The 264257-nt window shown below is 57.3% G+C and overlaps 11 protein-coding genes, 1 long non-coding RNA gene and 1 pseudogene across 64 annotated transcripts; 3 read left to right on the top strand and 10 right to left on the bottom strand.

Moving 5' to 3' along the window:
• Nucleotides 1-10564: 10564 nt before the first annotated feature.
• On the bottom strand, nt 10565-21171 carry LRRC75B (leucine rich repeat containing 75B). The gene is made up of 4 exons (XM_032653975.1): nt 20953-21171; nt 18310-18438; nt 16631-16746; nt 10565-15277 (listed from the first exon to the last, which is right to left on the bottom strand). The coding sequence occupies exons 1-4, from the start codon at nt 21127-21129 to the stop codon at nt 14752-14754; spliced, it is 948 nt and encodes a 315-aa protein (XP_032509866.1). The 5' UTR covers nt 21130-21171; the 3' UTR covers nt 10565-14751.
• On the top strand, nt 12866-44324 carry GGT1 (gamma-glutamyltransferase 1). 20 transcript variants are annotated; one of them, XM_032653959.1, is made up of 15 exons: nt 28391-28453; nt 31708-31780; nt 33596-33764; nt 33865-33976; nt 34301-34465; nt 35089-35219; nt 35368-35454; nt 38223-38415; nt 38647-38804; nt 39738-39887; nt 40293-40429; nt 42766-42953; nt 43134-43261; nt 43356-43654; nt 43998-44324. In XM_032653959.1, the coding sequence occupies exons 5-15, from the start codon at nt 34305-34307 to the stop codon at nt 44142-44144; spliced, it is 1779 nt and encodes a 592-aa protein (XP_032509850.1). In that variant the 5' UTR covers nt 28391-28453; nt 31708-31780; nt 33596-33764; nt 33865-33976; nt 34301-34304; the 3' UTR covers nt 44145-44324. The 20 variants fall into 20 exon arrangements, with proteins under 20 accessions (XP_032509855.1, XP_032509857.1, XP_032509848.1 ...); XM_032653965.1 differs by lacking the exon at nt 33865-33976 and having other exon boundaries at nt 28392-28453; nt 43356-43411; nt 43541-43654; XM_032653961.1 differs by lacking the exon at nt 33865-33976 and having other exon boundaries at nt 28392-28453; nt 43356-43468; nt 43541-43654.
• A 1472-nt stretch (nt 44325-45796) lies between these two features.
• On the top strand, nt 45797-62602 carry GGT5 (gamma-glutamyltransferase 5). 9 transcript variants are annotated; one of them, XM_032654397.1, is made up of 14 exons: nt 45798-47552; nt 54688-54818; nt 55122-55217; nt 55717-55912; nt 56501-56658; nt 57176-57322; nt 58177-58313; nt 58579-58835; nt 59231-59337; nt 59478-59596; nt 59731-59841; nt 60787-60865; nt 60998-61099; nt 62091-62226. In XM_032654397.1, exons 1-13 carry the CDS (start codon nt 47380-47382, stop codon nt 61066-61068), a joined length of 1782 nt encoding a protein of 593 aa, XP_032510288.1. In that variant the 5' UTR covers nt 45798-47379; the 3' UTR covers nt 61069-61099; nt 62091-62226. The 9 variants fall into 9 exon arrangements, with proteins under 9 accessions (XP_032510284.1, XP_032510288.1, XP_032510287.1 ...); XM_032654393.1 differs by lacking the exon at nt 60998-61099 and having other exon boundaries at nt 45797-47552; nt 62091-62602; XM_032654396.1 differs by having other exon boundaries at nt 60998-62233.
• A 10566-nt stretch (nt 62603-73168) lies between these two features.
• SUSD2 (sushi domain containing 2) lies at nt 73169-83037 on the bottom strand. The gene is made up of 15 exons (XM_032603711.1): nt 82950-83037; nt 81285-81492; nt 80967-81118; nt 80322-80489; nt 79651-79825; nt 79331-79532; nt 79014-79099; nt 78661-78929; nt 78428-78571; nt 78173-78331; nt 77571-77819; nt 77182-77454; nt 76890-77066; nt 76646-76748; nt 73169-76518 (listed from the first exon to the last, which is right to left on the bottom strand). The coding sequence occupies exons 1-15, from the start codon at nt 83023-83025 to the stop codon at nt 76494-76496; spliced, it is 2466 nt and encodes an 821-aa protein (XP_032459602.1). The 5' UTR covers nt 83026-83037; the 3' UTR covers nt 73169-76493.
• A 2305-nt stretch (nt 83038-85342) lies between these two features.
• On the bottom strand, nt 85343-184208 carry CABIN1 (calcineurin binding protein 1). 7 transcript variants are annotated; one of them, XM_032603314.1, is made up of 37 exons: nt 184180-184208; nt 178720-178811; nt 178151-178243; nt 176994-177107; nt 176216-176350; nt 175263-175443; nt 172967-173096; nt 171542-171691; nt 169521-169807; nt 168340-168508; nt 166463-166599; nt 165749-165966; nt 164566-164644; nt 163871-164058; nt 162980-163132; nt 161540-161734; nt 158518-158760; nt 158266-158422; nt 153517-153632; nt 151702-151863; nt 150784-150990; nt 150457-150602; nt 148137-148398; nt 147489-147749; nt 144409-144560; nt 142746-142924; nt 131999-132181; nt 130484-130815; nt 123697-123810; nt 97138-97301; nt 96158-96254; nt 94723-95397; nt 93691-93765; nt 90970-91252; nt 87759-87923; nt 85828-86054; nt 85343-85730 (listed from the first exon to the last, which is right to left on the bottom strand). In XM_032603314.1, exons 2-37 carry the CDS (start codon nt 178720-178722, stop codon nt 85587-85589), a joined length of 6576 nt encoding a protein of 2191 aa, XP_032459205.1. In that variant the 5' UTR covers nt 178723-178811; nt 184180-184208; the 3' UTR covers nt 85343-85586. The 7 variants fall into 7 exon arrangements, 6 of the variants coding, with proteins under 6 accessions (XP_032459205.1, XP_032459204.1, XP_032459203.1 ...); XM_032603313.1 differs by having other exon boundaries at nt 184169-184188; XM_032603312.1 differs by lacking the exon at nt 184180-184208 and adding an exon at nt 183759-183820.
• LOC116739158 lies at nt 99449-116291 on the top strand. The gene is made up of 5 exons (XR_004345474.1): nt 99449-104073; nt 107654-107708; nt 107941-108052; nt 108169-108292; nt 113576-116291. It is a non-coding gene; the product is annotated as an uncharacterized LOC116739158 (long non-coding RNA).
• A 1894-nt stretch (nt 184209-186102) lies between the features above and the next one.
• LOC116764927 (D-dopachrome decarboxylase) lies at nt 186103-188691 on the bottom strand. The gene is made up of 3 exons (XM_032653926.1): nt 188485-188691; nt 187976-188151; nt 186103-186360 (listed from the first exon to the last, which is right to left on the bottom strand). The coding sequence occupies exons 1-3, from the start codon at nt 188590-188592 to the stop codon at nt 186288-186290; spliced, it is 357 nt and encodes a 118-aa protein (XP_032509817.1). The 5' UTR covers nt 188593-188691; the 3' UTR covers nt 186103-186287.
• A 2032-nt stretch (nt 188692-190723) lies between these two features.
• Nucleotides 190724-196149, bottom strand: LOC116738854 (glutathione S-transferase theta-3-like). Its single transcript, XM_032602722.1, has 5 exons — nt 195959-196149; nt 194491-194578; nt 193792-193942; nt 191487-191663; nt 190724-191157 (listed from the first exon to the last, which is right to left on the bottom strand). The coding sequence occupies exons 1-5, from the start codon at nt 196068-196070 to the stop codon at nt 190963-190965; spliced, it is 723 nt and encodes a 240-aa protein (XP_032458613.1). The 5' UTR covers nt 196071-196149; the 3' UTR covers nt 190724-190962.
• A 1663-nt stretch (nt 196150-197812) lies between these two features.
• LOC116739321 lies at nt 197813-206281 on the bottom strand (annotated as a pseudogene).
• A 1882-nt stretch (nt 206282-208163) lies between these two features.
• On the bottom strand, nt 208164-216313 carry LOC116739320 (glutathione S-transferase theta-4). Its single transcript, XM_032603648.1, has 5 exons — nt 215819-216313; nt 214650-214737; nt 210511-210661; nt 209664-209840; nt 208164-208552 (listed from the first exon to the last, which is right to left on the bottom strand). The coding sequence occupies exons 1-5, from the start codon at nt 215928-215930 to the stop codon at nt 208355-208357; spliced, it is 726 nt and encodes a 241-aa protein (XP_032459539.1). The 5' UTR covers nt 215931-216313; the 3' UTR covers nt 208164-208354.
• Nucleotides 216314-216318: 5 nt separating this feature from the next.
• On the bottom strand, nt 216319-218017 carry LOC116739322 (glutathione S-transferase theta-1-like). The gene is made up of 4 exons (XM_032603650.1): nt 217906-218017; nt 217735-217822; nt 217014-217195; nt 216319-216931 (listed from the first exon to the last, which is right to left on the bottom strand). Exons 1-3 carry the CDS (start codon nt 218015-218017, stop codon nt 217060-217062), a joined length of 336 nt encoding a protein of 111 aa, XP_032459541.1. The 3' UTR covers nt 216319-216931; nt 217014-217059.
• Nucleotides 218018-236052: 18035 nt separating this feature from the next.
• On the bottom strand, nt 236053-236879 carry MIF (macrophage migration inhibitory factor). The gene is made up of 3 exons (XM_032603006.1): nt 236662-236879; nt 236316-236488; nt 236053-236233 (listed from the first exon to the last, which is right to left on the bottom strand). The coding sequence occupies exons 1-3, from the start codon at nt 236767-236769 to the stop codon at nt 236167-236169; spliced, it is 348 nt and encodes a 115-aa protein (XP_032458897.1). The 5' UTR covers nt 236770-236879; the 3' UTR covers nt 236053-236166.
• A 130-nt stretch (nt 236880-237009) lies between these two features.
• Nucleotides 237010-262347, bottom strand: SLC2A11 (solute carrier family 2 member 11). Of its 20 annotated transcripts, none has more exons than XR_004345427.1 (13): nt 261680-262198; nt 258964-259062; nt 256554-256714; nt 253350-253474; nt 251587-251716; nt 250922-251070; nt 247851-248038; nt 247630-247740; nt 247108-247209; nt 246901-246976; nt 246554-246681; nt 238413-239145; nt 237010-238174 (listed from the first exon to the last, which is right to left on the bottom strand). XR_004345427.1 is itself a non-coding variant. In XM_032602987.1 (13 exons), the coding sequence occupies exons 2-13, from the start codon at nt 261719-261721 to the stop codon at nt 245602-245604; spliced, it is 1956 nt and encodes a 651-aa protein (XP_032458878.1). In that variant the 5' UTR covers nt 261722-261739; nt 262207-262347; the 3' UTR covers nt 245576-245601. The 20 variants fall into 20 exon arrangements, 18 of the variants coding, with proteins under 18 accessions (XP_032458892.1, XP_032458893.1, XP_032458878.1 ...); XR_004345428.1 differs by having other exon boundaries at nt 237010-238700; nt 238816-239145; XM_032602987.1 differs by lacking the exons at nt 237010-238174; nt 238413-239145 and adding exons at nt 245576-246246; nt 262207-262347 and having other exon boundaries at nt 261680-261739.
• Nucleotides 262348-264257: the final 1910 nt, after the last annotated feature.

Raw genomic sequence — 264257 nt, 5'->3', positions numbered from 1 at the left:
GATGATGGCTATTCTGACCAGTGTGAGGTGGTACCTCATTGTGGTTTTGATTTGCATTTCTCTAATAATTAGTGATGTTGAGCATCTTTTCGTGTGTTTGTTGGCCATCTGTATCAAGTAGAGATTTTCTAGTAAGCTTTGTCTTGTGGTTATGACACAACCACGTGGTGACAGACCTTGTTTCATTCCTGTAATAAGAACTCGAGGACAGTGAGCATCATTGAGTCTGTCAGCTAACAGGACCGTTCCCCACGAGAGCAGCCCCTGTGTTGTGTCTCTTGCTCCCCCACCCCCAGCTCCTCTGATATGTTTGGATGCAGTGTGGCCAGTGACCCAACAAGCAGTGCTGCTCCAGTGGAGGGTTTCCTGCACGTGGGGTGGTTTCCATGAACTCACTGTGGAAGGGAGTTAATTTGTTTTAGATGTGAACAAGAGTTAACTTGTTTCTGATAAGAAAAGAAACATGCACATTGAGTTACATACAGAGTGGGTTTCTTTCAGGTAGAAGTTATGATACCCATAGTGCCCTGTCTGGAATACCCTCCCCCTTCCCCTTGATTTAGACATTGATTTATTGGCTTCTTAATTGAGCCTCCTGAATTAGTAATATAGTGAGTTAGAGCAGTGGTTTCCACATCAGCTAGAGATCTTGTTAGAAGTGAAGGTTGCACAGCACCACCCCTAGAGATGCCTATTACTTGGTCTGGAATTTGAACCCAGGAATCTGCATTTTAAACCATGCCCTTGCCGCCACAGCTCCATGATTCTAATTCGGTATATCCAAGGCCACATTTTGACCCTGGTCTAGAGTGTCTTTATTTTATGTAAGCGCTACATTTTTTAATTCTGATTTTTGGCTGCACCACACGGCTTGTGGGGTCTCAGTTCCCTGACCAGGGATTGAACCCGGGCTCTCAGCAGCTGAGTCCCAAACTGGACTGCCAGGGAATTCCCTGGAAGTTTTATAAAACAATAAAGAAGATTAACCTAAAACATAGAGCTTTGTAAACAGTTTTATATCTTGCACTTCAGAAAAAAATCAGTTACTCACATTGAAAGAGCAAATAGTTCTGAGAGACTTATTATGAAAAACAACAACCCTCCTGCCCTGTCTGACCCTCTCCCCCATTTCCCCTGCTTCTGGGGAGTCCCTTTCAACTCTTGGCTTGTTGTTTGTATTTGCCTCCATGTCTCAATTTAAACCTGTTTGTATGGCTACTCCTTGATATTTCGTTTTAGGCATTTATCTTTCAGCTTCTCCTTCCTCCTGCCCACCATGTATGGGCTCCCCATCACCCATCTCCCTGATATTATAATTCTGGTTAGATCATATTCAGTATTTATGTTATTAGGGCTGGGCATTTAAATCACAGCTGAGCCAGGTGGTAGACTAGATTACTTTCCTGCAGAACTAACTTTTTCCTAGAATTAATTCACTTACATTCTTATTGGCTTAATTTTCTGTCAACTTGTCACTGGTTTAACCTCAGACTTCTCTGGAGACATTAATACATCATCTATTTGATCAGTTTCTTCTCGATAGGCCCCACTCTGGACTGGCTTTCCTTTGTGCCTAAGGTATTGCCGTTATCATGGACTTTCCTCTGTTGAATCTCCTGTTGTTTGTGTAACCTTTTCCTCATGGTTTATTACCTCGTCCAGTAGAGACCTGCTGTGGAAGGGGTGCATGGGAAGTAATTTTTTGAGAGACGTTGCATGTCTGAAAGTGTCTTGTTCTCTCATACTCGATTGAGTATGAAATTCTAGGTTGGTGTTCGTCTTCCTTTAGAATTTTGAAGGCATCGTTACTTTTTCATCTAGCATCTTGTGTTGCTGTGGAGAAGTCTGAGACCGTTCTGAGTGCTGACCTTTGTATGTGACTCTCTCCCTTCTGTTGCCAGTGTTCTGAGATTCACACTGACGTGCCTTGGCAAAGGTCTATTGGTGCATTGTGCTAGGCTCTTGCTGAACCTTTTCAGAATGGACTTTAATCCTTCATTTCTGGGAAACTTTCTTGAATTACTTGTTAATGATTTCCTACCTTTGGTTTTCTGGTTTTGCTTTCTGGAATTCCTGTTATTCAGATGTTGGATCTCCTGGACTTACCTGTTTTTCTCCTCTTTTCTCTCCTTGCCTCCCCTATCCCCCATTTTCTTGTTTTTTGACCTCCTTTGTAGGTTTCCCCAAGTTGATTCTCTGAAGCTTCATTTTTCTTTTTTTTTTTTTAATTTTTATTTATTTTTTTGGTTGCATTGGGTCTTCGTTGCTGTGTGCAGGCTTTTTCTAGTTGCGGCGAGTGGGGGGCTACGCTTGTGGTGTGTGGGCTTCTCATTGTGGTGGCTTCTCTTGTTGTGGAGCACGGGCTCTAGGCGTGCAGGCTCAGTAGTTGTGGCTCGCAGGCTCTAGAGTGCAGGCTCAGTAGTTGTGGTGCACGGGCTTTGTTGCTCCGCGGCATGTGGGATCTTCCCGGACCAGGACTTGAACCCGTGTCCCCTGCATTGGCAGGAGGATTCTTAACCACAGCGCCACCTGGGAACACCAGTCCTGTTTTGTTGTTTTTAATAGGACCTTGGGACTTCCCTGGCGGTCCAGTGGTTAAACTCCATGCTTCCACTGCAGGGGGCACGAGTTCAAACCCTGGTTGGGGAACTAAGATCCCACATGCCGCACAGCACGGGCAAAAAAAAAAAATATGACCTCATTCCAGGGTTGCAATATCTTCCTATCTCTGAGGACGTTAATTAATGTGCTGTGTTGAAGCTTTCATCTCCTGCGTGATGTTTTCTTACCCCTTTCTGTTTTAGTCTTTCGTGTTACAGACTTTCCTTAGCTGCCTGGCAATCATTGGTAGTCTACTTGTGTTTAAGAGCAGGGTATTAAAAAGAATATACGTTTGTAAGGTGACCTGATTGGACTTTTTTGAGTAAATCTCCAATGTCCGTATCTTTAGGACTTTCCTCTTGGGCTGGTCAGATTCCTTGGAGAAACCTTCAGTCTTGTCAGGTGGGTTTACCTTGAACTGCTGGCCTACTGGGAGCTCAGTGGGGGAAGAGGACTGGGTATTTTCAGCACTCATGTCCAGATTCACTTCATCTTCCAGGTCTCTGGGAAGGCTTCCTAGTCCAGAAACCTTCTAACACCCTCTGGAGAGTAAGCATCCAACTTCTTGCCAGAGTTGGGAAGGGGCAGTCTCAAGATCATATGAAGGTCTGAATATTTAAGCACATTCTCTCCTTTTCAAAAACATGTCTTTTCTTGGAAAACATACGACTTTAAAATTGAAAACCACTTGGCAAGGTAAAGAAGATACAGAACAAAGGATGATGTCATAGAAAGATAACTGGACCAAGACTTAAGAGATGGATTCTGGCTCTGACTACCTCCACTACCAATTCTGTCTAAGCCTCTGGTTTGTTATCTATACAAGGGAGGGTTTAGACTCAGTTGATTCATGATACTGTCTCAGCTTCTATACTCACCTGCTGAGTATTTCATAACCTTTTTAAAAAAATAAAGTCAAAGCACACAGGATTTTTTTCTGCTTCTGGCCAAGATGGAGGTAATTGCCTAGACTTACCCTCATGCCTGAAAAAAAATCAAAACTCAGGACACTGAAGGAGAGTAATCCCTGAGAGATGGGAAACAAATAAGCTGAGCTTACTGCCTTGTGAGAGTTTCCAGGCTATGACACAGGGGGAACCACCAGGCTCTGGTTTGAGGAGCCAGCTCGAGTTCATAGTACAGAACAGCAGGAGAAGAAAGCTGCATAGAGGACCCAGGAGGTCTGCAGAAGATCCCTCTTGAATATTCAGAATACCGATCAGCATACAAGTGTGAGGAAACAGGATGGGGAAGGAACCATCAAAAAGGATAATAACAGTGCATTCCCACCAGCCAGAGAAAAACTCAACTCACAGGATAGTGGATAGACTATTATACCAAGAATTTTATTTTAATCAGGTATAGTAAGGTGACAGACATGGAGATGACTTCCTTGAAAGAAGAGTTGATTACAATTCTCAAGAGCAGGGAGCATGCCATGCCATGCAGGGTCACACGAGGAAACATCAGGTGGGTCAAGAGGCAGGAGTGAAAGGAGAGCATGGCCCAGAGCCTCTGTTATGGTTTCCACAGGGAAAGCGTGGGTGAGGCAGCGTAGACCAGTTTGAGTAAGTCTAGAATTGGATAATTTAAACAAATCAGAGGGCTCTGAGCCATAGGGGTAGTCTACAGTTATGTGGTACCTGGCCCTGTGGTGATTTATAGCAGGGCAGATAATGGTTTGGTGTGTGAGAATTAAACGTCGTTGCGGGTAGACTTTGGATTGGTTAGTTTTTATGTGAAAGGTATACTGTGCAGGCAAATTGTTTACTATCTCTAGGAAATAACTAATTCTAGGAGGGGCAGTCTCTCCAGGATGAGCAAGGCCCCAAGATGTCAAAGCACCATTTAAAAATTTTTAAAACATTCAATAGGGGCTTCCCTGGTGGCGCAGTGGTTGAGAGTCCGCCTGCCGATGCGGAGGACGCGGGTTCGTGCCCCGGTCTGGGAGGATTCCGCGTGCTGCAGAGTGGCTGGGTCCGTGGGCCATAGCCGCTGAGCCTGCGCGTCCGGAGCCTGTGCTCCACAGCAGGAGAGGCTGCGGCAGTGGGGGGCCCGCGTACTGCAAAAAAAAAAAAAAATTCAATAAAAAAAACATTAAACACGAATAATACAAAAATATGATGTATTTTAAGACAAGTATCCAGGAAAGTCTTGCATCATAAATGAACTATTAGCCCTAGATTGAGCATTGCTCTGGACCCAGCTAACAAATCATAAAAACAGGACTTGAAAGGATCAAGCTGTTACCAGGTCAGTTAGCTGTATTCTAGAACAAAGCCCAAAAAGATTTATAGGAACATAAAAACATCTAGCACCCTACAAAGTAAAATTCACAATGTCTGGCATCCAGTCAAAGATTACCAGGCATGCAAAGAGGCAGGAAAGCACAACCCGTAATAAGAATAATCAAAACATTCAAAACTGACACAGATGTTAGAAGTAGCAGAGAAGGACATTAAGACAGTTGTTTTTTTTGTTTTGTTTTGTTTTTATAAATTTATTTTTGGCTGTGTTGGGTCTTTGTTGCTGTGTGCAGGCTTTCTCTAGTTGTGGCGAGTGGGGGCTACTCTTCATTGCGGTGTGTGGGCTTCTCATTGCGGTGGCTTCTCTTGTGGAGCACGGGCTCTAGGCATGTGGGCTTCAGTAGTTGTGGCAGGTGGGCTCAGTAGTTGTGGCACACAGGCTTAGCTGCTCCATGGCATGTGGGATCTTCCCGGACCAGGGCTTGAACCTGTGTCCCCTGCATTGGAAGGTGGATTCTTAACCACTGCACCACCAGGGAAGCCCAAGACGTTTGTTTTAACTCTTTCATGTATTCAAAAAGTTAAGTAGAAACAAGTACAATCTAAAAAGAAGGACGAGGGAGTTCTTTGGTAGTCTAGTGGTTAGGACGCAGCACTTTCACTGCTGTGGCCTGGGTTCAATCCCTGGCTGGGGACCTGAGATCCCGCAAGCCATGCAGCACAGCCAAAATAATAATAATGAAAACAAAAAAAAGGACGAGGGGGTGTAATAGGAGGAGAAAGGAGAAGGAAAAGAGAAAGAGAAACTTCTCATTGAACTGCTATAGCTGGACGGGATTCACAGCAGATTAGACATTACAGAAGAAAAACTCAATGAACTTTAAGGCATAAGCTATAGAAACTATCCAAGGTGAAACACACAGAAAAAAAGAATTTGCAAAAGAAAAGACCTTTGGGACAACTCCAAGTTTCCTAATATATGGGTAGTTGGAGTCCCCAAAGGAGAGGTGATGAGGGGACAGAAAAAGTACTTCAAGTAATAATGGCCAAAAACTTTCCTAACTGGATGAAAACTATAAACCCACAGATCCCAAAAGCTAAATGAACTCCAAGCACAAGAAAATGACACCAAGGCATATAAAGCCAGTGGTGAAGAGAAAAATTCCAAAAAGCAGCTGGAGAAAAACAAATGTTATATTAGAGGAACAAAGATAAGGATGACATTTCTCATTGGGAACCATGCAAACGTGAAGACAGTGAAGCAACTTCAAAGTATTGACAGAAAAAATTATCAATCTAGAATTCAATACCTGGGGGGGGGGGAATAAATCTTTTTAACATGAAGGCAAAATAAAATGTTTTCAGACACACAAAGCCTGAAAAAAATTCATCACCAGGAGGCCTGCTATACAAAAAATGTTAAAGGACATCCTTCTAGAAAAAGGAAAACTAGACCAGATGGAAATCTGGATCTACACAAAGGAATGAAGATTGTATTATGGCGCTTATGACATGTAGAAGTAAAATGCATGACAATATTAGCATAAAGGCCAAGAGGGGAAAACATATACTACCGTAAATTTCTTATATTAGAAGTGGTATATTACTTGAAGTATATGATAATTTTAAAAGGTATAATATAAACCCCAAAGCAACACTAAAATAACAAAGAATTATGCCAACATTCAAATATCCAACAGCTGATGAATGGGTAAACAAAAGTGGTATATCCATACAATTAGAATATTATTTAGCCATTAAAAGGAATGAATTACTGGCACATGCTACATCATGGATGAATTTTGAAAACATGGTAAGTGAAAGAAGACACAAAAGGCCACATGTTGTACGTTTCCATGTATATGGAATGTCCATAATAGGCAAATTCATAGACACAAAGCAGATTAGTGATTGCCAGAGATTGGGGGAGGGGAGAATACGGAGTGCCTGCTTAATGGATATGGGGTTTCTTTTTGGGGTAATGAAAATGTTCTGTCATTAGATAGTGATGATGGTTGCACAACATGGAGAATGTACTAAAAACAATTGCACACTTTAAAATGGTTAACATGGGGCTACCCTGCTGGCGCAGTGGTTGAGAGTCCGCCTGCCGATGGAGGGGACACAGGTTCGTGCCCCGGTCCAGGAAGATCCCACATGACACGGAGCAACTAAGCCCATGCGCCACAACTACCGAGCCTGTGCTCTGGAGCCTGTGAGCCACAACTACTGAAGCCCGCATGCCACAACTACCTAAGCCGGCACACCTAGAGCCTGTGCTTCGCAGCAAGAGAAGTTACTGCAATAAGAAGCCCACGCAACGAAGAGTAGCCCCCTCTCACTGCAACTAGAGAAAGCCCGCGTGCAGCAATAAGGACCCAACACAGACAAAAATAAATACATTTAAAAGAAGAGATGGGATAAATAAAAAATAAATAGCAAGATAGTAGGCTTAAGTCTAACCATATCAATAATCACAGTAAATGTAAATGGTATAAACACTCCAATTAAAAAGCAGAGATTGTCAGATTGGATTAAAAAAGCAAAACCCAACTACATGCTACCTACAAGAAACACTTTATTATTTATTTGTTTATTTTTGGCTGCGTTGGGTCTTCTTTGCTGCACACGGGCTTTTTCTAGTTGCAGTCAGTGGGGGCTACTCTTCGTTGCGGTGCCTGGGCTTCTCATTGTGGTGGCTTCTCTTGTTGCAGAGCACAGGCTCTAAGCACGCGGGCTTCAGTAGTTGCGGCATGTGGGCTCAGTAGTTGTGGCTCACAGGCTCTAGAGCGCGGGCTAAGTAGTTGTGCATGGGCTTAGTTGCTCCACAGTATGTGGGATCTTCCCAGACCAGGGATCGAATCTGTGTTCCCCGCATTAGCAGGCAGATTCTCAACCACTGCGCCACCAGGGAAGTCCAGAAACACTTTAAAGACATAAATAGGTTAAAAGTAAAAGGATGGGAAAGAATACCATTGCTAACACTAGCCAAAAGAAAGCTAGAGTAGCTATATTAATATCAGACAAGTAGGTTTCAGGGATAATGAAGGTTATTTCATAATGATGATAGGGTCAGTTAATCAAGGAGCCATAACAATCTTAAACATTTATGCACCTAATAATAAAGCTTCAAAATACATGAAACAAAAAATGGATAGAAATAAGAAACAGACAAATACAAGTACAGTCAGAGTTCAGTTCTCCTCTCAATAATTGACAGACCAAGTAAGCAGAAAATCAGCAAGGATATAGTAGACTCGAACAACGTGGTAAGTCAACTTGACTTTGATTAACACAGGACTCCCAACAATAGTAGAATACACATTCTTCTCAAGTGCACACAGAACACTGATCAAGATTCAAAAGGCTTCAAGCCATATTATGTTGTCTGACCACACTATAATTAAATTAGAAATCATTTATCACAAGGATCCTTGGGAAGTCTCTAAATATTTGGAAACAAAATAACACACTTCTAAGTAACCCATAGATCAAAGAAGAAACCAAAAGAGAAATTGGAAAGTAGTCGACTGACTTGAAAATGGAAACACAACATATCAGAATTTGTGGGATGTCACTAAAGCAGAACTTAGAGAAGTAATTTATAGCACTACCCACTAAAGAATGTCACTAGACATTCGGCTCCACAAGGATTGAATATAAGCCACTGCAGCCATTGACCTTCGACACACCCTGAAAATAGTTCAGGACAGAGATCAGGAATGAGGCACTCTGTGCTCTGGGAAAACTGGCAGAACAGACCATAAGATAGTTAGATATTTTCAGGAGAAATTTTTTATGAACCTGGATTCTTGCATCTTCCCTTAGAAAAGCACTAAATCATTAACTAAGATTTCCGTTCCTTGTGACTAGCAGCAACCTTCTACTGAGATGTGTGGTTGGTTGCACCTATCCCTTTTGCCAAAATCACATATGTACTGACCTCTCCCCTTACCTCTTCTGAACAGTTTCTTGAGCTATCTGAGAGGCTCTCTCCCAGGCTACAGGCCTCAGTAAGACACTGGATAAACTCCACTCACAACTTGTACATTGTGCGGTTTTGTTTTTGTTTTTTTAAGTAGCAGTAAACGCCTATATTAGGAAAAAGGCAAGGTCTCAGGTCAATGATCTCAGCTATATTAATATCAGACAAGAAGATTTCATGGGACTTCCCTGGCGGCACAGTGGTTAATAATCTGCCTGCCAATGCAGGAGACACGGGTTCGATCCCTGGTCCGGAAAGATCCCACATGCCGCGGAGCAACTAAGCCCGTGTGCCACAACTACTGAGCCTGTGCTCTAGAGCCTGCGAGCCACAACTACTGAAGCCCACGCACCTAGAGCCTGTGCTCCACAACAAGAGAAGCCACCGCAATGAGAAGCCCACGCACCACAACAAAGAGTAGCCCCCACTCACCACAACTAGAGAAAGCCCGCACACAGCAACGAAGACCCAATGCAGCCAACAATAAATAAATAAATTTACAAAAAAGAATCTGCCTGCCAGTGCAGTGGATGCAGGTTCCGTCCCTGGTCCGGGAAGATCCCACATGCCGCCGAGCAACTAAGCCCGTACACCACAACTACCGAAGCCCGTGAGCCCTAGAGCCCGTGCGCCACAACTACTGCGCCCGCATGCTGCAACTACTGAAGCCCACGTGCCTAGAGCCCGTGCACGGCAACTAGAGAAGCCACTGCAATGAGAAGCCCGCGCACCGCAACGAAGAGTAGTCCCGGCTCACCGCAATTAGAGAAAGCCCACGCGCAGCAAGACACAACGCAGCCAAAAAAAAAAAAAAAATCTAGAGGGAATTCCCTGGCGGTCCAGTGGTTAGGAATCTGTGCTTTCACTGCCGCGGCCCGGGTTCAATCCATGGTTGGAGAACTAAGATCCCACAAGCTGCCCCCACCCCTAAATAATCTAGAAAAAGAAATTTGAAGTAAGTGGAAGAAAACAAGTAAGGATCTAAGTGGGTATCAATGAAATAGAAAACTATAGAGAATAATCAGTGAAACCAAAAGATGATTCTTTAACAAGATCAATAAAATTGATAAATCTCTAGCCAGACTGCTCAGGCAATGGGGGGAAAAAAAGAGGAAGACAAAATTACCAATCTCAGGGATGAGAGTGGTGACTGCTACAGATTCCACAGATATTAAAAGAGAATGTTACAGGGAATTCCCTGGCAGTCCGGTGGTTAGGACTCCACGCTTTCACTGCCAAGGGCCTGGGTTCAATACCTGGTCAAGGAACTAAGATCCTGCAAGCTGTGCGGCACGTCCAAAAAAAAGAGAGAGAGAATGTTATGAACAACTTCATGTCAACAAATTCCACAACTTAGATGAAATGGACAAATTCCTTGAAAGATCCAAAATACAAACACTCTCTCAAGAAGTAATAGCTAACCTGAAAAGCCCTACATTTATTAAAGAAATTGAAATTGTAGTTGAAAACCTTCCCACAAAGAAAACCTTAGGCTTGTGTGCCTTCACTGAGGAATTCTATCAAATATTTAAGGAAGAAATAATATCAATTTTACACAAACCGTTCCCAAAAAATTTAAGAGAAGGGAATACGTCTCACCTCAGCTCATTCTATGAGACCAGCATTACCCTGACACCAAAACCGGGCAAAGATATTACAAGAAGAGAAAAACACACTGAGATATCACTACCCAAGAGAAAAGGAAATATCTGTTCATGCGAAAACTTGTACATGATATTCATAGCAGTTTTATTTGTAATAGGTAAACACTGGAAACAACACAAACGTCCACCAACAGGTGAGTGAATTGTGGTACATCCATCCAGTAGAATGCTACTCGGCAATTAAAAGGGACTATCGATACACGCATCACTGTGGGAGTCTCAATTATGCTAAGCGAGAGAAGTCACATAAAAAAGAGTACACCCTGTATGATTCCATACATCTAAAACTAGAAAATGCACAGTAATCTATAGAGACAGAAAGCAGGTCAATTGTTGCTTGGGGAAGGAGGGGAAAGGGACAGTGGGAGGGAGACATTGCCAAGGGGCACAAGGAGACTTTTGGGTGTGACAGATACGTTTACTTCACGGATTTATACACAAGTCAGAATGCGCCATGTAGCACAACTTCAACTTGTAACACTTGGGATGTCCACTTAATTGTTTTTTTTTTTTTATGTTATTTATTTATTTTTTTTGCTGTACTGCGTGGCATGTGGAACTTCCCCGACCAGGGATCAAACCCGAGTCCCTGCAGTGGAAGCACCGAGTCTTAACCACTGGACCACCAGGGAAGTGTACTTAATTGTATTTTAGTTGTACGACAATGAAGAATTGCTTTTTAAATAAGGTATTGTTATCATTATTGTTGTTGTTATTATTTGGCCGCGCCACATGGCTTGCAGGATCTCAGTTCCTGGACGAGGGATTGAACCTGGGCCCCGGCAGTGTAAGTGCTGAATCCTAACCATAGACCACCAGGGAACTCCTGGTATTATTTTTAAAAAATAAAATTAAAGTATACAGCTGGGAAAGGAAATACTGCTTTCCATTGTTGGTTGGCAACTATCTCTAAGAGGAAGAAGTATGTTTTCCTTTCTCTCCAGGACCTAGAGAAAAACCTCTGTGCTGGGTTAATATCAGCCACTGGGAAGATCAGTCATCTGAGATTCTGGATTCTCAAAAAGACTGTCTGCAGAGGCTGACCTTTGCTGTAGACTCATATCTTAAAGAACTTTATCTGGACTCAAATGTCCTCCCTTCAGGAACAGAACAGAAGTTCCCAAGTGTTGGTCACCGAGGTCCTGCAGAGAACAGTCATCTTTTCTACATCTTTCCTTTTGATGCTCTCAACATCCTGGAAAGACCTGAGGAGGTGAAGGCACCTCACCTGCAGCTGTCCCAGCCAGGCCACCGGAAGTGGGCGTGGATCCCACACCCCAGAGTGGGGCTCAGTCTGACAAGTACTTCCAACCCCACTCCTCACCAGTCCCTTTCCATCCCAGAAGAGGGCTCCCCTCCCCACCCATTTTGCACATGGGGAAATGGAGGCCAGGGAGGTCCTGCCTGGTCTTGTTCCAGGACAGTGCAGCTGGAGGCCGCTCTCCGCTGCAAGGCACCTGCCAGCGGGGCCACCGTGATGTCTCCTGCCTCGAATGGCCTCTGGCAGGGCTTGGTGGAATTCCCCTGGCAGGAATTTGGGTGAGGCAGGCAGGGGTTAGCATCCCAGACTGAAGCCAGGCCACCTGGCTCACTTCTCGGCATCTCCAGTTCTAGCCCTTTGACCTTGCACAGGTTACTCAACCTCTCCCTGATTCAGCTCACTCACCTGCAAAATGGAGGTGGTAATAGCACTCACCTCCTGCAAGTGCAAAGAGAATTAAAAGGGTGTAAAGCCATCGGAACAGTGCTTGGCCCCGAGAGAGGCTACAGAAGCACTCTTAAATAAATAAATGGCTTCAGCCCTGTCTAGTCCCGAGGTTTGGGCTCCTGCCATTCCCACCCAGAGAGCCCTGGGTGGAGGCCCCACTGATGCTACAGAGCATCTGCCCTGTGCCCCCCACACAGCAGGCACTTTCCAATCCTTCTGTCAGCCTCACTCCAGCAGGATAAGGGGAGGCTTCGTGAGCCTCGTTCCCAAGATGAGGGAACAGACCCCGAGGGGACCACACCACCAGCAGGTGACAGGGTGGGACCAGGCCAGGTGTGTCTGCCTCTGAGACTGGGCCTAGGAGAGGACCGGCCCAAGCGACGCCCACCTAGCGCCTCCTTGGTCTGAAACTCGGGCTGGGGCCGGCCTGGAGGGCACGCTCTGCCCACCAGGCTGCGTGACTTCTGGGGTGTCCCTGCCTGCATAGTAGCCTCACTGGTGGTCGTAAGGGCCCCTCGAAGGGGCCCTGGACACCTGTGTGGGAACAAGGGCAGCCCACCTTTCTCCAGCTGTTTCACGCTCCAGCCCAGCCAGTGCATCACGTGCATGCATCTGAGAGGCGGGGAGATTGAGAACAGCTGCCTCCGCCTGGATTCTCCCAGAACTCGCCTGGCAACACCCGGCCAAGGTCCTCACACCATCCTGGTAAGAATCTCTTTGAGTGGATGTTCGTCACATTCAAGGTTTGTGGGCAGATGAGGGGCAGGAGGGACACAGACAGCTTGGCGTTTCTCCAGCCGGGAGCTGCAGGACACGGGCTTATCAGCTTGCCTGGCCCTGGGCCGGCTTCCTCATCCTTCTCCTCTCTGTGGCCCCTTCTACCCCCACCCGCTTTGCCTTCTCCTGGGGAGCCTGAGCCCCCTGTCCCAGAGCGGGGGACACAGGGAGATACTTCTGTGGCTCCCAAGCCACTGGGCAGGCTCATGTCTTTAAAGCAAGGAGGCCAGGGAGGGGCCAGGACCCTAGGATGGAGCATTGAGAGCTGGAAGGGATGGTGGACAGAGGAGAGGAGAGACCGGGGGCCAGAGAGGGAGCAGAGCTGGGCTGAACCGGGTGCTCTTCATGCCTTTCTGGCTTTCTCCCGATAGGGGTTCCGCCAAAAGCAGTGAGAGCGGCGGGGCCTGACCTCGGGGCTGGCAGGCAGCGCAGGAGAGGAGCTCCTTTTCCTCACTGCCTCTTGTCGGTCCTGGGACCGACGTCACCCTTCTTGGCCATCTCCCTTCTGTCCCAAGAGGCTGTTGTGCATCCGGCTGCCTGGGGATGTGTGTAATCAGTGCTGACTCACAGTCCCCTGTGGGCCAGAGCTACGGGGGAAGGTCAGCTGGTGGGCCCTGGGATGTGGGCCCGGGGGACCCCCACCTTCTCCTTGGCCTGTGGGGCTCCCTCCGCTGCTGGGTCTCTCCTCATCCTGCAGGATCCAGCTACCCTAGTCCTGACCTCCCAGTGCTGCAGGGGAGCCTTGGGCCATGGCTTCCCTGCTGCAGACTCAGTCCACCCGACACCTCTAAATTCCTTCCTTGTCCCGGCCCAGCTCCCCACACTGGGCTGGGAGGTAACTGTGGCGTCTGGTCTGGAGCCTGCCCTTATGCTGCTTGCGGAAGACAGGAGACGGCCCCCTGCTGGGGCAGCTCCAGTACTGCTCTCCCCCCGGGCCCCCCACTGCTGTGGGCCGTGCCCACCTCACCCCTGCATGCTCCCTTGGGGTCCCGCATGGGGGGAGGACTCTGCATGTGGGCCCCCAGGGCCTGGAGGGAACACAGAGCTCTTTGTCTCTGGCCTGATGTCTCTCCTCCCCAACCCCATGGAGTTGCCCACTCGCCAAGTACAGGAGGCCTGGGGGGTGGGTACCAGGGCTGGTGGGCAGTGCTGTGCCCTGTGGGAAATGAGCCTTGCCCCCTGTCAGCACAGTCTCATGCCCAGCCCAGGGGGCCCTGGTGGGGAGGTCAGCAGCCTGCGCTCCTCTCTGGGCTCCCAACCTGCTCCTCCCCAGCTCCTTCCTCAAAGTGCCCAAGCACCGCCCAGACGTGAGTGCCAGGTCTCTGGAGGCTTCCTCTAACTCCCCGACCATAGACGGACCCTCCCCCCTTCTTTGGTTTCCGTGGGAACCCTGCCCAGGGAGCACCCAGGGGAGATCAGTGTGAGCTTGGTCCCTCCCTTTTGGGCAGGCAGGGCCCCTGAGTCCCAGCCACCCCTTCTCCCAAACCCAGCCACAGGGCTGGTGCTTAGTGGCCCCGAGGCCCACAATGCAGAAAGGCTGAGGTGGAGGTGGCATCAGCCTTATTGTGGGGTCCGCACAGTAGGTGCCGGGCCCCTCCTGCTGAGGGAAGGCTGAGACTCCAGCCTGGACCGACCATCCAGTCTCCAATGAGCCCATCCTCCTCTGTGCACTGGATCCGGGTCCTGTGGGGTAACTCCGCCTCCATCACCCCCTCCCACGTGCTCGGGTGCGTTGCCAGTCAGGAAGCAGGAGCCAGGGCGGGTGGCGGGTCACCTGGTGCAGCAGGCCTGGGGCTCGGGCCCTGGCCCGGCAGCTGCAGAGCCCCAGGTGGAGGCAAGGTCCGTGGCCCTGGCCATGCCACCCTCAGGCTCTGGGTCCAGGCTCTCGTAGATGGTGGGCAGCGAGGTGCGCTGGTTTAGCCGCCGGCGCAGGCCAACCAGCAGGGGCTGGGGCAGGGAGGCCACATCCACGTTGTTGCCCAGGTCCACCCAGGCCAGCACCGGGAACTTGGTGGTGTCCTTGATGGCCTCAGTGAGCTCACGGGCGGCAGCCCGCGTCAGCCGGTTGCCATTGAGCAGAAGCTGGGTGAGGCGGGGCAGCGTCCAGAGGCTGGGCAGCAGCCGGTGCAGCAGCTCATCACTCAGCCCCGTGAAGCTCAGGTCCAGCACTGCCAGCCTGGCGCCCTGGCTGCCCAGGTAGCGCATGACATGCTGCACGTCCCGCACCGACAGTGGTATCCCCGACAGGTTCACGGTCTCCCCCGCCGGCAGAGTCTTCTGGAGGTTGCTCTTGAGGCTGCGGGAGGGTCGAGGGTGGGGAGGGACTGAGCAAGGGCCCCACCTGCCTCAGACAGTGACCCCTCCGTCAGGGCAGCAAGGCCCAGGCCCTGCAGATGGCCACTTCCTAGATGAGTGGCCACGGGCAATGCTCTGAATCGCTCTGAGCCTTAGTCCCCTTTGGTTAAGAGGCGACCTGGCTGTGAGGATTAGATGCACTTGCATTAGGGCTCCATGAGCTGCTATAAAAACCCTCTGTGTGCTTGCATCACCACACCTGCCACATCTGTTGTCTCTTATTTTTATGCCAACTCAGTGGGGTGGGAATGATTATCCTATTCTGCAGAGGAGCAAACGGGTGCTTGGAGGGGTGACGCGACCCTTCCACGGTCACACACCACTAAGGGGGAGCCAGGTCTCCAAATCGGCGTGTTCTGACCCCTGAGCCCATGCTTTTTTTTCACGTGCCTCCTCTAAGGTTGACCCTTTTGGAATAAGGATAGATGTGGGAACAGGCCCAGGGTAAGCAAGAGGGCCATGCTGGGGGATGTGGGTGGGATCTGCCCTAGGGGAGGGCTCCCTGTGTCCTAAGCTGGAAGGGAGGTTTAGAGACTGAGGAGGGTACCCCACTGCCCCCAGAACCCCCTCTAGTTCTCTCCTGTCATTTGAACATAGGCCTGCCTGGGGACTGACAGCAGTGGGAACACCTCCAGGGCCCTCACCTGCCACGGCAGGGAACAACCCCATGGGCTCCAGGCTCAGCATGGGCCACCAGGCCTGAGGGAGGGGGCAGGAGGCTGGGGGGCAAGCAGGGGAGAGCACCAGGGCCCAGGTGCCAGTGGCCTGTTCCCAGGCTGAGTCTGTGGCCACGAGGTTGTGATGGAGTGACTAAGGGGGACCCCGTTGCAGAGTGAGCTGCTGGGCTGGCCTTGGAGGCCTCAGCTTTCAGGCAGCCTGGCAAAGAGTCCCCAAAGGGCTTCAGGAAGCAGGGCAGTGTGGCCTTGGGCAAGACACTGCCTCCCCGGCCTCAGTTTCCTTCCCTGGAAAATGGGAATCATAAGCCAGACTCCACCTCCCTCCCAGCCTGTCCTGGGGACTCTGCTGACTCCAGCTGAGGCCCCCAGGGGGGCCAGGCCCTGTGATAGGCGGGGCGTTGAGGGGCAGGCAGATGGCAGGAGGCAGTCACACGGAGAGGAGCTGGCCTTGGGGAGCATCCGCCTGCATTGCCACCGGCCAGTGACGGGCAGTGATGCAGCCAAGGGTGAGGGCCTGCAGGGTGGGATTTCAGGCCCCAGCTCTTGTTGACAGAGGCCTGGGAAGGGACCCCCCCCCCCAGGGGCCAGGCAGCTGGGCTGTGTCTGGGCTCCCTTACCAGCTCTGGGTCTTCCTTCGGGGCAGGCTGGACCCCTGCTGCCGCTTGGAGTGAGGGGTGAGGTGGTAGATGAGCTGCCGGCAGGTCTTGTCCGAGGACTCCCAGAGCTCATAGTCCTGCGGGGGCAGCGCTGTCAGGGGAGGCGGAGCCCTGTGAGCCCCCGGGCCTTGGGGACCCAAGTGTGTGCGTGCGCACAGGCATTCATCACGGATCACTGAGCCGCCCACTGGTTTTCCCCCTCCACCCCCGCCCCCCTGCCCCGTGGCCTGGCACAGAGCCAGGGGAGGCTGCCCACTGGGAGCTGGACAGGCTGGTCCGAGGCCCGTGGTGCCCGGCGGGAGGAAGCCCAGACAATGGGCCCTTGTTCCCTGTCCTCAGGCCCTGGGCCAGAGTCTCGGGCTATCAGCCACTGGCTCCCTGTCTACCCTCGGTGCCCCCCTGGGACTCACCACAGGGGGAGGCAGGACCAGGCCTCTCCAGGGAGCCCTGCTCCACTGACGCCACCCCCAGGGAATAGGAACAAGCCAGGTCAGCACGCTCTTCTTCCTCTCACTCTCCAAGCGAGACCGCACCCATGGGGCCTGGGTCTGGGCGGCCAGCAGGGAGGGTTACCATTTTCCAGCACCACCACCTGGCTCTCTCTGGCTCCCAAGTGGACCCTTGCAGAGGCCCAGCTCAGGCAGGATGTGGGGTGGACTGCTTTCCACAGGCTGGCACCAAGCACGCTCCACCACCCAGCACATTCTTTTATCCAGTCCCTCTGTTAACAGCGGGCACACACAGTGGCAGCAAGCCCCAGGGGTCACTGCGATGGCTCTAGGCTAGCCTCACAGACCCCTCAGTGACAAGTGCACCTGGGCGTGGCAGTTCAGAGCTGGCAGAGCCCAGAGTGGGCATTCCTGTTTCACACGGGGGCTCACTGTGACAAAGGGCCGGGGGCCGGGGGCTGGCCACAGGCTGTGTCAGGAGTGTGGCACCTTCCATGCTTATGGCAGGACGTCTGCAGGTGCCGACATAGCAGGTGGGGGACAGGTGTTCTGGGCAGACGCGGTGGCAGGAGGGGAGTTGAGGCTGCAGGTGGTAGGTGCCAGCTCAACACGAGGAGGGATATGCTTGTGGCTGAGTTGCTGTGGGACGCAGTGGGAACATGTGGACAGGGGTTCCAGCCAAGGGAGCTCTCTTCTGGCTCTGGGACTCGGGGGCTGGGAGCCTGGTTCCATCAATGGATTTGTCAGAACGTCCTGTATCCCGAAGGGTCCCCATACGACTACCTGCCTGGGTCCCAAGGGCCTGGCGCACAGTGCTGAAATTCAGGAAACGGGTCTAGGGAATTCCCTGGCGGTCCAGTGGTTAGGGCTCTGTGCTCCCACTGCAGGGGGCACAGGTTTAATTCCTGGTTGGGGAACTAAAATACTGGATGCCATGCTGCAGGGCCAAAAAAAGAAAAGAGGAAACGGGTCTACCCAACAGATGACTTTCCAGGGCTGGGAAAGCAGAGTTCCCATGTGCTCCAGCTGCTGACCAGCCTCATACACTGAAACTGGCATCAGGTCCCAGAGAGGGACAGTGACCCGCCTAAGGCCACGCAGCAGTCCAGGTGAGGGCCCAGATCCTAGCTCCCAGCTCTGGGCTCTTCTGGCCTGTCAACCACACTACCCAGCCTGGGGCCCGTGCCTCACCGACTTGGGGCACTGCAGGTCCCGGGCCAGGTTCACAAGCAGGTCGTGGGAGATGGGGTCCACCAGATTGAGGAAGGCCACATTCCTGTAGAGGACGTCTGTGAGGAGGGTCCCCTCGAGGCCTAGGTCCTGCAGGTAGTGAGACTGGAGTGAGCCAGGGGTCGAGGCCTCCCTCCCCTAGCCCCCATCCCAGCCAGCCAGAGGCTCTCACATCCGTTCCCCTCTCTCCATTTCCCCTCTGAGGCTTGCTGGAGCCCTCCCCACAACGGCGATTAGCAAACTGTCCGGGGCAGGTGGGCCCTTTGGATGAGCAGAGGGTCGGTGCATCAGGGGCCTCAGGGAGGCGGTAAGTGGGTCCAGGAACCCTTAGACTGGTTCCCTGGAGGTGAAACGTTCTGCTGAGACCCCCTGGCTCCTCTGGGATTGGGCTTGTCTGGGGTATTCTCTGGGGGCTCCTTGATGATCCCCAAATGCCCCTGCCCTCCTCATTCCCTTTGGGGCCCCTGCCTCTATCCACCTATCCCCGAGCTCTCCTAAGCTATGGCCGCTACCTCTTTGCTGACGGGTCCAGACCCTTCCTGTCAGGGTGGAACTCTCTCTCTCAGCTCATATGACCCAAAGGCAACTCAGACTGGGTGTGTCTCGCCTCCTGTGCCCCAGCTCAGTAAAGGGTGCCACCATCCCATCTTCCCAGGCACTTGGGCCAGAGCCCAGGAATCACCCCGCACTCTTCCCTCATCCCTCCTCTGCCCAGCTCTCCCCACCCCAAGCCCACTGCTCAAGGAGCTTCAGGCCTCATCCCCTCACAGCCTCCTCCCGGGGCTCCCGGCCTCCTGATGCCCTTCCAGTCCACCCTAATGCTGCCAGAGCCAGCTCTATGAAACACACACTTGACCCCTAACCCCTTCAGTGGAAACCAAATGCTCTCAAGGTTGTGTGATGGCAGAGACTCGCACACAGCCTGCAGTCTCAGAACTCCCTGTGGCCTGGCCTTCACACCCTCTCTCGCCCACCAGCCGTCCTGTCCAGCCTCCAATCCTCCCACCCCTCACACAGATCCCATCATCAGGTCCCTGGCCTGCCCTGGCCTTCCTGCCTTCACCCCTTGGCCTCTTCCTCCTGTTATTCCCATAGGCCTGGTGTGGTGCCTTTTCGGGGGTCCGTTTAGAGGATATGCCGACAAGCTGACGAGACAGGCACAGCCAGGAGGGGCCTCGAGACCCCATGTGGACCCTCCCCAAGCCAGAGAGTAACATGTTCTGTGTATAAGCCCAGGGCACAGGAGGCCAGGCCAGGCCAGAATGACCAAGTTCCATAACTGCAGAGTCCCTGGAGGTTATGGGGCAGGACAGGCGGGCCTCAAATTCCAACCTTTGGGACACCAGTGGGCAACCTAGCTTGTTCCCCAGCTAAAATTTCCAGCTGGTGCCTTGGGCTGCAGATGCCATGCTGGACAGAGATCCTGCCTCTGAATAGTCTCTCGCTGATTTGTGCTGCTCTGTTGTTTGCATTTTAAACACGGCTCAAGTTGGAGATGACAGCTAGGGAGGATCCAGTAGAAGGGAAGGATGGCTGGTGAGCCTGGGCTGACCCAGTCAGGGTCCCAGACCGAAGCCTGCCTTCTGCTGATGTGGACAGCTCCTCTTAAAGGGCCAGCCCCACCTTTCCAGCCTGCTGAGCCCAGAGAAAGGAAACCCAGTGCAGCAGAAGGAGCAGAGCTGGGAGACTGGAGGGTGAGCTCTGGCCTTGGCTGGCCCCCAATTTGCTCTGTGGCCCTAGGCTCACTGCTTTTCTCCAAGCCTCAGTTTCCCAATCATCCATCTGCAGGTCAAAGACCACCGGCACAGCTGATTTCGGCTTACAGGATGGGGCCGATTGTGGTGGCAGCTGCTGCAGGGTACAGGGATGTGGGCAGAGAGAGGAGTGGCTTGCTCAGTGGTGGTGCTGGGATCAGAACCCATGTCTCTTAAGGCAACCCAGGGCTAGGGATATGGGACTCAGGTACCTGGTGTATGTGGAACCAGAGCCCCCACCCGTCGTGATGGGATGTTGTGATGAACAGATGCCAGGTGTGTGTACTCAATGGGCGAGAGCTGCCCGTTAGGAGGATGGGCATTGTGTGCTGTGGCTTTGTCTGAGCTGACGTGGAGAGGTTGCACCCACTGACCAGCTGGGCTGTCGCTTCCCCAGGTCCTTGCCTCGGGGTCCAGTGCTGCGCCTCCCTTCACCCTGGAGGCGGGAACCATCATCCTCTTCCCATTGCCCCTCAATACAAGATGATTCACCCCCACCTGCCCTCTTCCCAGCCGCCCTCCTTTCTTGTAAGGGCCTGAATGTGGACTCTTAGCTCCAGGCTTGGGAGCACCCTCAACACCCACAACTGACCTCAAACCCCAGAGACGCGTACAGTCATGGGACCCCCTCTACACTCACAGTCCCCCCGACCCCACAACTCTAGCTGACTGCCTTCCCTCCCTCGCCCTCCGGCCCAGACAAGACCTCCACCCCTGAGGCCAGTCGTCCCCTCCCCTCGGAACCCGCCCGGCCCGCGCGCCCGAGGCCAGCTCCGCATCTACTCCCGGCCCCTCCTCGGCCTCCAGCCCCGGCCGGCCGGCCGGCCGGCTGCTTGGCTGCTTCTCTCACCTGGCGCAGGAGGCGCAGCAGCTGCCGGGCGCGCTCCGGCCGCCGCTCGCGGAGCGTCGACTGGATCTCGCGGAGCCAGCGCACCCGGCGCTCATAGGGCGCCGGCCCGCACCCCGCCGCCGCCCCAGCCTCCGAGCCCGCTTCGGGCTCGGGCCGCCGGCCCAGCCGCGCCCCCATGGCCGCCGCGCGGCGGGCGCCGAGCCGGCGGGAGGCAGGGCCGCTTGCGCCCCGCCCCTGGCCCCGCCCGGGATGCCCCGGGCGGGGAGCGCGGGGTCCGAGACTGCGCGCCCCGGCAGGGCCGAGGCGGAGGAAGGGAGGAGGGTTCCTGCTGGGGGCCCCGGAGCTCCCACACCCGGTTTGGGGGTGTCGCTGGAGGAGGCCCTCGCCCGCGCTAGACCTGGCTCGAGCCCTGTCGCCAGGAACTGGAGCCGCCGGGACGAGGTGGCGCTCGGCGCCTTTAAAGGCTCCGAGCCTCCGTGCTGATTGTGGAACAGTCGCTTTGGCGGGGCAAAGAGCACTGGACTTGCAGTCAGGGCGGGATGGGTGGGGGTTCCGCTGCCGTTTGCCAGCTTTAGACAGTGCCAGCGCCTGCTTTCAGAATCTCCCCCGCCCCAGCCGCAGCGAGCAATTGTAGCATCTGACCTGTCCGCCCTGCGTGGACACTTCTGAGTTGACAAATGTTTATCACCCCTCCCTGCTTGGCTGGGGGCAGACTTGGGCAGGCCGGCCTCCTCTGCCAGCCACCTGGGAGATAAATGGGATGGGGGTTGCTGGTTAACCATCTCAGCCTGGCTCTGGGCAGGCTGGCAGCAGGCCAGCCGCACCTGCCCCTGCTTCAGTCTTCCCCGTGACAGAAGTGGGGAAGGTGTGTGGGGTGGGGGCTGGCTACTCCAGGGACCAGGTTTGAGCCAGGAACCTACTAGCTGGAGGGGTCTTTGTTGGAGGCTTGCTGCCCCTTATAGCACCCCCCACCCAGCTCTGGGCCCCTCACATTCCCAGGGTAGGGGGCATTTGGGGCACTAGGCTCCAGACCCTGACCTCCACAGCAAGGAGGGTGTGTCCAGCCTGGGAGGACAGTGTAGCTGGGCACGGGTGCCAGGGGTTGAGCATGGACAGCGATAGGGGGAGGAGAGGCTGTCCGAGGGCCTGTAGTAAGTGAGGGCAGAGTTAGGCTCCTTCTTCTGAATTAAGAATTGCCCCCCCCCCCAAGACTGTCCAAGACAGAGTGCTGGGCTCTGTGGTGCCCTGGGGCTGAGCCCCTGAGACAAGGCAGAAGGCCTGACCACCCACTGAACCCCAGCCCTTGTCGTTGCCTGCTTGGGTGCCCCCATTGGGCCTGTTCCTGGGGCCTTCCTATCCTGGAGCCCCTTCTTTCCTGCCATCTGCGACTGGACCCAGACACCTCCCTTCGCTGCTATGTAGCCAGCTTTGTCCTGGGGCCACCTTGGCACCACAGGTTTCCTCCCTGGCAAACCTGCATGACTGCCTGGCCTGCCTTCCTCCGGGGCCAAGGTGCTGCTGTCACTAAACTGGGCCAGAGACTTCAGCAGCAGCCCCATTGCCCCAGGGGCCTCGCAGACCCCTACCCAGAGCTGGCAGGCTGGTAAGACCTCCCCCACCCCAATCTCAGGGCTGGAGCCAGAGCTGGGATGATTCCCAGATCGTGACCATATCCTTCCAGAGGCTGAGCCAGGTCTGGACATTGTCCCCTCAAAAGCGAGAAGGCCGAGGTTGGGGGAGGGGGCGGGGTGGGGGGGGGGGGAAGGCAAGGGAGGGCTGAGCCTGGATGTCATGAAGGGGGGCTGTCAGGCAGCGGCAGAGGGAGTATGCCCAGAGCTTGGAGTCCCATGGACAGTGGAGAACTGCTCCCCAGCCCCACCCCTCAACCCCTGCCCCACCCTCTGTGTCCTTGGCTGAGAGATTCCTGGAGAACATTTTCCAGGAAAGGAGGGAGGGGTGGCATCTGGGCCGAAATCCCTGCATGGGCCTCCCTCAGCCTCCTGTGAGGGGTGGCGAGGTTGACTCTTTCTGGCCTAACCTGATTGGGACAGGGGACCCCAGAGACAGAGCTGTGCCCTCGGGAATGGTAGCATTGTCCCTCCACTGGCCGGCCTCCATGTATGCTTAACTAAAGCCTGCTGGCCCCTCTGCCTGGAGTTGCCCTGGGCCGCTGAGCTGTGTTTGGGGAGACCCCGTGGGTGGAGGGCTGTGGTGTTGCCCTCTCAGCCCCCAGGGCTGATGTGGAGGTTCAGGGTTTCTCGGGGCAGCCTTACCACCCCTGGGAGCCAGAGAGTCAAGTGGACGGAACCCAGGCCCTGCTGGGGGCATCTTGGGCCCCAAGTGGGAACTTCCAGGAGACAAGTAGCACCGACAGCTGGTGGCCCAGGTGGAATGACAGGGAAGCAGGGTCCTGATGACCCAGCAGGTTGGGTGGAGGGCTGTTGCTGGTGCTGCAGCTGGACCTGTCCCACCTTCGGGCGTCTTCTCTACCCACCCAGTGGGATATTTCAAGCCCAGGAGGAGGCAGGGAAGCCCAGGGCTGATGGTACCTCAGCAAGGAGCCCGGTGCCACTGAGCCTCCTGGCAGCCACTGCAAAGAAGGATGCAGGATGGATTCGGAACTCACTAGGAGGAAGGAAGCAGACAGACAGTCTATGGAGACAGTTTCCCCTGGATCTGGCTCTAAGGAATAGGTTGTGAGCTTCCTGCAGGGCTAGGAGTCACCACGGGGGTCACAGGTGTAGGCTCAGGCCCCAGCTCCTAATCCCCTGGACCTGCCCCCTTTTGGGGTATATAAACACGGGCAAGGTAGTTAGTGGTACTAGTTTTCTGTGGCTGTCATAACAAATTACCACAAACTTGGTAACGGCTTAAAACGACAGAAATGTATTCTCTCCCAGTTCTGGAGGCCAGAAGTCTGAAATCAAGGTGTTGGCAGGGCTGTGCTCTCTGAAGGTGCTCGGGAATCATCTCTCTTTGCCCGTTGCCAGCTTCTGGCGATGGCCAGCAGTTCTCGGCCTTCCTTGGCTTGTAGCTGCTTCACTGCAATCTCTGCCTCCATGGCCACAAGGCCTCCTTCACTGTGTCTGTGTGTCCCTTCTTACAGGAAGCCTACCTTATTGAATGTAGAGCCTACCTTAGCCCAGGATGATCTCATCTTAACTAATGACTTCTACAAAGACTCTATTTCCAAATAGGGTCCCATTCGGAGCTCCCAGGCGGATGTGGATTTGGGGGGAAACTATTCAGCCCACTACAGTAGCTTCTGCAAAACTGTTTCCTCCTCTGTAAAATGGGGAAAATAGAATGCCCATCTGGCAAAGGTGTAGGATTAGACGCAGCAAGGAAAGCGTCTAGCACACATGCACGTGGCATGTGTAGGCTCTAATCAATCTTCTGTGGCTTCATGCCGAATCCACCCAGCCACCTGACAGCCATTATACTTACATTAGTGATGATCACTGGGCCCTGCGGATACTTCAGAGACAAAGACGCAGGAGGTTAAAGGAACAGCAGAGGTGGGGAGCTGTGATGGGGGTCCCAGACACTGCGGGAGCCGAGGAAGACATCAGACCAGGAGACAGAGGAGGGCTTCAATGAGGAGGCGGTGGCGTTGAAGTTGGGGCCTGATGGAAGAGCCCCAGCAGTAGGGCAGTGGGTGAATCACACAGAGGCAGGGGCAGGCCCCAGCTGACAGGAATTTATCTGGAGGGCCACGTGAACCTTTGAAGCGTTTTTTCAGTGGGGGAGGGATGTGCTCAGAGCACTGGGGATGCAGTAGTAGAGCGGCTGGGGACTCTGCAAAGTTGCCAGGTGAGAGGGGGCGGTGTGGGGGGCTGGGGGGCGGGTCAGGTTTGGCGAGAAGGAGGGGCTGTAGAGGTAGGGGCTGCTGGACAGGGCCGGTGAGGATGCGTGGGCTGCTGTCCAGGGCTAGGCCCTGGCTAACATGGCTGGTGGAGGTCTGGGAGGGTAGCTGCCTAGCTCAGGTTCCGGCTTGTTGGTTAATCCAAGGCGTCTGAAACATCAGCCAACAGGATGTTTCAGTGAAGGGGGCCAAAGAGGTGCTGAAAAAGGGGGGTGGGGGTAGGGCTTCTACAAGCCCAGGCAGGCTGAGCAGGGAGTGCATGGAGAGTGTGGGACAGTTTTGGCATTAGCGGAACCGCGCATCCACTTAGCCCTGTGCAGGGTCATGGGGTGGGGGATGGCAGCCGTGGACAGGTGGGCTTGGGCGTTGCACCCCCACACACACACCTGGAGACAGGAGTATGTCGGCTCTCCGGGAGACCAAGCCATGTGCTGGGCTGGGGGCTGGGGTGTGGGCAAGACGCAGCCTTCCTCCCCCACCCCCTGGAGCTCCCAGACACCGCAGATAATTATGAGGTGATGTGATAAATGCTACCTATGCAGGGAGCCGTAGGCAGGGAGGATGCGGCGGCTAGGAGTGGGGCACTTATGACCTCTGAGCTCTGAGCTGCTCATCCAGGAGGGAGAGGCAGCTGCAGGCCCGGGTGCTGGACCATGGAGGTCATGGTGCTCACAGCAGCCTGTGCATGGCCGTCTCAGTGCATCTGCCCAACAACTATTTTAATGATCCCTGCTCTCCAGATAGAAAACTGAAGGCAGGAAGAGGAGACCCTGGGCCATCAGGGCTGGGACTGAACTTGAACCTAGGGACTGTAGAGCCCATGCCCTTGGTTGCACTGCCTCTGAGTTTGGGAATTAGACTTGGTCCACCAGGTGCCAGACTGGCTCTGCTGCCGGAAGTTTCCAGGTGTTAACAAGCTGCTAGCCCTGGAGGCCCATGTACTTGCCGGAGCTCCAGCCTCTGTCCTCACATCAAAGGTGGGTGCTGAGATGGTGAACCGCTACAAGGGCACCAGGGAGTGTCTGGGGCACAGGGGGCTCTCTGCCTATGCCTGCAGTTGGCCAGAGCTCACTTCCCACTACCACTGGACCTCACCAGCCCCTTCACCAAACCCGAGTTCTCCTTCCATCCCTTCAGTGTGGTCTGTGTGGCTCTGAGAGGTGGTGGCCAAATAGCCATAGGTTATGGGGAGCCCTGCTCTGTGGCCTCTGACAGTGGGCAGGGTGTTAGGCCAGGTACCCCTGAAGCAGGTGCAGAAGGCATTCCAAGAAGGGAAATTGGGGCTTGACATTGGGAAGAACCTGCCAAACAACCAGTCTCACTGTCCTTAGAGGTAGTGAGTTCCCTGTCATGGCAGGTGTGCAAGCCGACCCTTCTGGGGTGATGGAGATGGGAGCTCAGAGGCCAAACATTTGAGATTCTGTGGTCCTCAAATTGATGAAGATGAACTTTTGTTCGGCCAACTGACCAGATGTCTCCTTGGTGCAGATACCAGGGGACACAAAATGTCTTGGATGATGTTAGGTTTCCTGACTCCCGGTGGCCCAGCAGCTCTGGAGGATGGCTTAGATGCTGCTTGCGTCTGGACCTGCCTGCCTGGCTCACTCACTGTGAGGCTCCCAACTGCATTTTGGGATGTTGTGTCTTCTTTTCTGGCCAAGTCACGTGGCTTGTGGGATCCCAGTTCCCCACCAGGTTTTGAACCCAGGCCCTAGCAGTGAAAGCCCAGAATCCTAACCACAGGGCCACCAGGGAACGCCCAGGATGTTGTGTCTCTACCAGCCAGATGTGGCCCACCTGGGGCACAGGCTCATCTGGCACTTCTGGGGGCTCAGACACAGCCACTCCCAAGACCTGACAGCAGGGTGGGGCACCACTGGTAGGAAGTGGTTTGCGGGTGTTTCCCCATTTCCTGGGTTGCTGTCCTGCCAAGTAGCTTTGGGTAAGTCCTTTTTCTACTTAACGTGAGGTTTCCTGTGCCAGGAACACCCTGCTTGCCCCACAAGTGCTTTGTTTTTCCAGGCGTAGAAGTGGGGCAGACCTGAGCCGGTTAGAGCGGGAAAGTGGCCTCCAAGGCCTCTGTGGGCCCACTTCTCAGAGTGGGGGATGGGCCAGGTGCCTGCCTCCCTGACCACTGGTCCAGGGTCTGAGCCTCCTGTCTGGCCAAGGTCCCCAAACTCTCTAGGTCGCTGGTGCCAGCACCGCAGGGGTGATTAGCAGATGAAAGGTTTTGGGATGGTGGGGTGGGGCCCCCATGCTGCCTTGGCAGCTCCCCTGGCTGGAGGCCAGCCTGACCCAGGGGAGCTCCTCCAGGAGCAGGGACACAGAGACCCAAGCTCAGCCAGCCCCCAGCCAGCGCCCCATCAACACTCCCTTCTTCCCATGGCCCCTGCCCTCTGCCTGACTCCCAGAATGGCTGAGGAGCTAATGGTCACCCACCAGGGTCTTAATGAGTGAGCTGGGGTTAATGGGTTACCCAGCCCAGTGGCACATTCACCAGCCTCCCCAGGCTCTCAAAGTCCAGATGCACTGGCCTGGCCTTCAGGGTCTGAGCTCAGCCACTTCCTTTTCCAGCTTTGATGCCTCAGGGCTCAGGAAGGGTCAGGGCGGTCAAGAGTCTCCCTTGTACCCTCACTGGTGCGGAGATGCCCCAGGCTCAAATTGTTCCCTCTGCCTGGCTGGCCTCCACAGTCCAATCCCAGTGCTATCTGGATCCCCGCCCCCGCCGATAGTTTCTGCCCCTCCCTGGGGGTCCTGGGCTCCTCTTCCTCCTTGGTTGACTATACTATCCCATCTTCAGTCTGGCTAGGGGCTGCTTGAGAGAAGAATCTGAATGGGCCAGGGTCAGACGGGAGAGTGAGTGAATGAATGAATGATGGATGAATACACGTAAGCAGCAGGCTGTGTGTGGACCTCAGAAGAATGGGCAGGCTTGGGCCTGCCAGCCCTGTGGGGGTACCCACCCCATCCTGTTGGCTGGAGCAGGTGTGGGGGTGTGAGCAGATGGCCCCATCCTCCATCAGCCTGCCTCCTCAACCCCAGAAAGTTGAGGGATGAGGAAAGACTCCCCGGTTCATGTGACTCCTTTCTGTCCTGGTGACGGTGACCAGGGTCCTTGGAGTGACAGGCTGTGGACATCTGCAGCCCCGGGGGTGGGGGCGAGGGCATCCCCTGACCAGGAACTCTAGAGAAAACACCAGGCTTCTCGGGCCTGGCGGGGCCTCTGATGCTCACACACCCACCCCTGTTGGTGGAGGCATCTGGCTGTGCCCCAGCACTGTGGGACCTCTCTTTGGATATTGAACGTGGCCAGGAGTTCTCCTCCTCCCAGAGGACCCTTGGCCTAACTGGCCTCTGCCTGAAACCCAGCCTCATGTAGCCCTACCTAGGCCCTCAAAGTTCAGGTCTCTTATGCAGTGTTTGGGACCCCACTGGGCTTGAAGAGGCTACCTGCTGTCCCAGGTCACACAGCCCCAGGGACAGGACCAGGAACCAGTCCTCTTCCCACCTGGAAAGGTTCCTGTGCCTTTAAAGCCTCCCCCCACTCAGGCCAGCAGGGGGAGGGAGGGGAGGAGCTGGGCACTGGGGACTCTGCTCTGTGCTGGAGTACCGAAGGAGGACCAGCCTTGCAGCCAGGTGAGCTGGGGCAGGATGGGAGTCTGGCTGTACCCCAGTGCTATGTGACCCTGAAGCTCAGCTCACCATCTCTGAGCTGCCGGACATCGTAGGAGTGGGGAGCTCAGGCTTGGGGCCTCTCGGGGGCATCTGGAGGACTGGGTTCCAGCCCCAGCTCTGTTATGTCCTGGCTGTGCTCTGGAGGAGTCCCCCGTCCCCTCTGAGCCTCAGTTTATACACCTGCGTCATGGGAGTGAGCTGCCCTTCAGGGTGATGGGGGTGGGGATTGTGTGGACGGATCCTGCAGAGGGGTCACACGGATGGGCAGAGCCTTAGGCCCTTGGTCTGACTGGGTCTGGGCTGGGAGCCTCTGTTTCTTTTCCAGTAAGTGGGTTTGAGGCTGCCCGACAAGGCTTTCTGGCTGAGTGCTACAGCTGTGGGGTGGGTGGAGGAGGGTGGGGAAGTGGGCTTCTTGGATTGAGAGGGAGGAGGGCAGTGTGGAGAAACTGAGGCCCAGAAGGATGGGGCAGCCTGGGGTGGTGGTGGGGTCACTGGGGTGGCGGGTCTGGAGTGGAGGTGAGTGGTGATGGGGGCTGAGGTGCTGTGTCCTCGGGCCACATCTCCTCTCGGGCTCTGGTTTGCTCTCGTGGTGGGGGTGGGGCATGGCCGGTACAAGTACAAGGGGTGATTGCACAACTCCAGGGACGCCCGCCCCCTTGTGGTCATTGCAGGCATGTATAGCTATTTCGACAGGTTTCTGGCAGGTAGTGGTTATCAGGTCTTGGGGAAGGAGGCTTCCAAATCCGGTCTGGGTCATGGTAAGCTTCCTGCCCAGAGCTGTGTTCTCATACCTAGGGGACATCACTCCTCACTGTGGGCATTGGTGGTAAGGAAGGTGAAGGGGTGCCTACCTGTCCATCCATGTGCCTCCAGGGCCAAGTCGCTTCTACCTAAGCCTCGGCTTCAGGCCTGTGAATGGGTTTGGGGCTGTGCCCAGTTTCGCCCCTGTGACTCTGGGGCTGGAGGATTAACAGAGAAACCCCACGCTGTCTGTTCTGTCTCACTCTTCTTCACGCTCTCTTCTCTGCTGCGTCCTAGAACATGCGCGCTCAGCCTAGATTCAGCATGGGTGTGTGTGTGTGTGTGTGTGTGTGTGTGTGTGTGTGTGTGTGCTGGGAGGGGGTGGTGCTGATGGCAGGGTCAGTATCTCTGGCTGGGTGAGGCTTGCATATTCCTGGGGGCAGAGAACTCACCACCTTTTGTTGCCTAGGACAGGAGCCGTGGGGTCTGGAGGAGACCTCCAGCCCAGACCCACTGCCCCCAGGTCCCCTCTCTGCATGTGGGTGTGGGGGGCTGACTGGGACAGAATGTGACACACTTGATATGTGAGGAAGGGCTTTCTTTGTTCTGTACGTATGTATGCCTCAGTTGACATGGCCTTTGAGACACCTTCGCTTTTGTCTCCCCTCCATAGAACCTGCAGCTGGGCTTCCTCCAACTTGCCTCAGCTCAGGGTTTTCCTGTTGAGGTCACCTGGGGGGGTCTGGGTCATCCTCTGCCCACTCAGACCTTCTTCTTACCTTCCTGCCACTTCTGCCATGTCTCACGCCATCCCAGGCAGGGAGAAAACCATGGAGCAGGCTCAGGCATTGAGACAGAGCCCTGTGGCTCTCCACTGCAGACCCCTCCCAGCCGACTGAGCCGCAGTGCAGCCATTCAGGCGGGACCAAATACCCTGATGTTCCTGGCTGGTGTCCAGTCCTTGGGGACAGGTCTTGGGCCTTGGTCCCTGGATCCTGCCTTGTCCATCTTCCTAGTTACCCTGGTCTGCAGGGGAGGGGATGGTGTCTAGGGAAAGAGCTGTCATGGCACCCCCATCCCAGGGTCATGCTGGTTGAAGATTTCATGGTAGTGCATTGGGTCGGTTCCATGCCAAGCCCGCCCAAGGGCAGTTGAGTGATAGGACCAGGCCTGTTCTGGCTGTGTGACTCAGGGCAGGCAGCAATGTCTGGTCAGCCTCCACGTCTCCTTCTACCTATCAAATGGTGCGGCCTTGCGGGGTTATTGTGGATTAGATGTCACAGACGGGGGCTGTGGGGGCTCCTGGGCAGCTTCGGCACAGCGAGCTGGGGAGCGGGGGAGGGAGGCATGACTCAGGAAGTGGCTGATCCTTCTCCTTGGCTGACGAAAGCCAAAGGGGGATGGGGCAGTGTCCAAGTTCCCTGGGGCGGGTCTGCAGCTGCTCCTGACTCTGGACTCCTTGGTGGGCTGGTCAGGGACATGCAGCAACTTGGGGCAGGTATGGGGTAGCCAGGTGTGCAGTGGTGGGCTGTGTGACCTTGGACCCGCTCTGGCCGTCTCTGGGCCCTGCCTTTCCAGGCTGTTTAGGTGGTTCCTTGGGCCCGGGGCACTAATGTTCCTGGATAGGTGGTGGAACCTTCCGGACTTGAAGCCCTGGGCCGTGCCCCAGGGAGGTACCCTTGCCGTCCAGCTGTGGGGTGTGGTGAGCCTCTCAGGTCTGGGTTCTGCTCTGGTGCTGGTGACACCCCTGCTCCACGGCCTCAGGAACCATCTCTGGGACACCATGTCTGGCCCTGGAGTTCCGATACTCTGAACAAGGACAGGGCAAGCCTGTGGGGGACACCCACCCTTCGGAGGGGCCTGAGTCCAGGAGGAGGGATGCCTTGTCTCTGTCGCCACACCTCGCCTTCCCCACTGGGCCACACTTCTTGCCTGCTGCCACCATCCAGGGGACCCCAAGGGTCACTGCTGACAGCACCTCGTACCTCCAGGGCCCTCCCGGGGCTGCGTGAACTCTAGTCACTTGACAATAGGCCGAGTCCCTGTGCCTCCTTGTTGCCGTGACATGACAGCAGCCTCCGGCCACCCTCTGGCTATCCTCCCTGCCAGGCCAGACCTCTCTTTGAGGACCGCCCGCTCTCCACCTATTCTGACACACACAGGGATTCTAGGTGCCCCCTCCGGCAGGCCTCTCCTCCTCTCCCCCCGCACCCCTCCCACCCCCACCCCCCACCCCCTGGACTACGTGAGCACGTGAGTTCATCCGGCCACTCCTGCTCCTTTCCTGCCTCTGCTCCTCCTGGGAGGAGCCCACCCCCACCCCAGATCCCAGCCCAGCTCTGAGGCCCCCCAGAGGAGCTCTGCCCAGGCAGGGCTGCAGGCGTGGCTCTGGGCGGCTCCTGAGAGTTGGGGGGCCTGGCCTACACTGTGGCCAAGACCTTCCCAGGCAGACAAATCTGCCTCTTCCTCCCCAGCCAGTGTCCCAGCCCAGAGCTCTCTTCTGAGGAACAGGGGCTGTCCTGGGCCCCCGCTGCCCTCAGGCCTCAGGTAAGTCCACCGGGCTCGGGAGGAGCAGGGTCGCTATTGGAGGTCAAGCACCCGCTCTCTGGCCTCAGTTTCCCTTCCTGACACTGATCTGGGTGAGAGCCAGTCCTCTGGGCTTGGACGTTGTTTTAGTGAGGCTGAGAAAAACGTGTGTGGGGGATGGGAAACAGAAGCACAGTCACCCGGCAGGGTGTCTTCCGCAGGGCTGGGATGGCTGCCTATGGGGGGCTGAGTCAGACCTCCCTACTGCCCTGCCCAGGGAGAAGGGGATGGGTCAGTGCGGCCCACCCCTCCACCCACTCCCTGGCAGACTGAGCCTCACAGGGTACACCCTGCCCTTTGGGGAGCCCACTTGGGCCCTTGGGTGGAAGGAGGCACAAGCAGATGGTTGGTGGGGGGCTGGAGCGTGGACCTCAGGAGGTCTTGGCTGGCTTGTCTAGGGGCCTGAGGGTGGAGAGGAGGACCCAGAGTTGTGGGGGTGGGGTCTCAGCTGATGGTCCCAAGCCCAGGAGAAATGAGGCCATGCCCTCAAGCTGCCCAGCGTGGCCTGACCCGGTGGACAGGACCGGGGGTCCTCCTTGATGGGTGGGGCTGTGCCTGTGCTGGGGAGGGGGACACTGGCTCCTGTCTTGCCCCGCCCCCCCCGCCGCATATGATGGGAAAGTTCTAGGTCTGGAACAGATGCCTCAGGTTGCTGGCCCAGCTCCCGAGGTCCCACAGACCTCCCAGCACAGCTGCCTCTATCAGGAACCCTGACTTGGCCTCCTGCCAGGGCCCGGGGTACGCCCTGAGAGCTGTCAGGCCTGGCAGAGGGCATGGCCTGTCCTCAGGGCAGCGGTGGCGGCAGGACCTGGCTGGCTCTTTGGAAAGAGCCTTGCCTTCTGACCGCTCTTCCGAGGACTGAAGAGCAGGCAGTGCTGGTGGGGGATGGGAGGGTGTCCAGCGAGAAACGGTGGTGCCTAGATTCGGTCAAGGTGGTCAAGACAGAGAGGAGGCTGGCATGGACCCTGCTGGGGGTGTGGGGTGGTAGTCTGCTGTGTGACCGCCCCCTGAGCTTGGGGAGGAGAAAGCCCTTCTGTGCTGGGGTCTGGGCCCCCAAGTTGGGTGGGACTCCATTCCTAGAACAGCTCTAGGAGACCCTGTGAATAGGGACAGGGTAGCCAGATGGGTCCCAGCCCTGGGCTCTCCAGCAGACATCGCCCTTTGGAGGGAACTGAGTCCAGGAGAGGAGGCACCCTGCCTCTGTCACCACACCTCTCCTCCCCCGTTGGGGTCACACCCCTCGCCTGCTGCCATTGCCACGGGGACCCCAAGGATTACTTCCATCCCTCCCTCACAGCCTGGCAGGAAGTCAACAGGGAAATAAACGGTGAGTGGAGGCTGACCGGCTCCCCTCTGCCATACACAGACCTCCAGGCCCCCCCAACATAGCCAACACTTACCTAACACTTCATGCTTTCCAACCCACTTCATCTTCACAATACTCCCAGCAGGCCCTTCTGTCATTCCACTGGACAGACGGTCAGATGGTCAGTGACTTGCCCAAGGTCCCACACAGGTGAGACGGAGCAGGCTGGCCCCAGAGCCCATGCTCCATCCCCTCGGCTGGCACACTGGCCCTCACCCCTTGGTCACATGACAGCTCCCTGCCCTGCTCTGTGCAACACCCTTGCTGTGCAGGGGAGAAATGCACTGTGGGGACGGAATATTCACCAACGTGGGAGTGGCTGACAGAGCTCACCAGAGGCAGAGACACCTCACATTGCTCCCCGGAGGGCCAGGCCCAGCCCGCTTCAGAGACACCTGCTCCATTTTCAGGAGAACAAGCAGACTGCGTGGTCCGGGAGTCTCCCCGGAGCAGATTCTGTGGCCACAGGCTCCTGCAGAGCGTGAAGGAGACCTCAGTTATTTCTCCGGCCTGTTCAGCCAAAACCATCTTTTGTGGCCACCTCCTTGGGAGGCTCAGGGCTCCCACCCACCGAGGAAGGTAGGCTCTGGTCCCATGGTGGCTCATCTGATAATTTCAGGAGGCTGTGGGTGCCCCCTTTGAGGACACAACAAAAGCTGAACCCCACGCTCTGTGGCAGGTCACTCTGGGGACCCAAGAACAGTGCCGGGAAGGAATCAGGCCAGGCCTGTGCCTCCCGGAGTGACCGGCTTGGTGGTGGAGGGCTCTGCCACTGTGAGGAGACAGACAAGGTCCTGCAGGATCAGGGGCTCCTCTCTGGAAGTGAAATCCGGGGTGCTCCCTGCTGGAGATGGGGTCCTTACTGGGAGGGGGCCCCGAGGATAAGCAGGAGGATTTGGGGGGCAGAGGTAGGACCAGGAGCTTCTGGCAGAGGGAGTGGCCTGAGCAAAAATCTGGGGGCTGGGTGGCCCATGCATTCTGGGGGCCGGAAGGAGACACGAGGACATATGTCTGAGGCTCGACTTTGTGCTGTGCCCTGTGGGACCATGATGTGCCCGAGGCCAGGTCAGCAGTGACCCCCTGACCTTCTACCCTCCCATCCCCCATGCCCGCAGAGCCATGAAGAAGCGGTCCATGCTGCTGGCCCTGGTGGCCGTGGTCCTAATGCTCCTTATCATTGGCCTCTGCGTCTGGCTGCCTGAGACCTTCAAGCCCCACAGCCATGTGTACCCCAGAGCTGCCGTGGCCGCGGATGCCAAGCGCTGTTCAGAGATCGGGAGGTGAGCGGGGCAGGGTGTGGGGACACAGGCCCTGGAAGACAGCCACCGTAAGTGGACCTGGGCAAGACCCTCGCCTCTCTGGGACTCAGTTTCGCCACTGGTAAACGGGCTGCCTGGATGAGGGGTGTTCGGTGTGCGTGGAGCTGCCTATCCTGTCCCTGGACCTTCTCAGCGGCTTCTGGTCAGGGGAGAAGGGGACACTGGCCCTGAGAGCAGGGTGTGGGTCTCCCAGGGTCCAGATGAGCCCTTTTCTCAGTTCAAGGGTGCCTGTCTCTTCAGATAAACTCTGCTGTTTTATTTTTAGACCCCTAGCTCACATGTACAAAGATCAGTTCTCACTTAAAAACTTAAACAGAAAAAAGATGTTATTAATAAAAAGTAACAATTTCCCCTTTTTTTCCGATTATAAGTCGCGTACATCTGTTTGCTTGAAAAAGAGGAACACTTAAGCCCGTTGGTTTTAGAATACAACAGTCTTTTACATTAAAAAATCAACAACTATGGGCTCCTCTCCATCCTCCTTTGGGCAGTGTGGCCAGGCGGTGGGGAGGTGTGTGGAGGGGTGCGCATCTCGGAGGGGAGAGAGCCCGCCGGCTCTCACTCCTGGCACGTGCCACTGGCAGGGATGCGTTGCTGGACGGCGGCTCAGCGGTGGATGCTGCCATCGCGGCCCTGCTGTGCGTGGGGCTCATGAACTCGCACAGCATGGGCATCGGGGGTGGCCTGTTTCTCACCATCTACAACAGCACCACACGTGAGTGGCTGGCAGGGTGGGAGGTGAATGGCGGGGCTGCCTGCCTCAGGCTGCGCTTGGGCTGGGCAGGCAGAGCTGGGCAACTCCTAGGTTCACACAAGTGAGGGGCTGGTGTTGGTCCGGACTGCCCACATGCTTCTTCTTCCAGGAAAGGCTGAGGTCATCAATGCTCGAGAGGTGGCCCCTCAGCTGGCCTCTGCCGGCATGTTCAACAGCTCAGAGCAGTCAGAGGAAGGTGAGTGCAGGCTCGGTGTGGGTGCAGGGGCAGGACGAGCTGCTGGAAGGCATGAGCACCCGCCCCTCACCCTCCATATTCCCCCCATCCCATCTGGGGCTGGGAGTGGCTCTGGCAGTCCCCTCCCATCCCTTCCTGGCCCCACAAAACCCTCCATAATGATTGGTCAAGCCCATCATCACAGAGGGTAAAGAGAGCTTCTGTTATTTCTGCTCAGGTCCCTCCAGGGCCACACGGAGCTAGAACACGGAAAGAGTGATTACTATTACAACAGCTTGCATGTGCCGGGGTCCTGGGGCCAGCACTCTGCTCAGCCCTTTTCACCGATGAGCCCCTTGAATCCTCCCTGTACGCTTGGCAGGGGGAGCGTGGTGTTGATTCCCATTTTACAGGTGGGGATGCTGAGGCCCAGAGAGGTCATGTAAACTGATTAAGGTCACACAGCTGGATGGTGGTAAAGCTGGGATTGAACCCAGGCTATTTAAACCCTGGGTTTTTAAAGGGCATCCAAGTCATTCATTCGTTCGTTCGTTCGTTTGTTCATCGGTGGGGATAGCTCTCTAGAGTATGGGAAGGAGTCTCTTTTCTAACCTGTCCTTAAGCCAAGAAGGAAATCCCTGCAACTCCCCAGGCAGCCAAGGGAAATCAATGGCCACCAGGGGGCGCCCCTGCAAGGACCCCAGTGGATTGCAGGATGAGGTTGGAGGGAAGGAGGGGTGGGGATTAAAGGCCATAGTGGGTCTGAACCCCTCCTGCAGGCTTTGCAGGACCCCTCCTGCAGGTGGAGCCCTGCGTAGGGTGCTGAGAGCAGTCATTTTGGAATCCCCTCCAACACAGTCTTTGAATTTTTACCCATTGGGAAACTCAGTGTAGAAATGAAATCATTCAGAGTGTGAGATTGTGGGAATCTTACAGACTTAGCATCTTTGGATGCTTGGAATTCACATATTTAACTAGGGCTCGTTGGGCACCTCCTACAGCATCAGGGGCTGTTCCCTAAGCCAGTAGAAACAAAGGTAACAGGTGAAATGCACATTCCAGGTGGAACAGGGAGAGATAGCACACATGGGTGTGCCATGTGCCACAGCACTGCTTGGGAAGCAGAGGTGGGAAGAGTTGGAGGGCTTGTGGGTTCATCAGGTGCTCTGGTCAGGGCATGTGAGCAAAGACCCAGAGGCTGGGGCTGGGGGCAGCCGTGGGGGTGTCTGGGGGAAAGAGGAGGACACAGGGTCAGGTAGAACCGCCCAGGTCACGTTGGACCTCATGGGTCATCATGTCTGAGTGAGGTAAAGGTGTTCCCTGAGTCGAAAGGGGGACCTGGGTGGATCTGGCCGCTTTCTGATGGAACCCCCTCAGGCTGCTGTGAAAGAGGAGGAGCAAGTTACCTGCCCGTCAGGTGGCCCATCAGGATGTCACGGTGATAACCAGGGAGAGGTGAAGTTGGCGGCTGGTGGCTGGGCCGAGCACACTTGGAGGGCGGAGCTGCAGATTTGCTGATGGGTTGGGTGTGACGCTCACCCGGGAGTCTCGGGTGAGTTGGGGTCTCAGGTCTGCACCTGGAAGGACAGGGTGGCCCTTACAGAGACCAGCAAGGTGTTAAGTTTGAGAAGCCTTTTTCAAGTGGGCAGGTGCGTCCTCAGATCTGGCCATCAGGGGAGCAGGCCGAAGAGTCAGTCTGGGAGTTGTCAGCATGTAATGGACCCTGCAGCCTGACATGGAGGAGGGCACCCAGAGTTGGTGCAGACAGAGGAGAGGGCAGGGAGATGCAGAAGTGACGCAGGAAGAGAGAGTGATGGGCCAGGTAAGATGAGAAAGAGACCCTGCGATGGCAGCGTGGGGGTCACTGGTGACCTTGGTGAGAGTGTGGTGTGAGAGCCTGATTGGCCAAGGTCAGGGCAGCACTTATTTAAGGGGGAGGGATTGTGCACTGGGTGTCAAACCTTCCGGGATGTGCCGATGTCGCAACAACCCGGCTGCTGGAACCTCACGCCCCACTTCAGGGTGCGAGAGGCAGCTCGAGAGCTGCAGCCGCCAAGCCTGGGTGTGCCCCCCTACCCTGCATCTCAGGGTTGAAAGCAGGAGGGTGTCTGGGAGCCGAGGCTGTGGCTGAAACTTTCTGGGTCAGTGCCGGCTTTAGGGTGTGGCAGGGGCAGTGAGGCCTAGTGGGGAACGAGGGTCCAGGGCTCTGTTTCCAGGGGAATCATGGCTCTTCAAAGGACAGTGCTGGGAAACAAAACTCTTTATGGTCAGATGGGGAAACCAAGACCCAGAGAGGGAACAGGGCAGGGGTTTGGGCTCAGGTCCCATTTGGGACAATGGAAGAGAGGAAGAGAGCCCCTTGCTTTGGGACCAGCCCAGCCTTGAGAGTGGCCTGGGCTTGCACCGGGGGCTTTGGCGGGTTTTGGAGGAACACTTGAGTCTTATGGGATGAGGGGCCTCGTGGCCCAGGAGGCTCAAACTGAGAGATGGTGAGGTCTGGCTTCCTTATACTCTCGCTGCGCAACCGTGGGCCTGGCACAGGATTTCAGACACGGTGGCACCTGCGGAGACAGGCATCCAGGCCTGGGACAGCGGAACCCAGCACACGTGCTACCGCCCCTCCCTCCTGTGCCCTCATCAGACAGCTGAGCTGAGCCACACTCATGCCTGCTGAGTCCAGATGTGACCTCAAAAATCTGTGTCCTTCCTGAGCCTCACTGGTCCCACCTGGGGTTGTGCCTGGAACATCCCCCGTGTGGAGCCACTAGCTGTGTCCCTCTCCTTTGCAGGTGGGCTGTCGGTGGCGGTTCCAGGCGAGATCCGTGGCTATGAGCTGGCACACCAGCGGCACGGGCGGCTGCCCTGGGCTCGCCTCTTCCAGCCCAGCATCCAGCTGGCCCGCCAGGGCTTCCCTGTGGGGAAGAGCTTGGCGGGAGCCCTGCAGAGAAGCCAGGCTGCTATCCAGCGGCACCCTGAGCTGTGGTACGTCTGTGGTCCCTACTGGTGGGCAAGAGCGGGTGGCACTTTCAGGAACCTGCGCTGAACGAGGGACCAAAGCCCTGCCTGTTCTGAGCCTGGGGGTGGGGTCCCGGCCCCACCTGGGCTGGATTCTGTGGACAGGGGCACCCCATCCTTTGTTCTCTTGTGTGTGTGTGAGTGGGGTGGCTGAGTCCGCCCCACCTGCCTGCCTCACGGGAGCCCCCTCTGCCCCAGCGAGGTGTTCTGCCGGGATGGGAAGGTGCTGCGGGAGGGGGACCGAGTGACCATGCCTCGGCTGGCCGACACCTACGAGACGCTGGCCTTGGAGGGCGCTCAGGCTTTCTACAACGGGAGCCTCACGGCCCAGATTGTCAAGGACATCCAGGAGGCCGGTGAGCGGGCGACCTCAGGGGCCTGGGGCCAGGAACTCCACAGCGGGAACACTGAGCCCGGGGTCCTTGGGTCCTACCTGGCCTGGACACTGGGCCCTCAGGGAGTGTCTGGCAGGGGAGGGTCACAGATGTGTCTGCAGTTAATGACAGGCCACACGGATCCACAGCTCCTGGTTAAGTCAAAGCTGAGAGAAACCCTGCAGTCCAGGAGAGAAAACCCTGGTGGGGGGAATGCAGGTGTAGGCAGGAGCCAGGGTTGGGGAAGCGCTAAAGTACAGACCCTGGGGGACTTCCTGGAGGAGGTGGTGCCTGAGCCACAGGGGAGGTTGGACTTTGTAAGCAGAGAGAACAGTTTGAGGCCCGGAGAGAAGGCTTTTATTTCTCCAGGAGGATCACAGGGGGTGAGGGTGGGCTTGGTGAGCGAGGCATGGGAGGAGCTGCATGCAGGGCCTGCGGTTGGGAACTTGTGGGCAGGTTCTTATAGGTTCAGGAGCCCCATGCTGCCTCTCCCTCACCGAGCCATGGCCTCTTCATGTTAGTTTTTCCAGTGTGTCAGGGAGGAGGGTGATTAGCATGTTGACCTTTACCGCTGACATCGGAAATTAGCCTGTAAATACTTGGTATGTCTGGAGCCATTTCCCTAGAGAATTAAGAGCTTCCCTCCACCCACCCATTAGTCATAGGAGGAGGGGACTGGGGGGCGGAGGTAGGGGAAGTGGGGGATGGGAGCAGATATCTCCCATTTAGAGAAGATCCTCTGGCCGCCAAGAGGACAGACGACAGACCCCGAGGCCAGTGGGGCAGCAGGTGGAGGGCGCTGGCCTGGACCTGGCCAGAGGAAGGTGGCACTGTCAGGGAGGTCCGGGGATAGACAGGGCTCCCTGCTTGATGGCCCCCCAGAAGTGTGCCCCGTCTCCGTGTCACCCCATGCAGGGGGCATCGTGACGGCCGAGGACCTGAACAGCTACCGCGCAACACTGATAGAGCACCCACTCAGCATCAGCCTCGGGGACGCCCAGCTCTACGTGCCCAGTGCCCCGCTCAGCGGGCCAGTGCTGGCCCTCATCCTCAACATCCTCAAAGGTCAGCTGCCCTCCGCGGCCCTGCAGAGCAGCGTCCTGGGGGTGGGCACAGCCGTGTGAGGTCTCGGGGTCACGGGGTGGCTCTCAGTGCCAGAGTTCATGCTGGGCGGCCTGGTCCAAAGGGCACACCTGGTAAATCTGAGTGGTCATCTGTAACCCCGTGGACTGGGTAGACCTGTGGCTCACATGTGAGGCCCAGACCTGGGGGACCCTTGCTTCCTTCCATCCTCCCCCGCCTCCCGAGCAGCCACTGCTGTTGGTTATTAAACGTCCCCCTTCTCAAGGTGAACCAGGTGGGTCAGGGAGGCGTGGACCACCCCCTCTCCAGGGCACTCAGCTGTCCTGGCCGAGCTGGGATGTCCCGGGGCCACCGGGACCACCAACCTGCCTGGCTCTGCCCAACCAGGGTACAACTTCTCCCGGGAGAGCGTGGAGACACCTGAGCAGAAGGGCCTGACCTACCACCGCATAGTGGAGGCCTTCCGGTTTGCCTACGCCAAGAGGACCCTGCTTGGGGACCCCAAGTTTGTCAATATGACTGAGGTAAAGGGCAGGGGCTGGCCTTTGATGGGTGGGGGGGCCTACCGTGGAGATGCCAGGAGGGCTCCCCGGGCCACCCCAGCCTCACTCAGCCTTTATTCATCTATTTCTGCCACTGACTTGCCCTCGGGCCTACTGTGTGCTAGGATGGACTGTTGACCCTGAGTCCTAGCCTCTGCCCCACGGAGCTCACAGGGTGGGAGAGACAGACTTGTCAGTGAGTGATAGTGCCCTCCTCTGCCACGTTCCAACCTCGGGGCCTTTGCGTGTGCTGTGTCCTTGGCCTGGAAGGCTCTGGAGTGGTCAGTGCCGAGGTGAGGAATGCACAGGGGCATCGCAGCCCTCAGGGTGGAGGAGGGTGGGTTCAGGGGAGGGGACCAGTGTTCCAGGTGGGCAGAGGCCCCAGCCACGTGCCCCCTGGTCACACCCAGGAGCTAACTTCCCAGATCCCCACCCAGGCCCTGCACTGCCCGACCCACCCACTCGCCAGGTGCCCCGGCTCCAGGCTGGACTTCCACCACCACCCCGATCACATCCCTCATTACCTACTTGGGTCCCCCCCTCCCTGCAAGGTAGACCCGCAGACCCCCTCACACTGACCTGTGACCTCCCACAGCTGCTCAGCAGCCCCTCTTCTCTTACCTGGGGATGATTTTGCACTCACTGCTCCCCACATCAGCACCTGGCATCCCTGAGGTGGTGGAAGCCAGTGCATCGTGCCCCTCTTTGCCCTCCCTCCTGGCTGAGACTGGCCTTCTGCTCATCCACTCTCTGACTCTGCACGCCCTTCCTACACTGCTGCTCTCCCTCCTGGGTTCCCAGTCTGCCCTTTCTGATGGGTCATTTCCGAAAGAAGTGTATGGTTGTGGGTCCAGAACCCTCCAGCTGCTTCCCCGTCCCTCTGCTCCCCATTGGGGCAAACTTGGCCACCACCTCCTCTCTGGAGCCCTCTCCCCTGGTGCCCGCCCTTCCTCCCTCCCTCCATACCTGCGCTGCCAGGTCCTGAGACCAGCCTCCGTTTCCCCTTCGGCCCACTCTCTGCAGCATCTCACCACGTTCACCAGCGCCTCCCTCCCTTGACTTTTTAATTTGCAAGGTTATGGACGTTTCGGCACATTTCCTTCCTCTCTCCCCATCTCCATCCGTTTCCCCCTTGCTCTCCCTGTTTTTTCCTTTTTAGATGTCTGGTCGGCCTTTCCCCAAGGGTCCCATCCGTGTCTTGAGGTCCCCAGCCTGTCAAGCTCACACCTGCTGTTGCTGTCACATCTGCCGTCTCTTAGCCTCAATGGACCTCCTGGGCTGTTTTGTTGATTTTAAGGCCCAGGGCAGTTGTCTTTTAGGATGTCCCAATTCCTGGATTCAACCCTGTTTCCTTGGAAGTAGATTCAGTCTGAACGTTTTCCCCTTGGATTAGTCACTTAATTCATGGGTGTTGCTGGAACCTTCTGGAGGCATTTCCTCTGCTCAGCCTCCTGCGCCCTGCCTTGCCCATGCACTCAGCACATCAGGTGTGGCCCGTCACCCACCTGAGACAGATTCTTCAGGGTCCGACGAGCTCCTTTCCCAAATCAGGCTCCCAACCTGCCCCACTTAGCGGCCACTATAGACTGAAGACTTGGGGCTTTCTCCGTTCCTCTTTTCCACCTGGTGAGCCCCCAGCATCTCTCACCTGGTGGATATCATAGCCTCCCAGTTGGGTTTCACCCCCACACAGCTGCCAGAGGGATAACACCCATCACTCCTCTGCCCTAAGCACAGGTGGCTTTGAAGTCCTTATAGGGCTTGTAAGGACCTATGGGATCAGCCCCTGCTGGCATCTTCAACCTCTTCTCTCCCTAACCCCATTCACTGTCTGCCTGTCACTCACAGGCCTGCCTCAGGGCCTTTGCATTACCATTCAGGTGGCTTTTTCAGATATTACCTTCTCTGAGAAGCCCTCCCTGACCACTCTGCTCCCACCCCATCACACTCCACCCCCCTCACCTGGCTTGTTCTTTCCAGCACATCCCTGCCTGCCTTTGTCTTCCCTGCTGTGAGGGTGGGGACCTGCGTGTCTGTTCCCTGCTGATCCCCCAGTGCTGGGCATGAAGTTATAAGCTCCCTGAATGAATGAATGATTGGATGCAATGAGAGTGGGGACTCCGAGGACGGACAGACATTCAGAGTTGCTGGACAGCAACAGAGACAGAGGCTGGGGAAAGGGGGTCAGACGGGCCACGTGAGACTTTGTGTGCAAGAGGGTTATGGTCAGAGCCATGGCTGGGGGCTTCCTGAGAGCTGCTTGCACGAGCCCTCCCCACCTCCCTCACCTCCTCAGGCCAGCTCTGGGGTCTCGGCAGGTGGTCCGCAACATGAGCTCCGAGTTCTTCGCTGCCCAGCTCCGGGCCCGGATCTCCGATGACACCACTCACCCGGTCTCTTACTATGAGCCTGAGTTCTACACGCCGGATGACGGGGGCACCGCCCACCTGTCCGTGGTCTCAGAGGATGGCAGTGCTGTGTCGGCCACCAGCACCATCAACCTCTAGTAGGGCTGCTGGGTGGCCGGGTGGGCCGGGGCTGCCTGCGTGTCCTAGAAGGGGGGCTCCACATTGGTAGAGTGCTCGCCCCCAGCTCCCCAGGGCGCATGTTGGCACTTTGGTGGGCACGTGGGGCTGGTGGGACGGGGCAGGGGTGGGCACAGCTCTCTGACCCAGCCGGTCTGCAGCTTCGGTTCCAAGGTGCTGTCACGGGCCAATGGGATCCTGTTCAACGATGAGATGGATGACTTCAGCTCCCCCAACATCATCAACCAGTTCGGGGTGCCCCCCTCGCCGGCCAACTTCATCACGCCAGGTGTGGGCACAGGGCTTGGGTGGGGAGGGGGCTGGTGTCCCAGCAGGCAGCTGACCAGCTCCTCTGTCCCCTCCCTCCCACTGGCCGGCTGCAGGGAAACAGCCGCTCTCGTCCATGTGCCCGGCGATCATCGTGGGTCAGGATGGCCAGGTCCGCATGGTGGTGGGTGCATCTGGGGGCACGCAGATCACCACGTCCACGGCACTGGTATGTGCCACCTGCCTGTGCCCCCAGCCCCTTGCCCGCTGGGCTACACTGACCCCATCCCCTCATCCGCAGGCCATCATCCACAGCCTGTGGTTCGGCTACGATGTGAAGCAGGCGGTGGAGGAGCCCCGGCTGCACAACCAGCTCTTGCCCAACACCACGACGCTGGAGAAAGACATTGACCAGGTTGGGGGCTGGTGCTGAGTCACAGTGGGGGCCCCTGGGAATCCTGGACCAGGACCTGGATCTCCTGTGTCAGTGCGGAGTGGACGATGGCTGCTGTCCTCTGCCTGGGGCAGATGACCCTCATGCCCGCTGCCTGGGCCACTTTGCACCCCACGCTCTGAGGGCCAGGCCACCCGCTCCGATGAGACCCAGTCGGCCCAGCTGCCCCCAACTTGCTCTTCGTGGCCACTCAGACAGGAGAAGTGGCACCACCTGTGTCTTTGGAACCCATGCCCACACAGGTGTGGTTCAGATGGGGTGTCTTGGGCCCCCGTTGAGGCCTCCCTCTCCCTCCCACCCCCAGGCAGTGGCTGCAGCCCTGAAGACCCGGCACCACCACACCGAGGTCACTTCTACCTTCATTGCTGTGGTACAGGCCATTGTCCGCACAGCTGGCGGCTGGGCGGCTGCCTCAGACTCCAGGAAAGGCGGGGAGCCTGCGGGCTACTGAGTACTCAGGCAGGCAAGGTGGACCAGCAGCCCAGGGATGAGATGTCCGCTGGGGGGTGGGGGGCTGGGAGTGGACTTCGGGGGACATGCTTTCCCCTGTGAGCGGCAAAGCAGTGCAATAAATGGGGGCTGCAGTGCCAGGCTCTGGGCGGTCTTGCCGGCCAGCTCCCAATTCCCTGGGCCTCAGCATCCTGTGTGAAGTGGGGCCACCCGGCAGGGAAGGATGGAGAAGGGATTCAGAGGTCTGGGCAGCTCAGGCACTGGAGCCAGCCTCAGCACTCTCACTGGAACGGGGCGGGGGTTGGGGGTGCAGGGCTGGGGTGGGGGCCCGGGGTGGGGGCCCAGGGTGGGCCATGCCAAGCACTGTTCTTCCTCACCCTGAGCCCCACGACGAGAGCCAGGCCACTTCTTCCCTGGGCTGGGCAGCAGCACTTCCCAGTGTGAGCCACCAGGGGGCGCATGGCCCTGGCGTTTCCTCCTGGGAGCCCTGGTACCTCTTCAGCCGGGCGGGTGTCCAGCCTCACCATAACCAGCACACACTGAGGTGAAGCTGAGGTCTGGGTGGGGGTGGGATTGGGCAAGAGGCTGGAGCAAAACATGTTGGTCAGGGCCAGGCCCAGGGGGCTTTCCAAGCAGAAACCCAGAGTGAAACCCAAGCTGTGATCCGTTCCAGAAGGAGGCCCGGTTCTCAGGGATCCATGAACTGGAAGAGGTCGCCAAATCCCCAGGGGTCAGGGCTTGGGCCAGCACCCCAGGGAGGGTGGCTCTGGGTGGGGGAGAACCACAAGACGCAGCACCCAGCCTCCCCCACCGGGGCCAGCCCCTCCCTCCCTCAGGGCCTCCTAACTCATCCTTTATACACAGTTGTAACGCCCGAGGTGAGGTGCTGGGAAAGACCTGGGGAGGCGGGCAGGGGTGAGGGCGTCCCAGCACGACAGCAAGACATCCCGCTGCCTAGTGAGCACCAGTGGGGGCCGCTGAGGGCAGGGGCACAGGGCTAGGAGAGCCCGGGTTTGGGCTCTCCTTCATGAGGCAGAAACTCCTGATGCTTCCAAAGTGCCCACAGGGAGACAGGATGTTGGTCTGCAGAGTGCCCCCATGGCTGAGCCTTGAGCCCTGGACGGTGGCGCCTTTGGGGTCCCTGGGGCATGGGGGGACAAGATGGAGGCTGAGCTGGTGGGGTGGGCAGGTCTCTCCTCAGCCCTCATTTTAGCCCCAGAGGAAAGGGGAGAAGACTGAGGCCTGAGGGGCGGGCCTTGCTCCAGCGGAGGTGGGGGCTGGCCTGGAACTCCCTGGGCCCCAGCACGTGGACAGGGCGCACCCCAGTTCCCCAGCCGTTATGGGGTTCAGCTCCCCCCTGGGGCCTGGAGACTTGGCTTCCCCTCTCTTTCCCGCCCCTCATCTCCTGGACACGGATGTCCAGGGCCCTTCCTGGCTGTGCCTCCCTGATCGTACTTCTGGCCAGCCCAGCACAATGCCTGTTCCTTCCCTGGGCCTTCGCTCTAGCAGTCCCTGCATCCTGGCCTCTGCCTGACCAGGAAGGCTGGGGAGAGGGGGCGTTGTTCTACCCTGACCCCGCCGACCTCTCTGTCCTTGCTTCCTCTGCCTCCCGGGCTGGCCCTGGCCCAGGAATGCACTCTGGTTCCTGGTTGAGCAATGTCACTGTGGTTTGGGGGTCCGGTGGGGGTGGTGGGAGGTGACCGCAGCCCTCCCCAACCCCCAAGGGTGCCCCAGTAGCCCCTCCAGCTCAGGCTGGCAGGGGCTTCGGAAAGGGGGGCCTGGCAGGCTCTGTGGCTGTGTGGGCACGTTCCTCAGTTTCTCTGCTGTGCCAGAAGGGGTAAAGAGACCTGGGGAGGGCAAAGCTCAGCTGGAAAGGAAGCTGGGAGAATGTGGGGGCTCTGGGGGTGGGAGTCCAGTCCCTGCACCCTGGGCCTTGCTGAGTCTCGTCAAAGGGGGCACCTCGGGGAGCCCCCACTCTCCCAGCCACCTCCCAGCTGGGCACCCTGAGGCTTGGGCAGGGCAGGGTGCAGGCCGGTGCCCCCAGGAGAGGAGGTGCTGTCAGCTCAGGAAGAGGGAAGCAGCCATTTCACCAGGGATGGACAGAGATGCAGGTGGAAGGGAAGCCCGCTCCCTGAGGCCCGGTGGCATTTCTGGGACAGCAGGCCCCAGGGGTGGACAGTCCGGTGTGCACTGTGATACCCAAGGGCTGGACGCAGGCCCTGTCTTCATTCCCCACACAGAAGTCTTGTCCTGGGCACTTGGTGTTCCAGTCGCCTCCCCTGAGCAGACAGGGAAGCCAAGTCCCCTCTTGGTCACCACTGGCCACCCCCCTGCCCTGGCTTCAGCTGAGCTGGGACTTGAACTCGGGTCCTGATTGACATTGCCTTGGGTCCCCCTGTGTCTGCCTCTGGTCCCCTTTAGCCCCAGTGTCCTCTGGCTCTGAGGATGCTGCGGTGAGCTGCGGCTGGGCGGGGCCCCATGAAGAGGAGGTGAGTTGGGGTTCTGCCCTGGCCCCCTGCCCCACTGAGCCTGATCCAGGGGAGGGTCATGGGCAGGCCTGCACTCTGCTGTCCTGGCTTTGCTGGGAACCGGGGAGCAGCCATGGGGTCCTGGGAGCCCTGCACCCCAGCTTCCCCCGGGAAGCCAAGCAGGCACCAAGTCCTCACACACACAGGACGGGACAGGGTAGCCCTGGGCATTGGCAGCCGGTGGGAGGGGTGATTGTACCAAGGCTTTCAGGGGACAAGCGGTGGGGACAGCAGCGAGGGAGTTAACGACAGCCGCTGACTCCTCTCTGGCAGGAAAAAGTCCCCATAGACGCCCTGCTGCCTGGCGTCTTGCCAGGGCCAAGACAGGGGCTGAAAACTGGAAGTCCAGGAGGGTGGCCAGCTCTGCCTCTGAGGTGGGCACTGGAGGAAGGCAGCAGCCCCGCTGCCAGCCGCCCGTCCACATTCCCACCTGTCCGCCTGGCTGCCTGCTGTTCGCCTGGAAACCTGTCTATCTATCTGTAATCCTGACTCTGTCCACTTGTCCATCTGACCGTCCTTCTCTGTCCGGCCATCTGGCTGTCAATCCATTTGTTTGTCTCTGGCTCTGGTCTATTTGTCCATCTGTCCCATCATCTGTGAGTCCATCTGCTCATCTTGTTGTCCATTCATCCACCTGTCTCTCTGTATCTCTCCGCCCACTGGTGTGTGTGCCCACTTACCTCCTCTCTCCCCCTGGGCCACAGAGCCATGGCCCAGGGCCACGGGGCCATGGTCAGCATGGTCCTGCTGGGGCTGGGGCTGGCACTGGCCATCACTGTGCCTATCGTGGTCGTCTCTTGGCACCGTGTCCACTGTGGCCCCCAGGCCTTTGCCCATGCTGCGGTTGCTGCGGACTCTAAGATCTGCTCGGACATTGGACGGTGAGTAGGAAGTGGGTGGGAACTGGGTGGCCCTTGGCGCTGACCCCTCCCGGAGACTTTGTGACCAGTGGCGAGAGTGTGGAGAAGGCACACGTGTGTGCATGTTGGCATGTGGGGGTCGTGTGGGTTTGGGCTCCAGTAAGGAAGCAGCCTCAGGGCCCTTGCACAGACCAGGTAGCAGGGGTGCACAGGGTAACAACAGTGTGGGCAGAGCAGAGGTGGTGTGTGAGGCTGATCCTAGCTCCAGGGCTTGGGAGGCCCAGCGAGGGCACTGCTGCAGTGTTGCTTGTCTGGTCCCGGCCCCTTCAGAGAAGCCCAGGTAGTTTTCCAAGGCTGGTGTCTTTCCCCAGGGACATGGGTGAGGGGGTTCAGGGGCTCCATGTGTGAGGACTGCCTGCCAGGACCAGGCTCCCCTCCTGGCCCTGGAAAACTGGCCTCTGATGGCATCATGTCCCCTGCGGCCTCCCCTCTGCGTGTCAAGGCTTGGAGCCAGGCCAGTGGCAGGCAGAGTGACTGATGTTCGGTGGGCCGGGGCAGGGGGGCTGTGGAGAGGGGCCCCAACTGATGTTTCCCAACGCTCTTCCAGGAAGCCCAGCCCACAGGAGGCTTCCGCTGCCTGCCAGGACAGGATGCCCCTCCTGGCCCCTGCCCCACTCTGGGCTTGTGGGAGCCTGGGCTAGCAGCCCCCTCCCTGCCGGCTCAGTCTGCTTCCCGGAATATCTGCCTCAAGGGCCATTGTCAGAATCAGAAGTGCTTTGTGAACCAAAGAGGACTGTCCTGGACCAAGGGGCAGTGTGCCTGAGTCCCACCCAGGGCACCACTGGGCAGATGGCATCCATGCCCCCTTCGTCCCGGGGTCACCCCTCTTCCGTGCTTTCTCCCTTGGTTTCATTCATTCCTTCCTCCCTTCATCTTCCATCTGTCTGTTCGTCTGTCCCTGCCCTGCCCCCTTCTGGCCTGGTCCTCAGGCTCTTCTCAGGGTGCTTTGTCCCCTCCCTCAGGGCTCCCTCTTGGATGACAGGGACAAGTTGGGGGCAGACTGCTTGGTCTTCCCAGAGGGCTCCCAGGGGCCGGGAGGGGAATGACGCCTCTCAGTGCTCTGAGAACTGCAGAGGCGCTTCGCCCCCTGAGCCCGTATTTGCAAGGATGCAAACAAGTCGGGGCTTCAGACCCAGAGACCACTGATGGGGACGCGGCCCCCAGGGGTGGGGGGCTGCTGCCACGGATCTGCGAGGGGGTTCCGGGCCTGCTGTGTCTCCCCACGTCTTTGTTGGGGGTTTTGGAGGGCTGGGGGTTGGGGTCTCTGCTCTGCAACCCTCGCTGGTGAGGTGAGCAGATGTGGTTCCCCCCAAGTGTTTCATGTCCTCGGCGTTCCACTTCCTGTTCTTGTTCTAGGAAACCATGGGTGGGAGAGAGCCTGGAGCTGCCACAGCTGCTGTGGGACAGAGGCTCACATGATCTGGCAGGGCTGGGGAGATCCTGCAAGGGCCTCCTAGACCCCACCTCCTTCCACCCTGTGAGCACTGGGTTCTCTCAGTGGGGCTGGGACTCCTGCAGCAGCCAGAGCCCCTGGGGGAGGATCCGGCTCCGAGCCTAGTGTACACGCGATAGAAGCACGGTGACAACGAGGTCCGTCCCATCCTGCGTGATGCCAGTGTGTTAGGCTCATGTTCAAGCTGGGAGTTCCAAGGCTCCACGTGAGTGCTTGCCTTCTAGCGAGACAAGGGTTAGTGGTGATTTTTAGGCTTTGTGATGTCTGTCTGCTGTGACCACTCGGAAACGCCACACAGGATCCTGAGCTGGGGGTTCACAGTTCCACTTGACTTAGAGGAAACTAGGCCTGCACAGAAGGGACCAGCTGGGTGTCACAGCATGAGCGGGCCCAGCTGGGACTGTCCTGCTCTGCTGCCCCTGCAGAGAGGGAATCTCTCCGGGGTTGTTGGAGGGTGGAGTCTTCCCAGGGTCCCCACCCTCCGCCCAGGATTCCAGCCTGCCCAGACCCTGGGCTCGGATCGTAAAGGCCAGAGCTTCAGTGGCCATGTGGGTAGTTGTAGAGGGAGCCGGCGGGGGGCCCAGGGTGCTTGTCCTGTGGGGCCCTGGAGTCAGGGGTGGGGAGGGGCTGGGCCCCGCAGGTTGGGTCTCGTCAGCTGCTTCAGACCCATTCAGGAGTCGGCCTGTGGGTCATGCCCTTGGTGCAGAGGAGAATGGGGACTCTGGACAAGCCTCGGTTTCCCCACCTGTGAAGTGGGGCTCGTGTTGGCACCTCTGTCACGGAGGTGTCCCTGGCCTGTTGTAACAGTGGCTTGGTCTGGATGTGGTCGGCATCCCAACAGGGGACCCTGCTGTGGGGAAGGCCCACGGGATTATGGTGTGATGTCACCCTTCCTCCCCTCCCAGCCCTTGTGACCCTAGTGGCTCTCTGGACTCCCGGTTGGCTCACCAGGAAATTACTGCACTTACAACCCTCTGGGGTTCAGGAGGAAACAGCCTGTATACCTGGGCATCATGCATACACATGTGTGAGCGTGCGTGTCCGAGTGTGTATGTGACAGCAGCCTTCCAGCTCCTTGGGGACAGGCAGGTGAGAGAAGTGTGACTGCTCTGCACCGCAGCTCTCTGCTGGCCACAACTGGCCCCTTCACAGCTGAGGAGACCCAGGCTCAAGGAGGGTGAGGCACATGCCTGGTGAGTAGGAACCCCAACCCAGGTGGCCCCGAGCGTGTACCATCCTGTTGACATGACCGTGTTCGTGGTACATGTTGGCGGGCATCGTGGATGCGTGAAGGTGTGTGATGCTTGGCTACCTGCAGCACCTGCCACCTGCCAGCCATTGTCCTGGAGTCATAGTGGTAGCCAGATGGTCGAGGCTCTTGCCTTCGCAGTGGGGGGAGATAGACAATAACTCCACACCTAATGCTGAGGGATTGGAAGTGGTTATTGGTCGTTGTGGGTATCCTCGTCTGTGAAATTTCTGTTAAAATCTTTTGCCCCTCTTTCTGTCAAATGTATATCAAATGCATTTTCTGCATTATCAAGACAATCAAATGACTTTTGTCCCTTTAAAAAAGTGCAGTGGGACTTCCCTGGCAGTCCAGTGGTTAAGGCTCCACACTTCCAATGCAGAGGGCGTGGGTTCGATCCCTGGTTGGGGAACTAAGATCTCACATGCCGCGGGTGTCACGGCCAAAAAAAAAAAAAAAAGCAATAAATGTTAAACTGCCTTTGCATTCCTGGAAGGAGCCCAGCTTGTTCATGATTTAATATCATTTTTATTTATCCCTAAGTTTGATTTGCTAATATTTTGTGTAGTATTTTTTTCTTCATATTCATGAGAGGTACTGGTCTGTAATTTTCCTTTCTTCTCATGTCCTTGTCAGGTGTTGGTGTCAAGGTTGCACTGGTCTCATAAAAAGAGCTAGGAAATGTCCTCTCCTTTTCCATAGTCTGCGAGAATAGGTTTTGTGTTGTTGTTTCTTGTTCTTAAGATTGGTGTTATTTCCTCCTTAAACGTTTGGAAGAATTTACTGGTTAATCTTCTGAGCCTGAGTTCTTTGTGTGCATGTGAAGGTTTTAAATAACAGATTCTGTTTCTTTAACAAGTATAAGACTTTCAAGTTTTTATTTTTTCTTGAGTCAGTTTTGGTAAGTTCTTTCCAAGGAATTTGTCCAGTTTGTGCAAGTTGTCATGTGTTGGCATGTAATTGTTTATAACGTCCTCTCATTATTATCCTCTTAATGTCCAGAGTCTGTAATGAGGCCCCTTTTTCTTTTTTTTTTTAGAAGATGTTGGGGGTAGTTTATTAATTAATTAATTTATTTTTGCTGCGTTGGGTCTTAGTTTCTGTGCGAGGGCTTTCTCTAGTTGTGGCAACCGGGGGCCACTCTTCATCGCGGTGCGCGGGCCTCTCACTATTGCGGCCTCTCGTTGCAGAGCACAGGCTCCAGACGCGCAGGCTCAGTAGTTGTGGCTCACGGGCCTAGTTGCTCCGCAGCATGTGGGATCCTCCCAGACCAGGGCTCAAACCCGCGTCCCCTGCATTGGCAGGCGGACTCTCAACCACTGCGCCACCAGGGAAGCCCCAGCTTAGTCCTTTTAAATTGAGCACTGTGAGCGTGTATAAAGATTGTTAAAACTGTTTAGAAATAATTTGAGGCCTATATGCACAGAAATCTCTGGTGTTCCTATACACCAACAATGAAAAATTAGGAAGAGAAATTAAGGAAACACTCCCATTTACCATTGCAAAAACATATAATACCCAGGAATAAACCTGCCTAAGGCGAAAGACTTGTACTCACGAAACTATAAAACACTGATGAAAGAAATCAAAGATGACATAAACAGATGGAGAAATATACCATGTTCTTGGATTGGAAGAATCAATATTGTGAAAATGACTATACTACCCAAAGCAATCTACAGATTCAATGCAATCCCTATCAAACTACCAATGGCATTCTTCACAGAATTAGAATAAAAAAATCTTACAATTCGTATGGAAACACAAAAGACCCCGAATAGCCAAAGCAATCTTGAGAAAGAAAAACGGATTTGGAGGAATCAGGCGTCCCGACTTCAAACCATACCACAAAGCTACAGTAATCAGGCCAGTATGGTACTGGCACAAAAACAGAAATATAGATCAGTGGTACAGTATAGAATGCCCGGAGATAAACCCACACACATATGGGCACCTAATTTATGACAAAGGAGGCAAGAACATACAATGGAGAAAAGACAGCTGCTTCAATAAGTGGTGCTGGGAAAACTGGACAACTACATGTAAAAGAATGAAATTAGAACACTACCTAACACCATACACAAAAATAAACTCCAAATGGATTAAAGACTTAAATGTAAGACCAGACACTATAAAACTCTTAGAGGAACGGGCTTCCCTGGTGGCTCAGTGGTCGAGAGTCCGCCTGCCGATGCAGGGGACACGGGTTCGTGCTCCGGTCCGGGAAGATCCCACGTGCCGCGGAGCGGCTGGGCTCATGAGCCACGGCTGCTGAGCCTGCACGTCCGGAGCCTGTGCTCCGCAACGGGGGGCGGGGTGGGGGCCACAACAGTGAGAGGCCCGCGTACCACACACACACACACACACAAAAAAAAAAACTTAGAGGAAAACACAGGAAAAACACTCTTTGACATAAACCACAGCAAGATCCTCTTCTGAGGATGTCAGAAGCCCTGCTCGGCCGTTCAGCCTCCTCTTCCAGGACTGGCAGTCGTCTGGAGGGGAAAAGCGGCTCCAAAAGCCAGGCTCCTCCCACTCGGAGGCCTGTATTTCTCTCCTGCTTCTGACGCCTTTGAGCAGATGTTTTCTATTTGTCTGGCTTCTCTAGTTGTCTGTGGAAGTTTGGTCTGAATTGTTTGGTCTTTCATTACTAGGATGTCTGCTTTACATGTTAACAGATTATTTTTTTAAAAACCTATGGGAGCAAGGCAGATGCAGGGGACCAGATAGGAGACTGTTACCGTAACCCAGGTGAGAGATGCTGGTGGCTTAGACCAGGGTGGTGGCGTGGTGGAGGAGGTGATGAGAAAGGATTGGAATCTAGGTGTATTTTGGAGGTATAACTAACAGGCAGGATTGGCCATTGGATATGGGGATGAAAGAAAGTGACCAGTCAAGGACGACCCTGAGGTTTATAGCCTGAGGGTGAATGGTTGTGTCCTTTTCTAGGATCGTGATGACTAACAAAGGAGCAGTTTGGGGGGCAGAGGTGGGAGGGAAGGAAAAAGTGCAGTTTAGGTCATGTCAAGAGTGAAATACCTCTTAGATGCCTAGGGGAGGTAGCCTGTGGATGGCTGGGGATAAGTGCCTGGAGTTTAGGGGAGATCAAATTTGGGGGGTCATCAGCACAGAGGTTGCATTTTAAGCCCTGAGCCTGGATCAGCTCATCTGGGGGAGGACATAGATGTACCAGGACCGAGGACTGAGCCTGGGGCTTCTAACATCCTGAGGTTGGGGTGGTGGGAGGAAAACCGGAGTGTGGTAAGTGGGGGTCCTGAAAGCCTAGTGCGGAGAGCACTTCCGAGGTCAAGTGAGATGCGGCCTTTGTGATGGGAATTTAAATTAGTTTTTTCCAGTTTGTCTTTTTTCCTTTGTTTATGGTGTTTTATTCTAATTAAAATGTGTGTTTCTCTGTGCCTGGATGTAGATTCTTAGTTCTTTCATACTTCTGTCTTTGTGCCCTCTTTCCCATTCCAAGATTACCTGTGTCCATGTGGCCCCCATGTGTGCCCACGTGTGGGCCCGGAGCAGGGATATGTGGCTCCGGGGAGGGGTGAGCCCAGCATGGAGTCGTCGGATCAGTGTGTCTGAGCTGAGAAGGTGCTGGGGTCAGCGGTGGGGGAAGGGGACCCAGGCCCAGCCCCTCTTTGGGCCTTGGTTTCGCATCTGTGACCTTGAGGTGCTGGGGAGGATTCCTGGCTGTGAGGGAAGAGGCAGCCCCCAGTGAGTTGTGCAAGGCTGTGCCCCAGGGAGACGGGCATTTCCTCGGCACAGGCCAGTCTGACCAGCACCTAGGAGCTGAAGGGTTCACCCCTCGCTGCCCGTGGACAGATGGGGAGACTGAGGCCTGAGAGCATTCCCACAGACCGTGGGGCCCTGGGAGGGGCTGTGGAACCCATCAGCCCAAGCCCTAAGCCCTGATGGCAGGGCAGGATCCCGGGGTGACTTGAAAAAATCCAGTCTTGAAGGGGTTGGGCCAGTGTGTCCCCAGTGAGATGAGGAGTGGCATCTGCCAGGCTAGGCTCCCGGCGCTGCCGGGAGGAACGGAGAGGCTGGCCCGGGCCTGGTTCTGCCTGTTGTAAATGAGCCACTGCTGCTGGGAGGACCTAGGGAATAACGGCAGCTGGAGCACTTTGTAAACTGAGAAGAACCTTATATACAGCCAGGGGCAGTGTAAATGGCATCACAATTTGCAATCTGTAGAGTGCTGTACACCTGTGAGTGGCTGGACTTGAGGGGGCAGCCCAGTGTGGTCTCAAAAGTAACCTGCGGTTTGGTGGCAGCAAGCAGACCACCCACCTGTCCCCATTCCCCAGTGAATGCTAGCAGAGCAGCCCAGGGCAGGAGGCCAGGGCAGGGGAGCCAGGCCACTTACTCTGTGCCATGTTCCCTAGAGCCATCCTCCAGCAGCACGGCTCACCCGTGGATGCCACCATCGCGGCTCTGGTCTGCACTGGGGTTGTCAACCCCCAGAGCATGGGCCTGGGTGGAGGGGTCATCTTCACTATCTACAATGCGTCCACAGGTGAGTCCATACGGGACCCCCGTGGGGAGGATGGGCTCGTCCACAGGTGCTAGCAGTGAGGTCCTTTTTAGACCACCTGAGTGTGTGGCCGACCTGCCCTGTCTACCCACGCCCCTTCCTGGGTCTCTTGGTGCCCCCCAACCTCTGCAAAGCCTAAACCAGCGCAGAGGCCAGTTCATGGTAGAGAGAGAAACTGAGGTCGAGAGCAGGGCCAGGGCTGTCTGAGGGGGACTGTTGGTGTGCAGTGAGGCCTGGCAGCCACCGGGGTGCCCCTGACACCCCACACGCCCTGCCCAACTCCAGGGAAGGTGGAGGTCATCAACGCCAGGGAGACGGTACCCGCCAGCCATGTCCCAGGTCTGCTGGACCAGTGCAAGCAGGCCCAGCCTCTGGGCACAGGTGAGGCCCTAGAGGGGCCACCCGCTCCCACCCCACCAGACCACTGGGGCTGACCAGAACCCCCTACCCTGAAGGGGCAGCGCCCCTGATGGACAGCTGAACCACCCTGACACTGAGGGGTGGCAGCTGGGGATGGGGAGCCCCTGCGGAGGTTTTCCCGGGGGAGGGCTCTCTGAGTTGGGAGGGACGATCCAAGCAGAGGGACCACCTCAGCCGAAGGCCCGGAGGGTTCAGTGGAGACAGGTTGCGGGGCTGGGGGTGGGGGTGGGGATGGGGCCAGTTTTTCTGGGCCCACAGGCCTGGCCATGGACTTTGTGCAGAGGGAAATGGGGAGGTACAGGAGTGTGAGGGGGAGGGCCGTGCTCCCAGGTGGGCTCCAGAAGTCTCGCTCTGGCTGCCACGGCTGGGGGGCCAGGCAGCCAAGAGTGGAGTGACAGAGGGCCCCCGGGGGCCAAGGGGGGCGGCCCAGGGGCAGGGGCATGACACCCATGCCGTGCAGGTGCCCAGTGGATCGGGGTGCCTGGGGAGCTCCGTGGCTACGCTGAGGCCCACCACCGCCACGGCCACCTGCCCTGGGCGCAGCTCTTCAGGCCCACCATCGCGCTGCTCCGGGGGGATCTCCGCGTGCCCCGCATCCTCAGCCGCTTCCTGCATAGCAGCTACCTGCGCCCTTCCCTGCACGCATCGTCCCTGAGGTGAGCTCCGATGGGGGCCCAGGGCCCCTCCTCAGCCCAGCCCCTACTCAGCTCCTCCTCCAGCCAGTGGATCAACCTTCTGGGGGCCGGGGCCCTGGCTGGCCAATATGTCACTGAGCTATGTCACAGCTCAGAGACCTCCGGTTCCACGTGGCAGAACCTCATCAGAGGGCTCAGGCCAGAGACAGTTTATGCCAAAGTGATGGGGCTCCCAGGGTGCAGATTTGGGCCCTGCCCTCCCCCCCCAACCCACTCTCTCTGGGCTGGCAGGAGGGCTTTGGCCATCCCACTCGCCCACCCGGGCAGCCCACTGACCAGGAGGAATGCCAGGTGTCAAGCCCTGGGTGGACACTGGCTTGGCGGGGGGGGGGGGGGGGGGTCGGGGGGTCGGGAGGCATGTCCTCCCTGGGCCTGGGTGATGAGAGACATGAGGGGTGTCAGCCCCACCCAATCCTGGAGCATCTGCCCCCATGTCCACCACAGCCCCTCAGGACTCCGGACCAGGACTCCCTCCCTGTAGGGTCCCTCCAGAAGTGTGGCTGCCCTCCAGGACCTGGCCTCACCCTGAGGCTGCCCCCCACCCCCCAGGCAGCTCTTCTTCAATGGGACAGAACCCCTGAGTCCTCATGACCCACTCCCGTGGCCCGCGCTGGCCGCCACCCTGGAGACCGTGGCTGCGGAAGGCGCAGAGGCCCTCTACACAGGGAGGCTGGGCCAAATGTTGCTGGAGGACGTTGCCAAGGAAGGTCAGCACGTGAGGCCCCACAGCCCCGTTCCGCCAGAGAAAGAGGGGTCTGGGCGCCAGGGCTGAGGGTGGGTCCGGCCCTCCCCTCCCCTCGCCCTGAGAGGGGCCAGCTGCTCCCAGGGCTTGCAGAGGTCATTGCCCAAGTCATGCCCACTGCTGGTCTCAGGGACCTTGCAGTCAAAGCCCCCGAGGAGCAGGACCCTGAGGGTTAGGGCCACGAGACGGGAGCTATCGGTGGCTGCAGGGGTGCTCCTGGGCCTGGAGTTGGCCACCCTGAGTCTCTCAGAGGCCAGCTTGCCTCCCCCACCTTCTCCCACTCTCCCCTCCAACCTGCCCGTCCCTGGCCTCTGTCCACCCATCCCCCAGCCCTGAGGCCACTGCCCACAGGCCCAGCACCACCCCTCTGAGCCTAGAAGACTAGGGAACGAGGGGGCCCCCACTGTGTAAACCAAGGTCCCTGGCTGACACTCTGCACCTCGTTTCCCCATCTGTACATGGAGTCCTCTGTCTCACCCCAGGGAGCCGGCTGACCCCGCAGGACCTGGCATCATTCCGGCCTGAGGTGGTGGATGCCCTGGAGGTGCCCCTGGGGGACTACACCCTGTACTCACCGCCACCGCCTGCAGGGGGCGCGATTCTCAGCTTTGTCCTCAACGTGCTCAAAGGTGAGGCCCCCAGGAGCCAGGGGGTCCGGCGCCCGTGAACTGAATTCCAGGCCCAGCCAGGCTCTGGGTAGCCACTGCCTCCTCCAGCTCAGCCCCCTCCTCAGATGCTGAAGATGGGGCTGAGGAGTGGGCCAGGACGGTGTGTTCTAGAGCTGGCCTCCGGTGTGGCCCACGCCTGGGCTCTGCTGAAGAGTCTGCCGTCATCTACCCACTAAGTGCCCCCAGGTGACCCTGGCGCAGGGCACAGGTGCAGTGGCTCTGCAGGTGGTGAGCTGCCGGTCCAGTGTGTGCAGCTAGGGCTGAGGCCCAGCCTACTGCAGCCTGCAAGGGCGTTGTGGGGTGCGGGAGGCACCCTGGCAGCGTCCAGAGATGGGGCTGCCTGATGCAGCCTGGGGCTGCCGTAACAAAGTATCACAAATTACCAAAACCTGGTGGCTCAGACAACAGAAATTTATTCTCTCATAGTTCTGGAGCCCAGAAGTTCAAAATCAGGGTGCCTGCAGGGCCACATTCCTTCCGGGGGGCCCTGGGGGAGAATCTGTTCTTTGCCTCTTCCAGCTTCTGGCGTCTGCCAGCAATCCTAGGCTTGTGGCTGCATCCCTGCAATTTCAGCCTCCCTCTTCTCTGTGTCTGTTTTATAAGGATATATGTGATTACATTTAGCACCCACCCGGATAATCCAGGATAATCCGCTCCTCTCAAGATCCTTAATTTAATCACACATTTGCCATACAAGGTAATATTCACTCTTTTTCCATATAAGGTATTTACAGGTTCTGAGAATTAGGACATGGACAAACCTTTCTCAACCCACTACACAGGATGACCCCCACCTGCGCCCACCCCCTCCCCAGGGTTCAACTTTTCCGCGGAGTCAGTGGCCAGGCCCGAGGGGAGGGTGAACTTGTACCATCACCTCGTGGAGACGCTGAAGTTTGCTAGGGGGCAGAGGTGGCGGCTGTGGGACCCTCGAAGCCACCCGGAGGTCCAGGTGAGGTGCCCTGAGCTGGTGGAGAGCCCCCTTCCCTGCCCCAGGGCTCAGCATGAAGGGTGGGTCAGGCCAACGGGTGCTCCATCCACAGACCCTGAGAGCCTGGCGGGTGAGGCTGGCGGGATGTGTACATGGTTGGTTCTAGAACCGGATGGCCTGGCAGTGGGCCAGAGCAGGGAGGGTACAGCAGTCTGGGGACTGAAGGGAGCCCTGGAGGAGCAGGTACGGGAGGGCAGTGGTGGCGCTGCATCTCTGACACCCTTAGGGGACCTTCTGCTCTGTGACTCCACCTGGCCTCTCACTGACCCGGTCACCTGTCTGCCCACCCCAGAACGCCTCCCAGGACCTGCTGGGGGAGGCTCTGGCCCAGCACGTCCACCAGCAGATCGACACCCGGGGTGACCACCAGCTCAGCCACTACAGCCTGGCCGAGACCTGGAGCCATAGGATGGGCACGGCCCACGTGTCCGTGCTGGGGGAGGATGGCAGTGCTGTGTCTGCCACCAGCACCATCAATACGCCGTACGTGGGGCCGAGGGCAGGCGGGCAGGCCCCACTCCACTCCCTAGACCTCAGCCCTCCACCCCCAGCCTGGCCTCCCAGCACCTCCCTGGCTGTGTCCATCGAGCGGTACCTTGTTTTCCCCTCTCCTGTGTCAAAAGGGTCCTACACCCTGACACCTCTGGCCGAAAAGGCTGCTGATGGGGTGGCCCTGGGCCAGGATGAGGACGGGCCTTACAACCAGGAGGATGCCGTGGTGGGGGACAAGGTGGATCTTTGGGGGCAGGGCCAGGGAGGGAAGAGCAGTTCCAGGATGCTGGAGGACAGCTGCTAAAACGAGGAGCTTCTGGAGCGCTGGGGTGCAGCCCATGTGTGTCGGGAGCTCACGGCCTGCGCCCAGCTCTGCCTGTCCACAGCTTTGGAGCCATGGTGTACTCACCGCGCACGGGCATCCTCCTCAACAACGAGCTCCTGGACCTGTGCTGGAGGCACCGGCGGGGCTCCGGAGTCACCCCACCTCCCGGTGAGCACAATGCCCCCGGGCGAGAGGAGGGAAGGCAGGGAGGCCGGGCAGGCCCAGCACAGAGACAGGGATGGAGGGGGTGGCCCCGGGGGGGCGCTGCCTCGGAAGCGAGGCTGCACTGATACCCGTCCGGCCTCCAGTTCCAGGTGAGCGGCCCCCTTCATCCATGGTCCCCTCCATCTTGGTCAACGCAGCCCAGGGGTCGAAGCTGGTGATCGGCGGGGCTGGCGGGGAGCTCATCATCTCTGCTGTGGCCCAGGTGAGTCTGGGGGCTCCTGGATGGAACGTGCCCTTGCTGGGCGGCCCTGTTGTCCTCATGTCCTGGGAGGGGTTGGGGAGGGTGGCTGGTGCCCCTCCCTCCCTCCCTGCCTGCATCCTTCTCTCCCCAAACAGGCCATCATGAACAAGCTGTGGCTGGGCCTTGACCTGCAAGCTGCCATTGCAGCCCCCATCCTGCACGTGGACAGCAAGGGCCGGGTAGAGTACGAGCCCAACTTCAGCCAGGTGAGGCCGTGGGCCAAGAGACCGCTAGACAGACGCCTCGGCGCTTGCCTTCAGAGCCCCCGGTGGGGCCTCAGCTTTTGAGTGTGCCCGGTGCACTTTGGCTTTGGGGGCCACCAGGAGTTGAGACGCTCCATGGGGGAGGCAACAGGCAGCTGGTCTCCACGGCAGGGGACAGGGTGTTGTTCACACGACTCCCAGAACGAGCTCCCCTGCACCTTGGTCCCTGCTCTTTCTGGGCCATTCTATCCGGAAGCTACTTTCCCCGGCTGAGGCCTCTCAGACTCTCCCTCGTGGTGATCTGCTTCCTTGTGCGATCTGCAGCTTTTATCTGCGGGTCTAGTTCTAAAGGAGTCTATTATTCCTGGGAGTCTGCAGAGGGATTTCCCTCCATGGCATTGGGTTCTTGCTTCCCCACACAAGCAGGCCCAGGAGCTGAATTCTCTTGTGGGACTCCCAGCCCCTCCCCTCCTCCTGGGCAGATGGCTGGCCTCCTTGGAAGGTCTCTGGGCTGGCAGATGCCCTCACTAGGACCCACTTTAAAGGACTAGCAGCTTTTCAAGACTCCAAACTTCATGCCCAGGGTCCACTCAAGCAGCTGGGGTTCAAGGTCATCAAAGCTGCCTTTCCTGTTATGAGCTTCTCTGGTCTCAAAGCCACCTCCCAGGGCCCTTGGAATTTTGAGGACCACAGAGTGAGGGGCCTTGAGTCCAAGGGGGTGTGTAGTCCTGAGAACGTTGGTCTTTGGGCCTGGAGACTAAGGACCTCAGCCCGTCAGGCCCAGACTCTCAGAGTCCGAGGCCCTCCCTCCCAGCCTCCCTCCCTCCCTCCCTGTGCAAGGTCCTCCCCGTGGCAGGAGGACTTGATGCTCTCCCAGGACTCATCCTCTTAGGCCCTTCTCCTTGACCTTGACTGAAGGTCTTTACTCTGTGAACACCATTCTCCAAGGACCTCAACTCTGAGAATTTGGACCTGACAGCCTGGAATCCAGAGAACCCCGAGCCCACGGCCCTCAGCTCCCTGGAAGGTTAGAGTGTTGGCCACACAGGTCAGGACCTCCCGTGGAGAACATCTGAGGCACTGGGTGGAGACCTTGAGTCTCCAAGGGCCCTCAGAGCCAAGGCCCAGGCCTGAGGCCAGGAGGGTCCTTGTTCCTCAGGGCCTTGGAGTTTGGCCACTACGACGCTAAAGAATAGTCTCCGAGGACCACAGGTCCTGCTGTGGCTGTGAGGAGCTGGGCCTTCCAACCTAAGGACACTAGGTAATTAGCACGTCAGGCAGAGATACACCCAAGGCCATAGCGCCTGGAGACCTCGCCGTACCCGTGGCTCAGGTCCTGGAGGCCCTGGTCCTGGGGACTGCAGGGCACCTGGAACTGAAGGCCCTGGTGGGCGGGGGTCCGTGGCCTTAAGTGGGAATGTGGGGCCCGAGTAACACAGGTCTCCACGTGCCAGGATCTGTGTGAAGAGTCACAGACTGGCAAGTGTGGGGACCGGGCCCCGAGGCAAGGTACTCGGGCGCTCAGACACCAACACCTGGGCCCTGACGCCCTCCAGTTCCACACACTCACCGTCTCAGACCTGAGCCTTTACAGCCCGTGCTCGCAGCGCCTCACCCTTGGGGACCGCTGGTGCCTGTGGCCTGGGGTCCATGTCCTTGGACTCATGGGTGTTCAGAAGCCTCTAGCTGACTCCTCCACCAGCGGGGCGGGGCCCTGGAGAGTCTGGGATCCCCGTCTTCTCATGCTGGTGTTGAGATGGCAGGTCCTAAGCTGCCAACAATGCTGGCACCAGGGCCATTCCTCCTGTCCAGGGCAGGAGCCAGATGTTGAGTTGGGCCTTTCTTATGTATGGGTGACCTGGGACTCCAAAGGGTCCAAGCTCTGCCTTCTAGAAGACTTTGCTTTCGAGGTCCTCAAAACGTTGAAAGCCATCTTCTCCACAGAAGCCCTCGGACTCCTTGGTTGTCACGCTGAGGCCCCTGGTGTCCTTGATGCAGGACAGAAGTGAACCTGCATCTCAGCTTCCTTCTAGTCCAGGCGATGTCCTCCTATCATATCCCCTGGAGCCCAGGCTTCTCCTCTGGGGCCTTTGGAGTGGGAGGCCGTGGACTCCATGCCTGCAGACAAGGCTGCGTCCAGCGCCCCTCTGTCCTCTCCCAACCGCCCCTGCCAGTCCCGCCTCCTCGGCCAGGGTCCTCAGCTCCCTGCCCGGGTCCCAGCCCCTCCATGACCAGCCTTCTCTCCTCTCCAGGAGGTGAAGAAGGGGCTCCAGGACCGGGGCCAGAACCAGACCGAGAGGCCCGTTTTCCTGAACGTGGTCCAGGCCGTGTCCCAGGACGGGGCCTGCGTGCACGCCGCAGCGGACCCCAGGAAGGGTGGGGAGCCTTCAGGCTACTAAAGAGGCTGCTCCCTCCCCAGAGCTGGGATCCCACCCAGCTCACGTCCAGGCTAGCCTGTCCCGGCAGAATCTGGACCCCTTGGCTGGACGGTCAGCCTGGGGCTTCAAGAGGTGGGGACAGCCCAGCAGACGGATGGCTGTGGGGGCCGAGCCCTGCCCTCCCAGAGCCCCTGTGGCCCTGCCCTGACCCCTCCAACCTCCCCAGGCCTCTCACCCAGGACTGTGCCCCCGCTCCCCGAAGCCCCATTCCCCACCTGTGTATCTTGCAGTCCAAGATTAAAGAAAAGGCTGCACCACGCCTGATTCAGGGTCGAGGTGGGGAGGGGACCTTCAGAAAGCACGTGCAGTGAGCTGCAGCCCTCCACACACACCACCACGGAGCCAGGGAAACCAGACACGGGCTGGGCCTTCTCCAGGCCACCCCTGGACACTTGCTGGGGCTCCGCACACGCCGTTGGGAGGAAGGCAGGGGTGTGGCCTGGGGGCACCTGTCCCTGGCTCCTGGGGGCCCTTGGCCCAGGCCCGTCCTGGAGCTTGTCCTCCGTGCCAGGAAAAGGCTGGATGAAGCGAGACCTAAGCCCTCCCCAGCCCCCAACTCCAGCATGTTCTCACCCTCAGCACTGTTGATGTTTTGGGTGAGTCATTCTTCGCGGGGGTGCTGTCCACGCACTGTAGGCGGTGGAGCAGCATCCCTGGCCTCCCCTTGCTAGGTGCAGTGTCACCCCACCCCCACAGCCAGTCACCAAACCACCCCCGATTGAGACCCACGAGCCCCCGGCCACCGTGGATGGCTCTGCCAGCTCCTGAGTGCGCCACCCTCCCTGGGGGGGGTCCTGCCCCATGCCGAGTCCTGGGAGCATTGGGAGTTCCTGTTTCACCCCAAACATCCCCCAGGGGTGTACCTCCGCCCGGAAGGGCGCCACTCCAGATCCATCACCTCCCATTCTGCCTGGAGTTTAGCCGCACAGGACGGGTTGGGTGTTGTTCCTGTACCTGCTGGGACAGAGCACTACACAACGCTGAGGGCCTTCAGACAACAGACACCCTCGCCGCAGCGCCTCCCAGCTGCATCCCCAGGGCATGAGAACGGTGTCCCTGCACTCCTGACTCACCCTCTGCCCTCCCTGGGACCCTCACCATCCCCTGGAGCCTCAGTTACCACTTGTGAACTGATGGGTCCCCGCCCAGGCTCTAGCCCAGGTTTCTGGACCATCAGACCCACATACCCACTCACCCGCCCACCTCCAGAGCACCTGGGATCCACAGGCGCCTCGGACTCAATACACCCAACCAGAAGCCAGCTCTGAGGCAGCCGGAAGTTCTCTGGTGCCCCCCTCTCCCCCCTCCATGATAGTCACCCAGTGCTCTCCCTCCATATGCGTGGCTTGGCCTTGGTTCCATCCCTTCGTCCCTTTCTGCCTCCTTGCCGCTGCCACAGCCTCAATCCACTCCCTGCTCGTGACAGCGATGAGCCTTGGAAAATGCATACCTGATCCTGCCATGAGGCCACACAGAGCCCTCCTTGGCTCCTGGGGGCCCCTGGAGGAAGCCCATTCCTCTTGCTCCCTGCTCATCCCACCCTAGGTTACTTGCCTGGCCCCTGCCCACATCCCTCCTGGACCACAAGTAATGCCAACCAAGATGCATTCCCAGCCCAGTTAGCGACTCTTACAGCCTCTTTAAACATCTTGTTACACAGAGGAAATCAAAGCGGTATCTTCAAAATAACATTCACATCGATACAGATCAGCCCCCACAGAATATAGCTAAAGCAGGGCTCAGAGGAAAATATATTGCCTTAAATAGTTACATTAATAATAATCAAAACAAAATATCTAACATACCAAGTTAGTAAAAGAACAACCAGAACAGTAAGGAAGGCAAGAGGAAGAATTTAGTAACAACTGAAGCAGAAATTGATAAACTTGAAGTCAGAAGAACAGATCTTTGAAAAAGATACATAAGCTATTAGCTAGCCAATTAGTAAAAATGAAGGACGTGTAAATACACACAAAAAAGAAATGACAACGGGGAAATAACCTAAGCTATAGAGGAAGTTAGAAGTACTAGAAAAGATTACTCATTTTAATAAAAATAAATTTGGAAACTTGACAAAATAAGTTACTTTCTAGGATGATGTAAGTAGAATTGCGATACTTAACACATACTAAAAACACTGCCACTTATCTGAAATTCAGATTTAATTGGGCAGGCTTTATTTTTATTTGCTAAATCTGGCAAGCTTAAGTATAAATGACAAACGGGTCCAAGAAAGAGCAAAGGTCTAGACATGTCAGTGATCACACACAAAAAAACACTGAGAACGTGGCAGGAACACTGGTCTACCTCAAATGCCCTTCTGGAAAGTTTCCCAGGCGAAGTGTGTCCTGCCCTTAGGATCAGAGGCCTCTCTTGCCAGTTAAGCCGCCACAGTGTAGAGCCAGGAGGAACATTTCCACATTCACTTTATGAAGTCAGCATAGGACTAGCCCCAAACTCGGCAAAGCACACCAAAGGCCAACACAAAACTCCTCAAACAAATACAAGCAAGGAGACTCCAAGCAACACATTCAAAAGGACAGGGTGTCCGGGTGGGGCCAACACCACTACTGATGGGAATGTCCATGAGAGGGACTTGTACTCCTTTCACCAGAGGAGAAAAATCACAGAGTCCTCTCCATGGAGAGGCATTTGACAAAATTCAGCACTCATTCTTTTTTTTTTTTGCTGTACACGGGCCTCTCACTGTTGTGGCCTCTCCCGTTGAGGAGCACAGGCTCCGGATGCGCAGGCTCAGCGGCCATGGCTCACGGGCCCAGCCGCTCCGTGGCATGTGGGATCTTCCCGGACCGGGGCACGAACCCGCGTCCCCTGCATCGGCAGGCGGACTCTCAACCACTGCGCCACCAGGGAAGCCCTCAACACTCATTCTTGATTTAAAAAAACAAAACAAAACACCCACAGACAAAACAACAACAAAACACTGAATAAAATGGAAATAAATGGATATTCCCTTAACATGAATAAATATCTCAAAACAACAGTAACATCTGTTGGACACTGACCACAGCTAGGTGCTACTCTATTGCTTTACATGTATTAATTCACATAATTCTCCCTAATGAAAGGGAGCTATGATGAGGCCCATCTTACAATGAGAGAGCACTGATGTACTAAAGCTCCCAGGGCCCTGCGGAGTAAGTGCCAGAGGTGGAAACTGGGAGACAGATGGAGAAAATGAGTCTTGACCCCTACCTCATACCATATACAGAAATTAATTCGAGATGAATCTTAGGCCTAAATGGGAAAACTAAAATAAATGCTTGGGCAGCCAGTCCAGAATCATTTATTACAAAGACATTCATTTCCCTCATTGAATTGCATCAGTGCTTTTGTGAAACAAACAAAAAAACTCAAGTAAACCAAGCCATCAGATTTAAAAACACACTGTAAACATACAGTAGGTTAAAAGAGCATATGAATAAACCTCAGAAATCAATCAACCACAACACAAAGTTCACAAAGAAATGCAAATATATGGGGATTTTGTCTGCTAAAAGAGCATTTCAAAGCAGTAGGAAGAAGATGAATTGCTGACCATCAGTATTAGAACAAGTGGGTAGCCACCTGGAAAACAGTAAAGTGGGACCCCGGCCTTTTATTTATACCAAATTAAATGCCAGTTGGACCAAAGATTTAAGAGTTAAAAATAAAACCATACAAATATTGTAAAAAAATGGGAGAAAAAAATTTTATTTATGTTCTTAGAGTAGGGAAGTCCTTTTTTAGGCATGACATAAAATCAAGGAGCCACATTAAAGGGACTTTCCTGGTGGTCCAGTGGGTAAGACTCCACACTCCCAACGCAGGGGGCCTGGGTTCGATCCCTGGTCAGGGAACTAGATCCTGCTGGCTGCAACTAATAGTTCGCGTGAGGCAACTAAAGATCCCACGCGCCACAACTAAGACCTGGTGCAGCCTAAATTAATTAATTAAAGAAAAAAAGAGGCCATACTAAGGAAAGGATAAATTGGGACTTCCCTGGCAGTTCAGTGGTTAAGACTCTGCCCTTCCAATGCAGGGGGCAGGTTTGATCCTTGGTCGGAGAACTAAGATCCCACATGCCATGCAGCGTGGTCAAAAAATTAAAAAAAAAAAAAAAAGAAATTTGAACACATAAAAATTTTAAATTTTGATGTGAAAAATATTTCAAAAGACCAGTGAAAACCTTGTGGAAGACAGTTTCAGTACGCGATCTGGGGCTGGTTACTTTAATATTTAAATATTTAATATCAAAGACCAAGTATCCATTAGAAAGATGCACAGGGATATGACTCATTAGACCACAGAAAGAGAACTACAAATTGCCATTTCAACATATAAAGAATTGCTCAACCTCACTGATAAATGCGCCAATGAAAAAAACAATGAGATCCGCAGGACAAAGCAAATGGCTCCAGCCCAAAGGCTTCCTCTGTGAATGCTTCCAAACACTGATGCAACAAAAAACACCAGTCTTACACAAACTCTTCCTGAGAACAGAACAGAGAAAACACTGCCCAACTTTTAATAAGGCCAGCATAATCCTGAGAACAAAACCTGACAAAGAAACTTCATGAAAGAAAAGTAAAGGGTGATTTCATGCACAGATGCAAAATTCCTAAATGAAATCTGAGCAAGCCAAATTCATATATATAAATTCATCACTACCAATTTGGGTTTATTCTGGGAAGGCATGATTGGTTGAACATTACAAAATCAAGCAATGCAATTCACTGTATTAACATACTAACAGAATAAAGAAGAAAAATCATTCACCATCTCAATAAACGCAGAAAAGCACCTGATAAAACTTGCCCACTTTCACAATAAAAATTCTCAGTAACTAGAAATAGAAGAAAACTTCCTTCATTTTATAAGTTGCGGCTACAAAACGCTACAGTAAACATCATACTTCGTGGTAAAACATACAAGCCTTCCTTTTGAGATTGAGACCAGTTCCTTTTGAGATGGAAACATGCATTGCTAGCTTTCATCATTTCCTTTCTGTACTGAAAGAGAAGTCCTTGCCAGGGCAATAAGGTGAGAAAAAAGAACAAAAGGTATAATTGGAAAGGAGGACATAAAACTGTCAATATTTGTAGATACTTAGCAGGTAAACTGTTAGAATTAAGTCAATTGAACAAGATCACTGGAATCAAGGAAAATATACAAAAATCAATGATATTTCTACATCATTCACAAATAGAAAACACTTTTTTGAACTGAAATCAATTACAATAGCCTTAAAAAAAAAATCCATGCCTAGAAGTAAAACTAACAAGTATGCAAGACCTCTACACTGAACACTGCAAAATATAACCGAAGAATTTGAAGAAAACGAATAAATGGACGATTAGACTACATTCATGGACTAGAAGGCTTAGTGCTGTGAAGATGCCAATTCTCCCCACATTCACCTATAAATCCAATGCAATCCTAATAAAAATCCTCACAGGTTTGTGTGCGTCTATGTGTGTGTGTGTGGAAATTGGCAAGCTGATTCTAAAATTCATATGGAAACACCAAGGACCAGCACTAGCCCAGGCAATCTTGAGGAAGAACATGAAGGAGAGGGACCTCCCTGGTGGTCCAGTGGTTAAGACTCCAAGCTTCCAATGCAAGAGGCCTGGGTTTGATCCCTGGTCAGGGAACTAGATCTCGCATGCCACAACTAAAGACCCCATGTGCTGCAGCTAAAGAAAAAGATCCTGCACGCCACAACAAAGATCCCGCATGCTGCAACTAAGACCCAGTGCAGCCAAATAAATAAATAAAAATTAAATATTTTTTAAAAAAGGAAAGATATGGCCAATTAAAAAAAAAAAGAACATAAAGGAGGACTCACATTACCAGATGTCATGAACAAGCTATGGTAATTAAGGCAATTTGGTATTGGTGCAAAAATAAACTGGGCAGGGCTTCCCTGGTGGTACAGTGTTTAAGAATCCACCTGCCAATGCTGGGGACACAGGTTCGATCCCTGGTCCAGGAAGATCCCACATGCCATGGAGCAACTAAGCCCGTGCATCACAACTACTGAGCCTGTGCTCTAGAGCCCGCGAGCCACAACTATTGAGCCCATGCGCCACAACTACTGAGCCCATGTGCCACAACTCCTTAAGCCCATGTGCCTAGAGCCCATGTTCCGCAACAAGAGAAGCAACCACAATGAGATGCCCGCTTACTGCAAAGAAGAGTAGCCCCTGCTCATCGTAACTAGAGAAAGCCCACACAGCAACGAAAACCCAATACAGCCAAAAATAAATAAATAAATTTTAAAAAATAAACTGGGCAATGGGACAGAACAGAAAGTCACCTGACCTCTGACAGAGGAGATACGGCAGTGCAACGGGAAAAGAATGCTGTTTCAATAAACAGTGCTAAGTCAGTCAGATAGCCAGATGGAAAATGTGTATCCTGACTCCTACCTCACACCATGCACAAAGATCATTCCAGATGGTTGGCAGATCTAATTATGAAATATCACACAATAACACTTTTATAGGAAAATACAGAACAGCTTTGTGACTTGGGAGAAGGCACGTGTTTCTTAAACAGGACACAAAAAGTACTAACTGTAAAAGAAAAAATGGATAAATTGACCTATATAAAAATTAAGAACTTCTGTTCAACAGAAGACATTAAAATAGTGAAAAGGCAGCCCATGGAATACGAGAGTATCTGCAGTGCTTATATCTGACAATAAACTCTTACCCAGAATAAAGAACTCCTAAAAATCAATTAGAGAGCTCTAGATAGATAACCTGACGGAAAATGGGCAAAAGACGTGAACACATCTCATAAAAGAGGAGCTCTGGATGGCCAATGAACATACAAAGAAATGCACAGCTTCACTAGTTGTCAAAAAAAAAAAAAAGGAAAATAAATCCACAATATGCTACCACTATATACCCATCAGAATGGCCAAAATTCAACAGACCAAAAATGCCAAGTGTTGGCAAAAATATGGCAAAATGGGGACTTCCCTTGCAGTCCAGTGGTTAAGACTCCACACTTCCACTGCAGGGGGTATGGATTTGACCCCTGGTTGGGGAACTGAGATCCCACACCAACATTCTACTTCTATAAACAAAGTACAAATACAGCGGTTGTTTTTTTAAAAAATAAAAATATATGGCAAAATGGAATTGCCATTCGCTGCCGGTGGGAACATCAACTGGTAAAACAACTTTGGAAAACCAATATTACCTACTAAAACTACCACACTGCTACCTCATGCCCAGCAATGCTAATCCTAGGAACTTACCCAATATAAATGCATATGTCTGTAACTGACCAGGACCCTATGGGGCCTTCCTGGAATAGACCCTGCCCCTTCCAACGTCCTCCGCCTGCCTCTCTGTCTATAGAAAAACTTTAGTCTCCAAGGCCTTCCCTGAGTTTCTGAGAATACATTTAATCAGAGAAGTGACAAATACAGAAAGAAAGGAGAATAGCCAAGCAAGACAAAATAATAATAGTTTAGCCATTAAACAAAGTCAAGGACCTTCAGTTACTCCTCAAGGGCTACAGATAATATTCTGAGCTATGTCCTTTGAGCCATTTCGCAGATACTAAAACCCCCACCAGGTGGAAGAAGTTAACTGCATGCTGCCCACTAGCACATAAACCCCAGACCAGTTGGAACCAGAAGGATGACGATGTTGACTCCCACTTACCTCACCACCAACCCATCAGAAAAATGTCCACGACCTGACCACGCACCCTGAAACCTCCCTCCCTCACCCTGTCTTTAAAACCTTTCCCTGAGGGACTTCCCTGGTGGCGCAGTGGATAAGACTCCGCACTCCCAATGCAGGGGACCCAGGTTCAATCCCTGGTCAGGGAACTAGATCCCACATGCATGCTGCAACTAAGAGTCTGCATGCCACAATTAAGGAGTCCACGTGCTGCAACTAAGGAGCTGGCAAACTGCAACTAAAACCTGGTGCAACCAAATAAATAAATGAATTAATAATAAAATAAAACCTTTCCCTGAAAGCCGTCAGGGAGTTCGGGCCTTCTGAGCATTAGCTACCTAGACTCCTTCCTTGGTCTGGCAATAAACGCTGCACTTTCCTTCAGCACAACTTGGTGTCAGTAGATTGGCTTTACTGCATGAAGGCGAGCAGACCCACGTTTGGTTCGGTAACACATCTGTGCGTCAAAAGACACATACGGGCTTCCCTGGTGGCGCAGTGGTTGAGAGTCCGCCTGCCGATGCAGGGGACACGGGTTTGTGCCCCGGTCTGGGAAGATCCCACATGCCGCGGAGAGGCTGGGCCCATGAGCCATGGCCAGTGAGCCTGCGCGTCCGGAGCCTGTGCTCCGCAACGGGAGAGACCACAACGGTGAGAGGCCCGCGTACCGCAAAAAAAAAAAAAAAAAAAAAAAGACACATACAAGAATGTTTACAGCACTAGCCATTATAGCTCCAAACTGAAAACCACCCCAAAGCGCCTCAACAGGGAAATGGATAAACAAATTCATTAGCTGAAATAATACTCAGAAAAACTCTAGGATTCCACCTGTGTGAAGGACAAACCAGGCAGAACCCACCTATGGGGTGAGAAATTGATGGTTGACCTGAGGAGGAGGGAGAGGACAGTGTCTGATAGAGAAAATGTTAGGGGTGACCAGAGTGGTGGTTCACTGGGCATGCTCACAAGCTGTACCCTGAGCAGTGCACTCTCTTGCTTACAACTTATACTTCATTTAGCAGAGTTCCGTCAAAGAAGCAGGGCCCACACCATGGGAACTGGGCAAGGGGTCCCTGTAAGGCTACTGTCTCCCATGGGATGCTGCAGCCTGAGGTCCATGAGGCAGAGTCAGGAGGGAAGATGCATGGAAAGTGGAGGGAGGATCCAGAGCTGACTGGAGCCCACGAGGATGGGCTGAAGCCCACATCCCTTCTTGTTGTCAAGGGCGACGAAGGTTTCTTGTAGCAGCTGGACTGCCTTGTCACACACCTGACCCAGGAGAATGGACTGAGGGTGGACTGGGAGGAGGTGGAGTAGTTGCCTGGATTCCGCTGGTGCTTGATGAGCTGGGTCAGCAGGCGCGCCACAAGGAGTGTGACTTACAAAAGAGGTTGCCAATTCCCTTCCGCCCTCCCAATCCTGCACAGGAATCTCTCTTGTGGTCCTAACCCAAAACACATTGGGAAGGGAATTCTGGGAATGCCGGTCAGCCTGACGGAGGCCCCACAGTGTGTTTCACTAACTGACAAAGAGCAAAAAATCTGAAGGCTCCTTACGCTGATGAGGGTGTAGGGGGCCTGGCAATCGCGCAGGTTGGTGGTGAGTGTCAGCGGGTACAACTCTAGGAGGAAAACAAATGTGTCGTTTAACCAGCCCATTGGACTTCCCCGGTGGCGCAGTGGTTAGGAATCCGCCAGCCAATGCAGGGGACACGGGATCAAGCCCTGGTCTGGGAAGATCCCACATGCCGCGGAGCAACTAGGCCCATGCGCCACAACTACTGAGCCTGTGCTCTAGAGTCCGTGAGCCACAAATGCTGAGCCCGCGTGCCTAGAGCCCATGCTCCACAACCAGAGAAGCCACCGCAATGAGAAGCCCCGGCTCGCCACAACTAGAGAAAGCCAGGGTGCAGCAACAAAGACCCAACACAGCCAAAAATAAATAATATAAATAAATTAAAAAAACAAAAACCCCAGCCCATCATCTTGTGTGAATTTCCCCTACAGGTGAACCTGAACTTACTTACCAAGCACAACAGCGTTTGAAGAAGCAAAAGACTGTCCACCACCTGGGGAATGACTAAGTAAATTCCTCTGTTTGAGTTTTAAAATTTTCTAATTGTAGTAAAATACAAATAACACAGGACTTCCCTGGTGGCTCAGTGGTTAAGAATCTGCCTGCCAATGCAGGGGACACGGGTTCGAGCCCTGGTCTGGGAAGATCCCACACGCTGTGGAGCAACTAAGCCCATGCGCCACAACTACTGAGCCTGTGCTCTACAGCCTGCGTGCCACAACTACTAAGCCCATGTGCCATAACTACTGAAGCCCATGTGCCTAGAGCCCGTGCTCCATAACAAGAGAAGCCACCGCAATGAGAGGCCCGCGCACCACAATGAAGAGTAGCTCCCGCTTGCCGCAACTACAGAAAGCCCGTGCGCAGCAATGAACACCCAATGCAGGCAAAAACATATAAATAAATCAAAAAAATAAATAACAAAAACTTTACCGTCTTAACCATTTCTAAGGGTCCAGCACAGTGGCATTAAGTACATTCACATGGTTGCACAACCACCACCACCACCCATCTCGACCTTTTCGTGTTCCCAAACTGAAACTGTCCCCATTAACTGACAGCTCCCAGGAGTTCCCTGGTGGTCTGGTAGTTAGAATTTGGTGCTTTCACTACCATGGCCCCGGTTCAATCCCTGGTCAGGGAACTTGCCAAAAACAACAGCTCCCCATTTCCCCTCCACAGACCCTGGCAAGCTCTATTCTACTCTCTGTCTCTATGAATTTGCTCTAGGGACTTCATGTAAATGGAATCATGCTGCATTTGTCCTTTTGTGTCTGGCTTATTTCATTTAGCATAATGTCCTCAAGGTTCATCCATGTTGTAGCAGTGGTCAGAATATCCTTCCTTTTTATGACCCGATAATATTCCATTGTACAGATAGACCACATTTGATTATCCATTCACCTGTTGATGGACACTTAAGTTGCCTCCACCTTTTGGCTATCGTGAATAACGCTGCTATGAACATTGGAAGATCCACTGAATTTTTAAAAACCTTTTGCACATAGTATTTATCTTCAACACTGATGAAAAACGTAAGGCCATCTTTTCACATCTCTGCCTGTTGGGTATAGTTCAGGGGACCAATTGCTGCAACACATAGACCCCAAAATGTACTATGGCTTACTCACAAGGGAAGTTTATTTTTTGTTCCCAAAGCAGTACTGGATGGGTGAACAGGTGGGGATGGGGAGATCCTTCCACATGCTAGGGACCTAGGTTGGCATGGCTTCCAGTCACCTGTGCAACATCGGGAGCAGGGGGAAGGGCCTGCAGGGGGTTGCCTGTGGAGGTGTTAAGGACCAGCCCTGGAACTGCCCCACCCCCTCCTGCTAGAAACCAGTCACATGACTGCACCAACTGCAAAGGGTGCTGGGGAATGTAGTCCAGTGCTTTTGGAAGGGCACCCAGCCTGTGTGGCTGCAGAGTACCTACTGGACCTCACTTCTCTAATGGCTTCTGTCCTCTGAAATTCAGCTGGAGCCAGACTCCTCCAAAAAGCACCCACCTGGCCTCCTGCTCCCACAATGCACTACACCGATCACACCCTCCTCCAGAGCAGCATGGACCATGGGGACAGGGGTCTCCCAGCAGAGGCCTGGCCCGGGGCAGGGACTCGGTCACCTGGGGCTTTGTGGGAGGAAGCAGCCTGGCAGAGGGGTCCCTACTCCCCACATTGGTCCCTTCCCCCCACATCAGCCCCTTCCCACTGTTCAGCCAACAGGAGGCCCAAGTGGGAGGCTGGAGGGGAAGTGGTGTTTCCCCTCCTCGGGAGGCTAGAGGCCTCTGTTGGTGGGGCAACTGCCTCTGTGGTGAGGGCCCCACACAACTGCATGGTTCTCTTTCTTGGGGACCTGGCCTGGCTCCTTGGCCTCCCCCACCCTTTCTCCCTCGCTGGCTCCTATTTCACTTCCCAGCTCTCTCATTACCTGCATTTCCGAGTCCCTGGATTACTGTCCTCAAAATCCCAACTAGTACAAGGGACAGGGGACTGGCCGCTGGGTTCTGGTGCCATCACTCCCTGGGGCTGTGGTTTGGGGAGACCACCTCTCTGAGGCCAGGGTGCCTACCGTTGATGTTTCTAGGGAGTCTCTGCCCAGCTCTGGGATCTTGTGCCCTCACACAGGCCCTGCAGCACCCCAGACTCCCGACGGGTCCCTGGGAAAACCCCTGCCAGGTGTTGGGGCTTCCCAGCCTGGCCGGCCCCTGGCACTGGGAAGGCCTGACGTCTGGGGCCAGGGCCACGATGGAGCCCTTCTCCTGCCAGGGCAGCTCCAGGGCCTACCTTAGAGGGACAAGAGTAGGGTAGGGGGCCTGAGGGAGGCCATGCTTTACTTTCAGGATGAAGCCTGGCAGGGGAGGCACCTCTACTGCTGCCCTCCACGTTACTCCTCAGACCTGAGTGCACTTCCCATCCTCTGAGCCTTTGCCCAGGCTGTTCCTCTACCTGGAAAGCTCTCTGACCAATCACACCTCTGAGGCCAGTCTGGGAGCGGTGATGCTGCCCCTGCCCTCCTGCTCTGACCAGGAACCTGACCCTCACCCACCGTCAAGGGCCTGGCCTGGCCTGGCTCGGCAAGGAGGCACTGGGGCTCAGGTTGGTGGGAGGCCAGCCCTGTCTTACCTCATCTGCAGAGAGGAAAGTACCTGCCCAGGGGCCAAAGGGTGGGCCCTCAGCCCCCCTGTCCTGAGCTGGAAGCCCAGAGGTTGGGGGGAGGTGGGTGGGGTCTGGAAGGACAAGAAGCACTGACCCCATCCGCCTCCACCAGAGTCTCCTCAGCACCACCCCCAGGACTCCCACCCCCCCAATCTCGTCTTAGCCCTGTTCAAATGTGCCCCACTGTGCACACTCCAAGAATCCCTGCAGACGGGATCTGCCGCTGCCCCTGCCCACCCCTCTGCCAAAGGTGAGGCTGAGGAGGTAGGGAGGTCTGGCCTCCGATCCAAGTGGTCAGTGCCAGCTGGACGACCTTGAGTAACCCATGCAACCTCTGAGACTGGGGGACGACTCGAGGTCACCCCCCCCAGATGAGGGAGATGAAGAGGTGGGTCTGCATGAACCTTGGCCGGGGTTGTGACCACAAGCCTGCTGGCCCAACTGCACTGCTCTCCCTGATGGCCTGGGTCCCTGTGTAGCCTCTGCCTCCACTGTTCTTACCCTCTGCTGCCCCCACGTGGCCACTCTTGGTGCTGCGGTGAAGGGGCTTCACTCAGCCTCCCACCCAGGGCTCCAGATCTCGTGGGCAACCCCCTGCCCCTCACTCCTCTCAGGCAGAGCTGCCCGCCCTGGCCAGGGGGCGCCAACCTCCACCCCCACACTCCCTGGTGCTTTCTCCATCTAACACCTATGATGCAAATCTGACCCCATCCTACCCTGCCCAGGCCTGCCCACAGCCCCCATTCAGCACCCTTGCTACAAACGGGGCAGTGATGGCATGAGGCCTGGGCCCTGTACTAGCTTCTGGACACTCCTGGGCAAAGGGCTCAGGGACCGGGACCAGTTGGGCATCGCATTACCAGACTGCCTCTGGGGCTGTGACAGGGCGGGGTGGGGGGCCCAGGGCCAGGCTGCCAGCTTGCTTGTCCCCTACATTGGGGGAGGGTGGGCCGCCCAGCCCTGTCCCTTCTCTTGAGTGCCCAGCGTAGCACCCCATGGAGAACCCTTCCCCTCCCCGCCACAACGTGGTCATTGTTCTAGATCCCACTTTACAGATGGAGAGACAGAGGTTGGGGAGAGACCAGTCCCAGGCGACCTGCCAGTGGACGAAGGCCTCAGACCCAGGTTGCTCTGGGTGCTGTGGACCGCACAGGGCAACCGTGGGACTCCCTGGAACCGAGGCACAGCACAAGCACGAGGACACCAGGGAAGGGGCACCAAAGGCTTGTTTTCTCCCCCAACAGGCAGGAAGGGGTGTTTCAGGAGATGTTCCAGAGACTTAGAATTACAAGCCTGGAGCTTAGAGGGTGACTCTCCACACCCAAGTCTGGACCCACCTACAGTCTCAGGCCAGGCCCAGGGTCTGGGAATCAAGGCAGCTCGGCCCTGGGGCCCCCTGTTGGGGCACCACGACTCAGTATACTGGGAATCAGCATCATGGGCAAGGGATGTGAGGTACTGGCCTTTGAATATTAGGGCTCGGGAGACAGGCCTCAGAATTCACGGGTACGGAGTCTCGGGCCTGGGGAATTAAGAGTCAGGGGTATGTGGGGAACAGAGCCTCGGGAACTCCACAGTGACCGCTCAAGGTCCGGGTCTTTGGTGACAGAGCAGGGCACCGGGCTTTAAAAGCTCAGGTTCAGGTGTCCGTGTCCCAGGTGTATGGTGGTAGGGATTTGTGGATCCAAGTACTGGGGTGCACGTTCTTGGGAGTTTGGGAGGCTGGTCTTTGGCCCCGGGGAGGTCCTGTGTGCCCTTGGCCGCCGGCCAAGCGTGCTTCCCTCAGGGTTGCGAACCCCAGACGGCCCTGCAACAGAGGCTGGGTCTAGAGCAGGCCCGGTGGTCCCACCCGCGCCCCGGGACGCCAGGAGAGCCTAGGAGGGGCACAGAGCCTAGGAGGGGCAGACGGGGGTCTGGGAGGGCGGGGGTCTCACGTGTTGCTCTTATTGCGGCGTAGGAGCACGTAGACGAGCGCGACGAGGGCCACCACCGCCAGGCCTCCAAAGATGACGCCCAGCAGCACCGCGCTGCTCCGTCCTAGAGGGGCGGCAGGGCGTAAGGCGTGGGTGGGCGCACACGTGCAGGGCACGTAAGCGGGGCGGGCGCGTGGGCGGGGCAATGCTGGGGGCAGGCCGAGAGCTGGTGGGAGGGGCCGGTAGGTGGGCGGGGCATCCTCACCTCGCTGGCAAGTCGGGGTGGGCTGGGACCAGGTGCCATCAGTCTGGCAGGTGCTGGCCTCGGCCCCGGCCAGGCTGTAGCCGCTGTCGCAGTGGAAGTGGACAGTGGAGCCCACCAGGTACCTCATGCCCTCCTTGTGCCCGTTGGAGGGCGGAGCCAGCCAGCCACAGGACACCACTGGGGCAGGGGTGGGGCACAGACGACAGGCCTGAGCTGCTGACCACAGCCACCAGCCTGGGGGGCCGTGTCCCAGCACCCGGTGCCCGCCGCCCTCACCCACCACCGCCCTCACCGGGCTGCAGGCTCTGCGCGCGAAGCAGGTGCTGCCTGTGGACCAACAGCGTGGCGTTGCCCACGCGCAGGCTCCCGGTGGCCGCCACATCGAAGTTGCAGAAATTGTTGTCCCCACACAGTTTGGCCGCCTCACTCTCCTGGCTGGGGCTGGAGGTGGTCTCCTCGGGGAAGAGGGGCAGGAAATTGGGGTCATGCTTGGGCCGGAGCAGGAAGTTTTCCACGAGGAACTTGGAGTCGTAGGTGAGCAGGGAGGAGGCGTTCTCCACAGCCCCTAGGGAGACAGCAGCAGGCCTGGCTGGTGGGAGGGCCTGGGGGCTCCCACACACACACCTCCACTGAGCACCCCCCAGCATGGTGCCCCCTCCCCTCCAGCCTGTGGTCACTCACAGTCAGCCCCAAACTGGAACAGCTCTCGGGAACTGGCACTGGGGGGCAGGACCTGGCCGCTGCGCAGGGTGAAGTCGTCCGAGGGGTTGTCATTGAGTGTCCCAAGGAGGCCTCGTGTGTGGGTCAGGAACCTATCGGGCAGCAGGACCGCCACACTCAGGAACGGACCCTGGACGCTGACCTCCAGGCCGGCCCCTGATGACAGCATGACTGTTACTCTGTCCCCAGCAGCTACTGACAGGAACATGCCTGGACACAGGGGGATCTGGGGTCAGGGCCGCCCCTGTGGGCACCTTGCTGTGACCCCAGAGCCCCGGGATGCATGGGCCGGCACCCATGGGCTCAGGGGCAAGGGAGGGTGTCCCCAGGGCCCAGCCTGCTATGACACTCCACCACCCCGGGCGGTGGATCTGAGGTGCCCAGGCCCTAAAGGGGGCCCCCATACCTGGGCCGTGCGTGGGGGTTGCCTGTCGGCCCTCACGCCCTGACTCCACCTCCCCATCTGCGCCCTGGACACCGCCTGCTTTCTGCCAGGGCCAGAGAGAGGTGTGGAGGCCCCGGCGGGGAGGGCAGGGGAGTGGGGCCCCCACCATGCCACTCACCCTTCAGGTCCATCCAGCTTTGCTCCTTGAAGCTGAGCACCTCCTGGTTCAGCAGCACCTGCAGGGCCCCGGCCCCATCCCTCAGCCGGACCTCTACCACATCTGAGTTGCCCTCCTGGACAGCCACAGCAGTCAGCCCTGTGCCTCGGTCCTGAGAGCCTGGGATGATGGGTGCAAAATGGGGTCCACTCGGCTCAGCCTCCCCCTCCCCAGGGATGACCCTGAGCCACCCAGAGCCCCAGGGCCCAGCCTCACCCTCGGGCGTCATCCTGGTCTGGGCCCGCGCCTGCAACCTCAGGTCAGTCCCAGAGGCCTCCAGCAGCACATACTCGCCGCGTCCGTTGAATGTGAAGTTGGTGCCATCGAAGGTGACAAAGTGTGGGTCCCCGAAAGCGGAAGCTGTGGAGAGCGGAGGGTCAGGCAGGTTGCCTTGGCCCCGCCCTGCCTGGGGCCTCGCCCTGGCCAGCACCTGCCCAGGCAGCACCCACCCAGGCGCGGGGGCTGGTAGCTGTGGCAGTCACTGGAGGGCCGCCTCTGCATGTAGTGGGAGCACTCGGGCGCCCAGAGGCAGCAATAGTAGAAGCTGATGACATCGTAGATCCAGTGGGAGAGGCCCGGCACGCGGGGCGGCACGCGGTATGGGGGTGCGCCCCAGTCGTGGCCACGGTCTGGGGTGCTGCCACTGGTGGAGTCAGCTGTCAGGAGCTGTGTGCCCGCCGCCGTGTAGCAGCACTGCTGGCCTGAGCCATATAGGGGGCTGGGGGCACAGACAGGTCAGGGCCGCCTTGGCATCCTGCCCCCAGCCCCCACCCCGCACCCTGCCCACCGTCTCCGTGCTCACCTGGCTTGCACGGAGCGAACGCAGTGCACAGCCCCTGGGTGATAGGTGCACACGCTGCCATGCTCGATGTCACAGCCGTAGTCTGCCTGCAGAGCGGCTGGTTGCTGTCCCCTGCACTGGCTTTGCACTCTGTCATCCCCTCCCTGGGAGCCAACCCCTCTGGGGCCCTGGGCCCTCAGACCCCAGCCTTACCTCCCAGGTCTCTACCTGCCTCCCCCTGCACTGCCTTGTACGGCACAGCCGTGTGCCTAGTTGGGGCAGCTGGCCCCGCCTGTCCCCTCGCTCCCTAATGGGCCCTGACTGGGGTGGGGGCTCACTTGGAAGCGGCCAGAGTCAGCCCGGGCCTGGGCCAGGGTGCAGGGGCAGTCGGGCACCTCCTCCAGGAAGTTGGGCAGCTGGTCCTCCAGCTCCTCCCAGGCCAGGCACTGAGCTCGGGCCCAGGCCACAGGGTCTGCCCGGAAGTCATCGCCCAGGTGCCAGGCTAGCGCGTGCTCGTTGCTCCAGAGTGCGTGCACGTCCCTGTGGGGACACATGCACACTAGGGACCACCCTTCCTGCCCTCGGCCCTGGCTCCCCATCCAGCGTGGGGGCAGCAGGCAGACAGGCCCCAGCCCATCTGCTGCAGGGCGGCCCTTACTTCTCCCCTGCGTGGTGTTTGCTGTTGACAATGCGAAGGGCACCCACTTTCCACCTCTGGTAGTCTTGAGGTGCAGGTTTTGGTGTGAAGGTGAAGGAGCCGGAGTTGGTGATGCTTGTGGCCAAGGAGTACAGGTATGACCACGCTGCCGTCCACTCCTGGGAGTACGGCTTCCCTGGGGGAGAGAAGGCCTTGTCAGCCCCTGGGCCTGTCCGAGTCCGAGGAACCCTGGGGCATGGGGTGGGGGGGGTGGGGTGCCGGTCTTTGGTGCTCAGAGCAGCCTGGTAGATGGACAGAAGGGTAGACAGATGACCACCATAGGAAGCCCTGCCCTGTTTGGGGAGGGAGCCAGGCCCAGGGCCGGCCAGCCATCCAGGGGCTCAGAGAGGATGGGGCAGAGCAAGCCTTTCCTGTTTCCAGGATAAGCCTTGTATCCAGGAGCGGAGAATGGCCACACCTCCTCCTAGAGCTGGTACCCAAACAGCCAGGGATCCCCAGCTTCCCTGTGCTGCTCCAGCCAGTTCCCCTTTCTTGCCTGCACTCTTCCCACTGGAAATCCCCACCTGGATTCCCCCCACCTGGAATCCCCTTTCTCCCATCTCTGCAAGCCCCAAACTCCTGACCCCACCAGGCCCCACAGAGGCAGCCTAGGGTTACTCTGCTGGCCTCACCTGTCTCCTCGTAGCCCCATAGCTCTACGGTGATGGAGTTCGTGGGCAGAGCCAAGGTGTTCCAGGTCAGGGTGAGGTTACCCTGGGCGCTGGCGGTGCCGTAGTACTGCCAGCGGGTCTCGTTCACCAGCTGGCTCTTTTCGGACTCTGACACTTTGCTGGGGTGCACTGGGCAGGCGGCAGGGGGCGGGGGTGAGGGTTGAGTGAAGGCCCAGGGCCCAGGGGGTCCAGGGGAGGAGGCCCGCGGCTCTTAGAGCTGTGGGGACCTCCCAAGGACAAAGCACAGCAGTCCCTCGGGAGCGATGCTCTCCCCCTGGCGGCAGGAAAGGGCAGGAACTGGGAGAGGCAGGGCCCTGCCCCCACCCATGCCCAGGCCTCTGTCCTCCACCTGGCTGCTGCCCTCCCCTGGCTGGCCGAGCCACACTCCCTCTGGGCTGGAACTCCTGCATGGGTGCCAGCGGTGGGGAAAGGAGCTTGGGGAGCCTGCACCCAGGGAGTCGGGCGGGCCTCCAGAGGGACTGGTTCACCCAGAGCAGGTGTGCCAGGTGTGCATAGATTAGCGCCAGGGAAAGTCCCTGTGAGGGGCCTGGGCCCGGGAGGGTACGGCCTGGTGCCTCCAGTCTGGACCAGCATGTTGGGTCTCACCAGCCAGCCAGGTGCCTGAGCGTGGGAAGGAGCGGCCATTGTCCATGGAGAGCGTGAAGGGGATGCGGCCGGTCTCATAGAGCAAGGGTGACACACAGTGCACTCGTCCCGAGGAGTCCACGAAGCCGCGGGTCTGGATGCTCTCCTTAAAGCTGTGAGTGTGGAGGAGGCAGGAGAGGCTGGGCCAGCGTGGGCTGACCTCTCTGAGGCTCCCAGCCTCCTCCCTGGACAGCCGTCCCAGTCCTCTGTCCCGGGGGCCCCACCCAACCAGCCAGTGGGTCTGAGCCCCAGCGTGCACAGAGCCCTCGGGCCTCCCACCTGCAGATCACGCTGTCAGTGGGGTTGGACCAGTTGAGATGCTGTATCACAAAATCCTTGCCACCCATGATGGAGCCCGAGTAGGGCAAGATCTCCAGGCAGAAGTCCCGAATGTCCGAGCAGCAGCTGGCCAGGCCGAAGCAGGTCGGGTGGCAGGAGCACGGCCCATCCTGGACTCCACAACGGTGGGAGCAGCTCCCCTGGGCACCTGGAGGAGAGGGCCCTGAGTGCCCAGCCTGGCCACCCCATGTACAGGGCCCACATCTCTTTCCCCCTCGAGCCTGTTAGAAGCATCCCCAGGAGAAAGTTGGCCAGGAATTGCACTGACCACCACGTGGACCCAGTGGAAACCCATAGGGCCCATGGGGTGGGGTAACTCTTAGTCCAGTTGGCCTGAATGACTGGCTAGAATGAGGGAAGATTTGGGGAAATGTGTCCAGACATAAAACTTTTTGGGAGGAGCCCCTGGGCAGACTGGCTACCAAGTCCGGTACCTGACGGCGTCCTCAGATGGCTACACGTGCCTGACCCCTTGACATGGGCCGGGGACCTGTCTCCACTCCTAAAGCATCAATGGACTGGCAGCCTGGAGAAGAACCACGCTGGCTTGCCCGATCTGGGGTCTGGGATATGGCTCCCAAGAGTCCCATTGGAGGCCCACTAGGGGCTGGCGCCCAGGCTGAGTTTGCCGCATCTCACTCCGCTGGGCAGTGCAGGCTCACTGGTTACGGACCCACCCTCGGGGGAGAAGGCCAGGGGTTCTCCCCTTTGTTTAGGGGAGAGGAGGGACAGTTCTAGCAGAGGACCCAGCCAGGCCAGGAGAGGGGACAGGGTGGTTTGGTGGGGGGCTGTGGGCACCCATCGCCCTGGAGCTGGCCTGGCTGCGTAGATTGGAGGGTGGAGACAGGGGTGGGGTGCAGGCCCACGTCCCATCCGGCCCTTCCCTGCCATTCCCCAAAGGGGCTGGTCAAGGGCCAGGCTTGGGCCTGAGCCACCACTGCGGGCCCTACTTCACCCAGCACAGGGCCTGGCACTCAACAAATATGTATTGACCAAGACTGTGATAGCTTGAGGGGGTGGGGAAGGAGGCCCAGTGATGACTGTAAGTGAGATAAGTGGAAGGAGGGTGTTGGTGCTTCCCTGAGATGGGAGATAGGCCGGGGAGGGGGCTGGGGAGCTGGCAAATACCAGCTCAGCCCAGCCCAGCCCGGGGGCCAGGGTCCCGGCTCTGGAGTGCGTGGCCTTCCCCTAGACTTTCTCGGGTTCAGCCCACCCTGAGAAGGACCCAGAATCCTGCCTCTGGCCAGGCAGGGGGCCCAGTGGGGCTTGGGGCTCCTCCATGTACAAACACACCCTCCATCGGCGCTTGAGGTGCAGGCCAAGGGCTCTCCTGAGCTCACCACACCCTGGCCACCTCCCTCCCAGCCCGCCACTGTCTTCTGGCTCCCAGCCAGCTTAGGGTAGGCATGGCCCAGACACCCCCATCCCTACCAGCAGCCCCTTGACCCTAGGCTCCCCAGAATTTCTTCTTAGCACCCCTAGTATGGTCACAGATGGCCCGACGGATGGACAGAGGCTGAGCCCAGGGAAGTTCTGCCCTGGGTCTGACTACAGCGGGCAGATGGACAGACAGACGGGGGACAAAAGGGCAGCGTGGGGGCGTACCTGCTGTAGGCCAGGGGCCTGGGTCGGGGGCTGTCACCAGCAGCAGCAGGGCCCAGGGCAGGAGAGACAGCTTCATGGTGTCTGCCTGTGTCTGCAGCCAGCGCAGCAGTGGCTGGGAGGTGGTGGCGGCTCACTCCCCACGGCCTGGCCCCGCCCCACGCTGCCGCCCCGCCCCACCCGGGTCCCCTCTCAAAGTCCACAGGTGTCCTATGCGCTAGCAGGGCCCTACTTGCCCAGTTAGCACATTCCTGGCCCTTGGCCCGCGACTCAGGGAGGGGGCCCACGTCCTGAAGCCGGATGTCCGGAAGCTGCAGCTCAGACCCTGGATCCCACCCCCGAGCCTGCTCTGGGGAGCCAGGCCAGGCTCCTGAAGGGGATGGGATGCTGCAGTGGGGATGAGGCAGGGTTGTCCTTGCAATCCCAGGATTCCAGCCCCTGGGGTCCCAGGCCACAAGCCTGGCACCTCAGCTTCCCTGCAGGGAGCAGGGGGTCCCAGTTCCTCCCCACAGCCGGGTGGGGTAAGGGAGCAAGTGACTTCCGGCTGGTGCCTGCTGCAGGCCAGCTGTGTGGGCGCTGGGGGAGGGCTCCCTCTCAGGAAGGGTGGGAGCTGTCAGACACGGCTCCGTGGGGATCCCTTTTGGAGGGAGGAGGAGAAGGGGAAAGGAGGAGGGGAAGGGAGAGTTGGGGAGGAGGAGGAGGCAGGAGGGGAAGGGGGAGAGGGGGAGGGGAAGGGAGAGAGGGGGAGGGGAAGGAGGAGGGAGGGGCCTAGCCTCAGGCAAATTAACCCTGGGGGTGGGGTGGGAGTTGAGGCCAGGACCCTGGTCTCCCCTTGGCCTGGCTCTCTAGGCCCCTGGGTCAGTCTGAGGGCTCCAGACATGCTTCTGCCTTGGGCTGGGGACCAGGAAAGGAGCCGCCCGGCCCCACCTGCCCCTACCCTTTCACTCTCGATATTTACATAATCTCTTCTTTGTATACCTTCCTCCTATTGGTGCGGGTGAGGAGATTGAGGCCCAGACAGGGAGGGGGCGGTTAGGTCACCGGGAGAGGCATCTTCTGGGAGCCTCCAAGGTTAGGGTATGGGGGGAACCCAGGCCTAGGACTCACTTGGGCTCTGCCACCTGGGCCTGGGGTCTGGACAGGCAGACAGTGGCGGTTCCTCAAGACGTCTGAAGGAGACAGGGTCCTGGACCCCTCAGGGAACTGAAGGTAGCGGGGCACAGGCTTTGGCCACATGACCGGCCTTGGCCTCGGAGGTCGGCCAGCCTTGTTCCCTGGTCACCGCTGCCTCGCAGCTGCTCCAGAGAGCTGGGCTGCCACAGGTGTCGGAAGCCAGCCGCGGGAGTCGGAACCAGAAGTCCCAAGTGGATTACTGGGTGTTCAGAGCACTTCTGTGGGCAGGTGCCCTGGGTGTGGGCACTGAGGTCTCCAGCCAGCCTGGGGGCCGGTGCTGGGACTCGCCCGGGCCCAGAGCACAGCTTAGGGAAGGAAGCTCCTGGGGAGGGACCGAGGTGTCCTGCGCCCCAGCCAGGAAGGGCCCTGGGAGATGGCTAGGCTGTTCCCAGGAAGGGGGTCTGTGGACCGGGGGAAGGAAGGTGGCCACCTCCTCTCCCCAGCCTGAGCCAGAAGCCAGGAGTGCAGCGTGGGGGCTCAGGGGGCTCAGCTGAGTAACTGCCGGTTCCCTCAGGCCCTGCAGCCTTGAGAAGGGCCTGAGTCAGTGCCAGTTCAGCGCCCTGGGTTCACACATGGCTCTGCCAGGCCTGGGCTGGGGACCCTGCAGTGTCCAGCCTCTTGGGCCTTTCTTCCCAGGCAGTGGGGGGTGGGGGCACAGCACAGCAAGAAGGGTCTCTGTCCCCTCCCCGGACAGAACACCTTTCAGAGAAGGCCCCCAGAGCAGGACCGGCCCCCAGCTGTGGGGCTGGCGGCTGGGCCCCCACAGCACAGAGGCGCTTGACACTGTGAAGGGCGGATGCTCCCACAGAACAGACGGGCTTGGAGCCAGGATGGTGGGGCCAACATCACTCTGCTGGGGCCCCACGTTTGTATCTCGCACCGAGCCCCCCGACTCATGTGGCTGGTCCTGTCGGAAGGCGAGTATGGTGGGAGGTCAGCGCCACCCCCTGCCTCAGGCCCCTCCCCAGGGTGCCCATCACATTGGGGTGCAAGCCACCTCCTCAGCACGGCTGGGACCCTCCTGACCCTGACTCTGGAGGGATGTGCCCTCACCCCTGTGCTCCTTCCAGGCCCGGCTGCTGTCTCTTCCGGGAGCGTCTGCCCCGTGTGGCTCCCGCCTGCTCCCTGGGTGCCTGTGGGTCAGGCCCTGACCTGGCCTGGGGGAGGAAGGCCCAGAAAGCCTGGACAGGGATCGCCACCCCAGGAGACAAAGAGGCCAAGACGACGGTTCCATCTTTATTAGAAAAGCAACCAAAAAAGGACCCTCCGCTGCCGTGACCCAGACAGAGCCCGTGGAGGGTGGACGAAGCCGCCTGGCTGGGCCGGTCACGTTTACAAAGAAAATCACTTCATAAAAAAGGAGGCGGGCCCTGCTGGGCTCCTGTGGCCTGTGGCCCTGTGGTGGGGACACCCCACTGGGCGGGGCGTGGTGGGGTGGTGGAGGTGGTGGTGCGTGGGGAGTGGCCCTCAGATGTCCATGTAGTCATCGTCCTCATCTGTCTCGCTCTCCAGCGAGGACTCCTGGCTTGATGTCTCCAGGACCTCCAGGGCCGGCTGGCACAGGCTCTCCTTCCTCACGTTGGCAGCCGACTGGGCAGACAGGATGGCTGACTGCACAGACCGGGTAAGGCAGTGGTCAGTGGCAGCCTGGCACCACCACCCCACCCCCCACCCCGAGCCCTGTGTCCCACCCAGGACCTGCAGTCACCTTCAGCTTCTGTTTGGTCTCCTCTGAGATGCTGCCTTTGGGCGAGAGCAGGGTCGGGGTGGGCGGCGTGACGGTGATCTCAGGGGGGAACTTGGTGGTGGCCGAGGGGATGACCAGCTTTGGCATGTTGGGCAGGAGGCGTGATTTGGCCCGGCTGGGCTCAGCCTTGCCCGGGTGGCCCTCGGGTGGCTGGGCACTCCCACCACTGGGCACCTTGGAGCTGGCAACTGTGGGGTGGACCCAGTGGACTGAGCCGGGCTCTCGGCCTCCCGGGCCTGCCTGCCCCTCCCTTGCTTGGGGCTCATCCCCCGCAAACCCTGCACCACAGAGGCACCAAGACGCCTCCTCTGGCAGCGTCAGACCGCCCTACCCTCTCTCTTTAGGCCTGTGCTGGTTGCCAGGCTCCCAGGCCTCCTCCTGTCTCTCTGCCTCCCCGAGGGCCTGGCTCTGTCTCTGGGCTGTGTGGCACCCCCAAAAGCACAGTGTTCACTGGGTGCCCAGGGCTGGGACACGGGCAAGCCCTGCACCTCCCAGGCATGCATGTGAGCTCTCAGACCATCCTAGTGAGGCAGGAGATAGACGAGCCCCCAGGGCGGACAGCTGGAGTTCGCTCCCTGTGGACAGATACTCCAAGATGAAAATAGCAGGACAATTGAGAAAGGAGGCTGGGCCCTGCCCAGATGAGGAATACAGGCCACATATTCCTCATTCTCAAGTCCAAGAGACCTTCCAGACTAGAAAGCTCCTTGGAGGTCAAAAGGGGAGTGATGCTCACTACCCATATAGGTCTCTTCCCTAGAATCCATCTTGGCTAAGAGAGGCACGCACACAGGGGAGGATCCTGAGATATACCAAATACGGACTTGGAACCAGGCAAATCAAAATGATTGGCCAAAGGAAACCCGGAAGAAATGCCCCATGTAAGTGGTTCAAACTAGCAGGAGGGCGCCACTCTCTCTGAGCCCACCTGTGTGTCTATCCACATGTACTGTACACTTTTTCCTCCTAATAAACACTTCACTTGTTTCACTACTTTCCGCCTTTATGGGAATTCTGTTCTGCAAAGCCGAAGAGCCGGGGCCTTGTCACTAACCACTGGTCTAGTGGCTAGGGTTCAGCACGCTCACTGGCCGGCAACCAAAACCCTGCTTCGAGCGGCTGCAGGCCGAGGCCACCTGAGATCACTAGGACACATATTCTATTGGTCGTTCCCGCCACAGGGAGGATGCTGGGGCCCAGAGCCGGCCACTCAGCCACTCAGCCAGCATCCACTTTCCCCTCGCCTCAGGATGAGCTGGAGCTGTGAGGCAGCAGTGTGGGCTGGCAGCCTCCAGGAGCCGCAGCCTGGCTGGTGTCCACATTCTTCCGCTGCTCCATGGCTTTAAAAGGAGCGGGGCTCACTCAGCCCCCATGCCCGACTCCCTCAGGCTGGCACCAAGCCCTGCTGTCCTGAGTGGGGTCTGCGAGAGGCCCCAGCCCTGAGGAGTCCCCGAGGGGCCGGGCTGGTTGAGGCGGCTGGTGGGAACAGGCTGTGACTCAGACACAGACACGGACACAGACATGACACGGATGCCCATCCGGCTCCGCCCAACCCGGCCGGCCCTCTGCCCACCCCTGACTCCTCCCCGCCCCACGCCTGCCCCTCCCATGGACCCATCTGGGCACAGGCACCCCTCCCTCTCGGCTAGGCCACCTTGGCCTGGGCTCAGCACCTCCCGAGCTATTCCCCTCTGTGAGGCGGGGGTGGGGGTGGGGGTGGGGGGTCTCGGGCCCTTCCCTCCCCCGAGGAAGCTCTCCAGCCAGGCCTTCCCTGCCTGGCCTGCCTTTCTTGTCTACCTCACCCCCAGGCCCACTCCAGGCCCCTCTGTCAAGAAGCACCCACTGACTGCTGGCCCTGGGGGCCGTGATGGGCTGCTCCCGACTGGCCTTACCCTGGCTGCAGGTGGGCTCAGCGCCTGTCCGGGGGACCGCCTCTGCTGGCCAGCAGTGCGGCTCTGCTGGAGGGCCCTCGGGGGCCGTCTTCACCTGCTCGCTGCACCGCGGCTCCTGGGGCAGGAAGCCCGTGCCCTCTGCCCCTCCTGCCAGCTCTTCTTCCTCTGTGGAAACACAGCACGGCTATGGGTGACACGCCCCCCACCCTTGGGATAGGGGCCTCCACCTCCACCATGGCCGCGCAGGGGGTCCGCTGGAACAATCGCCCGGGTGGGGCCAGGCTGCTACCAGCAGGAAACCGCTCACCCCTGTGGACATGCTATGAACCTGACACAGCGGGGGCCCCACCCCAGCTCACAGGAGTGGCCACTGGAACCGAACAATCCAGCTAAGGACAAAGTAGATGGAGCGGTGGCGGGCCTGGCACCCTCCCGCCAGGCCACACCTTCCAGGCGTGAGGAGGGGGCTGGGAATCAGCCTCCGTGGTGCCAGGTGGTCAGTCGGCACAGGTGTGCCTGCCCCCAGGGCCCCCGGCCACGTCCGGCCTCTTTGCACTCCCATTCCTCCTCCTTCCCCTTGAGGCCCGGACTCTCCTGCCACGCCGGCCATGACCCCAACACCCAGCCGCTCCCCACTTGGGGTGACGCTGGCCCCTCCCTGGCTGGGCAGGACAGATGGGCCTCCTGCCTGTCAGCTCCAGCTCCTGGAGGACAGCACCTGCCCTGCTGCCTGGCCAAGAGCCACGCCCTCCCTTCTCGGTTCTGACTGCCCGGCAGTCAGGGTCACAGCCTCTTCGTTCCCAGGGTCCAGCTCCACACACTGCCACAGGCAGGGATGAGCTGCCACAGGCAGGCATGAGCCCCGCAGGCAGGGATGAGCCCCTTGGAGCTGCCCTCCTGGGCCCCGCGGAGCAGAGCTGCCCTCCTGGGCCCCGCGGCAGGAATGGGTCACTGCACTGGGCACGCACCCACGATGCGATGCAGGCCCGGTGGCTGTCTGGTCCAGGGCCTTCCATAGGTGGCAAAGCCCTGCCTGGCTGGGCCCAACACTGAGGGCCTGGCCAAGCAACCTGGAGCGGCTGCTTGGGTTAGGGGAGCGGGCAGGGGGCTACCTTGCTGTGAGCAGTCTACAGGCCAGGCTGGCAGGAAGCGAAGTCTGCCCTCAGGGGGCAGGTATCAGTCCCTCCTGCCCCCAGGGCACGGTCCGGCCTCCCTTCTTGATGGGTGGCCAGAGGAGGAGGGACACTCGAGGCAGGGAAGTCCAGCAGAGACTCAAGCACGTGGAGATGTGCTTCCTAGGCCAGGCGGCCCCGTGAGGAGGACCACAGCGCGGTGGTGGGGGTACCAACGGGGAGGGCACCTGCCTGGTGCCTCAGCCTTCAGGGAAGAGCTATCCGGGGCTCCCCAAGCCCCCAGGCCTCAGGCTCTGTGGAAGCAGGGGGACGGGCTGGAATCCTGAGCCATCGGGGCAACTCTCCCTGCTCTCTAGGCAGACTCACAGCCTGGCCGCTGAGTCCCCAAGGCCCAGTGTCCTGGAGGCGCCCCTGACCCAGGCTCAGACTCTCCCTGGCTTCTTGACTGGCACGAGGCCGGCACTGTGGCCCCCTCAACCCCGTCCGGCGGGCGGCACCCTGCACAGACAGGTGCTCCCTGCCCTGAGTCCTGACCCAGCTGGTCCCACGGCCTGGAGCCCCCACTCCCCACCCCTGGAGCCCTGACCACCTCAGCAACAGGGACCCTCAATCACTCATGGGCCAGGCACCGTCAGCAGGAAATCCGGTCCTGGCCTGCGGCGGGCAGACACCCAAGGAGACAGGGAGGTGAGCAGACGGGGGCAGCGATGGGCAGTGTCAGGGCCCCTCTTGGGGGACGCACAGTGGAGGAACAGAGGAACCAACAGCTGGTGAGAACCTGAGGCCACCAACAACCTGAGAGCGCCCAGGGGGCCAGCTGATGGCCTGACGCCCCCCGAAGTTCTGATCCTCTGGGGCAGGAGTCAGGCGGGGGCGGCGACAGGCCAAGGGACAGCAGCCAGGTCTTCGTGGAGTGAGTGGCTTCCCTGGGCCATGGATGGTCATTGCTGCCACCCTGTGAAGTCACCCCCAGCAAAACCCGCCTGTAGGGCCGTGCTCACCGTCTGCCACCGTTGCTCTGCTGGGTGTGGACAGCGAGACACATGGGACAGCAGAGAGGAGGAGATGCCCAGGCCACTGGGTGGAGCCGCACCTGTGGTCCTTCGGCCTCAGAGGCTCCTCCCTAAACACTCGGCTGCAGGGGCTACCTCAGGGGAGGTGACTGTCTCAGGCCGTGGTCAGCACCGCTGTGACTGGCTGGGTAGAGGGTCCCTGCACTTCCCCACCTTCAGAGCAAACTAGGGACCCATGAGGTTGGGGGCCTGGGCCCTCAGCCTCCATCTGGGCAGAGCAGCCTGTGGCAGCAGCGCTCCTGGTCATGGCTAACCGGGCTTCCAGGTCTGGCTCCGGCCGGGCACTCCCGCTAGGGCTGACTGTCCCCTTGTTCAGATGGGTCAGGAAATGACATGGCCGAGCCTGCATGGTGGACAGTAGCACCCCAGCTGTGGCCCTCCATGTCGATGGCTCCTGGTGGACAGGTGAGCCTGGCCTTCAGGGACGAGCAGGGATGTGCGGGCAGGTGGGAGCCCGGCCCCGGGTCCGCGGAGCAGGGAGGGAGAGGTGCAGGGTGTGTGTGCGTGTGTGTTTGTCCTGAAGCGTCTGCCCTCCCTGGTCTGCTGGCTGCCCCCGCCCGTGGGCTGCCGTTCCCATTCCCAGTGGCATCTAGATTTGGAAGGAACTGGGGCTCCCTCCTGCCGACAGAGCCCCCAGCCCCATCCTTCCGCAGCCCCCGCCTCAGCCTGGCCAGCTTCCGTCTGCCTCGCCCCGGGGCGCAGGGGCTGGGCAGGTCTGCCCCACAGCCCAGCAGGCACCCAGGACTGCTCACAGGCCTGAGAGGTCTCGTGTGCACTGGGGTCAGGACCCCCTCCCCACTCCTGAATCCTCGTGGGAGGAGAAACATGGTGAGGTGGGTGCTGTGCGGGTGGGGTGGGGTGGAGACAGCTTCTCAGGGATCACCAGGCTGGAGGCGCCCACACTCTCCATGCAATGAGCAGGACTTGCCGCTGGCTGGCAACGGGGTCTGGGCCCTGCTCTGGCCCAGCCGGGCCTCACCACCAGGTGAAGGGGATGGGACTCACCTGGGCCCGAAGAGGACATGCTGGGGGTGGCCTCGGGCCTGTGTGGCCGTGGGGGCCCGGGATCCTTGGACGGGTCTGGGGTAGAGCCTGACACCGAGGGAGGACAGGTGACAACAGCCGGGGTGGCAGCCTGCGCAGGACGAGGCTTGGTGTGGCTATCGCTGGTTTGCTGCGGGGTGTCTGTCGGCGTGGGGTCGGGGGCTGCAGGGGCCACAGCTGTAGGGAAGAAGTTCTCTCGGCTGTCCTTAGGGTGCTTTGGGGTGGTGGGTGTGTCCCCTGCAGCCTGGGAGGACAAAGGGGAAGTGAGGGAGGCCAGCCAGGCAGGCCTGAGTCCACGCTATCCCCCAGGACACCTGTCATGGTGCCCCACTCTGGGCCCCAATGCTAGCAGGGAGGCCCACTCTGCCAACTCGGGACACCGCTGGGGGCCCAGAGTTCGTCCCTAGGAGAACTTCCAGGTCACGCTGGCAGGGGCTCAGTGGAGGGGCATCAGGCTGGCCGGGATCTTCACCCTCCCACTCCTGGGTGCCAACCATGACCCGGGGCACAGGTCGGTGGCCCCCAAGGGGGGACTGCAGTATGGGAGGTCAGTCTTGGAGGGCGACTTCCCAAGGCCACTGGTGGAGGGGTCCTGAGACAGCCGAGATGACACCGCAAGAGTCAGCTTCTGGGCTTTGTGCAGCCCCAAACCCACAGCACCCGAGGTGGCCCCAAGCGTGGCCCCTGCCGGCAGCCTGGCCTCGGCTGCCCCGTGGTTCCCCCACCACAGGCCGTTGGTTCTCAGGGAGCCGGGCCCTTCAGGGCCTCCCCATCTTTGTGCACACAGTTCCCTCTGCTGCTAGGCCTTTTCCACTTTGCACCTGAAGCCCACTCCCCAGATGGTGTGAGGGCCACGGCTCCCTGAGAGCAGCTGCGAGGTGGGGCAGGGGCTCCGCGCGGCCTCTGGCAGCAGAGCTGAGGGCTGCACCCTAGTGCCTGAGCCACATCCCAGCCTGCAGGCTACCAGCCCCAGGCCCACCATACTTGGAGCCAGCCCACACCAGGGCCGTGGGGACCCCTGCCCAGGGCTGCAAGTGCGGGAGCCTCACGCCTGCTGGGAGCACGCCCCAACCCCAGCTTCACGGGGTGCGGTCAGCCCGGCGACTCTGCTGTGCAGTGAGTGTCTGGGATGAGCCCAGACCTCCAGTGGGAGGGTGGGCAGGACAGGACCTGTCTGTTGTGGGCAGACACATGGGGAAGGTGGGTGCTGTGTCCCTGTCCTGCGGGAGCCACGGGTGATGGCACTCAGCCTCTAATTATGTCCCGAGCACCCTCCTGGCATGTGCCGGGCCGTGTGGCAACTCGGAAATGCCTCCAGCAAAATGGACACAAAATGGGTGGGAGCAGTGGCTCCCAGGGCCGTGGCCGCCTCCCCCGCAGCACTGGCCAGAGGCGGGCCCAGGACAGCTGTGACCGACATGGTTGTCATCCCTGAGGTCGCTTCCTAGGCTCCTCTGACAGGCCAGGTCCCAGCTGGGTGCTGGTCCTCCGTGGGCCTCCATCTCCCCATGTCCCCTCCTTGCCCTTGGCTCCTGCCAGCTCAGCACCCCCTTTTACCTCAGACCAGAGACCAGTTAAGGGGGAAGCTGTCTGGAGGTTTCCTGTGTGGTTCTATCATTTCAAGCACCTTAAAAGTCTGCATCAGAAACAGCCCTCCTTTCTCTGGAGTGATCACTGCCCACCTGCCCCAGTCTGGGTTGGTGGAGGAGGCAGGAGGGGGACCCCTGGGCCCGACCCTGCTCTGGGGCACTGGGCAGTCGTTTCTGTCCCACGGAGCAGAGGTTGTGACGAGGTGGCTGCACTGTGAACTCTGCTGCCTTGGCAATAGCAGGGCGGCGGGGACTGCCGGCAGGGGGACACCTGTCTCCAGGGATTCCTGCCCTCAGCTGGGGGTCTGGCCCACCTATGTGGCCCACAGTCCACTTGGTGAAGGTTGAACCCCTGGGCTTCCTCAGACCCAGAACCCAGGTGGGGTAGTGGCCCGATGCCCCACTCCACTGAGAAAAAGCCCATCTGGACACCGAGGGGCAGCCAGCCGCTGAGGGACTAGGACACGACTCCCCGGCTGCAGCTGGACGCCCACTGCCCTGAGCTCCTGCCTCTGGACTCCCTCATGACACCCTTCCCCAGGGGGCCCAAAGAAGAGTGATGACTGGGAAGGCCGGGCCTGCTGCTGGGGCAGGGCAGTCAGGACGCCCCTGGGGACAAAGAGGCCGCACCTACCCAAATGGCACATACCTGCCCTTTGACCTAGTGACCTGGCCCAGGACCATCCCCACCTGTGGCTCACCTGACCTGGCCCCTGCCCCAGCCCACCCTCTCCACCCAACAGCAGGGAGTCTTCCCAAAACACGATGCTGGACAAACACCAGGACCCCCGCCCACCCTGCTCCTATCAGCCCCGTATCCCGGCTCCACCTCTGTGCAGAGGAATGACCTTTCCAGTTGAAGTCGACTAAGTAGGGAACATCCTCCCTGTTTAGAGAAAAGGTGCGGAGGTGAGGGAACCTTCGTGTCACACGCCCAGTCAGAGCTGGGGTCTGGTGCACCCCCAGGCGGGTTGTCAGGGGCTCCTTCAGGGCCTGAGGCTCAGCTGCCCATCTCCCCTGGGCCCACCTGACCAGCCTGCAGCCCGGGGCGGGCTCTGTATGACGAGGCTGGCACAGGCAGGGTCACGCTTACCTGTCTCTGGGCGGCGGCCCCAAGGTGGACCTGACAGAACTTCACGGCCTGCTCCAGGGCAGCCTCCTCGTCCACCTGAGCAAGGAGATGCCCAAGGTCAGAGGGCAGGGGCCTCGGTGGCCAGCCTTCCCCCGGCCCCTGGTGTTTGAGGACAGCTCCCAGGGTAAGCCCTCCCACCGCTGCTCCCCCCAGGACCCCAGCCCTGTCTCCCAGGCCCATCTGCCAGGGGCACTGCTCTGGGCCCAGATGGCCAAGCCACGTTCATGTCTGTGGCTGTGCTATTTCATCCTCGGGGGCTGAGGCTGGCAGACTCTGAGCCAGAACCTGCCCCTCATGTGGGCAATGAGGCCGGAGAGACCTGGGGGTCGCCCTGGATGAGCAGCAGACAGGGCATGAGGGAGACAGCCAGCCTGGAGTGGTGAAAGGGCCCGCCCTCACCAGCAGGGAATGCAGGGCTTTTTTTCTAGTTTATCAGCAACAAAAAAAGTTACTGCTGGATGCTTGTGAGGCGGTGATAAGACAGACACACTCACGAGCTGCAGTGCAAATTAACACAAGTTAAAGGGAAAACAGTGTATCAAGATGGTCACCCTGTATGAACCAGTCACAGTGCAGGGTTCTTCCTGTGGAAAGAACCTATTTTTCTCTAAATAGAGAAAAAAACGTGTGCCTAATGGAGTTTTTTAAAAAGAAACAGAATAAGAAGGGCTCCTCCACTGCAGCCCCCTACTTGGGGGCCCCGACTCCCTGTGCCAGACTTGACAAGATTTCTGCAAAGTGGCTTCCTTTCCTTTATGGGTGAATATAAACATTTAAAAGCATGTTGTTTTCCTTTTGCTTTTTGGTATATGTTTCCCCAGGTTTACTAACGTTTAGTTGACAAATAAAATTGTAACATATCTGAACCTATCTCGTGCTTGCAGTAGAAAACCTCAGAGGTGACCAGGAATGACTCTGAAAGCCCACCCCGGGCGGCCTGGCCGTGATCACGCTTGGGAACAGAGCCGCCAGGCCCACCCCAAGGCCACCCACCTGCCTGATGAGCATGTAGCTCTCGGACATGATCCTCTCGATGCGGCCCAGGTCATAGGCCACGCCCTTCTGGCCCTGCTGCCACACTCGGTAGGCGTCCAGCAGGAGGGTCTTGCCGGACTCCGTGTCCTCCAGGAGCTTCCTCTTGCGGCTAGGCCGTGGAGGTGCCTCCTCGGGGTGGCTGCCTGTCCTGGGTCCAGGGGTGGCGGCCGGGGCAGCGGCGGCGGCTGGTGGGGCCGGTGTGGGCGGGCTGGGCTGCTGCCGGGCGCTGATGCTCAGCTCCTCCAGGGACAGCTCGGCTGGCCGGCTCTCGGGGCCCCAGTCTCTTGGGGGGCGGCCTGGCTGCAGGGGTGGCGCCCGCTCCGAGTCTGAGCCACGGGTGGCGGCCTCCCCCGTGTCCATGGGCTCTGTGGGGCCTGCCCGGGGGCTCTCATTGTCCTTCCACTCCCCGCCCTGGTCTGCACCATCTCCTGCATGCACAGCCACAGGTCGGTGGTTGTGGGGGCCTGCTTTGCCCCCTGGCTCGGCCCCTGGCCCTGAGCCATCAGCCAGAGGAGGCTTCTTGGGGTGCGGGAGGCCTTCCTGGCCACCCTCAGGACTGGCCTTGTGGGAGACGTCGGTGGTCATCCTGGCTCCAGGGAAGCCACAGGCCTTGGGCCCTGGGCGTTCTGACCCCTGTGAGGAAACCAATGGTAAGACTCAGTGTGTCTGGTGTTTCTGCCACAAGAAAGCACCCTTGGGCGCCAGGTTTGCCCACCCACCAAGGCCACTCAGGCTCTGCCCATCTGCCCGCTGGCCAGGGCTGGGCCTGGAGAGCTGCCTGGGAAGGCCCTCCCGACTCTGAAGCTCCGGCCTTGACGGGGGCCGATGAGGCTTTGGAGATGGCTCTGCTCTTGAGGACCAGCTGGCCCTCGCCAAATGGCTTCTCTATGTGCGGGCACCTCGCGGGGAAGTGACCTGCCAGGGCCACCAAGTGTGCTCACTGCAGAGCCGAGTCCACCCTGAGCCCCTGCACCAGGGCCCAGCCAGTTCTGCTGGGCAGGGGGGCATTGTATCCAGATGGCCCTGGCTCCCAGCGGCCCTGCCTGCTAGGCTGGTGACCAGCCTCCGGGCCCTCAGGGTACCCAGCTGTGAAGAGGGACCGTGTGTGCACCAGCTCCTGGGGGCTGGCGGGTGAGGGTGCGGGGCCACTGGCTTTGCCATCTGCTCCACTGTGAGAGCTGCTGTCTCCTGAGCTGGTCCTGCCGGGCGGGGCTGCCTCAGGAGCCTCACCACCTTCCTCACCAACCACGAGCTCACTTTAGCCAAGTGCGTCAGTGCCTCACACGAGGTGATTGCGAGTTCCTCTTTGAACTGACCTTCCCACCTGGGGAGGCAGGTGAGTACTGCCCACAGGTGGGGGTGTGGGGACCTGCCCAGGGTGGGCGGGGTGTACCTCCGAGAGCTCACTCAGTGTGTCCTCCAGCACCTTCACAGTAAGGATGAAGGCCCGCTGAGCCAGGACCTGGCGGTCGGCATCTCGCAGATACTTCCTGCAGGCATGCGGGGGTGGCCAGAGCATCAGAGCTGGATGGCGGCCCGTGCCCCTCTGAGTCCCACCCGCCTGGGGCCTGCTCCCCAGAAGTGTTCCCCGAGCCTCCTCCTCCTCGCCCAGCACTGTGTCCTGGGCCCCCCCGAGCTGGGCTGTGAGCCCCAGGGGCGGGGCGGGGCAGGCCAGGCTCAGTGAGCTTGGGGGCCCCCGGCTTCTCTCCCACAGGCCCATCTCTAGGGAGCTCCAGGCCCCTGCTGAAGCCCCCACCCTAGCCCCTGGCATGGCTCAGGTGAGTGCGACAGCGAAGAGGTGAGGCATGGTGCTGGCAGCAGGAGGCCTTGCAGCCGGGCCACTCCACGTCTGAACTGTGTCTCTCCTGGGACCCCCCTCCCCGCAACCACTGCAAGTGGCGGCTATCCCTCAGTCCTATCTGTCCCAAGAGGTCTCTGGTTACCTCTGAAGCCCAGGCCCCCTGTGGCTCGGCCCACTATTACTGGCCTTCACCTGGGGACCCTGGCTGTCATTTGGACACCTGTTGTCCCCACGAGCTGACAGCATCCCCAGGCGCCCCGAGCTGGGGGAAGCAGAAGGGCTAGCTTGTCCAGAGTCTCAGTGGGGAAACCAAACCCAGTGGGGAGAGCCCGTGCTTGCCCCGGGGAGTCTGGGGCAGGGGCGCTGGTGTTTGGTTTCCAGACAGCGGGACAGAGAGGGCCTTGAGGAGAAGGACTGGGTTGGGCTCCCTGCTTGTGTAGACGCCCCAGGCAGACGGGGCCGAGCGGCTCCAGGCAGTACGTGCTTGTGCTCTGAGCCACGGCAGTGTCAGCCGCCGCTGCAGGGCTGACCGCACGCTGGACTGGGCCGGCCGGCCGGGCGGCTGCACTCACTTGCCCTGGTCCGGGGTCCGCTGCAGCATGGAGGAGACCTTCAGCAGGGTGCTGTGGTCCCGGAGCTGGGCCAGCACCTTGAGCAGCAGCACAATGGAGCGGTTCATGTGCCAGGCAAAGCTGCCCGGCCGGTCGATCTCGTCCACGGGGATCCGCCAGATGCCCTGCGGGATGGACGCGGCGGGCATGAGAGGAGGGCCGCTGCGACCAGAGCCTGCCCTGGGGCCCAAGGGGACGGGAGTACGGCCCCCCACCTGCTTCCTCCCACAGATGGGGGGCAAGGACGTGTGCATAGTTCTGCACCCTCCTCTTCCGAAAGGCTGCACGGCCTCCGTTTACTTGATCGGCTCCCACGGGAAGCAAACGGGTTGCACCTGGTCAAATGGCAGGACTGGGAGAAGCCGGGGCCTACGCGTCTCCTGCACAGGTGCTGACTTAGCATGGGACCTGTTCCTAGAGGGAAACTCTAGGAACTCGTGAGGCCGAGGGTCAAAAGGTGCCGCCATACCACGGCAGCTGTGCTGGCCAGACAGGCCCAGGCCTGGGCCCCACCCATGGCTCTCCCTCCAGCAGTGGCCAGAGATTCGCAAGCCTGCCGAAAATGACCAGCAGCTCCCAGGATGCCGGGTTCCCTCAACACACCTTTGCCAGCACTTTGCTCTGGCTGGGATCCCCTCCCCACTTCCCCCATGGCTAACTCCACTGTCTGACGGCTGAGCGGGGGCAGGACTGGCTCTGGGGAGCCCCACTGCCATCTCCCCCCCGGCCGTGCTTAGCCCACCGCTGTACCCGGCACCCTGCCTATCACCACCCCCAAGGTCTGGTTCCCTGAGGTGCCCCCCCACCAGCATGGGGTCTGACACCCGCTCAGACCCAGTCAAGGTGAGGTGAAGCCCAGGATGGCTGAGGGAGAGAATGACAAGTGAACAGAAGCTCACACCTCTGAGCCATATCTCTGGGGCAGGTTCCCAGATGGGTCCCTGCAGCTGACCCCTGGAGAAACTCCTGCCCAGGAAGGACAGAGCCGTGAGCGCCGCTGCCTCTCCAATGTGCGGCCCACGGCAGGGTGTCCAGGCAGAGCCCCTCTCAGGGCCCTATTCCCGTGGGAGCTGGAGGACGGTCCACGGCACCCTCCCTGCTCCAGCAGCCCTGGGAAGGAAGCCAGAGCCCCTCCAGGCCTGAGCCATTTGGGCAAGAGAGGAGCTTGAGGGCTTCCCTGGTGGTGCAGTGGTTAAGAATCTGCTGCCAATGCAGGGGACACGGGTTCGAGCCCTGGTCCAGGAAGATCCCACATGCTGCGGAGCAACTAAGCCCGTGCGCCACAACTACTGAGCCTGCGCTCTAGAGCCCATGCTCTACAACAAGAGAAGCCACTGCAACGAGAAGCCCATGCGCTACAACGAATAGTAGCCCCAGCTCGCCGCAACTAGAGAAAGCCCGTGCACAGCAACAAAGACCCATCGCGGCCAATAAATAAATAAATGTATAAAAAAAAAAAAAAAAGAGAGGAGCTTGAAACCCTCAGGGCTGAGTCCCCGCAGCCTGCACGCCTGGTCCCCGGGCTCACAGTGGACACGGAGGGCCCGCCCGGGCAGGCTGGGCCCCCGTCCAGACAAAACCAGGCGCCCGAGGCCACCCTCTCCCTGTGGCACTAACACCAATGCTGCATCTCCTACTGGGTGGGCGTGGCTTCTGCAGCAGTTCGGGGAAAGCTGCCACTGGAGAGGACGAGGGACAGCCAGAGTGGCCCAGGCACCCCGCCCCCAGGTGTGATGGCAGTGGCCAGGAGGGTGCCAGGCCCAGCAGTATAAGACCAAGGAAGGGCCCGCCCCACCAAGGGACTTCAGACATCACCGTGGTCCCCACCACAGCCTGCAAGGGGCGGTGACACAAGGCATCTACCTGTTTTTTTTTCCCCTTGGGGTGAGGGTGCCAAAACGAGCCGAGGCACACGCTGAGAAACTCCCTGGACGGCACGGTGTCCCTCCCTTCCCCTGCCACAGTGGGCTAGCCTCCCGCCACTGCCAGCCCACTGGGAATTGCCAGGCAATGCCTCAATGAAGACAATTTCCGGGTGACACTGAGAGGGGTCTGCCTGCCACCTGCCCTGTCACACGGAGGCAGTACCCGCTGCCCGGCTCACCCTCTGGGACTGCTCTCCCCGCCCGGCACTGACGGTCTGGTGCATCACGATCACGGACGTTTCCAGGCAGACAGCTGGCTGAATCTGCTTGCTGTGTAGGTGGGAAGCCTGGGCCAGCAAGGGGCAGCCCGCCCCCAGCCACACTGCTGTACAGCAGCCAGCCCGGAGGCATGGGGCCCCTCCCGCCTCAGCCACTGACTCAGCCTGCTGAGCAGCCCCTCCTCGGGCAGCCAGGACACAGCCACCAGGACAGGTCCAGTTTGCATCCCTTCACACAAGAGTTCAGCAGCAGAGGCCCCCATGCACCCACCCAGAGGGCACGTGTGCAGGCCCCAGGGAGGGCAGGGAGCGCACTGGGACGGAGAAGAACGGGGGCAGCAGAGCGTGAGAGGAAGACTGGCTGCGCTGGGGGGCCTGAAGGACAGGCCAAAGCAGGATCCCAGCGAGCAGGAGCCACGCAGCAGACAGCCCACAAGGAGAGTCCGGGACAGGGTGCCTCGAGGGAGGGAGGCAGCTCTGGTGCCAGGCGGGGCTGGGGGGCCACGACTCAGGCTCCCTCCTCACTGTGCCCTCCCCCAGACTCCCCTCTCCCAGGCGGCAGGCACTCCATCCTGGCAGGGATGCCGCCTGTTTGGAGAGCCGCGGGTGGTGCAGGGGGCGCAGCGGCAGCCTCAGAGCACTCAGAAATGCCAGGACTGTGCTCAGAGCTCACCCGTGTGCCAAGAGGCTCATCTGGAGTGTCCCAGCCGACCTGCAGCCCATCAGAACGGCTCTGGGCTCCTGGCTGACAGATGAGGTCACCGAGACAGACTGCAACCACCTGAATAATGCATGGAGCCCCAGACTCTGGGCCGAGTGCTTAATACCAGTTACCAAACCCTCCATGCAGCCCCGAGAGCCGGGCATCCTCCTGCTGCTCTTGAGGAAACCGAGCTGCAGCAGCTGAGCCCCACAGCGGGGCAGGCCAGGGGTCCTGGGAGCTGGGGTGGGTTGCCCTACTTGGGGACCCTTAAAGACGTCCCCGAGGGAGCTGACGCTGGGTCAGTGGCATGGTGGGGTACCATCGAACGTGCCATCCACTTACAAGGGGGGCTGTGAAGCAAGGCGAGGCCAGAGCCTGGGCAGGAGGGCCATGAGGTTTTGGCCTCTGGTCACCGCAGCCTCGGCAGGTGGTGCCCCAGGGAAGGGACGGACAGCAGATGGCCCCACTGGCATGGAGCACTGCTCCTGGCTGCCAGGCCAAGGGCGTGCTCAGGCCCGTGGCTCACGCTGTCTCCAGCACATTGTGGTCTTAGGACAGCTTCCTCCTGGAAGGGCAGGGGCTCCTTTCCCCCCAGATTCATGATTGGCCGGCCAGTCCACACCTCCCTAACTGCCTCAGTGTGGGCCAGAAGGAGCCCCGGCTCCCTGCACCCCAGGAGGGCTGCCGGCACAGCCTCTTCATCCAACCCGGGGCCAACTCTGAGCCTGGCAGACGGAGGGCAGAGATCCAGACACAGTTCTGGTTCGCACGGCAAACCCAACCACCCTCTGCTGGGCCACCACTCGGGCCATTCTCCACGGCATACTTCAGGGTCGTTCCGGGGCTCCCGGCCCCATGTGTCACCTTCACGGACCCCACCTTTCAGTCAAGGCTCCTCCACTCCAAGGGCCCAGGCAAAGGCTCCCCAGGAAAACAAGGGACTGGGAAATGCCAGGGCAGGAAAGAAGGCCGAGAGAGGCACGGCCCAGTCAGGCTCCACTTCATCCGAGCCACACTCAGCCCCGGTGCCAGGCTTGTCTGGGAGGGGATGAGGCTCAGGCCATGGGGGCTGGGTGGAGACTCGGATTCGTCCTATGCCCACACCAGCAAGGACAGTCCGTGTGTGTGTAATCAACCCCGCCCAAGGCTGCCCAGTGACACTGGGGTGGGACCAGGACACAGGGGCCAGACCCTTTTGTCCCCCACTCTCTGCGCCCTCCCTGAAGGCTCACAAAAAAACAAGGAGTCAGCAACATGACCTGTGACTTACAGACGTCGAAATGGGGGTGCAGAGAATTAGACAGTGACACCAAGTCACTTCAGTCTTCAGCCGGGGCCTTGGAAGCCCTGCCCTCAGAGGGACGAGGGAGCCAGCGCCCTCCCCAGCACCCTGAGGGCCTCAGAGCCTTTGTGATCAAGTCCCTGGGGCCCTGTTGTGGGAGTCTTCCCGGAATCCTGGGCTCCTCCCGCTGTCCCCTGCTGCCCCACCCACGGGACTCAGATGTGGCCCCTTCCCTACTGTGCTGCCACCGGGGTCATGCCCAGCTGGGGCACCAGGTGTGGCTCAAACAGGAGGACAGAGGAGAAAGTAACGACAGCTAGGAGCACCCAGAAAGGCCGAGAAGAAGCTGCACCTAGGAGCCTCATGTAGGAAGAGAGGAGGGAAAGGCGATAGGGGACCCACAGCAGGCCAGAGGGCGGGAAGAGGTAGAAGCAGGTGGCTGGGCAGGCAACCCAGCAGGGCCTGTGTCTGCTTGGTGCCTTCCCAGGCCCAGCCCAGCCTGAGCAAGGGCTGCCACAGGGTGGTGTCAAGGGCCGACCTAGCTCTCGTGGGCAGCAGCCAGTCCTGAGGGCCTGAATCCTGTCGCGCGCCCCCCCCAGACTCTGAGCTGCCGCCGGTGGGCAGGCAGGAGGGGCTGAGTCTCTCTTGCTTCCTGGCCCCTCCACGCCCTGAATAGAGCTGGCCTTCTGGGGGGCCACCAGGCGGACCTGCACACCCTCCACAAAAGGAATGTTCCCGGTCAAGACCACAAACCCTGGTCCCAAGTCCCCACAACCTTGGTGCAGCTCTCGGGCGGCTCTGAGGGAGTTGCCAGCGCTGCACTGGAGCCAAGGCCTGGTCAAGCCTGGGGGAGTCTGCACCCCAGATGGAGCCCCCGCAGGTGCTAGGGAGGCCCCTGGGTCCCCCAGGGCAGCTCAGCTTGGCAACTGCACAGAAAGCCAAGTGCACCCCAGGGACTGGGGGATCACATGGATGGGTCAGGCACACCCCCACAGGGGTCCATGCTGGTGGGATAGGCAGACACAGATGGCTGCCATCCAGGGCGGGGGGACAGATGAGAGATTGGAATAAGAAAAAAGGAGCTAAGAGAGCAAGAACTTCGGGGAGGGGGTTGTACAGGAAAAGCCAGGGAGGAAGCCAGAAAGGAGCAGGAGCCGGAGGAAGAGGGAGGGGAGCCCCTGCCAAGTGAGGGGAAATGGGCAGCCCCCTAGAGTCGACCTCGTGACCCAAGTGTCCTGAGCAGAAGGTACAGAGGAGCGTGAATTCTTTCACCTTAATTTTTAACTCAGTAATGGAGCACGCGTATTTTCCTGCACCATCAAAAACTCCCCATCACTTAAAAGGACCCCAGTGCGTCACCCTGCAGGTGTACCCTAACTCACTCGGTCCCCTCCTGGGTGACATTTGGGGTGGAGTCTTCAGGATCATTAGGAAGAATGTCGGCTGAACAGCCTTCCCCACAGAGCTTTTCTCCCTCTCCTCGGGCTGGACCCCTCCCCACAGAGGGGACAATGGTGGGCATGCAGCAGCGGGTGCTGTCCTGGAGGCCGTGCCTGAGCTCCTGATCTAAGATGCGGAGAGCGTCCCACCCGCCCAGGCCCTCCCAGCCCCCACCTGTCCCAGGCCCACAGCATGACAGGTAAGCAAGGCCTCCCCACAGCCGCTCGGCCCAACATCCCTGTTCACGGAGAACACAATGCTGTGAGCACCCCAGGGAGAGCCCACCTCCCGGGCAGAGGGATTCCTGCAGCCCACCCCCTTGGCATGGGTGCAGCAGTGACTCAGCGCTCCGAGCAGGCGAGGCCAGGAGAGTCTGCTGGCATCCCACTCCGAGGAGCAGTGGGCTGGGGGCTGTAGGAGCAGGAGGGTGAGAGGGAGCACCTCAGCAAGAAGGGGTGTCAGGGTAGGAGCTTAGGAGCCTTTTTTCCCAGAGAAGCATAAAAACTTTGTTTCCAGGACAGCCTCGGTGCCGCAGCCCAACCCTGAGCCGAGCAAAGAAAGTGTCGGTATCTTGACTGTGAGGCCTTGAGGTCAAGAGCGGCCCTGGGGAGAATACCGGCACCCTCCACAGTCTTGGGGAGACACCTGTTACCTGTAAGCCCACGCAAACCTCCCAAGCAGCGAGACCACTCAGAGAAGAGTGGAGAGGGCAGGGCTGCATCTGGTGCCCATGAGTCCCTGGGGCCGACAGTACTCACAGGGCACCTTCCCAGCTTCTCCCACACATGACCCCACTTACACCTCCCCCGGAGAGACTAGTTCCAAGGCACACAGCCAACAGGGAGATGAGCTGGCAGCAGAACTCAGCCTACCCAGCTCTTCCCGCTCCGCCCTGCCTGCCCCCAAGTAGGGTGAACATCACAGACAGGCAGGCCAGCAGGGTATCACCTCTCCCACCGCCGGCCCAGATGGCTCCATCACCTCCAGGAACTGCCCTGGTGGAGTCCTGAGGCCTTTGGGGCCAGGACTGCGTTTCCAGGTTGCCAGCTCCCCATCTTCCTGATGCCCTGCAGAACTAAGGGCCCTGCACCTCCCACAGCAATCGGAGCCACCATCCTGCTCCAGGCCTTCGGTTAAGGGCGCGCCAGGGGCGGGCGAGGTTGAACACGCCTGGGGGCAGGAAGCCCTGCAGCCTCCTCTGCAAACCCATCAGAGCCACCTCTCTGGCCGCAGGGTTGCACAGAGGCCGCCAGGGGCGCCTTGGCCCTGCCCCCAGGAGCCGTCCAAGCTGGGCTGCGAAGGGAAAGGGATTCCCCGCGCCATCCACAGGTAATGAGTCCCCAGCAAGCGCTGGGGAAGCCTACAATTTGCCTGCGGCCGGTGCCCGCCCGTTTCCAGCCTCTTCTGCCAAATGAGATGTCGCACACGGGATCCCCAGAACTGCCAGGCCGTCCGTCCCCTCCCCCTCCGGGGAGAGGCAGAAATGACAAACAACTAAGAGCGCGGAGGCAGCCCACCCGGCAACTCCGCCGGGCCCCCCTCGCCTCCGCGCCGAGCCCCTCCGCCCCCTCCCGCCCACTCTGCGGCGGGGCAGGGTCCCGGCCCAGCCCGGGGCTTGGAGTAGGCCAGGCGCTCGCCAAGCCCCGGCACCATCTTCCCACCCCCGCACGGCAGCTATTTATAGCCGGGGAAGCACCACGCGGGGTGCCGCTGCCCACCCGCCGGCCGGCTCACCATCCCCGGTAGTGGCCCGCGCAGCTCCCGGTCCGCGCCGCCCGCCGCGAAGTTGCTGGGTCGGCGAGCTAGCGGCTTTCGCTTTCGCGGGGCCGGAGCAGCGCACACCCCCGCGCGCCCACTTGCGTCCCCGGCGGGTCGGCTGGGCTCGCCCCAGGCTCGCGGGCGGGCTTCTCCCCCGGGCCCCCCCGCCCCGGTCCGCCCGCCGCCCACCTGGCGCTGTGCGGGGACCCGGACAGGGGCAGGGGGCGCCGCGACCCCGCCGCCTGCCGACTTCCTCTGCCGCGGCGCCCGGGAAACCGCGGCCCGCGGGCTTCCTGCTGCGTCGGGCGGGCCGGGGGCCAGGCGGGGGGCGGCCGCGCGAGCCGGCCCGGAGGACTGAGCCAAAGCTCGGGAGAACGCAGAGCCTGCGGGCAGAGGGGAGACACTGTCGCGGCCCGGCCCCCGGCCCCCGCCCCGGCCCCGGGCAAGTTCCTACCCGCCGGCTCCGCCGTGGCATCTGTGCAGGGAGCTAGGGCGGGCGCCGGGCCATGGCGCGGAGGCTCGCTCGCTCGCTGGCTCGGAGGGCCGGGGCGGGGCGGCGGGGCCGGACGGGGCGCGGGCGCTCGCTCGCTGTTCGGCCTGGAAGCGGGCCCAGCGGCACGGCTGACTTTGCCGGCAAACACTCGCGGGTTCCGGGCCGGGCCGCTGAGGGTACGCGGGGCACAGCCCTCACCGCGGGAGGCTGTGGGACCTGGCATCCCAGGCCGAGCCGGGTAGGGGCGGCCAGGAGTGCGGAAGGCAGGGCGACAGGGGCCAGCAACGCGCCGGGCTGGGGCTGTCCTCGCCCTGTACGGGGCAGCTCTGTGCGCGGGGCCGCTGGAGTTGTGCCCCGAGGGCCCGGTGCAGGGCAGAGGAGTGGGTGAGTGGGGGATGTCCTTGCTGACCCAGTGGGGCAGTGGGAGCTGGAGTGAAGACTCTCCCAGGCCCATCCTCAGCGGGGAGGGCAGGACAGGGGCATCACGGCATCCCCCACGGGGCTTTCCAGCTGGGAGGGGGCTCATTTTCCAGTTGGCTGTGAGGCCCCAAGAGCAGAAGACACTGGGGGGAGGGGTGGGGCTGGGCAGAAGCCAGGCAGGCTCAGGAGCCCCTCAGCCTCGGCATGTGGCAGCCCTGCAGAGGCCTGCGGGTGCCAGGAGCGGGACTGTGCCCCTTCTGAAAGGAGTGGGCTCAGAGGGACGCCCCCGGCACCCACAGCCCCAGCGAGCACACAGCACCTTCCTCTCTGGCTTCCTGTGGAGCCGGCCGCCCTGGAATTACCCACCAGCTCCTGGTTGCTTCTCCTGCCCCAGCTGAGGACAGGCCGAGCAAAGGCGCAGCCCCCCGGTCAGGCACCAGCCTCCCCACCATCCCTCCCCCACCTCAGCACCACAAGGGCCCGGCTCTTTCCTCCCTCCCCAAACACCCAGATGCCTCAGATCCACCAGGTCCCTATCCTGGTGACACTTGTCCTGGTGACATCTCCCCAAGCCAGATAGTTTCCACCTGTCCTGCCCCGGCTGGCTCCTGCCCACCAGCTTTCCCAGGCTTGCCACGTGCCCCCAGTCCAATCGGCCCAAGGCCAACCTTCGGCCAGGGGGCTGTGCACTCCCTGCCTGCCCTCCCTCCGGGGGGCGCAGAGGCAGTGGCTCACACTCCCTGGAGGATCAGGACTCTCTGTCTGGCCCTGGGCTCCCAGAGGCCACACAGCTGCAGGGAGACAGGCCACCTTGACGCTATGCCCACTGGGCTGGGTCTCAGGCGAGGAGTGCTCCCACCGCATGTCCTCAAGTCACAACAGCTGTTCACTGTCCACACTCATGTCGTCATGACACCCACACGTGGGGACAGGTTCAGAGTCACACAGCAGGAAGTCTAGTATGGCTGAGAGCCATCCCCAGGCCTGGCCGGCTCCAGAAGAGGTGGGGACACTCCCCCCAGCTGTCCCCTGGGCTAGAGCAGACATGGGACGCTCATGCCCTGCACAGGTCGAGTCAGACCCAGGGAGGCTGAAGATGTGTGTGGGCATCACATCTGGGCCAGAAAGAAACGGTGTGTGTGGAACGGGTAGTTCTCTGGAAAGAGGCCCCTGTGTGCAAGAGGCCTCCCACACAGCTTGGAAATGGCGTGTGGGGGCAGCCCGGGGCTCAGGGTCTTGCTGTCACAGCAGGAGGGAGGCCATGGTGGGCGAGGGGAGCTCAGGGGCTCTGGGGAGAGATGCCCCGGGCAAATGCTGGCACCTGAGGGCTCCACCTCCTTGGCCTGCTCCAGCACCACACGGCACCCTGCACCCCAGCCCTCTCCAGAGCCCCAGAGATGGGCATCACCGTCTCTAGCTGCCAGGCCGCAGAACAAGAAGTGGGGACCACCCTCCCTGACCCCCCAGGGGGAAACATTTCTGTGCACGTGGGGATCCCCCCGGGGCTTCATGCGACAGCACTGTGATAGCTGTGGGACTGGTGGGCCTGAGAACTTCTGGGGCCTGAGAAAACCTTGTGCCCCACCTGGCACTTGTCAGCACCCTATGCAGGTCCTAATCGCCCACAAGGCACTTGGACGTGCAGGACACAGGCCTCTGACTACTGCCCTGGAGAAACAGCTGCTCCCCACCTTAGGGCCACCCTGAGGGCCTAAGAGGGTGGGAGCTCCTGCACCACTATGCCACCCTCGGGGCCACCCTGACCTTGCTCCCCCATGGCCAGCAGGAGCCCCCGTGAGCAGGGAGGGGCTGGTCTAACCTGTGAGCTGGCTGTTCGGGGTTAATCCTGGGGGGAGGGGGACAGGTGTCCCTGGCCACCTTGCCTGGGTGCTGAAGGGTGTGCTCCAGCCTGCCCCTGGAGTCACCCTTGTCACTGGCCTAGTCACAGCGAGCGCCGCAGGACTGCCTGAGCCTGGCAGGCTCCTGGGAGGAGGACTGATGCAGAGGGGGGTGCACGGCCCTGGGCTGAAGACAGGCCCAGCACCTGAGAAGCCCCTTGACCTCAGGGCAGGATGAGCCCCACACTATCAGGGTGCCCCGCTGCCTCTCCAAGGGAAACCTAACCTTAATCCCCCAGAGCAAACTTCAACAATCGATCATAAGAAGAAAACAAACATCTGAGGACATCACTTGATCCCCACGGGGGCTTTGCCTGACAGACCCCTCTCCCCACTCTAGCCCCAGGACCTGTGGGTGACCAAGAAGACAAGGAAGATGGTGGCAAGGGCAAGAGGTAATTGGCCCTGAGAGCCACCTCCCCCTGCCTTGGACCTTACTCGTTGACCTCTTCCAGATGGGGGACTGGGGGCCAGCAGGAGGAAGAGGTGGCCAGGGCTGAGCTGGGGAAGGAAATGGCCCACACACAGGCCCCTTCCTGCCCTCGGCTCAGAGCCCAGGCCTTCCCCACATGGCCCTCACCCCGGGCAGCCTCACTGCCTACAGGACCCTGTCTTTCTTCTCTTCAGCCCTAAGGGAGAGGTCCTGGTCCAGCCCCGGTCAAGGGCCAGCCCTGGGAAGTCCTGACCTTCACATCCCCAGCCACCATCCACCCAGCACCCCTGGGCGGCCAGCGGGGAGGTAGGCAGGCCGGGGCTGCACCCGTGTCCAGGCTGGGAAGTCGGGCGGCCAGCTTTCCTCTTGCGGCCCCCACCTGACTGTCCCCGTTCATTCTCTGCTCTGCCACCATCTCTTAGGTGAAGCACTTGCATACCCGTCGGGGCTGCAGAGGGGGAGCTGTGAGCCTGGGAGCCCAGGGGTGACCGCCAAAGCCAGAAGGAGCCAGAGAAGGTGAGACTGGACGACTCCAGCCTTGTCTGTGTGAGTAGCCCCTGGCCTGAAGGTGGTCCAGACTGTCTCAAGGCGTCCGTGTTGAGTGAGGAGCAGCAGAGGACAAACAGTAGCCTTGGGGTAGAGGCTGTCATCCCTATGCAAGTGGAAAGGAAGACTCCAAGGCCAAGAGGCGTGTGGTGGACTGGGGAGTGGAAGCCAGACTAACGGACCAACGTGTGCAAGAGCCCAGGCCTGCACCCGGGGCGGCGTGCAGAGCGTGTGGCGGGCCTGCTCACACCTCTCTGGCCACCTTCCTCTCAGCGGGCAGCACAGCCCCCTCGAGTGGCCACACCCTCCTTGGAAACATGCACCTGTGCTCTGCGTCACACGCCCCAGGCCTGCACCCCTAGCAGAGGTGGCTCCTGGCCCTGCAAAGCCAAGACCCAGACCTAGAGCTAGCTGCTGGCCAAAGTGCCACCGGCTGCGCTGCCCACGGGACCACGTGGCCCAGGGGCCTCTCACGGCCACCCTTCTCAAGACCTGACCCAACGCAGACCTGCAGGCTGCTCCTGTTCCTTTCCACCAGCCGTTACCCCAGCCCCCACCTTGACCTAACCCCAGTCTTCCCCAGGCTAAGTCCAACGCTGCCTTTTAGGTAGCAAGAATGCTTCTTAGAGTTAACAGTCCAAGTTCTCAGCACTGGAGCTTTGAGCTGCCAGCTGGTCTGGAGGTGCAGGCCTCCCCGCTATGGGATGCTGGCTCTGTGCGTCGTGTGCCTGAGCTATCTCTCTGCCGGGAGCGTGCCAGCCTCACAGGCCCACGGCAGCCAGCTTCCTCTCCTTTCCCCGACGGCTGAGAAAGAAGCTCGCCTTCCACCCCGGGCACACAGACCCCAGCTGCAGCCCCATCTCATTCTCACTAGAGCCTCTGGCACTCAGAAGCGGCTCAGACTATGCTCTGCAGCTGCAAAGTATCGTTGATGTCACTGAGTCCAGCTGTTTTGCCTGTTTGACCCACGAGTGAGGACACAGGTGGGGAACAAGGACCTGCCCAGGGAAACAAAGAGGGCTGGGCGCAAGGACCCTTGTCCCTCAGTCCAGGGCAGCATCCACCTCAGCAGACAGCTGTGCCCATGCCACGCTCAGCTCTGCGGGGATGAGCACACGAGTATGCATGCACCTCCACCAGTGCCTGACCTGCAGGGCCTGCCCAAGGCCCCAGTCACCATGGGGCGGAGCCAGGGTCTCGGTCACGGATGCCAGGGCTGTTGTGCGCAGGCACTGACACAGCCGTGGCCCATGTCGGCTTGGCTGACCTGGCAATTCCAGCCCAGCTGGGGGCTCAGGAGCGGAGCCAGCCTCAGAGGGAGAGAAACAAGGTTGGGGTGGGGGACAGAGCAGCTTCAGGAAGAAGAGGCAGGCCTGTGGGCTGGATGCTGTTGGACAGGGATCTCCCCACATGGCGGCAGGGGTGGGGATGGCTGGGACGATCAGGGACAGCCAATGGGACCACGTGGAGGGCAAGGGGTGCCTAGTGTGTGCAGTGGGGCTGCACGTGGCCTCATGGAGAGAGGGACTGCCAGGGGTCTGGGGAATGGGCAGCAAGGAGAAGAGACACCAGCAGGCTTTGATGCCTCTCGGGGTGATCTGGGACTTGGCATGTGTTTGATGGGGCCCAAGAGAGCCTCCTCAGAGCAAGAGGGTGCTAACACTTGGCTCCTTTGAGCCCGCCCCACGTCAGGGTTGGAAATGAGAGCTACCGTCCAGGCTTCTAGAATAACCCAGTCTTTGGAGGGCTGCTGAGCTGCTTCCGTTTCATCTCAGGAGGGGAGCCCGCATCCTAGAAAAGCCATGTCTGATGTGCACATGGAGAAAACTAGGACAACCCATCCACCATCTGACCCCTGGCTCCTAATGAGTGGCCTTTATGGACCCGGGGGCATCTGTGCTGAGTAAGTGAAGCCAGGTTCAGGCCACAAGTGGTGGCAGTGGCCGTGGCCTGTGCCAGGTGTCTTCCCTGGATGACCAGCACAGGATCCTCATGCAGGGAGGGGCTGAGCTGAAGGCGTGGCGGGGGTCAGGCACTGACCACAGACAAAGCTGACATCCCAGGCAGAGCTGGTGCCTCCACTGGCATTCAGGTCCCAAGCAGGCTTACAACCCGCCACCTCCCCCAAACCCTTCACACTCATGTAGAACAGCAGAAGGGGAACAAACTCGTCCAGGCTTGTCCTGCAGAGCAGGGCTCTGTCCCCAACCTGCAGGGGTGCCCCGAACCAGAAGAACAAATGTGAGATGTTACAAGCGCAGCATTCCTCCCCTCTAGAGCGCCGTGCAGCCTCTGCTGTGGCCTGGGGGCCTCCCACTGAGCTGTGAGGAACAAGGACGAGGACCGGCCCCTGGGAGCAGGGCCCCCACACCTGCCAGACGCTCCTGCTGGCAGGTGGCGGAACTTGCAGAGGCCTGAGTTCACGACCCAAGCCAAGCAGCGTTGCAGCACATATCCAATCACTCTCTGGCTAGAGGGCACCCTCCCCTGGACGTACCTCTGGATGACCATGGACGTGGGCAGCCCTGGGGACAGCCAGCCCCGCCCTCTCCAGCACCACGTGCCCCACCCAGTGCCGACCCTCATGTGCCATTTGGCCTCTCTCTGTTCCCTCTCCTGGACCACCTTCTCCCTGGCCTGTCCGGCCACCTTGCCCCCTTCTCCTTGCTGTAGCTGGCCGACCCCCTCTCCTGCACCCTCGGCACACGCAGGGTGCCGGGTGCACTGCTCACACCCGGCCCCGAGGAAGGGGGGCTGAGGCAGGGGCTCCCGCAGGTCGAGCCCTCCCTCTGAGAGCTCGCTGCGCCCGAGCACCGCCATCTCCTCCTCTTGGGTTTCCCGTGGTGCCCCTGCTGCAGGGCCGGCTTCATTCCCCACCCAAGAGGGGCCTGGAGCCCAGGGTTCCCCACCCCTCCTCTGAGTAGGGCCAGGCGGGTCCCTCTCTGGAAATAAAGCCCAGCACTGAGCCGCTGGGGCTGGGGCAGCCTCCCCTGCAGCCCGGAGCGGGCCCTTGCTCGTCTGTCCTAAGCAAATTTGCCAGTGTCCCCACATGGGGAGCTGCGGGGTGGGTGTGACAGGACGTTATCTGAGAGTCAGTGCCACCCTGGCAAGGGGCTGGGCTTCCTGGGGAAGCTCCACCTGCTTTGGCATACCCTAATTTTAGACTTCTTATACCTAATTAGAGATCAACATTTCAAAATTTGTTTTTAATCAACCAAATTCCTGCACATCCTTCCCAACTGGCCCCGAGCCACCTCGCCTCCTTCCCACGGACCCCAGTGAGCCTGTGTGCTCTTTTCCACGAAGTCCCTTCCCCCAGCTGCCTCCTCCTCCTGCCGGGGCCTTCCTGGACCCTCTCCTGGACACAGTGGCCCCGGGGCACATGTGGTAATGGTCTCCCGTGATCCTCGATAACCCCGTGAGGTGGGTCTGGTCAGCCCCAGTTTACAGATGAAGAAACTGAGTCTTACCAATACTGAGCAGCTCGCCCAAAGCCACCAGCTATGGGTGGGGCCAGGCATGGTGCAGGGCCTGAGGCTGGCCAGGAGCAGAATTGAGGGTGAGGGCGTGGGCGGCCTTTGAGTAGCCTCAGCCTGGCCTGTGAGGGAGTACATGTTCTGCCCCCAGGGGCACGTGGTGGCCACAGCCCATCACCATGGAAACCAGGCAGGGGCCCCTGGAGCCCTCAGCTCTGGTTTGGATTTCAAACCCAATGCCGCTTTCTCAGAAGCAACTTGGTCAAACTTTCCAAATAGGAAAAGTGGAAGGAAAAAGAGAGAGAGAGAAATTCCCAGCCTGAAGCCACCCCAGAAAGATGGCCTGGGCCCTGAGCTGGGGAAGCCCTGTCTGGGTGGGCAGTGTGGTGGCAGGGCAGAGACCCCGTAGCCTCCCCAGGGCTCATGCACCTCCTCTGGGGAGCAGGCCATGGTGGTGCAGCCGAACCAGGTGGGCCCGGCCCTTCCTGTCTCTGCGGGAGCAGCTGCCCTTTTGTGTTTCCCAGTGGGGTGTGTGAGAAAGGGCTCTTTTGGAAAAAGGGTTGGAAAACCACTGACCTCATCCAGCTGGCCCACCTTTGGAGATGGGGAAACTGAGGTCAGGGTCGGGACCAGAAAGTCAAAAGCAGGGCTAAACCCCGAAGGTAGGGCAGCATGGCTACGCCCAGAGCAGGCGCACCGGAAGATCTGTGGGTCGGGCCCCATGTGGACGGGGCGCTGGGGTATCCACACTCCAGCCCCCTGCAGCAGCCCCGGCTCCACGCCATGGGGGTGCCGCCCAGCCCTGTGCTCGGGCTCCTGGGCCAGCGCCCATCGCCACAGGAAGGCCGTCCTCCCTTGGGGCTTCCACTCCAGCTCAGGATGACTCTGAGCTACCCAGGGCACACCCGGGAAGCCTGCAAGGAAGGGGAGGTGAATGAGCAGCAGCCACAGGCACGGTGCCCTGAGGGGATATGGGACAGGCAAAGGCCACCAGATACACTCTGCCCTCCCCTATGCCCCTACCCATTGCCAGACCCCTTAGGGACCCTCAGCTGCTCTCTACCCTGCCCCCTCCCACCCCTAGAACCTTCTGTGGAGGGGTATGCTCCTGCCCACTGCTTTCACTGTCAAGACAGGTGTTTGGAGACGTGATGGCAAGGCAGTCACGCACTCTGGCAGGGGTGGGCCCGGAATGGCCACGTCCTGATTGCACCAGGCTGCTCCCTGGGGCCCAGTGTGTGGCTTGTGGCCATCTTGACACTGTTGGGACCACAGGGCTCTCGAGTGCCAAGCGCTGGACGTTCACATCCCCCATCTCACAAATGAGGAGGTTGGGTCTGTGCAGTCACAGGGCACCTGACTCGGTCAGAGGTGCGCCGGCCCACGGGGGCGGCCCCCCGGCAAAAGCAGCGAGCCTTGGCTCAGCCGCAGCCCCCACACTCCCTGGCTCTGTGGCTCAGGGCTTGTGGTCTTCAGAGTCCCTCCTGCTGGGCTGAGGTGGGGCCAGCTAATCAGGGCCAGGCAAGCAGGATGATGCCCAGGGCGGAGGTGGGCTTGAACCTCCACTCCTGCCGGGCTGGGCGCAGGCTGGGTGGGGAGGGCGGTGGGCAGGAGGTGAGAAGCATCCGAGCTCTGCTCCCTGCGGGCTGCTGGGCCTCAGTTTGCTCACCATGAGATGGGAATCATGGGGCCACAGGGAGGAGGAAATGTCTGCTGTCCCCGAGCTCCTCTGTGCCCCATGGAAGCAAGCCCTGTGGCCTCCCTTCCACGGCAGAGGCCTGCTCCCTGACATTGTTTCCCACCTCAGCCCAGGGGCCAGGCCACAGCCACTGCCTTCCCACAGGCCGGGAGCCACAGGGAGGGCCTGCATCCGGAGTGAGCCCCAGAACTCCATGGGCCAAGAGGACTAAGCAGAGACTGGCATAGCCAAGCATCCTCCTTCCCAAAGGACAGGTTCCAGTGACTCTGCCACAGCCGAGGCCTCGGGGAGCCCCCTTCCTCCTGGCCCTGCCCCGCTGGGTCCTGCTCCTGTGGCCTCAGGAAACACAGCCCTCCCTCGGCCCTCTCCCACGGCTCCCTGCAGCTCCCTGCCATCCGTGGTCTGAGCAGCTGCCTGCCCTGCTCCACTTTCCAAACCCTCAAGAGGGCCCTGGGCCTCCTCCGGAAGCTGCCCCCCTGCCGCCCTCCAGACGGAGCCTGCCTGGGGCAGTGTCCCAGGGGGATGAAGCTGAGCCTGATACGTGCCTGCCTCAGAAAGACTCAGCGGAGACACTGATTCCAGGAGCTAGCCTCTGAGAAATAACTTGCAGTGGGAAAAGCAGTGCACACTGGAAAATGTTCTTCTCTCAGGAATGTTGCACAGCAAGCTCCTGACCATTCTGGATGCGGATACAAACACTGCTGTCCCGGGGCTGGCCAGAAACTCTGGGGTGGAGGCTGCCCGCAGGATGTGGGACCCGGGGCAAGTCCCGTGCCCCACTGGGGGACCATCACGGTGGGGTCGAGAGTGCTAAGGGCTGAAGCACACTGCCGCCTTCTGCCAGGGCATCCTGGCATGGCCACCACGGTGAGCCCACACCTGGACACAGAAACTGTCCCCAAGGGCCTGGCAAAAATGCACGTGGGGGCAGCCCGTCCAGAGGCTGATTATGTCTGATTGGTTTTTAAAGTCTAGCTGTGAGTGGGGGTGGCTTGGCTTGGGCAGGGATTTATGACCGCTGTGGTCCTGTCAGGGCAGGGGCCGGGGCATCCTACAGACGGGAAGGCCTTGGGCACCTGCTCCAGGCTGAACCGGGCCCAGTGGGCTGGAGGCTGTGAAGTCCCATGAAGCTTGCAGAGCCGAGGACACGGGAAGGAAGGAGAGCTCAGGGTGATGCTAAGAAGTCACAAGCTTGCTAACCGTTTAAAGACTCTTAAAAACTGGGCCTTTTCCCTTGGAGAACTTGAAGTGATTCTTTTGTTTACTTTGCTTTTGCAACCGGCCCATCAATCAACTCAATAATGCTAAAAATAGCGCCACAGCAGCAATTCCTACTACAGCCCAGTGTTCGATTTCCTCAATTTAAACTTTTCCCTTCTTTTCTGTTCTCTAATTCCCACTGACGTGACTGGGTGTCCTTTACCCTGACGTCAGGACGGTGTTGTGCACGGCCACAGTGATCTCAGTGAGGATGGGGCAGGCGGTCCCCCTCCATCGAGAGTGGGGACAGGAACAGAGGCCCGCGAGGGGTGTCCACTGGTGACAAGGAATCCCAGTTTCTTCTGGGAATCAGTCGACACCAGCACGTGGAACTGAACCATCCTCAGGTAAATGGTAGGACGATGAACTGTGGGCCTGCGGGGCGCCCTGTGTCCCACTCGCCCACGCAGACCCAGGGCCCACCCCTGGGCCCACCTCCACCTGCGCCCTCACACTCTCTGTCCCTATGGCCCTGCCTGTCACCCTGTCGGTCCAGGAAGGTGCGCTGGGCCCGTCCTTGCCTGTCTCTGGGGTCCGTCCACTGGCTGCGTTCCCATGGCCCTGACTTGTTTTAGAATGTCTGGATCCCAGCTCAGGTGCCCACTTGCAGTGTGGCTGGGCCTCAGTTTCCTCCTTTGTAAGGCAGGGATGATGGCACGACCAACACCTTGTGGGTTCTAAGGATGCAACGCGCTGCTATGAGTGGCGGCCGCCCAGAGGAGTGGAGGCCAGCAGCGCACCTGGCCCTGTCCCAGCCCGGCCCCTCCAGCACGCCTGCGTCAGCTGGTGTCACATCTGCCCCCTGCCAGCCCCTCTGCCCTGCAAGGACCTGGCCCGTCCCTGCGGGCACGGGGTCACCCCACGGCTCCCACTGCTCTGTGGTGCAGGCACCCCCACGCCACCTCCTCTGCCTCTCTCGACCTCCTGCTCACCCTCAGGTTACGGGCTCTGACCTCCAAGAGTGGTGGGGCTTTATTCAGGCCTGAGGGTCTCAAAAAGCATGTGTGCAAAAGTGATGGCAAACCCACTGCGCGCTCTGGGCTCCCACAGCCGTTGTTCACCTAGTCGCCTCCCCCAGAGACCTGGTGCCCCTCAAGAGTGGGCCTCACTCATGGCATGATGGAAGGTAATCAAGGGCCATGCACAGAGTGCTTCGCCACCAGGAGGTCTCAGAGAAAGGGAGGGGCGAGGGTCCTCCCCCCCACCCCAGGAGGGGGCAGAGGCGCAGGATACAAGCTGCCACACTCACCTCCACCACACTCACCTCCCCGACACCCACACTCTCTAGAGCCCAGATGTGGCTGCTGAACTCCGAATGGCACAGCTGCTAAGGGAGCAGGCCTTGGAGTGGGACACACCTGGATTTAAATCCCAGCCTGGCCACTTGTTAGCTGTGTGACCTTGGGCTACTCCCTGGGCCCTGCACCTCATTCAAAGGGGGTATAACAGAACCAGCCTTCCCAGGGCCCTGGCCGCTGTCATGGCTGCTGGCAGCTACTGTGCAGAGGCCCACTTGACATTCTCTCCCAGGACCCACAGCAGCCAAGGCAGCCAGGGAGGGGCTGTGAACAGGGCCCGGAAACAGGGCCACAAGCTCTGCTGTCCAGCCTGGTGGACAGAGACTAGAAAAGGGCTTTTGGTTTTAACAGCCTAAAATGCCCACTGGTATCAACCTCCCCTTCTGTACACGGGGACAGTAACAGTGCCTGAGCACCACAGACGTGCTGTGGGGACCAGAGTGAGCACCTGTAAATGGCGCCATTCCTGCCACTGCCCCCCGTCCAAGACCGGGCCAGACCAGGCACAGATGCTCTGGCCTCTCTCTGTCGCTGTGCTGTGCCTCGGGAGCCCCAGCAGGGTGGGCCTGGGGGTCTACACAGAGAGGTGGCCGGGCCCAGCCAGCCAGTCACTCGAGGCCATGTCCACATGGCCCCGCTGCCCAGGGGAGGCCCTGGTCTACACCGTGGCCACTACTGACCCCGGTCCCCCATCAACCTGGCACGCGGCCTCACCTCCCAGGGCAGGGCTAGATGCCCGTGCCCCCTGCCCAGGCCACCATCCTGCTTATCGCCAAATGGGCCAATCCCAGTGTGGAGCCAGCACTGGCCTTCCGCCCTTCCTCCTCACAGGCACTGCCGGCTGCCACCCGCGGCTTCAGCACCAGAGAACACAAGGTCCACATCCCTCCTCCGGCCTAGACTGGCTGTGGGACCTCGGCCAAGGCACCTCACCTACTGGCGCCTCTGTGAAACGGGACTAATAATCCAGCCACTGCGTGGGTTGGCCTGTGGCCCCTGGATCTTGCTGTCAACCGGCCCAGGGCCTGGCACAAACCGGTCTGACACCCAGGCGACACTCGCCTCGAGGTGTGGGCAGAGGGACGGGACGAGCCGAGGTGGAAGGTGATCGGGTCCACAGCCAGGCCCGAGTGGAGGGAAGGTGACGTGGGCGGGACCAACTTCGGAAAAGCGGTCGGTCTGCTGTCAGGCGGGCGCTTCCTCTCCTGGCTGTCTTGGCCCCGGCCCAAGCGGGCGGGCAGACTCCACACTGGAGAAGCCATGCCAGGGCACCCGCAGGCCGGAACACCCCACAGGGACACGCCGCGTGGCTTGTTTACTGCCAGGAGGCAGCACAAAGCCCCGCTGCCAGGGGCGGGTGCGTATAATTAACTGGGTGGAGACCAACACCTCTTCCCTGGGTTGAGCCTCCAAAGGCCCTGAACTTGAGGCTGGCGTCCAGGGGCGGTACCACTGGCTCAGTCAACGGGTGTATGCAAGTGAGGCAGGGGCTGCCCACGGGCCCACCAGGCACTGAGCTGGAAGGGCGGGGGAAGAGGGGCCGAGTCAGGCCCCGCAACAGGAGGTGGCTGTCCCAGGCACAGACCCCAGGGCCTGGCCAGGGCTGGGCGCCCCCGCGCTAGGGGCTGCTGCTAGGCTGCTGCTTCCTAGCTGACCTCGTCCCAGGGACCTCTAGAGGGCGGGAGGGATTCACGTTTACCAGGCACACCCGCCTGCTGGGCACTGTGCTGGGGGTGCATCAGGGGGCAATGGCAATGCTGTTCTAGATGAGGCCCCCACCTAGGGATGCCCAGGCGCACTGAGCTCTAGAGGCCAGGCCCTGCCCAGCACCACGGGCTCTCTCCCTGGGGGAAGGGTGCTGGCTGAGGCCTGGCCTACACAGTGGGCCATACCTGGGGCTGGGCCATAGCTGGGGCTCAGAGGCCCCTGGCCTGGGAGGTGGGCCTGTTGCACCTGCCCCTCCCTAACACCGGCATCTGCAACTGGGTGGGGTTGGGGGACCCCCCAGGTCACACAGCCAACCGGTAGCAAGTCAGAGTAGGATCAGTGGGACGGATTCCTGCCAAGAAGCACGGGGTGCCAGGAGCTTTAGAGACCTTCTCTCCTTCCCCCAGCTCTGGCAGGTAGCTGTCTGGCAGCTGGCTGCCCAACCAGGGGGCCCTTCCTCCCACATCAGGGCCCTCAGTGAGCCACCAGGCTCCAGGGCACAAACACTTAATGAAACAAAGATGACTCCTGATGACTGTATCTCCCATCAGTTTAAGCAACTTGGAGTAAGGACAAATAGAACCACAGGGTGTGTGGTGGCTGCCGAGGAGAGCGCACCAGAGCCCAGGCAAAGGCACAGGCCTGGGTGTGGGAAGGTGCTCCAGTCTCCCTGGTCACCCCACAGGTGGGCCAAAATGAGAGTCTCCTTCGGTTCTGAGTGCCCGGAGGGGCAGGGCAGTGGCCGGCGGGAAGGCACCTGGCCCAGCTCGGCAGAGCCGTTAGGCGTGCATGGGAGCACTGGGTAAGGAGTGCTTGTCGTGGAGCCCCTGGCACCGGGGAGAAGCAGCCCTCCTGTACCAGTGAAGAACTGAAGCCACCAATCCACGGGGGAGAGGGCGGGTAGAGGCGCCCCGGGACAGCCAGACAGTGGCATCTGCAGCCGTGACAAGGAGGAACACAGCCGCACCCACAGGCACTGACGGTAGTGCCCGGACACACAGAAGGGGGCCCAGGTGGTGGGCGGGGATGGCGACATCCACATCTACGGCTGCCCCACTCAAGCCAGGGCAGGCCCTTCCACCCTCCAGCCAGGTCCCTTCTGGTCCCCAGCACTGCCCTCTTGAAGCACCACCGGATCCGCAGACAAGCCCCAGGGCCCGGCGCAGGCTGACTTCCTGTCCTAAGGGTGAGTTGTGTGATTGGCCAAGAGTGTGCCGAGGGCTCCTGTCCACCTATCATGACCATCCTGCCAATGAGCAACCTCATGCCCTGTGTGGGCTGAGTAAGGGGTGAGTGGCTGGGAGCCAAACCCACTGGGGCCTAAAGTCTGTGCTTTTCTCGGTGACGATGCGGCCCTGGGACCTGCCCTGGGGGCCACCAGCCATCGCCAGCCGTGGGCTGCTTTCCATGAAGAGGCGGGCCTCTTCATGGGGCGGGAGCAGCCGTGGTGGAGGCCCCGGAGGCCAGCACTCCCCCCCTACTCCCTCAAACTCAGGCCACAGCCGCGGACGCCTGCACAGCCTGGGAAGCAGGAACAGTGCCGGCCAGGCCCTCGCTCCCTTTGCTTCTTTCACGGTGGCTGGAAACTGGGTTGAAACAAGAAAAAAAAACCTGCTTGCTAAAATCAGCAAACATTTTGGGGAAGGAGGGAGAGCCATCTCTGGTTTGGTTACTATGGGAACGTTTCCGAATCAACTACCAGTGGGAGAGAAGTTTGCCCTGGACAGAGCTCCAGCCCCCACGGGCCCCCCACCCAGGGGCGCACACACCTGCCCAGGAAGCCGTGGAAACTTCCAGGCACTCAGAGACAAGCCCGTGGCCTCTGCTTTCCTGGTCTCCTCTGCCCAGGGACGGACAGCCCTTCTCTGCAGCCCCCTCAGGGCTGGCACTGGCTCAGAGAACCACCCCCAGGTCCAGCCCCGCTTCACTGCCTCCCACCTAGGCCTCTGTGTCCTCCATGGAGTCCCAGCTCCCTGCACAGTCGTCCTGAGGAGGCACCGCTGAGTCATGTGGCCACACGCCTTCTGCCCGTCCCTCCCCAGGGCCCAGGCCAAGCCGTGCCAGGGCGGGGAGGGCCGCAGGACTTCAACCAGCAATGTCCAACAACTCCCGGCTCTGTTCTGGCAAAGGCCACACCGTTCTGCCTGTCGGGAGAGGGCGGGGTGTGGGGCCCTTGGGTGGGGCTGCGGCCACTCCGGACTCAAGCCCGGGGCCAGGATCCAGCCTGCCCGGCACATGGCCCACAGACGGGATTTTCCACGGCAGAGAAGGGGTGGGTGGGAGCCAGTACCTCAGTCAAGTCTTTGGGGAGGGGGGGTGATGGAGATGCGCCAAGTTCGTTGCTCTCCCTCAGATGCTTGTCCCACCGCATGGCTGGGCCGCTGTGCACCAGGCCTCTGCCGCAGGGCCCAGGCCACCGGTCCCCTGTGCACCCGGCCCTCTGCCCGGCCCCTCATGCTGCCCGAGAAGCCCCGGCCGGCACAGCCTCAGCCCTGGCCTCCCTCTGGCCCCCTCCCTGGCCAAGCAGCACCCACTACCCGTGGGAGCCCTGCCTGCAGTCAACCGGACTCCTTGAAGGTCCCGCTCTCTCCCTGTGCCCCACAGCACGCTACAGAGGCCCGCACGACCGGGCAAGCACAAAGGGGCGAGCCCGCGAGTGTCCTGCGGCAGGGCCCACGGCAGCCGGTGCTGGCCGCACCAGGAGGACGTGCTTGGAGACGGGCTGTCAGGGAGACGGTCCACAGACCCACAGCGAGCGCCTCCTCGGGACCCAGAGGATACACAGCCACAGGCGGCCTGCACCCCTTACAGGGAATGTCCCCAAGACTTAGTGTCGGCGAAAAAGCCCAAGCTACCAAAAAGCACCCCCCCATACACATATACACGCAGGCATATTTTTTAAAGCAGAACGACAAACTTGTCTGATTTGGTACACGTACACTTGAGAAAAGGGAGTAGCCGGCCGCTCACAGAGGTACCTCTAAGGAGGGCAGGAGGCCTGGGGTGAGAGACTAAGGGTGTGGGCTCTGCTGTGTGTCTGAACGGTTTGCAATGACGATGTGGCCCAATGACAATGCGGCTCACATGATTTTCAGAAATCGCCAGTAAAAGTTAAGAGGCAGGTCTCCTAGCCCAGGCCCTGAGGATGAGGGTACCGCCCAGGGTGGTGGGGGTTTGGATGGCCCTGCCCTCACCTCCCCACACCTGCTCACAGGGCCAGTCCCTGCCCCGCCCCCGCCCCAGGCCCAGGCAGTAACCCCAGCACTGGAAGGGAGAAGAGCCAGCCTGCTTGTCCTGACCCCCAGCCCAGCTGTCAGCCCAGCCCACTGGCCAGGGCAGCAGTCAGCCAAGGGCTGCCCTGAACACTCCTCGTAAACAAGGCAGGAGGCATCCCTCCTGCTAAGATCTGTCCCACAAATGCGTGCAGGGCCAGCACTCCCTGAGGCGCTGGGAGCGAGCTGTGGCTGGAAGACACGTCCACCCCGAAGGTCCAGCCGCAGCAATGGCAAAGCCAGAGTGGGTGGTTCAGCACGGGCCGTGCTGTCACCAGCCAGCCTGAGTGCCTGTCCCTCGGGTGCTGCATAAAAGGGGGTGCCATCACCTGTCTGCCCTCTGCCCAGAGGTTAACCTTTCACTGCGATGCACAAAGAAACAAAAGCTGACCCAGAAGAGGCAAAACCGTGCAAAACGTCCCGTTCAGCCTGTGGGGCTCATTTCTGGAAGGCTCTGGAAACCACGGGAGGAGCTGCAGGGAGCAGGCATCTGAGGGGCTGGCCTCATAAACTTCGCTGTTAGGAAGGCTGGTGCCTGACCCGGAAGGAAGAAAGGGGGGTTGGGTCCCTCCTTGCAACATTACTGCACAGGCTTTAAGGGCAAAGCACCACGGGGCGGGCGGGGGGGGATGTGGGGGCGGGGGGCAGAGGGAAACTTTCCTGGAGCACCGACCATGCACCAGCTCCCAAGTGAGGCACTTCCCCTTATCTAACTGGGTCCTTAGTCACTCTTCAGGTCCACGTGTAAGGAGAGCAAGCAGGAGTTCAGGGGAACCAAGCCACCTGCCTGACTCTCACTCTGGTTCAGCAACTGCAGAAGAAAGTTTTGCAGAACACTGAAGAAGGGCCCCTTTCATTAATATAGAAAGAGCTCTTATAAATCAAGAACAAAAGGGCCAATAATCCAATAGGAAAATGAACCTGAGTAGAAACTACACAGAAAAAATTAAAACTGCTTACATGACATCACAGTCCCACTCACAAAGAACGCAAGTGTTTTTCACCCACTGAAAAGCAAACATAAAACCATTTAATAATAGAGAAAGTCAGTAAGTCCAGGGTTGGGGAGGAGCTGGATAGGAGGGAAGCATCTGCTAAAACTTCAAGGCCCCACAAACCCCTTGCCCCAGGAATTGTCTCTCAGAGTGTATTCTAGGAGTGGACCCCCGACGCGTGTGGAAAGACATATATACCAGCATTGTCTGCAACAGTGGAAGACTGGAAACAACCTAAACGTCCATCAATAGGGGTGGTTAGTAAACCTTGGACATCCACATGGGAGGACCAAGCAGCTATTAAAAAGAACAGCAAGTTCAAAAACACCCTCCAAGGGCTTCCCTGGTGGCGCAGTGGTTGAGAGTACGCCTGCTGATGCAGGGGACACGGGTTCGTGCCCCGGTCCGGGAAGATCCCACATGCCGCGGAGCGGCTGGGCCCGTGAGCCATGGCCGCTGAGCCTGTGCGTCCGGAGCCTGTGCTCCTCAACGGGAGAGGCCACAACAGTGAGAGGCCCGCATACCGCAAACAAACAAACAAACAAACAAAAAACACCCTCCAAGACACACGCTTAAGTGAAGAAAAACCAGGTGCAGGAGCACGTGCACTTTGCCCTTGTGTGCGTCTCCGGGCGTGGGCTCCAAAGCGGGCAGGATGAGGGACAGTGGCTGTGGCCTGGGCATCTGGGTGGGAGGGAGCATCTCTTTCACAGCAAACCCCTTGGTACCATGCAGATTGATCTACTACCTGTCTATAAAATACCCATAGGGAGAGGGCTGGCAGGAGCAGGGCTCCCAGGCTCGGAGCCCCTGCCCAGCCCCTGCTCAAGCCTGGGAGAGGAGAAAAGCCATGAATCCAGACACCCACCACCTGGCCAGCTCTCAGCAGGGACCTCACTCTGCCCATATGGCTCAAGAACCAGCCTCTGCCACAACCCTCCAGACCCCCCAAGACCCCCGCGGCTCCTGTCCAGGCCAATCCTGCCCTTCGGCTTCTCTAGATGTGACAGGGAAGCAAGGAAAATACAGAAGAAACCAAAGCTCAGAGGATCCATGTGACATGCCAAAGCCACCCAGCTGAGGACAGGTGAGGAGGATGGGTGAGGACCCATAGGTGCAGCAGAGTGAGGGGCCAGTGGTCTCTGTGCAGGGCAGAGCAAATGCGGGAGGCCCAGGCCAGGCGGGTTGGCCAGGAGGGGCAGATGTGGGCTCTACGGGGCCTCGGGGATGGGCCATGTCTTGCCTGAGGGTGGGTCTCTACCTCGCATGGAATGTCAGAGCTGGAAGCGCACTGAAGACCCAGCACTGGCCACACTCATTTTTTTTCAGCAGCAGACCAGCCTCCAATCAGAATCTCCTGGTGCCCAGGACCCCAAGGGGAAGCAGGGCACGGGCCTAGAGCCCCTCTCACCACTGCCCACCGCGGCCCCAGAGAACCACCGAGCTCGTCCAGGCCTCTCCCCATAGCTGGCAAATCGGTGCCCAGAGGGGGCAGCGACCTGCCAGAAGTCGCTCGGCAAGCAGGGCCTCACTCCCGAGTCTGGCGCACTCTCAACTGTGCCACCCAGCCTGCCCTCTGAGGCCGCTGCCACCCCGTGTCCTGGGAACGCCCACGCCGGGGTCCATTCCCACACCTTCCTTCCGTGAAAAGCGCTGGCAGCCAGCAGCCGCGGAAATCAACAAGGCAAACTACTCACGTTGAAGAAATTGGTCTTGTTCCTCTCGCAGAAGAGCCCCTGTGCCGGCATGTGCTGCAGCTGTTGCCACGGGATACCGCTACCTAGCAACACATCGCGGGCCCACTGGAGGTTCTGGGGAAGCAAGAAGTAGGTTGGAAGTGAGTGTGTGGGCAACTCTGGGCGCCCACGGAGAAGGGAGGCGGTCCCCTCCTTCCAGGCTGCGTGGGCAAAGCAGCAGCTCCTGCAGACATCCATCCCACAGCGCCCGGCGGCCCCGGCCGCCGGCTTTGATCATCTGGCTGTGGGGTGCGTTTCAGGAATTGGTTTCTTGCCTAATACAGCTGACCTAGGAGACCGTGGCCTCAGACTGCCTGAGGAGGGCACAGACAGGGATGCCTCACCCTCACAACTTCACAAGCTGCTGCACGGACCCAGCACCCCACCTTCTGCCAGGGGATACCCCCACTGGCCCAAACGGTCAAGCCTGACTTGTCAGGCTGTCGGCTGCCACCGTGAGCCTGGGAGACCTGGGGCTCTGCAGGACTCCGGGGATGCGTGCTTGTTGGGACGGGGGAGGGGGGGCTCTGTCCAGTGCTCAGGCCGCTGCTCTCTGGGCAGTGGTGCCTCTTGGTGGAACCCAGGGCACAGTGAGAAGCCAGGCCTTCTCTGGGGCCTTCTCATGGACTGGAGAGCACGCCTTCCCAGCAGAGCACAGACAGCGTGGGCCCAACTGCGGGCCTGTCAGCCTCCCACAGACTCGGCAGACAGCAGGCTCTGGGCAGCCCCCAGGTGGGCCAGACGGAACTGACCAACGGCTCAGGAGACCTTATCAAGGTTCACATCCGAGGCCCCAGATGGAGCTGATGGGGACAAGGAGACCCGTGGGGAACGGACAGGCAACAGGCCAGCGGGGGCACCTGACCTGCCCGCATACCTGCAGCTTCGCAGTGGGGTGGGGCGACGTGTGCCACCCAGGCAGAGCACGTGACTGTTACCCTCACCACGTGGAACTGCCAAGGAGAGCGGCCTCCAGCGCTGCCTGAGGTCCAGAGCCAGTAAGGGCGGAGCAGAGCCTGCATTTGGCCCAGGCTGGAACCCCAAGGCCGGGATCTTCCCTAGGCCCCGCGGGGTTGGGTGGGGTGGGGGTCATGTCACAGACCTGCCTCTGCCTCTGCCTTGTGCTTGGCACCGCGCTCCCCTGGGACGCAGGCGACCCCTCTCAGGCCTCATGTGACCTGGCCCCACTCGCCGGGCTGGAGCCCCTCACTGGCTCAAGGGCAGGGGTCCTGGTGAGGGGCTCTCCTCTGCTTGAAGGCGCCCCTCCCTCAGAGCAGGCCCGGCCCATCCCCTCTTCTGACCTCCAAACCCACGTGCCGCCCCACTCACCCCCACAGCCCTCAAACAGCCTCGTCCACCGCCCCGCTGTCTGTCAGCCCCGAGGGCAGGGACAGACTGACCTCTTCACTGATGGCTCCTCAGGGTCTAGATCAGTAGGGGGTCCATAGAAAGGTGGGACAGATGTTTGAGAAAAGAATCAAAGGAAGGAGACTTCCTTAGTGGCGCAGTGGTTAAGAATCCACCTGCCAATGCAGGGGACACGGGTTCGATCCTTGGTCCAGGAAGGACCCACATGCCATGGAGCAACTAAGCCTGTGCGCCACAACTACTGAGCCTGCACTCTAGAGCCTGCGTGCCACAACTACTGAAGCCCACACACCTAGAGCCCGTGCTCCACAACAAGGGAAGCCACCGCAATGAGAAGCCCGTGCACCACAATGAAGAGTAGCCCCCACTAGCTGCAACTAGAGAAAAGCCTGCATGCAGCAACTAAGACCGGCCGTAGCCAAAAAAAAAAAGAATCATCAAAGGAAGATGGGCAGAGTTTGAGCTTGAAGGAAATGCAGCCCATCAAGCAGAGGGGACAGACTAAGGCCCAGAGGCAAGAAGGAGACTGAAACACACATTGGGGAGGGGGGAGCCCAGGGCACTGGATGGGGCAGAGCAGCCACCCACCCAGGGCTCAGCACACCGGGGAGCCCAGGAAAGGACTGCTTGAGCACTCAGGAGCCGGGGAGGCCAGAGCATGAGGTTGTTCTGTGGAAAACACCCCCCACCTGGTCTCCCAGACAGGCATTCAGAGGTCCAGGTCTGCTCACAGAGCTACACGCAGGTGCGGGGTGGTGCACATGGATCTTTGTGGAAGTGCCTGGCAGCCTCGGAGAGCTGGACCGCCTCTCTGGGCCTCCACTGCCCACTTGGAGGGTGGCGGTGGCCATCAGGCCACACCTAGCATCAGCTGGCAAACCCCAGGAATGCAGACAGGAAAGCAACTGTGTACACACACGGCACCTTGGGGAGGGCTCCCTGCCCTTCCCACACCTTCTCCCAGGAGCTGGCCCTGCCACCGCCCCTGTTCCGCCTTCCCACTGCTGAGCACTAAAGGGAGGCAGCACTGGGAGGTGGGAGGCAGCACTGGGAGGTAGGAGGCTGGGGTGGGGGTGAGGCCAGAGAGCTTCTCTCCCAAGTTCCCTCCCTGAGGGGTTGCCAAGGGTTGGCCACCAAAGGGCAAACACTCCAGGGGCACTGCGGCTGACCTAGGCCTGCACGGCCCACCCGGCCCAGGCCCTTGTCTCCTTCGTTAACGGCTCTTCAGATCAGCGGTTGGATGGTGCCATTGCGACCTGCTGGGCTCCCACGGCCACCCCACTGACTCTCCCCACAGCCGCCCGAGTCTCACACACGGCCACACACGTCCCCCCCTCCCCCGAGCCTTGCGACACTTTAACCTCACTCAGAATGACGCCCCACGACTCCTTCCCACCTAACCGGCCCTCCTGAGCTCTGCCGCCTCCTGGCCCTCCCCTCCTGCCCGGCTAGTCACACAGGCTGCGGGCTGAGCCCCATCCGGAGCATGCATGTTGGCTGTGTGTCCACCTGGAGGCCTCTCCCCGATAGCTCCTCGCTGGGCCCTCGCCTGTCGGGTCTTTGCTTAGAGAGGCCTCCCAGGCGCCCTGTCCAAACGGCCACACTCCTGCACCCATTCCTACCCACTTCCTCTCGCCCCACTCTCCTCCCCAGGGAGCCTGCTGTGGAATGCGTGAGCGCCCTGGAGGGCACGCCAAGCATAGGCACTCCTGCCATGTGGTGGCCGTGGGACGACGTGGTGATGGGTTCACCCCTCTTTCCAAACGTGAACAACAGTATCTGTGACACACATGGCTGGCAGAGGGCTTGACCTACTCAAATCGATGGGCTCCACACCATGGAGAGGCCCATCTGTCCCGCTGACTCTGGCCCCAAAGGCACAGCACTCTTCACACCACATGGCACAGACTTTGAAGTGCATAACCAAGGTTCCTAAGCTGAGAAAAACATCAAGTTCTCACTTTATAAACCACACAAGTAAAGCCTGACAAGAACCTGGCTGGGGTCTGCGTGGAGAGGCTGGGGTCTGCGTGGAGAGGCTGGGGGGTGGGGGGCATTTTATGTGCCCAGAGGGGAGCAGGGCTGCAAGCAGGTGGGCAGCTCTGTGCTGTGGCCACCTGCCCTTGTGATGCCGGGTCCTGGCCCCGATCACTCACACGCGCCTACAGAAGGGCACACAGCCTGTGCAGGAGGGTCAGTCCCTTCACACCTGCCCACTCCTCAGAGGCTCTGAGGGTCCCACACGTGAGCTGGTGGCCCAGAGGATAGAGGACTGCCCAGAGCAGAGCACAAGCTGACAATGAATCGGTCAGGGCTTTCCCAGAGATCTCGTGGTGGGCACAGCTCTGCCAACCCTCCTGGAGGGGGCAGCCCTAACCAAACAAGTCCTAAACAGACACAGGCCTGGGCTCTAGCCCACTGCAGCAGGGTGAAGGGGCATCTCAGGGCAATTGGATCTGCATTTCCCTGATGGGTAACGGTGTGGAGCATCTTTTCTTGTGCTTATTGGCTGTTTGTATGTCTTCTTTGGAGAAATGTCTATTCAGACCCTTTGCCCATTTTTATTTATTTATTTAAATTTATTTATTTATTTATTTTTGGCTGCATTAGGTCTTCATTGCTGCACGCGGGCTTCTCTAGTTGCGGCGAGCGGGTGCTACTCTTCGTTGCAGAGCACGGGCTCTAGGTGCGCAAACTTCAGTGGTTGTGGCACGTGGACTCAGTAGTTGTGGCTCACAGGCTCTGGAACGCCAGCTCAGTAGTTGTGGCGCACGGGCTTAGCTGCTCTGTGGCATGTGGGATCTTCCCAGACCAGGGATCGAACCCATGTCCCCTGCATTGGCTGGTGGATTCTTAACCACTACGCCCCCAGGGAAGTCCCACCCACTTTTAAATTGGGTTGCCTTTTAATTAACAAGTTGTAAGAGTTCTTTATATATTCTAGATACAAGTCCCTTATCAGATATGTGACTTGCAAATATTTCTCCCATTCTGTGGATCATCTTTTCACTTTGATAGTGCCCTCTGAAGCACAAAGGACCCACCGGGGCCTCTCTGCTCCAGGCAGCCACCGGACCCATGAGATGGCAACGGGGAGATGCCACTGCCAAGCCCACAGGTGGATCTGATGAAGAAACAGGCTGCTGTTGAGCCCACACGGCAGGAAGCGTTTGTTGTTACCCAACAGCTGCGTGGGAAGTGGTCGCTGCTGCTCAGTGACTGATTCAGCTGAGAGCTCTGGCCACGCCCCCAGGACTGCGGCTGCCTTGACAGGTTCCCGCGCTCAGCCCTCAAGGCAGTGAGGTATTCACAAACTGCTCAGCAAAGCCTCTGGATGAAACAAATGGCAGCCCACGCTACCCCCAGGGCACGGCCAGGCCCGGGTGCATATTGGGGGCCCTCCATGGCCGATGCAGGAGAAAGGGGGGCTCACGCGTCGAGACAATGCACCCTCTGGGAGAACCACATGGCGAATCTGGGCACACAGTGACCGAGGAGATGCAAAAATGGGGTGTGATGCCCGAGGAGCAGACAACCTTGGGCAGCCTCGTCTCCGCCACCCGGTCCAGCCACCCCACCTCACCCCATGGCCGCCACAGACCATCACAGGGGACCCGGACAACGTGGGGGAATTCGAGGAAAGAGCAAACGGCCAACTGTGAGCATGGACACACTCAGGACGTTGGGGGGCAGTGGAGTGACAGGGCCTGGGCTCCCAGAGCCGGGCTCCCTGACTTCAAGCAGAGGACACGACCCCCGATGGTCAACGGTGTGAGTGCTCAAGAGCTGAGAGAAGAGACATACGCAGCATACTCTCTGTTATACTGGCAAAACTATGAATAGCCCCCCTCCAATTTTTCTTTAATTTTGACATAAATACTCTTTTTCACTTTTAAAAAGCCCACTCAGCAAGGGAACAGGTTGTGGAGCCCTTTATGGGCACAGCTCCTGTGCTCAGATTAAAGCCATTTAAAGGGGAGGCGGGGGTGGGCGCGCCGCAGGCCTCCGTGGGGCCCACATTGCAGCCCAGCTCTCCCTCACCCAACCCTGTGACTTCCGCCACCCTTCCCTAAGAGGCGTCTTGTACCCTACATCCCGCCTCAGCAACTGCTTCTGGAGAAGGGGAGCATCAGCCACAGGGCCCCCGCAGACTGTTCAAGTGGGAGTTTTATTAAAATCCAGGTCTGCCTGGGACTAGAAGGCCTGGGCACTGGAGGTCAGGTGCACTGCTGAGTGCAGGCCAGGCAGCGATGGGCGGCTGGGAAAGCCTCACGCCCTGCAGCTGAGACGGAGCCCCTGCTGAGGTCCCCCCACCAGGCCTGCCAACTGCTCTACCTGCTCTGCTCCATGACCACCAACCAAGTCACGTGAGCGCACCAGCCGGTCCCCACAGAACCCCATCCAGGACCTTCCCATCACAACCAGCGCCAGGGTCCATCTCAGGTCAACTGCCCTCCGTAGTTCTTCAAACGTCCCACAGAGAAGCCATCCAGGGGCCAGCAGCTTCTGGCTGCTGAGCTCAGGTCAACAGAGACCACAGCCTGACCCCCGAGGCCGCCCCACCAACCGCTCACCTGTCTGGGCACTGCCCTCCCCTCCCCTCCCCTCCAGCCGCCACAACCCCACTGGACCCGTGGCCACCCTAGGGGTCTCAGCATAAGGGTACCTTCCCAGAGTGCAGCAGCACCCCAGCCCGTGTGCACCCCACTGTCTTCCCTGTAGGGTTTGTCATGATGCGACTTGCTTTATCTGCTCATTTGCATATTTTTGATCTCCCCACCGCCGCCGCCTCCCCCCCCCCCACCCCCCCGCCCCAACATAGCTCTGCGGGAGCTGTCTCCCAGTGCCTCGGGGGCAAGTGTGAGTGAAAGAAAGCAGACAGGCCCCACTCCCCCCACAAATACTAAGCGCCAGCAGGAGAGGCCTGGCTGGGAAGCACTGGGAGCCCCTACATCATCTGCCCTCCAAGCTGGAGGAGGCTGCCAGTGCCAAAGCCCACGCGCGGAGCCAGTGACAAAGGCCGGCAGCTGCGTGGCGAGGTGAGCCCAGGGCAGGGTGATGGCCAGGAGGTCCGTGCAAGAGGCAGCCTGGGGGACCGGGGCGGGCTCTAAGGCCACGGGGGAGGGAGCCGCCAGTGAGGCCCTCACAGGGAGGAGCTGACAGCCTGTCGTCCCCCGTCCCTCACCCCAAAGCCAGAATCTGAGCATGTGGTCCTGCTAGGGGAGCAGCCCCATGCCTGCCCCTGTCACCTGTCACCTGGAAGGCTGGACACCTCCAGCCCGCCCGCCTCTTGGCCCTCCGCCCATCCCTCCCGCCACTGCCACCAGAAACCTCTACCAGCTCCGATGCATCAACCCCTCTCCCTCAGCCTCGTGCTCACCCGGTGGGTCTTGCTGTAGGTGTAGAGGAAGGCCAGGCGGTAGAGGCTCTTGTAGTGCTGGGGGAAGCGGCTGAGGCACAGGCGGAGCGAGGCGATGCACTGCTCCGTGAGGAACTGGCGCTGCTCCTCTGGGCCGGCCGGCAGCCCCGGGGGGAAGGCAGCTGGCTCCCCCAGCGGATCCCCTCTCTTCCTCCCATCCCACGGGGCAGACACCGAAGTTGGGGGCTTGGCAGGGGTGCCAGCAGAGGCCGGGGGGTCGGCAGCAGGCTTCTGGCTGCCTTGCTCTGTGGCCCGGAAGCCTTCCGTGCTCTCCGAGGACTCCTCAGCTTTTCCTGAATTGAGAACAAAGAAAAGAAAGTCACCTCGGCTTTAGGCCCTCTCCCCGTGGCAGTCCACCACCAGCGACAGGGGCACCTTGGTGAGCGATCAGCATAGCTGGGTCCACCCTCTTGCTGGACGGGAGCTGGACCCAGGCGACTCAGGGGCAGGAGGCATGGGCCCTCGCTGCCTCTGCCCCCCGAGCCCCCAGCTGAGGCCTCCGTGGCCTCCAGTCTGCTCCCTGATGAAACAGGATATCTCAGCTGGCACGCAGCTGAGAAGGGGGGTCCGAGCTGGGCTCAGGGTGTCCCTGTGGGTGGTGGCACGGGGCTGCCCACCTCAAGGCCGTGCACGTGAATGGGGAAGCAGCCCGAAGAGGGCAGGCGTGGCCACCACCACCACCGAGGGCAGCACCCGCTCCACGCTCAGCACCCCCAGCCCACCCGCCCCTCCAGCCCACCGGAGAGGCAGCGTGGGGTAGTGGATAAGGGTGCAGACTGACCCTCTCTGGACCTCAGGTTCTTCTCCAGTAAAAGGGAACAGCCAGTGCTTTTGCCTGGGGAGGCTGGGAGGCCTGGCTGCTGTTGTTGCTACTGTCCACCAAGTGGCTGTGTGCCCCGGCCCGGCCAGAGTGGGAAAGCTTTCAGAATCCACGGCCGGCTGACCAGCCACGGCCTCAGCGCAGTGCCAGGGCCGCCGGCCTGCCTGCAACCTCCCAGCAAGCCCGGGAGTGGGCTCTGCCCACTGACTTCCACAGTGGGGCCTGGGGGCCCCAAAGAAGCTAGGCAGACTCCAGGGCCAGATCAGGGCCTGCCCCAAGAAAGGAAGGGTTCAGGCTAAAAAGAAAGCACATTTGTGACATATAGTACCCAAAGGCTTTTTGGCTCTCCCACACGGGGCCACAGTGGGGTCCTAACAACAAGAACAGTGTCACCGGCGCCCACCGCATACCAGGCACTTGCGCGCACCTGCCTGAGACACCACGTTTGACCCCACAAACCAGGAGTGGGCCGGGGATCACTCCCATCCTACATGGGAAACAGCGGGGCCCAGGGAAGTGAGTGGCTCAGCCAACCGAGGTCCCCGGGCATCAGCAGAGGCGTGAGGGCAGAGGCCAGGACCCACGTTGTCCAGCGCTGCCCAGGCTCCCAGGACACCCCAGCAGTACCGCCCACACGCTGAGTCAGGTCTCCGTACCTCTCTCCTCTGCGGCCCCCTGAAGGTCTTTCCCGGGCGGTCCTACTTGGGAACTGGGAGCGGGCGGCCTCTTCTCTGTGTAGGGCTTCTGGGAACCCTCTAGGGAGATGGCAGGCTCATTGAAGAGGTCCTGCGTCGAGCTGGAGTCCGAGAGCGCCACGGCCGTGCTCTCCTGGCTGCGCTCTGGGGAGAGAAGGACAGAGGCGGCAGCGTGAACCCTGGCACCTGGGGAACAGAGGGGCCTCCCACGGAGCCTCTCGGCCAGAGGCCTGGCCACTGCCCCGTGCACAGCCACTCTGACACTGCCTGGCCCGCCTGTCCTGGAGGCCACCGAGCCGCTCACCAGAGGCACCAATTTCCTGGAGTTTCCCCCAAGAGTGGTGTTCTGGTAAGTGTTTGACAATTGACTCTCAGGAGGCGAAAGCCTTCGTTTGTAGCATTTACTGATTTCTGTGGTGTAAATACTCCCACCATGGCCAATTTCGAGATACCAACGGGATGTATCTGAATGCAGAGTTGGGAAGAGATGCACAGTAGTGATTATACACCACCGCGCAGTATTCCTACCGCAACAGGCACACGTAACCGCGATGGGGAAGAACTCAGCCAACACTTTTACCCAGTCTCTGAAGGCCACGTGTGGTGGGTCTGCAGTGACAGTAGATCACTGGGACTTGCAGACCCCAGGTTGAGGGCGCCCCCGGGCTCCTCTCCACGGCCTCCCAGCTGCTCCTGAGGAAGATGGGGGCGGGGCAGGAGAGATTGGGGGACATCTTCCCAGGGTGCAGGCTGCTGTGGGAAGGGTGTGAAGCCCTGGCTGGACCTTTCTCCCCGACAGAGCAAGCCAAAGCCAACAGGGGAGGGGCAGCAAGCCCGGTGATAGCCCTGTCGCCTCCAGGGCACAGGTGAAGACCCACAGGAAACACCTGCAGGGAATCGCCCAGGGCCTGAACACTCCCACCAAGACACAGGGACCCGGCTGGCCAGGTCTGAGGCTGCACCCAGACAACAGAGGACCAGCCGAGCTCCAAGCCCGGGCTGGCAGGCACAGACTCACAGCCAAGCACTCTGCCACAGGAAGAGGGGCGAGGACATGGAGAGACCCACCTGAGGGGCACACAGAGGGCCTGAAGCAAGCAGAAGGTGGAAACAGATGCTGAGAAAACCTTCCAGCAAACCACTCCACCCTGAGCACAAGGCAGCACTGGGGGAACTGGAGGCTGGGGGTGGGGTGCACCAAGGGAACCACAGCAACAGCAAGACCCAACCCTGCTCAGCTTCCACGTCGTCAGCCTCACTTCCCCACCTGATGCCTGGGAGCTTAAGAGTGAAGCCCATTCCAGGCATGAATATCAGTTATTTCAACCTCTTCTGTCCTACCCACGCTATCTCGAGTTCAATATAAAAAGTATAAGACACACACACACGCAAAAGCAGAAAAGAACATTGTCAAGAGACAAAAAGATCAAGAGAACTGGGCTCAGAGGTGACCCTCCCCTCTCTTTTTTGTATTTACCTTCTCTAAACTATTACTAACTCCTGATGAAAGCGAAACCAGCAGCCACGCATCGTGGACTGGCAGCACATGTAAGAATGAAATGAACGAGAGCAGCAGCCTGAGAGAAGGGAGGTTCACGCTGCTGCACGTGAAGCAGGATCGCGTCCTCCAAGCGCAGACTGTGACCACCTGAAGATGTATTTTCTTAACCCTAATGCAGGCACTACATTATTTTTTAAAGAGTTATAAATAAACCAACAGTAGAGATAAAAGGCAACCCATTAAAAAATAGCACTTAGTTTTTGTCTTGAACTTTGTGTACTTGAAGGTGAAGCTCACTAGTCATGTGACCTTGAATAAGTAAGGCCCTTTCCCTACATCTGAGTTGCAGCCACGTATCATCTCAGGGGAGCTGGTGCCATGGGGGCTTCTGGGGTCTGGCTTTCAACCCTTGCTCAGCTGCTGGAGAGCCTAGATGCCCAGTAGGCAGTGCCCTGGGGCCACCAGCAGGACAGCAGGAGCTGCTTAGCAGGCAAACTCACAACAGAATGGGAAACTGTTCCGGCAAAGTCGAGAGCCTGGACTCTGGGAGACCCTGGCCTCTGAGTCCAGGTCCTGTTCTGTCACTTACTGGGTCGGACAGCCTAGGCGGTTGCCATAATTTCCTTACACTTGTTTCCTGACGTGTAGAACTGTCATAATACATGTGCCCACTTCATGGGGCTGTTATGAGGATTAAAGTGCCTGATACGCTGTGAATGTTCACGAAATGTCAGCTCAACTATCACCAGTATGACCTCAGAGAACCCGGACCATCTCATCTCTAATGTCTCAGATGTGACACACAAGGGTTTAGTCCTAAAGGCCACACTGGACACAGGGCCTGTCGACAGGGTGCTGACCACTCCTTACACTGACCGGACAGCACTGTCCCAGGTGGGCCGGGCAGCACACAGGACACCAAGAATCAGGACTGTGTTTCCAACGGCAGCTCTGGGGCTCCACCTCTCTACCCACATCTGACTGATGACCAGGCTTTGGGGACAGTGACCTTTCAGGCAGCTCCATAGCTGCCTCTGCATGTCTACTGCCCAGTAAGTGCAGGGCATCAGCATCTCACTTCGGGGCGGCAGGGACCTGCTCGGCGAGGGGCTCTCCCCTGACTGCAAGGCAGACCCCAAGCTCCATAAGCCCCAAATGGGGGTGATGGGCAGTGTGAAGGCATCGCTTCTCCAGGGCTGGAAGCCGACCCTCTGGGCTCCGGGAGCCCCAGACCCACACTCCAATCCCAGAGCTGCCACTTGGGCTGCTCGAGGACTCCGTGTCATGGTCTTTAACACGTTTGTCACTGCCCACCCCTCCACCACCACCACCACTGCCCCCAACGCACACACAGGATTCCCACAGGGGCCTGCTTGGTTCCTGGCACACTGGAGTGACGCCCACCAACCCACCGGGCCCTCAGCCCCACCTCCGGCCCTGACAAAGGACTCAGGCTTGTGGTTAAGTGGTCCTGGCAATCAGCCGATGGGCGCTCCCCTGTCAGCACCCAAGCAGCCGCAGGCGCCGCAGGGCTGGGCAGCACGGCCTGCAGCAGGCAGGCATCCAGGAGGCAGCACAGCGGGAGGACTGACTGAGAGCCGGCATGAGGCTAATGGGCCACGAACTCACAAGTTGTTGGGCTTTGGGCCTGAAGGAACTGCTCATTTGGTGGAACCCGTTGTGATCATCATGAAAACCAAGGATCAGCTTAAACAAACGTCCGGATATTTCCTACCAATGCACTAATGTCCTGGCAGCGCTGCCCGGTGAGGGTGAGGGAGGGTGGTGTGGGCAGGATGGCGGTACCCGCTCCCCGGGGAATGACAGGTAGAGGAGCCTCAGCTGAGCCTCCTTTAAAACTGCACCTGCAGCCACCACAGAGCAGGACACGTGTCAGCCAGGGAGCCAGCGGGGATGGGGCTGCGACCACGCTTCCCTGACCCCTCAGACACATGGGTGAAAACCTAGGACGCTGACCCTGACAGGGCAGAGAGCAGCATCAGCTGGCACGACGCGTGTGGTCCCTCCCAGGGTGATCGCGGGCACTCACGGAGCCCTGAGGAAGGCCAGAGTTCAGCAGGAACATGTAAAGGGCCGGGAAGTCCCCAGGGGCCACCACATCACGCAGCACCCCCTGCAGCTTGGGGGAGGCAAGGGTCTGTGAAGCAAGAGGGTGGGGGAGGCTCATGCCTGGGAAACAGAGGATAAGTGTGTCGCTGCAAAGACACACCAACGGGGACTCAGGAGGCCCGGGGCCAAGTACCTCCCATCCTCTCGGGTCTTGTGTGTCAGAGAGGGTCGGCACGAGACTGCTGAAAATGATCCTGATTTTAAATACTAAGAAGCAAGTGAGGCCCCACGTGGGGGCCTGTGGAGGGGCTGCACTGGGGCTTTCCGGGCCCCTGGTCCTAAGGCAGAGCCAGACTCAGCTGAAGAGCCGGCGACCCGCAGGGCTGGGCGGGAGGGCCTTCCCAGGAAAGGCACACAGGTGGGTGGACCCTGGGGACCACCCACCGCCCAAGCTCCCGACTTCCTTAGTGGGCTGCCTAGAGGCCGGCAGGAAAGAGAGCTGGCACCGGGGTGGAGGGCCGGCTACACAGGCAGCCCTACACTCCTTCCAGGGCGCTTTTTTAGAACCTGTCCACACAGAACCTGCTCACACTAATACATACGTGAGGCAGGGTTATAAATATGTCACTCTTACTGTTAATCACCCAAGAGGTTCACTTCCACTCCCCTGGGCCGCCGCAGCCCTTCCTCTGAACCTAAGAGAGACGTGCATCTGTCGACCTGCTTTCTCAGCCCGGGCACCACCACCACCACCTCCGGGGGACCCACAGCCAGGGCAAGTGAACAGAGCTGGGGGCGCAGAGGGAAAGGGGCCCGGCCTGGTGACACAAGCCCCTGTCCCAACGGAGCTTTCTTTATGTGGGTTTGACTCAGTTGACATCCCTTGAACATTCTCAGGATTTGCAGGCCAGCCTGAAAGAGCTCTTTGGTTACAAGACACACGTTCCCTGCTGTGTTTTCTCCATTTGCTCTGGCAGGAAGGCTAGAAACGGCCACAGCCAGCTAGTCCATTAGTTCAGCTATATGAAAGCTCAAGGAAAAAGATGCATGCTGGTGTGATCAAAACTGCAGCAACTCTGGCTGCTGAGCCCTGAAAACATCACCAATTTTCTGCCGACCAGAAAACAACTGGTTTCTAAGAGCTGCAAACTTGGGTGGAATCAATATTTTGAGAAATCTTTCAACCGGGCAAAACCTGCCCCAGTCGGGCCCTGATGACCGCCAGGAAGGGACTTGTCCACCGGGAGTAGGGCTGGGGTGTGGGATGGGTGCCCTCCTGCAGGCCAAGGAGACTGGACAGACCTCCAAGAGAAGAGACACCAGAAACCCACCCCACCCACCCCCAGAGAGGTAGCAGTGGAGCCAGGCCCCCAATGCTCAGAGTGGGGAGAAGGGACTTCCCTGGTGGCGCAGTGGTTAAGAATCCGCCTGCCAATGCAGGGGACATGGGCTCAAGCCCTGCTCCGGAAAGCTCCCACACGCCACAGAGCAACTGAGCCCGTGAGCCACAACTGCTGAAGCCCGTGCGCCCTAGGGCCCGCGTGCTGCAACTACGGAACCCATGTGCTGCAACTATTGAGGCCTGAGAGCCTAGAGCCCGTGCTCCGCAACAAGAGAAGCCACTGCAATTAGAAGCCCACACACTGCCACGAAGAGTAGCCCCCGCTCGCTACAACTAGAGAAAGCCCACACGTAGCAACAAAGACCCAACACGGCCAAAATTAAATTAAAAAGAAAATTAAAAAAAAAATTTTAAAGAATGGGGAGGGGACTTCCCTGGTGGGGCAGTGGTTAAGAATCCGCCTGCCAATGCAAGGGACACGGGTTCAAGCCCTGCTCCGGGAAGATCCCACATGCCATGGAGCAACTAAGCTCCTGTGCCACAACTACTGAGCCTGTGCTCTAGAGCCCACGAGCCACAACTACTGAGCACACATGCCACAACTACTGAAGCCCGTGCACCTAGAGCCCGTGCTCCGCAACGAGAAGCCACCACAATGAGAAGCCCACGCACTGCAATGAAGAGTAGACCCCGCTTGCCACAACTAGAGAAAGCCCGCGCACAGCAATGAAGACCCAGTGCAGCCAAATAAATAAATAAACAAACAAATAAATAAATAAAAAGAATGGGGAGAAGACCTGGCCTCACGGTGTGCCCCTTGCCCTGAGCCCTCACCATGCACCACCCTGCTCCCCGAGCCGGCAAGGCACTGACCAGGGAGGCCTCGGGCAGCCCTGTTTTCCTAAAGGCAGGTAGGTGGGCAGCTGCCTCTTGACCCTGATACCAGGGGAGGCAGAGCAGGTCAGGTGAGAGCAGCACCCTACAGCTACCTGGAGGGGTTCCCAGGAAGGCTCTTCCAACAGACGATGACTGGGAACCTGCCTTTCTCAGAGCCAGAGAGAGAGGGAGACACCGCAACCACGCCACTCCCCTGTGGCCTTCGGGCCCTGCTGCTTCCCAAGCTTGCTCCCTCAAGGTCTCTCTTCCACCCACCCGGTCACCTCAGTGTCCAAATGCCACAGGACTCTCCAACCTCCGTGTCTTTGCTCCCATGGCCCCTCACCCGAAATGGCCCTGCAGCTCTCTCTGGAGGCCCACCTCCTCCAGGAAGTCCCCCCGATCCACCAAACCCCAGAGCCAGCTCATGGCACTCCCTCACGACACCAAGCACTGCCCCAGGGACACAGACCCAACTGAGATCTCATCTCGGCTCTCCCCACGGCGCCCTCTCCTAGGCCCAGCACACAGCAGACGCTAACAGATGCCATGACCAGCTACGGCCCAAAGACGTTTTTAAAAGGTGAGAATGAGGGAGAAAAGGACAGAGAAGGTGATGGGCTCTGCCCTCTGCCAGTCTCCCTCCTTGGCCCGACACCAGTCCCACCTTGTGGGGACTCGCAGGACCACCTGGGCTCCATGAGGAGAAGGTCTATGTGCAGGACAAGCCCAGCGTAGGCTCGTCCCCTCGGCCAGGCCGAGGACACCACGGCTGCAGAGCGCACGGTGAGCATTTTTACACCCTTGTCCTCGTAAAGAACACCTTGTATCTTATAGTCTGTTGCCTTTGCTACCCTTTTAAGCAAGAAAGAATAAAGCAACGGAAACACAGACTGAGCTGCCTGCAGGACAGGCAGGCGGGCGGGCAGTGCGGGGCGGTCACTGCTGCATGTGCATCTGGCCAGAACCGGGATGATGGGCCGGGGCAGAAGCCAAGCACATCAAACACACACTCTCCAAACCACAGGACAGCAATACAGGGGTGCTCCCGGCCACCGGGAAGCAGGGAGCCGGACTGAGGGTCAGCATGCGGTCAGCTCGGTCCCTGAAGCGAGCTGTGACAGCACAAGCAGAGGACAGCCTGGAGAACAGTGGTCAGGGTTAGGGGCAGCACGGGCAATATTGGTGGAGGCAGCGTGGGCGAGTGGGCGAGGACGAGCACAGATGGGACATGACACAGACGGTGACGATGACGGCATGGCAGGCGAGGATGGATGTTCGTGAGGGAGCTTGACACAGGCACGCTGGGCTGCCCCAAAGACCCACACGGCCCACACCTACCCCTGGGGCTCAGGGCAGCCATGGTTCACGCTGTAAAGGGGGCCACACAGGCACCCTGCACCCACCCCAGCCCCTGTGGCTCCCGCTTGCCTGACCCCGGCTTGCCCTCCCCTCCCCGACAGTGACCTCCAACACACCCCTCAGATCTTGGCTAAGCTTCCCCCTCAGGAAGGCTTCCCACCCACCAAGAGACCAGGACAGGTCTCTATGGGACCCTCCGCTGTTCACGGATTCACACCTGCTCCTGTACCAAGCACCCGCAGCAGGGCAGAGCCCAGGGCTGTGCCATGTACCTGGCACAGGGCCGCAGGACGGGCGGGGCCTTGGGCAGGCTGGAGAGCCCCACCCTGAGGCCCCCTCCGGGTCTGGCTCCGACATTCCAAAGTGATGTGGAGCACAACAGCCAGACAGTGAGGGTCCTGGCCAGTCCAAGCCAGGGCCCAGGCTGTTCTATAAGGGTCCCGCTCCCTGGGCCCTGCCACCAGGGAACTTCCAATAGGGAGACACACAGATCCAGTGCCTTCCAGGCTGTGGGGACCTCCCCAGTGTGGCCTCCTCACTGGCCCAGGGCGGGGTGGGGAGGACACTGAGACCCCAGGTGCCCTTGGCTCTACCCCAACTAGCCCCACAGCCTCCTGCCCTCAGCTCACTCCCTCATGGGGGACAGGACACACGGCCAAGCCCGCCGGGCGACCGTGAGGATGGGTACCCGCTACCACTCCCAGGACCCAGCCTGGAGCCCCACGCGGATTGAGTACACACGGCTTCGTGGTGGGGCGCCCATGCACACACACGCACATATACGCACACACGCGCACACTGCACATCGCATGTGGGGAGGAGCACAGAGCTTGTTTGGGAACCTCATCACACTGTGGTCGAGCCTGTGTGAGCGGTGATCTCTGAAAGCCCCCTGAAGGTCCCAACATGCTCCAACGTGGAAGATTTCAGCGCTGCGGGCGAATCCCAAGACGGATGGAAGGGAGAGGTGAGGCAGGCAGAGCTGCTGGGAGCGGAGGTCCTGCTCTGTCTCTGTCTCCATCCCTCTCAGCCCAACCAGGGCCCCTCAGGTCAGCCGTGGGCGCCTCCACCCGCCCGAGGGCCAGTTCCAAGGACTTCTCCCCAGGGCCGCAGACGGGCTGCAGGAAGCTCCCCACCCTGGTGTGGGGGCCTCAAGCGTGCAGGTGGGGCCGGTTCAGAGAGCACCCCGGGGCCTTCTATGCTAAGTAATTACTAAGACAATGAATAACTGTCAAGCTCCCTACATAGGCCGCAGCCATCTTCCTAAATCTCTCCTCAATCTCTCTCCAGGTCAGAACTGAGCCCAGCTGGCTCCTGGTGGTGAAGCAGAGGCGTCCTCAAGTGCAGTGCGGCAGTGCGGCCCTGAGGCTGGGTCTCCTCACCACACCCCAGGGAGGGCCTGGCACTTGGCTGCCCATCCAGCGGGCGGCAAGTTAGCCTGATGGACCCTGTGGTGCAGGGGACCAGGGCCCCTCGGGGGCCGACTTCAGAGGACGCCACCTGCCCCTCTTCTGAGGCTGTGCCACAGCTGGAGGGTCAGGGCACAAAGTCAGGGTGACTGACCCCACACCTGAGCTCCCCCGGCTGAGCAGTGGCGTCCGGGGCCCCTGCCAGCTCCGACGACAGGGGTGCCTGCGTCTAGGAGGCGGCTGTGACCCGCAGGCACCCTCGCTTAACACCCACGAGGAGAACGTCACCCCCGTCCCACGGGTGCGGAAGCTGTGGCTCAGAGAAGTGAAATCCTTGCCGAGGGCAGAGCTGGTGGAGGGGCAAGGTGGTTCTGCCCTGGCCGCCCCGTCCGACCTCGAGCAGGGCCCCAGCCTCTGCCCTCTCATCTGCACCAGGGCTGGGGGCATGCGCCATCCTCCTCGCCAGGCAGGGGCTCCACGCTGGCCCCCGATCTCCCATATCAGGAGACCCCAGGCTGGTCATGGGAGGTAGGAGCTGAGGTGGCTGGTGCAGACAGACCCTGGAGGCTCCAGCACGTCCCCCGGCATCAGCAGCCTGCTGCTTCTGTCCTAGCCGGGGCCTTGCCCGGCAGCCAGCAGGGTTCCAACGTTCCAAGACCACGGCTAGCTCAGGGCCCCAAACATTCTCGTGCTGTGGATGCCGCTTTCTCTCTGAGGTGAGGGCTGAGAGTTCTAACAGCACTGTAGATAGGCCTGGCCAGCGCAGGGCTTCCAGGCACAACCAGCTGGGGCTGGCCACAGCGAGCCATGGGATCTCAGAGGCTCCATGTCATTAACAAGAATCACTTTGCATAAAAAGTTTTTACAAACATTCAAAAACGTACAACCACTGAAATGATATCTGAGCGTATTTGTGTGGCTCCCCCTACAAGCTTGCAGAACCAGGTGCCCAGGACATGTTACACCGGCACCTGTCCCCAGTGCTCTGCTCCCCACGGCTCCACACACACACAGGTGTGCCAGCCTGGGACACCCTGAGAGGCATTCCTCCCTCCTGAGACTGGCCTGGTGCTAATTCCTCCAGGACGTACCTGGCAGAATGGAATTCCCAAGCAAGGACTTATTTCCAGTGTTTTCTCAATATTCTCAAGAGTAAAAGGAGAGAACAGGGTTTAACTTGAGGTGAGTGAGACCTGGAAGGTCCCTGTTTCAGGAATGTCTGCGGTATCACAGCGGGAAGATCAGGCCAGCCAGCTCCCGGGTCCATGCTCCCTGCTCTGGGGTGGGCAGGGAGGTGATAGACACACAGCACACGCTCAGACCTGCACGCGCTCAGACCACAGCCCCTCCACACACACCACAGGCCACCCTGAACCCTGGAGGGGACACCGCCAGCATCCTCTCCTCTTGGGTCACAAACCACACCCCGAGGAGTCTAGTTTGCCACCTTGCCCCCCCTCCACCAGCTCTGCCCTGGCCCTGCTCCCAAGCCCTGCTCTCCAGGGGCTGTGCACTGGGTCCTGCCGAGCTGAGTGACGTGGGAGAGAGGGCCTGGGTGGCCTTCAGCACTGTCACTGCCCCCAGGGTTCCACTTAGTGGCCCCCAAGGCCCACTAGTTGGCCCGGTGCCGTGCAGGTGAGGGGAACATGAAGAGACTGAGCTGCGAGGCCGGCATGCAAGCCTCCGGTGTTAGTAAGGATGTAGGTGACCGACCACCACCTGCCCGTCCCACGTGGGGAGCCAGCTGACCCCACCACCAACCCGTCTGGATTCCGAGGGTGACAGACTCAGAGTCACGGCCCTCCCCAATCATCAGAAGGACGTGCCGTAATAACGTGGGGGCCACTCGGGGCTGCCTGCAGACACCAGCGGCCTCCCAACCGCCCTTTCACGTCCCCAGCTCACAGGTAGGAAATGCAGGCTCGCAAAGGCCCCCAGGTGGGCGGGGGCAGGTGGTGACCCTGAGCATGTCTGGGGAGCACAGGATCACCGTGAGTCCATGAGGTTAATGAACAGCCGCAACATTGCCCGTGTCACCCCAGACCCGGCACCCCCCTCACCACAACAAAGCGGCTCATCACCCGAAGCACCCGCCCCCGTGATTGGTGTGCCGCCCTGGGCTGGCAGGAGGGAGAACAGGGACTGTACCGTCCGGCGTCGCCTGCTGGTGGGGTTTTTTACATTTGACGTAATCGTGGTCAATCGGAGTGGCTGTGTAAGGTGGGGATGTCAGACCTGGGCCAGAGGAGGAAGGGAGGGAGGCTCCGGGGCCCGGCAGTGTCCCAGCTGAAGAGTGGGAGTCCTCGTCCACCAGGCAGGCCTTCTCCCTGTGGACCAGAGGGTCGGGGCGCAGGTCAGAACCCTGCGGCCCACTGAAATGGGGCATGTGCCAGCCTGGATGGTGCCCTTCCCAGGGCAGGGGCCCCTGTTCCCAGCGCCTCTGGTGACACCCACCCCCTCTGGCATCCAGGGGCTGAAGGGGTGGGCCCACGGGCCCAGTCGGGAGCTGCCCACCCCTCACAGCTGCGCTTGCCGGCAGCTCACATCTCACGCCCAGGAGACCCCTCCTCAGAAGCACCCGCCCAGCGCCCCTCCAGGCCGCGTCAGCGCCCTTCGTGTGACACCCACGGCCTGACACAATTCATCCCGATCAGTGTGTGGCCAAACATCTGGATTTACTGTACACTCACACGTGTACAAGGGTATATGCTACAACAATGTTGAGAGAAAAGTTAAAAACACCTGAAATGTGCAAGGAAATGGCTATAGAGAGCAGGGCGCACCTGTGCTCTGCAATAACACACACCCAGACAAGTGGGCACCATCTACAGAGTGGGTCCCAGACTCGCTGCTGGGAAAAAGCAAACTCTGCAACACCTCCAGGAGCTTGATTTTATAAAATAAAAGAACCCCTCTAACTGGACGTTTACGTGGAAGTGTGTGCAAATGCGCAGAACATGGTTTGGGAAACTCAACCGTGAGCAGATGCTAACTCTGGGGGTGAGAAAGGATTTGTCACGTTTTAGTCCATACATTTACACATTACCAGAATTTTCTATAACTAGTATGTATTTGTGTATTATGTGTATAAGTTTTAAGTTTAAAAAAAGTTACAATCACAAAAAGGCCATATCACTGTGCCTTGGGGGCCCTGTATGACTACAGTCTCTGGGCACACCGTGTCTACCTGGTGACCTGCCGCACATGTGCCCACCTGTCCCATAGCTGACAGGCCCTGGGTGCAGGTCTCTCTAGCACTGGGCAGAGCCTGCACGGTGCCCAGCCAGGCAAGGGCCCAGGGATGAGGCAAGCTGAGCCAGAGCTCCAGGACGCGGATGCCGGGGTGACCCACAATCAAGGGGAGGCCCGGGGGTCTGGCCCAGGCCTGCCAAGGGAACCCCATCAGGGCCCCAGCGCCATGAGCTCTCTGGTGCCGCGAGAGGAGCCCCTGCCTCTCACACCCTCCTGGCCTCTTGGGAGAAGGGGCAGCAGCTCTCAGAGGGCCCCACCCCAGGGAGAGGCCCTGGCAGAGGGTGCCAGGGTAGGAGGCTGCCGCGTGCAGCATCCACACAGGCAGAGCTGTGCTGGGAGGGGGAGTCAGCTCCTCCAGGAACCGTCCAAGGACGAGGAAGTGATGGGCACGCACAAGCAGCCTCTCTTTCTCAGGTTCAACAGAAGGGCCTCGGCCCAGCCACTGGGAGCCTCGGACCAGACCTGACTCTGCAGGCTCTGGGAGACTCAGCAGATCCCTCCCCACCCCAATGCCCACCGCCCAGCTGCCACCCAACCGCCGGGAGCATGTGCTACTCACTTTTCTGAGGCTTTGGGTGCGTTCTTCTCCTCGCCCCTGGCAAAGGGCCCTTCTGCAGCCTCCTTCATGAAGCTGACCAGTACCTCTGCACTGACCCCAGAGTCGGGTCTCCCCAGGAGCTTCAGGATGGATGCGTGGAGCCGGAAGTACACCTGGGACAAGGACGCGGGTGTGAGCAGCCCTCCCAGCTGCCGAGGTTCACTGCCCACCCCCCCACCCCACCCCACCAGCTGTTAGTCCAGCACAGCCTCCCACCCAGCACCCACACCACTTCCTGGTACCGTGGAGAGTGGACAGCTCCTGCACACACATCTCCCCCACACCATGGGCTCCCTGAGGCCACGAGTAGTGGGACTTCTGTCTGTGTCCCCACCCCAGAGCCGCCCTGCGGACAGAGGCGGGCAGGCAGTGCTGCAGCAGTGAGGCCTGGGCCTTCCCTCCTTTCCTCTGTCCTCACCACACTCGTCCCTTCACAAGCGTGAGGCCAGCGGCCCAGGCCCCCAGCCAGGAGAGCCCAGGGCACTTTACTGCCCCCAGGAAGTGTCACACACCACAGGTGACCAGGCCTGACCTTCCCACCCAGGTGTGGGTGCCACTTGGCTCCCACGGACAGCACAGTGGGCGACACGAAGGCTGCTGTGGCCACAGGCCCCGATTAACCAGCTTCTCCTCACCCAGAGGCAGTTCTAGACAGACACCAGCCAGGACCCACCCAGGTGAGATGCCTGGTGGTTCAGCCCAGGCCACACTCTCAAGTGGGCACCCCGGACAGAGGAGCCCACACCCAGAGCCCCTCCACCTCCAGCCAACCCGTGGGCCCCAGAGAAACTGGCCCAGAAAGTCCATTTTTAGATGCCGGGCACTCATATGTGCCCAGGTGGCCAAACTCAGGGGAAAGCCAAGTGTTCCACTGGCAAAGGTCATCCAAGCAGCAGGTGAAGTATTTTGAATGAAGGCTCAACAACAGAGGGGAATTTTCACCAGGGCAAGGTTAAATTCTTAAAGAGGAATGCCATTATTATTATTATTTTTTTTTTTTGTGGTATGCGGGCCTCTCACTGTTGTGGCCTCTCCCATTGCGGAACACCGGCTCCGGACGCGCAGGCTCAGCGGCCATGGCTCACGGGCCCAGCCGCTCCGCGGCACGTGGGATCCTCCCGGACCGGGGCACGAACCCGTGTCCCCTGCATCGGCAGGTGGACTCTCAACCACTGTGCCACCAGGGAAGCCCGGAATCCTATTTTTAAGGCAAGATAGACACATGGTCCAGCTGAGCACCTGCCCCCTGAGAGCCCGGGTGGTGTGCTGGGAGGGTGGCCTCAGCCCCTCATCCGGAAGGCCCTGGGCCCTGAAGGGCCAACATCCTGCCTGCTCACTGGTTCTATCAGACAGCAGCAGAGGCCAAAAGTCCAAGGAAGATACATGCAGGAAAAAAGAGAGCAGTCGTTCTCCTGAGAGTGAGAGAATCCAGGCTGAGTGTGCTGACTGCCCTCTCTCAGCGGCCTCAGGGCACGCCAGCCACTCCTCTGGGCGGCAGCCTTCACATGCCCCAAGCGGAAGTCCCTCCAAGGACGGGCTCCTGACCCAAGTGCAAAGCATGAAAGAAATGCGATGGGGAGGGACATGGGGCCTGGGCTGTGTGGACAGCTACCAGGATGCTGCCGGGGAAGCACCAGACAGGAAGTTTCCTTCCACACTCCACAAGGAACCCCCAGAGGTGGCCCAACACTGCTATACACCACTCAGCATGGAGCACTTTAAAAAAGCGAACTCTTTAAAACGTGACTTTTTTGTTTGCTCACAAGGCTCACAGATCACCACAAGGCTCCAGGCACAGGCCGTCGTTGATCTAATGTTACGTGACCTTGGGAAGGGCTCAGAGGAGTGCTCCCTGGGACACCCCTGGTGGCCTAGTGGTTAGGACTCAGTGCTTTCACCACTGTGGCCTGGGTTCAATCCCTGGTTGGGGAACTGAGATTGCAAGCCCCACAGCAAGGCCAAAAAAAAAAAGTGCTTCCTGATACACACACACACACACACACACACACACACACACACACACACACACACACACACGAAGCCACGCCCAGCCTGCACCCTTCACAGAGGGAGTGGAGGAGAGGCCACACCCACGAAGAAGGGGCTGGGTGCTCAGCAGGGCGAGGGGGCAGGAGAACATGAAGAAAGCCCCAGCTCCTTCCACTACATCTAGTCCAATGAGAAGAACAAATTAAAAGATGGTAAGAAAATGTTACTGTGTGTCTACATGTTAATAGGAAACATGTCTAGAAAAACAAGGACAGGGCCAAAATGTCAACATGGATTGTTGCGGATGAGGAGCTAGGATCAGTGGGGACTTTAACTTTTCAGTTTAAACACTTCTGAATTATTTGATTATTACATTTTTCTTAACCATTAACATGTATAAATTTAATAAACGGGAAAAAAAAACCTAAATGCAAAAAAGGCGTACGCAAGCAGATTTTGCCCCAAATTTCAAGCACCTTTCTGGACGGGGGATCAGTGGGGGTGGACACGCAGCCTGAGAAAGGGTGACGCTGACAAGCCCAGGGCCTTGGGAAGCCTGGTGCGCCCATGCCTGTGCTGCGTCCTCAGTGGCCCCCTCAAGGTACCACCATGGGCACCAGTGAGAGCACCGAGCCACACATGTGGAAGCACAGATGCAAATCCAGGCAGCGCACACGCGCTCTGCTCAGGAGCAGCGCAAGACCCTGAGCCGGGGGTCCAGAGGGCCGGTGGCTGCCCGGCTGAGTCCCACCAGGAGAGGTACTCGGGGCACCCGCTGCAGGCTGGGAGCTCTCCCATGCACCCGGGGACCAGGCTGCAGGCGTGAGTGCCCTGGAGCCGGGGATGCCGCATGCTAATGCTGCCTCCCCCAGAAAGGATGGTGAGCACCCCTTAGAGAGAGAGAGGAAAGGCTGTTTTAATTGAACTGCACACAAAGAAGTTTCCAGTGGGTTGCAGGGAAGTCACTGGGACCGTGTGCCCCATCCCCACGGAGACAGTGAGACTGGCCCGTCCCCTCCCCATGTCCCCGCCCGGGGCCAGTGCGGTGTCACCTCCAGGGCCTCCATGGCCAGCTCGGGGGGGTTGTGGTAGTGGATCTTTTTGGGGTAGCGGGCCGCCTCCTCGTGCAGGTAGTGGCCGGCTTGCCGGTAGTGCCGCAGGTACACGGTGGGCGGCTGCTGCTGCTTCTCAGCCACCTTGCCCAGCATGTAGTGGATGAGCCACTCCTCCTCATCCCCATCACCCTCGCAGCGCGCCGCTGACGTGAAGCAGTGCCTGGCGGTCTCCAGCATGCTGTCTCGCCGCTCCTCCATCTGGAATGAGACCACGTGGTGTCCTACTGCCACACCTGCCACACTGACATGCCATGTGGCTCCTTCACGTCCCTTTTCAAGGAGCCAAGGGAGCCCCTGCAGCACACAGACCTCGGGCCAGACACCCGGCACCCACACTAGGGGAACACTCCCCCACCAGGAGGGGCTTCAAACTTCCGAGCACAGTGTCAAGAATTTTACAAGGACTCAACAAGCTCCTCTGAGGGAGCAGGGAAGAGACAACAGCTTCTCCACGGCCCTGAAACTGGTGGCTGACCAGCGCTCACAGGAGACTGGCCCTGGACTCACCCACCCCGGACCCGGTGTCCAGAGACCAGGGACCAAGCTGGCATGGACCCCAGGACAGCGGCCGCCCCTGCCCCTCACCTGCTGCACAAGCTCAGGGGGCAGCTCGGGCCTCCACTGCTTCAACTGGCGTGAGGCGAAGGAGTGCAGGGCATAGGACATGGTGCCGAACTCGATCCACAGGGACAGGTTGGAGCTGTCGATCTCCAGTGCCCGCCGGAAGCAGTTCAGCACAGGTGTGGCGTGCTTCCAGATGGGCCCGTCGCTCTTCAGCTCGTTGGAGTTCAGTTTGTCCTGAATGCGGCTGGCCCGGGCCAGGGCCATGCCCGCCCAGGAGTCAAACCTGCGGTCATGACACAGCCCGGCTCAACGTACTGCTGCCCTCACTGCCCTGCAGACACGGTGCCCACGGGCACATGGGCCCCACCCCAGACTTCCTAACACCACCACCACGGGCATCCCTGAGCCAGGAAACATGGGCCTGCAGGCCCACCTCCAGAGAAGAGCACAGGGCACAAGTCACCCAGCCCCTCACGGCACTCAGGCACCACCCTGAGAGGGTCGCCCCTGGCATAGCCAGACGCTGGCACCCTGCTGCCCTCTGCTCCCCTGCCTGGAGGACGTCCCCCTAGGATGGCTCTGAGTGGGAGGAAAGGGCCTGCTCCGCAGGTGTAACCTCATGACCTATAACCTCCCTGACCAACAGCACGGAGCAGCCCAGACTCCCGAGACCCCTGCCACCTAGCTTCTGCGGGCTCCTCACTCCCCACTGGGACCCTGCCCTCTCCAGCTCAGGCACCAGCAGCAAGATGGACAGCAAGGGGACCATGTGATGGATGAGACCCCATCATTCTGAGACCACCCCAGAGAAACTGCTGGTGAGAATGCAGGAGCCTCTCTGAGGCACCAAGACCATTTCTGGGCCCTTGAAAGAGTCTGGAATTCTCTAGCACAGAGAACAGAAAAGGCAGCAATCACATGGGCATGCTACCCTCCGCAGACTGACAAGTCTTCCACTACCAAGGCACAAACTTAAAAAAAAGCCGGCCCCTGGCATCCCTGGGCTGTGCAAGGTCAGGGGAACCTGGGCAGCTCACAAAGCTTCCAGGCACTTCCACTGCTCTCCAAGCGACCAGAGATGAGGGAGCAGGAGAGACCTGAGAGGACAGTGCAGGACCCCCCTCGAGAGGGGTCCTGAGCACCCCTTTCTCCAGGGGTGGGACCTGGGAGAGAGCATGGTGGGAATGGTCAGGGACCTTGCACCTGGGCAGCTCTTTCCACACCACAGCAGATGCCTACGTGCCTGCATGAGACCAAAACAGAAACCACCATCTCCTGTTGCAAATACAAGCAAGCAGAACACAGACACATGGTCACAAAAACTTGAAACGCTCCTCTGGGTGCTGCCAGGAGCCAGGCTCCCCCTTCCCTCGAACAGGTGGGTGTTGTCACTGTCACTTTTCAGACGTGGCAGCAGCAGGGAGTGACCACTCAGCCAGCCTGAGTGCAGCTCTGATCCACCACCCCGGGCCACACGACCCTAAGCCACGCGACCCTGGGCCCCACGACCCCAGTCGGCAGCGACCACGGGGAGGACAGCCAGGGCCACCACCACACAGGCCCCTGCCTGGAGGAAACCACAGGCTGAGCAAGAGGGGCTGCGGGAGAGCCTTTCCCACAGCTGTGGGAGTCATGCACTGGCTGCTCCACCCAGACCCCAGCCCTCCTGCCCCAGCCAGGTGGGTCCTGCCTGATAAGGCAGAGCCCTCTGTTCCCGACAACTCCCAGGAGGGCTGCCTATGGAGGCCACTATGGACCCTTCAGACACAGGTCACCAGCAGAGAGTGGTCCCCTTCTGACCCAGGCCCTCCTAGGCGCAGCAGCCATCAGAAAAGATTCCCTCTCAATCAAGCGAGTCAGACTTTATGAGCTTAGCAGGCCCTTCACGAGGATCAGGCCAATCAGTACGATTTAAGAAGAGGCCACCAGGGACCACTGGGAAGGAAGCATGAGCCTTACGTACGATGGGCTCTCCTGCCATCAACGCACTGCATCCCAGGAAGGAAGGAGCCCCCCCCCCTCCCCTGCCCCCAAAGAAGAAAACAACCACAACGAAAGACACTGCAGTGGAAGAAGCAAGAGTCCACCCAGCCGACTCCCCAGGGCTGCGGGCCGGGACCAGAAGGACACAGTTGCCTGCTTTGACCCTGCCCCCACCCCAGGGACTGGGGAAGAAGGCTCTGCCCTTCCTTGCCTCTGCGGAGTGCCCACCTGCTCTCTCCTTCCTTCTTCCTGGCCTCCTTGCTGTGGGCAGGGGAACCCCAAACCGCCCCGGGAAGAGCTCTCCGAGACGAGTCCCCAGCCCTCCCACAGCCGGCCTGCCCAGCACCTGGTGGCTGACCTATTGGGGCAGACGCAGATGTCGTGCATGTAGAACTTGATGGCCTTGGACTGCTCCTTGTTTTTGAAATGGTAGTCAGCCAGGAGGTAGTAGAGCTCATTCACCACCGGAGGGGAGGGGTCGGCCCCTTCCGGGAGGCAGGGCACCTGGCAGGTGAGAGGGCAAGGGTGAGGGGACATGGAGTCAGGGACTCGGGTGTCACCAGGGTGCGACCAGGACCCTTCACTTCCCAGGGCCCTGCCAGCTGGCGCAGAGCAGGGGAGAGGCCAAGGCACGCAGGTGGAGGTGCTGGAGGAGACAGGACACGGCCAGCACACCAGCTCCTACCTCTGCAGAGGTGCCCTCGATGTAGGCGGAGACCTTGTCCAGGCTCAGGGCTGGCCGCTCTGTGCGGGGCACGATGGTGGCAATTCGCTTCAGGAGGTTGGCCAAGTCAGCGGACACGGTGCTGGTCTTATAGCTGTCAAACTCAGGAAGGGTCTTGGGCTTAAAGTACTCGAACATGAACAGGGCATCCTCCCATATCAGATCCACCTGAAAGAAGGCAGAGGCAGGCCATAGTGCGGTCCAGGTAGAGTGCATGGGGGAGAGTCCTTCTACAGAAACGCTCAGTGTCCAATGTAGACGAGGAGAGCCTCAAATGACTCCCACATACTTAAAACATCTGCTCGCCGACTGCAATCCCCAAACCCAAGTGTGTGACGAGCAGAAAAGTGAACTAGCACAAACCTGGTCTTTATAGAGACAAACACTGGAACCGAGGGCTCGCTCTGAGTCCACATGGCCATGACAGAGGGCAGGTCACCTAGCTGCCAAATACTGACCGAGCACTTGCTCTGGGCCAGTGCGCTCTGCATGTCATGGGGGTCACGGCGGAGACCCTGCCCAGAGTCGCGCGCCCTTAGGGGATGGACTCCCTCAAAGAATAATTGACCGTGTTCAGGACCACTGAGGTAACACACCCACTAGCGGCCTGAAAACCAAACACCAAAAAAACGGAAACCCTCTAAGGAATTATCTGCATTAATCGAATTGGGGGAAAAAGATCTACTGAAAAATTGCCATGCTGCATTTTTGAATAATTAGTCAACATTTATGAAACTAGTTCTTGCGAGGAAACCAAGAACTTTCTTTGGTGGGACTAGTCCACCTGATGCAGCAAATCCCACCCCCCAACCCGACCCCCACCACCACCACAGCACCCGCACCAGGGGAGCCCAGGCCCCGCCCCCAGGGGGCCCTCACCTGCTGAGCCGAGTGCTCCTCCAGGTACCTGGCCTTGCTCTTCTTGCTGGGGTAGCTGTATAGGCAGTAGAAGCACTGCTCCAAGGCTGTCTCCAGCTCCTCCTTGTATGGGTGAGTGTCCTCAGACGTGGATTCAGCAAGCTCCTTCTGGAGGACGCGCACCTAGGTGGTGGGCGGGCGAGAAGAGGCATCTGGGGGAGGGCCGGCAGCCGCCTGCACAGTGGGCCCATCAGCTCTGCTAACCTGAGGAGCCTGTCTGGGCCTGTGTCCTGGAACGGGCCTGCCACCCCCTTGGGAGCCATCTGGGCCCCGCTCTGCAGGGCGTGCTGAGGATTTGCCCAGCTTCCCTCCTTCCAGCACCACAGGCAGTTTCTTGCAGTTTCTAGCTACACTTGTTCATTTAGACATTCATCTGCTCCCCAAATATCTACTGAGCACCGTCTTATGCTGGGCACATCGAGACACTGTCCCTGCCTTTGGGAAGCTCAGACTCCCGTGGAGGGTTGTGAATTAAAGAGTTATAATGTCAGACGATAAATCCCGTTAGGGCCGAGGGAACCTCTCTCTGGCAGACAGACATTAGTGACGATCTCAGAGGAGGTGAATGATCGTCAACTGGTGAATCTACAGAGGTCAGAGCAACGGCTACCATTATGATGCCCAACTATTAGCAAACATACATTCTTTTTAAGCATCTGCGGTATTTTTACCAAAACTAGACAAAAAGCAAGTCTCGACAAATACCAAGGACTAGGTATAATACAGACCACATCCTCCAAACATAATTCGATAAAATTAGAAATCAGTTACATAAAGATAGCAAATATCTCAGCCATAAAAAGGAACAAAATTGGGGCATTTGTTGAGATGTGGATGGATCTAGAGACTGCCATACAGAGTGAAGTCAGAAAGAGAAAAACAAATATCGTATATTAACGCATATATGTGGAACCTAGAAAAATGGTACAGACGAACCGCTTTGCAGGGCAGAAACTGACACACAGATGTAGAGAACAAACGTATGGACACCAAGGGGGGAAAGCAGCAGGGGGATGGGGGTGGGGGTGTGATGAATTGGGCGATTGGGACTGACATGTATACACTGATGTGTATAAAATTGATGACTAATAAGAACCTGCTGTATAAAAAAATAAATAAAATAAAATTCAAAAATTCAGATAAAAGACCTTATCATAAAAAAATAAATAAATAAAAATAAAGATCGTAAATATCAAAACTTATGGCATGCAGCTAAAAATGTACTTGGGGAAAACTTATAATCTCCAACACATGTATTAGAAGGTGATCACTAAAATAAGCATCTACTTCAATAAGTTAGAAAAAACATGAAGCAAATCCAAAGAAAGTAAAAAATAAAGTGTCAATTAGTGAACTAGAAAGCAAAGAAAAAATAGGTCAATAACCGGTAGTTTGAAAAAACTAATTTCGATAAACCTCATAAAAGATTGGTTTTTCAAAAAAGGAAAAGGAAGCATAAATAAATGATTTTAGCAATGACAAAGGGGGCATAACTAGAGGTACTACAGAGACTTTTAAAATCATCAGCAGATACCGTGAACAACTTTATGCTTACATGGACACTATTCCAAAAACAGAATTGACCATGGAAGAAAAAATCTAAATGAACCTACTAAAATCACTAAAAAAAGAGTCAATAGTTTAAATTTTACTCCAAGAGAGAAGCGGGGAGAGACAGGGGGACAGAGAGAAAGAAAGCAAGAAAGCACGGGGACACACTCTAGACCCGGGGTGACAACGGCCAGAGAAGGGCAGACACGCCCCAGCAAAACTTACGTAGAATCGCAGCAGGGCCCCTTCGGAGTTGCAACACCAGGCCCTCCGGCCCAGGTACTCATGGGCCGTGTTGAGCAGCATGAGGGAGGAAGGGAGCATGGGCAGATCGGCTGACACTGGGGAAAGACCAGGCGACACACAGGGTCAGTGCCAGCACGGCTGGGAGCAGTGGGCCCCGCTCCTCTCTCTGTACCAAGGGGCTGCAGAGTTCCCCCTCTTTCCTTTTTCATCTTTTTGTCTTTTAAAATCAGTAATGATGTGACTGGGTTTACTAAAGCAGTACATGCTTATCAAAAAACAATTCAGATCACACAGGACCGTATACAGAAGCAATGGTCCATCACCAAAGAGCAGCACTGCCCACCCCACCCCACCCCACACCCCCGCCCCCAATAACCAGGGCTGACATTTGGTGAACATCACTGGAAGCATCTTTCTATGCATGTATGAGACATTTTGAGAGAGAGAGACAAGTCATTTATGACAATGGAACCCATACTACACATACCATTGCTTAACTTAAAAATTCTTATATTTAGGTCTGTTTAACTACTACAGAAGGAAAGAGAACTACCAAAACTCAGTTAAATGTTTGTTCATCACTAGAACTATGACTAGTTCCTTAAATATCCCCTGGTGTGTTTGAAACTCTGAGCCATAACCCATCATGGTCTTATAATTAACGTTTTTAAAGAGGATTAGGACAGAACACATTAGGATAGAAAGTACTAGAGAAAACAGAATCAAGATTCTTTCATGAAATTTGTTTTGTACTTTAAAAAAAAATTATTTAATTTTGGCTGTGTTGGGTCTTTGTTGCTGTGTGCGTGCTTTCTCTAGTTGCGGTGAGCGGGGGCTACTCTTCATCGTGGTGTGCGGGATTCTCATTGCGGTGGCTTCTCTTGTTGCAGAGCACGGGCTCTGGGCTCAGTAGTTGTGGCGCACAGGCTTAGGTGCTCCACGGCATGGGGGATCTTCCCGGACCTGGGATCGAACCCGTGTCCCCTGCATTGGCAGGCAGATTCTTAACCACTGCGCCACCAGGGAAGTCCTTTCATTTCCATTTTCAACAGCATCAAATGACTGTTACATCAGGTCAGTGATGGCTCTGTGGTAGCTTTTTCCTCGTCTCCCCCAGCTCCCAATCTGGTCGTACATACTGCTTCTAGTGCAGTAGGGTTATAACACGTACATTCTGTTCTGCAGCCGTAATCAGCCCGACTGCTCTCTTTCGACTCCAGTTCTAAGTGGATCTGGTGCTCATCGCAAGCTCTTTCCTGTGGCTTTTCCATCCTGACTCATGTTCGTTTACTGACTTCATCCTCCAGCCATGCTTCTAAGAAGCACTCAAGGAGCTGGAATCCACTGTAATTACAAATGACTGGCTACATGCCTGGGCCCACACTTTCCTGCCCTGAGAACCCTGCAGACATGTGGACATGACCCCAACTGCACTGAACACTGCCAGGGAGAAATCTGAAATGAGCCCTGTTCTTTGTCCCATTAAGATAAATTGTTTTTTCAGTTTAGAAACCTGACAAGTCTTTACCCCTAAAATAGATCCTTCACCAGGATGCATCTTGATATAGACTGTTGCATATCAACTTTTCTCGGTATATACTTTGAACCTGCAGATTCAGTGTTTATTACAATTCAGAGAACTCTTCCTGTATTTGACATCAGATTCCTTGCTGCCATCAGGGGCCCCATTCACCCTCACACTGGACCATCTCTGTCTTCCACATCTACCACCTTCTCTCCAGTGCTGTTAGCTCTTAATCCGTCTCCCGCAGTTTCAGTCATGTTCACTCTGCTCCTCGCTGTTTTAGTTTATTAGTTTATAATGGTGAGATGTGGTTTGCAGCGTTTTCCCTTAGTTCTGCAGTTGTCCTTTTCATTTCATTCTGCTTATCGTCTTAGAAATTTTAACAAATGATTTTCTTGGGCCAATCACCCACAAGCCTCTGCCTCTGCTCCTTGCCGTATGCTTTCTTCCAGGCCTAGTTCACCTGTCTCTCGAATGGTGTGTTCCTTCTTCCCTTCCTGTACTTGATGCGGGGTGTGGGGTAGGGGTGGGCCATGACCTGTCAGCATGCCCGCCATGTCACCTCTCTCTATCCTGCTCATGGTCAGCCAGGGCGGCTCCTCGGACCACGGCAGCGCTGCAATCACCATGAAGGAATTTTCTGGGGCATCTCCAACAAAGAGGACCAGCCTGCCCTTCCTCGAAGCTGTGAGCTTGCAGCAGGTGTTGCTCTCCATCACTTTCTGCCGCCTGTGTCTGCTGAGGGAAAAGAAGGGAGCTCGCTCGACCAGGGCTGCATCAGTCCGCACTGGGGGAGCAGGGTTTTGTCCTCTCTTCCGAGATCTCCTAAAGGTAGGATGGCTGCCCGGGGAGAGCAGTGCGGCCAGCACACGGCCCCAGCCAGCAGTTCCTTCGGCTTGGCTACAGCCACGGGAGCCACATCCAGTGACTGAAGTGAGATGGGAGGGCAAAGGCCTGGCTTCCTCTGCCCGACATGCTACAGAGCCCCCGCCGGGGGCCGAGACGACGTCAGGATGCACCCTGTTCTCCCTGCTGCTTCCCGCTTCCTTTCACGAGCAGAGATTCCTAATATACCATCCCAACATCTGCTCCAGGGAACTCAGCATGCAACATTGCCCCACGCCGGCCCCTTACTGCTGGCCAGAGGGCCCTCCATGTAGTCTGCCACCACGAGGGGCAGGACCCAGCAGCCCTTCCTGCCTCTGCCAAGGCCCAGGGCAATACAGGGGGCAGCCCCGCCAGCCCACTCTCTACAGAACAGAGGACTCTGTCCACTCACCCCGCCCCCTCAGTCCTCCTCCAGGGGGTGGAGGAGGAGATGGGCCACACCGGCGGCCAGTCCACCAGGATCTTTGTTTCCCTATCCCACCCTTTTGAAGTTTATGGCCTTGGACTGTCCTCCTCCCCTTATTTGCTTACTGGCAGTTTTTTTTAAAACTATATTGTGGGGACTTCCCTGGTGGCACAGTGGATAAGACTCCATGCTCCCAATGCAGGGGGCCTGGGTTCGATCCCTAGTCAGGGAACTAGATCCCACATCGTGTCGCAACTAAGAGTTCACATGCCACAACTAAGGAGCCCGCCTGCCATAACTGAGACCCGGTGCAACCAAATAAATAAATATTTAAAATAAAACAAAAGAAATCCTGTTACTAAAAAAACAAAAAAGCAAACCAAAAAAACCCATATTGTGCTTGCATAATTAATTAAGAGGAGACTCTTAATCCAGAAGGCTTTTTACACCTACATTTACAGGTGTAAAGCTTAATTTTTTTCACCACTGAAGCTTTTTTGTAAAACACAGAGGCACTATTTGTCAAGCACTCTAAAGATAACCGTTCTAAAAATTTATCCAAAAAAATCCATTAAGCAGAAGCAAAAAGGCGTGCATGAGGTATTGACTAAAGAATGACCAGTAAGAGAGAAACACCGCTGCCCTGAGAGTTGGGAAAAGCAGGGCACCTCTCCTAGCATCGCAAAGACAACAGAACACAGCCACACAGCTTATACACGGGGCGGGGAGCGGGTGTGTGTGTGTGTGAAAGCCTTCCTCGGTCTGGCTCCTTGCCAAGTCCAGCCACATGGCCAGCCCTTCCGGGTCCCTGCCCAGCTGCCCCATCGCTTCCCGGTCCCCCGTCAGGCCGCAGGCGTGGCACTGTGGGTGCTGCTAGTGGTCCCGTCTGTCGCCTCCACTGTGAACCTTTCCAGGCCAGAGGTTCTCACCCACGGAGGCCTGACAAGCAGAGAGCAGCTGACAGACACCTGCGGAGTGAAGCACTTGGAGCAAGAGAGCAAGTGGAAGGAAGGCAAGCTGGTGTGGGCTCCGTGGTTGTGGCCACACAGCTGACTTTCCTTCCTGTGCGCTTTGCTGATCCGTCAAATGACTGAGAAAACCACCCCCATAAATTCAATTTTAAGCTGGTTGAATATACACATAAATGCGTGTATTGTAATCATAGCTATATAAAAAGTATACGTATATCAGCCAAGTTTAGATTGAAAATGCGAGAAAACCAAAGGAATAAAGTCCATTTGGTAGAGCTACACTCTTTGCTTAAATGTCATTTAGCTGTTGTTTTGATGTAATTTCTTCCACCGACCACATTTCCCACCACGGTGCTGACCCGGCTCAAGTGCCATCTCCACACAGGGCCCTGGCTCGCCCCTGCGGCCTCTGCACTCGGCACCAGCACCCCTCGTGCCAGCACTGACCTGCCGTGGCAACGATGGCTTTACTGCCCCGTAGGTCCTCCAACAACCCTGAGATGGTGCCACTATCCCCAGAGTGGACGGGGGAACAGAGGCTGGGGGTCGCCTGACTGGCCCATGGTCACATGGCCAAGAAGTGGAACCTGTGCCTGCTTGCCCCGTGCTGCCCTCCAGTTGCCCGGGCCTACACCCACGAGGGCCCACGGGCTGCGCAGGGACTGGAGGAGCTGGCGGCACGAGGCTCCCAGAGCAGGCCCACTCCTCACGGTGCTCACCACCTGCACCCGATGTGAAACACTGCATAGGCCACGGCCACGCCCCCACCGCATGGTGGGGAGCCTCTGCCTCCATCCAAGTGCCACGGAACATCAACTGCCCAAGCCCAAGCCCAAGCCCACTCACGGTGCCTGGACAGGGCCGCAGGGCCCTGAGGCAGAGACGAGAGGCAGAGACACCGGGCTGAGGGCCATCCCCACCGGACCGCGTCCCCACACCTTCGTCTGCGGGGCTCTGGAGCTGCTGCTGGTGGCACAGGGAGCGGAAGCTGTCCTCTTCCTGCCAGATGATGCGGTGCAAGATGATCCAGGGCAGCACCGAGGACACGTGGGGCTCCTTGGGCTCCTCCTGCACGGCCATGCTGCAGTCGATGACCTGGGGCGATCGGGCGTCACTGCAGGGTCAGCTCCCCCCAGGGTGCATCCTCAGGGCCAACCGGGCTGCGGGCGGGCAGGAAGGAGCCAGGCTACCTGGATGAGGTTGTTGGTGAGACGGGTGAGGCCAGCGGTGGAGGATGAGTCCCTCAGGATGCTGCCGCTGTTGTCTGCTGAGAGCGCCTGCTCGATGCCCAGCAGTAGCTGGGTTACCGTGGCCACCCACTCCTCCTTGGCGGCAGCCTCAGTGGCATTAACCATCTGCTGGACTGCTTCATTCAGAGCCACGTCAGAGCACTCGAAGCACTGCCGGTGGTCCTCCAGCCGGAGCAAGGAGTCCTGCATGAGGGAGGAGGGGGCAGGAAGGCGCTGTGAGAGCTATGGCCACGCTCGCCATGCCTGGTCCCACAGGGGCCCAGGGCATGCAGAGCAGGCCCGCCCACCTCGACCGCCCTCCGAGGTGACAGACAGGCAGAAACGCGCCTGAACGCAGATCAAAACCACCCCCAACATAAGAGCCTTAATTGCCAGGAAAACGGGGCCTGTGTTTCTTTAGGGAAAGCCAGCACCGAGCAGGAGCTGCTGAGGTGTGAAGCCCACAGGGGCAGAGGTGGAGGCCGCAGGCTGGAGCCAACCCCACCTGATCAGAACACGCAAGGGGCTGGTTGACAGAAAGTCAGAGACAAGACAAGGACCCATCACTCTAATGTGACATGATCCTCAGTGCTTGAGGCTAGGAAGAGCTAAAAAGCAGAAGAATAACTGCCGGGCTTCCCTGGTGGCGCAGTGGTTGAGAGTCCGCCTGCCGATGCAGGGGACACGGGTTCGTGCCCCGGTCTGGGAGGATCCCACATGCCGCGGAGCGGCTGGGCCCGTGAGCCATGGCCGCTGAGCCTGCGCGTCCGGAGCCTGTCCTCCGCAACGGGAGAGGCCACAACAGTGAGAGGCCCGCGTAACGCATTAAAAAAAAAAAAAAAAAAAAAAAAAAAAAAAAAAAAAAAAAAAGAATAACTGCCAACAAACAGGAGAGCAGATCACCACTGACTGTGGCATCAGACCATCCACCCAAAACAGAAACCATCAGAAATAAAGGGAATGCAGTGAAGTGGCCAGATTTAAAATAAACACGCAAAAATCAACAAGGTTCCTATAAACCGTAAACGTAGTTAGAAGACATAATGACCAGCAAAAACGTCCTGCTCAAACAGCAACCCCAAGTATCAGGACTAAGAATCAACACAACCATGAGGAGACTGTACACTTACATTGAAGAATGTGGCAGGCAGCTCATCTACACAGGGAGACTGAGCCTCCTGCATATCCCAGAGAGGATTCCAAGTCAGACCCCCACCCTACAAAAGCTAGGTGAAGCGGGTTACACGCAAGCATGTACCCAACACCTAACGCTGCAGGAAGAAGCAAGGCACACAGGCCTCTGTCTGTCTGTTGACACGCCCCTGCGGCCTCCCTTGTGGAGAGTAGGTTCCGTCAGAGGGCCTCCCCGCTGCCCAGTGTCAGGCACACTGTGGGAGCTCCATCCTGTGTGTGCAACAACCGGATGAATGTTGTTCTAGCCTCGAAAAGGCTTTCTAAGCATAATGAACAAATTCACCACTGTTTGAAAACATCAAGAGATTTAATGACCTAAAAATTCAAAACTTATGTACGTCAAAGAAAGCACAAGCTGCAATTTAAAAGCAGACAACAAACTGGGAAAAAACATTCGATGAGAAAAAGATTAATATCTCTAATATATAAAAAGCATTCCAAATCAATAAGAAAACACACCCCCTCAAGAGGAAAAGCAGCAAAAACCAGCAGATTCCCCAGCACTCAGCCCAGGCCTCGTCTCGGGCCTCGGCACCATGTGGTGCCTCCCCAGCAGCAGCCCCCTCCCCTGGGCGCCCCCCCTGCTCACTTTGCCCAGGAGCTCCAGACCACAGAGCAAGACCACCTGAGCCACTGAGCTGGCCTGTCCCTGGCACACTCAGCTGTCCACCTCACAGCCACTGGCGCTGAGGTCATCACAGCTCGTCCCCTGCCCTCCTCTCCCCATTCTTCCCCTTTCACCTTTGCTTGTTCCCAGTCACACCTCTTAACCATTTCCCAGTTCAAGAAAGTCAGTTCAAAAAGCCCGGATGGGGACTTCCCTGGCGTTCCAGTGGTTAAGACTTTGCACTTCCACTGTAGGGGAAGCAGGTTCGATCCCTGGTCAGGGAACTAAGATCCCATATGCTGTACGGTGTGGCCAAAAAAATTTTTTAAAAGGTTAAAGAAAATAATAATTTTCAAAAAGCCCGGGAGAAGACTGGGCTCTCTCCCTAGACTGAAGAGGAAGGACCCAGTGAGATAATAAATCAAAGCCCACCCCACACCACTGAGTACATCCTGTGTATCGTCTTCCACATCCATCTCTACGTGTCCCGAGGATGGCGGCAGTGGTCACTGCCAGCACCCATCTGGGGCTTGCCACATGCCAGGCGTGATGCCCACACACGCCAGCTCATGAAAATCCACAGCAGGCCTCTGAGGTACAGACAATAACCATCTCCGCTCCAGAGACAAGACTGAGGCGCGGGGAGGCTGAGTGACCATTGCAGCCCAGCAGAGGCTTGGTGCCCAGCCAGCTCTCAGCAGGGGTTCACGTGCTGAGGACGGGGGCGTGGAGGGAGCCAACAGGGCACATGGGCCTCACACACCACACTCGTGTTCCTTTCCTTCAACTACTTGATCCTACGGGACTATTTACCTTCTCTTAATTCTTTACATTGTATAGATATTTTATCAATTTTATATGTACTCAATAGTTAATTTAAAAAGCAATGAACAACATGCAGATGAACCATCAGGTGGATGGATGGCTAAGCCCTGACTAGTCTCCCTTCTCCCTCTGCCACGTGGAAGTTCAGAGCCTGGCACAGGCTCACCTTGAGCCCAGTAGACCCCTAGGTTCCAATTCCCTCCCCCCATATATTCTCACCACGTCTTCCCGGTGCCCGAGGGGGCGGATTTTACTCCACTTCTCTCTACGTTCTCCAGGGCTGCCTCCAAGCCCCCGGAGAAGAAACTCCGGCCAAGCAGAAGGCACAAGCAGGAGAAGGGCCGGGGCAGCACACACCTGCAGCAGCAGCAGTTGGGCCGGCCTCTCAGGCACAGATGTCATGAACTCCAGGTGTTTGGCCCGATCAAACCCACTGGGGCACAAGGTGGGGCGGAGCAGGCGCACGACGGCCCGGTGGTCGCCAGCCTCATACAGCCGCTGAGTCTCCTCCAGTGACTGGCACCGTTCTAGCGACCTCAGGTTCTTGTCGATCTGGAAAAGGCCCAGAATCACTGCCTGACGACCAAGCCCTCACGGGCTCCCTTAATGCAGCCAGAGTTTTGCATTTTTTAAAAAAATTATTTTATTTTATTTATTTTTTATTTTTGGCTGCGTTGGGTCTTCGCTGCTGCGTGCGGGCTTTTCTCTGGTTGTGGCAAGCGGGGCCTACTCTTCGTTGCGGCGCGCAGTCTTCTCATTGCGGAGGCTTCTCTTGTTGTGGAGCACGGGCTCTAGGTGCACGGGGTTCAGTAGTTGCAGCACACGGGCTCAGCAGTTGTGGCTCACGGGCTCTAGAGTGCAGGCTCAGTAGTTGTGGCGCATGGGCTTAGCTGCTCCACGGCATGTGGGATCTTCCCGGACCAGGGATCGAACCTGTGTCCTCTGCATTGGCAGGCGGATTCTTAACCACTGCGCCCCCAGGGAAGCCCCCCAGAGTTTTGCATTTAACAGACCCAGCCGAGAAGTATTTACAGCAAGTAAATACCTTATAAAATACTTTATAAATAGTATTTCTATTAAGGGCAAGGCATTCAAGTCTTTGAAGAACAAATATACCAAAAAACAAAACTACCACAGAAGCAGAAGGGCTCCAGAAAGTGTCTGTGAAAATAGTTAGACAGCCTCATGGCCACAGTTCAGTGAACCAGACTCCTAGAACCGTGGAGCACGGGGCTTCGGAGACCTAGGGAGCCAGGCCAGAGGCTGGCACACACCACCAACCCCCGAACCCTCTCCTCACAGGAGGCCTGCAGGATACGGGCAGCAGGGGCACTGCACTAGGCCTGGCCCTGAAACCACTCTGCAAGAGTCTGAAGGCTTTCAGCCAATGTGAAGTCACAGATGTGGAACTGTGGGCATGCGGTCAGAGGCTGCACAGTGAGGACAGGATTAGAACCACACACCGCTGACCCACCCCAGGGCCAGAGCAGCACTGGTCTGCTTCTGCGGGGCTTTTCCTCTCGTTCCTCTGGGGCTGCTGCCACACGCAGGCCAGAGAGCTGAGCAAGAGCCATTCTCCACCCTATGGGCAGACACCTCCACCCCGGCTCCCAGCCACCGGCCCCTAGAGGAGCACTCCATCAGGGGGTGTGCCTGCGAGTCTGTGGCACCCTGTGCCTCAGAGCTGCCTCTCCTGGGTCCCACCCTGCCCTACTCAGCACGTGGGACGCTCTCCTAGTCCGCACGGACAGGTCAGGCCTTTGACCAAGAAAACACCATTAAAAAGCTCCCACTCACCTCCTCCAGGGAGACGACCGAGTCATTGTGGAGGTTGGGCAGGCGGATCACGACGTCTCTTTGCTCGGCTCCCGCCACAGCCCGGGCGGCAGCGGAGCTCTGCAGCATCTCTGTGCAGATGTCATAGTTCTCCAGGGCCTGCTCCATGTCTCCCTGGGCAGAGGAGGGGAACTCGCTGTGCTGCACCAGGTGCCTGCCCCCTGAGCCCACCAGACTGGGAGCACCATGAAGGTGGTTTTAGCCAACTACTACCATATCCCCTCTACAGAGGGGGTGGGGCTTAGTAAGTATCTGCTGAATGAACGCATGAACGAATGATTCACACTACAGCTCCAAGGGGAGCATCGTGACCCTCGTGGTGGCGGTGAGGACACCGGGACACCAGAGCAAGGCTGAGTATCTATTCCAGATCTTGAGCAAAGCTGGCAGAGCCGCGACTAGACCCAGGCCTGTTCCAGCTCCAGAACCGACTGTGGGGCACTGGGTGCCACAGTGTGCAAGGGGCTGGGGAACAGCCAGCCCTCCCGGGCCCTCCAGACAAGCTCCATTCACACAGATGGGCAGTGATTCCCTCCCAAAAAACTGCACCCATCTGCACACATGCTCAGGCTCTCTCGGGAAACATAAGGAAAGGGTCAAGGCTCCAAAGCAACCTCGCTGGGTCTATAGGGGGCCCATGAGGCCCCTCGTGGCGCTACAGCTGTGCTGATGGTGGGCGTCAGGATTTCTGAGATGCTGCACGTTCCCCACCACATCCCACCTCCTCATGCAGAGCCCAGTGCCCAGGCAGGTGCCACACATGCGCACACACACCCTCCACCATGCGGCCAGCTCTCTCCCCTCCCGCTGGGTGCCAGCGCATCCTCCCCAAGCAGCCGACCACAGACCAACCTGCAGCGCCAGGAATCGCGCCTTCAACCAGTACACGCGGACCACAAACTCCAGCCAGCCATCCTCAAACAGGTCCCGCTGGGACGAGGCGAATGACAGCTGCAGGAGGTCCCCCAGGAAGTGGGCTCCCGGGAAGTCGGGACCGAACCTGCCGCTCACCACACCCGCAGGGCAGTTCCGAGGAGACACTGAAAACCATCGGCCGAAAGGAGTCAACCTCATGTGCGGGGCCCAGACACCCTTCTGCTCCCTGAGGTTGCCCCCAGCCCTGAGCCCTTGGAGCCTCACAGCCCCCGAGCAGCAGAGAGCCAGGTGGGCTGGATGGGGATACGGAGACCCTGGGGCTAGAGGCCCTCATTCGGCAGACTGATCTGGAGCATATCTTTGCTCACCAGGTGGTGGTTTAAGTCAGAACGATCCATATCACCTGGGACAATGACTGGGGACACGTAAAGTATCAGGTGATAACCTGAGAAAATGGAAATGTCACGTCCCTCATCCTGAGTGACAGAAGCAGGCAGGTGGCTCCCTTGGGGCTCAGCTGCTTCTCAAAGGCCCCGGGTCTTTCCTGGCCTGACAAGCTGACCCAGGAAATGCGCCCCCTGTAGGTGTGACTCAGCCCCCCACTCCTGCCCCTTCCCGGCTGCTGAGGGTCCAGAAAAGTTGCCCCACACAGAACATGGAAGGTCGCCTACCTGCAGAGCTCCGGCCCTTGGTCAGCAGCCACTGGTCCAGCTGCAGCTCCATGCAGGAGAGGGACATCAGCATCATGTCCTGCAGGACGGGGGCGGATGGTCAGGAACAGGGTCACATAGGTCAAGGGCAGGGGATGGAACGAACCTAAACTAAAATTTACTCTGATGAGAACATCAAGTTTTCCTCTACCTACTTTGCATTTCATAAGTGGTAATCACTAGCTTCCTGCTGGGCCATAAGGAGAGGCATGTGGATCTACACTGGAACAGACTCGGGAGGACCCGGGAGACCCGCCTTCAGTCCTCGGGGACTGTCCTATGGAAGAGGCAGCCCTGCCACCTGCCGAGCGCCAGGCACTCAACCCTGACAGCCCCCAGGGTGGGCGCGTCATTCCCTGGGTGGACCAGAAAGCTGAGACTCAGCAGTAAGGAGGCGCCAGCCTGGTCAATGGGCACAGCTGGGAAATAACCAAGCTGGTCTGTCTAGGGACCAAAGCCTCGGCCCCTCCCACTGCTCCACCCTGCTGGGACATAAGGAGAGGCACGTGGATCTACACTGGAACAGACTCGGGATGACCCAGGGGAGTCTGAGCAGATGGGCCTGGGGGAGCAGGCCTGGGCAGATGCTGCCAGGAAGCAGTCCCTGGGGTGTCCCAGTGGAGGCTGCACCGCCAGGGGCCCCTGACCCACACGGCCCTGAGGACCTGTGAACCTGGAGCTCCTCCACCTCTGTGCCCCCAGCAAGAAATACCACCCAGGGGGCCCTGAAATCTCCCAGTGCTGCCTCCTCAGAAGCGGCCTCCCTCCTCTCACGGGAGAAGGGGCCAAAGCACCCTGGCTCCCTTGGCCCTGGGAGGCACTGAGTGCAAGAGCCTGGGCTGCAGAGGGCAGTGCGTAGGCTCGGCCCCCACAGCTGGCAGTCCCCAGCACCCCTTCGGCAGCCTTCCTCCACCTCTGCACTTCTGTCTCCTCACTTGTTGAAAAAACAGGTAGCAACGGTCCCTGGCGCCTAGAACACAGCAAGCCTCCACCTTCCAGCCTCTCCGCTGCTCTCCTCCCGCTCGTGAACCTCCCTCCCCCGTGATCCGCCCCCCCGTCTCAACCCCACACCTCCACCTGCAGTTGCAGCCCAGGTCCCCTGCCTATGCCTGGCCCCCACCTGCCCGCCGCCCGGCCAGCCAACCTGGATGTGCCTGTCGCCACAGTCCCTGAGCAGCGGGTTGGGCAGGCTGGCGCTGTGCCTCCGCCAGCTGTGGTAGATGCTGAGCACAACCTCTGCCAGGCCCGGCGGCCAACGCAGCAGGAACCTGTGGCCCATGCTCTTCAGGTAGCGCATCATAAGCTCCAGGATGCCCCCGTTGCTCAGGTTCCCCAGCAGGAAGGCGTGCACGTCTTGCTTCTCTGCCCGGAGCGGGGGAAGTGACCAGACTTCAACAGAGGACCCTCCGTGCCCAGGGGCCCCATTTTGTTCAGGAGATGAGAGTGGGCGCCAGCGGGAAGAGCCCATGTGCCCCGGGGGGGCGCTGAGGGCGGGCCTCACGGCTGTGGGCACACCTATCTGAACCTCCAAGGCCCAGGCGAGTACGAGAGGGCTGACCCCTGGGTGTGGCCTTGCACAGCGGCACAGCTCCCGGCCGTACCCAAGAGCTGCGATGTACCCATTCGACCAGCAAAGCCCGCACCCCTAGGGGAGCACGGTGGAGTGTGAGCCAGGACACTCCAGCGCACCCCCTTCCTCCAGCAGACCACAGACCTCAGGCAGGACAAAGCCAGGCAGCCCCTGGACCACCCTTGAAAAACCACCCGGACCCATCCCCCCAGCACGCGGCCTGAGCGGGTTCCAGGAGAATGGGAGGAAGGAGTCCTCACAGCACTGCCTGTGGTGCCTGGGTCCTACCAGATTCCATGAACGTGGCTGAGTCGAAGGACAGCCTGTGGGGCCCGACGCTTGGGAAGTTCTCCAGTTTGGCTTCTGACGGGACTTCGTAGTTACTAAAGGGATCATCTTCCTCCTCGGGGTCCAGCTTTCTTAACCTGCACGGAACACACCGAACTCGCAAAGGCCACGGCGCATGTTCCAACACCTTCCCCTGAGAGAGAGGAGAGCTGAGCCGGACCCGAGGCTGACCCCAGCCCCACGGAGAGCTAGAGACAGAGGCAGAAAGGCTCCACTTGGGCAGCACAGTTGGCCAGGCCTCCAGGTGCCAAGGCCCGAGGGGAGCCTGGGGGACGAGGAGAAAGTGGGTCTGGGGGACGAGGAGAAAGTGGGTGGGTGGGCGGCCCCTCCAGAGCTCCTCATAGCTCTCTGAGCCCAGGGAGGCCTCTCCCAGCAGGCACCACACCTCAGACCCCCCCAGGGACTCCACTTTAGCCGAGCCTGCCACCTCGCCGAGGATGGACAGGTAGGCGCCTCCTGATGTCCTGGTGTACAACTGCACGCCTCTGCCCCAGGGACCACACCCAGCAGGCCACCGTGTGCCCCTGCCTGACGATTCGAGGAAGCTGACGTGAAAACCACACAGGAAACCAGCAGTTGAAATAAAGAATAAAAAAGATGGTAGACACTATTCCACACGAAGGGGGCTGGGGAGCAAGGCCCTGGGCGGGGCAACGAGCGGAGGGGAGATGGGGAAATGGTCCTCGGGCCCCTTGGCACCTCCTCTTCGCAGCCCTCGGAAGGGAGACCTGCTTTTGGAGGGGCAGCTAGGGAGGAACTGATCAGAGAGCCCGCCTCCTCCACTCACTGAGAACAGCTCCACTTCTGAGCATTTCCCTCTCACCACACAGAAACGGAAAGGCAGCAAATTAGGAAAATCAGGAACCTTGTGGCAAAACAGATTTACAATCCACCTAAAGCTCCTGGCTCCTCCTCCTCCTCCGCTTGGATGCATCACCATTGAAACCTACGGTCACGAGCCAAAATGCCAGCTGAGGACTCCTGGGACACAAGCTCACGTAACACACGTGGTTACCTCCCAAACTCCACTCCAGTAACCGGGAAGGAATAAAATGGAGTCAACTCACAAAGACACAGGGGGTAAGAGAGGAAGCCCCAGCGGACAAGACATGCCCACCAAATGTTAGAAGGCAGAGAGATGCCCAACCAGCAGAGACTGGCTGCTCTCTGCCCTCAGTGAGGGCATTAAGTCTGGCACTGGCACCATAAACCCCAGGAAGGCTCAGAGCACCTGAGGGAGGTGACAGGGCAAGGACCAAAAGCATGGGGGCTGGTGAAGACCTAGGGAAGGAGCACGGGGGCGCAGCCCCCCAGCTCCATGCAGCCTGGCCCACCTCCTCCCGGGAGGCTCCTCTGAGGAACACCGCGAACCAGTGAAAGCAAGGGATGACTCCTGAGCCCACCGTCCACCTTCTCAGAGTTCGAGGGAAGCCTGCTGAGCCTGGAGAAGCCAAGCAGGTGCCCTCCCTGAGCGCAGGGGGTCCCTTCCACGGGCCGTCCCCACATCTGCACCTGAGGAGCAGCAGCCCCAGGCCTCCTGGCAACAAGGGAAGGCCCAGGGGCGTGAGCGGGTCACCTCCAGCTCCAAAAGACACAAAACTCACGGTTCCTGCCTTCAGGACATTCATTCAGAGGCAGGAGAGGCAAGAAAACCCAAGCCCCCAATCCAGGAAGACCCGAGCGTTGGCCGTTTGTACAGATGTTACAGGAAGACAGAGGACATGCCTGGAGGGGAGGGCGACCACGGAACCAGAGACATGAAGGGAGGCAGGAGGTTTGTGTGCTCCCTTTTCTAAAACAGAAAAAGTGCACCGTACCGGGACGGCAGGAACTTCACCAGCAGCTCCTGGAAGTCCACCTTCTCTTCTTTTTTGCACTTGGTGTTTCGGACGCGGGCAGATCGCCGCTTCGCCGTCTCCCCACTCTCCTCAGAAATCTTCTTCCGCTTCACCCCTTTCTTGGATTTATCTCCTCCAGAAACATCACCTTCACAAAGAGAGCACGTTGAAATCTCACAAGAGTCAGGCTAGGGAAATGCACCACGAGGCACTCGGTCCCTTCTTTTATAATAACCCTGCCTGCAGGTTTAACCTGTGGCTTCTTTGACATTCAGGAAATCTCCTGTCTGCTCTAACAAGGAGGCTGGGAAAAGTCCATTCCAAACCGCTTAAGTCTCACCCCTTTCTCCAACTCACAGAGCCCAAAAGCCAGATCTCAAGGCTACTTTCCACACCTACAGAACGCCAGGGTCTCAGAGTCAAACGCCCCATCCCCTTGCCCCTCCCACTGGCTGGCCTGGGATGGAACAGAGCAAGTAGCAATGACACTGACTCTGTCCATCGCCATGGCCCAGTGACACGATGTGGGCAAGAGAGTCACATAAATCATACAGAGAGAAGAGGGGTGTCATGTATGATTAAGTTAAAAAGTTAAAAACAATCATATACAGGTTCATTCAGAAACTTCCTTAACTGCCAGATATTCTTCATCGGTGACACAAAAATCAAGGAAAGGCTCAGGAACTTTAGTCTGAAATTCTTTTACAACTCCAGTGAAAATAGAAACCAATAAAACCATTCCAACATATACTACCGCATACGGCGGTAACTATGCTGAGTGCTTCTTAAAGCTAAAGAACTCTGAACATCAGTGCACAGCAGCACTGGGTGCAGGGCGTAAGCCAGCAACTGAGCAGAACAAGCAGGGGGACCTGCCAGCTCACTGGTCACAAGCAGGAGTAAACTCTACCCCAGGACTGAGCAACTGGGCATCGAGTGGTCTGAGGAGCTGTATCCCTGAGGCCAACCCCTTCCCTGCAGGGGCCCCAATGCAGAAGTCACCACTGACGAGGGAGGCCCTGCGAGCAGGCCCAGAGGCTCCCCTGTGAGGCCAGGAGCGGCAGCAGGACCCGTCCCTATGGATAGACCAGGGCACCCCGACTCTCATTCCTGCTCAGCAGACGGGGTCTCTCCCGAAGCCAACCCCGAGGCCTGCTCACCTGCCGGGATGCCCGTCTCCAACAGGCTGGGGCTGTGCAGCAGGAAGCTGGCCGTGGCCACGGGGGTGTAAGAGAGCACAGGCTCTGCCACGGTCACCTCGGGGTTGGCGTTGACGGGGCTCGGCTGGATCACGCTGACAGGTGCCACCACGGCAGAGGACACCAGGGGCTGGCCAGGGTCCTGGTAGTCGGACAGGTCGATCCTCTTGCCGAGGCTGGGCCGCGGGGGCTCGCAGGTGGTGAGGTGGTGGTACATGGCCAGCAGGCTCTCCCCGAGGCACTTCCAGCTGCAGGAAGAGGGTCACCGCCCGGGTCAACACACAACACGGGGTGCCCGGAGCTCAGGGCTGCCATCTCCATGAGGGCGGGGTGGTCTCAGTTTACTGATAGCTGAGGTGGAGCAGCCGGGGCTGGAGCAGAGCCCGCACCCGCTCCACTGCCCGCAGGAGAAGCCCTGAGGCATCTCAGTCCCAGGCCCCTTCAGACCTACCAGGCACACAGAGAAACCACAGACTTACTCAAAAACCCCTTCCCTACAAGGTCGAATCTTTAAAACGACGGTGTCGTTGACCTGTTGCCACTAGTCTGGTTTTCTGGGGGAGGAATACTGACAGGGATATGGTCTAAAGGGGCTGAACAGCTCTTGGGCCGGGGCTTGCTGGATGCAAACCGAGACTGTCGTGTGTTTTGTGGTGTGTAAGTTGTGTTGTGTGCCCTGTTGTGGTGAGGTGTAGCATGTGTTATGTTGTATGCTGTCTGTTGTTTTGTGTTTTACTTGTAGTCATGTGTTGTGTTGTATGTCATGCTGTGTTATGGTATGACACAGTGTAGCATGACGTACTCACCCTTCCAACCTTGAACAGCCCAGGACCTCAGACTAAAAACCAAAGCCTCTGCCTGTCCCCTCAGTGGCGCCCAGCCTCATCGCACCGCTGCAACCCCGCCCCCCCCCCACGCCTGCCCCCTGCACTCTCGCCTCACTAGCTTGCTTTCAGTTCTGCAAACAAAACCACCCCCCACATACCACAGGGCCTTTGCACAGGCTTCCCTCTGCCCGGAAACAACACCCCACTCACACCCCCCAGCTCCTCTGCCTGATCCATGCCCACTCCTCCGCCAGACTCCAGCTCTGGCCCTAAGCCTTCCCCAACCCCCGCAGCAGTGCAGACCCCATTATGAGCTCTCGGTGCTGTGCTTCTCTCCTCGAGGGGCCTGTCAGCTTTGCACGTGTGCCCCTCCTTCTGGTGACTGAGTACCCCTGGGACTGCCTCCAGTTTCCTGGGAAACTCAAACGTGCGGGAATGAACAAGTAGGAGCAGTAACGTGGGTCGGAACCAGCCCCTCCTGCGTGCTGTCTCTGCACCACCCCCAAGCACTCAATTCAGTTATCATGATGACCCTACAAGAGAGGGATGCTGCTCCCTCTTTTCCAGGAAGTGGCACATAATGACCCGGTGAGGGCACCAGGGCTGGACCCCAGTCTGTCCCACCCGGTGGGGAGCTGCGGGCCACCACGTGACTTGCCTCCACATATGAGACACTCTCAACTTATAGGCACGAGGGTCAACGTCAGGATGTTAGGAACAGACCTCACCAAAGGGCTAAATGACCCCAATTCCAGGGACCACCCTTCCCGGGGCTACGCTGAGGCCCACCTTCCAGGATGCCGAGCAGCCCTAGCAGGGGAGCATAGACTAGAGATCGGGAAGCCAGGACCTGGGATCAGCTCCCCCCTCACCATTAGCCTCTTTGAGTCCTGGTGTCCCCCATCCAGGGCTTGGCTAATGCTGGTTTCCTTCTCCCCTTAGGGTGGGCAGATGAGAGGGGCGTACAGGAACATGGCAGGTGGTGGGTCAAGGACAGCAACAGAGTGGGACTTCGACTGGGGAAGGCCTGGCCTGCTTCCTGCAGTCACCCGCCCATGTGCGCCCAGCTCCTGCCACGGCAGCAGCCCGGGCGGGCTCAGCCTCCTCCCAAGCAGGGCCCAGTGGCCACTGGCAACCCAGACCCAGACGACCTACGTGAAGAAGGGGATGGGTTGCACCAGCTTCAGGTCCGGCTCCTTCTCGTGCATGGTCAGCGCCTGCCGCCTCCTCCGAAGCCCCAGGGCCTCATCCATGATGGCCTGTGACTCGGCCGCGCTCACCGACACCTCGTGGATGGACATGTCACTGAGAGTGCGTGAGACAGAGAGGAGTGACCGTGTCACACTAGAGCCAAGATGGAAATCTTACACAGAGGGATGCAGTTAATATCCTTTAATCTGTATTAATTCTTCCTACAAATAAAATAACCACTTGAGTCTGGGCTGAAAAGGGCAATAATTAGCATTCTTAATACCCACGTTACACTGGAAATGATTAATGCCCTTTGATCGGCTTACAATTCATCACCTTCATCTGTATTAACCGGATCATAGTAATGGCAGAAAAACCACAGAAAAATTAAATGCTGCTCTCAATTATTTGCTGAAAACCTTTTAAGAATTTATCGCTCCCATCCTACCCATCCCAAAAAAGGTTATCAGACCAGCCAAGCTCACCAAAGCCTATGGAAATCAACAGAAAGGTGGGAGTTTGAGGCCCCGGATGCCTCCCACAGGCACACCTCTGCCTGTGGTGGCCCGGCGAGACCTGCCCCCACTGCCCTGTGCCCTCCTGCCCACAAGGCTCCCCCGTGGAGCCACGCGCTTATGGACTCATCATCTGTCCTACATGCTCATCAACCACCACCTCTCCAAAGAAGGTCAGCTCCGTCAGGACAGATGTGAATAAGAGGCGCAGTCTTACGAGGGATAAACACCAAAATAACCACTAACTCCCAACCGGTGAGCTCCCAGGGCCAAGGAAATACCAGAGGGCACAGGAGTTGGTTCCACTGGAGGATGGGTGGGGAGGCAGCCCGAACTTAGAAAGCTGCCAAGAGGGGATGTGGGGCTTGGAATACGAAGGGGCACGAAGACACAATAGGGAGAGGTGGGGATTCCAGGTGAGGGCGCTGTGGGAGTCAGGGTGCGGGACCGGACAGGACATAGCAGGGCCCTGGGACAGCTCTCCTCTTGGGGGAGGGAGAAGCAGGAGGAGAACTGGGGGGTCAGACTGCAAAGGGCCTCCTGGGCGATGCTGCTGAGCATGAGCCTCATCCCGGAGGCAGGCACGGTGGCCCGATTAGAGGCGGGCCGGGCAACACAGGAAGCACAGCCTCGGAAAGGGGTAGGGTGGGCAGCGAGGAGTGAGGTGAACAAGGCTGCTGTGAGCACCCAGAGGAGAGCCGCAGGGCAGCGGGGAAGGAGGGCAGCAGGGAAGGAGGGCAGAGGACAGGCGGAGGCACCGCCCATATGAGGTGCGTAGGGAAACAATAAACCAAGCAGATCAGAGCCGTTTGCCAAGCGAGGGGCCTCAACGGCCCCCAGCCGCTGGGGAGAAGGTGGCGGGCTGCAGACTCACCATTTCAGGAACATCCGGAGGGAGTCCCGGCGGAGACACGGTTGCTCCTCGAAGATCTTCTCCTTGAGAACCAGCCCCTTGCTGTAGCGGCAGTCCTTCTCCAAAGCTTTGCAAATGAAGTACAGACAAGCTGGCCAGGAAAGAAACAGGCGTGACCTCCAAGCTGCACTCTGACTCTCTGGCCTTGCCAGTGACGCCAGGGAAGTAGTCCCTGCTCTGGAGTCCAAGAAACACCAGGTAAATGACGACAAGACACCACTTTAATCCATCCAATCGGGAACGATTTTTGAAAATAATAATACCAAGGTCAAGGGGCAAAGGCCCACACTGCCAGGGAGGACGGCTGAACAACCTTTCTGGGGAAACATGGGCATCAAACACAGAGCCTCAGCCCAGCAAGCCCACCTTGAGGAGACCCTTCGGGAACCAGCTGTCGGCAAACTGGAGTACGGCTGCCAGCTCCTCTCTGCCTGGGCACTGGCCAGCCCTGTGCCCCACCCAGCTCCAGAGTCTGAGTATGGGTGCAAGGCACTCCCATCAGGAATAACCAGAGAAGGATGGAGCGGGGGAGGAGGAAGGAAGGCTGGAGCAGAAGCAGAGATGCCACGCGGAAGTCAGGGTGAAGGGCAGTGGGAGAGCGGTGCCCACGCCACAAGCAGGAGGGGGTCTGGGCTGCCCCGCCAGCCACCCACTGAACTAGGGACAGGGGGCCCAGAGGTTCCCGCCTAACCAGAAGGAGGAGGAGGACATGGTTTCCTCTGGGAAGGTGGTGGGAGCAGAGAGAAAACGAGGGGGGCACCAAGCCTCTGGATGGGCTGGTCAGCAGCACCAGAGCTGACCGCGCCCGCAGCAGAGGGAGGCCTGCCTACTCCTCTCGAGCGCCCATGTACCGGCTGCTCATACTCTGGGGCTTCGATGTGGTTCTGCGGCTCTCACAGACACATGCACCACTCTGTCCCCCAAACCCATCTTCCCACTAACACTTCAGCTTATCAAGTGCGGCTTCTCCAGGAGAGAGAACTGAGCCTGGTGCCAGAGAGAAGGTGGGACGCTGAGGCTGGGGCCTCCAGGGGGCGCCCAAGCTCCAGGAAGAGCCCGGGGAGGGACCCATAGTCACCGAAGATGAAAGCACTGGAGTCAAAACAGGCGATCCACAGCACCAGCGCAGACATCCACGGAAGGATACGCCCGAGAACGTTTGCGTGGAGGGACACAAGGGCCCAAGTCCAGAAATGACCCCACGTGCAAGCACGCGATGGTCAGAGGGTGCAGAGGAGGACAGACAGCAGAGGCCCCACAGCAAAGGGGCTGGGAGAAGGCACCCGCCCCCGCCCGGGCCCATCTGGAGGAGGCGACAGAGGGCTGAGCTGGCTCCGGGGACACAGGGAGAAATCAGGGTCACCTCGGGCAGGGACAACTGGGAAGGGGCCACAGCAGCCTGCCCCTGGGGCACGCCGACCCTGCCGCTAGCCCTGTGCTGCGCGCGGTTCACCTGACTATACAGAGCTACGGGCGCAGTCCCGTGGGTGGCGGGCAGGGCCCAGCTTCCCAGCCTCCACTACCCCATCCTGCTCCACCTGCTCGATGCGCTCTTAGAAAGAGAAGGAAAAGCCTCCAAGAGTCAGCCTTCCAGCTGTAACCTTCAATGTGAGGGCAAGTGCTGGCAGCAGGTCTGTCCTGAAAAGAATGAGCAGGCCGCGCCAGGACCACCTATGCCCGAGGCCAGCTGCCCTGCACCTGGCTCTGCCCGGGGCCCTCCCACAGAGCTGCCTGGAGGAGATGGCCCAAGAGGCCCAGAACCCCAACAGCGCCCGCCTCAGGACAGCCCGTGAGGGGCTGAGCAGAGGGCCAGGCGGGGTCAGAGAGTGAAGCAACTGGAAGGCAGATAGGGCTCCGTCTAGCACAGATCTTTCCAGCAGCCCTGCTCCTCTGTGGAAGGACCAGCTGCTAAAAGGAGGGAGTGAGCTCCCGGCACCGGGAGTCAGGCTGCAGGCGCTAGGCCGTCTGTCAGCAACTTATAAGAATAGGCACAGGGTGGGACACTGCAGAGACGAAATGAGACTGAAGGGAAAACCGCTCAGAAGACATGCTTCCTACTACAATGCATGGGGTAAGTCTCAACCGAGAAAGAAAGACAAGCAGAGTAAAGCAGGGAAGCAAAGGCATCTCCATTTCCCCTGAAGGCGGGGCAGAAAGCCCTTCGGTGTTAACTCTGGTTCCGAGCTCATCCAGGCCTCCCGCCCTCCTCGGTCCCAGTGCACGAGCACGTGGCAGAAAGCAGAGACACCCCACTCACTGGTGTAATCGCTGAGGGTGTACAGGACAGTGATGAGGTTGTCCAAGCAGGGCCAGTGGTCAGGATTGCACCGCAGCCCTTCCTCAAAAGCGTGGCGAGCCAGGGGGACCCGGATGAGCCTCAGGGCCACGTGTCCGATTTTATACCAGAGGTTGACGTCCGTGGAGTCCAGCATGACCGCCTGGTAAGCAGCACAGCAGAGGCACACTCAGTCAGCTCCCCAGAGCGGGCATCCGTGGTGGCAGGAGGGCACAGCACCAGCCCAGCCACCCAGACTGCCCAAGGAATGACAGGGAAGTCACATGGACCAATTTATCTAACTCAGAACATGTTCTTAACACATTTTGTCACTCTGAACACCTGTACTCCTTACATATTTGATATGTAAAAGAAGTGCAAGAAGTAGAATTAAAAGAAAATACAGAAACCTTCTGGGATTCTAGAAACAGCATGGGTGGGAGACAGACGTGGGTTCACATCCATACTCCCACACTGTCCAGCAGCGTGACCGCCAGCCTCAGTATCCTCATCCCTAAAATGAGGATAAAGACGCCCTCCTTGCCAGACGGCATGAGGGTGAGCACGTGCATGGTGCTGGCGCCTCAGAGGTGCCCACACAGGTAAGCCGGCCTGACAGAAATAATGGCAGTACAATTCTGAGTAGGTACTGGGTGCCAGGGGTCAGGCTCTGTGTTCAGCACCCTCTTTATATCACTCCAACTCTACGATGTAGACCTGGAGGCCCAGAGAAATGAAGCAATCACCCGTGGTCATGTGTGCCCTGCGTGGCAGAGGAAGAACACACATGCAGCCCTCTCTGAACTTGCTACTGTCACCTACTGCCTGGGGCCTTGGGCACTACAGCTGACACAGCACCACACACTCTTCAACCAACCAGACCACAACCCCACCCCTCCCCCAGGAACTCCCAAAGACCCGGCTGAGGGGAGCACCTCCAGGTAGAACTCCATGGCTGTCTCCAGATCCTCCCTCTGGGCGGCCAGCTGGGCCAGGTTCTTAAACGTGGAGTACTTCAACATCAGCCCAGGGTGTTTCAACCCCTCCTTCTCATCACCAGACGAAACTGCCTGAGAACAAAGCAAACAGAGGGGCAAAGTGACACGCAGGCTCTGAAGCCTCAGCCGGCAGTCAGCAGGACACCTGGCTTCAGGGCTGGCTTCTGCCACAGGCCCTTGGGCCAGTCCAGTGCCACCCTCCACTGGAAAATGAAAGCGTGGCCCCAGATGTCCTTTAAGGACCCCCCAGTTCCGAGCACACAGAGGAGAAAGGCCAGACCACCAAGAGGCGGTTTGCGGGCTGTCTGGGCACCAAAAGACACAGAGGGAACCCTCCTGGCACTACCGCCACGCCTGAGGGCCCAAGCCTAGATGGTGACATTTACAGCATCGGTAAGCCAGCCAGCGGCTCCCGCATGCCACTCCCAGCTTCACTAGCTGCCACTCCCAGCTTCACTAGCTGCATGGCTTTGAGCCAACAACACCTCGCTAAGCCTCCATCTCCACACTGTGAACTGGGGACAACGCACCCACACTTGGCAGAGTGGCTGTGAAGACCAAGTAGGAAGAGCAGCTGGCATTTACAGAGCTCTTACTCTGCACCTAGAACCGTTCTGCATGCTTCTCTGGACTCACCCAACCCTCAGAGCAAGCCAGAGAGGTGGACGCTCCACAGGCGGGGAAGCTGGGGGGCAGAGGGCCTCTGGGGCCTCACCTCTCGCAGCAGGCGCGCCTCCAGGAGCTCATGGTAGGCCTTGGCGGACTCCTCAAACCGGTCGTGCTTCTGCAGATCCAGGGCCTTGTGGTACAAGGCAAAAGCCTCTGCTTCCTGCAAGCCAAGACAGGAGACATCTTCACACAGCACAAAGGTTTGTCTTTTTAAGCCAACAATGTGTGAGAGGGGGCTGCTGTCAAGGCCATGTTACTCGTCAGCTGCACGCTCTGTGCCGGAAACAGTCCTAACGCTCCAAGCTCGCAGGAGCTCATCACTGGGAGAAGAGCCCCTCAGCAGCCCCCCAAGGAGACACGAGCAGCACGGGCTCACCTGAGTCTAAGCAACAGCAGAAGGCAGGCTGAGGGCACAGAGCTGAGCAATGCCAAGGTTCTGTGAGCCTCGCTGACGCTTTCTGGGAGAGTGGCCCCACCAGCCGTAATAACCCAGGGACTCCGAGAGAGCAGGGAAGGCTTCCACTGCTTTCTATGTGCTGCTCTGCCTCGGCCTGCTCGTTGCCGGGAGGGGCAGAGGGGGTACTGGGCAGGCTGAGCCCCACTGACACCCCTCAGGGCCGGGGACCACTGACTAGCAGCGTCTGTGAGGGCTCCACACTGTCCTGGCTTCTCCAGAGAAGGGGGAGGTGTATGCTTATTCCAGGGAAAACAAAGACCGGAGCAAACCCTTGTTATATTCGCATAGGAGGTGTGGGGAGAGCCGGCGAGAGTAAGGCAGGCAGGCTGGAATGGAAGTGGTGCTGGGCCTCGTGGCAGAGAGGAAAGACCAAGAATCCGTGCTCCCCACAGACCACCAGTGAGACCTGGGCTAGGCAGCACCCTCCGGGGCCTCCCCCTGGAAAGTGACGTGCTGCCATCCCCTGGGTGTGCCAGCTTCTGAGGCCCACACAACCAGCTGAGTGAAGAGCCAGCCCCGGCTGCAGAAGGGCCCACGCACACTCAGAATAAACAGTGTGACCATCCTCAGCGTGACCCTCTCTAAGTGAAGCAGGTCAAACAGGAGATGGAGAGCCGGCCATCTCTGTAAACAGGGTTTTCCTCTAAAATCCCATTCAGGAGACATCGGGATGCATCTGAAACATGGTGCCACCCGCAGAAATGAGAATCAAGGTCCAGCTGCAGAGAAGCCCATTGACCACACACCTGCGCCTCCTTTGTCTGGGTCTTGTGACTTTTAAAGCTTCCTTCATGATCATCCTCAACCGTGGAGCTGGCATTTAAGGCTGCGATTCGAATCTAGAAGCAGAGGTTTGACGGAAGAGTTGCTTTTAGATGAGACGTGTCTCGTCTCTTCAGTAACCCACAACACGCACAACACTCTGTAACGCACTTGGCCTCAAACAGCTACGGCCTCCCCAGATGCGGAGGAAAAGGAGGCCTGGGACATTCTGAGGGAACCACACCAGCCTGTTCAGGGAGCGTGACCACTACAACAGGAACAGGCTGGGGACACCCCAGCAATGGCCCGACACAGCAGAAGACCCAGGCATCGGAAAAACAGATTCCAACGACACGGGATAACTGTGTGCCTCTCTAGCCATGGTGATGCGGCCCTGCAAACCACCCAACAGGAGAGCGGGTACCCACACCCTCGAGGGTGCCAAGAGCCCTCTGGGGAGGAACGCTGCCCCATTCAGACAGCCGTCAGGGCCCATCCGAGAACACGCCCCTTGCCCCGGAGCACCGCAGAGCAGGTGAGCATCAGCACATACCATAGTCAGAGGCTTCGGCACACCACCCAGCACCGCCCAGCACTGCCCAGCACTGCCCAGCACCAGAAGGGCAGTGCCAGCCCACGCGGCTCCTGTGGAGGAAGGAGAACAGGCTGAGGGAGGGCCCGGGAAGCACCAGGCCACCAGGAACCCGTGTCCAAACCCACGGGCCTCCCGGCTCTGGGCACACAGGCTAGTGGGCCTCGGGATGGCTCTTCAGTCTGTCACCTGGGGAGCCCCTGGTCCTTGGGACGGAATGCCCACCTTTGCCAGACCAGGGGCCAGGGAAAGAGGGGAGTTAGACCGACATCTGCCCCCAGGACTCACTGCTCAGCAGAGATTACAGATCAATAAACAATTATTTTTTCAAAAGTTGAATGAAATAAAGAGAAACACAGGAAACAGGTGGAGAACAAGTCATTCGAAGGGATGGAGGAAGGTAAAGGAGGAAGCCCTGTGTTAAACCCCAGGAAGGGACAGCAGTGGGGTGGAGGGCGGGGAGGCAGAGGCAGGGGGCCTGGAGGATGGGAGGGAAATATAAAAGGAAAAAAATTAGAGGTAGGCAGACCAGTGTGAAATCTGCTAAAAAAATGACAGGATTGGTGAGGACATGGAGAAATCAGAACCTCATCCACTGCAGATGGGAACGAAAAATGGTGAAACCCGTCTGGCAATTGCTCAGAATGTCAAACACAGTGATTCCACCCCCAAGAGAAATGAAAACATGTCCACACCAAAACTTGTTCATGAATGTTCACAGCAGCATTACTCATGGCAGATTAAAGGTGGAAACAACCCAAATGTCCGTCAACTGACAAATGGATAAAGAAGATGTGGTATGTCCATACAATGGACCATTATTCAGTGATAAATAAAATTAAAGCACTGGTACTTGCTACAACATGGATGAGCCTTGAAAACACGCTAAATGAAGGAAGCCAGTCATGAAGGCCACATACTGTCTGATTCCATTTATACAAAATGTCTAGAATAGGCAAATCTACAGAACCAGAAAGTAGCCTAGGGGAGAGGGACACATGGGGAGTGACTACTACCACATACAGGGCTTCTTTCTGGGGTGACGAAAATGTTCTGAAATTGACGGTGGTGATGGTTGCACAGCTCTATGGATACACTTACGCTCACTGAACTGTACACCCTACACAGGCGAGCTGTATGGTCTGTGAGCTACGTGCTGCTATTAAACAAAGAGATGCCAGGAGCCTGGCTGGGGCAGTGGCACTGGGGACAGAGGGGGGACACGTTCCAGGAGGCAAACTCACAGAACGGGGCCCCTGGGAGGCTGGAGGGAGCAGCAGGGGTGCCGGGTAACAGCGGGGGTTCTGGCCTGTGGGGCGGGGGGAGGAAGAGGCAGCACCACCAAACAAGCCCGTCAGGGCAGAGGAGGAGCCAGGAACAGTCCCACCTGAGAGGCTGGCAGAAGGCCCCGAAGGGCCCAGCAGGCAGGGGAAATGAGCCTTGGCAGAGACTGAACACGTGCTCCACATGTATAAAATAAAATGACCACTGCTACTGCCAACAGAGTTCACAGCTAAGACCTTCACGATGGGCTGAGTTCTCCAAGGGTTCCTACAAGGAAGAAAGAAAGTAGTCTTCTTTGCAGACGAGGAAGACTCAAACCCCACATGGCTGATAGCTATTTTATCTCCTGGGTTCCACATTTAGAAAAAAGAATTCTGCTGATTAACTCTGGAAACTGCTGCTTGACTATAAACTATACTACAATGAGCACTGTGACCACCATACAATCTGGAAAAAAAAAAGACGATGAAAGTAGAAACTATAGCACTAAAACCCTGTATCTAGGGAAAACACACACACATCTCAAGGGGCAGTGCCTCTGTGAAGAGCGAAGGGAGAGAATGAAGTCCCCATCAACTCTGGGTGGTGTCTTTCAGTCGACCTTACAGAGGCCAAACCAGCTTCCCCAAGGACTCACTCTTCTCTGGGAGTGGATTTCCACACGTGCCTTTGATTGTGGACAGATCAGGCTACACAGCAACCGATTCAGCTGCCAGATTCTGGACTAAGGAAGGAAGGCCCTCCCTCCACCCCTGCTCCCTACAGGGCTTCCCTAGTGGTGCAGTGGTTAAGAATCTGCCTGCCAATGCAGGGGACATGGGTTCAAGCTGTGGTCCGGGAAGATCCCACATGCCATGGAGCAACTAAGCCCGTGCACCACAACTACTGAGCCTGTGCTCTAGAGCCTGTGAGCCACAGCTACTGAGTCCATGTGCCACAACTACTGAAGCCCACGCACCTAGAGCCCGTGCTCCGCGACAACAGAAGCCACCTTAACGAGAGGCCTACCCACCACAACAAAAAGTAGCCCCCCGATCGCCGCAACTAAAAAGAAAGCCCGCGTGCAGCAACAAAGTCCCCACGCAGCCAAAAATAAATAAATGTATAAAAATAAATAAAGTGTTAAAAAAAATCTACAAATAACAAATGCTGAAGAGGGTGTAGAGGAAAGGGAACCCTCCTACATTGTTGGTGGGAATGTAAACTGGTGCAGCCACTATGGAGAACAGTATGGAGGTTCCTTAAAAAACTAAAAATAGAGCTACCAAACGAGCCTGCAATCCCACTCCCGGGCATATATCCGGAGAAAACCATAATTTGAAAAGATACATGTACCCCAGTGTTCACTGAAGCACTATTTACAATAGCCAAGACACAGAAGCAACCTAAATGTCCATCGACAGATGAATGGATAAATAAAATGTGGTATATTTATACAATGGAATATTACTCAGCCATAAAAGAAAGAATGAGGGACTTCCCTGGTGGTCCAGTGGTAAAGAATCTGCCTTCCAATGCAGGGGACGCGGGTTCAATCCCTGGTGGGGGAACCAAGAACCCATATGCCGTGGGGCAACTAAGCCCGCAGGCAACAACTATTGAGCCCGTGCGCCTCAACAAGGTAGGCCGCATGACGCAAACTACAGAGCCCATGCACTCTGGAGCCCGCGCACCACAACTAGAGAGAAGCCCACGAGCCGCAACCAAGAGTCTGCGTCCTATAAGAAAAGATCCCGCGTACCGCAACTAAGACCAGACGCAGACAAAAAAATAAGGAAACTAAATATATTAAATAAATATATAAAAAAAAGAATGAAATAATGCCATTTGCAGCAACACGGATGGACCTAGAGGTTATTATACTAAGTGAAGTAAGACAGAGAAAGACAAATATCATATGATATTGCTTATATGTGTAATCTAAAAACGTTTTAAAAAAGATACAAATGAACTTATATACCACAAAGAAATAGACCCACAGACATAGAAAACAAACTTATGGTTACCAAAGTGGGGGGGATAAATTGAGAGTTTGGGATTAACAGATACATACTACTATATATAAAATAGATATATAGATATATACTATATATAAAATAGATGACCAACAGGGACCTACTGTATAGCACAGGGAACTGTACTCAATATTTTGTAATAACCTATAAGGGAAATTAATCTGAAAAAAAAATAGATATATATGTATAACCAAGTCACTTTGCTGTACACCTGAAACTAACACAACATTGTAAATCAACTATACTTCAATAAAAACACACAAAGTAGTTTAAAATAAAAACTTCACAAAGAAATAACCATTTGAGATTATATGTTTATCATCTGTAAGCAATGTGAGAATGAGGACCATAGCCATATTATTCACCACAAACCCTAGAAACCACAAAAAGGAGTTTAAAAAAAAAAAAAAAAAAGCTACTGTATAAAGATGAGAAGGGAAGTATCTGGTACTCATATCTCAGTCTCCCAGCAGAACAGTTGCATTTTCTCAGAACAGCACATTCAGAGTTAAACCTCACAAGTTTACAAACTCTTTACAGTTTTCATGTCCTTCAGAACACATAACAACAGCACACTTTGAGCACCTCGTACCCTGATCCAGTGGTAAGTGGTGATGTTTCCTAGCAGGCTCTGGCCTGGGAGTCGGGAAGAAGGAGTCGGGAAGAATAGGTCTTAAGCTCAGTTGGGGCACTACCCGGCTGTGTGACTGACATGGCATAAGATAACCCCTCTGGGTCTCAGTGTCTTCTACTGCATGAGTCTTTGGACTAAATCAGACGTCTGCAAGCTCACTAGCCTACTGTTTCCATACAGCCCAAGAGCAAAGAATGATTTTTACATTTTTAAATGGTTGAAAAACTTCATGACACGTGAAAATTACATAAAACTTACATAAAATTCAAATTTCAGTGTCCCTAAATAAAATTTTATTGAAACACCACCACTCTCTTACATACTGTCTTTGGCTGCGACCACAGTACTCAGTACAGTATAGCACCCGAATACTTATACTATTATAAGTATACTCACACTTACTATAGCCACAAGACATAATACTATTACTCGGATACTCCAGTTCTAAGAACGATTATGAGTCACCCAGAAGGAAGCCCAGCCGCATGGAATCCGCATACACAGCACGACCTGTAGTAACCCAGGCCCCTAAGGGTGGAGGGCCCCGAGAGCCCCTTGTGCAGACACCTGCCAGCATCAGGAAGCTCTATCCGGCCCAGGTCCGCCTCCTCGGGGCGGTGGGGCAGTCAAAGCTTGCAGTTTGGAGCCAACGGCCCGCGGGGGAGCCGGGGACTCGGGACAAGCGGCTGCACGTCCTCTCGGCCTCAGTTTCCACACGTGAGGGGCGCTCACCGCGCAGCGCCGCCGTGAAGGTGAAGTAGAAGGACGCGAGGCGGTGGTCAGCGCGGGGCCCGGCACCGCAGCCACAGACCGGACGGCGGCTCCCGCTGCGGCCACTGTGATCCCTGCCCCCACGCGGAGCCCCTCTCAGCCCCCCGGGACGAGCAGGAGCCGACTAGAGGCCCGCGCGGCAGCGGGGCCCAGCCGGGCCGCTCCGGGTCCCGGCTTCGCTTTCCCCACGAGGAGCCCCGGACGCTGCCACCGCCGCCCCTCAAACCCTCGCCCCCGGCAGGGCAGAGCCGCGCCCCCACCCGGGACTGCCCCAAACCCGCTGCCACCGAACTCACCAGGCGTCTCCACGGCAACCGCCTGTCCGCCAGACCCCCGCGCCTGCCGGCTGCGCGCCTCACAACAAGGCGCGCTCCCATTGGCTCCGGAGCCGGCTCCACCAGCCAGTCGGCAAGCGCTCACGCGCCGCCCCGCGGAGCTGGCGCGCGAGGCCCCTGCAGGTGCCCGGCGCAACCTTGCCCTTCGGCCGGAGCGCGGCTGGGGGCTCAGCGCCCGCTGCTGACCGAATCCCGCCCGCTCCCTCCCCACCGCTTGTCGTACCCGGGAAGCACCGAGCTCGGGGCCTGGCCCGCAGCAGCTGCCAAGTGACGGCTGCACTACTGTTACAACCTGCGACAGGTGTTCTGAAGGCCGTGGAAACCTGGGACGCTTGGAGGGAACCGGGGCCGGAAGAGCATTCTCACATTACCTGGACCTCACCTCGTTCCGAAAAGGATTTGAAACCTAAAAGTCACAGATGCAAGCAACTACTGAAGCAAAAGAAAAAGGGGGAGGGGGAGCGGGGGATGAACGTACGGGGAGGAAGTGACAGAACAGAGCCGGAAGGAGGGCCCAGCGTTGACGGGTTTCTGACAAGGGCCTGGGACACAGGGGTAACGCTCTTGGGAGCTAAGCGTTTTAGGGAAGGGCTTCACACTGGTTGACATTCATAGCGGCTTGAGTCCAGCAAGAATGACTTAAAGAACGAATGTTATGGCTTTTTCTTTGACTTTATCTATAGACAGTAAAACCATGGTGAAGAACTCATAGACGGTTCAGTACAGTAAAGCTTTAATGATATGCTAGTAGATAAAAAAATAATTGAATCGCCAACCTTGATTTTTGAGAGGAGTATAAGGGGCAGGGTTGGGTTAAACAGCATAAACAGATGCTTTCAAACTTTCCTGGATGACTTGCAACCTTGTATGCAGTTCCCACAACTGAGTTGTATCTTGAAAGATGCTCTGGAGTGAAAGTTGAACAAAGATGGAAAGGGTGGTGCAAGCAGCAGGGAGCTAGCTGTGTGGCAAGGTTTTGAGTTGAGAAACACTGCTGGCCATGCAGGAGCCTCATGCAGCATGGTGTTATCAGGGGGTAAAACTCAGGGCCACAACGGGGAGAGGTAATGCCCATGTTGGGGGAGGGGCCAGTCCTCACAGCAAACAGATGACATCACTCACAATAGTGGGGATGAGAGATTGAAGCTGGGGAGACCAGATCTTACCTTATGGTCCTGGCAAGGGTTAGGCATGAATCCCTCCTTAGGCACTTCAACCATTCATTTGCATTCAACCCACAAACATTCCCTGAGCCCCTTTGGGAAGCAAGACATCCATGTTGGCAGAAGGAATGAGAGCAGAAACAGCTGGGACAGTGAGTCAGGGAAAGGAACTCCAAGCTATAGCTTTTAACAAGTCCTCAGCGGTGGTCAGGTAAACACAGCAGGCACAGGCACATTCTTTTGGAAACTAACTTATTAACCAGGTGGACTGCATAGACTGCAAATCTCAATTTGGTATTTCATTGGTGCACAGGATGATCAAAGCTTTAATTGTGCAGAGAAACATAGCACCCAGAGATGTAAACTCTGCATCCGGAAGGAAACTGAAAAGGTGACTTCCTTTGGGCTACCCCCACCCCACCTGTATATCCTCTGAAATGCAAAAGCATGGTATGTTCTTTAGATGGGGGTGCGGGATCCCATTCATTCCATTTCTAGAAGCAGATGTTGCATTTCTGGGTTTGCCATTCTGGGACATGAATTTTTTTTTTTTTTTTTTTTTTTGCGGTACGCGGGCCTCTCACTGTTGTGGCCTCTCCTGTTGCAGAGCATAGGCTCCGGACACGCAGGCTCAGCAGCCACGGCTCACGGGCCTAGCCGCTCCGCGGCATGTGGGATCTTCCCGGACCGGGGCATGAACCCATGTCCCCTGCATCGGCAGGCGGACTCTCAACCACTGCGCCACCAGGGAAGCCCTGGGACATGGATTTTTACAAGGCGCACAGCTACACTGAATTCTCATCAAGATTCACTGGAGAAGGTGAAGTTTGGCAATGTCCACGGAAGGTCCCTAAAGCCCAGGCTGAGGACAGGAACATCTGGTCCGCAGAGTCTGCAGGAAGGCCCAGGCTGGACCAGCTGCCAGCTCCTCCCCACCAGCCTGAACATGGGCATCGGGAGCAGGGCCTCCAGGCTGAGCCCTCCACCCTGATTTGGGCAGCCGAGATACAAAACATGAATCAGAGGCCCTGAAGACAGGGACATCCCACCTCCCAGGTTCCCTAAAGTCCCCACCTCATAAACCAACCCTGCTGACCAGGGTGGCCCAGAATGCCGGAGGAGGGTAAAGGGAAGTAGAGAAGTCATGTTTGAGAGACAACGCTCTTCATTTATTTGTCATAAGGATGGGGAAGAGGACCGTGAGGTCACAGGCCTGTCTGCAAGTGGGGGTGCCAGAAGCTGGTATCCACCAGGCCCTCACTCTGCCAGGAGGCCTCTCTGGAAGGGGCTGCCAGCTCACAGATGCCCTGGATGCCCTCCACGCCAATCATAAAAAGGTCATGACTGTCCCCTTCTTGCCGATCTGCCAGGGCTCCAAGGGGAGAAAGCGGATAATTATCCTTCAGGAGACAGAGAAAAAGATGTCATCAGCTCCTTGGCTAATGCCTCACATTCCAAGACCCCTAGCCAGGTACTCCCACCATGGGCTCTCAGGCCAGCCTGCCTTAGCCCACCAGGCATTTTGCAAGCCTGTCTCAACCCATTAATGCTCTCTGCCCAACCGCCGACAGGGCAGTGGGCATGTCAAGGTTGGGATGGTGACTGCACATCATCATCACCCACCAAGAACAGACTCTCAACATGGCGGCCTCTGTGGTCACTGTATACTCTGTCTGTGGGTTCACAGGGGAGCCCTGTCTTCCAAACTGCAGGCCCCATGGGGGCATGCGCAGTGCCCAAGCTGCCTGTTTTTGCAAAGCCTGGCTCAAGAAGGCCAGGCACAAGGTGATTCCCCCCACCACCCCTGTAATGTCTGTGGAGTGAGTGAGTGTGCCCCTCTCACAGAAGTGATAGGAAGTTCCTTGTGAAGAAACAGGATACCTGGGATAGCCTGGGACCAAGGAGGTATATGTGACAACCTGTTTTCCCATTTGTAAATAGGCATAACGGAGGTATCTACCTCATGGGGATGGCATGTCCACACGAGGGGTATGGAGAGGGGGACAAAACTTCTAAGGATCAAATGGGATCAGGCATGTGAGTTACCTATGGAGTATCTGGCACATGGTAAATTACACATTACTTATGTTGTTAGAATTATTATCACTCCCCAGCTTGAGGACCAGGTCTGAGCACCCCCCAGAAGTAACCATTCTTCACCAGCCTTTCTGGGCCAATGAAGGCTCCATTCTGGAAGGTTCTTTCAAGCTTCTCATATACTTAGTTCCTTGCAGGCATGGACTTGGCTCAGGAATATTTTTCACCCAGGAAGAAACTTTAACCTTGCCACAGAGTCCCAGGTTTGGGAGCTGTAGGTGTTCTTGGGAATCGTTTAATCCATGCCTCTCTATTCAGAGAAGAGAAGGCTACAAACCAGAGATGGTTCACTTCCAGGTTTGTCTGGATCATCCAGCTGCATGGGACCCACAACCCAGGTCTCCAGACATTCAGGCCAATGCTCTTTCCACTACTCTGTGGCCCTCCCAGGAACCTTACCTGGGACCTAATTGGGCTATAGGCCCAAAGGTCACAGCCTCAGGACATACCCAGAATTCCTCGACCAGCTTGGAGACGCTCTAGAAAATTACACCTGTTTCCCTAAGATGTGGGGAAGCCTGAAGGCAGATGATAAATGGCCTTGGTTTTGTCAGGGTAACAACATCCTGCCCTACCAGGTGTCAAGGCAGGTGCAGTATAGTGCCATCCCATGCAGTACCCCCAGGGAGTGGTTAAAGGAGAGCCTTCCCACTTCACAGATGGAAACACTGAGGTCCTGGAGGCCACACCTTGCCCAGGTGTCACAGGGACCACTACAGAGCCAGGAATTCACTCAATTCCACTACCACTCTCAAGGTGGGCCCACCACCGGGGGGCGCAAGGGGCCCTGCGGCACCACATCCTTCTAGCGAAGGGTGGGGAATTAATTTTTTCCCCAACCTTAGGAAGGGCCTCAAGTCGGATCCCTGCCCCGTCTCGCAGCAGTCCCAAGAGGGTCCTCTCCCTGCCCCTACTCACCGGTCCTGGGCCAGGTCCAGCTCCTTGGTGAGAAACTCGAAGAGGCGGGCACTGTGGCCGCGGTTCTCCTCGGCCGTGCCCACCACACCGATGGAGGAGACGAGCAGCTGCGCGCCGGGCTCCGCCGAGCCGTTCATCGCCATGGCCAGGCCGGGCCGCACCGTCACGTTCACGCGCTGCGGTGACACGAAAGTTTCGCCTGAGGCCAGTGTAGGCCGGGATGGTGCTGAGGACCGGGGAGCGCGGAGTGGGAGAGCGCAGGCCCCGCGGGATCACGGCCGGGGGCACGGGCCGGGGTCCTTGGAGGTCACGTCGGGGTCATGGCTGGGCAAGGCGACAGGGAGCAGACGTGGCGGGTGGAGCCGCGGGGTCTTGGAGAGCGGGAGGTCAGACTTGACGGGAGGCGGGCGCGGAAGAGTCAGGGTCGCGGTGGGGAAGCCGAAGCGCGGACAGAGCCCGACTCCATCCGCCAACCTCCTCCCTCTCTGTGCTCCCCTGCCCATACTCACGTCCTCAGGCTTGCCCAGGATGGCGGCAGTGGCGGCGCAGAGCCGCTTCTCTAGTCCCGCGGGCACACGGCCGGCGGGCAAGTTCGTGTCCAGCTCAACGAACGGCATTTCTAGCGGGAAGGCGCGCGAAAGGCCGCCAGGGAGAAAGAAAGCACGGAATCCAGGTGGGTGATCTCCAGGGCAGGGCTGTGGGGAGCGGGGGGGGGGGGGGGGGGGGGGGCGCCGCGGAAACCCGCTCCTCATTGGCTGGGCAGGTACACAGCGCCCCCCGATTGGCTGCCTAGACTACACCCCCCGGCTTCGGCCGACAGTCTCCGCGTGCTACGGCGCTGATTCCCGGAAGTGCTGTAGCCCGTCCGGCTCCGAGTAACCCCACCCCCCAGGAGACATTGGCCGCTCCAGGCCCCGCCCACACGACAGGCCCCGCCCCCGCTCCAGCCACACTGGCCGAGGTTTCCGGTCTCCTGCAGCTTTCGGGCGCTGCTGCGGTCTTCTGCTTCTTAGCCAATATTTAGATGGAGGTCTGAACACCCCCCCCAAACACACACACCTGTAGAAGCCCTCCCCAGTCTCCACCCTAAAAACGTTACATCGTCACGGAGGCTTAAAATTATTTTTAAATGGGTTGCCTCCAAGTCAAGCAACTTCACGCTCCATGTGTGAATCTGCATTTCTCTTGATCAGGTCACCTGGTGATACATGTGGGCTCGAGTGGGGCTGGGCAGAGACCCTCGGGCTCCCTGCATCCCTACCTGGCCCCCAAAGACATCTACCTTTGTGGCCTCTTGTGCCTGTGCCAACCTTACCTCACGGTGAAGGACAGCCCACCGGGGGGTGAGAGCCGCCAAGTCCCAGTAGAATTACCAGCAATGTTTACAGGACCCTATGTTTCTATAGGTGAAACAAAAGTTGTTATTTAAAATGTGGAAGTCGGACTTCCCTGGTGGTGCAGTGGTTTAGAATCCACCTGCCAATGCAGGGGACACAGGTTCGAGCCCTAGTCCGGGAAGATCCTACATGCCACGGAGCAACTAAGCCCGTGCACTCAACTACTGAGCCTGCGCTCTAGAGCCCATGAGCCACAACTACTGAAGCCCATGTGCCTACAGCCCATGCTCCGCAACAAGAGAAGCCACCACAATGAGAAGCCCGTGCACCACAACAAAGAGTAGCCCCCACTCACCACAACTAGAGAAAGCCTGCTCACAGCAAGAAAGGACCAATGCGGCCAAATTAATTAATTAATTAAAACGAAAAAACCGTGTAAGTCTGTTGAGGTAGCCAAACATGGTACTCTCATCTACGTTGTAAAGCTGTTTGAATTGTAAATGACAAAGATAATTGAAATTGTATGGGTGTATATGAACAATTTCAATTACACATCTAAAATTCTATTTAAGTGCACATATTAAAGGAGCCTCTATGGGAGGCAGGCAGGCTGAGGCTCTGTCTGTCCATGACCCTGTCTCCTTCCTTTATTAGATGATTCAGATATCAGAGGGTCTAGGACACAAGACAGGTAGATTGTGACCATCCTGAGGGACAGGTGACAAGTCTGGGACCCAGGATGTAGCGTGGAGAAGACAGTGGCCGGGGTTATGAGTAGGCATGGGAGAGCAAAGCCCCTCAGCAGCACCAGGAGGGCCAGGAACTAACCTGATACTTCCCTCCCTGCAAGGAGGTTCATGAACCAGCCCTGCACCTCACCTGTGGGAGACAGCGTCACCCCAGAGGGAGGAGACAGACCCAGGAGACTGAGATGATTCCTGATTGTGACTCTCTTTACCAAGTCAACTGTGACATGTGCCAGTCCAGGGGGCATGGAACCAGCTCCCTGCCAGGGCTGAGGGAGGGAAGCTTTGAAGAGGCTGAGGAGCCCAGAGGGGTCACCTGACTTGGCCTAGGGTGAGAAGTTGGAGGAATTCTCCCTGGAGAAGGACATGGTAACAAATGCCAAAAGACCAGGAAGAGCACCAGGCAGGAAAGGTGAGGGGGAGCCCGGTAAGCAGCAGAAATAGGCTGAGCCAAGGCCAGGAGGCCAAGGAGGAAGCTGGGAGTTGGTGCTGGGGTGGGGGGGTGGAGCCAGGAAAATGGTGGGCTACTGGGGGAAACCAGAGGGGGTGCCCTGGAGGGACGGGGGCAAGGCCTCAAATGTAAAGTTCAGTGACTCGTCCTTAGTCCTTTAGCCTCAGGGCAGTGAGGCACCAGGGTAAGTTTCAAACAGAAGAGGGCCGCGGGGTCAGAGTCACATCTGTGTTTACTAAAGCTATTTCCAGAGGTTACATGGAAGTCAGCGTGCAAGGGGTAAGGGTGAAGTTGGCAGGCAGACAGAAGAAGGAACACAGGACTGGCGTGTGGAAGGCACTGTGGACTGGATGCTGCGAAGGTGTCTCGCTCACAGCCGAGGGGAGGCAGTGCCATTTCTTTATTCTGAGGACAGAGCTCCGCCAATGGTGGCTCTGCAAGCCCACCCGGTACTCACTGCAACAAAAGCTGCGCCAAGGGCTTCAGCCTCTCCTTCATGGCAGTGTCGGCTGGAGGCAGGTCCTTAGCCTTCATGATGACCGCGTGGGCCTCCTGGAAGAGGTCCTCCCCCACCGCAGCTTCCACGCGCTTGCGCCACGCAGCCAGCTTAGGCCGGTTTTTGAAGATGTCACAGCCGGCGCTGACAGGCTATGGGAGAGGAAGCCGGGTGGAGGGGTGGGACCCAGAGAAGCACAAGGCAGCATGTCCCAACTTAGGGATCCCTCTGGTGGATTTTCCCTCCTCTGCCACACGGGTGATAGGCTGGGGGTTCTCCTCCAGGAAATACCGAGAAGCTGCTCAATAAGCCTGCAGGGTGGGGTTTTTAAGCCTCTTTTTACAGATGAGGACACTGAGGCTCAGAGGGGGAAGTGACCCGCCCAGGGCCCCCCAGCCAGAAAGGGCAATGTGAGCTGGTACACTGGCTCTCTCCAAGGGTACCCCAATGCCCAGCTGGCCCCCCACCCCACGACACTCACATGCATCAGCTCTGTGATGGCCACCAGGTCTGCCACTGAGATGTGAGGCCCAGACAGGAAGTCCTGATCCTTCAGGAACTTGTCCTCAAGCAGCTGCAGGCACCTGTCCAGCTCAGCCAGAGTAGATGCCAGTGTCTCAGGGGGCACCCGTTGGCCCAGGAACACAGGGAACAACATCTGGTAGGCGGGCATGCAGAGGGAGGGCTCAGGGTCTGCCCAAGGCCCAGCATGGTGCCTGCTCTCATTCCACCTATCAGCCATCCTTTGCATTTCTCCTCACTCCCATCTACCATTTCCCACCCACAGCCACTACCAGCCCAGGCCTTAACCCTTACTCAGGCACAGATAGCCTCCACCTCTTCCTGGGTCATCACATCGGGCAGTCGGGGGATACTTCGGCAATCCCAGTCTGCCCATATCTTCTCCCTGCATAAAGCCTTCCATGGCTCCCTAGTGCCCTCACTGCAAAGGCCTCAACACAGGGCAGCAGCCATCCTCTCCCACCCCACCTCCCACTCCACCCCAGGCTTCTAAAATGGGAATGTGTGTGCAGATCCCTCTGGGATGTGGTTCAAGTGTACGGTCCTAATCAGTACACCTGGGTGGGGCCTGAGGCTCTGCATTTCCAAGCTCCCAGGTGACGCTCATGCTCCTGGCCCATGGCCCACACTCTGAGTAGCAAACATCTACACTCACTCTCCTGGACTTCTCTCCATTCTGCCCTCAAATGCACCGGGCTTCCTCCCCCACCACAGCTTGTAAAGCTATGGAAACCTTCTTTGTGCCAAATGGACCCCCAGAGGGAATTCCCTGGCAGTCCAGTGGTTAGACTTCCGCGCTCACTGCCAAGGGCCTGGGTTTCACCTCTGGTCAGGGAACTAAGATCCCACAAGCTGCATGGCCAAAAACAACAACAACAAATGGGCCCCCAGAACAGTGGTTCCATACATGCAACAGGGGCCAGCTCACACTCCCTCACACACGCAGGGAGCCTGCTCTGTGCCAGACACTAAGTGCTTTACCAATAATAACTCAGAGTTCACATTTCAAAAATCTCTGCACATTTGATAAGTAAAAATGGTATCTGCATGCTCTTTTAATGTGCATTTGCTTGATTTTTACTGAAGTTACATGTTTTCATCCATTTATTGACCCTTTCTCTCTGTCCTTCAGTTACATCTCTGCTGGTTTCTTCTGCGCATTTTTCTCCTGTGTTTTGATGGGCTTCTAAGAGCGTCTTATTTTTTTTTAAGCATATTTATTTATTTATTGCTGCGTTGGGTCTTTGTTGCTGCGCCCAGGCTTTCTCTAGTTGCGGCGAGTGGGGGCTACTCTTCCTTGTGGTGCGCAGGTTTCTCATTTTGGTGGCTTCGCTTGTTTCAGAGCACGGGCTGTAGGCGCGTGGGCTTCCGTAGTTGCGGCATGTGGGTTCTGGACTTCTCCGGTGGCATAGTGGTTAAGAATCCACCCACCAGTGCAGGGGACACGGGTTCGAGCCCTGGTCTGGGAAGATCCCACATGCCGCAGAGCAGCTAAGCCCGTGCACCACAACTACTGAGCCCGCACTCTGCAACTACTGAAGCCTGCATGCCACAACTACTGAATCCCGTGCGCCTAGAACCGGTGCTCTGCAACAAGAGAAGCCACTGCAATGAGAAGCCCGCGCACCGCAATGAAGAGTAGCCCCCGCTCACCACAACTGGAGAAAGCCCGCACGCAGCAACGAAGACCCAATGCAGCCAAAAATAAAAATTAAAAAAAATTTTTTTTAATGTTCTTTCTAACATTTCTTTGCCAAGATCTTTCCCAGTTTTGCTTGTTTTCATTCTTTTTTTTTCTTACACAGATTTTGTGTAAAATCGATTAGCCTTTTCTTTAAGTCTCCCACTGTTACTAGGCTTATAAATCCTTGCATACCCAGAAATCAGATCAACATTTAGTGAAATATCTTATTTCTTCCTACTTTGAGGTTTTTCGCTTAACACCTCTCCATCTGGAAAGTACATGTGTAGCAAAGTGAAGGTTTGATTCTTTTCTCTCCCAAAAGACAATATTCCCAGGCAGCCTGGAGTGTGCAAAAGGGCAGAAGATTAATTTCCAGCAGCTCAGGAACCAAGACGTATTGGGGGAGTCATTCCCAGGCTCTGTGCCTTGGTTTCCTCTCTGGGAAACAAGTTGGTTGCCCTGGAGCATCTCTGGCATTCTAGAATTTAGTGTTCTCAGGTCTCAGGTCTGAATGGAATGCTTTAGACAGAAAGCACCATCCCCTGGTCACCAAGGAAGGGCTCCCTGCTCCGAAGCTCACCTTCTGCCACATGGTCCGGGTGCAGCTTGTTCGCAGGGCCGTGTGCTGCCACGCCAGGTACTCATCCACACGGGCTCGGGCCTGCAGGTCCTGGGGGTACCAGTGGTCGGGGGTCTCATACTTGCGGGTCAGATACAGCAGGATGGCCACACTGGGGGACACGGTGGGTGCAGGGGACATGCCCCAGTCACTCTTTAACCATTCCACAGGGGCCAGGCCCTGGGTGAGGCCGGTCCCTGCTCCTCACACATCTTTCCCCAGCTCCTGGGGGTGGAACATTTCACTGTTTCTGGTACAGAGTAGGAGTGTGAGGCTCAGAGAGGTTAAGTGACAGCCAGGATCACACAGCTCTATGTTGGGCCATCCTATCATCAGAACTAAGGGCACCAACTGAAAAACAAAATGTCATGTGATTTCAGAAAGTGGGTGTATGCTCAGAGAAATCTCCCATGAGGAAGCAGTGCCCAACATGTGTCCCGAAGGATGAGAGCTACTCCAATACCATTCTCCAACATCTCCAGGGCAGGGACAGCAACAGGAGGATGACCAGGCGCCCCTCCCAGCCCTGGGCAGCTCTGCTGACTTCAATCCACTCTCCACCCTCGGGCTGGTAAGGAGCTCAGGGCACAGAAGCCACGATCCAAGCCATCAACGGTGGACACACAGATGGCTGACTGGTGCAGCCAAGGGACCCGTTACCTCTCAGCCAAGGTGAAGTCCCCATCCTTCAAGGCTGGCACCTTCCTCAGGGGGTTCACCTGGGCAAAGTCATCGCTGTAGTGCTGGCCTGTGGGAGAGACCAGTGAGGCAGGTGGGGAGAACTCTGAGCCCTCTGAGGTCTCTGCCCACCCCCTACCCCAATGTCCAGGCACCAACTTTCTGAGGCCTCCAACCAGGTGGGGCATCAGAGAAGACGAGGCCACTCTGCTGGTCAGCAGATCATACACGCTGAGCCTGCCAGAGGTCCCCCCTTCCTGTGTCCACTCGCCCCACCTCGGAACCTGGGTCAAGTAGCATCTCAGCTTGGACTTGGGAGGAGGGTGATTCACTGCAGCTGTAATCCACCGCAGCCCCAGCCAACTCCATCCACGCATCACACACTCTAGCCTCCTCCCCGGGCTCTAGGCTTGTCCACTGCAGTCCCCCTCTCTATGCAAACTTGGTGACCTGTCTACACCCCAGAGCTCCAGCCACACCTGCTCCCGGCCCTCAGCAAACCTCGCTCTCACCAGCAATACCTGCCCGACTCAGCCACTCAACCTCCTGCAGGTCAGCTCCTCTTTCTTTCTTGTGCCAAACCTTCAAGGCTCCTCCTCCACAGGGGTTCCCAGGTCTGAATCACATCTGCATACCTCCCTGTCCCGGGCCAGTGCAGACGGTACACCAAATAATGTATGTGGAGTCGGAGGGCTTCAGTGGAGCCGGGATCCAGCCTGGCCGTACGACCGCCTGTGGGCCTCTTTGCCCTTCTACTGCATGGACGGAATCACCCCTACCCATCCTCCCTCTAGAAATTGCCTCTGTGCCCAGCCCCCACCCCAAGGAGCATTGAAAAGTCAGAGCAAGCTGGCATCAAAGCAGCTGGTGGCTCACGCTGGGGCACCAGAGGCAGAAGGTGGGCAGGCTCAGCCAAGCAGGGGTCTCCCTCCGGGCCTGCCAGAGGGGCTCTGAATCCAGAGCTTATCCTACTGTCCAGTTACAGCCCTGCCCCCTCCCCGGATTCTGTGTAAGTGGAGGGGACCTAGGCAGGCATAGGTAGGAGTAAAGAGGAGACCAGATGCAGGTGTCCAACCTCCTCCTGCCAGCAGACCCAGAAACTTAAGAGATGGGGGCTGCTTCCACTGGGAATGAGGAGGCAGTTCACTGTTTCCTCCAAGCCCAGGTGTGGAGGTGTTGGAGCTGTCACTCCACTTCCCGCGGCCCCACACCCCCACATACCCACTGCTCTCTACCTGCTCTGCTCCTTCCTAACCTGTATTTTGAAGAATGGTTAGTATTCACTAAACAAAGGTCAAGACTCTGAAAATATACAACTTATAGGCGAAGCCACGGTTTCCGACTGGAGTCTGTCTCTTGCCGTCTGTCTGCGCAGGCCGCCTGACCGTGGGGCCCCGGGAGTCCAAGTGCACACAGGGGCCCAGACCCCGGGCCTGCCTGCCGGGCCCACCTTTGAGCAGGTCCACGGTGCGCAGCTCGAAGGGGATGCCGTTCTTCTTGGCGAAGATATAGACGGCGCGGCAAGGCTGGGACAGCAAGTCCAGGTAGAGCTGCAGGCCCATGGCGAGGGCGGGGGTTAGGATTAGTGCGGGACTGGGGCAGAAACGGCGGGCAGGGACCACCGGCTACCCAGCCGGCGGCCGCGCGCAGCCTGATTAATCGAGCCGGGCCGCGCCTTCCCCGCCCATTGGATGGTGCCGGAGAACTTTGGACCAATCAGCGGCGGCCTCGCTCTCCCGCCTTCCCTCTCAGGGCTTCTGGGCTGGGGTCCCTTCCCTGGTGGGGAGGGTACAGGGAGACGGACTCTTGACAGTTTCTCGCCGGCAGGTCAGTCCCCTAACCCGGACCTCAATGTCTACCTGAGTCAAATGGGGCGGGGGGATGATACTGGGGGGACGACGTTGAGGGCGCTTCCAGCGCAGACACTCAGCGAATTTAGAGTCGAAAGTGTTGGCCCAAGCCACCTTCTCCCACTCGCGGAGGGGGCTGAAAGAGGAGGGACTTAAGTGTCCCCAGAAACACAAATAGAGGAGGAGAAAGGAGGTGCCACGGCCTCCCCTGGGCCCACTGCACAGGGTGGAGGCTGGGGAGGGCGTGTGGACCTCTGCACCCAGCAAAGACTAGGTCCACACCTCAGGAAGCCGCCCCTCCCCAACCTTCCTTACACTCCCGGCTAATCCCTCCAGCAAAGCAGAAGCCCTGTGGGGCCCATCTGGAGGTTTGCAGGGGGGCCTGGAACCTGCCCACTTCCTTTGCAGGGCCAAACCCCTCCAACTACAACCCTGGAGCTCCTGAAGCCTGTGGCTATGATGCCCTCATTCTCTAAGCAAGCGTCCTGGGTAAAAAACCCTGTCCCCAAACCCAAGACTCAGAGAAAACCCCTTGGCAAGAGGATCGGTTACTGCAAAACTTGAGAATAGCTTGGCCTTCCTGGGCCCCAGGCTCCCAGTTTAAAGAAGACCTATCCCCCCAGGGCGGGGCCATGTTCTCCACTCCCTCCAGTGGACTGCCCTCCTCCACAAGTCACCCTTGGCCGGATTACTGCAATATCCAAATCTCCCTGCTTCCTCCCTGGCCACTGTCCAGTCCAACCCCCAACAGCAGGCAGAATATTATTCTAAAATGCAAGCTGAGCATTCCGTTCCTGTTCATGGTTTGCAGCTCCTAAGTGTGGCATTTAAGGCCCCTCATGACTGAGTCCTGACCAGGAGAGCTGCTGTTTGGATTTCCCCTCCCGACCAATTCCTCAGGACAGATGCAGGACTTGTGATTTACAATACTTGGTGCCAAAGGGCCACGTTCTGGGTGACTGGCCCAGCAAAGTGATAGCTGGCATGCCTACAGCCAACACCAGTGGACGCCCGATACCCCTGCTGTCTTTCTCTAAGAACTAGAAGGCAAGGGGGCATTTGTTAATTTCACTCTTGACAACCATTAGGGGGAAGCTGATCCATGGGGCCTAGGAAAGGGGGTTGTCTTTCGAATAGAGGCCAAGACCAAGGTCAGGACAGAAGGAAGTTCAAATAAACCACACGTCAGAGTTAGAAGCAGAGGCTCAGGCTGAGCCCAGGTTTATTTCCCAAACTGAAAAGAAGATGCAGTGATTAAAGGAGACAAGGTTTGGGTATGCCATTCTCATCGTGGCTTTTAGGCAGCTGTGGAAGATGAGTGGGGACCTGGCCCAGGGAGCAGAGGGGCAGTGGGACTCAGGCAAGTCACGCCTGCTCTCTGGGTCTGCCTCCCATGGGACATGGAAAGGAAGGTGCTTTGTGAACTGCCAAGGGCAGAGCAGAGGCTTCCCGGCTCACTGGATCATGGACAGCACCCTAGGCATCAACTTCCGCTTAATGGTGGGGTCTGCAGCCTGGGAGTCCTTGGCCTTCAGGATGACCTCATGGGCCTCCTGGAAGAGGACCTCCCCCACTGCCGCCTCCACGCGCTGGTGCCACGCAACCAGCTTGGGTCAGCCTTCAAAGACTCGGCAGCCGGCACCCACAGGCTGTAGGGAGACAGGGGACAGGATGGGGATGGACGGGTGAGGCCAAGTATGGCAGCATCTACTTGGTTTGGAGGCCACAGAACCCCAGAAGGTTTCTACACATAAGCACAGTCCCATGGCCAGGTGAGGCAGTGTGAGCAGGACTTCAGCAGCCACCCAGGACCTCCCCTGCCTAGTCCCCCCAATAACTGCCCACATCACTCACATTCATGAGCTCCGTGATGGCTATCAGGTCAGCCAGAGAGATGTGGGACCCAGCGAGAAAGGCCTCGTTCTGGAGGAACTTGTCCTCAAGCACCTGCAGGGTCACGTCCAACTCTGCCAGCGTGGCTGTCAGCATCTCGGGAGAGACCGGCTCACCCAGGTAAACAGGGAGCATCACCTGGTGGGTGGGCAGGCAAAGTGGGGGGTTAGGACCCAGTCCAGCCTCAGGGGCAGGAAGGCAAGTCTCCCTGCCCTTAGAGCTGCCTCCTGGTTCCACGCATTTTTTTTCCTACAGGGAAATTCCTAAAGGACTCCTTTTCCCGGAACTATTCCTGCTCCCACAATCTGAACCTGGGGCATCTGACAGAAGGACTCAAACCCCTTTGAGAATGACTCAGAGGGGACCTGAACAATGAGTTTCATACTTTGGAGGGAGGGCCTGGCTTAGGAACAATTATTTTATAATCTCTTTCCCCCAGATTATAAAATCAGTACCTCATACAGTATAATTAGGAGGATGGGCTTTTAAGGTCTCAACTTTGTTGCTTATAAACTATGTGAACTAGAGCAAAACACTCAAACTCTCTGAGCCTCGATTTCCACATCTGTGATATGGCAATAATAGTACAGGGCTCATCTTGTAAATGGAAAAGTGAGGCCCAGAGAGAGACAGACAGTTGCCTGAGACCACACAGCCAAGAAGAGACTAAGCCAAGCGTGAAACTGATGTCTTCTGACCCAGGGAGCTGCCAGGGACTAGGGAGAAGAGCCAGGAAAGGGTAGCGTGCAGGATTCTGGGAGGAGGGCATTTGGGGTGAAGCCATCAACAGCCTCAGGCTTGCCAGAGCTGTCAGGGAGACACAGTGGATGTGGAGCAGGGGAGGGAGCTTCATGTTCAATCTGGTGTTTTGTTGGGTAAAGTTGCTTGGGGAGCCTGGGACTCTGGAAAGGTAAACAGGACTAAGATTGTGCACAAGCCCTGGTGGCTTCTGTTTCCTCCCCCAAACAACAAGGTAGACAGGGTCAGTGATCACCCACCAGTGGCCTGGAGGCCAGTGCTGGGCTAATGACATTCCTTTGGCTGCAGACATTTTTTTTTTTTTAGAAGATGTTGGGGGTAGGAGTTTATTAATTAATTTATTTATTATTTTTGCTGTGTTGGGTCTTCGTTTCTGTGCGAGGGCTTTCTCTAGTTGCAGCGAGCGGGGGCCACTCTTCATCGCGGTGCGCGGGCCTCTCACTATCGTGGCCTCTCTTGTTGCGGAGCACAGGCTCCAGACGCGCAGGCTCAGTAGTTGTGGCTCATGGGCCTAGTTGCTCCGCGGCATGTGGGATCCTCCCAGACCAGGGTTCGAACCCATGTCCCCTGCATTAGCAGGCAGATTCTCAACCACTGCGCCACCAGGGCAGCCCCTGGCTGCAGACTTTTTAAAACTATGGATCACTTGCTGACATTTAAAAGTGGAGACATTTCATATAAAAATCCTGAACTTTCTAGCTTCTTTTTAACATAAAGGTGCTGGCCACACAGGGCCAGCATTCCTACCTGGCCGCCAGCACAGCATCTAAGGCTGCTGCTGGGGAGAAGCTGCTCCTTGGTGGGGGAAGCGGGAGGGTGGGGGGAACAACGGCTCTTAGTTTGCCAAACCCCACATAAGTCCACCTCCCGTGTATTCTCTGCCTCACCCCAGCAGCAGACTGTCTACATTTCCCTTCTGTTCCCATGGGGTGGTTCCAAAGTTCTTAGGGTTTTAAAGAGTGTTTTTATTCCTCGTTAAATATAGAAGACCATAAGAGGGTAATAAATAAATTCTGATTTATTCTTATCAGGAAATGCTATAGAGTAGTTAGAAAAAAATAAATTAGACCCACCCATAGCACTATGGAAAAATGCAAGTTCCAGAATGATATGAGAGCATTTATATAAAATTGTAAGCACTCAAAGCAAAAGTTTATTTTTATGGCTACTCATAAATGTAGAAAATCGTGAACTGAAAGGACTTGAACCAGATCCTGGGGAGCAGGGGGCACCTCAGGAAGGTACAAGGGCAACAAAGAGGTCTTTTGACTTTTGTTCTCTAATGTTTCCTTTTTCATATAAAAAAATGATAGAATACACAATAAAACTCATGACCCAGAATTAGCCATACACTTTCAAAAATGAGGAGTGCACTTCTGATGAGGATATGACACAAAAAAACCACTGCTCCCACCATAACACTGAAAAGAAAATAACCTTATTTTTCTTTAAAGTCTTCAAAGAATATAGAACTTTAAAAAAAGGAAAATAAAAGAAAGAACAAAAAAAGAAAGAAAAAAGCCTAAACCTGTTCTGTCCGATATGGAAACCACTGGCAACGAGAGGTTACTGAGCTCTTGAAATATGTCTGGTCTTAGGTGAAATGTGCTGTGCATGTAAAATACACACCAGAAAACAGACACAGATCAATGGAACAGGATAGAGAGCCCAGAAATAAACCCACGCACTTATGGTCAATTACAACAAAGGAGGCAAGAATATACAACAGAGAAAAGACAGTCTCTTCAGTAAGTGATGCAGGGAAAACTGGACAGCTACATGTAAAAGAATGAAATTAGAACATTCTCTAGCACCGTACAAAAAGATAAACTCAAAATGGATTAAAGGGCTTCCCTGGTGGCGCAGTGGTTGAGAGTCCGCCGATGCAGGGGACGCGGGTTTGTGCCCTGGTGTGGGAGGATCCCACATGCCGCGGAGCAGCTGGGCCCGTGAGCCATGGCCGCTGAGCCTGCACGTCCGGAGCCTCTGCTCCTCAACGGGAGAGGCCACAACAGTGAGAGGCCCGCGTACCGCAAAAAAAAAAAAAAAAAAAAGATCAAAGACCTAAACGTAAGACCAGAAACAGTAAAACTCCTAGAGGAAAACATAGGCAGAACCACTGAGGGGCAGTTAAGTGTCATTGTTGATGGACACTGGGGTTGCTTCCACAGCTATTGTGAATAATGGCTATTGTGAATATTGTTGCTATGAACATCTCTTCAAGACCCTGCTTTCAATTATTTTGGGTATATACCCAGAAGTGGAAGTGCTGGGTCATGTGGTAATTGTATTTTTAATTTTTTTGAGGAACCATCATACTGTTTTCCACAGCAGCTGCACTATTTACCATTCCCATCAACAGTGCACAAGAGTTCTAATTTCTTCTTATTCTCACCAACACTTGTTATTTTGTTCACATATATATACATATATATACACACATATATATGTGTGTGTATATATATATATATATATATATATATATATATATATATATATGCAATAGCCATTCCAGTGGGGATGAAGTGGTTTCTCATTATAGTTTTAATTTGCACTTTCCTAATGATTAGTGATACTGAACATATTTTCATGTGTTTATTAGCCAAAATTTTACTATTTTGAGTACACTGGGTTAAGTAAAATATAGTCATTTCAACTGTTTCTTTTTACTTTTTAATGGTGGCTACTAGAAGATTTAAGACTGCATATATCTCACTTTGTACTGGACTAAATGAACTAAATTCCAGAGGGCACAAGCCCTCCCTAGGTAAGCCACATTCATCCCTGGGGTCCAGGCAAGCCGAGGTGTAAGCCTGCCATCAGCATAGGAGTTTTCTGATGAAGCAGCCACGTGGGGAACTTAGGGCAGGGCTGAAAAGTAGAGCCATCTTGCGGTGGTAGTTGGTGCTTAGATTCCAAATCCCTGCTGGAGGAAAGCGAGCAACCTGATTGCACCCTCCGGACACCTGAAACCAGAGATGAACTGAAACTAACTAATGCCACATCCCAGCCCCATTCCTGACTAGCTGGAAGGGAGGAACCTCCCACCAAGACTGCCTGATAGAGAAAAGTGCAAGCCCTTTCTCGGGTACTTATTATGTATTCAGTCTCTACTCTCCTTTTATACATAATGGCAGCACATAATGATAAATTATAAGACATACAGAGAAAGAGGAAAATGTGGCCCATAATCAAGAAGGATAAAAAAACAACCAGTAGAGACAGACTCGCAGAGAACCCAGGGGTTGAAATTAGCTGACAAAGACTTTTAAGTAACTATTTTAAATATGTTAAAGAATTTAGAAGAAAAGATGGACCAAGTGGGTGAGTGGATGGTGAATTTCAGCAGAGACATGGAAACTCTAAAAAGAACCAAATGGAATTTCTAGAACTGAAAATTACATATCTCGAATAAAGAATGTATTAGATGGGCTTACCAGCAAACAGAAGGAAGGATTAGGAAGTCAAAGTCAGGTCAATACAAGCTATTCAAACTGAAAGGAAGAATAAATGCGATGTTGCCCAAGCCCTTTTGGGCGATGTCCTCACTGCCCCCGCCTGGGGAGGGGCACCTCACCTTATGCCACAGGATCTGGAGGCAGTTTCTCCACAGGGTTGTGTGCTGCCAGGCCAGGTACTCATCCACACAGGCACAGGCCTGTGTGGTCCTGGGGGTACCAGTGGTCAGGGACCTTATACTTGTGGGCCAGGTAGAGCAGAATGGCCATACTGTGGGGGAGGGGAGGACATGATGGGTGGGGGAAAGTATGGAGCTAGGGGCTTTATACAGAGTCCCTTCCTTAACCTTCCTGACCATGTGCCAAGGTATTTGCTCGGTTTCCAGACAAGGAAGCCGGGCTCAGAACAGAAATGGGTGTTGCCCAGAGCACACAGCCTTTGGTGGCAGAACTGAAAGTCTGTCTATGGCTAATACCCAAGCTCATCCTATCACCAGGCGAAATCCCACAGCAAGTCCTGCCAAGTGTTCTGAGACAGCTTCTGATGGGAAAACCAGAGAGAGCTTCCTGGAGGAGATGGCATCAAAGCTGAGCCTTAAAGAAGCTCAGTTCTTTCCAGTCTGCATCTACTCTCGTCATCCAACATTCAGCCCCTCCCAGATGGCCTGGTGGTTCAAAAAGGCTTTCTTGTTGTTCCTAAAGCACCAGCTGGAAACACGGGGTGGGGCGGGGTGGGGGCGGTGCTGCAGGATCATGAACCAGCAGGACAGACAACGCTCCAGCAGCTCCCTTCCTGCCCTGGGTTAGGAGGACTGCCTTGGTGTTGGGGCGGGGGTGGACCCGGAAGGGCACTGAATGTGGGAATTTGGGGCCATAGGAAGGCCTTCAGGAACTCGGGATACCCCAGGGGCTGGGCACCCCAGCCAAAGGGGCAGAAAACCTCTGTATCTGCCACTGGCCTAGGTTCCCTACTGGGAACCCTGCACTCACACCCAGCTGAACAGCTCACTTGTCTTTTTGCTCTTTTTGCTCCCAACTAATTGTTCAAGGAAGCTCCGAGGAGGGCTGCAGGTCCCTGGGAGCCATGCACCTCCCAAAATAGGGGAGAAGAGACAGAGAAATGCAGAGATTGCATGCTGCCCCTGGCAGGTACGCTTGGGAGGTCAACAGTGGGCAGCACAGAACTCAGGACAGTAAGGGCAGTAGGAAGGAAGATGGCGCTGGCAGAAGCTGGGAGGAATTCTTTGGGGGTGCATCCACCTCAAGATTCCAGAGATGAGTTCAAAAGTTCCAGGTTCCCCTTGTTGTGGGAGGCGTGACTTAGGTGATGAAGGGGGCAGAAGTGGAAAAAAATTTCACCCTCCCTAAAGAGATTTCTACTTCTTAGGACTGTTGTGATGCAAAACATGCACGTGTCTGGTGGTCTTCCCACGGGCATGGCCCACCCAGGGAAGGGGCAGCCCAGAGATGGAACCAATGGGGCATCAAAACACAAGTTTGGCCAGCGGGCAACCTTGGAGGGGATGAAGCCGCCCTGCCCCGCACCCCTGCCCGGGGACCCATCACCAACAACCACAGGATTGGTACAGATGTAAAACAGATGCATTCTTTTCCAACCATCCCTGTGAACTGAAACCGTGGACAGGCAGGAGCCGGGGGGTCAAGCCCTGACTCTCTGTAGGATGTTGGGCAAAGGGCCCTTCACCTCGGAGGACTTCAGTTTCCTGTCTATAAAATAGAGAGCTAGGACGAGATGGTTCTAGCGAGGTCTGGTAGCAGCCCCGGCTCCCCAGTTACCTCTAGGTCAAAATGAAGTCCCCGCCCTTCAAGGCAGGCACCTTCTGCCGGGGGTTCACCTGGGCAAAGACATCACTGAGGTGCTGGCCTGCAGAGAGCCCATCGTGGTGGGTGGTGGGAGGAAAACGCCAAGCCCTGCCTGGCTGCACCCACCCCCCCACGCCACCCCCCTCTCAAGGCCCAGGCCCCAATTTCATGGCTCTTCTCCAGCCCCGGGTTGCTCTCCAGTGTGGGAAAGGCTGCTGTGGGAGGAGTGGGAGGCTGTTCTGCCAGCTGGTGCAAAAGACCTTGATACCCCTTGCCAGGTCCTGGTGGGCATAACCTTCCCCCAACAGCACGCCCCCAAAACAGAGCTCAAGAAGCTCCAGCCAGGGTGGGGCCTCTCCTTGCCTGGGCCCTCACAGACACCCAACCCACTGCCTTTCCACCATTGCCAGCATCACAAGCGCCCAAGCAGGGTGTCCCCAACTGCAGGGGCCGGGAGGCTGGTGCCCTGAGTGGACTGTGATTCCCTACGGTGCCCCTTTCCCTGTGGACTCTAAGGTAGGGTCACCAAACACAGACAAGTGGCCTCTTCCTGGTGTCCACTTACTTGCAACCAACTTCCACAGGCCCCTGAGTGTCCCCTTGCTCACCCTGCCCTGGGCACCGGGGACAGAGCTGGCCCTGTCGTTAGGCTCTGCATTCTTGTCCCACCACAGCTCCCCGGAAGGGTGCAGCCCACTGTCCCCCAGGACCCTGACCTCTGCTCAAGCTCATATGAGTGTTTTCTGTTCCTTCAGATGCAGCCAGAGAGAAGCTTCTGAAGGGCACTTAAGCATCACTGCTGCCATGCTCAAGAGCCTTCAGTGGTTCCCCATTGCCACGGGAGCAGGGGGAAGCTGCTCAAAGCCATAAACTATCCACTACCACCTTACCCCTCCAGCCTCAGCCCCACTCTCTCTCCTCCCTTTCCCTCCCTTCCGACTGTTCCTTCACCAGGGACCCTCCCCTCCTCTCCTGGTGAAACACACCTCCTACTGCACCCTCTCTCTGACAGCCCAGTTTGGACATCCCTTTGTCCCCATGCCCTCTCCCCTACCCCACACTCTGCAGAGGTAACCCCTGGGCAGGACAAGTGGGCAGTCCCCAGAGGAGGCTGGGAAGAGATGGCGATTCAGGCAGAAGGACAGGCTGGTGCAAAAGGCAGAATGGCAGGCGAGGCCCACCGAGCTGGGGGCCCTGGGTGGAAGGCTCAGCCAGGCAGAGTTGCCCTACTTGCCCCACCAGCAAAAAGGGAGTTCTGCTGTCCCCTGCCCCAGCTGCCATGCCAGCTGTGCCCTTGGGACCTTGGGGACCCGTCAGAGAAACAAACCCTCTTGCTCAGAGTGCAGGGCTCGCCAAGCCCCTGTAGTCCCCCTCCTGCTCCCATAACTCCCCGTCGGCTGCCCCCCTTTCCAGTAGGAATAAGAGGCAGAGGACAAGGTAAGTGAAGGCAAAGCAGGAGGAGGAGGAAAGGACAGAGGGGGACCCAGTGCAGCCCAGGCCAGAGCATCAGCAGCTGGGGCCACAAAGGAGGGGCTCACTCTGCCACATCCCCCATGCGTCCCCCCTAAAGCCCCCTCCTCCTGCTCCTTTCCCTGGGGCCCCAACCCTATGCCCAGGTGCACCCCCTCTGTTCGCAGCGTCCCTCCTCCTTTCCTCATGCCTCCCCCACTTTTTACTCCGCTTCAGCTGAGCCCCGTGGTCCATTCCATGGGACCAAGCAGAGTTTGGGGACCCCAGAATCTCGTATCTCCCTGGTGGCTCACCTATTCGGCGCTGGCCCCAGGACGGGGGTGACTCGGAGAGGGGTCCCCCAATTGGTGTTCAGCCTCCTCGTCCCTCACTGACTTCTCGGTCCCCCAGACCCGGGCCTGGCCCACCTTTGCGCAGGTCCACGGAGCGCAGCTCGAAGGGGATGCCGTTCTTCTTGGCGAAGATGTAGACGGCACGGCAGGGTTGGGACAGCAGGTCCAGGTAGAGCTCCAGGCCCATGGCGGGTACGGACCAGCCTCGCAAAGCACGGGATACGGAACACAGCAAGCCCAGTGCTGGGTCTGACGAGCAGCAGCGCGGCCCGCGCCCCCCACCCTCGGTAGCTCCCCATTGGCGCTCTGGCCTCGCACTTGGGTGCAATCGCGGAAGCCCGGCGAGTCTGCGGGCTGGGCGGGGGCTCCGGATGGTCCCCCTGGGGGAGGCGGGTTGGGGGGCTCAGAGGGCCCCCAGGCCCAAGCTCATCTCACTGAGCATAACGTCTTCAAGGCTCATCCTAGTTGCAGCGTGTGTCAGAACTTCCTGTTTTACGGATGAGAAAATTGAGGCCCACAGTTGATTACAGGTCCAGAAAGTCTGACTCCAGCATCTACGCTCTTGGCCACAAGCTGCAGAGATCCTGGCGCCAGCAAGAGGCAAAGCCTCAGGGCTTACGGTCAGCGTGGTGGGCTAACTCACTTCGCCCCGGTGCGCGCCCTGGACTCTGACAGCAGGTCTTCCTGCTCCTGCCAGCCCAGTACCTCAATCTCGTTCCCTGGGTTTGTTTCTTCCCTCCTCTGGGCCTCTGTTTCCCCACCTTTAAAATGATGGAGCAATCCCACTGAAAGATCCAGCAATCCCACTTCTGGGCATATATCCAAAGAAAATGAAAACAGGATCTGGAAGAGATATCTGTAATCCCATGTTCATTGCAGCATTATTCACAATAGCCAAGATATGGAAACAACCTAAGCGTCTGTTAAGGGGTGAATGGATAAAGAAAAATTGGAGAATATACACTGACACGTACAGAGGAATCTTTCATCTAGCCTTTAAAAAGAAGGAAATCTTGTCATTTGCAACAACATGGATGAACCTGGAGGTCATTATGCTAAGTGAAATAAGACAGGCTCAGAAAGACAAATACTGCCTGATCTCACTTATGCTGTGTGGAATCTAAAAAAAGTGGAACTCTAATAAGCAGAGAGTAGATGGTGGTTACCAGGGGCTGGAGGGGGAGGGGGGAAATGGCAACATATTGGTCAAAGGGTATAAAGTTTTGAATACCCCAGATAAATAAGTTATGGAGATCTAAGGCACAGCATGGTGACTATAGTTAACAGCACTGCATGGTATACCTGAAATTTGCTGAGTAGTTCTTAATTATTCTCAGCAACAACAAAAAATGGTAACTGTCTGCTGAAAGGAAAAAAAAAAAGCACAACCTGAGTGTTGTGAGTGAAGTTTGATCCAGGGTCTTGCTGAAAACTACAGCACAAGAGACAGCCTTTTCAAAAATCCAGTTTTTGTTTCATTGATCTTCTCTACTGTTTTTCTCTTCTCTATTTCATTCATCTCCACTGGAATCTTTATTATTTCTTTTCTTCTGATGGTTGTGATTTGAGATCTGTATGCCTTTACAGCTATAAATTTGCTTCACAGCCCTGCTTCTGCTGCATCCCATAAGTTTGGGTGTGTTGTGTTTTTGTTTTCATTTGTTCAAAGTACTTTCTAATTTCCCTTGTGATTTCTTCTTTGATCCACTGGTTGTTTAAAAATGGATTGTTTAATTTCCAGATATTTCATCTTCTAGTTTTCCTTCTGTTGTTGATTTCTCATTTCATTCCACTGTGTTCAGAAACACACTATGATTTCAATCTGTTTAAATTTCTTGGGATTTATTTTATGGCTTCAAAAAGGGTCTAACCTGGAGAATACTACATGTGCCCTTGAGAAGAATGTGTATTCTGTGTTGTGGGTGCAGTGACAGGCCGATTGGTTTAGGGTGTTGCTCAATCATCCATTTCCTTGGGGATCTTTGGTCTCACTATTTTATCCATTAGTGAAAGTAGAGCACTGAAGTCTCAACTCTTATTATTGACAGTTTAATCATGTTTAACCTTTAATTTTCAAATTCTTTTTGGAAGCTGGGGGGACTTGTGACCGCCCCCCAGACCCACCACATCAGATGTATGTCCCAGGCTCAGCAACCGTGGCGGTTGTTCCAGTTCACTGAAAAACAGGGATTTTCAGCGTCTCCCCTAAGGTAGGAGGCGCCGGGGGCTGAGCTGGCCAGGCCCGCAGGCTGGGCTGCTTCTACGTGAACTTCTGCAGCAAATCGCAGATCCTCTCCTTGACCATCGGATCCAGCGTGGAGCAGTCCCACTCCACCAACTTCACCAGCCGGTCGTGGGCCTCCCAGAAGAGGTTGGAGCCGATGGCCAGCTCCACCCTCATGCGCCACTCGGCCAGCTTGGAGCTGTTGAGGAAGACGTTATGGTTGCCCGCCATGGGCTGTGGAGAGACAGAGAGGAAGACATGGTCAGCCTGTGGACCAGCCCCACCTGCGTCCCTCCTACAGCTGCAGGGCTCTCCCCATCTGTCCCTGTGGACAGTGAGCTGGCTAACCCCTGAGGCCTGATCAGGGGTCGCAGGCCATGTAACACATGTGGGTGGGGATGGAAGATCCCTGGGGGCTCTCAGTCGCTGGTCTTGCTCCAAGGCTCCTGAATCCCTCACTAAGGGACCCCTGGCCCAGGGGTTCCCACTTCTCCAGCGTGAAACCTCCCAGGGGTCCTGCCCTCTTCCAGGGAAACCCCTTGTCCCCAGATGAGGGTGGGAGGAATTCAGTTATTTTTCCCCCCTGTTGAACCTCCCTCTGTGATCAAGCACAGGGGCGGGGACGAGAAAGCCATCAGGCAGCCTAAGAAACATGCACACAAGATGTTTGGGGGGTTGTGAATGAAATTTAAGGGGTGTGGGGTGAAACTGAGGGGACTGCATCACCTGGGACAGAAAGATTGGAATGTTTTTTTCCCGGTGCTGGTCCACACTGCACACTGACCAGGGCCACTTTGCATACTGGCCAGGGTCTCAACAGCATCCTGCACACCAGCTAGGTCAGAACTGGTCACCCTCCCCTGCACATAGAAACCACATAAATGCCGCCCCACACCCACGTGTGTCCCCCATGCACAGCGGATGCCCCTCAGACCCAGAGCCAGGGAGCTGCTCTGTACAACTATCTGTCTGGAGCTCTGGAAAAGAGGCACTTTGGCTGGAAGGACACTTTGGAAGCCTCTGGACAATTTCCGGAGAGTCCAGTGGGAGGAGGAGGCGTCCAGGATCCTGGCCGACTGACCCAGAAACACTGTGTTCTCCTCCTTGTCCCACGCTGGCCCTCCAGCTCCTGCCCCCACAGAGGACTCTTGGTGAAGCATGAATGACCACGATCCTCCCCGATTCAAAACCTGTGTTTCCTGTGGCCCCCGGGTCAAGGCCAGACACCCAGGCGTGGCTCCCACAGTTCCCATATCTCCCCGTTCACCAGGCTTTCTGAAAGTTATGGTCACAGAGGAGTCCCTCCTCTGTCCAGGCTCCATCCCCCCATCCCCCCACCGCACACCTGCATCATCTCCACCAGGGCTACCAAGTCGGCCAGGGAGATGTTGTCCCCGGTGATGAACATCTTCTCCTGCAGAAACTTTTCCTCGAAGAGCTCCAAGTTGTTCTTCACCTCTGCCAGCACCTGCTCTGTCTTCTCAGCTGGAACTTCCTCACCCGTGATCATCGGGATCAGCAGCTGGCCAGGGGAGGGGAGGAGAGGGAGAGGAGGCCGTATCTGACCCTCCAGGTCTCAGTACCCTTTTCTGCTAGAGAGGTGGTGGACAGTACCAAGGATGTAAAGTGGTGTCACCTCTTTTAGCAGTTCTGGTTGGTAGAAGTTGCCTGGGGCCCTTGTTCAGAAGGATTTGAGGTCCCAGCAGGAAAGAATCCTATGATTGATTACTGATATCTGTCACAGGCACAGGATAAGAAGTAGGGACACATGTACTGGTTATTTGTCATCTTCAAATTTGGTAGCCTTTATGGGCCCTTTGACTCTGGGGTGGTTTTTTTTTTGTTGGCGGGGGCGTGAGTGTTTTGCAGCATGGCTTGCGGGATCTTAGTTCCCTGACCAGGGATTTAACCTGGGCCACAGCAGTGACAGTTCCAAGTCCTAACCTCTGGACCACCAGGGAATTCCCAACTGTGATATTTTCTAGTTTGGAATGAAATGTCTTGAATCCTATCCCGGCTTCAGTGATACCAGCCCCTCCTGGGCACCCCTCACCTTGTCTTTATAAGGCTCTTTCCTACTCAGTGGTTCACACTCCCCACAGCTCTGTAAGGCAGGCAGGAAAGGGAGCTGTGGAAATGAGGCTCAGGGAGGGAGGGAGACTTGCTTGAGCCCCCGCTGTGGCCCTGCTCACCTTGATCCAGAGTATCTTGTTCATGGGCAGCTGAAGGGCTGTGTGCTGCCAGGCCATGAACTCGTCCACGCGGGCGCGCGTGTGCAGGTCTGGCGGGTACCAGTGCGAGGGCGCACTGTACTTGCGGCACAGGTAGAAAAGGATGGCCACACTGCAGAGAGGACAGTCAGGGCGCTCCTCTGGCCTCCCCAACCCTCCACACGAACCATCCAGCGGGGCTGGGCTCAATGTGGGCCCTCCAGCCACAGGTGGGCTCTAGGCACTGACATCCCACCTGGAGGAGGATGAGCCCCGAGGGCCCCGGGAAAGGCAGTCAGTCCGCCCCCATCAGCGAGGGCAGGGAGGGGCCCTGTGGGGCAGGTGGGAGTTGGTGGATGGCGTCAGGAAGGGCAGACCAGACAGGGCACAACACGTAGGGAAACACAGGGTAAGAGGGGGCGCGGGAAATCTGGAGAAAGCAGAACCCATGAGTGACGGGGAGAGGGTGCGGGCTGGGTGGGGAGAGGTCAGGGACAGCCAGAGATGGCCTGCACCGCTCTGTCCATGCCCACTGCCCACCGCCCCCACCGCCACACCTTCCGTGTCTCTTGATCCTGCACCTGGAGGTTACAGTCCTCAACGCTTATTCCCTGCCTTCAGCCCTCCCAGCTCCCACACTGGGAGCTCGGATACCAAGCGGGGACCACACACACCAGCACGTTCTCTGACAGCCCCTGCCCCCAGGGTGAACCAGAGCTTACTGTGACCGGAGGAGCCTCACCTCCTGGCGGACAGCCGCCCAGCCCACATCACAGTCCCTGGGATGACCCTGGAATGGGCATCTGGCCTTTTGTCTGGCCAGCACCCTTTCCCCCACTTTTCCCGCAGGGACCCGCTCCACCAACAGTGATCCTGGCCCAGGTGACTGGCAGTCATGGGTCCCAGTGCCCTGGCCAGTGAGAGGCCCACAAGTAAGCAGGTGACTCGACTGGGCCCATCCCTGTCCTTCCTGAGAACTTCAGGTCACCCACGAAGGAGGGGTTGCTCGTTTTGCGAGGACCAGGTGCTTCAAAGATGAGGCTACAGAGCTGTTGCTGGTGGTGGGAATAGGAGAAAATGCTGAGAGAAGCTGGCAGGTGGGCTGGTGGGGGAAAGCATCAGTGCCACCATAGCCAGGCCCAGATTCCCCTGGCTTGTCACATCCCCCAATAAACTCAAACTAGTTGAGCAGAGTTTCTGCCTTGTGTGGCTGGTGTCCTTAGCCCCTCACTCAGTGCCCTAATAGACACCTGTGGGCAGAGGGCCCAGGAGGCTGGAGGGATGGGGGAAGGGTGGGTCTTTGGAGAAGGTCTAAGGGGGATGGTAGTGGATTCACAGCTGTTCTAAGGCCCAGGACTGGGAGGTGGGAGGGAAGGACCAGAAGGGTGAGAAGGTGGCATAATAAGAAGGCCAAGGGCAGAGGTGGGGGCCCTGCTCTAGAGAGAAAACCAAGGGTGTGGCTGGATAATCACTTGGTAAAGATATTAGGCAGGTGACTTGTGAATCTAAGGGACCATTTCAGCAGAAACACTGACAGCTTGTACTGAAGGAGACAGATGGGATGAAATGAACGAAGACTGTCAGACACCTCTGTGAAATGGGCAGATGGGACTATTCAACCTTCAAGAAGAGGAAAGAATAACCCAGAGGGAGGCTCAGGGGCCAGTAGGGCTGTCCTGCCACCACAGGCCTGGGGTACTGGTTCTAAAAGGTGGGGCCAACACCCTGATAGGCTCAGAGGACAGAGTATGGAGCTAAAGAGGATCATTTTGTTAAGAGAGAAACGAAAGGCCCAAAATGGGGTCACTTGTGCTAAGCCCCACATCAGCAAACCGAGACTCAGTACCTTAACCTAACTGCAGTTTCAGCCTCTCCCAGGAATGTGACCTTGAACCAGTTAATCTGGAGTTACCTGGCCAGCACTAGTGAGGTCAACTGCCTGATAGACCCCTGGCTTCCCCCAAAGAAAGGTGATCTTGACCAAAACAATCCACTCTTTGCTAGAAACTTCCTTTCCCTGCCTCCTTCTGCCTATAACAAGCCTTTCATTTTGTACAGCTCATCAGAGCTCCTTTCCAGGTGGGATGCTGCTCCGTTCATGAATTGTTGAATCTTTAATTTTACGCAGTTGAATTTTGATTTTTAACAATGCTCAAGCCCTAAAACCGAATGCAATTTGTGCTGCCAGGTTTCAGACTTGCCGGGGATGCACGAGCCTTTTATTCCTTCCTATCCTCTGTTTTGGAATGGTAACGTCTAGCCTATGCCTGTCCCCCCACCGTATTTTGGAAACAGGATAACTTGTTGTCTGGTTTCACAGGTTCATAGATGGAAGGGAATTTTGCCCCAGCATGAATCAAACCCTGAATCGCACCCATACCTGACTTGGATGATTTAGAGGATGGCATTTTGGACTTAAAGGTGATGCTGGGATGATTATGACTTTTGGAGATGCTGGGATGAGGTGAATGTATTTCACACATGAGCAGGACATGAATTTGGGGGGGGCCAGGGAGCAGACGGTTATGAGTTGAATTGTGTCTCCCAAAAAAGACATGTTGAAGTCTTAATACCCAGTACCTTAAAATGTGACCTTATTTGGAAAGAAGGTCTTTACAGAGGTCATCAAGTTAAAATGAGGTCATTGGAGTAGATGCTAATCCAAAATGACTGGTGTTGGGACTCCCCTGGTGGCGCAGTGGTTAAGAATCCGCCTGCCAATGCCGGGGACATGGGTTCGATCCCTGGTGCAGGAAAATCCCACATGCCTCGGAGCAACTGAACCTGTGCGCTACAACTACTAAGTCTGTGCTCTAGAACCTGAGAGCCACAACTACTGAGCCCATGTGCTGCAACTACTGAAGCCTGTGCACCTAGAGCCCATGCTCCACAACAAGAGAAGCCACCGCAATGAGAAGCCCATGCACCGCAACAAAGAGTGGCCCCCACTCAGCGCAACTAGAGAAAGCCCACATGCAGCAACAAAGATCCAATGCAGCTAAAAAAATTTAAAAAAAAGACTGGTGTCCTTATAAAAAGGGGAGATTTGGACACAGAGACATGCACAGAGGGAAAGCGATGTGAATAGACGCAGGGAGAAGATGGCCATCTTCCAGACAAGGAACACCCTAGGCTACCAGAACCTAGGAGAGACCTGGGACAAATCCTTCCTGGCCCCTTCATGGCGAGCATGGCCCTACCAACACCTTGATTTCGGACTTCTACCCCAGAGCCATGAGACAATACATTTCTGTGGTTCTAAGCCAGCCAGTCGGTGGTACCCTCTTACAACAGTCCTAGAAATGTACCTAGCCCTGGGCCACCCAGACCTCCATGGTCCACTTGGGAGATATACTTCAAGTTATGAGACCACCTGTGAAGCAGGCTGAGAAACAATGAACCCTGAATCTTACCAAACCTTGAGATCCAACTACCAATTTACAGGAAATGAAGGGACAGAAAGCCGTGTTACACGGCACCATGAGGATGCAGTCAGCAAAATTTAGACCATTGGAAATTCCACAGGACAAAGGAGCTGGTTTCTTCAACCATGGCAAAAATGCAAAGGTCCAAGGTCCAAGGTGGGGCGTGGAGGGGGCTGGAGATGAAAAGAGACTGAAGAGGTGGATCAATCAGTTGCACTCTTTGCAGCTTATTTGGACCCTGATTCCAAGGCACGAACTGCAAAGAAAATATGTCTGAAATATTCAGAGACTGTTGAATATGAACAGGATATATGATGAAATACAGGAATTGTTGTTAATTTTATTAGGTGTCATCATGGTATTGTGGTGATGCTTTTTTTTTTTAAAGAGACTTTATCTCTTAGAAGGTCATTCCTAAACATTTACAGGTGAAGGAATGGAGTGGCCAGGAGGCAGGGGAACAGAGTGGAGTATAGATGATGCAAAATGGGCCCCTGGGTGGACCACTGTTGGAACTACGGGGTGGGTACGTGGGTCCGTTATACTCCTTCTTATTTACTATTTACTCTACTTAAATGTATGTGTGAACTTTTCCAGAGTAAAAAAAAAAAAATCAATAGGCACCAGCAGAAGGGCTGCCACTGACTCTCCCAGGAAAAGCAGACACATGGTGGGAGAGCCAGGGAAGACCGTTACCTTTCAGATAAGACAAATTTTCCATCTTTGAGACTGGGCAGCTTCCTCAGGGGGTTGATCTCGATGTACTCCTTGCTGTGGTGGTGACCTGAGAGGTGCAGGAAGGTCTGAGGCTGCTGGGACCCCAGGGAAGAGAGACCCAGGCCTCCCAGAGGCAGAAATGCCTTTCTCTCCATTTTCGCAAGAAGGGAAACTGAGTCCCAGAGGAAAACCATGGCTCACCCCAGGTAAGGGGGCAAATCAGCGGCCCAACAGGGACCAGGTCAGGACGCCTGCCCCCATCCCAGGCTCCGTGACCAGGACAACCTTTATGGCTCACAGAAGCTGGAGGCCTCCAGCCCTCACCCCCAACTCTGGGCCTAAAGCCACAGCCTGTGAATCAACAGAAGCCCTAGGGGCCTGGATCCCACCCCTAGACCCCCTGCCCCTCTAAGGGGAGCAGGGCAGGTGCCAGCACAGGAGCCCCAGGCCCAGCACACAGATGGAATCCAAAAGGGAGCCTCCCATAGGCGCTCAATCCAAGTGATCCGAACAGAGAACCCTATGTGTGTGGGGGGGGGGGCGGTCGGGGGGGAGTTTTAACTCCTCCTTGGTCAGCTGCCTCCACTGAAAACACTTCAGGGGGCTCTACTTCCACCCCGATAATGTCCAGGGCTCCCGGGTCTCCTCCTCTGTGTTCTGGAGGCTCCAGCCTCTGAAAGCTGAGGTTTTAGAGCTGCTTGGAGTGGTGAGGGAGAGTGCGGCCACGGACCTCACCCAGGCTTGGGGGTCACCCTGAGCAGGTCTGAACACTTGGAGCGGGGGAACGGGTGTGGATTGAAGTAAATGAGGAATAACCGTGCACCTCTGCGACCTCTGCCAAACTAATTGGCAGGTGCTGCAGCTGACGAGGTGCTGGGCACCCTCGAGGAGAAGGTGGGGTGCTAGGTGGGGGTCCCTCCGCCCCTCTTCCTCCCACTTCCCCCCGGAAGAGCCTGTTCACAGTGGGGCAGAGTCCGTGGGGACCCGCAAAGGCAGGCGGGGCAGGAGCACCACCACCAATTCCCTTGGGAAGCTTTTTTTTGCCCCTGTGGACTTTGTGGGGGGTCTCCTCTGTCTCTGTCTCCGCTTCTCAGAAATACCCCAACCTTGTGTCCTGCCTTCCCACCCGGGCAGCTGCGGATGCCGACCTTTCAGCAGATCCACAAACTGGAAGTCGAAAGGGATGTCGTTCTTCCGGGCAAAGATGTAGACAGCGCGGCACGACGCAGACAGCAGGTCCAGGTAGAGCTCCAGGCCCATGCTGGGCCCCCGCTGCGGCCGGCAGACACCCAGCCTCAGCCAAAATGCAGCCTGCGCCCTGGCCCTGTGCCCACCAGCCCAGGCCCAGGCCCCCGCATTCTGGAACCTCTTGTTCACTTGGCGTTTTCATGAGGCCGAGAAGCCTGGAATTCTCACAGCAGCAAAGATTCTGAGGAAACCCAGGAACAGGCTGGGGAGAGGCCTGTGGCTTGGGGCCAAGGGGTCAGGGGTGGCTGTGACCTTGCCCTTCCCCTCCCTGGGGGTGTCCGTTTGTACTCCTGGCCCGGGTCTGAGAAGGGCTTCCACGTGGGCGCTCCCAGGGCCAGTCCTTCATGGCAGAACGTAATCGAAGGGGCGTTGCAGGGTCCAGAGTGAGGATGGGATGAGAACTAACCCAGGAGGGTTCCAGAAGCAGGGAGCGGGGATATCCACAGGTCAATCTAGCCTGAACTGTGGCTAGAAACGGGTGGGGAGAAAGAAACAGGAGCCCAGGGGGCCGTCAGGGCATTGGGGTGACGCCACAGGGGACTCAAGGGGCCACGCAGAGGAGCCCAGAAACCTCCAGCCTGGGTTGGGACCGGCTGTGGCCAGGCTGAGCACCTGGACTCAGCACCTGGGGGCAGAGGAAGGTCACTGTGGGGGCCTGAGTGCTGCTCACTCTGAGCTACGTGACTTCAGGAGATCCCCTGACCATTTGGAAATGGGGAGAGCCCACTTCCCGGGACAGAAAGAGACACGAGTTGGGGGGGGCACACAGAGTGTTTACTGCAGATGGCAGAGCGCAGGGGCGCGGCAGACCCTCAGCGGAGCCGCTCCTTCACCCTCTGCACAAGGTTCTGGGCCAGCTGGGGGTCCCACTGGGCCTCTTGGGGGTCCCGAGGCTGAAGCACTCACCTGTGGGCCTCCTGGACGAGCTCAAGGCCCAGGGTGGCCTCCACACAGGCTCGCCACACAGCAAGCCAGGGCCAGTCTTGGAAGAGGTCGCAGCCGACGGCAGTGGGCTGGGGAGACAGGGCAGCCGGGGCCTGGGCTCAGCCTGCGCCCAGAGCAGCCCCAGAGGACAAGTGGGCAGGAGAACCTCACCTGCATCAGCTCTGTGAATGCCATCAGATCCGCCAGGGAGACCTGCTCAGTGGCCAGGAAGGGCCTGGCCGCCAGGACCTCCTGATCCAGGGGCTGCAAAGCGGGCGTCAGCTTCCCCAACAGCTGCTGCAGCTGCACAGCATCCACAGGCTGCCCGGAGACGTGGGGCAGGAGAGACTGGGCTGGGAAGAGAGGCGACAGCTTATCTTGGGGCCCTCCAAGCCTCCTCAACCTCCTCTTCATCCTCCCTCAGCAGCCATTTATCAGCGATGCCCTCTGGGGCTCTGCGTTCAGAATGATTCTGAGGTTTCATTCAGGCTCAGGGGAAAGATAACTGTGATAGATTAGTGATGGGCAAAAAGTGAGGACAGGGGACGGGCATTCAGAGCCCAGTGCAGCCCCAGGGCTGCCCAGCTCCTGTGACTCTGAAAGGACATGTTCAGACATCTGGGGAGGGGCTCCCCTCAAGCCTGGGTCTTCCCCAGTTGCATCCAGGTTGTCCAGGCCTAGGGGGTGGCCTACACCCCCTTCCACTCTGAAGCTCCCAGCTTTAGCCCCAAAGCAGCCCCCTGGTCCAGCTCCCAGCCCTCTGAGCTGGATTCGCTGAAAGGAGGAAGGGGCCCAGCAGTCTGGAAAGATCTTCAAGCCAGGGGCTACCAGCTTTCTGTCTGCCTCCTTCTGCCTCCCCCCAGCAATGAGCCCCAGACCCAGGGCACCTTACCTCTCGGCCACCAGAAAGTTCCCATCCCTGAGGGCAGGCACCTTCTCCAGGGGGTTCACCTTCAGGAATTCGGGTTTCAGGTGCTCCCCTGGGGGGCAGAGAGCAGAGGAGGCTCAGCGTAGGGTCTGGCCCCTAGGCGCCCCTCCGTGGAGCCCACCTAGCTCTGCTCACCCTGTGCCAGCTCCACAGGGTGCATCTCAAAGGGGATGCTGTTCTTCCTGGTGAAAATGTAGATGGCACGGCAGGGGGGTGAGTACAGGTCCAGAAAGAGCTCAAGCACCATCCCTGTGCTTCCCATCGGCCCTCTACGCAGGCCTCCAAAATGGGGTCCATGGTCTGATCCATGCCCCTCCCTGAAGCCTACTCCCTCCACAACTGGCTGGGCGCCCCACCAAGCCATCATACCTTGTGGCCTCTGCCCCTGTGAGGGGCCGGTCACTGGTTTTTCAAAAGCAGGGTCCCCAGCCTGGTCCTCCTCCGCCTTCATGGGGCGGTGCAAGCCGATGGACACTCCCACCCCTGCTCTCTTCAGCTGGGGGGGCCACCTCCCCACCCCCACCCCCACCCCCACTTCCCTTCAGTCTAGACAGCTTTCACTGTTCTTCAAGTCCGCTGCGACGCACATGTCAGGTTCTTAAGGATTTCTGTCTTCCCTCCCACCATGCCTGTGCCACGCACACCCCACACACACAACCCCACACACTCACAGAGTCATGCACACACACACACACACACACACACACACAGACACTCCCATGCCCACCCCACCCCTCTGAGTAACTATCCCAACTTCCTACTGGGACCTCCCTCTGCCCTCCTCGCGTGCCCCCCGAACCCCCGCCACTCAGGCTCAGGCCAGACCCTCCATCACCAAGTGCTGTCCCTCCACCTCCTGCACCTCTTACCCACAACCAAGACCCCGATGGCCTGGCAGCCTCACCAGCCTCCAGACTCAGCCCTGCCTCCATCGAGACTCTCATCCTGGTGCACACAGCACAGGACCAGAGGTTTCCTTTCTTTCTTTCTTTCTGTCTTTTTATAAATTTATTTACTTTTTTAAATTTTTGGCTGCGTTGGTTCTTCGTTGCTGCAGGTAGGCTTTCTCTAGTTGCGGCAAGTGGGAGCTACTCTTCTTTGCTGTGCGCGAGCTTCTCATTGTGGTGGCTTCTCTTGTTGCAGAGCGTGGGCTCTAGGCGCACGGGCTTAGCTGCTCTGCCACATGTGGGATTTTCCCGGACCAGGGATCGAACCCATGTCCCCTGCATTGGCAGGAGGATTCTTAACTACTGCGCCACCAGGGAAGCCCCTCCCTCCCTTCCTCCCTTCTTTTCTTTTCTTTCTTTCTGGATTTCCTCTTTATTTCTTCTTTCCTTCCTTCCTTCCTCCCTTCCTCTTTTCTTTCTTTCTTGATTTCCTTTCTTTCTTCCTTCCTTTCTTTTCTTTCATTCCGGATTTCCTCTTTCTACCTTTCTTTTTTCTTTCCTTCCTTCCTTCTGTTTCTCCTTCCTCCCTCTTCCTTTCTTTTTCTTTCTGGATTTCCTCTCTCTTTCTTTCTGGATTTCCTCTCTTTTTCCTTCCTTCCTTCCTCCCTCCCTTCCTCCTTTTTTTCTCTTTCTCTCCTCCTTCCCTTCAACTCTTTCCTTCTTTCTCATGTAAGGAGCCCTGGGAGACTGCCCTCCCTTCCCTGCCCCACCCCACCTATAAGCAAATAAATCTGTTGAAAATAGAAACGTGGGGACTTCTCTGACGGTCCAGTGGTTAAGACTCCCCGCTTCCACTGCAGGGGGCACACGTTCGATCCCTGGTCCTCGAACTAAGATCTCGCATGCCCAGGGCGCAGCCAAAAAAAAGAAAGTAGAAATGTGGGTAAGGGAACCCCGAGAAACTTGAAAGCATGGTGTGCTTTCACCTGTGCTGTATCGGACGCTTATGGGCCATTCCCTAAACGTTTGAGTTTGGGCTCGCGGTTGGTTGTAAAGAGCCCTTGACTATAACACAGGGCAAAGGCTTTGTGATGATTAAAGACCGTTCGTCGCGTCCTCTCGAGACCCTGCTAGGATGCAGCCACGGAATAAGAAGCGTTCTTCACAAATGACAGGAAAAGGCCACCGGAGAGGAAACGCAAGAAAATTCCCCAGGTTTACGCCTAAAAATGTAAATCCCCAGTGAAACCAGTCTGAGAATCTATCGGTAAGGAAAAAAGCGCAACGCAGTAGAAAACTGGGCAAAAGATAAGAACTTTTTTTCTTTAAAAAAAAGAAAGAAAATCAGTGTTTTTCTTGCATTTGCTGTTTTTCCAGCGTCTGACTCAAGATAGTCAATATGCCAGAGTAGCATATTTGGGGGTGACTGTTCTGACTTCCTTCAATTATAAACACATACCTAACGGCAAACACCAAATTCCCAAGCGTGGAGGTTGAGGTGGAAGCACCCGAGGGCTTCACTTAAGCCCGACCCACGTGGGGGATACACGAGTACTTGTATACTATTCTCTATAATAATAAATTAAAACCTCCATACTAATAAAAAGGTCATTGCAAAAACAAAAATTACGCCAGACGGCCCTTCTCTTGGACGCGTGCCTCATGCCGGCCCTTGGAACAGCATTTCATCAGCCCTCACTTTGCCCCTCCGGCAGACACCACCAGCACACAGACGCTCGGGCGCCCCGGCTCCAGGGCACCCCCCTCTCGGCCCCGCCCCGCCGCGCGGAGCACGCTGGGAGCTGCCAGCCCCGCCCCGCCCCTCAGAGCACAGTCTCTCAGAGCATCGCCAGGAGCGTGGAGCGTACTGTGGGCGGACCCACCACCTCGCCGCCCTCGCCCCTGCCCTGCCAGGCCCCGCGCGCGGAGCTTGCCGGGAGGGGGGTGTTGCCATGGCAACGGTCGGCGCGTGCTGGACCGTTACGGTCTGGTGACACGCGCGCCCGTCTTGCCCAGGGACCCCGAGAGCTGTGGGTGGTTCAGTTATTGCCCGGCGGCGGCCTAGGCTGAAGGGAAGGGGCGGGAAAACCACCCGGGAGGGGGGCCTAGAAAGCGCCGGGCCCTGTGGAGCGGAAGGGAAGGGTTTGGGGCCTCGGAGCTGAGACCCCGCCGGGCGAGGGGAGAGAGTGCAGTCTCCGGCCATGTCGAGTGGAAGGAACTGTGCCGGGTCCCAGAGGGGGAGACAGGAAGGCGCGAATAGAAGAGGGTGGACTCAAAAAGTGGAGGGAAAAGGGGAGGTGGAAGAAACAGAGCTGGGCAGACCTCCCAACAAAGCTGAGTCCATGGCGTCATTCCCTAGCACTAGACACCCCATCGCTGAGCAAAGCATAATAGACCCCTACTCATTTTGGAAGGTCAATATTTTTTACGCACAGGATGGGGGAGGGGAAGAACGGTCAGGGAAAGGGGAGCAGGCAGGGAGGAGACCTGAGTCAAGAGCCCAGTTCTGAAGCAGGAAGGGTCCTCAAAGGTTGCTTTCACGTGTAGGTGGAAGTCTGACCATTCTGGCGCTTAGAGCTCTCAACCACTCTGAGTCTTCCCTCTACCTGTGGGAGACTTACCTTTGGGTTAAGCAGGGGAAAGAGGAAGGGACAGATGGACAGTAGCAGCGCAAGGAAGGGATGCCAATGGGAGGAGGAGAGAGCACCATGGAGGCCCACCCTGGTGAGAACTAGAGACTGGTTTTAAGAGAAGTCCCTGTCATGACACCCCAGTCCCACCCATTTCAGGGCTTCTGGGTGAGGTGGACCAAGTCTAAGACTAGGGGGTCAGGGCAAGAAGCCTCACAGTAACCCTTGTCAATAGGAGACTTCACACGGGACCTCCCCCCATCTTGTTCATGCTTTGTTCATCCTTTGCCAGGGCACCTTGGGGTCCCAGGTGAGGACCTTGGTGGTCTTACTCCAATAGAAACTGCTATGGCCGTAGGTGAATGGCCCCTGCACCGTAGGACAAGTTACCGCTGCTAACGCCAGGGAACATCACAGTTGGGAGGTTATTGAGCTCCCCAGAGTTTTCTGAGGCTGCCTTGTCATCTGTAAAGTAATTGCAGCTCTGCCCTCTCTGGAGGTGGTTACAGAGACCTAGTGAGATGCTGAAAGTACTTTTAAAGGGTGTGGGGCCCTGAAATGCAAGGACGTGTTACCAGAAAGCCCAGTCCACGTGGCTTGGGGAGCCACTGGGGAAGGAAGGGACTGGAGCCAACCTTACCCAGCCAGGGCCTGCTGCCACCACTTGCCAGCAGGGCCAAGTTGGCTTGATGGGCTGCCAGTCTGTTTGCTCTCGTTCTTCCTGTCCACGCTCTGGGTCCAGAGACCTGGATTTGAATCCTGGATTTGTCACTTACTAGCTGAGTGATCTTGGGCAAGTCATTTCAGCTTTCCTGCTTAAGTAGAGCTAAGGTGGCCTGTGAATGAAACCATATAAACGGAGGCATTTCTGGCTCCAGAGGAAGGCCGCTGCTGTCTGGGAGGAGCCCTTGCCAGGAATCTGTTAGAGACAGTTATTTTGTCACCAGCTGGAATGGCATGGGACAAAGCACTTCAGCTGTCTTGTCCTCACCAATTGCCTTGGCCTCATCCCTCACGTTATCCTGCCATTTTCAACACTGTCACCTCCTTCAGCCTTAGCATTGGCCTTGGCCTTAGTTTCCTCCTGTGTGACTTGGGGGTGATGATTCCTGCAGGAATCAGTAAGCTTGGAAAAGCAGCAAAAGGGATGGCCTGGTGTGAGAACAGAGCTGTGGAGAACATCAGGGGCCCTGTTAACAGCCAATAAGAGTCTGACCCATAAGCACCAGGGCGGGGTGGGGGGGTGGGCGTTGAGTCTTGACTAAAGAGTCTGTTGGAAAAGCAGGCTGAACAGAAAAACCGGGTCATTGTCAACACACTCAAGATGATAAGCAACCTTTTTTTATATATAAAGCGATTATTTAGATTGAGAAATTATGAATTTTAAAAACAAGTACCGGGCTTCCCTGGTGATGCAGTGGTTGAGAGTCCACCTGCCGATGCAGGGGACACGGGTTCGTGCCCCGGTCCAGGAAGATCCCACGTGCCGCAGAGCGGCTGGGCCCGTGAGCCATGGCCGCTGAGCCTGCGCGTCCGGAGCCTGTGCTCTGCAACGGGAGAGGCCACAACGGTGAGAGGCTCGCGTACCGCAAAAAATAAATAAATAAAAAATTAAAAAGTACCACAAGCTCAAGAAGAATATCCTGACATTCTTCTTAACTGCTGGACACACCTTCACCTTTCAAATACTCCCTCCCCCAAGCCCGCCCCTGTATTTTTGGACTGCAGACTCTTTGATTACCTTTCATTGTGACAATTATATTTCCTACACAGAAGAGGTGATTCCCCCACCTCTCCTTTAGCAGTAAGTGTGTCCCAGGAAGCCGTTTATGCACCAAGATAGCAGACACAGGAGTGACTTCAAAGCCCGTGGACATATCCCACTCAACCCACACATTAGTGATCCCCCAACTTTACCTTCCCCTTAGCCACATCCCAAATGCCCAAATGCTCACAGGAGAGGTGTGACGGAGGAAATTTGCAGTGGAAAAACACAATGGGCCTCAACCAACTTGTAAAAGTATTTTCTGCAAATTTTCCAAAAGCACCTGACAACTGAAAGCATGGCTAGGGCCCCTGAAGGGATAAGCACATGCCCTGAAGCTTCAGCTCTGTTTACTTTGGCTGTAAATCCCCCTCTGCTCTGAGTAATCACAGCTGTGCCAGGCTCAAGTTTAGTGCCACCGGAGAGTTCAAGGGAAGATAGTGTACACCTTTGACCATTGCCAGGCACTGGTTCACTCTCTAATTTTGCCTCATTTTGTGTTGACACACAGGCTCCCACACCTACCCACCCTGCTCTCCTCCTCCAGTACACACAGCAGGGAGGTTCCTGGCATTTGTGTCCCCCCCAACCCGCCCCGCCAAAGCCCTCCTCTGGATGGGAAGAGGGTCCTTGGCCCTGAGCAGAGTTCTCCCTGCGGGGCCCACCCCGCCCTCTCCTGCACACACACAGCTGGTCAAGCTGATCCTTGAGCCACTTCCTGAGCGGCCGAGGGGTGGTGGGAGCCGGCAAAGCTGATTCCCGTTCAGGTCCCAGACAGGTCTGGCAGAGCCCCAGGCCAGCTCCTCTTAACCTGCCTGTCCTCTGATAGGACGGGAGGGGAGACGGGAGAGGAAAAGAAGAAGAATTGGAAGAAAAGCGAGAAGGCCTCGGCTTGGGAGCGAGGGCAGTGGGGTGAGGACGGGCAGTGGGGTGAGGACGGGCACCGGTCCTGCGGCTAACTTGCTGTGTGACCGTGGGGGAAATCTCCTACTTTACCTCTCTGAGCCTCAGTTTCCCCTTTAAAGTAAGGCCACTAACACCTACCTCACAGGGTTGTGAGGATACCACGAGGTAATGTCTGGGGAAATTGCTTGGGAAATTGGGAAAGGCCACTCACATGGGAGCCCCTTATTATCCTTTTGGCTGAAGGGGGACAGGAGACCTGGAGGCTCTGGACACAGGCCTGGGCCTTGCCTGTTAGGGGAAGCCGTCCCGGCCTTTACTCAAAGCCGACCCTGCCTTAGGCGGAGCAGCAGACGGTTCCCCTGACAGCACTGGCCTGAGGTCGGAAGCTCCAAGCTCAGTAAGTGAGTGCCCCAGGCCGCTGGCAAAGCCTGGAAAACTGAGGGGGTGCTGTTCTGGTGCAGCCCCGGCTGCCTCTCCAGGGACTGCAGGGAAGACGAGCAGCAGAGGCCAGGGACCGGGGAGGACAGCCAGCACAGGCGGTGATAGGGCAGCCGTGGGGCCCGGGCCAGGCAGTGAGGAGCAAGGGGTCCAACTCAGCAGGGGGCTGCAGCTCAGAGCTGGCAGGCACTGGCGGGAATGGGGTACAGGGGCCTGATCGCTTGCCCCCTGGTGGTTCTTCCTCCACCTGGTACCTGGTGCCTCCATGATCTGAACACAGTCTGCCTCTGCCAATGTGTGCAGAGTGAGCCCTTTAAGAAACAAAAAAGCTTACCTGAAGTGACAGTTTGGAGTTCATTTCTAGCCAAGAACATGGGTGTTGGGTTCTGGGGACAGGCTGGCAGCGGTCAGGGCAGCGAGGCCGCATGGACGAGGAGGAGGAGGAGGAGGCCAGGGAGGAGGTGGGGACGGGGCGTGGGGCTGGGAGGATAGGTCAGCCGCCTGCTAGGGGCCTGAGGCGATGGAGAGAGACTGTCCCACGCTGGGCAGCTTGCTCCCCTTCACCCCCAAAGAGAGCGAGGGCACCGCTGGGCACCCACAGGGCAGGCTGGGCCAGATCCCGAGAGAGGCCCCAAAGGAGCCGAATCAAACCTGCCCACTTTCTTTTCCCAAATTCATGGGTCAGCGATATTGCTGCCGCTTGCTGAGCGGAGTGGTGGGTGGGAAGGGGTGGGAGGGAAAGGGCCCTCAAGGCCGCCTCAACCGTTTCCCAGGGGGAGAGGTGCGGGCCCCATTCCAACCATTCCCCTTTGGGGCCCGTGGGCAGTTAAGATTCCCCCACCTCCGCAGTGGTTGACAGTCCGCCTGCCAATGCAGGGTACACGGGTTCGGGCCCTGGTCCGGGAGGATTCCACGTGCCGCAGAGCAACTGGGCCCATGAGCCACAGCTGCTGAGCCTGCGCTCTGGAGCCTGCGAGCCACAGCGACTGAAGCCCAAGTGCCCTAGAGCCCATGCTCTGCAACGGGAGAAGCCACGGCAGTGAGAAGCCTGCGCACCACAGAAGAGGGGACCCCGCTCGCCGCAACTAGAGAAAGCCTGCGCACAGCAACGAAGACCCAATGCAGCCAAAAATAAATAAATTTATTAAAAAAAAAAAAAAAGATTCCCCCACCTCAGCCACCTCGGGATGGGCCAGAACCAGGCGTCATTTAACCCCACGGGCACACTAGATCCCAAACCAAGTATTCTCTCCCTAACCTTTCCGTCCTAAATCAGGGCCAGCCTCAAAGTCCAAATTTGGCTCAGATGTTCTGCACAGAGATAAAATGACAAAGATACTCCAAGTCAACACAGAAATGCCCTCTCTCGTGAATTTCCTAGGGTGAAATTCAAATCAAAAAATTAAATTCCTTTGCCCTTTTAGGTTAAAGTTCAAGGAAATAAAAACTAAAAGTCTTAAGGTCCGAGGATTGAAGCCCAAAGCCTTCCCTGAGAGCCCAGCCGTTAACTTCCTCTCCAAGCATCTGTGCCAGCCCAGCCACCCACATGGCTCCTGGAATGGGGTCCCTCTCCACACCTCAGGATTTCCGCTAGCCTGTCATGTGCCCCACTTTTAAAGGATTCAGAGTTACTAGGCCCTGCCTGCCACAGGGAAATCAACCCCTAGGGCAGCCTGCAGGCTGCTGGGTGTCCTCAGAATCCAGGCAGTACTCAGCCCCATGTGGACTCCTCTTTCTGCTGGCTCAAGACCCAGGCAGGAATGGAAGGAGAGTGGACAGGAAAAAGGATGTCAGCCCCCGACCCCACCCCCTGAGGGTTGGACCTGGTGGAGGGTTAGCTTAGCCCAGTGGATGCTTTGGGCGGGGCAGGGAGCAACTTTGTGTTCCTTCTCCTCTCTGAGCACATCTGTGCCACTCCTGCCTTCTCACAAATGGCTGTGGACAGCCCAGCTGTAGGGTCTCATTTACGATACCTTCTTTCTTCCAGAATGTTCAAAACCTCGTAATTTTCGGTTTCCCTCTGGGCACCCAGGGCTGAGCTCTGCCCAGTGTCCGTGCGTCCTGCCTGGAGCAGGTTCCTGAACCAAGGACCAGGGAGCAGCCGCTCTGCCCGGTTGATTCTCAGGACACTGTGTGTCCTCCATCTGGGATACTCCGGCCTGACGTGGCAGCTGTTTCTGCAACCTCATTTCCGGTGCGAGGCTCTGTGCCCTGGGAGCATCCTGGCTGTGCTGCTGCCTGCGGCTCCAGGCTGAGCCCATGCACTTGTGCTGTGTTGGCTCCTGGTGGTGGTTTCATCCCTTTTCCTGATCACACAGAGGGCTGGCCGTTTTTGTTGGATTCCAGTGCCTTCCCTCCTTTTAATACTTTCTCGCCCACACATTTTACTTTTTCTGACATATTCCTCTAGATTTTGTCTCTTGGGGTCTCCCAGGACAAGAGAAAGAAAAACCAGTCAACTCCGGCTTGGTCACAGCATCCACTGTTGAAATAGCCCCAGGGCTCCACACCAGAGACCCAAGAGTGACGATCCATCGGCCACTCTCCCCGCTGCTGGCCCCTCTTGTGCCTGGCTCTGCTCGCCTCTGGTGGGGCTCAGCTGAGCCTTCCTGAGACCAAATCCCTACATTTAAAAACATGTTCCCTTAGGGCCGTGTGATCCCGGACCCTACCCCCCAGTCTTCCCGTCCCAAAAGGTGTCCCCAGATCTTCTCAGTGTTTGGTGCTGATGTTCCATCCTTGCATTTGCCCGTATCCTCCACAGCCTCTGAGAACTGCTGGCTCGTGGATGGCTTCTGGGTCTCACAGAAGCCATCTTGGCCCTGAGCAGAGTTCTCCCAACTCTGTGTGGAGCGGCAGCCCCTCAGGAGTGTTCTGAGTCACCTGGCTCCCTGGGTGGCCTTGCCTTGTCCCCAGCCTTGCCCCCCCCCGCCCCCCAGGGAGAGTTGCTGGCCCCTGCCTGAGTTGCTCTGTTGGCCTGGCCACTCCAGGGTCCCATCAGCCCCTTCATGTCTGTCCAGGCTCTCCCCTGACACCCCATGTTCTTTTGAGGGCATTCCTCTTATTTCCGCTGCTCCTGTTCTGGGAGTCAGACTAGGGTGTGTTTTTCAAACCACTCCAGGCCCTTCTGGCTCTCCTCAGTGAACCTGAGGCCTAGGCAGACGGCTCCCACTCACGCCTTTTGCTCTGCCTTGCTAGCTTTGGGGTCTGCAGTGATCTCCTTGAGTTGTTTTTCTATCTCAACCCCTCTTCTCTGAAGGGCCCCGACTGCTGGGGATGCTGTGTCAGTTAACAACCCTGCACCTCCTGCAGGCCAGGCAGACTCTGTCTCCCAGCTCCAGGGATGAACCTCGGATGTACTTGGAGGTGCAGGAGGACCTTGCACAGCCCCAGTTCTGGCAGCAACTCATGGGCCACCACCTCCCTGTGACTGACCCAGAAGAACACCCACCACCGCCACCGCCCAGAAGGTGGAAGCTCTCTGGAGCTCAGGCGAGACCTCCTGCGGCTCACAAACCTGCCCACAAGGACCCTGCTTACATAGCAGGTAGAGATTCTCATCAGGACCACACAGCCTAGGCATCAGCTCACAGCACCAAAACCCCGTGGGGCACTGCCAAGGCCCCCAGGCAACCCCAGATCCTCAGACTTCACACGGGCTACTGTGTGGGGTCACTGGTGTGGACTCAAAGCTTGACGCCAGTGTGCAACATGGTGGGTTTGAGGGGCCTGCGTATACCACTGCTTTCTTCCAATTCCAATTTCGGGGCCTCGGCCATAGCGTGGGAGTCACAGCGTGTGCCAGAAGGCAAGCAGCACACGGCAGAGCCCAGGAGGGCCTAGCCAGCAGGGCATGGGGGGCGGGGGTGGGAGGGCTACTTTAGGGATGGAAACACCTCACAGGGAAATGTGAGGCCTTGAGGGGGAAGGGCCCCCCACCTCAGCAGGCCCACAGTGGCTGGAGGCTCAGGGAGGATGGGGGTGGGCCGGAGAGCAGGCAGCCAGTGGGGCGGCCCTTGTCAGGGGCCAGAGTCGGGCAAGGTCTCAGAGGGGTGACCTCTGGTGGGTAACACCTCTGCATGGTATGTGGTGATGGTCTTCCTTTCCCTTTCCTTTCGTGTGTGTGTGTGTGTGTGTGTGTGTGTGGTCACTCGTACTGTGAAGTATAACATACACACAGAAAAATGCATAACAGTTTAACAAGTATAACACAGACACTTGTAAGAAGAGTGAGGGAAAAATATCACTGCAGCCCCCATCCACTCCTGTGTGCCCTGCCCCAGTCAGCTCCCACCCTCCCCGCCAGCCGGCCCACTGTCTTGATGGGAGGGGAATTGTTGCCTGACTTTCATCACAGTTTTACCACCTAGGTCTGGACCTCTGAACATTGTGGTTTGGGGCTCCCTGGTTTTGAACTGTAAATAAATGAAATCGATTCATCCATAGTGGTAAGTGTCCCTGTAGCTTGTTCATGGCACTGCTGTGTTGTATTCCATGCCGTGAAGAGGCCACAATTTATTTATCCATTCTGTTCTTGATGGACATTTGGGTTGTTTCCAGATGTAGGTTTCTTCAGGGTCTATACCTGGAAGTGGGATTGTGGGCGGATTAATTACAGCCAACATGATGGATGGCAGTAGCATCCTCTGGGGCCTTTCATTGCATTTCCCTGATCTCTTCTGAGGTTGAACACCTTTTCCATTTGGATATTCTGTTCTGTGAAGAGGCTTATAAAATCCTTTGCTAATTTTTATTGGGTTGTCTATTACCAATTTGTAGCAGTTTTTAATACGATCTGGATATGAACCCTTTAGGTGTAGCATGTCTTTTGACTCTTCATGGTGTCTTACTAATATAAGGTCACATGTGTCCATCTTTTCCTTAGTCATTTGTGCTTTGTGCACCTCATTTAAGAAGTCATTAAGATGATATTCTCTTCTATGATCTTTGTCTTTAATTCACAGAGAACTGATTTTTGTGTGGGTATGAAATAGAAGTCCAGTTTGCGCTTTCTCCCCACGTGGTGGCCAGTGGCCCTGCACAGCTAATTGAACTGTGCTTCCTGTCACACAGATTTCCAAGCTGCCCTGATCCTATGTCGGGTCCATATGTGTGTGTAGATGTCTGCCCCATGCTGATTTCACTTCACCTTATGTAGCTTGCTAAGAAGTCTTGACATTGGCAAGCAAGTCCTCCCACCTTGAAAATGTTTTGGCTCCTCTTGGCCCTTTGGAGTCTAATAAATGTTAGAATTTGGTTGTCAAATTCCACCCAAAATCTGTTGGAATTTCTATTGGGACTGTGTTGTATCAGAGGGCAGAATGGAGAGAAGGGAAGACCACACTGCCTCCAATCATGGACGTGTGTGGTCTCCCCACTTATGTGGTCCTTCACTGACCACCCCGCCCCCGGGTGTTAGTTTGCTCTGTAGAGATTGGCACCTCTTGGCTTCATTCCCTGATACAGAGCAATATACTCTCGAACTGTTCGTTTCCCTTACTCCCCGGCCAGCTTCTCTTCTCTGCACATATGAAGTCATGTTCTGTATGGTATCTGTAAAGTCATATCCTATTCTGGAAAATGTCTGTTTCTGCACCAGTCTTCACTGTATTCTAACTATTCTTTGTCTTGCTTGTCTGGTAAATATGGTATTGAAGTGACTCAACAGGGGCTTTAAATGTCTAACTTGTATGAATTTACACCCTTCGAGTCTTTCTTTGGTCTTTTTTATCCACCCATGATCACCAGGGTCCTTATCCTTGTCTACACTTGAAATGCCGGTATGGGGGCTAAAAAGCCTGAACTTGCTTCTCGGCTTTGTCACTGTGTTTTGTTCTGACTGGCGGCAACTCACCAAGGAATCAGCCCTTCACCGAAGGATTCATTCCTGGAAATGGGGCTCCCTTCCTGAACCCTTCTCAGAGCACAGCACTCCTCGTGCTTTGCTGTTGGTGGTGTGGAGGCCCTGGGCTCTTTGCTGTGAGGTGTCCCTGGTATCATATCAGTCACTCAGTCTGAACAGCTGATCAAGCTGATGGGAGGCTTCTGCCACCTCTTACCTGGCTGCTTCCCCGGGGGCAGTGTCACCTGGGCGTCACAGCCCCATGTGCTGGTGGGCAGGGTCACTCACCTTCTTCTCTGAAGCCGTGCACTCAGCTCACCGGAAGGGGCCTAGTTCCGGCCCCCCCCCACTCCCAGTGCTGGAGTGGAAGTCTGGGCGTTCACCAGAATTTAAAGAATAGTCGAAAGGCATGAAATCCAAAGGGTCTTTTCACTTCTTTCTGAACAAGAAGGAAATGGGCTTATTTTAGAATCAATATTATCCTCTGAATTATCAGAGAGAAAAAGAGGAGACTTGCTCCCTGAAGAGTTGGGTTCTCCCTAGGGAAATACTGGAAGGTTCTGACAGAGTCCACCTGATTTCCCCGCCACGTTGCCTTTTTTTTTTTTTTTTTGGCTGCACTGTGTGGCATGTGGGATCTTAGTTCCCCGACCAGGGATCGAACCCATGCCCCCTGCAGTGGGAGTGCGGAGTCTTAACCACTGGACCACCAAGGAAGTCCCCACATTGCTTTTTTGACTGGCCAATTTTATCCTCAGGAAGGTCTAGGCTTATGTGTTAAAGTAACAGTTCAGATGGTCATCACCCCCCCATCCCCTGCAGAGCTAGTGGTGGGAGGGAAGAAGCTCCTTAGGGAGCAGGGCACTGGCACCTACAAGAGGTCCTAATTCATAAGCTAAGTTGACAGCTTTGGAATTTGGGGCAGCTCCTTTTTACTGCTAGCATCATCGATGTGGCCCCGTGAGCGCTTCATCCAAGCCGTACTCGGGACATCTGAGGCCCTGGGGCCCAAACTAGGAAAACATTTGCAACTCATGGCAAAGGGTTAAATTCTCTGATATATAAAAAGCTCTAAAACAAAAAACAACCCAGTGGGAAAAATGGACTTGAGGATTTGACCTAGTTTCCAGAAAAGGAAAAGGTAATGGCTATTCACTAGAGGAAAAGACACTCCATCTCGGAAGAAGAAAAATGCAAATTAACACCTTCTGGGGAAAAGCCTTTCCCCACCAGGAAGCCCAAAGTCAAAACAGGTGGCAATGCCCCTGTGCCCAGCGGGTTGGTGCCCTACACCCCCTTCTAGGAGGGACATCTGGCCATATTAAAACAGCATCGATTTTGACTGACTAATCCTACTTCTAGGAACCTATCCTCCAAATATACCTACACACGCGTGGACACCAACAGCGCAGAGCTAAGAGTGGAGGGATGGAAAAGGCTCGAATGTTCTCAATAGGGGCTGGCTGAGTAACCATGGCCAGTCCCAACAAGGGAATACTGGAGACTCTTCAGGTACTGAGATAGACTTTTAAGTAAAAAAAAAAAAAAGTGCAACCTAGTGTAGAATATGCTACCATTTGTGGAAAAAAAAAAAAGTTGGGGGGAGGGGAGGGGGTGTTATATGTGCATAAAATAGCTCTAGAGGGATTTGAGAGAGGGCTGCCTGGTGGAGGGAGGAGGCAGGAGGGAGCTTTCTCTTTGGGGATCCTTGGAATGCTTTGAATTTGAGCCATGTAAATATATTACCTATTAAAATGAGAGCAGAATTAGGAAAAGAAACCAGGTGGCAGCGGGGCATGGTGGCAGAGACTTCCCATTTGTAGCTTGGGGATTTGGAGCCCTGTCTGGATGTTTAGGGGGTAGACCTATGAGAATATCGAGTCCAGACCCCACTGTCCCCAGATGGGGGCTGAGGCTCCAGTAGTGAGGGGACAGAGTCAATTTCTGAAAACTGACCATTTTTGTCTCTTTTATGTCGGCTTCAAACACAGAAGTGAGGTGTGCTCACTTCACTAGGAGGGGAAATCTGGGCAAATGGCTGGTGGGTTTGCAGTATGGCTGCATCACGCCCCGCCCCCCCCCCCCCCCCCCCCGCCCCCATCTTCTAAGCCCATTCTGGAATTCTCCCTGGGAGGCCTGGAGGGCTGGAACCTGGCTTTGCACGGCTGGGAAGAAGGGCTGGGTGGCAGGAGACAGCTTTACAAAAACACAGTTTTGGGGGCCAGCACTTAGTGCAAAGGGGGGCAAGGAGTCAAGGAGGACATCAGCGGCCCAGAAACACTGGAAACTTCCTAAGCTCTGGGACTGGCTGACCTCCCCAGATAATACCAAGACCTGTGTGCAGTCACGGCCCGCTGCTCCCTGCTTCAGCTCCCCTGGTGATCCACATTACTCCTATCAGAGGCTGAGCTGTCCTGTCAGCTCCGAGGTTTAGGGAATATGTAGGAAAGACATGTGGTGAATCTCTTCATTTCACAGGGAAAACTGATGCCCAGAGGGGAGCCAAGCAGTCTCTTGACCCCAGGGTCCCTCGGATCAGGCTCCCAGGGGAAGCAAGCCCTGAGGCAGGCATCTCAGACCAGGGGACAGGGCAGTGGGGCAAGCCTGCAGAGGACAAGGTGGGAGGCCTGAGGGGGAGCCTACACTGCCCAGCTCTCCAGAATGGAGAAGCCCCGAGTGGCCTCCGGGCCACCAGTGCAAAGATCACAGAGCCAGATGCAGCCACCCAGAGAGTGCTGGGGGACACAGGACCCAGGAGCAGCTCACAGGGCCTGGGCCGAAGCACAGGGTACTTGGCATCGTGCAGCACTGGGTGGCCTCGGGGAAGGCATCCTAGAAGGGTGCAGTGTGGGGCTCCCAGTAAGCAGGTGGGGGAAAGGCATTCGATGCAGAAGGAACAGCACTGGCAAGGGAGGTGCCAGGCTGCAAAGCGGGGCTGAAGGTGCTGGTTGCCCCAGAGGCCAGGGGTCTTTGCTGGCAGGTGATGCGGTACCCCTGGGGCAATGGTGGAGAGCAGGTGGCAGTCTGTGCCTCCACCCGCATCTGTCCCACATCTCAGTTCGAGCTGTTATTTGGAAATGAGTTTTTGCTGCTGTTTTGAAGGTTGACGACACCCCTGTGGGCCTTGGGGCAGCTGGTGGCATCAGGGGAAGGGACGGATGCTTGGTGGGCAGCAGAGTCCATGCTTCGGAGGAAATGGAGCTGGCCGGGTGCGGGGCGGGGGGTGGGGGAGGACTGGGGTTGGGGACAGATGTCTTGAGAGGGAGGTGCAGCAGCCGCTCTCCTCGGCATGCAGGGACGGTTATTAGCTCCAGGGGGCTTGGGAGCATGGCGGGCAGGGTTAAGAATGTGGGACCCTGATCCACAGTTGCCCCCTTTTTCCTGTCCAAGGAGCCACTGCTGTGTGACACCCCAGCTGACCAGAGCCTCTGGCGCTCCCTGATTCATGGGGGCAGCGTGCCATGCTCTGCCCTCCAGAGCCCCTCCATCCTCCCCAACACAGCAGGTGTCCAGCCTCCTTGGCCCTCAGAGACCCCTGCAGCTGGGGAGACCCCCATGGCTCATGTGAGGCCACAAGGTGAAAGTCCTAGCTGGGGGCAATGGGAGGGAATGTGAGGTCTGACGCTGGGAGGTGGTGGCCTGGTGTCGACACACCCCAGGAACCGGGATGGTGTCCTCACCTGTGAAATGAAGGAGTCAGATGAGATGCTCACAGACACCTAGGCCCCTGTTCTCACGACCTTGTGTGGTGTGGTGAATCAAGGTGAAGGCCAAGAACAGGGGGAAGAGGCTGTGTGCTGGGAACTTGGGGATTGGGGGGCACACAGCTGGGAGCTCAGGGGATGTGACAAAGGCCAGGCCAAGGCAGGAGCCTGTCACAGGGCAGGTGCTCATACCCAAGAGGGAGGCCCCAGGCCACGAGCCAGGCTGAGCGATGTTTGGCTGCAGCTGGAGCCATGCCACCCCCCCACCCCCTCCCCCAGCACGGAGACTGACTCCAGTCCCCTCGCTGAGGACAGAATGAGACTGAGGTGAACTGGAAGACCTCTGTGGAAGAGGAGCGTCCCCTCTGAAAGATGGGCCACGCCCTCCAGACTCCCTAGAACCGATTCTCCTCCTTTCAAAGGCCACGACTATCCCCACTGTCCTGGAAGTAAATCCTCAATACCCAGGGAGCTGACTGGGGGCTGAGGGTGGAGAGTGCCCCCTGGACCTGGACTGAAGGAGAGCAGCCCTCAGGCATCTGAATGTGCAAGCTGGCACTGGCAGGCTGCCCCAGAGGTGTGGGGTAGGGGGTGGGTCCAAGTGGAAAGTGCCAAGGGACTGGGCTAGGCAGCCCCGGGGCCTGGGCTGTTCTGAAGTTGCCATAATCAGAGGGCAAGTGTGGCCTGCTACAAGCCTGGGATGGGCACCCAAAGCTTCCTGCCCCTGCCTGCTGGGAGTTCACACTGAAGCCACAGTGGGTGCCACATGGGCTGGGCCACTGGCAGCCGTCCCAAGGAAGGAACCCGTGGCCACCCCAGGCCCCCACACATACAAGGTGGCCCTTGTCACTGTGTATCACTCAAAGGTGGGCCTGCTCCTCACTCCCAGCATCAGAAGGGAAGAGCTCCAGAGGCTTGGTCCAGGTAGTAATAACCCTTTTCCCCAGAGCCCCTCAGCTTCCAAAAACAAATTCACTTAAATTCTGTGGAATTTAAAAAAATCACCTCCATCTAGGATGTTCTTGACTATCTTAGGGGCTGAGAAAGAACAAAGGGTTTCAATGGCTCGGGGCCAGCAGGAATCCAGAGGTGAGGCCCCCAGGAATGGGGTTCATGTGGCCAGAGAAGCCCCTTCTCTGTGCCAGCAGCTGCAATGAACTGGACTTCTCCCCCAGGGCAGGCAGTGCAGGAAGGGTGGAGCTGGCCCTTCACACAAATTCCCAGTGCTCATGGCTAGGCCTCATTTGGAAGGAGTTGCTGCCAGGGCCCATGGAGGTGCTCCCGCTGCAGGGCAGTAAAGTGTTCAACCCAAAGGCGACTGGACCTGAGCAAGCAGCACCTCATGGCAGCACCAGGACTGCCTGCTGCCCTATCGCTGCCCCCACGAGGGAGCGAGCCCCTGCACTTGGAGAAGGGATCCTAGGCCAGGAGAGCCCAGTTACACTGGACCTTGACACTGACTTTGTTTTCACAGGGTACCCTCAGCGCCAGGACCTCCAGAGTCATAGTGGGGTTAACTAGCCACCTGGAGGCTTTCAGAGCTGCTGCGCCATAAGACCTGAATGGTACCCAAATTACAGGGGGTGTTATCTCCGGGAACTGCTGTGCCTGAGGGGAGCAGAGCCCAGGCCCAGAACTGGGGTGAACAGGGCAACATAACCAGGAACTCCACCTCCTGGGCACCTTCCCTCCTACCAGACCCAAAAACTGTTGCAAAGTTCCAGAACAACGGGATTTCCCAAGTCAAGACACTGAGGCAACAGCTTATCGAAAAGTGACCCTGGATGGAGTGGGGAAGGCCTTCTCTCCCCCACCACCCCCAATCAGATTCTGACCCCTCCCCCTTTCCCCCCTAGCCCTAGCCCAAGAGATAGTCCAGCCTCTGCGGGAGGTAGGGGGTGGGGGACGATCGACGACGAATTCCCGTAGGATTCCGGGGTCTGCGGCCTCGGGCAGGATGCCAACCACAGCTGGGCCCTCTGCTGGGGGCTGGGGGCGTGGAGAGGCTAGGCTGCAGATTCTGGGGGCACCCCTCTCGACCTCGGTTCCCCAGTCACTGACCCAGCCCTGCACCGATTCCTCCGCAAGGCAAGGAAGCCCGAGGCAGCCGCAGTCTCCACACCGTTTATTTCTCCGTCCCGGTAGGTGGGGTCGCTGGGGCGGGGCGGGCAGAAAACCGCGCGCAGGTTGCGGGACGCGGGCAGGGGAGTCCGGGGCGCGACACTCAGGCGAAGGTGGAGCCGTTCCAGCCCACGTTAGCCGCGTTCATGTCGTAGTAGTTGATGTAGATTCTGCGGGGGAGGAAGCGGGTCTAAGCCGGCTGCGAGGTGGCCGCCGTGGCCGCGCGCCCCCTATCCCCCGACGCCCACACACCTGTCCGGGCTGATGCGCAGGCGTTCGGCCAACAGGCCGCACAGCAGCTTGCTGTAGGAGCGGTTCTGCGCGCCGCCGATCTTGCCGATGCTGTGCAGGCTGCAGAGTGCGCACGGCTCGCTGGAGCCCCCGAAGGCCATGAGTTGGTCCGGCACCACGTGCACCGCGATGTACTGCGGGGGAGGGGCAGCAGTCAGCAGGCCTCCTGGCCTCGCCGGCCCGGACGCCCCCATCCCTTCCCCTCCCGGAGCCTCATCCCGGAGCCGCCTTCCCCGCCCAAGCCCCATCCCGGGGCCACCTCCCCCGCCCCAGCCCGGGACCGCTTGGCCGGGCCCTCCCCGCAGACCTGCGCCGGCTTGCCCGTGGCCTGCGCCAGCTGCTGGGTGAGCTCGGAGAGGAGCCCGTCCGGCACAGAGGCGCGGGGCACGTTGGTGTTCACCAGGAATATCGGCATGACGGCGAGGGACGGCGAAGACAGGGATGCAGGAACCAACCGACTCGCGCGCAAACACCGCCGGGAAACCTCGGAGCTACGTGACCGCCGCCCGGCGCCCCGCCCAGTGCGGCTGCGGCCCAGCCTCCCGTGACGCCCCAGCCGGCGGAGGCCCCGCCCCCGAGGCCGCGGTGCGCTCGCGCCTGGTGACGTCACCGCCTGCGGAGGCCCAGCCCGCCCGGCGGAACTCGGAGCCACTGCAGAGTCGGCCCTTGGCCCTGAGCACCTCCTCAAAGTCCTTCTCCACGCGGCGGCTAGAAATCTGCCTGTCCCTCGTTTGTCCTTTCATCTAGTCACAGCGACGTCTGTGTGCCGGGAATAGCGGGGATGCGGCTTTTAGCGGGACAGATGGCCCCTGGCCCGCCAGCAGATCACAGCCAGGGAAGCAGATGGAGTCCCAGCTCATTCCACTGAGTCCTTGTGTGTCCGCAGTCTCCGCGCGCGCGTGTGTGTGTGTGTGTGTGTGATGGGCAGGGGTGGTCATTGATGCAGGTGGGAGGGGGCTGCCACAAGCGAGTCACCATCCAGAGGCCTTCCCTGCACCCCTGCTCTTCACGGTGGGTAAGGATGCTGGGAGGTGCCCAGGGGAGGGGCAGGGAATAGGAGGGGTTCCAAAGGCAGTCAGCAACTCCGTCTCAGAGCCCACCCCAAAGCCCCATCCGGTCCCCTGGGCAACCCCTCTGCAGGTCTGGAAACTTGAGCTCCTCAGGGAAGCCCCACCCTAGCCAGGTCCTGTGGGGATGCCCTCTCACAGAGCCCTGGGTGCAGTCTCTCTCTTCCACTGTTGGTCAGCTCAGGGGGCACCTAGCAGGTGCCAAACATACAAGAGACATGGACTAAATACTGGCTGAATGAATGAATGAAGTTAGCCATGACACGGCAGGGAGAGGACAGGGCCAGGGATGAGCCCGCAGGCCCTGCCATTCCTGGGCAGGAGGGCCACCCAACTCCCGCTCTGAGGAGACCCTGGTGGGGGGGCTGTGCTGGGGAGCAGAGCTCTGCAGGCACTCGAGGGGGTTTGGCTCATGCTGGTTTGGCCAAGTCTCAGAGCTCTCCAGGGAGGTCCTGTCCTTGGTCTTTGGCAGGTGTGGTCTGGTTAAGGTGGCACAGCATACACTGGCCTGGACACTGGGCATGTGATAGAGCAAGGCCACCATGCCTGTGGGAGCAGGTGGCCTCAGGCAGGAGGTCGCATGGCCCAGCTGTGCAAATACTCTGTTAAATGTGGATCCCTCCCAGGTCATATCCCTCCCCACTCCCACACCCCAGCAGACTTCCTGTGCCCGGGGCTCTGTTACCACTGATGCACTGATGCACCCCATGCATTGTCTGCAGCCCCAGCAGCCAACTCCGCATGTCCTGCTACCTGTGTCCAAATCCAAGTGCATGACTATTCTCCCACCCCTGATCGCCTGCCAGTGAAATGTGCCTCCATCCACAGTCCCTTTATCCTCACTTCTCCGGCCCCCACCCCGCCTTAATCTAAGTTAGCTGGCACCACCTTTGGCCTGGCCTGGCCTGCCTGGGGGAGGGGTCTGTCTCCCCACCCACTGGCAGCAGATCTGGCCATGTGACTTGCCCAGTGAAATGTGAACAGAACTGACCCGAGTGACTCCAGCCAGAAGATTCAGGAGCCAGCACCTGGTTGGCGGTTCTCTGATAGTGGAAGTGGGTGACACATTGAAGCCTTGCCAGCAAGTAACCTGCGACACTGTGTAGGTGAGCCACTGTTCGGGGCCTGTGCTCCTGGCTTCTGGCTCCTGGCTTGGGCGTTGGTCCTGGAACGCTGTAGCTCAGTTCGTCAGGAAAGCCCCAGAGCTCCTGGCTCCATCAGGTCCTCTACTTCAAGGCCGTCACCATATCTGTTTGCGAGTTACTGCTTCCTTTCTGGGCTGCATGAGGTGGGGGACATTGCTGTGGCCTACCTTCTGACCCATTACTAGGTAGCAGGCAGAGGGCCTCCAAAGACGACCACACCCGATTCCCTGGAACCTGTGAATATGTTACCTTACTTGGCAAAAGGCACTTTGTAGATGTAATTAGGGCTACAGACTTTACAGTAGGGAGGTTATCATGGATTATCTGGGTGGGGCCAACGTAATCACATGAGCCCTTAAAAGCAGAGAATTTTCTCCAGCTCAAGTAAGAGACGCAGCAGGAGGGGTGGTCAGAGAGCCTCGAAGCAGAAGGACTCAGATGTGCCGTTACTGGCTTTGAAGATGAAGGGGCCTCAGTCGTTCAGCTGCAAGGAACTGAATTCTGCCAGCAGCTTGAATGAGCTCAGAAGTGGGTTCCTCCCTATTTGACCTGGAGACGCCTTGACTTCGGCCGTGAGACCTAAAGAAGAAGACCAGTCACTTTGTACTAGATTGTGACCCACAGAAACTGAGATAATAAACATGTGTTGTTTTAAGCTGCTCAATTTGTGGTAATTTGTTCTAGGAGCAATAGAACAGTAACACCCCCGGCATCCCCAGGGGCTCTATAATCACCTGCTGAACAACAGCGCACACGCACCAGGAGCCCTTGGCCCCAAAAATCCTCTCCCCCTCCCTCCTCACTGACAGCATCCCAGTTCTGTTTCCTTAGAACCTTCACCGCCCCAGAGCCACTGGCAACCAGGCATGGCCACCGGAGGTAGCTGCAGCCCATGTGATGTGCAGGGTCCACAGGGAAGCAGCTGCCTGCAGATGGAGGCTCTACCCTACGCCCTTCCTCCTACCCCCTCCTGGAACCTGGACAGGACTGCACTCTCGCCTGGAACCTGAACAGGACTGCCAGACGTGCAGCAGCTGCCAGGCAACCCCGAGCTGGAAAAACACAGGCAAAGGAGGGGGAGTGGCAACCCCGAGGAGCCTGGGGCTCTGGCGGCTCTGCCCCGCCCCTTCAGCTGCCTTTACATTACAGGAGAAAAGTAAGCCCCTCTCTGCTTGAAGCACCACTGGTCAGGGTTTCTGACGTTTGCAGCCCCAGGGCAGCTCCTGGCTGGTACAGAGGACTTCTTGAGGGCCACACCCCACAGTTGAGGGCTGCTGGGCAGAGAGGGGGTGGGAAGGAAACCTCAGGATGTAGGGAAACGCCAGCTGGATGAGGAGGAATACGGCCCATACGAGCACCCGGCAGGCCCCTAAAGCTGGCAGCCGTGCCCCCCACCCTAGCTGAACATCTCTGTGGACAGGACGCAAGTCACCCACGCTGGAAGGGGTGCATGGGGAGGGGGAGGGCCTGCTGACTCCATGATGCAGGGCTACTGCTGTCCTCTTGCTGCCTCTCCCTGACACGGACCTGGCCATCGGTCCACGTCCACGGACGGTCCACCTGACCACCGGCTCCCACAGCCCCTTTGCCAGCTTCATTCCTCTTGCCATCCCTCCCCCAGGCACTCGCGGTTCATCACTCACAGCAAGAACCCAGCCAGCCTTGAGCCCCTGACTGTCCCCCACGCACCAGTCCCTGTGCCCTTGTTCGCTGAATGTGGTAAAAGTTGCAGCAAAGACAAGCAAAGGAAACACCCTCCCCCTCCAGTCACAGCGGAAGAAGACCTGGGGGGTCATCATCCCTGTTGGAGACCACCCCCTGAGCTGTAGCTGAAGGTACAGGATTTTAAGAGGGGTGTCTGCCAGGAGAGCACCACACTGCAAAAGCAGGGCCCAGGCTTGTTGGGGCGCTAGCGGTCATGGCCAGCTCTCCCCCACAGGATGAGACATGGTTCAGAGAGGGTGATCTGGGCTGAGCCTCTTAAACTCTCTGAGCCTCAGCTGCAAAATTTCAAAATGGGGGAATTCTTTTTCCATAGATTTGTGTGAAGATTTAATGAGATTAAGGACAAGCGCGAAGTGCCTGCATTCAGTATGTGCTCAGTAAAAGCTACCCGATCTTATTGCTTTGTCATCAAGTGTCCTGGAGCAGAAAACGGACTAACAGGCCTGACCCTAATGGTGGCACTGGGCAGTGTGGCGACTGTGCTTTCCCTCCCTGGTGGCCAGGTCCTTCCCCACCCCCGCCCCTCCCCCATCCCATCAAACCTGAGGCCAAGCTGCGTCTCCCCCACCTCTCCTGGCACGGCCTCTCCTGTCTGCGGGGCCCTGTCCCTGTTTCCTTGCCCTGCTGAGGGGTTCCCTGGGCAACAAGGACTTGCAACGCCCACCCCACACTCTCAGAGCCAATTTGGCTGGGTGGACAGCAAGTGGGACACGGCCCAAGGGCTAGGCCCGGCTGGGGGCATCTCTATGGTCCGTGCTGGGGACAAGGGCACCTAAGTGTGACCAGTGCAGTCCCAGACCTGGGACACAGCCTGACACCTGCCCTGCTCACAGCCTGTGCACCACGGGATTTCGAGGGATGGATCCTTTCTCACTAATCTTCACCAGGGGCCAGTAGCGGCCAGGGTGGCCACTGGTGCTGAGGGTGGGGGGGCAGCTGGGGAGGCGGGTCAGCAGAGGTGGAGATGGGGCAGGTGGCAGAGAGAAGCTGGGAGAACACACAGAGGGCTCCCAGAGTGCTGACACCTGCCTTCCAGAAAGCTCCGCATTTACCGGACCCACAGGCCTTCAGTCCCATCCTTCAACACTCCTGCCTCCACAGGAACCCCAGCTGGGCCTGTCCTCAGGAAGCCAGCTCCAGGTGACTTCTCCATGAGACCTCTCCTGACCCCGACTCAAAGAGTTCTCGCTCCCCAGAGAACCTACTGCTTGCCGCTTCTGCTGATTTGGTGGTTACTGCTTCCTACTGAAAGCCAGACAAATTCTTTATGATACAACAATGATCAATTGTTTTTTTGACCTAAGTGCCAAGGTAGTCCAATGGGGAAAAGATGGTCTTTTCAACAAACAGTGCCGGCACCACTGGACATCCATTAAAAGTAAATGAATAAGGGAATTCCCTGGTGGTCCAGTGGTTGGGACTCGGCGCTTTCACTGGGCCCGGGTTCAATCCCTGGTCAGGAAACTGAGATCCTGCAAGCCACGCAGCGCAGCTTAAAAAAAAAAATGGTGGACACTAGATGACTGTGGATGTGGTGATCAGTTTTTAGATACAACACAATCCATGAAAGAATTCATAAGCTGAACTTCTTTAAAATTAAAAACATCTGGGGACTTCCCTGGTGGTCCAGTGGTTGAGACTTTGCCTTACAATGCAGGGGGTGCGGGTTCCATCTCTGGTCCAGGAACTAAGATCGCACATGCCTCCAGGCCAAGAAACCGAAACATAACGCACACAGCAACGAAGACCCCATGCAGCCAAAAATAAATAAAATAAAATAAATTAATTTAAAAAGGAAAGACTTTAAAATATATATACAGGGACTTCCCTGGTGGCGCAGTGGTTAAGAATCCACCTGCCAATGCAGGGACATGGGTTCGAACCCTGGTCCAGGAGGATCCCAGATGCCATGGGGCAACTAAGCCCGTGTGCCACAACTACTGAGCCTGCGCTCTAGAGCCCGCGAACCACAACGACTGAAGCCCACGTGCCTAGAGCCCGTGCTCCACAACAAAAGAAGCCATCTCAATGAGAAGCCTGTGCACCACAACAAAGAGTAGCCCCCGCTCGCCACAACTAGAGGAAGCCTGCATGCAGCAACGAGACCCCATGCAACCAAAAATAAACTAAATAAATAAATTTATTAAAAAATATATATACATTTTATAAATAAATAATAAAAACGTCTGCTCTGTGGAAGGCACTGTCAAGAAAATGAAAAGGCAAAACACAGACTGGGAGAAAATATCTGCAAAAGATGCATCTGGTCAAAGACTGTTATCCAAAATATATAAAGAACCCTTAAAACTCAACAATAAGAAAACAAACAACTTGATTTCTAAAAACAGCCAAACAGTTTTTTTTTAATTAATTTATGTATTTATTGGCTGCGTTGGGTCTTCGTTGCTGTGCACGGGCTTTCTCTATTTGCGGCAAGCGAGGGCTACTCTTTGTTGCAGTGTGCGGGCTTCTCATTGAGGTGGCTTCTCTTTGCTGCCGAGCACAGGCTCTAGGCACACAGGCTGCAGTAGTTGTGGCACGCGGGCTCAGTGGCTTGCAGGTTCTAGAGCTCAGGCTCAGTAGTTGTGGCACACGGGCTTAGTTGCTCCACGGCATGTGGGATCTTCCCGGACCAGGGCTCGAACCCGTGTCCCCTGCATTGGCAGGTGGATTCTTAACCACTGCACCACCAGGGAAGTCCCAAAACACTTTTAACAGACACTCACCAAAGAAGATATATACAGATGGCAAATTAGCATACAAAGATGTTCCATGTTTGTCATCTGGGAAGTGCAAATTACAACAAAATACCACCACACACTTATTAGAATGGCCAAAATCACTGACAACACCAAATGTTGGTGAGGATATGGAGCAACAGGAACTCTCATTCAGTGCTGATGGGAATTAAAATGGCATAGCCACTTTGGAAGAGAGTTTGGCAGGTTCTTACAAAACTAAACATACTCTTACCCTACGATCCAGCAATCATGCTTCTTGGTATTTACCCAAAGGAGGTGAAAATGTATGTCCACACAAAAACCTGCACATGGATGTATATAGCAGCTTTATTCATAATTGCCAAAAGCAACCAAAATGTCCTTCAGTAGGTGAATAAACTTTGGGACATTCAGACAATGGAATTCTACTCAGTGCAAAAAGAACTATTAAGCAATGAAAAGACATGGAAGAAACTTAAATGCATATTACTAAGTGAAAGAAGCCAATCTGAAAAGGCTACATACTCTATGATTCCAACTATATGACATTCCGGAGAAAACAAAATTGTAGAGACCATAGAAAGATAAGTGGTCACCAGGCGCTGGGCAGGGGCAGGAAAGGGATGACCATGTAGAACAGAGAGGATTTTTAGGACAGGTAAAATACTCTGCATGATACTATCATGGTGGATACATGTCGTCATACATTTGTCCAAACCCACAGCATGTAAAACTACAGGAGTGAACCCTAATGTAAACCGTGGACTTTGGGTGTGATAATGACGTGTCAATGTAGGGTCGTGGATTGTAACAAACGTCCCGCTCTGGTGGGGGATGTTGATAATAGGAGGCTGTGCATGTGTGGGAGATGGGGCATATGGGATATCTCTGTACTTTTCTCTCAATTTTGCTGTGAAATTAAAACTACTCTAAAAAAAATCTTTTAAAAATGTGGGCAAAAGACTTGAACAGAGTCTTCACAAAAGAAGATACGTGAATGGTCATATTAATACACGAAGAGATGCTCAGCATTATTAGCCATCAGGGAAATACCTCAATAAAAGCACAAGACGCCACTACACACTCAGTGGAATGGCTAGATTAAGAAGAGTGACAGTGCCAAATGCTGACGAGGAATTGGAACATCCAGAAGTCTCATCAATTGCTAGCGGGAATGTAAAACAGTATATGCACTTTGGAAAACAGTTTCTGCTACGGTTAAGCATACATTCATTATTTTTTTTTAACATCTTTATTGGAGTATAATTGCTTTACAATGGTGTGTTAGTTTCTGCTTTATAACAAAGTGATACATTCATTATTAAACTCAGCAATTCATTTACCCCAAAGAAATGAAAGCATACATCTACACAACTTGTGCAGGAATGTTCATAACAGTCTTATTCATCATGGCCAACAATTAGAAACAGGGCTTCCCTGGTGGCTCAGTGGTTAAGAATCCGCCTGCCAATGCAGAAGACGTGGGTTCGAGCCCTGGTCTGGAAAGATCCCACATGCCGCGGAACAGCTAAGCCCGTGTGCTACAACTACTGAGCCTGCGTTCTAGAGCCCGCGTACCACAACTACTGAAGCCCGCGTGCCTAGAGCCTGTGCTCCACAACGGGAGAAGCTGCCGCAATGAGAAATCCGTGCACCATGGCAAAAAGTAGCCCCCACTTGCTGAAACTAGAGAAAGCCTGTGCGCAGTAACGAAGGCCTAATGCAGCCAAAGATAAATAAATAAAATAAATAAATTTATTTTTAAAAAAAACAACAACCAATTAGAAACAGCCAAATGTCCACCTGCAGGGAAATGGGTTAACAAATGATGGTATATCCATACAGTGGAATACTATTCAGCCATACAAAGGGATATATGCTAATACATGCAACAACACGCATGAACCTCAAAAACTTTATCTGGAGCAAAGCCAGACACAAATGCATACATGTGGTATGAAATTATATCAAATTCTGAAAAAGAAATCTGACCAATAGTGACAGAAGGCAGGTCCACGGTTGCCTAGGGCCTGGGGTCGGGCAGGGTATTGATTGCAAAGGGGCACAATGGAACTTTGGAGATGATGTGACCGGTCTACCTTGATGGTGGTGGTGGTTCATGGATATGTACACCTGTCAAAACTTATCAAACATAAACTTAATATGGATACATTTTATTGTATGTAAATTATACCTCAATAAAATCGACTTTTAGCAATCAATTCCTCAGAAAATCCTTCCCTGACCACTCCCCACTCAAACACCCCTTGGTATACACACCCTTCAGAAGCTGTATTTTCTTCCACTTCATTTCCCCAAGTTTGTTTGTTTTGTTTTGTTTTAAGATTTTTTTGATGTAGACCTTTTTTAAAGTCTTTATTGAATTTGTTACAATAGGGCTTTCCTGGTGGTGCAGTGATTAAGAATCTGCCTGCCAATGCAGGGGACACGGGTTTGAGCCCTGGTCCAGGAGGATCCCACATGCCGCAGAGCAGCTGAGCCCATGCGCCACAACTACTGAGCCTGCGCTCTAGAGCCCGTGAGCCACAACTGCTGAGCCCACATGCCACAACTACTGAAGCCCGCGCGTCTACAGCCTGTGCTCCGCAAGGAGAAGCCACCGCAATGACAAGCCCACGCACCACAATGAAGAGTAGCCCCCGCTCACCGCAGCTAGAACCGCTAGCCTGCTCGCCACAATGAAGGCCCAATGCAGCCAAAAATAAATAAATAAATACAATTTTAAAAATTTGTTACAATATTTATTCTGTTTCATGCTTTGATTTTTTGGCTGCGAGGCATGTGGGATCTTAGCTCCCCATGCAGGGATCAAACACGCACCCCCTGAATTGGAAGGCGAAGTCTTAACCACTGGACTGCCAGGGAAGTCCACCCAAGTTTGTAATTGTGTTTTTACTGGTTTCCTGTTAACTGCCTCCAGACAGGGAGCACCGAGAGGTCCCAGACCCCATCTGTCCAGCTCACCACTGATGGCTAAACACCAGGCCTGCACACAGTAGGTGCTCAACAAACACCCATTAAACAAGGGGATGCAGGGCTGGTGAATGGAGAGGGCCCGAGGGAAGAGCAGCGGCCGGCTGGGCCCCAGCCAAACCTGCTGAGCTAGAGTTCTGTGGACCGGATGACCTCCCGCCTGTCCACGCGGGGCCCTGGCTCCACCCCGGGGAAGTTGAGTCTGTGCAATTCCTCTGAGATGTCCACGAAGCTCTTGCCTCTGGTCTCAGGGAGGAAGAAGCCAGTGTAGACGGCCCCACAGACACAGACACAGAGGAAAGGAACATAGAGGAAGTGGGACAAGCCCTCCTGTGGGTTAAGAGACCCAAGATCTGGTGTGGCCCATTCAGCCCCCACATGGAAGGCCCCACCACAGGTCCTGATGAGGGACTCGACCCTCTTGGCTCAGATAAGCCCCATCCCCTTCAGTCTCACACCTCCTGGATGGAGCCCCCCCTGGGGTTCTCATGCTGACAAGGACAAAACCTACGGCAGGGCCCCCGGGAGGGAGGGGCGGGCAGGCCTACCATGATGAAGGGGAACCCCAGCCCGACTAGGAAGAGCATGGTCCACATGAGCGTCCCGCAGACCATGTAGGCAGCAGGCCGGGCCATCTGGTCAAACAGCTCTGTGGCCAGGATCCCGGTCACTCCGGCTGGAAGGAGGAGTGGGGACAGCAGGCTGCCAGCCAGGGCTCCCTGGCCGGCCTTCCCCCCACCTTGCCCCAGACAAGAAAGTGGGGCCCTTCCAGCGCTCCTCCAGCCATTCCCTCCCAGAAGCCTGTACAGTGGGGGGAGGGCACACCCAAGCATCCTTCACCCAGACATCCGTGCTCCTTCAGCCAGGCCCAAAGGCAGGAGCTCTTCCCACTCACCAGGGCCAATGCCAAAGCTGAGGATGAAGGCAAAGACGCAGGACATGGCCAGGTAGGGCATCCAGGGGAGGGAGCTCTGCGGCAGAGGGGCGGGGGTGGGGTGGTGGTGAGGGGAGGTCAGGCGGGGCCCAGCCGCCCGGCCCTCATCCACGCCCTGCTACCTGCAGGCACAGGGCCGACGCCCCGCCCTCATCTACGCCCAGCTACCTGCAGGCACAGGGCCGCTGTGAAGACGCTCCCCCAGCAGGTCATCAGGCCGTACCCCACCATCAGCAGCATCCGTCGGCCCACCCTCTCGATCACCACACACTGCAAAGGAAAGGAGCCCTCACTGATTCACTGGTGTGGGCCACGGTCGCGGTCCCCTCGGTTTGCGGGCCAGCAGTGGGGAGGGGCCTCATGAGGAAGCTGGGGAGGCGGGCGCGAGAGCAATTTACCGCTTCAGTGGATTAAGACATTATTAACTTCTCAGAGGACCTCAGTCATTCAACCTCATTCAGTTTCCCCATCTCAAAATGGCGGTGGGAGTGCCCGGCAAACTAGATGCTCGATAAGTGCTTGCTAACTCGCCGTATTTTAACATAGCGACCTGAAGTGGAAGTGGCTTAGCGCTGAGGCCTGCGGTCCCCGGAGGGCCAGCACCCCAAGGATCAGCACCCCGAGGGCCAGCACCCCCAAGGGCCCGCCGCAGGGCTGGGGGATGAGGTGTCATCCCGGAGGCAGACTCACGCTGAGCAGCGCCGCCAGGAGCTCGCAGCACCCGGTCCCGATGGCGGCGTACTGGACCTTCTCCGGGGGAATCCGCGCCTGGCTGAACACTGCCGACGCATAGGCGTACACCTGCCGCGGGGGAGGGGGGGAGGGGCGAGAGGCCGAGGCGCACCGGCCCTCCCCACCGGCCCTTCCCCCTCCCCTCTCCCCCCAACCCCGGCCTGGCCCGGACTGCTCACCGCGTCGTTCCCGCACAGCTCCACGGCCCCGCCCAGCACCACCAGGCTCGCCACCTGCCTCCGCAGCGCGCGGTCCCGGAACAGCTCCCACGGGCGCCGCGCGCGCCGGCCCTGGCAGGCGGCGCGCTCCCGCTCCAACTCGGCCAGCTCCTCGGCCAGGTCCGCGGGCCCCCGCAGCCGCTGCAGCGCTGGGGGAGGGGGCAGGGCAGAGGACGCTGAGCTCCCCTCCCCCAGGCCCTCTGTGGCCCCCACAGTGAGCTGCCCACGCCCACCTCCTTTCGCCTTCCCAGGGTCCCCTTGGTCTGATGGGGATGATCAGTTCACAGCACCACGGAGCAGAAAGGGCTTTAGAAACTCGGGGTTGTGCGGGTGCATCACACAGGACACAATTGTGGCAGATCTCCACTGCAGTCTCAGTTCACCCCTCCCTGGGCCATGGGATTTGGCAGTTGCTCCCACTAAAGAGGCATGAATACATCCGCCCCTTGGTGCTGGGCTCGGCCCTGCGACTCGCTCTGGCCCGTAGAATTAGGCTGTAGGAGGGCGTGCTGCGTGTTCCAATCCAGCCTCAAGAGACCTGCTGGTTTCTATTTGGTCTTCTGTCATCATCATAAAAACTTGCGGTGGGGCTGGCCCACTGTTCCCAGGAAAAAGCAGAGATGGCCCAGCTGGGACCGTCCTAGATCAGCCAATGCCCAGCTGACCTACACCAGTGACAGAGCCTCCAGCCAGACCTAACCTTCATCAGCCAACCCGAGAACTCAGAGGCTTGGGCTAAGTAATTGCTTCCTTGGTCTGCCGCGGAGGTGCGACTGTTAGGCAGCAAGAAAAAAAACGGACTAAAAAAACCCCTGGCACGGGAGTAGGTGACGCCATAACTAGGACCTATGACATGCAGTGTTGGTTCCTAACCAGGCAGAGGACGGTGAGGAGGCTGGAAGAATGAAAGCCTGTGTAACGTGCAAGAAACAAAACAGGTCTAATGAACTTCTGGACTTGGGCAAAGAGATCTCCAAGTGTCGAAAGCATGAACTAGCTGCCTTTACCTGAGTATTCTGAGCTGATTGTAAGGAAAATGAGCTCAGAGGGAACACAATTTAATCCAACTTAACTTATTTCAGAGCTTGCTAGGTTAGTTAAATAAAAAAGAAAAAGAAATCTGTTTTTCATCTCTAGCTTCTCCATCTAGCAGAGTCCTAAGTTAAATCACAGCCTGAGAGCAAAGACTAAATCCAGAGCAAGGCCAGTGAGCCCTGGGCTGAGGGTAAAGATCAAATCAAGGGTATGGCTTCCTGCAGTGACTCATGGACCCTCTGGGCTGGAAAAACGGGCATTACAGAGGCTTAAGGGTATTGGTCCTCCGCAGCTCAACATGCCCTAGATTCCAGTAATTAGGTTGCAAGAGAGAAGCATGTCTCGACAAGAATTGTGGGTGTGGCTTTCTGGCACATAAATCAAATGCACAGAAAGTTCACATCATTTTTGGGGAAAGTTGTATTGGCAGAAGCTCTGCCGGCCTGGATGAAAAGACACCAAGACGGTTTGAAATGTAAAGACTTCTGTGCCCCAGTTTTCTATAGGTACATTTTCCAGGGCCCTCTTCAGGTGTCAAGGAAGGTGATAGAAAAGGAAGGTGATAATGTCAGGAGGCTCAAAGTCTGATCTTAAATCTACCCCGAACAGCTGAAGAGTCTTGACTAAGTCCCTGCCTTCCTTTAGGCGTTTCTGATCTGTACCACGAGGGTGCCGAAGAAAATGATCCCTAAGGCCCTTTCTGGTCCTGAGTCTATGATTCTATATGTAACAGCCTGGACTCCACTGAATAACATAATCGCTGTTTAACACTGAATTGTCTTGTGCGGTCATATTACAGTTAAATGACTCCAAAGTGCCACCGTCACACCCAGATTCTCAGTGGCCTGGGGAGCCCCTCCCTGGGGGCAGAGCCAGGGCTTCATGCAGGAGCACTCTCCATCCCAGGGCAGGGGAACCTGGCACCGTTTTCCCAGGGGCACTCAGCATTGCTGTGGATCGGCAACTGCTTTCTGCCTCCTTGCCGCCTCTTTTTTGAAAAACATTTTTTCACCAGTCTGCTGAGTGCGCGCGAGGCGGAAGACTTCTGTTTATCTCCTGGGTCTTTGGCTCAAGAAAAGGCATATATAGACTTGACATGATCTTAAGACCCTGGACTTCAAGCCTGATGCCATGATTGGGTGAGACTTGGTGGGGGTGGGGGGTGTTTCCGGATAGCACTGAGCAGGGCAGGGACATGAATAATAACTGTGGCCACCATGGCAAGCTGGGAAGAATACATTAGTGGGCCCTGGTCTTCGCCCCTTGCCACATGAGTGGAGCTGCCATGGATTTTCCCATCTCTGGACTTCGGGTTCAGTGACGTGACTCTCCTTTGGCTAATGGGAGGTTAGTGGGCAGGAAGGGACCAAAGGTTTGGAAAGTGCTTGTGCAGTTGGATCTGCCTTCCGGGCTAGTCTGTCAGTACCAAGAGTGCGAGGAGCAGCATGTGCAGCAGAGCTGAACTGCTCCAGCCCAGACCAGCCTCAACTGGCCAGCCCCAGCTGACCCCTCACCATGAGCCAGCCCGACTGAGACCAGCAGGGTCGTGCAAACAGCCCAGCAAGTAAATGATAGAAGACGCAGTAAAGGATTGCATGCTTTAAGCCAGAGATTTGGGGGTTGTTCCTTCGGCATCATTATCGTGGCCATAGCTAACAGGGAAGACCATCAGCCCAGCTGACATTGGGCCCTTGAGGTCTTACTCAGTGTTTCTTCATCTTGCATGTCAGGCAGGGGGCAGGTGGCGCTCCTTCTCTGCACCACCCTGGGGGTTCCCAGGTGGCAGGGGCTGGGTCTGTTCCATCCCACTGCCTTGGCGCTTAGGACAGCCCCTTGATAAAGAGCTCTGAAGGGATGGATGGATCATGAAATTGAGGCACAAAGAGAGGGATAGCTTTTCCTGAATAAATGCGACCCAGGAAATAAGGACCCACATGCTCTGGCCAGATGTGCCCCATGGTCAAGGGTGGTCTGGGGGCCCAAGGTCAGGGACTCACCTGCCAGACAGGCCTCGGAGTCTCCACGGTCAATGAGGAGGTAGCGTGGGCTCTCGGGGAGCAGGGGCAGGGAGGCCAGCTGGAGCACCCCAGGCACCAGGCAGCTGGCCAGCAGAAGGGGCCAGGCCTGCGGGCCACCCAGGAGCTCCCTGGGGAGACAGAGGAGAGGCTGGGCCAGGTGCCTCCTTGTCAGAGCTCTGTCCCCTACCGGCCAACCTGAGGGCAGAGGGTCTGCATTACCCTGTGCCTCTTCCCAACCAGCTCTGGGTCTGGACACCCAGGTAGGGACCCACGATAGGACAGGGTCATAGCCCCACCTCATCCCTGGCAACTCCTCTCCCCAGGGCTCTTCCCAGGGCACAGGGCTCTGCCCTCACCTCCCTTTTCTGGGATAAACAAGACATGCTCCCTTTAAAAGCCCAGACCTGCACCCTCTCCTCTTTGCTCCCTGATCTGGAGAGGCGAGAAGAGGGTGACTCACACCAAGTGTGTCTGACTGACACCACACTGGCCAGATACACATGGACAGGGTTTCAATGCCTTCATACAAGGAAGCAACGCCTTAATCCACTTGGGGGGGTAGGGGAGAAATTTAGGTGAAGAAGGGCTTTCCCTGGCATCCCCCTAACCTCTCAGTGCACATGGGGTGGGGGGGCGGCACTTACCTGAGTCCAACAACCTGACCCATCACGATCCCCAGGGCAGTGAAGATGGCTGAGGTCATGGCCACAGCCCCTCGGAGCTCCTTGGGTGCGCTCTCCCCCAGGTACATGGGCTGGACGTTCATGCTCACACCTGGACATGAGCACAGCAACCGTCAGCCACAGGCTGGACTCCCGCAACGCTTGGGCCCGCCTCTCCCCCCCACCCCCGCCCGCCCCCGCCACCAGCCCATCATCTACAGGCACTGAGTGCTGCTCCCTCAGCCCAAGCGCTCTGCGGGGTTCCTCCCCACCTGATATAGGGCCAGCAGGACTCCAGTCAACTCCCAGGACTTCTGAGAGAGAAGCCCTGTCACCGGGAGGAGTGTGAGGGGCTCAGAGGGAGCAGATGCCCACCAGCGGCCCCGGCTCTCACCTCTCACGTCAACTACCACTGCATGTTCTCCCCCATCTTGGCTTCCCTGGGGACGCACCTCGCACCTAGGCAGCCAGTGGGAAAATGGAACTGGATGGCGCCCCCACTGCCCACCCCAGAGGGTGACAGCCGGCAGAAGCTAGGAGGCCGCAGTACTGGGGCACCGTCCACCTGGGAACACGTCAGGGAATGCTGCTCCATCCCTCCCTGACGTGGGATCAGGAAACAGCCCTCAACAAGGTCCTGCCTCTCTCTGAGCACTGGGTGGGGGGAGCTGGGAGGAAGGGGGGTGCACCGATTGCCAGAAGCTGTCCCACGGAGGTACACCCACTCTTCCTACAGACAATTAGGGAGGGATTCTGTGCCAGGTACTCAGGGCACAAAGTTTGACCTGGTCCCTCTTCCCTGAAATGTGGGCTGTTCTGAGTGACTCACTTCTAAGTAGACTGTGGCAAAACTGATGGTGTATGACTTCTGAGATTAGGCCATAAAATGCACTGGGACTGTGTCCTTGCGCACACACGTGGGCTCCCTCTCTCCCATCACTTCCTCTGGAGGAAACCAGCCGCCATGCTGTGAGAACACTCAAGCAGCCCTACAGGGAGACCCATAAGCTGAGGAGCCCAGGCCTCCTGCAAACAGCACACGAGGGCGCCATCTCAGAAGCAGGTCCTCCAGCCCCAGCCAAACCTCAGGTGACTGCAGCCCTGCCTGACAGCTTGATCACAGCCTCCTGAGAGGCCCCAAGCCAGGACCACCCAGCTAAGACACTCCTGGTTCCTAACCCAGAGAAACCAAGAGTTAATAAATGTTGCTGGTGTTAAGCCACTAAATTGTGGAGTACTTTGTTTCACAGGAATAGATAACTAACTAATAAAGACGTCAGCACCTGGCTGTATAAACAGTAGGAGTCAGGGGGGATTGTTGATGGGCACCCCTAAAAGCCCAGGTGGACACGCTCAAAATTCTGCTCCCTCCCGTGACAAGCCCCAGAGCCTGAGGGGTCCCTAACAGGCTACTCTACTTCTGTAGGGAAGATCAGAGAGCCCATCCTAGATGCCTTTTCATCTTGACTGCCAGGAAGCTCCCAGCTTGGAGGACTTCTGTTGGTTTAAGTTTCGGGATGTTTGCCCTCCCATCCCTTACAACTTTTCCATTTTTCTAGATCCACTTTAAGTACCTAGTTATATGACCCTTTTAAGATAAATCATATCTAATCATTCTGCAAAAAAAAAAAAAAAATAATGGCGGGCATGAAAGGAAAACAAATCAATGAATGAAGGGAATAAAGAGGATACAGGAAAGAGTAGGAACAGAGGCAGGAGGGGATCCCCACACACACACACTGTACCTGCGCTGACGCCCACGAGCAGCCGTCCCAGCATGATCATCTCAAAGGAGCCTGCTCTGCGGCTGAAGCCAAACAGGGTCGCTGCGGCCACCACGAAGATGTTATTCACCAGCAGGGACTTCTTCCTTGGGGAAGCCAAACACAGGCGAGAGAGGTGGGTTCAGTCCTGAGGACCACCCCTGGGGACCCTTCTCTGAAGCTGCAGCCAGCCCTGATCAGACCTGTGTGTGCATGAGGGGACTGAGTCAGGAGTGTAAGCTACACGAACAGAAAAGACGCTGGCCACTGTAGCTGGGGTCACTTGTGGGATGCCCCCAGGGGCCTACTCCCACTCCCCTCCTCCAATATGCCCCAAATTACTCTCCTTGCTGCCTCCGCCACGGCTTGAAGTGACAGAACTCGTATGGCTTTATCCCTACAGATTGAGCATTGCTCTCCTCAAACTCCTCTGTAAAGCGAAGGGCCTAACATCTGATTTCTCAGCCTCAAGGAAACCCTGGGGAGGAAGAATAGGGGCTTCCGGAGTGAGGGAGGGGACACCTGGGGAGCCAAGTGCATTGCAGAGTCCCTGTTCAGAGCCTTCAGGATGGCTGGGTGGTCTCTGCCAGGCTGGTTCAACGGGACAGACGGCAAAACAGGAAGGGGCACTGGGCATGTCAGCAGCTCCACACGATGAGGCGTCAGCTCTGGGCTCCTGGCACCGCGCTCAGAGGCGCCGTCATGCAGGTCACCCAAGAGAGGCCACAGGAGGTCATATGGCTCATGTACTGACAAGGAAATGAGCCACAGGAAGCCGCTGGCCTGCTCCAAACCAACAGCACAGGGGTGAAAGATGGGCCAAAGCTCAGATCCCCTGGCCTACAGAATGGAGAATGACAGTGGATTATAACTTGATCCTGTGGTAACTCCAGCTGTGACTTATAAGCCACATGCGGCTTCCTCACTGGTATAAGTTAATACAGTACTTCCAAGACTCTCCTGGCGGCCCAGTAGTTAAGACTCCACGCTTCCAATGCAGGGGGCCCGGGTTCAATCCCTGGTCGGGGAAGTTCTGCTAGGCCAATGCCGCGCAGTGCAGCCAAAAACAAAGAAACGACAAAACACAGTACATCCATTGTAGCTATTTATCTGGCGAATGCATTTTGCTGCATTTCAATACACAGACGACAGCAGAAACACTTTACTTCCAACTGGCAGGGAGAGTACTGCACCTTTACCGACCTCCTTAGGGACATGGCAGCTCTCCAGCTCTGGGCCACACCTGCTCCATGGGGAGCTGCCCGCCTCAGGCATCTTGCTGGCCCGCTGCTTTGATGACTTTATGCTGAAAGGACCTGGGGAAGAGGAAGCGGCAAGTGCACCCGACGTCATGGTAACGTTTGAGCATGACAGAGTGGGAGCCGCCACACCAGTGGAGTTCCTGACGTCCGAGGGCACATTTCCTCCAAAGTACGGGATGGCTTGCTGCCCTTCCTCTAAGAAGGGTGGACAAATCTCAGATGGCTTCTTTCTACTTCGGAGGCAGCCTGTCCCACAGTGAGTGTCGTGATCTGATACCTACACTGGGTGATTTGCAAACCTGGAAGCTGTGAGTGGAGTATGCCCTAGTGGGTCCAAACCAGCTGCCAGAGGCTCCGCCCCTCGACCCTCTAGACCTGGGAGATTGTGGTACTCAAAGTGCCCCCAAGGGGAATCACAGTGCAAGACCTAGGATTTTGGAGTAAAGCCACTACTTCAGTGAATTACTACCCCCTTAATCGGAAATAACTCCTGGCTGGTCACTAGGCCCTAGTGGAGAATAAACACCAGAATGGGGTGTTTGGCTATTGTTTTAGCCAGCTGAGTCCTGGTTTTCTGTTACTTGCCGTTGATACTTCTGCTAAACACACAAACATGTTATCTGTGCAATTTTGCTTCCAACAAAGGAGGTTACATCAGTGGAAGTGGAAGGATGGGTGCCCATGGAACTCAGTATCGTGTTAGGAACCCCGTCATTCAGAAGTAGATGACCTCAGAGGGTGAGAACCTGCCGAAGGACCCACACCATCAGGACTGCCCTGCTCACTCAAGCATGAAGATTGGGGTCACCCCGATGGGCAAACAGCCTCAGGCCGGTGGAAGTGCTGACACAAGACAGGAGCAGAAAACCTGAGGATGGACGTTCCCAAGGCAGGTTTTGGAGTGACCAGCTCCAAAACCCAGGAGCAGACCCTCTACCTATGTTCCCATGTTCTGGATCATACGCTTTAAACTAAATTCACCCACTAGTTTCCTTTTCTTTGATTAGTTTCCCCTACACTTTCTTCTTTCTTCTTCCCATGAGGTGTCTTGAGGGCAGTTAAGTTTACCATTAAGTGTGTGGTGTGCAGAATATCAACACGTTAATGGCAGGGCTGGCAGATTGGTTGTCACGTGGAAACTCTGCACTCAGGGAGGACACTTCTGTTGTGCCGTCCCTGGTGGCTGTGACGAGGCAGTGCCCTGAGTGGTCTCAGGAAGGACTGAACCAACTAACGTGAGGAGGGGCACACGGGGAGCTGAATATATGGGTGAAAGGTGTTGACACGTGCTGGGTGGCCAGCCAAGGGGGAGACCATGAGAGCCGCTTGTTTTCCCACCCGGCCTTGCTTCTCTCCTGCTGTCTCACGGGTGTAGGCGTGCGACCCAAGGTGGGCCAGGAACAACCCGTCTCCCTTGATTCTGAGAGCGAGTGAAGATGCTGGAGGTGGAACAAGGCTGGAGCTGGTGCGCTGAAGGCATCTCCCAGGAGGAAAGCCCAGGCTAGGGTGGCCTTGCAACCTGCCCTCCCCAGGCCTGGCTTTTGACCACTTCCTTTTGTCCTATGAGCTGCCCCAGTATCCTTTGCGTTATCACAGTTTTCCATTCAGTCTGTCAGAGTCTGTCTGTCTTGTTTGCGACCCAAGATCTGCATCAGTTGGATACAAAGGGGGGCGCTGGGGAGAAAACACCTGTTCACAGTCAGACAACGTGTGTTGTATTGGCAGCCACGGGTCCTCCCTCCCTCCCAGCATGGGACTCTTCCCTCTGCCACATCTGCTGGGAAACGTGAGTCACCCGGTGAAACTGCAGGCAGAGCGGGAGGCTGGTGAGGAGTTGACTCAGGCCCGGGCCTGCCGGGCATCCTGCCCACACCCGGGGTGCCCCTCATTGAAGGGCATTTGGGGGTCCGCGGGAAGCACTTACCTCCCCAGTGTGATGGCCAAGGGGCCAGCAAGCAGCGCTCCCAGAAGGCCCCCCACGGGGTGCAGAGACACGATGAGGGACCACACAAGCGGGACCAGATGGTCGGGCAGCGGCCGGCCAGTTCGCATCCGCCACGTCTCATTGGTGAATTCTTGAATGTGCTGTGGACAGAGATGCCAGTCAGCCCCCCGGGGGCGGGGGCTCCCTCCCCACAACAGGCCTTCTCCCCACAGGCCCTGCCTCTGCAGAGCAGGCAAGTCTCCCCAGCAATCCTAGTCCCTTCGGGGCAGGACCGAACTCACCCAACTGCAGGGCACTGTGCCGTCTCTTTCAAACACAGTGTCTCCTGGAGCTCAGAGCTGGCCAGTCTCTATGTGCCCCTCTGAGTCCACTATCAGCACCCCTCCCCCACTTTTGGCCTGGGAAGCCACCTGCATGGGCCACAGGAGCAGGCTCCCTTGATGACCAGCTTTCTGATGGACTTGGCCATCAGTGAGCATCAGCAGAGGTGGCAGGAGCGGTGTTTGTCCCCAGGGCTCCTTCACTGGGGGCACCTCAGGATTGCCCCAACGCCTGACCAAAAGACCCAGATACCCTCCCCTTGGTCAGCGGTGAATGTCAGTGTCTGGCCGGTCTTAGTCCTCCCAACAGGACGTGAGGGAGGACGTGAGGATGACCAGGGGGTGTAGGTGAGCAGGCCAGCTCAGGGTAATGGCTGTTAGCCTGGTGCCTGCCAGGTCCCTCTGGGGGAAGGACCTGTCTGGGGGAGCTGGGACCAGGGCCAGCCTCCCCTGACCTTGGCTTGAAATCCTCAAGGGTGACCATTCAAGGGGGTAGGGGAAGCCTCAGAAGCCAAGGAAGTCTCATTTGCAGGAGCCAGTGATGGCCCATGGGAAGCAAGGCCTGAGAGTGTCCTGCTGTGGGCAGATCCCTCTCCAGCCTGCAAGTTTGCACTGAAGTGGACACTCGCATGCTTGTTGAATAAACAAATAAAAAAGCGAATGGAGCTCAGACCCCCCTTTCTAAACCCTTCATTTCATCCTCTTTTAAGGGACTGGGCAGCTATAGTTGTTTCTGCCCAGAATGTACTCCCATCCCCAACTTCTAAGCACCAACATGCTTTGAGGGAAATTCTTTCCCCTTGACAATTACACCCCCTACACGGTTGGTCACCTGACCCAGGCCTGGCCAATCAAAGTGCTCCACCCTCCTGACCACATGATTGGTCTAGTGGGCATATGATCCAAACCAGCCAATCAGAGGGCATGTGATCCAAACCAGCCAATCAAACTCTTCCCCAGCCTTTCTGCTGGAACTAACAGGGAGGACTTCTGTTTGGGGGTTCCCAGTCCAGGACAGGAAGTGAGTCTGGTGACAGCTGCTCTCTTGCACTGGGTGGAGGATGATGCCCTGCAGGGATAGGAGAGCCCCAGTTCCATCCTGGGACCTGTTTCCTGCAGCCCCACCTCCTTCACAGCTATGTGACAGGACACTTGCCCTTCTCACTTAGGTGGGATAGAGGTGGCTTCTATCAAAGGGGCCGAGAGATTCAGCCTTTCCACAGGCATTTACTGAACGTCGGCACAGACCAGGACAGAGTCAGGTGCTGGGGACTCAAAGATGACTTGGACACTGAGAGGAGACCAGCAGGAGGCTGAGACCAAGGGCTGGGGAGGGAGGGTGACTCCAGCTGTGGGGGCTGCTAAAGGACGGCTTCAGGGAGGTGATGGCATTTGGGTGGCTCTTGAAGGCCTTCTTGCAGGTGGGGCAGAGAGGGCTTCCCATCAGAAGGAGTCTTCAAGGAAGGGCTGGGTGCATTTGGGGAACTGCGTTTAACCTGCTTTGATAGCGGAGTTGGGGGAACGAAGGTGGAAGACAGGTGGACAGGTTCTGATCCCAGGAGGCCTTGGACTTCAGATGGATGAGTCTGTCCTTATTCCTGTAGGCACTGGGGAGCCACAGAATGTTTCTGGGCAGGGGAGTGGTTTGATCAAACTTGAGAGGATCTAGAAGGGGGAGGTCAGAGGCAGGGAGGCCAGTGATACAGGCAGGAGAGACGGGGTCTGAACTGGGATTGTGGAAGAGACCCGAGGAGAAATGGCTGGAAGCCAGAGGCAGTTAGGAAGGACTTGGTGTCCAAGAGGGAGGGAAGAGTCAGGGCGGACCCCAGTCACTGGGTGGATGGTGGAGTCATCTACTGATATCAGGGACTCAGGAGAACTTGCCAGTTTCAGGGGAGGATGCGGAGCTGGGTTTGAAATCGCAGGGCCTGTGGGGCATCGCAGTGGAGGTGGACGCGTGGGAGAAAGCGCCACCAAGTGGATGCTGGCCTGAAGATCTGCTGCGGGCAGCTGCTGGCCCTGGCCCAGCACCCACTGGGATGGTGACAGTGCGCATGGAGGGTACATACCGAAGTCGGGGCATTGATGATGGAGAGGTTGTAGCCAAATTGAAAAGTCCCACCAATGCCAGCCGCACAGATGGTCAGGAGCAGGACCCTGCCCTGGAACTGAGGAGAGAGGAGAGGACACAGAGTGCCTGATTACAGCCTCCACCAATCTCAGCACTGCAATCTATCTGAACCAGGCAATGATGGCTCCACTTTGCAGACGAAGAAGCTGAGGCAGAGAGGAGTTGCCTAGTTAATATGGCTGGCAGGTAGCAGAGGCACCCCTAGCCTTCTGCTCTGAGTCCAGGATCTCACTGCCCCTTCACCCCTGACAGCATTTTCCTGAGATGGACAGCCATTCCGGGCCCTCCTTGCCGGGCTGCCCCTGGGCATGCCTGCTGTGGCTCAGGGGACAATGCCTTGAGCTGGGGCCCCACAGGTGTGAAGCTCTGCCTCTGGCAGGACAGGAGTCCCTGAGCTACAGTGACTCGCTACAGTGACTCGCCCCAGTGAAACTCTCTCAATAGAGTGGCTGGGCCTCCCTCTCTTCCCTCCCAGCCTGTTCTGCCAGGAGGCTAAGAGGAGGGGCCACACGGACCTACATGTGTGGGGGCCTGGGGGGGCACATGGAGCAGCAGAGAGCAGCCTGGGTCGCAGTGCCAGCTCTGCCCTTCCTCCCTCATCTTCTCTGAGTGGCTTCCTCGCTGGCCCTGGTGATGATAATGGCTACCTTCAGGCTGGGGGACAGCCAATGCATGTGTGCACTACACACACCTGGCACAACAAAGCGCAGCTTTTCACCCTCATGCAGCACCCTTAGAGATGGAGGGAGAACTCCCCAAGGCACCCAGCTCAGCGCCCTGATGCCCCATCATTAGATTGGTATCTTTTTCGGGGGATTCAGTCTTGTTTATAATTTATCTCTTATAATTTTTAATTACAAAATAACCTGCTCGTTAAATTTTTTGAAAATCCAGTGTACGCTAACAGTTCTCCACTCTCCCAAAGAGCAGTGAACTGCTTCCCTCAGATATTTTCTGAGACATTCACAAAGTGGTTAACTATACAAAAATCAAATTGTTGATCTTTTCCTAGTAACTCTATACTACCTTTCTTGCTCGGGCAAATTGTCCCTCAAATATAAAGCACTGTGTCATATTTATTATTTTTTTAATACTTAAATACAAGTTTCAAGTCAGAAGGATGTTTGGCTAAAGGCTTCCTGAAGGATTTCCAGAACCTGAAGACTACTTACTCATTCATCAGTCAAATACCAAGTGCCTGTCCCAGCCAGGAACTGAGCTGGGAGGCACATACAGTGGGGCGGGGGTGTGGGGTGGAGAACGACAGACCTGCTTTCACTGTATTGTGAGAACCTGGCCTGGGGGTGGGGAGGTAGAGGAAGAGGCTCTGAGGGCAGGTTCCTGCCAGAGATCTTGCCACAGGTCTGCAGGCAGGTCTATGACAGGCACCCTGGCTGCCCGCAAGTTCCTACAAGGTCTAAGTAACTTCCTCCCAAGCATGAAGCCATAGGGGGAAGCCAGGTGAGAACCCAGGAGTCCCGTCTCAGTCTCACTGGAGTCACTGGAAGCACCCTGCTGGGTTGCCCGGAGGTGAGAGTTCCACTAAGAGAGCAGATCTGCAGGAAGCAGCAAGTCACGCACTGCCTGATGAGAACTGAGCCCATGTGGCAGGGGTGCCGGCAGGTCTCCAAGACAGCATAAATTACTTCATTCCATGAGATCGTGCAGGGAGATTGCCTAGTCCTCTGACTGGTCATGAAAAGCATTCAGACATTAGCTATGGTGGTGATTATTAAGTCAGTGAATAAAGATTTCTTGCCTCCCTACTGTGGGCAATAAATCTACTGTTCTACGTGCTGGGGATATAGTAGGGAACAAAAGAGACGAAATCCGTGACTATTTCAGCGGGGGAAGACAAGCACTAACAAATAAACAAGGAAAATACATAGTAAGTCAGCTGTGCGACGTAGACAGAAAGCAGGCGAAGGGGAGAGGGGCGTGTCTGGAAAAGGTGGTCAGGAAATACGCCATGAGAAGGGGCCTCCGCACAAAGACTTGAAGGAGGTGAGGGGAAGCGCCATGCAGGTCAGCGCCGGTTGGCGGGGTAAACCCTGAGGCGGGGTGGTCAGCGTTATAGGCTTGCTCTTCCCGCTGCCCCGCCCCCTCGGTGCAGCAGGGCGGGAGGACGGAGTTTAGAACCAGCGTGGAGGAGATGAAGGTTGGGGAGAGAAGTGAAGGTGGGAAACAGGCCCAGGACGGGATGAGGCGGCCAGGACTGCAGTGCCCAGGGGCTGCTGCTGCTGGGGGCGTGTCCGGCCCATACGAGGACCAGAGGGATGCTAGCCTGGGACGCGGCCGGTGCGCACTGCGCCCCAGCCCAACACTGCGCGTGAACACCTGCTCTTGTTCGTCTGGGCCGAGCACCTAGCTCCACTGTGCACACTCAGATACTTCTGTACACTGGACGCGTTCGTTGAGCCTTCCCAAGTGCACGCCAGTCCGCAATCCCTCATCCGATAAGCCTGGGCCGGCAGGTCTCGGAATTCAGACGTTTGCGAAAAGCGGATCGGCGTGGAAGAGGGAGGCGCATGCGTAGTGGGCATTTGCGAAGACTCGCTCAAAGCTTACCTTAGCCAGAGCGCGCGGCCAAGACACGTGCGCAGGCGCACAGGGCGTAAAGGGTGTGGGGGGCTGGGGTCCCGCGAGCGGGTCACCTGAGTCCGAGGCTGTAACGGCGGCTCGTGTTCATCCTCCATCCCTCCCTTTCTGCAGCTCTGAAGGTGAAAAGCCACTGACTCCTTACTCGGCCGAGCCTGTGGCCCATCTCCGCAGACCGGAAGGGGGCTCAGGTCCGAAGTCACCACGGCCAGCCCCTGCATCCGCCTTCGCATGTCGTGGCCGGCGGCTCTGATCAGCGCGCTCCAGACTCGCACGAAATCCCGGCCCTGGCCCCTAGTCCCCTCGTCTCCTCCCCCGCTGCCGCCTCCGGAGTGACTCTCAGCCCGTCACTGCTGCGCTCCCCTTTGGACCTCCGCCGCCGCCCCTTCCGGCCCCTCTGCCCGGCCTCCTCTCACCCCAATCAGGCGCCCCTGCCCGCCTGCGGGAGGCCCCTGTCCCCAGGCACTATGAGGGCAGAGCCCTTGATTCTGCACAGGCATCCCCGCTCTCCTCCAGTACAGGTGTCCCCGCCCTTTCCCCCCAGGGGAGGGACAGGATTAGGAGAGCCAAAAGGCAGACCCACAAGTCTGGAGAGCTCTCATCCGTCCGTCCTGGCAGAGCCAGTGACTTGGAACGCGGGTGGGAGACCCAGTCTCGGGTTGCAGCCCGGGGATCCATTCCGTGAGAGGCCAGCCCGGCCTATGCGACAAGATTAGTCCGACCCAGTGGACCTTGTGAGATGAGGAACCACCGGGTCCACTGGGCTGGATTAATCTTTTATTTCTCAGGGCTTCTCAGGTCCTTCATGAATCCAGGAGTTGGATTAAGGCCAAATCGAAACCAGTTGCCAAAGATGCTATTTTTGGTCATAGAAACATAGACCTGAAAGTGACCCTAGGAAGTCATCTGAGCAAAGACTGTGATAGGACATACACCAGAAGGGATACTGTTTTATTTTTGCTGCCCTGAACTTGTAAAAGTTTCTTAAAAACATCATGCATTTTTTAAGGAAAAATATCAATACAATAAATAAAATATTAGCAGTTGCTAAGTGCATGCCTTTCTGCATCTCTGCATCTATTGAGATGATCCACTGCTGTGATAATACCCTCTTCACTCCCTCCCCGCCGCCCCCCCTCCATGGACATCTCGCTGGAGTCAGCCCCCCAATGCGTGGGCTCCCCAGCCACTAATTATTATCCTTAAGCAAGGGAGCTTGAGGTTTCTCTTTGGCAAACATTAATCAGGAGTTTAACCTTGAGTGTGTGACAGTCAAGGTTGTGAGTGTTTGTGGCTGCCCAGTGCTGATGGCTAATCCTCTCAACGTCCCTGAGACTCCACAAGGTGGAGTCTGTGTCCGCAGCACCCCTGCAGCCCTGCTAGAAGTCGGGGCTGGGCTTTCAGATCTCCAAGTCCAGCGCAGACCCTACAGGATGGGGCTGTCAAACCACGCCTGAGTCAGGGGAGCATGGAAAGACAACCCCCACGCGTGCCGACTCCTCCTCCGGGGAGCTTCCCGCGTGGATTCCCACCCAGTCTCGGATTCCCACCCAGTCTTGGTTTCCCTGGTGAGAAGGCAGAGGTGGGGGTGTTATCAAATCTTGGCTCCCTGTCCACTGATGCCGAATAGAAATAAGGAGACAGAGTTTGGAGGAAATAGAACAGTAGCTTTATTCCTTTTGCCAGGCAAGAGGGGAAGACAGTAGGCTAGTGCCTCAAGAACTGTGTCCCCCTCCTTGGGGAATCGGAGAAGATTTTATATGTGGGGCTCGCAGTCCCGGGTATATGATAAGGATCAAAAGTAGTGAAGGTCTTGCATTTCTTTTCTTCTGCAAATTCATGGCCAAAGCTGGCATCAGGCGGCTCAGCAACCAGGTCTGGTGTCCCTGAAGTTATCGGCTGGTGACCTTCTTTCTGAAATGAAGAGTGCTACAAGGGAGTGTAGGGGGAGAAGAAATGCCAGGTGCAAAGGGTAATTTGTACGGAGTCAGAGAGTAATCAGCTTTGTGAAGGACAAGTCTAGCTACAAGTGTTTGTTAGTAGTAATAGCTAAAGAATAACCAAGATTACTTAACTCTTTCAGGCCTGTTTATATTGTTTCCCCAGCCTGTTCATTGTTTCCTTATTTTCCTTGTTTATCAGAAAATTCTCATGTCTATTTTTCCTGCAACAGGGTCAAGGGAGGAGGGGTGGCCTGCTTTCAGTCACCAGTGCTCAGGAGCTCCGGGAAGGAGGCCAACGTGGGTGGTGACGCCCCTCCCCCGCCATGGGAGCCACGACCCACGCTCCCTCCTACACTCCAGAGCCTGTCACTCTGCAGACGGGGAAACTGAGGCCCAGAGCTGGCGGCGAGGGGGGAGTAGGGGGATCCACCCCGGCACTCAGCGGGAGGCAGGGAACACAGCGGCTCGCACCGAAGGTAATCGATACCGCAAAGCTGGCTGGAGGGCTCCACCGGGTCTGCGCTCCACCGAGCCCCCGGCTGCTCCTACCCCCGCAGAAGCGGCGAGGCCGCCTCGTCGACCCGAGCCCGCTCCAGAAGGTGCCTCCACTGTTACCCGGGCCCGGGGACTCCGCTGACCCACGGATTAGGCCTCCAGACCCCATTTAGCCCTCCCAAGCCGCCCCCGCCAG

Source organism: Phocoena sinus, chromosome 14 (genome assembly GCF_008692025.1).
Source record: "Phocoena sinus isolate mPhoSin1 chromosome 14, mPhoSin1.pri, whole genome shotgun sequence".
Classification (NCBI taxonomy): Eukaryota; Metazoa; Chordata; class Mammalia; order Artiodactyla; family Phocoenidae; genus Phocoena; species Phocoena sinus.
The sequence above is the reverse complement of the archived record's forward strand: the minus strand, read 5'-3'. Positions and strand labels throughout refer to the sequence as shown.

Coding starts and splice junctions, on each gene's coding strand:
- LRRC75B (XM_032653975.1), bottom strand. CDS start 21,129: ATGGGGGCGCGGCTGGGCCGGCGGCCCGAGCCCGAAGCGGGCTCGGAG. Junction 16,747..18,309: donor ACCTGCAGTGCCCCAAGTCG/GTGAGGCACGGG, acceptor CTGCCCCCGCAG/GACTATGAGCTCTGGGAGTC. Junction 15,278..16,630: donor CGAAGGAAGACCCAGAGCTG/GTAAGGGAGCCC, acceptor ACCCTCCCGCAG/CCTCAAGAGCAACCTCCAGA.
- GGT1 (XM_032653957.1), top strand. CDS start 34,305: ATGAAGAAGCGGTCCATGCTGCTGGCCCTGGTGGCCGTGGTCCTAATG. Junction 38,416..38,646: donor CAGCGGCACCCTGAGCTGTG/GTACGTCTGTGG, acceptor CCTCTGCCCCAG/CGAGGTGTTCTGCCGGGATG. Junction 42,954..43,133: donor ACCAGCACCATCAACCTCTA/GTAGGGCTGCTG, acceptor GCCGGTCTGCAG/CTTCGGTTCCAAGGTGCTGT.
- GGT5 (XM_032654393.1), top strand. CDS start 47,380: ATGGCCCAGGGCCACGGGGCCATGGTCAGCATGGTCCTGCTGGGGCTG. Junction 58,314..58,578: donor GAAGCCACCCGGAGGTCCAG/GTGAGGTGCCCT, acceptor TGACACCCTTAG/GGGACCTTCTGCTCTGTGAC. Junction 59,338..59,477: donor CGGAGTCACCCCACCTCCCG/GTGAGCACAATG, acceptor TCCGGCCTCCAG/TTCCAGGTGAGCGGCCCCCT.
- SUSD2 (XM_032603711.1), bottom strand. CDS start 83,025: ATGAAGCTGTCTCTCCTGCCCTGGGCCCTGCTGCTGCTGGTGACAGCC. Junction 78,930..79,013: donor GTTCGCTCCGTGCAAGCCAG/GTGAGCACGGAG, acceptor CTGTGCCCCCAG/CCCCCTATATGGCTCAGGCC. Junction 76,519..76,645: donor CGCCGCAATAAGAGCAACAC/GTGAGACCCCCG, acceptor CCTCTGTTGCAG/GGCCGTCTGGGGTTCGCAAC.
- CABIN1 (XM_032603314.1), bottom strand. Junction 168,509..169,520: donor GGAGACGGGCATCCCGGCAG/GTGAGCAGGCCT, acceptor CTCTTTGTGAAG/GTGATGTTTCTGGAGGAGAT. Junction 86,055..87,758: donor TGAGCCCACCTGCAGCCAGG/GTAAGGCCAGTC, acceptor TCCACCCCACAG/TTGCCAGCTCCAAGGTGCCC.
- LOC116764927 (XM_032653926.1), bottom strand. CDS start 188,592: ATGCCGTTCGTTGAGCTGGACACGAACTTGCCCGCCGGCCGTGTGCCC. Junction 188,152..188,484: donor TCCTGGGCAAGCCTGAGGAC/GTGAGTATGGGC, acceptor GTGTCACCGCAG/CGCGTGAACGTGACGGTGCG. Junction 186,361..187,975: donor CTGGACCTGGCCCAGGACCG/GTGAGTAGGGGC, acceptor TGTCTCCTGAAG/GATAATTATCCGCTTTCTCC.
- LOC116738854 (XM_032602722.1), bottom strand. CDS start 196,070: ATGGGCCTGCAGCTCTACCTGGACTTGCTGTCCCAGCCTTGCCGCGCC. Junction 191,664..193,791: donor CCCGGACCATGTGGCAGAAG/GTGAGCTTCGGA, acceptor CCCGCCTACCAG/ATGTTGTTCCCTGTGTTCCT. Junction 191,158..191,486: donor CCATCACAGAGCTGATGCAT/GTGAGTGTCGTG, acceptor CCTCTCCCATAG/CCTGTCAGCGCCGGCTGTGA.
- LOC116739320 (XM_032603648.1), bottom strand. CDS start 215,930: ATGGGCCTGGAGCTCTACCTGGACCTGCTGTCTGCGTCGTGCCGCGCT. Junction 210,662..214,649: donor AAATTTGTCTTATCTGAAAG/GTAACGGTCTTC, acceptor TCCTCTCTGCAG/TGTGGCCATCCTTTTCTACC. Junction 209,841..210,510: donor ACAAGATACTCTGGATCAAG/GTGAGCAGGGCC, acceptor TCCCCTGGCCAG/CTGCTGATCCCGATGATCAC.
- LOC116739322 (XM_032603650.1), bottom strand. CDS start 218,017: ATGGTGCTTGAGCTCTTTCTGGACCTGTACTCACCCCCCTGCCGTGCC. Junction 217,823..217,905: donor CCCTGTGGAGCTGGCACAGG/GTGAGCAGAGCT, acceptor TCTGCCCCCCAG/GGGAGCACCTGAAACCCGAA. Junction 217,196..217,734: donor AACTTTCTGGTGGCCGAGAG/GTAAGGTGCCCT, acceptor CTCTCTTCCCAG/CCCAGTCTCTCCTGCCCCAC.
- MIF (XM_032603006.1), bottom strand. CDS start 236,769: ATGCCGATATTCCTGGTGAACACCAACGTGCCCCGCGCCTCTGTGCCG. Junction 236,489..236,661: donor CCACGGGCAAGCCGGCGCAG/GTCTGCGGGGAG, acceptor CCTCCCCCGCAG/TACATCGCGGTGCACGTGGT. Junction 236,234..236,315: donor CTGCGCATCAGCCCGGACAG/GTGTGTGGGCGT, acceptor CCTCCCCCGCAG/AATCTACATCAACTACTACG.
- SLC2A11 (XM_032602986.1), bottom strand. CDS start 261,856: ATGCGAAGGCGGATGCAGGGGCTGGCCGTGGTGACTTCGGACCTGAGC. Junction 247,210..247,629: donor TCCTGGCGGCGCTGCTCAGC/GTGAGTCTGCCT, acceptor TTTCCTTTGCAG/TGTGTGGTGATCGAGAGGGT. Junction 246,977..247,107: donor CAGCGGCCCTGTGCCTGCAG/GTAGCTGGGCGT, acceptor CCTCTGCCGCAG/AGCTCCCTCCCCTGGATGCC.